The sequence below is a fragment of the Rhinolophus sinicus genome, chromosome 17 (genome assembly GCF_057876585.1).
Source record: "Rhinolophus sinicus isolate RSI-liver-muscle chromosome 17, RSI-T2T, whole genome shotgun sequence".
In the NCBI taxonomy this organism is placed as follows: Eukaryota; Metazoa; Chordata; class Mammalia; order Chiroptera; family Rhinolophidae; genus Rhinolophus; species Rhinolophus sinicus.
The window spans coordinates 57,463,939-57,666,374 of NC_142517.1; the positions used below are offsets into that span (position 1 = coordinate 57,463,939).

The following is a 202,436-nucleotide window of genomic DNA, read 5'->3' on the forward strand; positions in this document are numbered from 1 at the left end:
ATGAATTTTGGTAAGCACAATAACCCTTCAGTTCTAACTTTAACTTTGGCCAAGTTCCCTGACTTCTGACCAGAGATTTAAGGTAATTGGTTTTTCCTGTTGCGTAATTTCTACATCTATGGGGACAGAGCCAGGAGTGCAGTTTCCAGGCTCTCGGCCTCACGTGGAAAGGTGCTGGCTCAGGTAGTAAATGGCCATCAACCGTGATTGGATGGCCATCAGCTATGGCTAGTTGCCCGTCAGCTGTAACCAGTGAGCCATTGGCCACTAATATAACTGCTGTGGCTATGCTAGCAGCAAATGGGGGGCTAGCAAGAAGATGGTGGCTGAGCCTGCAAGAGCGGATTGCAGTTAGCACGGCAGGTTGTGAATAGTGTGGCTCCTGCTTCCTGTGTCTCCAACCCAGCCGCCAGCGAGAATATAGTGGTATGATTTCCCTATCTATGGCTCCGTGGGTGTTCCTTTTTGGCCTCACCGTGTCCTGCATTCTTATGTGGGGAGCGGGACCAGAGACCCCGCAGGCCGTCCCACGTGACACATGGCGCAGCGAGCAGGGTCTCCCGCACGACAAATGGCGCAGTGAGCAGGGTATGGTGCCGGCCAAAGCTCTCCAAAAGGCAGTAGAGCAGTTTGTGTGAATGAACACTCAGTATCAGGAAGACCAGGAGGAGCAGCTGCTGGAGAGCTCGATCCCCATGGAGAGGTGGAAAGACGTGGACAGTTCCCCAACCAGCAGAGGCCAGAGAAAGCGAAGGCTGTTGCAGCCCTGTGGGCTGGGACGTACTTGCTGATGCAACCCGGATGCGGGACTTGTCCCAGGAGGAAACACTTGCTGAGTCTTCCATGGGAGATGAAGGTGAGGTCTAGGTCGTCCCTCACCCCCAGGACAGCCCTGGCGAATGACTATGGACTAGGGGGAATTGCCTTCCATCCCTAATTTAATGGACCACTTGACTGTTTAGGAACATACCACCATGTAGTGGAACTGGCGGATGTTTGCTTTTGTGTCTTGACCGGCAGCCATCGAGAATATGTAAGCACCTTGACTGTGAGCCACTGTTGTTCCAGCACAGTGCCCTGAGAGGCCCTGGCTGTGACCAGGAAGTGTGGCTGTGCCCACAGAGAGTGGCAGTGCCCTGAGAGCCCTGGCTGAGTCCAGGAAGTATGGCTGTGCCCAGAGAGTGGCAGTGTCCTGAGAGCCCTGGCTGATTCCAGGAAGTGTGGCTGTGCCCAGAGAGAGTGGCAGTGCCAAGAGCCCTGGCTGAGTCCAGGAAGTCTGGCTGTGCCCAGAAGGACTGTTGGTGGCCTGAGAAACTGGCTGTGTCCGGGGAGACTGGTGGTACCCTAAAAAGCCCAGTAAGTCTAGCTGTGCCCAGAAGCACTGGTGGTGCCCTGAGAAACCCTGGCTGTGCCCAGAGAGCCTGGCTGTGTCCAGGATATTGCATTCACCTCCAGGCTCCTCGCACAGGGCCCCTCGCGGAAGACGCTTGTCGTGTACATTGTGAGGCGAGACCCTGTAGGGGTGGAGTGTGGGGACAGAGCCAGGAGTGCAGTTTCCAGGCTCTTGGCCTCACGTGGAAAGGTGCTGGCTCAGGTAGTAAATGGCCATCAACTATGATTGGATGGCCATCAGCTGTGGCTAGTTGGCCGTCAGCTGTAACCAGTGAGCCATTGGCTACTAATGTAACTGCCGTGGCTACGCTAGCAGAAAATGGGGGCTAGCAAGAAGATGGTGGCTGAGCCTGCAAGTGCAGGTTGCAGTTACCAGGGCGGATTGCAGCTAGCAAGTGAGGTTGTTTGGCAGAGACAAGTGGACGGTGGGTTGTGGATTGTGTTGCTACTGGTTCCTGTGTCAACCCAGCCGCCAGCAAGATTATAGTGGTATGACTCCCCTACCTATGGCTCCGTGGGTGTTCCTTTTTGGCCCCACCATGTTCTGCGTTATGTGGGGAGCGGGACTAGAGACCCTGCAGGCCGTCCCGTGTGACACATGGCGCAGCAAGCAGGGTCTCCCGCACAACATCTGTAATGTTGGATAGATTATCAATTTTTTTTATTGACAACTACCCAATATTGTCAAGGATAGAAAGAAACAGGCACTGTCCTTCACAGCAGATGAGGGTTTGTTTGGCAATACTAAACAAACTGGAGGGCCCTTTGGTAATACTAAAATCTTTCTGACCTCTAAGAGGACTTTTTCTCTTTCCTATCCAAATGAATGTTTCTGCCAGATACAGGGATTCTCAAATTCTGGTTGGCATTAGAAGCACCTGGGGAGCTTGGTAAAAATATAAAGGCTCACACCCTATTTATCTTCAACGAGCCTGAGCCTCAATGGTGATTGTTTCACGGACCAAAGTTTGAAAAGCACTGCCCTAGATTTTTACCCAGCCAACCTCTCCTTCTGCTTGACCTTGACTTAGATGTCACTGCCTTGACAAGTGGTCTCTAAACACCAACCCATCTATTGTCTCGCTGAGGCACCATCCTCAACAATCCCACAAGACCACCTATAAACTACTCAGTCCCATCTTTCTCCATTGCAAGAAGGCAAAACCCCCAAGAGAACAGGAGGTGTGTCTACCTTTTTACTATATCCCCAGTACGAATGATTGACTCAATGAACAAGCTGCAAAAATATACCCACCCATTGTGAACCTACTAGAAATTCACTATTAGGAATTCATCCTAAAGAAATAATTAAGCATGTATTCAAATATCTAGCCATAAAGCAGAGCTAGGTTTATGATGACAAGAAATTGGAATCAAATGTTTATCAATAAAGGGGTCAAACTAAAATAATGTTTTCAATAAAAGTGATGTATTCAGCAAACTGCAAGTGGAAATTTTTAAAATAATAAATGGAGCAAGAACCTGGATGGCATGCAGGGCGTCATGTGGGGTCTCTGGTCCCGCTCCCCACATAAAAACGCAGGATATGGTGAGGCCAGAAAGGAACACCCACAGAGCCATAGGTAGGGGAGTCATACCAATATAGTCTCGCTGGCGGCTGGGTTGGAGACACAGGAAACAGGAGCCACATGATCTGCAACCTGCCGTCCGCTTCTCTCTGCCAACCAACCTCACTTGCTAACTGCAATCCGCAGCTTGCTAGCTCAGCCACCATCTTCTTGCCAGCCTCCATTCTCTGCTAGCGTAGCCACGGCAGTTGTATTAGTGGCCAATGGCTCACTGGTTACAGCTGACGGCCAACTAGCCACAGCTGATGGCCATCCAATCACAGTTGATGGCCATTTACTTACTATCTGAACCAGCCCTTTCCATGTGAGGCCAAGAGCCTGGAAACTGCACTCCTGGCTGTCCCCACACTAGAGATTTTAGAGTCTCAAGCTAACTGCAATAAATGAAACAAATGAATCCTGATTTGAAGAATCTTTTTCAAAACACATTTGAGACAATCAGGACAACTTGAATACTGACTATGTATAGTTGTATAGTTTAAAGAAATGTGATTATTATAATTGGGCTTTTTTTTTTTTTTTTGAGTCCTTCTTTTAGAGATCCATACTGAATGATTTGTTGATGTCTGGGATTTGCTTAAAAAAACAAATCCAGGGAAGAGGAAAATGAGTGGGAGTACAGATAAAATAATGATAGCCATTAGCTAATAGCTATTGAAGTTACTCTCTCTACTTTTGTATGTTTGAAATTTTCCATAATATTTAAGTTCTCCCCAAAGTGATGTATAATAGAATAGTTAAGAACTTAGAAATCCATTACCCATTTATTGACAGAAGCAGCTAACAAATAGTATGGTCTCACTGTATATAAATATACACACACCCAAAGGTCTATAAGGGTATATACTAGGGAAGTTAACAGTTTCCTCCTCAGTAGTATCCAACAGAACTTCCTACAATGATGGGTATGTTCTATAATCTGCCCTGTTCAAAACTGAACTGTTAATTTTGTGTATTTTAATTTCAATAGTCACATGTGGCTGGCTAATGGATACCACATTGGACAGCACGGGCAGATGATGGAATTATGGGTGGTTATCTTCTTTTTCACTTATTATTATTTAAACTTTTTTTTTTTTTTACAATGAAAAGGCATTGTTTTGCAATAAGGAAAAAGTGGCTTTGTTTTCATTTAAAACATTTACAGACTATCGGTGTGGGTTCTCTTCAAGAATTTTCTGAAAATGAAATAAGTGGAATAAAGCAAATTATACCGAAAAGTTTTATATATCTGCTTTCACTTAACTTTTAAAGGAAAGACCAAAATCAAGGCAAGTCACTTCCAAGTCTATTCTTTCAACTGTATTCCTTCAATCTCAATTCATACAAAAAGACATTTTTATCTGTTTACTGAAAGGATGGAGGGTGACTGCATTGCCTACATTAGAACTTTTAACATTTTTGTCAATCATAATGGAAAGAAAATAGAGCTAGGGCTCAAAAGAGCCTTTGTGGTTTTTAGCTAATGAATTGGGAGCAATAGGAACAGGCAGAAGAAAATATTTAAAAGATCAAGATAGATTTCTTTATTGATGCAATCGGCAAATAGGAGTAATCTGGATCAATATGATGGGGTTGGAAAGGAATATAGGACCTTAAACATGACAGCTGTTAACAGGTATGTGTGCAGTTGTAGTTTACAATAAAGCGGAAGTCTAAGCATAAAAGAAACATGCCAGAGGTGAAATTTTTATTGACTTATCATAATTTTTCAGCATACAAAGTAATCAAGTGTAATATTTACAATTCTTACATAATGTACATTTTAGAATAACTATAAAGATAATGTACTTTGTTCCATTTACAATGACAAACTACAGTAAAACTACATTCATGAATTAGATACAAATCCTCTACATACTAATAAAAAGTAAATGAAGTGTTGGTTATACATTCTTTAAAATATACCTTTTCACAGGTAGGAAAAAATATTACATGTAATAAGTCTTATGACTGGAATGATCTAAAAATACCACAAAGCACAAGTAAACACATGTAGAAAAGTAGATCATCATGTCTAAAAGTTAACCTTTAGCCTTTGTGTAAAATAAATGATGCCAAAAATCTTTATAATGCAGCAAGCTTTCCCTGTTTAAAATTAACACCCAAAAGGCGGGGAGGTATGTTGAGGAAAATAACAAAATCTAGGACCTAAGATAGGGAAAAGACCAATACAGAGAAGTTTGTTTAATTAAATCTTGCTTCCCTCCCCTACCATTATCTGATTTTAAGTAGATAAATTTATGTAAACAGAAAAGGATGTCCCCTAACCATATTTATAGATGTCAGGATTCAACCAAACTGAATCCAAGCCCCTTCTAGTTATCTTTCATTTGGAAACATCAAGAAATTGGTAAGTACAGGCATACTTCGGGGATTTTGTGTTCATTTCCAGGCCCCTGCAATAAAGCGTGTATCACAATAAAGCTAACTGTAATCTTTTTAGTGGTGGAAGGTCTTGCCTTCAATTTGTAAAAACACAACATCTGTGAAGCATGCCTGGCTATGGTAAATTAAAATTACCTTTGAAATGTTTTGCTTTCATTAATGTGCAAAATTAATGTTGCAAAAATGTAAATTTTCTTACAATTTAATGTCTTCAAATCCTCATCTATTTCTTTAAGGGAATTTTATATCCAGGTTCCCCAGAATATCTGGAGCCTTTGTTATCAAAACACAAGGAAAGCTGGCAGTCATTATCAGATTTTGCTGCTTTACAACGTTTCCAAATCATTTCATGGTACAAGTAAAGTGCTTCTGACTAGAAGTCAGACAGGGGTTCTGGTGTCACCTGTGCCACCAACCAGCAAACCAGTGACCCCCTAGGGAAAACAAGAGGAGCAGCCCAGGATCAAAGAAGAGACAATGCTGGCACAGTTAGAGGAAGACCTCACAAGTCCTGCTGTGAAATCAGGTGAGATAATGTCAGCGTAGGCTGTGAACAGCAGAACAGTATACAAAGAGTTATTACAGTTTTGCTTTGTTTCATCCCACTCCTTTTATTTGTGAGGAACTCGGAATCCAAAAAGAGTAGTAACTACTAGTCAGAGCTCTTTCACTATATCATGCAGTTCTGAAGTCATTCTGGACAATTCTATAAAAACATCATTTTTCCAGCTCATGTCCATGGTCAAAAGTGCTGTCAAACAGAAAAGTTAGTTTGACAACCTAAGAGTGATATGGGAATGTCTTATTATGAATGGGTAGTAAACTTAGTCTTAAATATAATTTGGTTTATTGTAACCATACTTGACATGTGTAAAATTGTATTTTTTAAATACTCCTTAACACATCACAAACTGAAGTTGTCCAGACGGCAAAGGTATAATTTCTTTTTTTCAAAATGCACTCAAGAAGAACCAAAGTACATATTCCAAATTATATCCTATACATGTTTTGGAAAGTAAACACCAGATTTCATTAAAATTTACAGTGAACACCAGTATAAATTAGACAAACACTGTAATGTAGTGAATCCCTGGAAATTCCTGAATTTCTAAGGACTGTACCAAAGGTAATTTTTAAAACCTTAGAAATCTTAAACATGTAAGTGTTATAATGAAAAACTGCAAATAACTACTCAATTAAGCAATAGTTCTAACATGAAACTGCATCTAATGAACACATAGTGCAAGTAATATTCTTATTTTGATATTAATCTAACTTTTAAATTAATGAGCTAATGATAATGAGTAACAGAATAATGGTAAGGAATCAGAAACTACCATCAGCAGATCAATTAGGGAAAGAACACAAAGGGCAATCACATCGACTTATGAAGCCCAAGAGTATGAGTAACATTGTTTATACTATAATTTCTCATAATGCATTGACTAATTCACAGCATAACTCAGATTTGTTACATACTATAGAAAAGCTATTAGCTAATATAGCTCAATTTACCTTGGTAAGATCCAATCTACTTTGTAACTACTTGTAATATAGTCTTGCTGTTTACTGCATCATTTCTGCCAAATTTAATACAAATTGAGTCTTGGCATACTCAAGAGACCAAGCCACAGAAATCTATTTTTGTACTGCCAGGCTCCCTGTATTGTTAAAGATTCCACTTTCTCTGAAGTTGTTCAGAACCATGATCATCTTTAGTGCATTTCAATATACCTCTAACCACTAAATTAGACACTAATTACTGCCACATTAACAACTCATGACTCAAGCCAGAGGAGGTAAGAGTGTCATAAAGAATTGCCTTCACAACCAGGGATCCCAGAGGTTTTCTGAAGCACCAATGGCTGGATCCAAAAGGAAAACTGCCTAGGCTTCTTCAGTTCCAAGTTAGGAGCTTTAGGAGTGAAGTCCTAGGATTAAAACAGAAATAGGCACTACCGAAAAAAAGTGAGGCTCTCTTTTCTTTCCTCTTTCTTTCTGTTTTGTTTTCAACATATTTCCTTATCCTTGCGATTTTGAAAACTTAATTTCAACTGCACTCTAAATAAAAATGTTGTAAGTCAGACTTTTGCCAAGCCAGATGATCTGTAACTTAAGAGAAACAGGAAAGATTTAATGTTCCTGTTGTTGTTTTAATTACAATACAAGGTTTTGGATTAGCATTTCCTTAGAAATAATTCATAGTTTTTATCCTTATCTAATATGCAGTTATCAGTAAGCATTATATGCATGCAATTTGGCCAAATATGGAACCTTTTCTGTGGTGTGAACTTATTTCAGTATAATTCCTGTTTACACAGATTCCATTTTGATGGTCAATTAGCTTATAAAACTCTAGTTATTGGGAGGGGGAAATGTTAGAAAATGTATTATCTACCCAAAGATGGAATCAGACTAATTTGCAGCATACATACGATAAATTAATATAGCCATAATATTTTGGAATTCAAGGGTCTGTGATTCATATAACCAAATACTAAAGCTCTATAGATGCTATAATTTAAAAGAATGTACACTGTATACAGTAAGTACACAGGATAGATATTGGAAAAATTAAAAACCAATTAATTGCTATATATTGTAGTAAAAACTAAGAAAAACATGAGGTTTTTTCCCTCCTTTTACAGACTTTTCTTTCACTAGGAGCAATAGCAAAAATGTATCTTGAGAGGGACAAATTTTCAATATAAAAATGCTCTCTACCTTACTTTAAAAATCAACTTTTCTTTTGAAATTTGATGAAAGCATAATTTTGTAACATTGACGTGACCTTTGAAACAGTTTTATTACGTCAATAAATTTGTCAAGGTTTTAGGAAGTCAACTCAACAATGAAGAACTACAACCTCTATAACTGAGATTCTTCTGGTGATTTGAAAGAAAATTGTTAAGGGCTTCTTTTTGCTTCATAAAATGGAATAAATCTGAAGGACTGAGTTATGTCTACCTGCGCAACCATTTATATGTATGTTAAAGATGCTAAAGTACTAATAACCAGATATCTAAGGACTACAACAGCATTTATGAGCAAATGGGGGAAACTATTTTCTAGTTCTAATAACTGAATTTGTATTGTGTGTATGATAACTAAGCTACAAAAAAACAAAACAAAACACTAATTTCTAAACCACTAAAACTCATCAGGGAAACTAAAGAAAAGATATAGTCTGGAGGCAGGCAGGACAGTCGGCTCCCACTCGATGCAGACATGGTTGACTGAATGATCCTGGGCAAGTTGCACAGAAAAAGTTAATAATCAATGCTACCACCCACTGGCAAAAAAAGAGATTTCTTCTAAACTCTTAGCCTATTGTAATCTAAAGACGGCTTCAGTCCAGATTCAACTTTTTTTCTATAAAAATAGCCCTTTAAACAGGCCTTTTCACTTTTTTTAATAAAAGAGGTCCTGAAGTAGCAGGTTCTTCTTCCAACTACTAAAAATATCAATGAATGGGTACCTTTTCTCCAAACCACTCAATCAGTATCTCCTAAAATTAAATAAGCAGAATTAAATCAGCAAAAATGTGTGAGTTTTCAGATCTACACATTAGGGGGTCACCAGCTTTAATATTTTTCCCTTCTTAAAAAAATTCAGAATTTCTGTGAATCTTGCTGGAAACGATTCAGTTTCTCTGGATTATTGGATGCCATTTGGGAAAAATCACGAAAAATATCCTGATAAGTTTCATCACCTGCATGAAAGTAAAATAATGACACTTAAAATTTATACAATGAAAGTATTAATAAACGACATTCATTTTTATGATGAGTAACTATTTTATAATTCATTATATTAAAATTGTGTTCAGATGACCATTTTTGCAAGAAAAAAGATAAACTAAATATAAATGCTGGAAAAGTATATAGTGAAAGAAAAAAAAACAAACTATACCTGAAAAAAGCACCTCAGATGCAGCCACAGAGGAAAGTTCAGAGTTAGAAAAAAGCAAAGATGCAAGTGTTTTAAAGCAATGTAAAGAAATACATTTATTAACACACAAGAAATAAGTCATTCTAAGTGAGGTATAGTAAACAAGGCATTCTTTAAATAAATATTTCCCTTGATCAAGACCAAAAGGAAAGACCAAAAATACTAAGTATTTCTGATGGATGCAAGTTATTAACAAGACAAACTGATAATCGGGTGGGGGAAAAGCCTATTTTAATATGACCTTTTAATTAAAAGGCAGTTTAATTTAAACAGCATGTGAAAAAGAAATTCTTTACTCAAACATTAATGCTTAACTAAAACTAATGCACCTAATCCACTGCTTACTAATAAGCTTATGAAATGACAAAGCCTAGAAAATGACGATAAAATCATAATTTCACATTTAGTCAGAACTTTTTTTGTATACTGTGGATCATATGAGCAAGAATGCTATGACAAAAGGGGAATATACCAAAGACATCTGTTAAATTAGGATAACAGACATATGTATATACACACAAATATGCTTGTAGAGAAGTAGATTATAGATACTGGCTGATACTATAGCGGATTGAATACTATTATTTCTTGCCATGAGAAACTAAATTATACACACATACAGATTATTCCTCAAACGATTTGTATAAAGAAAAATCTTATTTTCAAGATGAACCACCCATTATGAATGCTTCCTATTAAATGTTAGCTTTATACAGAAGCTTAGCATAGTTGTTTTCAAGATTTAGACTGTCAAACACTGTTTTACATAACTATTGTTGCAGCATGGTTTTATAATTATTTCCCATCATATACCTTGCATCCATCTTATGACAAACTCATTTGCTACAGTTAATAGTGCAGTAAGTTTTGTCAGCTTTTGAAAAGCGAGATTTTTGAGGCAATAGATGTCATACCAAAAGCTACAGAATTAGAAAAAAGTTTGGGGAACGGAATAAAGATCTAGTAAAAAGGTCTAAGAGCATAACTCAAGAGTTTCATTAAAAATTTTTAGTACTTTTAATATTTAGCCACTTTTAATATTTATCTATGTAAAAAGCAAGTTATTAAAATCTCTATGTAATTTTCATTTAACCCTGGACATTTTCTTATGACCTGAATCAATCAATCTACTTTAAAAAGAAAAAATACAGTAAGGAGAGAATTTTAATAGGCTAAGAGTAACATCTAACTCATATTATTGTTACTAAAATAATAAAAATAAAGGTTGATATGCTGGAACAACTGGTAAGACAATCCAATAATACCCATGATTTCTTAAAAGTTTACTCCCACATTAAAAGACAAACTACAATCTAGTCCCCTTTTTAGCCATTCTAAAAGATATAAAATAAACTGAGAAGAGACCAACATTAAATATCAATTAAGAAACCATACAAAATATTTTTAAATTTTTCTTATTCTTAGATGTTGAATTAAAATATTTAAAATATTTATTGTAAACATTATAAATATTTTTAAAATACTATTTAAACTGGAGAGTCTGGAATTTTACTTTCCAAGAAAGTATAAAGTGCAGATTATAATACAAAAATACCACACTGATTTTATCATTCGACACCAGAAGTAACTTAAAAGGCACACATTTATACATTCAAGAAGACACAGGAAGAAGGATCTAGCAAACACTAATGTCAAATAGTTTACAGATAGCACCAGATGACCATTCTTAAGTATAACAACAGTACAATGGCAATATATGGCTTCTACTATTAGCAATGCATATTTTGTATAACAAGCTGTGGGATTGTTTTGTGTGTGTGTGGATTTCCAGTTTTTGTTTTTAAATTATCTAGTACCTATTACACAAGTACATTTTAGTAGAACCATTGTACCATGCAAAACAAATTATAAGTTCTTTTATTCACTGAATTAAAAGCTTCCGTGAAGGAAAGTGTTGGTGCTACAACTAATTGGTTTCACTTACTGAATACATTTTTAAAGAGTCAATACAGTAAGGAAGTCTCACCTTCACACACACACACACACACACACACACACATGCACACAACTTTTTGTTAACAATCAGTTTCTAACAAAACATTAATTAATGGACTACCAATATAATACCCTTTCTTAGGCCTCAAAATGTGTGGTCAAAAAGCAAACATTACCATAACAATAGTGACTAAGATATTTAATACAGTTAACACAAATTGAACTTCAATGTGATTCTTTAAAATTTAAATATAATTTTAATCATTTAAAATTTTTCCCATGGCAAATATAACTTGTCTACACTAGCATACATAAACAATAACCTAGGATATGTTGCCCTGGGAAGTTCATAGATAGACATTTAACAGTTTATTATAAGTGGTAAACACCTAATCACCCAATATTTGTAATGCCAAGTTATAGCCTTTAAATTACTTTATAAATTATATTTCTCTTCAGAAAATTAACTTTTCTATGTGCCCGGACAGTTCTGAGTTTTTAAAATGTGGATTTGTGTTTTCACCAATATTCTAAAATAGTTTTTCATTTAGGGTATTCAGAATAGCCATTGCAACAGCAGTTATAATGATCCAAGATTTTGCCAATTTTGCTCTTGAAACAGCAGCATGAGAGACCCCACCCCCAGGTGATCCTGCCCCTTCTGGGTTGATTACAGCGCCAGCGACATACTGATATAACCAGTAGTGGGTTCACTAAAGCAATGATTTTCAACTGGCTGAGAAACTGCCAACAGTCAAGAGGAATCCTACAGTCAGAGACTGTGGGAACCACCAAACTAGTTTCCAACAATTGAGAGCAGGGCATGATATCTCACCCCTTCAACCCAACCCTCCTCCTAAGAGTTGTAGGAACTGATAAAGAGGGATACATTTGCAAAAAATAGGGAGTCAAGGTCAGGGTTATAGATAGAAAATTCAGAAGTGGGGGTTCCTAGAAATGGGTGCATGATTCCCAAAGATTGTATCTCAGTCTTTTAAATGGTATGGTTCTTCATTATGAAAAGATTGAAAATACCCAGAATTCTAAGGTTTTCTTTCTTAGGCTAGGCAACAACAACAACAACAACAAAATAATCAATCAAAATCTATGAGAAAAATTTACAGTGATAAGTGAAGGGAAAGAAAGGGCCTGCTGCCTAAGCAAACATATCTGCTCTCCAAAGACTCATAAAGGAAAAGAAACGTAGCCAGAGAGCAATTGCTGTACCATTTCACCACGTCACCTGTATAAGTAAAATTCTTCTGTTTTAAATATGAGACCCTCTAAATGAATAAAAAATCTAGGTATTATCAAGATGGTCCTCAAATAGATCAAAATCTCCTTTTATTCTGCTCATACATCATTTCCAGAATTCTGATCTATGTTTTTAAACTCTAAAATGAAATTCGAGAGTGACAGGGAAGCTTGTTTTTTAAAATGAGGCTTTTTTTCAAATTTTCATTCAAACAAATTGCAAAAATCTATTTTTCTATGGGTAACTGTAAAGTATATACTCATAAACTTATACATAGAACGACAGTGAAAGATACGTTTGAATGCTCCTAAATGGTGGCAGAAGCCCAAGCATTTGGATGGAACCAGAAGTTGCAAGAACAAAAAGGCCCTGTCCTTTCAAGCCTCCCAGCTCCAGAGAAAAATTGACCACTGACCTTCTAGACTAATCAGTTGGGTGTAACTTCATCAGCAAACACCTTAAGGAAAGAGCAGCTGACCAAACATTGATGTTTAAATTTACAGGGGAAAAAAACTGTTTAACTTAAACTTCTTGAAGTTCACACTGATCTCACAAATATCAGGTCATAGCCTTTGAATAATTTTTATTTTAAAGTGCTTAAACACAAAGGCCTCAAAAATGGCCTAGTAATACTATCACTTAAGTATATCTGTTACAAAATTATAACTTATTTAAAATCTAACACTCAAGTTTAAAACAAATGGGTGAAATTCAGAGTTAATGCTGAGACTTCACCCTTAATCAGCTCTCTTACATCTTGGTATATCAGGAGTCAGTAGTATTGTTTGATCCATAGGATTAAAGTGGGACACCCTAGATTAGAAGTATCTAGATGAAGTTCCTCTGTTCTCAAAGTTCGTATTTGTCCCCTATTAGACCAAAAATAAGGAGTAAATACAGTCCTTTGAGAAAAGAATAACCCCATTATTAATTATATATTAATCTGGTTAAACTTAAAATGGCCGAAGCTAGCACAAAGTACAGAAATTTCAAAACATATTTAAACAGGAATAGAGATTACAAACCACTTTAAAAATAATATATTAATATTAATTGATAAAAAACAAATATACTGAACAATCTCAATTATTTTAGTCATTAATTCTTTTTTACTTATATGTATATGAATTTAAAACAGATAAATTAGTAATTCATATACTCAAATTCATGAAACTGGATATCTAATTACTCGGTATGTTCATTAAAGAGAAGAATCTGATTAACATTTCTTCCTTTTTTTAAAGGTGAAAATTATTCAAAATGAGACTTGAGCTGATCCTGAGTTAGAGTTCTCTAATATGAATACATCTACTTTGCCATCAGGTTCATGAACTACTATTCGAAATACTTCCATTTATCCAACAGATATTGCACAACTGCTTGGGGCAAAGCTGTAAGATAAAATGAGAACTTTTCCCTACAACTTTTAAACTAACCCCACTCCCATCATGGACTTCTTACCCAACTGATAAATTTGGTTTTTCAACCTTCAACTCATGTTTAGGTCAGAGTATAGAACTCTTAATTCCTTTTCTAGATATTTTCCATACTGACTTTTTATATGCCAAACACATGGTGATTTGTTTTTTCCCTGAACACAATTTATAGAAATTCCCTGAATAACAAAAAAACATCATTTGTTATATTCACTTGATAGCTAAAGAGAATTTCAAACGCAAATAACTATTGTGCTGCTTGCTGTTAAGTGTATAAAGATACGTTATCATTCCATTCACTTCACTGGAATGTAAGTGGAAGACATCTGTACAGCAGATAAAGCAGTCAGCAGCCAGAGTTAAATACACCAAGTAAATGTGTACTGGAATAGGATCATGGATATTTAAAGGCCCAGGAGTTAGCCACCCCCAAGAATTCAGTTAGTACATACGTAACAACTCACAGTTTACAATGATAAAAACTGTACAGTATTAAGTTAGTGTGCTAAAGACTATGAGTCTTCCAACTGTAAACTAATAAACTCCTGAATGCATTTCTTATACTGCATCTCAGTATGGTTATTAGTAGAATATTGACCTGGCTGTCCATAAAGTCCTTCCGATTCCCGCATCTCTTCATTCATTCTTGCTAAACGTAACCTAAAATTAAATAAAAGGATTATTATAGATGAAGTTATACAATATATTCATAAACTAATGAATTATATAAGCAGGCAGAATGTGTACTGATGTAATTTATTTTTCTTTTACCAATATTTGCCATTAAAATAAGCAGGCTTTCGGTTTATCAGACCCAGCAATCTGAGACACAAAAATAACTGTTATTTTACTTTATACAATTCTCATGAGAGAAGACAATAAAAGATTTCTAACAAGTGCATTTCAGCTCTGTTTACACAGGATCCTTGCAGCACCTTTAACAGCTTGCTTCTGCCAGACTCCAGAGAATTGCTGACTTCTACAGCAACCTATCAAACGTTAAAGATGAACGTTTGAAATTATTGCTTTCAAACAACAGTATGAAAAGTATGGAAGCAATAGCCTGTCATAAATTCATTTTGGTTCACCCTGAGGTGAGTTAGTTCCAGACATATAAATCGCATGTGTTAGCGCTAAATACTGGGAATATATTTTGATATACAAATGTTATCATAATGACCATAGGTGACCAAGATTTTTCCCAAGGTTGTCCATCATATTGGTTATACATTCTTTTGGGGGTTACTCAGCCTGGCAGCAGGAACACATGTAGCAATGGATTAAGAAGACAAGAATTTCCTCCCATTTTCTTACTAACTTGAAGCAACATTCTGAGACAGGCAAATGCTGCCGTTGGTGCCCCTCTCCTACTTTGTATTACTCGCCTGTCCTTCAGGCTACCAAACACTCCCTGCCTCCCCAGAGCTCTAGCAGCCTCTTCTAACATGCTCTCCCTGGCAACTACAGCTTCTGACATGGGCTTTTCCTATATTCAAAGTACAACAAATTCCTTCCATCTCCATTTTCAACCACTGTGTGTGAATAATAATGGCACCTTAATTATCCCTTTAGTATCTGGACTTTTCAGAGATGATGCCTAGTTTCAAAAAATTAAGTGAAACTGAAGTTCTCACACGAAGTAGTATGAGAACATTTAGATAATTTGAGAACAAATATCTTTGAGCAAGAGGGGCCATTACTATGAGAATTGCCTGGGAACCCTACCAAACCAAGTTTCATTTCTCTGTACTATTGCTATCTTTTCTGTAATAATTTATCTTTCTCTAATTATAAATCTATTATAAATCTATAGTAATTATAAATCTATAGTAATTTAATAGTTCCAAATTTTCCTACAATCGCCTCCACAGTAACAATAACCCCTCCAGTGAGGAAAGGAAGTTGAGTACAGAGAAAGCATGTTTTTCTTTTTTAATTTGGCAAGAGTCAGGGAGGGGTGAAATGGCAAGTCAAGAATTCTCAGTGGGAACTCAGGAGTTCAAGGCAGTCATGGGAGTTTCTCTTTGTAAGAGACTGATTCAGTAGTGTGAATAGAACTATCTCTACTCAGATAACAGGGGATCAGCAATATTCAGGCCATCACTGAGCCCAGAACACAATGAAAAAAGTGACTTCATACAGCATATGCTTGAGATGTCCTACATAATAATGACTGTAGATGAAATCACATTTCTAAATTCCAAGTTAATAAATAACTTTAAGATGAAAAGCAAATTAAGACCTCAAAATTCTTCCTTTAACAAGTCTTATTAAATTGTATTCAAACATTCAAAAACAAGAATTTTTATCTTAAAATACGAATATACGTGTGAATAATTCTTTAAAAACTAAGTAGAAACAGATCCCTAAGTATCACTGACCCAAAGCAATGAAACTACAAAAGTTACTAATATCTGCAGGCGTTCTCCTTACTTATAATCCTCTAATTCTCAACATTGTAGAATGATTGCCTGTTACTACACCAATCGAACCCACACCCCCGTACTGAACTGAGAGTTAAAAAATCCATTTCAGAGAAATCACTGGTTTTCTGTTCCTACTGGTCACGCAGTATAACAGACGTGGCTAAGAACATGGGTTTTTGAGTGAGAATTCTTGGTTTCAAATCCCAGCTCCACCACTTACTAGTTTCTCAAATTACCTGTGGCTTGGCTTCCTTATAAAATTAGGCTAATATAATAATACCTTCCTCATAGAGTTGTGAGAACCAAGTAAGTTCATGTATGTAAAGTGCTTAATATATTTAATGTATGTAGAGAAGTACATGGCATATAGTAAACAACCAGCCAAGTTTAAAATTCACACCTACACAGGTAACTCCAACGTTAAAATCCTGTACAAGTAATATACTGTATGGGAAATAATCCAGTAAAAAAAAAAAAAAACACTTACAAGGTCACTATATCAGCATTGGCTGCTTCCACAGCTATACTCAAAGGGTCTTTCCCTTCTTCATCAGTGGCATGTTGATTGGCACCTCGTTTTAGGAATAAACATACCTGCCTGTTTAAGCAAACAGCATTTTTGGGATATTGCCAATAAGAAATTAGTATTTACCTTAAAAAATAAAAAGCACTATCTAAATTAAAGGAATAAGATTTTCATCAGGAAATTCTTATTCATTCTACAAATATTTATTGAACACTGACTTTAATAATAAAAATTTACCACAATCAGCATTTTACATACCTCAAAATATTTTCATATTTAACCTGGTGCTATATAGCAGAGTGGAATGTAAAAGGTGTGATAAAAAACTACAGTGAATGTTTAAATTTAAAAAAAAATATTACAATAAAAGATACATTGCCCCTCAGAATACTCCCCCTCACTTCAAACACATTTATCCCATCTTTCTTGCCACTTTCTGAAGCAGTTCTGGAAGTCCTCTTTCATGATTGTCTTTAGTTGCGCTGTTGTGGCTGCTTCGATGTACTGAATCGATTCAAAACATTTTTCTTTCATGGTCATTTTAACTTTGGGGTAGAGCCAAAAGTGGCACGGTGCCAGATCTGGTGAATAAAGTGGATGAGGATACACCAGAATGTTTTTGATAGAAATTGCCGTACCAGAAGCGATGTGCGATACAGAGATTTGCCATGATGGAAAGATACCTCACAAAAGAGGACTTCCAGGACTGCTTCAGAAAGTGGCAAGAATGATAGAATAAGTGTGTTCAAAGCAAGGAGGAGTATTTTTTTTTTTTTTTAATATGAGAATTTATTTATTTATTTATTTATTTAACAGGACTTTATTGGGGAACAGTGTGTACTTCCAGGACTTTTTTCCAAGTCAAGTTGTCCCTTCAATCTTAGTTGTGGAGGGTGCCGTTCAGCTTCAAGTTGTTGTCCTTTCAGTCTTAGTTGTGGAGGGCGCAGCTCAGCTCCAGGTCCAGTTGCCATTGCTAGTTGCAGGGGATGCAGCCCACCATCCCTTGTGGGAGTCGAACCAGCAACCTTGTGGTTGAGAGGAAGCAATCCAATCAACTGAGCCATCAGGGAGCTCAGCAGCAGCTCAGCTCAAGGTGCCGTGTTCAATCTTAGTTGCAGGGGGCGCTGCCCACCATCCCTTGTGGGACTCGAGGAATTGAACTGGCAACCTTGTGGTTGAGAGCCCACTGGTCCATGTGGGAATCGAACCGGTAGCCTTAGGAGTTAGGAGCATGGAGCTCTAACTGCCTGAGCCACTGGGCCGGCCCCAAGGAGGAGTATTTTGAGGAGTGATTAATGGCAATGTGTCTTTTACTGGAATAAATTTTTTATGAAAACATTCACCATATTTTTCAATCATACCTCATATACATTATGGTCCCTACCCTCAAAGAGCATCATAAAAAGATGTACAGCAACATCCATAAATTTAAATAAAACAAACATCACTCAAGGTCATTATCTAGAACAGAAGGAAGCCAAGGTAATGTTAACATCGTAATATAATGATAATACAATAGCATAGTGGGAAGTAATCCTCCCACTGCACTCCAAATATTGTAACTTAAAGAAATTGACAAAAATGGAAAACATACAAAAGAATGAGTACATGGAGTCTATGAAGTAAAATGGAGAATTTTGATTGTTTAAGAAGAAAATGCAAAGGATAAGTTAAATACCATCGTTTTTAAACACAGAAAAGTTTTCATGATGAAGTTATTGGACTGAATCTCTGCTTACAGAGGCAAAGAGAACAAACAAGCTGTGATAAAAATAGAAGATGGTATAAATAAACATAAAAAAGAACAGCTCCTTACTTGTCATGGTAAGAGGAAGTGGATATCCTGAAATGTTTTACTAAAGAACCATCACCTAACAACACAAGCTTTTCACATAAGGCCAACATTTTTACTTTATTTGTACCCTCTAATAGAAAGTATTTCCATGGCTTTCTTGTTCTGTGCATCTAAATATTGCTCCAGAAGCCACAATGTTAATAGCACAGTTTGACTTTAGCTACCCTGTGGGAAAACTAAAATGTCTAAAGTTATGAAACTCTCCCAAAATGTGTGTGTTATGTATATGCATAAATACTATACACACAAATTTGTCTGACAAAAATCGCCATGATTTCAGTAACAGTTTTAAAAACTGAAATTGCTCAATATAAATGACAAGTGGAGTTCAATATAAGCTTTGCAATTTTCTTATCTGAAAAGTAATAGCTTTTTTCTGAATGAGATTTTTTAAAATGTCAAATTCCATCATGGCTTTCATGATGTATATAAGTCATAGGAAAGTATCACTTTACAAACTCTACCTAACGGCCTTTACCTGAGAAAGTTCGGAATTTAGCAAAACACACTATTTTCATTACCAAAATTTTCTTCCATTAAGAAAAAAAATTGAACTCACACAATCAAAGTGATGCTCAGAAATCATTACTAGCTTCTTCTTCTATTTTCCAATCCATCTCTCAAAGCAAAACATTATTTCAAACTAATTTTTCAAGTAAAAACAACTTACATACAGAAACACTAGCGCTTACCCCGTGTGCCCTAAGACAGTGGCATGGTGCAGTGGCCCCCGCCCTTGTACGTCTCTTTGGTTCACATTAGCACCATTCTGTAGGAGAAACTCGCATGTCACCAAAGAGCCCTTAGAGGAAAGAAGATAACAATGTAAAAAAAAAAAAAACAATAACATACTTCTATTAAAAAGAGCATTTAACAGCCTTTGTATTTCATTCTACCCCCTCCCCCCAAAAAAATATCCTCCAGCAGAAACTGAGAAATGATAAATTGTATTTTCTTCCTCAGAAATACTTCTAATAGGGATTCAATTTGCAGTTTGTGATCTAGCAAAACACACTACTTTCAAAACCAGAATTTTTTTCCATTACGAAAAGAAAATTGAGCTTACACAAAGTGAGGCTCAGAAATCACTACTAGCTTCTTCTTCTATTTCCCAACCCACCTCTTAAAGCAAAAAATCATGCTAAAGCCATGATTCAAAGGAACTGATTTTTTTATGTTTTACTACCACTGAAAACCTCAATGTACAATTCATACCCCTAATACAGCCTGAATAAGTGGTGTTGCTTTGTTTTCCTCTGAATTAGCCCAGTTCACATCTGCACCATGAGCCAAAGCCTCAGCCATTTTAGGAAGATTTTTTTCGTATGATGCCCTATAAAGCTGGAGTCCTGGGTTAAGATGTTTAGATTCGAGTAACACAGAAGAATCTTGCCTTTCTCCCTCTGAAAAGCAAACACAAACACATCAATAAAAATGAGCTCTTGACAGGGAGGGAGAGAATGGGAAGTTGTTTCATAGGCACGGAGGTTTCGTTTTATACTATGAAGAGCTCTGTGGATGGATAGCAGTGATAGCAGTAATTGACAACTATGTGAATAGACTTAATGCCACTGAATTATCTACTTAAAAAGGTAAATTTTATGTTATGTGTATCTTACCACAATTTCTTTAAAAAAAATGAACTCTTAATTGCTATCACATGTGAAAGTTGTGACATGAGAAACCGCTAACCTAACAAAATGAGCTGATGGGAGATTTTCACAAATATGTTTTATTTTCAATAGACTGATCACTCCCCAGTCAACCTTCTCTTATAAAAACATCGATTGGTATACCAGGCATTTGTGGTCTTGCCAGTATCTAACAGGTAGGTTAATTACTCTGTACTTGATTAAAAGTAGGCACATTCCTATAAGCCTGGACTTAAGCACTCAGAAGAGGCAGTAAGAATCCCTAAAGACTTTTACTACTAGACTACACCTTACTTTATCCCTAGTATGGTCCAATACCATCACAATGTCCAGCACAAACAATTAAAATAATTTAAAGAATGCTCACTACCCTGACCTGAGTATTCTGCAAGACCAAAATCACTGAAACCAAGGAGGAGAAAATACAGGAGTAAAGCTCAGGTCAGAAGAAAAGCCTAATGGGGAGAGAGCTGCCGATCTCTTTCTCCTGATAAGAAATCACAGCCACAAAAAAAGATAAAGAATAACAAGACATACAGTTCATGTGGATTAAAAATTATCCTTAGCTATTGACAAGGCACTTTTAGCACACAGCATGAGGTTCAGAAGAATGTACAGCTAGGAGAGAACCTACAAATACGAAAAGAAATGGCTGCTTTTTCATTTAACTGTATTACTTCTCCCTTAGTTCCTTCCAAAAGACTAATAACTACTTCCTTTAGAAACTAATCAAGACTAGGCATTCACCACATGCATTTTCCAGCAAATAAGACCAATTAACATTGAATTTTACCATAACTCACCAGGCTCATATAAACTATTGGCTGACACCGTGGAGGGTAAAGATTCTCTTCCATCATCACAGCTCTGCTGAATGCCACTGTCATTACTTTTCACTGTTTTAAAGAAAAATCCACTATGATTAAAGTCCACGCCCTTAAGAAAACAATCTCCCACAAAGAGGTTTAAAAATGAGCTCTAATAAGTCAATGTGAACTCAGCCACCACCAGAACACATTTCATACAATTTTAATCCTTTCAAGCACTAAGCTTATCAAAATATGAATCAATCACGAAGCCTAAAAATACTTATTTTCAGAGTCGTAACACATCTCATTACCCCATAATATGTAAGGGGTAGTAAAGAACTTAATTTATTGTATGACTGTAAGTAATGTGTAATTCTGAGACAATGGGTAACATCTAGAGAAATGGCCACACTGCACAATGACCACTGGCACAGACTTGGAATGCTCCACAAGAGTAGTACTTACTACTACGCAGTTTTGAAGAAGTATCAAAGTAGGAGAAGAGTGAATCTAGCTCATCAGGACAGAACAGAGACTCCCGCCTGGCCTCGTCGCTATTTACAGCAACCACTGGGGACATGCAAGTTAGCAAAGCACAAAGCAGGCCGTAAGAAGGGAAAAGGGCAGGAAAAAACGTTATTGGGAAAAATTTAGGAGGAAAAAAATTGGAAGGATATTAGGTGGTTAATCAGATATTTAGAGCTTTTTGCCATGATAGATTTATAATCCCCATCTCCCCTTGCACTTTAAGCAGTTTTATCCCGTAGAATATACACATTACCTAGAAATGTAAATTATCAAGACACTACTTAAATTTAACTGTCTTAAAGACATAGAAATCCAATTTTTCCTTAGAATATGTAGAAGGAAACAAATTTTTAGCATTTTAAAAATCTGCAATGGCTACTAATTCAGAGATTAAGAAAGTGCATGACATCAGATTACAGAAATATTTATGTACACAAGTAAGCTGTAATACCTGAACTTTGGGAAGATGCTCTGACATGGTCACCTGGCCCAAGTTTAGAAATGCTCAGCCTCTTTTCTTCACAACTTTTGGAGACAATCTTTTTTTCCTGCTCAGGAGTTGATGATGATATAGAATATTTGTCCACAAATTTTCTCTCCACATATTTTGCTCTGATATATGCCTCTTTCTCCTGTCTGATATACATAAAAACGTCATGATGTTCTGCTTAATCTCTGAGCATGGCTAGTACTGAAAAGAAGCCATTATATATTGAATATTTCAAAGAAAAGTCAGTAAATGTAATACTAGTTAAAACTGAACTTGTGACATTTAGAACATGTTTTCCTTCCAAATATTTAATGAACTATGATTTCGTGTTCAAATAAAACACTAATAATAAACTTACTGAAAAATCACAAGTATTAATATGGCACTTTCTTATTCTCTTAATTTCTGTGTTCATTCATTTCTATACATAGTCCCTTTTGCTTTTTATAGACTGAAAAACATTACTAAGGAAACTATAAAAATTTATAGAAATTAATAGTTTCATTTTTACTCTAATAATGTCACACACTGCACTATCACTATCGATGGTCATAATTTTTCATAAGACAATTACTTTAAAAAATATATAGCATTCCTAACTTATGGGGAACAAAAGATGTCACATTTTAAACTTCTGATTATACAATCATAAAATGCCAAAACTGTTCTATCACTTTTTTTACTTATATCCTTTAAAAATGCTTAGGTCTTTGGCTAAAATAGGATATTTCAAGGTCTATCATAATTCAAATAGCAAATAAATAATCTGAATTAAGTGATATTGGTTTAGAGAGCAATAACTTTTAAAATAGTAGTGTACACATAAGGATTTAGTCAAATATAAAATCCTAACAGAATTATGGCAAATAAAATTTTTTTTTGGGTGCTAAAAATAACCATAAAGACTAAAAACATCAACAAGAACGAATTATGTACCTCAGGCGCTTAAGTCAATGAGCCTCCATATATAGAAATTGAAGTATAAGGTCAAACAGCGATTAAGTGCTCCCTGATACCCTGACACCTTTAATTCTTCAACATCATAATGCTATATATGAAGGACGCAATTACCAAATATTTCCTGAAATAAGTCACACAATGTAACATTATTCAATGTATGCAGTAGAAACTTGATCCTTTGACACATTAATGAACAGATTATCTCTTTTTAAAGGCTGGCCACTAACAGAATTTTGGTCTACTTTAACTGCTAAGAGCTCTTACAGTTAGAACCTTAACTTTTAAGATTCTCTCTTATCTGGACATTATAATTGATTATCTGATTAATAAAAGATAATTACCTAATTAACATACCCAAGAAAGAACCACATGTTAACAAGTAGTAATGATGTCTTCTAAACAGCCTGTCTCAGTATTAAGTATCACTTACAGTGAAATAAAATCATACCGGTAGCTGTCAATTCCTGATTGGGAGGAAGAAAAGGTAACACATTAAGACAACTGAAATAGTACCTTTGTCCTGGTTGTGGTTTCTTTATTCCCATTTTTTCCACTTTAGCTTCATAAACTCGATTTATAACATCATTCCCCAACTCACACATAAGCTGTTTGACAGGAAAATAGAAAAATAAGCTATAAATTCCTAAAAATAATATGAAAGTCATTAAAGCAAGTACAGCTAACTAATTCTTTTTTTATATTCTATAACTGCTCATTCCACAAAGCAGTTTGAAGTTAAAACAAAATGAGACCAGGACTGAGAGCAGTATTACCATTTTGCGACCCTTCCCCAGAACGCCACTCCCATAATAAAGGGTTTCCCCTCTCCTGCCTTCTACTCGTTTTCTACCCCTCCACTGTCGCTAGCACAATGTTGCATATTATTCACAATGTCTGGTAAATTAAATGAAAAAAGAAGCCTAAGGCAAGATAGGTGAAGTTTTTTGTTTATTTTACTGGGGAATATTGGGGAACAGTGGGCCCCTCCAGGGTGCATCAGCTCCAAGGCATTGTCCTTCAATTTAGTTGTGGAGAGCGCAGCTCAGCTCCACGTCCAGTCACTGTCCTCAATCTTAGTTGCAGGGGGCGCAGCCCACCATCCCATGCGGGAATTGAACATGCAACCTTGTTGCTGAGAGCTCGCGCTCTAACAAACTGAGCCAACCGGCCGCCCCACCGGCAGCTCAGCGGCAGCTCATTGTCTTCAATCTAGTTGTGGAGGGTGCAGCTCACTGGCCCATGTGGGAATCGAACCAGCAACCCTGTTGTTCAGCACTTGTGCTCTAACCAACTGAGCTATTTGGCCACCCCAGACAGGTAAAGTTTTAAACAATACAGAATTGAAGTAAACTATATTCCCCTTATACTTCATATATAAGTATTACAAAATAATTTTGTATGAAAGTTTTGCTCATACTTTTTTAATGTATCAGACAGTTGTGTTTCAACCAAATTTTCTATATTGAATCCACTGACTTCATATCTACAAAGTTGATGCAGAAATTACACTTCTACCCTTTTCTTTCCCCACTTTCTTCACTTTGAATCCATAACAATTAATAGAATCTATATAAATAGGACTCTACCTTAGGAACCAATTTATCATTTTCATTTAGATGTTTACATGATAATTCCACAAAGAAAATTTTTTACTTTACATAATTGACAGGGTTACCTGTTTATCTATGGATTGAAATAAAAATACACATTATGAACACAATTTTCAGCCAAATTAAATTCAGAGTACACTACAACCTTTAAATGGGGAGTAGGGAATAACAAGGAGTATACTATTAACTGCTATGAGTTTTGTAAATCTTATCAGAAACCCAGATGTGATCTAAATTTATGACATTTTCGTAGCTATGAATCTTTACACATTGAAAAAGGATGTCTTGGTTTGATGACTACTACCCCAACGAATGTAAATTTGCATATGGTCCTATGCTAAAATAACCCACTGAAAACAATATGCTATATCATTCCATAATGGAGCTTACTACAGCAATATGTCTCATATTTTCACCAAGAATTTATCTAATTATAAAAGATTAAAATTAAGGCACAGAATCTAAGCTATCTTTTGAGAAAACATAAAAATGCAGGAATACTGGTTTCCTTAAAAAGTGAACTGACTTGGAGTTAAGAGTGCTACTTAAACGTAGCAAGTTTTAAAACCTAGTAAGAAAACACCAGGTTTGTCAAAATAGCCTCAGATATGTTCCAACACAGTCTAGTTCATTGTTAGCATTAAGAAACTCATACATCTGTAAACTAAGATTCTAAATTCCTCATCTTTTATGTAAAAACATGAAATATTTTTAAGCAAATATTTATTTTACCTTTAAAAGTTCAGGCTCCCAGGTGTCTAAAGTTAAAGAACGTACTTTTGAAAAATGAACTCCCAGACTCCTAAATGGGAAAAAAATACTTTGTTAACATATAAAACTATCAATCTACTCTATTTGTATATTATGCAAATTATTTTTCTCTTTTAATGTGACTTAATCTCTAACATAGCCCACAACACATACATAAATAGGGATAGATCTTTGGATTTATCATGAATGATGAACCAAAGTCCTCAAAAGCTCTTCACAAACCAGAATTTTATCCACTTTACAAAAGATACAAACTGGCAGTCAAATTAGGCAAATGGAAAAGGACTTCTGACCAATGGGACATGATAATTTACAATGTGTGTTTATCCAAAAGAAGTCTGTCCCCTTGGGCAGACCTACCCACCGGTGAATCCCGGAACACTCGATACACAGGGTGATGCCCAGGTTGATGCTGGCCCACCGTGGGTCTGCCAGACCACAGTCACAACAGCTGGCATTGCCAGGGATACACTGGACTCGCTGCAGTGCACTTTCTCCTTTCAATAATTTCTCTTTTGATTCATTTCCAGAATCTAGGCTTCCTGTGGATGGAGATGATTTCTTATCCAGCTTCTAAAAGAATTAAGAATGATTTGTTAAAAATAAAAAACAAAGGCTGTAATACTATGTTGTATATATACTACATGCTCCAAACAAAAGCTTCCAATCAGTAAACTGAAGACCTATTACGCGCCTAAACCAGGCACTGTTCTAGGCATTAGAGATTTAAGAATGAAAAGATACGGTTTCCTCTATCACCTGGCTTTTAGTCTTGTGGGGAGAAAATTGTAAGCATTGAAAATTACACATACACATATATACATACATATATATACACACACACACAGACACACATATATGTAATATATATGTAATATGTTATATATATATATATATATAAAAATAACTGGCACAATGAACATATGTACAAGATATGAGGTCAAAGTGAAAGGGGAACACTCATTTCACATGCAAGATGAGAAACGGGGGGGTAAATATAACACAATTAAGACTCAAGAATAAAATAAATACTATAATTGTATACCAAGTTTTGCAAAGTATTCAATGAACTGCAAGCAAGTTGTTTCAAATACTGCAGTAAATAACTTGGCAACAGTACTGCCTTTTACTAAAGAACAGATCGATTACACAATTCTTACTACAGAGTGAATCAACAATGGAATGCACAATATCTAAAATCTCACGGGCTATTAGGAAACCAGGGGAAAAGCAAAAGGTGGCAGATAAGCAAAAAACTAATTTTTTAAGTGCACAGCAAAGTTTATACCAACAATGACCAAATACAAAGATGTAGTTTGGGGATTCTAAGCAATTCAAGACATGCTCTAAAAAGTATTCGGGTTTAAAAACATTTTGGCCTTAAACAAGCGAGTTATTTTAGTATAGAATCATTAGAAATATACTTTGGCCCTTGCCTTGACCTTCCTGAAAAACTCAATTCAATAACTGTTAGTTGGGGCCAAGCAAAGAAAAGGTGTGGAGGTATGGTATTCCAGAGAGGATTGAGCTGGGTGAGGAGCATATCCTCAAATGAGAGCGACTCAATGCAAGTTGTCGGTTCCAAGCAGGATGAGGGCATCTACCCAGGGAGACAGCCCAGCAAGGCAAGTGAGAGCCTGAGGAGGGAGAGGAGTGTGGAGTGGCGGTGTCACAACTACGAAGTGTCAGAGCCTGAGTGGGGTGCGGGGGCAGGTGGCAGCAGAAAAAGGATATTGGTTACATATAGGGGGACTGATCATATAAACGAACATGTCACAAATAAATGAGACCCAGATTTCTCACTGCTGAGAAAGGAGTTATTCAGATGGAAAGGAAGAGGATTATAACAAAACCTGCTGTATTAGAATAGAACTGGAGATACCATAGTCACATTCAATATAAATAGATATATCAAGAAATATAGATGTAAATGTGTGTATCCACATATATGTTCCCTTTTCTTGGTTTCTAAAAACCATTCTCCATGAGAATGAATTAGGGCTCTTTGAAGTAACTGCTGATTTCAGAGCTGGTACAGAGAAAGTACAAGATGAACCTGAAACATCTCATCGCGCTACAAAGTAAGGAAGAAGAAAGAACTCAAAAGATTGATCAGAACAGGTCAAAAGGATACAGAAGCCAGGGCTCTACTGGCCAACCTTGGGTCAATTTGAGCAACAAAACAAATAATGATAGTAATGGATTATAACACATTAAATAAAGGGGCCTATACTGACATAATACAAAAATTTAAAGGAAAATTTAAAATATAAAAAATTAAAGGAACGATAAGGAACAGAATATTTACATAGTCTCAAAGTCCCTCCTTCACAAAATACTACCTACATAGGTAACTTTGCAGTAAATAAGTCTAACAGAAACCACCCTAATCAAGTGATCAAAGGCAGTATCATCAATAATGAGACAAATCAAAATCAAATGTCACCAGAGGGGCTGCAGTGAGAAGAACACAGCACCATTTATATAATATTCTTGCCAAAGATGCACAGCCTCATGAGTAAACATCAGACAAACCCATACTGACAGACACTCTACAAAATAACTAGTCTTAATCTTCAAAACTATCAAGGTCAAAAAGGTCAAAGTTAAGACTAAAGAATTATTCCTGACTAAAGGAGACTGAAGAGTCATAACAACTAAATGCCACCTGCGCTTCTGGACTAGATCTTTTGTCATAAAGAACATTACTGGGACAACCGTTAAAACTTAATGATGTTTGGGAATCAAAATGGTAGTAATGAATCGACGCTCATTTCTTGATTTTGATGGCTATACCTTGATTATAGTAAGAGAATGTCATAGGCTGTGGGAAGTACTCACTAAAGAAATAATGTGTGATGGGGTATCATGTTAGCTCTGAAACAGTTCAGGGGCACTGTTTATTTGTACTATATTTGGAACTTATCTGTAAGTCTAAGATTATTTCAAAAAAATTTTAAAAGAGAAACCATCTGTTTCACTAGGACATGTTCGATAATGTGAATTAGCTCATAAGCAATCATCGTATAGGAAAAGGATGTCAATATAATGCAGAAATCATTTGGTTCATTCCCTATTTTTCTCTATAAGCTAATACTTTTGCACCAAATTAGAGAACTTGAAAGCAAAGTATACTAATACAGCATAACTTGGCCTAGCTACCTCAAGAAACACAGGATTGAACATGACACCCATCCCCGCAATGATTTGAAAGTGTTTATTGCATTAGTCCCCTTGATCTTTATGTATTTTGCCTTTGTCACCATAACTGAGTAGCCTCAACCCTTCTGTATGCTTTCATGAAGGTATCCTCACCAATTTTTAAAGTTAAGTCGTATCTATATTGTAGTATTCATTTATTAGGAATTTGTCCTAGTATTTAGTATTTCAGGCACTAAAGTTCCTGGAAGTATGCTAGTTACAAACTTACACAGGTTTTTAGGTCAGCCCTATCCCTATTTGTACCATAATCCCTATTATTTCTAGTATATTATTCTGCATAACCCAGGTATTTCAGCAATTCCACCAGCTTCTTCATCAAGATGATCTGGATACACAATTTTGTTTCGTCTCAAAACTGCTAAAAACTAGAGCATTTTTAAAAAAGCATTACCCAGAGCCCTTTTTGGACAAAGATGTGATAATCTGAACATCAAAAAGAGTAATTATTATAATTAATTGGGAACCATTGTATTTAAAAATCCATGAGTTAATAATGATGCCAAAAAAAATAGATATCTGTTCCCACTGAAGGTAGCTAATAAATTAACCAAATGAATGTGGTAATTAAAAGCAAAAAATAAGTATTCTATTACAGTAACTAAACAGCTCCAGTTGATGAAGAAAAGCTGTATTTCACAGAGAATACAAGTTAATAAATGTAGAGGGTTGATAGAATGAAGAAATCATCATTTTACAATTCCTAATGAAACACTCAATTCAGTTGTAAAACCTAGTGTAAAACCATTAGGTTTATGGGGGAGTAGATCTTCTTGGGTCAAAGTAACACAAAGAAGATTTGTTACCCAAAGTAACAAAGTAGATTGGGAACAAGGGAGGACATGTAACTTTACAATAGAGGGATTCTATTGTCATGTCCCTAATCCCAATTTGTCCACTTCATCTTCACACAGAAGCCTGATCTTAGCATTAGCAATGGTGGGATAATCAAATCTTGTGTGTCTCCTGTTGCAACATAAAGTATGTTCATCACCTATGATGTAATTTTATAAGATGGAATTCTATAGGAACAAGGATCTCTTTAGCAAATTACTGTTATGAAAATAAAGGATTATTCTAGACTGAAAGACTTGAGGGACATAACAACCAGATGCAATGCCCAGTCATAGATAAAATCCTACTTTGTACAATAGGTAGTAAAAGACATTTTTAGGACAACTGGGGACATGTGAATATAGACTGGTTGATAGACAATATCAAGAAATTACTATTAGATATGGAATTACATGACATCTGTAATCTACTTTAGAATTTTTTTGTATTTTTTTAATTAAAAAAATGAAAACATTTACTCACAAGAATAGGGATAACAGGAAAGTAAGAGCACCAAAATTGTAAGACCTGGAAAATGGGTAGATCAATGTTAACTGAATAGACCAAGGCCAAATCTAAGGATGGTAGTAAGAAAAACCTAAGAGGTCATCAATTTACATCATATAATATTCAGAGGGCTCAAGGGTTTATACCAGTTAACCCTGGAAGTAGGGATGAAAGTAGGAGGAATGACTGTGTAAGAAGCAGTTAGATGCGAAGGTCACCCTTCCCTCCCCCCGCCCCCCCAACTCCATGCCATTAGAGGACTGCTCTCTAGACAAACACAAATGACTGAAAGTTTATTCTCTGATGAAGTAAAACACAGAATCTCTGGATGGGATTTACCTGAAAGGTGGAAGGCAGAGAATTAAATGAACATATACGCACTGAATGCTGAGACCGGCAGCAATTAGCCCCCAGCCAGCCCCTTACCCCTATGCAGTTGACTATTCTCTGGGGAATCATATCAGCTGAAAAGACTCCAAGGTTCCTAACTCTGGTTGTTCCTCAACAAATGGTCCAGACTTTGGCAAAGGTCACAGTTAACAAAGTCCTAACTAGGTTCTCAGAGCTTCCAAGGGATAATTTTTAATTCTTAACTTATAATCATGAGCAGATTACCAGATAGCCAAGGAAGGCCTCTAACACAATGGTTCTCAACATTGCATGTACACAAAAATCACTTAGGAATCTTTTTAAAATATTGGTGCCTGGGTCCCAAATCCTATTCAACTGTTGTGTGGTGGGCATCAGCACTGGCATGTTTTTAAAGTTCCCGGTGGCATCATAACGTGCAGTGAAGGTTACGAATCACAGCTATAAAACTGCATCCATGAAAAAAAGAATGGGTTTACATAGATAAACAACCAGAAAACAAAAAGAAACTCTTGGAAATTAAATATATGCTAATAGAACTAAAATAGTCAATGGAAGGCTTGGAAGATTATTAACTGAGAAATCTCCCAGAAAGTACAGCAAAACACACACACAAAAAAGAAAATTATAAGACCAGTCCAGAAATTCCAGGAGAAAAAAAAACAACCCAGGAAAATTGGAGAGGAAGAATACGAAAGATCAATAATAAGTCAGACTCCAACAGCAACACTGGAAACCAGAAAAACAATGCAGTTAAAGTTCATAATAATTATTTCCAACCTAAAAATTCCACACCCGGCCAAACTACCAAACAAATGTGAGCATGGAATGAAGACATTTTTCAGACATGCACAGGCTCACAAACGTCTCATTTTCAGGACACTACTGAAGGAAGTGGTGAGTTTCATTTCTCAAGACTAATGGCCCTGCTCAAGAGTTTGTAAACTTGTTGGGAAGCTGAAGCCGGACTATGACCAAGCTTATCTTCTCCAGAAAGACGTCAACTAAGAGACGATTGGAACTTTCCTTTTCTGCTTTTTAACCAGTTTTAATTTTATATAGCTTTACATACTTTTACATACCTTACATACCTTAATTTTACATACATTCATTATTTTATTATTAATTAAAATAATAAAATATTTTGGGGGAAAATACTTGCATCAGAATACCTTAGTCAATCTGGGACAATATTCAAATATGGAATTATACATATATTGAAATATTGAAATAAAATGATAGGTAAAGTCAAGAGAAGTAAACAAAAGAGAAATTGAATCTAGATTTTAAAAATACAACCCATTTCAATTTCAAAAAATCATCCTCCGTAAAAAAAAATAACATCATGGGTGAAGAGGGTCAAAAAGTAAAAATTTCTAGTTATAAAATAAATAAGTCATGGGGATAACGTACAGTGTCGTGACTGTAGTAAATAATACTATATGGCATATTTCAAAGTTGCTAAGAAAGTAAATCTCAAAAGGTCTCATCACAAGAAAAAAAAAAATTTTGTAACTATGCATGGTTATAGATGGTAACTAGACTTACTGTGGTCACCAACCCATAGTGTACACAAATATCAAATCACTGTGTTGTACACCTGAAACTAATATAAAGTTATTTCTCAATGTACTTCAATTAAAACAAATTTAAAGAATGTTATAATCATACAACGTTGTAACTAAAATTAAAAACTTCCAGCAACATATCATTTGGTATTACAGTATTATTCACTAACCTCTGATTCATCACCCTTCTCTCTATAAGCAGTAGCAATACTGGTCTGAACAGCCTTAATCCATGCCTGGCGCAGCTTTTCAGAATCTGCCTGAAGCATACAACTTCTAAAAGGAAATAACATTGTTGTCTCAGACACTAAATTAACTCAAAAACAGTTTAAGATTTAACTTTTTTGTCCACTTTGCTATTTAATGATTTTCTAACAAAAGCTAATAATTTCTGTTGAAAGGTCTCATTTTATCTATCTTTAGGACAGAGTATGTTCATGAAGAATTCAAGGTACCAATGAAATAAGTCACCTATTGGAAAGAAATCACCCATTTCTGTACATTAAAAAAAAGCACTTTAAATTTGCCATGTAAACATAACATTTTTTTAATTGGGTAGAAATATGAAAAGATAGTTATCAAAAAAATTGATCTGACATATGACTACTTCAGTTTATCAACTATGACAGTTGAAAGTGTGCACATCGCCACATCAATAATCTTTATGGAATTTAAAGAATATGACACCGGAAAGAAATGAAATATCTGACTCTAATATGTGTATAATCATTAATTAATGAAATTTATTTTTAAAACACTTTCTTCCTCTTTAGCACAGATCATCACAGTGGAACACTAATCTTACTCTACTGTGGGAAGTTCTTTCAGAGAAACTATAGAAACAAAAAAGCAACTCTCAAATTCTTTAGAACCACTCACTTTGTCGGCGAGACCACCTCAAAGCAGAATCTTCGTTCTATGTCTTCACAATGTTTCACTGTGCAGAGCCTCAGATCTTCCACTACCACGGTAGGGTTATCCTACAGGAAGGAAACAGAACGCCCATATTTATTAATCCAGGTTTTAAATACTACTACCAATAATAATATACTTAAAAATAGTACTTGGAATAAATGGTCAATTTTTAAAGATTTATATTTTACCTTATTTTAGATTAGAGATAGGAGTTAGCAACATAGATATAACTATATAGGTAATTCTGCTCTGTTAATAATTTTATCTGCCTCATAAAATTTCTGTATAAGGATTAAATGAAATAATTTAAACTTAGTCCAACATCTGGTAATTAATTAGTAGAGATGCTCAATAAATGTTAGCTTCCTGTTAATTTTCTTCCATATCCATTACGCTCTTGGTCCCTCCTCACATATAAATAAAAGCTACTTTCCTCCAAAAAAGAAGCCTTTAATGAGTCAAATTTTAAATAACTGAAAAAAAAGAAGCCTATATATCCTTCTAAAATACCTTAAGAAAATGAGAAAGGTTTTATCATTTTCTAGTACTTAATAAAAATATAAACTCAAAACCAAGTTTATACGAGTAGACGAAATCATGAAGTAATTAGTTAGAATAAAGGACTTATGTGGAAAAAACCTGCAACTACAGAACATAGCAAGTACAATTTTATGTTGTGTCATCTCAAGAATAAAGTGAATATTTGAAATTTACAGTTGAGGATATCATTCACAAAGTCTAATTAGGAAAAAATCAACTCATCAACTAACTAATGGTTCTTCTTTCCTAATTATTTTTCACATTCTCAAGTCACATATAATCTCAATATGCCTTTCCAATAAAAACTCTTCACCTTTAAAACAAGGTTCAGGAAAACGAATATATAAAAACAACATTAATAAATTTAGAGGTTTCTATTTAAATTACTTCAAGGGTATAATTTTTAATGTCATTTCTAGTCTTTCTATATTATCACCTGTGGCCTTACGGTGATATTTCTTAAAAAGCATCCTTTTCTATAGCCTCAAAATAGTACTGTAGAATGGTACTGTTATTTCTGTCACACAGCTAGACAAAGAAACATATAAAGAAAACAGAGTCGTAATCCTGGGACACAGAAAAACCCCTCTCAAAGCTAGGAACTCAGAATTCAGGATTCAAAATCATTCTGCTTCTAAGTATCAAATATTGATACTTTACACTTTTGAGTCCTCTTATACACACCCAAACATATAATAAACGGTAATTTCACACACATGAGTATTCAGAACCAAAACAGAATTCACTGGGTTTTCACTTAATTACTTAACAAAACACCTACCTTAAACTTTTTCTGATAAACCAACTGATTGTTCTGTATTGAAAACCAGCGTCTAAATAAATACAAAATAGATTAAGTTTTCACTAATATAATTTATTTCAGTTGTTGTCAGAAACAAAATATTTGGAAAAGCACTAGAAAATCAACTTATGGTAATTATGTTTTGAGAAGTACATTGTTTTGCTTTGCTTTATACAGGCTAATGCCAATGAGATAATACCAAAAGTAAAGAACAATTTTAAAACAATTGTAAGATCACAGATTAGGAAAATAAAATTACTGTGTTTTCATTCATTTTAAGTCAGAAATTTAAATCCTAACAAAAGCTATTATCTTTTATGCTATCACCAAATAACTGTTTTAAAGTAAAAATTTAGTTTTTTTGAGATTCCTCAAAAATAACCAAAATCTTTTCCCCAAAATAATTACTTTTATTATAAAGCAGAAATAAATTTATATTGTAAATCAGATGATCCATTTGTACAGAGTAAAACACTGCAATAAATGTGCTTTGTTTTCAACCTTTTTGCAGCTAATTCAGCAAGCATTTGATTTGTTAAGCAAAACTGAAAATTAAATCATCATTTTACAACTGCTATCAAACAGGAGATAATCGCCAATTCATTTGGACTTATTTTCATGGAAAATATTTCTAGGCGGAATAATCCAAGTTATTACTAAAAACGATGCATCCAACGATTTATATTGTTCTGCTCAGTATTGTAAATTATTAAGCAAACAATTGACTTACAATCTTCTTTAGAAGAAAAATCTAAGTTACATATGGCATATTTACGAATTCTAATTTATTAAAACAATAAAAAGACCTAAAGACAAAAAAAAAAAAATCACAGCCAAAAGCCATTCATAAAAGGAAGCAAAAATTCTCATCAAGCATGAAAGGTAAAACAATATTTAATTTTAAGTCATTACATTAAAATTAGTTTCATGTAAGATGATTTCTATTGTAAACATTAGTTATTAATCTATTAGCAGATATTCTACCTTTTCATTGTCACTAATACAAAGCACTAGAAATTGTATTTAAACATATTTAAAATTTCTATTTTCAAAAATTAAGTTAATTTTCCAAAGCTGGGAAAATGATTAGATGCTTTTCTATTTTTAGGGAGACAGATTGTTAGGTTTTCTTGCTACTTAAAAAGGTATCACCTTTACCATTAAAATAGAGATTTGTTAAAGCAGCATCTAGATAAAACCAAGTGGATCGCCTCTAAATGCAAATCATCAAGAGGCAGGCTAGAAAAGGAAGAACTTCTGGGTTTCTTTTCTTTGGGACACACGGTTGGTTAGAAATGTTAAAGGAAATACCTACGAACAAGATGATGCAGCCCTGCCACATGGGATGACATGCAATGGAAACCATCTCTGATACTGATGAAAGTGTTTTGCAAAAAATCATTTGAGGTAGGATGAACTATATTAATAAAAATTATTATGTTTTATAATATAGTAATCATATTATATATTTTGATGAAAAACTACATAGAGCTTATTGCACAATGGAAAAACACCCATACAACCATGTAAACTTTTCATGCTTCTGAGGTCTTCAAAAATTAAATTCCTTTTGACCTGTTGCATTATAGAATCATAACCCCTAAAAATAGTTAACAAAATACTAATCAGAGACCATTTCCTCTGATTAACTTTACGTATCATATATGATCATATGTATTTCTGAAACCCAGTTTCCCTGCCATCTATCTGCTTCTGGTAACTTTCTCACATCATCAGGTTTTGTATACTCAGGAAAGACACCATAAATTCATCTTAATTTGTCAACACCTCCTAAGGAATAAAATCATAAAGTACCCTAGGTAGAAAAAAATTTTCAGTTACTAAGATCTATGTACATCTTAAGACACTATCTCCCCTCCGCTGCCATTAAAAAAAAAAGAAAAAGAAAGATAACTATACACATTTACACTGATCACGACTTTAATCAGGAAAGTAAAATGGAATATAATTTTTAATTGCTCCTACAGAAAAACCCTAGTTATTTATTAACATTCTAATAAATGCAAAAATGAGACAGTTCATAGCCTATGGAATACAGGAAAATTACTTAACATTTTAAGCTCATGCTACCTGTAATTTGAAGATACTTAAAAAGGTAATTAAAAAAAAACAAGCATTGTTTTTTTGGAATGTTGGAAAGCATTGTACTGACAAGTACACTACATTCTACAAGATTCAGAAGCTACCACAAAGCCAAAATCTGAGTGTTTTAAAAAGAAAAATTCCTTGGTTCTTTAAGAAAAATAAAACATTACTTTATATTTCTCTCGAATTGAAATAATTCAATATAATAAAGATTTGAGACCAAAATATTATATTCAGAAACAATTTAAATATTATTAAATTTTAAAAACCAATGAGAGCTTTCCAGATGTCAAAATGGGGGGAAGAAGGGGCATTATTAAAAACATAAATCAAGTATCCTTTACCCTGTTTGATCACCATTCCCCAAAACTACACATGAAATCAAGAACATGAGTAAAAGTCAAATTTCTAAATCGGTAGAAGCTGTATCGCTAAAACTATACACATTCATATAGGTTCCAAATAGATGAATGTTTAACAAAATTAGAAATTTGAACATGTATGCTCCTTTATTTCAAATTCAATTTAATTTTTCACAAGGAAAACAACCAAAATGGTAAAAACAAAACGAAAAAAATCTAGTAACTGAGAGTGTTTCCTTTCAACATAACTAATAAGGTTATTACCAAAAGTACTAATTCCTAGTTACTGTTGACATTTTTGAAAAGCGCTTACTGCCTTATTTCCCTTCTTAAAAAAAGATACAAAGGTATTCATATTTCTCAATGTCTATCTTCTTTGAGTAACTATAAATTCATCAAATGTTCTTTTCCAGATGAAAATAAATTGAGGGGGGTAGCCGGTTAGCTCAGTTGGTTAGAGTGTGGTGCTAATAACAAACACCAAGGTTGCCGATTCAATCCCTGCATGGGCCACTGTGAGCTGCACCCTCCATAAAAAAAAAAAATTAAAAGGAAAAATAAAAGAAGTAAATTAAGGAGATGGGCAATGAAAAGGTAGAATTGAATTCCTCAAATAAGATGTGTGTTTTTTTTTCCAATTTAAAACATAAGAGACTTTATATCCATTGCAAGTAATCCAAATGAAATGCAGATTAATTATGAGCTTTCTCGTGCCAAAGAGGAAACTGGAGTAAGGTAGGAGTGAGGGGAAGAAAGCCATTTGGTACCTGATATGATCGGGCTTTTTCCTGTCATGTGAAAAAATGGGGCAGGATTAAAACATAAGGGAAAGGAGGTAAAAGAATGAAAACGCAAATGTGCAAAATAAGCAAAAGACTAGCATGATATGAAAATAAAGCAAGAATTAAAGGAACAGCTTAAGCTTATAACCTAACAAAATAGTCAAAAATATCTGTTGCATTTTGTTCACATATTATACATATATGCATTTGTACAATTAATTCAAACTCTTAGGAATCTGAAATGCAAATATTTCAGAATTACTCAAAATTTTTCTTCAAGTAGCATGGTATAGAAAGTTCTGGTAGGACTTAGCACAATTGGGCATACCTCTATCATCTGTCTGTATCATTATAGGTATTAAATATAGATAGTACACTTCCTTCCCATCTTAATAATCTGTCCCTTATATATCATTACAGATATAGCTATATAAACCTGAGACAAATAAAAACTTTTCATAAGGAAAGTGAGATCACTAATTAAGAATTAAAAATATTATAAAATATTATCAGCAAAATAAACCTCGCTCCTACCTGCTCATCCCCTTTACATTAAATGATAGCAGAGACTCTAAGGCCACAAATAAATAGAGTTCATCTTTAATCTATGTATACACTTCTTTTTTGAAAACAAAGAGCCAATAAAAATAAAAATTTATACCTGTACTAGCAGCATATAAAATACTTTGCTCTAAGAAATTGTGTAATACATTTTTCACTTTCAGCTATTTTCTAGTTCAACAAAGACTGAGCATAGCACATAATTATTTAGCTTCTTTATTACTTTTACTAGTTTATTACTAAATAATGTTAATATTCAATTATTTTTCTTATTTATTCATCTTTCCTAAATTTACTATGAAAAGCAAAAAGAAATAAAGGTATTAGTAATCCATCTAGCACTGATTTGAGCCTGACGTGAAGCTGCCACACTGAGAGAACAGCCTGATAAGGAAATATTACTTTGGTAGACCTCACGTCTTCAGAAAAATATGTATTAGAGACATACAAAAATCTTGAGATATCAAAAACTAGAAATCTGAAACTAACCAAAAATAAGTTCAACAATTCACATAAGAAATAAAACATTTCACTCCTTATGCTACTTCAATCACATCACACACAATATGATCTTTTCAGTTAAATTTCAAATTACAGAATAATACTTTCAGGATTAGGTTTTAAAACTACCAGGAATTCCCAGTCAAATTCACATTTCCCTAAGTAAGGAGGTCTTTTTAAAAAGTTGATCATGAAAATTATTTTACCACTATTCCATAAAATTATAGATAATGGCAAATTTGTCATCATGATTGGTGCCTCACGGTGACTATGACAAAAAAAAAAAAAAAAAGTTCCCTAAAACTAACCCACAAGCAATCTGGAAAAAAAAACAGAACGGGGGCATCGCTTCTCGGCCTTTTGGCTAAGATCAAGTGAAGAACGGTGGGCAGAAAAATCTTTGTCTGTATAGCTGGATTCCTGGATTTTTAAAGTTAAGGCACAAATATCACAGATACACAGTCTTTTATTCAGAGGCTAGTAGAATGTATTAAATAAATCAAGCTGGTAGAGAACTAATTAGAGAAGTAGGTTAGACACTAAAGTACTATATAGGCAAAGGAAAATTATTTGCAAGTATTTCCTGAGATTAGATTTTTAATAAACTTCATATAAGAAATTTCAATATATTCTAAATTTTTAAAATTGGAAAGCAGAAGAAAATTCTAAGTAACATTTAATAGGTTACTCTTTTTTTCCCTCTCCATTTTATAATTACTGATCCATAACCTAGAAAATATTCAAGATTTCTGTTAACAAGATTTTGACTTTTTTGTTTGTGAGTTTTATATAATGCTTATATGCTCTATTTCTACAAGTCTCCTTTTTACTAGTGTTTCCATGTTTTACATGTTTTTTAAAAGCACATGAAAATGAAATTAATTTGCTATCCATAATTTTCCCTAATAATGTAAATGGACTAAGAAGAATTTTTAAAATAGTTTTTATGCTATTTTTAATAGGGGAAGTTGTATTTTGTGTTATCAAAATATAGTTTTGAATTTCTGTATTAAGTAAAAACAAAATGTTAGGTTTTACACTTCAATTTTGTCACAAGCCAGCTGTGTGACCTTGAATGAGCAACCATCTCTCTCCACCTCCATTTCTTAACTAAAAATTAGGATGCTGAACTACAGTCTATGATTCCACTCAGTAACTGTCATCCTACTACATATAGAGGGCATTTCCTTTATAAAGCAGCCTCATTTGTAAATCTATTGTCTTTTCCACTTTGCAAATGGTAGGTAATATGTCTATATCTGAGAATTTAAGTTATTCCCTACTTGATTTTAGTTACATTTTAATATCTATGGCAAGTAATAGAATTCATGAAACAAATAATACAAAATAAAAAGGTCCATGCTTAAATCAATCCATTTTCTTCTATCATCCTAAATGGCAATGCAGTTTTCCACTAACACTTACTGTGCTTCATTTTGAAGTCTGAGATCATTTCTCACTGGAGTGTCCAAAGAAGTTCATTTCGTTTCTTCTTAACACAATGGTATAGTTTCTATGGATTTATTCTATTTTCACTGTGTTAAACTTTAAGTAGGCTGTTTTGAAATCTGAAGGTTAAAATTCAATTCTAACATTACCTCATGAAACTATATTGGTTGAGATATCTTTATTATAAAAATTTGATAATCACACTATTTTTTATTTTAATTTCCTACTCCGGCTATTGGAAAGTTGACAGAAAAGGCTTAAAGGACTACTGTCTTAATTTTAACAGCTTAAAAAACAGAGTTTTAATTTTTCTTTTTCTTTTTATAATAGTTAGAAATATTATTTCTCACTAGACCATCTTAATTGGTCCTTCTATAGTCATATATTATTTTTAAAGTTCTACATTATTCAAAGAGGTTTTATATCATATATAATCATTATTCTTTCCATTTTATATTCATTCTCAGGTAAAGAAACATTATTTCAAATAAAACACATCACGTACCATTTAAACATTTAGAAGTATCAAATTCTAAAGAAATACTGAATAAATCATTGACATTTGAAAATATCAGTGAATGTTTTTTCTATATGACCTCATCACGAATAAATCAAAATAAATGCAGTAGGAACCCATTTCAATATATTGAATATTCAAGCATAATCATTTCCATTTAAACAAAAATGTATACTAAACTTACCAAGAAAATTCTACTTATTTGGCTAATGTACATTTTTTAAAATCTTCTCTATCATTAAGTGTATCATATCCTGTTCAAGTAGCAAAAAATATATATAGATTCAACCAACAATAGTAAATCAATTAACCAGAACCCAATACTCTCAATTATTACAAAAGTGTTCTACTTTTATTTTTTGCAAAAAAGAGGCACCCTTGAATAAAAGAACAATCAATGCCATTCAGAAGGATGATCCTGAGACAACCTAATCTTCTAATTTATGCTTAATGTCTGAAGTTATTCTACTTTATTATATTAATACATGGGAAAATACAATAAAGTATTTTATACATTCATTTACTGGATTAATATTTTATAAAAATAAATTCAGCAAACAATATTCAGAGTTTTTGGTAGCTATCAAGTTTAGAATAAAGGAGCATCAGCTGCTACACACACTTCACGTAAGAACAATCGTATTTCTTAAAACTTCTATTAAAGTTGTTGCAAAGATCAAAAGATCAGCATCACCTAGCTTAAAATTCGTAAGTAAATACTAAGTAAAAATGTACATAAACAGCATATAGAGGAGGAAAACAAACGGGGAAAAAGCTCACTTGGCCTATTTACCCATTATATTCAATACATAATTTATAATCAGATTTATTTCAAAATAAATATAAAAGGTAGCTAACATTCAAATTTTACTTATTATAATGGTCTAGTCCCTACAGACCGAGTATTATAAAAATTCTCCTTGCTTCCTGTTTTAAACTTTGCTTAAATCTTATCATTTAGAATCCGTGTTGTCATTTTTCACTTGCTTCTTAGGTTCCCCTTTCTTAGAAGGGCATCTTATCTTCAATGGACCGGGTTCAGGAAAATTACTATGGACTGTCAATTTAAAGAATTATGAAGGAAAGAGTTGCCAAATCACAGTAAAAGCCAGAAAATTGAGAATATGGAAAGACTAAGACTAGTATTTGAAATATATTACCTGTTCCAAGTTTTGAAAGCATTGCTGGCTCGTTTGAACAGATATCCTTCCATAACAATGCCATTTGCAGCATCTACATTATATTCTAACTTAGAATCATCACTGGAGAAATCCTAGACAAAATGACACATAAAAAAGTTCATATGATTTGACTAAGTTCCCTAGACAACATATTTATCCTACAGAAACAGCTCAACTGGTAGAAAAGCTTTATATTAAGATAGTTATTATCAACCATAGCCACAAAAAGGGGGAGACCTAACTGTTCGATAATAGAAAAATGTTTCAACATATTAAAGTATTTCAATTCAGTGGACTATTATGCAATAATTATTATCATGATGATATAAAACACAGATGATTATATAAAAAATACTCTAAAAGAGAAAACAAAATATAAATTGTATATACACTGTGATTAAAACTACAAAATAATATGTATACAAATAGACAGAGAACAACTAAATATTATATAGGGTGTTACGTTTAAAATGTTTTCATATTTTCCCAACATTTTATGGTGATATGTATGCCAACAAAAAAGGGAATATGGATATATTTAATTGGGATTATTTAAATTTACCACTATTTTCTAAATATATTAATATTATAGTAGTTTTTCAAGCTGATAGGAGTAATAACCCCACTATTTGGGAGTTTAGAAATAAGACAAAGGCATTTTTTTCCTAAAATAAAATTTAGTTTTGCAAAGAACCACAGTTTGAAGTGGGTATGCTGAGCTCACTTTTTTATGAAGATTACAGAATCACTCATGATCTTCTTCTACCATTCTAATCTTCACTTGAATGCAATTCAAACTCAATTTTCTTCCAAGGATTCACGAACTTTTCAAATCAGAAATCCTATATTTAAAATATCTCCTGATGAACTTCCACAGTAATTTGAACAAAACTGCAAGATGGCTGTTATCCTCAAATTTAAAACTTTAAAAATCAGTCTCAGAACTTTCAAAATTACTTCTGTGATCGAAATTAAAATGCTGTCCTAATAAGGAGTAGTAAACTTTCTGTCTTGAGAAAGATTTTGACAAAGGCTGGATGACCACCTGCAAAGATGGCTGGAATGTATGTGTAGGTCCTGCACTGACGGGGAGGCAGAGTGAGACTCATCTAAGAGCCTTCCAAATCTAAGAGTCTACAAAGATTTTTTAAAAAAGAAAATAGACTAAATTCAAAAGTAAAAGCAAAATCTCTTCTGACGTGTCTCAACATTTAACAATAAAAAGATATGATAATCCAAAATAATCAAATGAAACAGAATCTGTAAATGAATTGCTATATTTCTTCCTACTTTTTTCTTTGGAAAAAAAATCAGGGAAACTTTAATTGCCTCACTTAAAATTTATTTGAAGCTATAATTTATTTATGCAGACAGGAGTAAGTCAGCAAAAGATACAACTGAGTTGGGCCACATCCTAAAGGTTTCATTTGTAACACTGGCAGGTTTTTAATAACCCTGATGCTACTTGAAACATCAAATAAGACTTCCTTGAGAGTGCAGTGCATTATAGAATTCTAATTTTCAACTACATTTCTTGAGATAAATTAACTCTTCTACTTAATTACTACTAATATCAAATTAATATTTTATAGTACATAAAACATGACAGATTACTTGATTTTATACTGAAAGCAACTAATAATGCTGGATATAATATATAACATTTGAATTTAAATATATCGATAAGCCGATGAATTAGAAAGGAATACTCAAAGGCAAAAGATTAAGTGAAAAGTGGAAGCCAAAGAGGTAAGCAGAGCAAGGAAGCCAGCTTTCACCTTAGGGGCATTTGCCTCACCAGGAGAACTTGAAACTTTGGTATGGGGCCCAGGTACCAGAAGGCATGACCAAGGTAGGCCAATGAAGGCAATCTAAGAGAAGCTTTCCCTTTTGCAATTGCAAGCAAATAAGAAGAACCTTAATTACCACTTTGATTCAAGATTATGTTGGAAGTCCTAGCCAGCACGGTAACAAAAAGCAAAGGATTGGAAAGGAGAAAAATGAACTATCATTATTAGCAGATGATATGCCTTCATACACAGAGCATCCACAAGAATTCAGCGATAAATTAGTATTAAAGAAAGTTTAACAAGATTACTGGTCATAAAACCAATACAAAAAATAAATCAACTTTATTCTAATATATAACACAAGTAAACAGGGAAGAAAAAAATTTAAGATAACATTTATAATAACATTTGCATTATAAGTGTCTAGGAATAAATCTAACAAAAGATGTTCAAGAAAGTTATTAAATTTTATGAAGGACATTTAAAAAAACTTAAATGGAAAAATATTTCAAGCTCATGGATTAGAAGATACTGTAAAATAAAGATATCAATTCCCCAAATTGATTCATAGATCCAATGCAATCCCAATCAAAATCCAAAAAGCTATTTTTATGCAACCTGAAAAGCTGCTCCTGAATTTATATGGAAATGCACAATTTAGGCAATTCACTTTTGAAGAAAAGAAGGTAGAAGGCTTTGCTTCGTCAGATATCAACATATACTACAAAGCTAAAATAATTAAGACAGCATAGTATTAGCACAATTAAGGCAAAAAGACCAATGACACAGAATAGAGAGCCTGAAACAGACCTCACATGTATGGAAATGTGATGTATAACAGAGGATAAAACACACAGTAGTAGGGAAAGTACAAATTTTTTAATAACTGATTCTGGATCAACTAGCTACCAATGTGAGAATAAAGGGAAACTGGATCTCTGCCTCACATCATAAACAAAAAATCAATTACAGATGAATTAAAGATCTGAACATAAAAGGCAAATCTATAAAGACTTAGAACATTACACAGGAGATACATCTTCATGATCTTGTGTTGGAAAGAATTTATTAAACAAAACACAAAAAGGAACCACAAACACACACAAAAAAACCCAAAAACCGTAAGACATTAGAAAAACTACGTGAAAATTAAAAACACATATACCCCAAAAGGGAGCTTATATCAGAATATATGAAGAATTTGATCAGCAGTTAGACAATCTGATGGAAAAAAATGGAAAAAAGACTAACAGACATTTCACAAACAGGATATCCAAATGACAACAGACATAGGGGACAGTGCTCAAGCTCATTTGTGACTAAAGCATAGATTAAAACCACAATGAGATTTCAAAATCTACCCACCAAAATTGGCAAAAATTAAAAACTCTCACAAGACAATGAGGTAGCAAGGAGCAATGGGAACTCTCACCAGTGCTGCCTGCTGGGAATGGGATACATTTTAAAAAATAGTTTGCATGAATGTGCACAGTATCATTATTTCTTTAACTTCAATTCTTGAAAATCTAAATAATTACATTAGATGTACTTTCTCTTAATTTTTAGTTAACTGGATCTTTGTTCCTTTTTTTTTTTTTTTTTTTTTACCTGTAATGCAGCCTTGTGTCAGCATTTAAGGGCAGAAAAAAGGTAAGTATACATAATGAGCACTTTCTTTAAAGGAAAACAGTAATTGATTATTACTTAAAATCAAATAAATTATTTAGATTTAATAATCAACTACACCTTTGAGTTGTATATATAATAGCGAAAGATATTAAAAGACGTGTAACATTCATCAAATAATTTAGTTTAAGCAAATAGTCATGTTTCTACAAATATCAAGGTCTTGTTTTAATTAGAAATGATTGGTTCCAATTTTTAATAACCTTTTCATGGTAATATCATTAAAATAAGTTACCCAACCAAAAGTGATTTAACCATAAGCAAAACAAACCATGGTTAGTCAGGTTAGTCTTGCCTGACTATAGCTAGACACTTCTAATTTAATTTAAGACGGTGTGGTGGACAATCTTCGCTTTTTTAAACAATGTTTCTCTTTGAGTATTAATAACCCATCATCAATAAAATTTTCCTTACTTTTATTACTGATTTCACTTTCATTTTTTTTCACTGGTATGCTCTACATCAGATCTAGTTTACTGGTATTTTAAATGTAAATAAACCATAATAAAAGTTGATTGACCTCGCAACACCACAGGAACAGATTTCTTAAAGCAATGCTAGAAGGCAGCTGTTTCTTTTGTTTTAGAGGAAAGTACAAATGCAGTCCCCGCCACCACAAATTACGCAGCTGAACTTCCCACATTTGGGAAAATTGCAGGGATCAGCACAGCCAGAGTGCGATGGATAAGCCTCACCCTGTCAAAACCACCTTCTTAATCATGGTATCTCCCATGACAGGTAAGTATACAAGACATCTTGTCACATACTTGTATTATCACATGCAATCTCCAATTCTCTTTTATTTTCAGATTACTACATTAAAAAAAAAAAAATCCCTAACTATACAGGATAAAATATTAGGTTGAGTTCCAGGTGTGTCATTTTAAAAGCTTTTAGCACCCAGAAATAAAAACTGGTTGTATATCTAAATTTTCATTTAGAAATACGTTTTTCAAATATCAGTTTAGCTAAGCTTAGGCAAATTAGCAAGAAATGCAAGTGACATTTCAGCATCCCATGAGAGATGGGGAATGTTGCCGTATAGTCACTCCAGCTGGAAAGTCTGGAATACCAAACACACACGCTGATGCTAAGGGTCCTCCTCCACGCCGCCCCCACCGCAGCCCTACCCTCACGCTTTTACAGGCGTTGATTTCCTAACTGAAACTATAAATAGTGTTTTAAATTCTAACGAAGGGCCACTTTTAAGTTAAAGGCCCTAAAAGATTGACATTTTTATCAACTGGTTCAAGAGCACGGCTTCCAAATATTCTGATGTAAAATAATAATAAAATAAATGCCAGAACATCTGAAAACTATTTCACTTTTCACAAAAAAAGGAGGAATTAATCCATATAATTTAACTATTAAAGCACCTCAAAGGATTTGTTCTAACACAATGGTATCTTGCTGAAACCAATAATCAAACAATTGTGTAAAATGGAAGTTAATCTTCTTTGATTTTTCCCCTCAAGTACCTTTTGTTGAATGGTGGAATGTTTTTGCTCCATCTCTCTTTTCTCTTTTGCTGCATCCACAACCAATTGATCCAACTATAAAGGAGGAAAAGGAGAAAATTACACAGACTTTAAAAACAAGTATGCTTATTTTTTAAAATCATATTCCCAATAAGTCAGTCAATTTAAGTTAACTTCAAAAGGCACTTTGGCTACAACTTTAAAGTGGAAGTCTTTTTTTGGGTTCTTTTTTTTCCTAGTATCAAATCCTCTTCTCTTTGAGAAGATCTGTTAACTCCTCTAGGGAAAACATTTCTAAGAACAGTCGCAGTTCAAGAAAATGTGACAAGAGGCCTTGTAAAGGGCACAACAGTGATAACACGTTCTCTTCTTGAATTAAAAAAAACTACTCCAGCTTAAGTTACCTGCTGTCCCACTCAGCAATTCTGGTAGTTACAATCAAAGATAGAAAGAAGATACACTGGTGATTTTTTTCCAAAACAGAAAAAAGTAGCAGCTAAGCTAGCACAGGCCCAAGGCCCACTCTCACAAGTTCAACGTAACAAGACTTTCAATCACTCAAGATGCTTCATGTTTTCAAGTTAACTTCCTAATGTTATAATCAAACCTAAAAGGTAGAACAATAATTCACCAGGTAAAAGAAAAAGCTAAAAAATATTAGTGATAATAAGAGACTAGTAATCATTCATAAGACCAGGGTATTAAAAAATCACCCATTTTTAGATTCTTTTTTAAAAGCTCAAAAAACTTATGAAATAATAAACCCATTTCTTTCTTGTTCCTTTCCATCAGAAAAGACAATTTTCCATCAAAAGAAAAGTATCTGATTTCCAGTATTATGACAAAATGTACTGCCTGCTTGAGCTTCTCTTCGCTGGAATAACAAACAAATGGGTTATAAAACACTCCATTATGTGCTTCTGCTGTTCTAGACTGTGATGCATGTCACGTCTTTGAACCCCCACGACCTCTAACTGAGTAATGTATGATCAATGAATAAACAAAAAATGTAAATATCAACAGGATTATGGAAGATAAAGTATTAAACGTCCAAATGTTTTACTTGATATCCTTTAAAAGCTTAATTGAAAAAAGTCTTCTTAAAAAACTGTTTGATCCTTTATTCACTCTGTCACAAATGATGTTTTTTTCTACAGGAGAATAATTCTGGCCACAGAATCTTAGTATCACTGAATAGTAATAAAGAACAAAAAGAAAACACACTGAAACAGAACTATCACTATTATGAAATATTTGATTTAGATCGTAACTATACTACTCCACTTTAGGATCTAATACATACACACCTTAGTGGCATGTAACATTGATTTAATGGGTAATGCTGGCACATGCTGACCTAGGAAAATGTCCTCAATAGTTTTTTTATACTGAATAAGTGGAACAACCATTATACCATGGTTTTACAGCCTTTAATCAAATGGCATATGAATATTATTTATTCATTCAGATTAAAGTACAGTACAAGGCAGCCCTCAAGATTCAAACTAATATTTATAAACTTGAGTGCATGGATTTTCCACATAGTACTGCAAGTAATGGTTTTCTGCCTGTCAAATTGGTAGTCAATTCCTCTGCTGCATCCCAACCCACTGGTATTGCGGCAGAAAGGGGGGGAAATTCCCCTCCCTCTCTGTTGGGGCAGAAGTATAAATAAAAAATTATTTTTCAACTTGGAAGAGGGTTGGGGGAAGTATGAGTTGGGGAGATGTGAAGCCGAGCAGTCTCCTAGATGCTGGCGACTATATCAGGAAGAGAGAGCTTGGAGCACAGCAGGATATGCCCCATGTTTCTATTTGTGTTATATCATGAGTATAACAGCTCTTGTAACTAGCCAGGTGCCCCCAATCTTCTACCTGTGCTCTGAATCCCTTCCATTTCCATCACCTCACATACCATCACTTTCTGCTTTTCAACTTTTGCCATTCTCATCCACTTTTAAATTTATGCAAAACAGACCACCTGAAATAAAACTTGCCTCTAACACACATTCCATTCTACCTACCACCTTTCTCTTTCCTTCATAACACAACTCCTTGAAAATTTTTCTCTGTTCTCTACTTGCCCATTTCATTTTCACTTACCCACTGTATTTAGCTTTCTAATTCTAAATTAGTTTAGAATTTCTGCCGCTAGGACCCTCAACTCTCACAGAGGTAACAAGTAACCTTCTTGCTTCTAAACCCAATGGGTGGTTCTCAGTCCTAGGTTTACTTGATCTTCTCTCCAATATTTGTACTGATAACAACCCCTTCTTTTTGAGACCCTCTTTCTTTAGCCTGTGCTACCACAGTCTCCCAGTTTTCTAGCCCCTCTCTCATTTTGTTTTCATGGAGCTCCTCTTTCCTAGCCATCTCTTAAAAGTTGGTCATTCTTAGGGCCCTGTCCCAAACCAGATTTTCTTTTTACACTATACTAGTAGACCTTGACTTTAACTTACCAAATCAAAATCTTTAGGCATGGGCACTTACATTTTAAAAAAACAGCTCCATGATTCTGATACCTGTTAACTCTCCTTAGGTCAATTCACCCATTCTTGTGGTTTCAGTTAGCAATTATCTGCTACTGACTCCTCTAGCCTTTTATCTTTCTCTGATACATCCAAATGATACATCCACTTAGATATGCTCAAAAATCAACACATTTAAACCTGAACTCCTCATGTCTCACTACCCTCAACTTGGCTATATCTTACATATCGCTCACTTCTATCTATTTGAGTCCATCCCTACTGCCATGACCCTAGTTCCAGATGCCATTATCTCATAACTGAATTACCAAAAGAATATCCTAACTGGCCACCTCCAAACAGGCCTTATTATCCACTGGGCACTACAGGCACCAGGGCTTCGATCGTTTTCAAGACCTGCAAAATTATTTGAGATCTGGGAGGGGGAAAACTGAAAAACTGAAATCAATGAATGCCTAAAATATACAATTCTTTTAACTAGTCAACTACAATCCAGCTCATTTTTTTGTAAATTATGCTCAATGTAAGGTGAGGGTACAATCTAACGTTTGATGAGATCGGGGAGTACCTAAAGCCTAGGTCTTGCCTTCATCCCCAGCCTGGGTTAGATGGCCTATCTATATGTCCCTATTAATACTGATCCTCCACTATGCTAGCTGCCCCCCAATATCCACTTTCTCTCCTGTCTTAACAATAAACGCCCAAATTCTAGTCGATCACATGGTTACTTAGCAGTAAGTCTATATTTCCCAGCTTTCCTTGCAGCCATTATGACATTGAGATGTACACAGAAGTGTATAGTGTCCAGGAAATATCCCTAAAGAGAGGGACTGCATCTTTCTTTCCCCCTTCCTCCTTTCGGTTAGTAGGAATTGTGGTATGATGGCTAAAGCTTGATCAGCCACTTTGAACAACGAGGTAGAATAAAAAAATATACTATGTCTGGGTTCCTGCAGATCAACCCTACCAGGCCTTTGACTTTATATATGAGATATAAAATTCTATCTTGTTGAAGCTACTATTTTCAGTTTCCTATCACATGCAAAAAAAACGAATCTCAATTTATATACCTAGACAGGGCACTTAGCACAGAGATAAGTAGCATAATGACTTTTTGGTTTCGTCTAATAGAGTAAGTTTTAAGGAGGCCAAGAACAGCACCTCTGTAATTCACGGCATGTGCCCTGAACACTGTCCCTCCCCAACACCACCTCAATATACATCAGCTTGCGCACCACATTTAATTTCAGTCAATGAATGCAATTCTCATTCCACTATTACCTTTCTTCCATTTCCCTAAACTCTATTTTTCATCCGTAATTCCCTTTCCTCAAAAAGTAACCTGAACCATTTTGGGAAAGAAAATCACCTAAAAATTAATATTATTAAATCCAGAAGGTTCTCCAATCAACAACAAAAAAAATGTCCCAGACCAGAGCTGATATAAAGTTCTGATCAGATATCAAAAATAATTTGAACATAATGAAATTCCTATATAATGTTCTTATATATGAACAATTCACACATGTGCATGTTTGTATAAAATGAAAAAGTTCACAAGAGTTCTATAATCTGAAACTTCCCAAATTTTATTATTCAAAATACCAAAATACAAATCTTTTTTAAAACAAACAAAAGAGATATAACTCAAATGAAAAAACCATTAAGACAGTAACTCAATTCTCCAAATGCAAAAAAAGAAAAATAAATTAAGTTATGTATACTGTAAAACAAGCACTTTGTTTTTAAATTTTTTCTTTTCGGCACCCTCATATGCTATCTGAAACATTTTTTAACTTAAGTCTCCTTTTTGGTTATACTTTTAAGCCAGACATAAATCTGCTGTAGCATCAATCTTCTTCATTAAATAAATGAATATTAAATTTCCCAATATGCTAAATTTAAAAAAAAATACTTATCAGAGCAAAGGCAACAAAAGCAAAAGGAAATAAGTGGGACATCAAACTAAAAAGCTTCTGCACAGCAAACAATCAACAAAATGAAAAGGCAACCTACCAAATGACAGAAAATATTTGCAAATCATGTATCTGATAAGGGGTTAATATCCAAAATATATAAAGAATGCATACAACTCAATAGCAAAAAATAAACAATCCAATTTTTAAAAAGGCAGAAGATCTGAACAGACATTTTTCCACAGAACACACCAGGTACATGAAAAGGTGAGGGAAATGCAAATCAAAACCATAATGAGATCCTACCTCACACCAGTCAGAATGGCTAGTATCAAAAGGACAAGAGATAACAAGAGTTGGCCAGGATATGGAGAAAAGGGAACCCTTGTGTACTGTTGGTAGGATTGAAAATTGGTGCAGCCAGTATGGAAAACACTATGGAGATTCCTCAAAAATTATAAATGGAACTACCTTATGTTCCAGCAATTCCACTTCTGGGAATTTACCCAAAGAAATCCAAAACACTAATTAGAAAAGATAAATACATCCCTATGTTCACTGCAGCAATATTTACAATAGCCAACAAATGGAAACAACCTAAGTGTCCATCAACACACGACTGGATAAAGAAGACGTGGTACATATATACAAAGGGATATTATTTGGCTATAAAAAAGAATGAAGCCTTACCATTTGCAACAATATGGATGGACCTAGAGGGCATCACAGTTAAGTGAAATAAGTCAGACAGAGAAAGATAATACCATATGATCTCCATGTACCTTATGAAAAAACCCTAAGTCATAGATACAGGGAACAATTTGGAGGTTGCCAAAAGTGAGGGTGAGGGGGAGGAAGAAACGGGTGAAATGCATCAAAGGGTACAAATTTTCACTTATAAAATAAATGCAGTCTGAGGATGTAATGTACATGCAGTTAACAATACTGTATTGTATATTTGAAAGTTGATATAAGAGTAGATCTTAAAAATTCTCAACACAAGAAAACAATTATAAGTACATGGGGTGATGGATGTAAACTAGACTTATTATGGTGATCATTTCACAATATATACATATATCAAATCATTATATTGTACATCTGAAAGTAATATAATGTTATGTGTCAATTATATCTCATTTAAAAAAATAGGTATCGGTGTATAACACAGAATCAAGAAGTATAGTACATTACCTGTACACCAAGATCCTTCATGTAGGGCCCAAGTTCACTAAATAGATCATATCCTTGGTGAAAGAAGGCCAAATGGGCAAACATAAAGGATAACATCTAGTAGGAGAAAAAAAGATTATCATTTTAAAATCAATTCTTAAGACAAATATTCCAAAATTTTAAAAAATCCTTTTCATATCTACTATTTAGAAATTATTCTGCAAGAGACCAAAATATCAAACCCATTTAAAATTAAACTGAGTCATTTTTCTTAAAAGAGCATTTCAGAAAGGTGCAAATATGACCAATTTTATTTATTAATAAAAGAAATTCCTGAATGGTTTAAAATTTTTACAATGCCCCAAATTTTAGTTGTTTAAACTATACCCAATCAAAATTTTTATACTAATAATTCAAAGAATCAAGTTTTCAATAGTGAAAACCATTTTCCTAGGTTCATTATAAAATAGCTATGTGCCCTTCATCCAAAATCACTGACAAAACCTTAAATTGCAAATAAGACATTAAAAGATTAGAAGGGGAAATACGAAGCTCTCAAAACAATCACAAACACTTTACAAACCTACTAGATCGTTAATCACAATCCAAAGTAGGGAGATGCTCATTTTTTCTCAATACCAAAATAAAATGAGTCTATATTCATTCCAAAAATCCGAAAACATTGTTAATGGGTTGAGACTTTTCCAAGTTTTCCTACATTTTACCTATTCGTGAAAGAAAAATCACCCTTGTTTTCATTAAAGTTGGAATGTGAAAAGGAATTAAATAATTCAATCATAATACTGACAGAATCCTCCAAACATCCATGTTATTTTTACCAAGAGGAGGCATCTGTTTAATTCTCTGAAATCTAAAATAGGTCAAACGTCCTTAATACTCAAGAATCCTTCAAAATAAATTTAAAAAAAAAGAAAAACCAATTAATAAAACAGAAAGACAAAAGGGCAAAGCTCACCAAAATATTATTGTGGAATTAGATAATGATGGTTATACAACTTTGAATATTAAAAAATACTGAATTATATAAAAAGGGGGATATTAATAGCTATGACTACATAAAAATGTAAAATGCACTTGCACATCAAAACACATAAGCATATTAAAACATAAATGATAAACTAGGAAAACAACACATCACAAAGGGTTAATCTTAATACATAAGAGATGTTACAAATTAGTATGAAAAAGATGAACACTCCAACAGAAAAAGAGACAAAGGACATAAATAGGGAACACAAGTGAACAAAAAGAATTTATGAAAAAAATATTCAAATTCATTTATTAAATAAATGCGAAATTGAACAATCATTATCTACCAAATTGTGGTTAGAGTGAGGGAAACTAATACCAGTGTTGGTAAAGTGTGGAAAAACTTCCACTCACACACCCAACTAGTGGAAATGTTGTGTAACCCTTGAAATTTGACAATATCTTTAAAAAGTCTTAATAGATGCTTACACCCTTTGACTAAGTAATCTCTTATCAATCTATCCTAAGGAAGTCATCATATTCATTAGAATAATCATTATAATGCTATACTTTCATGTGCAAAAACATGGAAATGACTTAAAAATCCACGAACAGGTGAAGTTAATTTATGGTATATTCAAGGTGAGCAACCTATGACCAGCACACTACACCCATCCAGCTCCTCAGCCTGTTTTTCAATGGTCCATGAACTAACAATGGTTTTTACATTTTGAAATGGTTGAAAGAAAATGAAGACAGGAAATTCATGACACATGAAAATTACATGAAATTCAAATGTCCAGGTCCATAAGAGGTTTATTGGAACACAGCCATGTCATTCATTTATGTGTTGTCTATGGCTGCTCTCTCATTACAACAGCACAGCTGAGTACTTGTCACACAGACCACATGGCCCACGAAACCTAACATATTTACCACCTGGACCTTCAAAAACAAAGTTTGCCCACCCCTAGTAAATTCACATGGTAGACTTCTACATGGCCACAAAATTAAATAAAAATTAAATAAGAAAGATTTTTGGAGTATATTAGTGAAAAAGAGAGTTATAAAACAGTATACAGGAATGACCCTTATTGTCTTTCAAAAATTAAATGCAATTTTAAAAAGTACATATGCACGTTCCCATACATACACACACACACAGGGAGAAAGAAAACGTATAAAGATATAAACCAAGATATTAGCAGTGGATCTGCTCTCATAGTAGGATTTGTAAGTATTTTGATTTTTTCTTCATACATTATTTTCCATAATTAACGTACATTACACTCTCTCTCTCTGGAACAGGAGGTAGAGACAGACAGGAAATACAATGTACTTATCTGATAAGAAATAACTAATATAAACATAGAATTTAGGGAGAAGCTGGGTAAGGACAAGAATCAAGGGCAATTTAACGATACCCTTTCAGAAAAATAAAAATAGTTACAGTGAACGAAGTGGGAGAAGAGAAATTATTCTACGGTTCTCAAAATATGAAAGCATAATGCCATACTACTAGCATTCCCTGTCCACTTCCTTGTTAACTTTAAGACAGAAAATAAGAAAAAAAAAATCAATGTCACTCTGGGTGTAGACGCTCAGGGGAAAAAAAGTCATCTTCAATTTTCATCCCATTTGTTTTCTAACTAAATGAAAAGGTTGATACAGCATCAACAACCCTAGGAAAAAAATTATCTAAATACTATTGATGTGTGCTCTCAATCTCAAATATTAATGTCTGATTTAAGGAGCTCATAAATAACTATAAGATGAAGGAGACAAAAAAATGGTTGACATATAAGTACAATGAGATAAATAAGATTAATTATGACCCCGGAATAAATATGCATATATATTTATATACATACACATATATCATGCCTCTTTAAACACTTAAATATGTATATTTAGTTTCATATTAAAACATTTAAAACATCATTTCGATAAATATCTTACTGAATTTAGGATTTCTGATCTCCTTTTTGATTGAAGGACATTTATCTAAGGGAAAATACATTTGGTTAATCATCCACGCATTATTTAAAAAACTAATCAATATGCAACATTGTAAAAGTTACTTATTCTAATAGTTTAACATTTTTCCAGAAAAGTAAATAAAAACGATGTTCAAGTTTTCCATCCTTCAACCGACTTTTTGCAAAAACAGTTAAGACAAACATTCCAATGAAATTCTCATCCATTTTTTTTTTTTCATTCAAGTTTATTGGGGTGACAATGGTTAGTAAAGTTACATAGGTTTCAGGTGTACAATTCTGCAATACATCGTCTATGTATCACATTATGTGTTCACCATCTAGAGTCAGTTCTCCTTCCATCACCATATATTTGATCCCTTTTACCTTCTTCTATCACCCCTCCCCCCTTACCCTCTGGAAACCACTAAGCTATTGTCTGTGTCTCTGAGTTTTTGTTTCTTTATTTGTTTGCCTTGTTCCTGTATTCAGTTTTATATCCCACATATAGTGAAATCATGGTTCTCAACATTTTCTGTCTGACTTATTTCACTTAGCATAATAATCTCAAGTTCCATCCATGTTGTTGCAAATGGCACTATTTCATCTTTTCTTACGGCAGAGTAGTATTCCAAGCTGGCTGTGTTGTATGGATAATTATTGTAATAACAAAACTATCACTTTGATAGGTATTTGGATTTCTTAGAATTCCATCTCCTTCCCACCCCTCCTACCAGTTGCTTATCAAAACCCTTCAACATATATCCAAAAGCAAATTGTCATCACTTTTACCACTACCACCAACCACAACCATATCTCTTCTAGACTGCTGCAATAGTCTATGAACTAGTCTGTTTCCACTCTTGACTCCCTACAATCCATTCAGCAACGAGTGATCATGTTCTAGCTTAAAACCTTCAAGGTCCATTGTGATGTGGTTCCTGTCTACGTCTCCAACCTAGTTTTCTACTTTTTACCCCTTTCTGTGTTCCAACCACAACCCGAGACTAATCCAACCTCAGTGCTTTCATACTAGTTCTCCTGGCTTCTGGTCATGATTTTCTGCCCAGATGAGCATGAGGCTCTTATCAGTCAGGTTGCAGCTTAAATACTATGTCCTCACAAAGGTCTAAAGGAGGCCCATATGCACTCCCTAGCACAGGGGTATCCAAACTTTTTTCAACGTTTTTCACCAGGGCCGTATGCGGTAAAATACACAAACAGCCGGGCCACTCACTCGAGGTAAAGTACGTATTGCCTCACCTGGTTTATTTAAGTAAACTAAATATATTTTTGGAATTTGCTGCGGGCCACGGGCCACAGTTGGCCCGCGGGCCACAGTTTGGACACCTCTTCTCCAGCACATCAACGCTATTTATTTTCTTCATAGCAATCATTAACTACCTTACATTTTCTTATTTATTTACGTCTTCTCCCAGCTAAGGTGTAAAGCTCTGTGAGATTAGGTTCTTGCCTTATTCCCAGCTGTATTCCCCAAATGTAAGCACTCAATAAATATTTGTTAAACAAATTAATAGATCTTAAGTATTTTAATTAGACTAAACTTACTAAAAGATCAGTAAATTATAAAATTTGCCTTATGTGGTATCTCTCCCAACTCTAGAAATTCGTAACATTTTATTTTTATGTTGTTATATATCAACTTAATAAAATATTTATACAAGAATCATGCACTCTTTACTAATATTGTCCAAAAATTACAGCATATCTGCCTTTTTAATATGTCATTCTCACTGAATATTCTGCCTGTTGCTTTATAATTTTAAAACACTGATCAGAAAACAAAACAGACCAAGAGAAATCCAAATAACTTTGCTTAACTAGGCACTAGTTTATTCTGCATGTCTGTTTCAAGGCCTATTCAGTTTTGAGAACTAAAATATTAATTTTCAAATGCTCTAATGAAAAGCAGTGGCTGCAGATAATCCAATTATTCAAACTTTGAACAATGTTAAAAGACTGTTACTCCATTCTGTTTTGTTTTGTTTTGGTTTTTTTCCTGTCTGGCAATGAAAAACAGCAGTTACTTGGGGGGGGGGGGGAAGTAAATTCAAATATTTAGAGAAACTAAAGCATGCCAAACTATAAATCTGGATATTTATTACTTATTATTCTCTAAAATAAACACTCTGGACATATAATAAAAATGGCATAACAGTTCTCATCAAAAAAATCAAACTAGCAGTTATGGGAGAAGCAGGGGTCCTAACTTAAAACTACTGAATGGACATGAAAGGAAATAAATAATATATAATATGTAAGTTTGGGAATAATGATATTTTGGCTGAATTCCCCCTCCCGAAATAAAATTTAAAATTAAGCAAGTCATTCTTTCCAAAAACATTTATTACCCATCTATTTTCCAAGCAGTAGACTATAGGGGAGGGATACAATCTAGGAGTAGAAAAGACATACAAATAATTACAATAAATAGGGTAAGTGCTCCATCAGCATTGTGAATGACAATATCACGGCAGCACACAGGAGGCACAGGCAAGAATGACTTGCTTTGCCTGGAGAAGGCTGAGTAACTGACCACCACAGAACAGAAAATGAATTAGTAACAGGGCCGGTAAAAGCAATGTAAGAAAAGTCCAACTACATGAGAACATTTTAATACTCTAGATAAGAAACAATAAGGATTGGTGTTAGGGCTACAGCATGGGTGTAAAAAGAGGTACACAGAACTTTTCAAGGCAGTTTTGGTTGTTAGATATAGTAGCTAAGAATGAGAATATCTGATGTAATTCTCTAATTTTGAACTTCTGTGATTCAGAGGGTTATGCCAAGGGGGTGGAGAGGGGGTAGTAGAAGAGGGTAAAGGGGGTCAAATATATGGTGAAGGAAGGAGAACTGACTCGGTGATGAGCACACGATGTGATATACAGATGATGTATTACAGAATTGAACACTTGAAACCTATGTAATTTTACTAACCATTGTCACTCCAATAATTTTAATTTAAAAAAAAAAAAAAAGAGGGTTATGCCAGTCAATTAGGTAAGAACAAAAAGAAGTTGCTTGGAAAGAAGATTTTAGTTTTGGACACAAAAGGAATGAGGTACCTCTGCAAAAAACAGATTTTGCCATCTCCATATGGTAATAATTCAAGAAAGAGGCATATTGAACTGTCAGGGAAATCACAGTCAATAAAGAATAGGACCAAAGATGAAACCCTGAAAAGTAGACTGAAAAGGTGGACAAAGGAAAGAAGTCTATAGTGGACATGGAAAAGAAATAGAAGTAGAGAAGATGACCTAAAAGTGGTTTGAGATCAATCAAGACAAAAGTATGTTTCAAGGAGAGTGTTGCCTACATTTTCAAAACAATCATAGTCAAATTGGTTAAAAACTAAAGTGTACCCTAATGAATAAGACTAGCAAAGAGCCACTTCAGTGGAATGCGGCAGGAAGACTGACAATTCATTTTACCACAAGTGGTATGAAAGTGAGGTAGGTAACAGAAGACAAGAAATACAGACTACACCCCTCTAGAAGCTTTTCATTAATGAACGGAGTGTACTCCGTTTTTTAAATTTTAACTTCCCACTTACTGAATGGGACTTAAAGAAAAAATCTTAAAGTCATTTACTACTGTTTTGCAAAGTTATCTTAGTTTTTAAATCACTAATTTGTATATGGTTACTTATGGTTTTTTAAAAGAACTACTCTGTGATCATCATTAAGTCAACAATCTCTGGGGACTCCACTGCTATTTTATAAAAGGAGACTTAGAAAAGATAATTCCCTAAGCTTTTGTTGCCACCAGCAGCCTACCCGACTGTCTCCTGGTACCTGCCTCCAAAGAAAGGAGAGTCTGTGAGACGGATCCTTTCAGGGACTTTGCTTCACCTTTGTGTTTGCACCTTATGTCTCCATGTTTGGCACCAAAAAGATGGCAGGTCAGCCAATGACGAGTAAGATTCCCCAGGGGGTGGGGGGGGGGCAACTCAAACCAGCAGCAGTCGAGTGGGGACCGACAGGAGAACCCACGGGGTTCATAGAGGTGGGCACAGCCCCCTACCTACCCCAGGCTAATTAAAGCCTCTGCCTCAGTTGCTGCATTCCTTCCCAAAACCTACAGGGGAAGAAATTCAGTGATGTGCTCTCCATCTATTCATATGCATATAGGTTTTGTCCCTTGGGGAAGTACATCCTGAGACTTATGGCACAGCTGCCTGCAGGCAAGGGTGATTGGCTTGAATCAGTTTCCTATTATGATGTATGGGATTCACAGATCTTGAGATTGACAAGCTTTATCTCCTTTGCTTCCCCACTTAACTAATAAAAGCTAATGCGTTGGCCCAATTAGGCGCCACAACCCAGACTTTGAGGCTGCTGGTTCCTTGGCCTCCGCACTTAAACTCTATTCATGGCTACTGTCTTTTCTTAACCCTGCACCGCCCTCCTCGCTCCCCACAATGATCTGTAGGAATACAAAGTATACATGTGAAATAATGTATAATGTGCGCCTTCATTCTTCATTTCTCTTGAATTCCTTTAGAGACCTCTCACATTCAAATTAGTTTCAATTATACATCGGATCAGAAGACCACCATGCAACTTACCAAACACTGATCTCTAGTTTTAAAAAGCAGCACTTAATGCAAATATAAGAACAACATTTCTAGAAATATTTTTCATCTGGCAATTAGTACCTCTAAGAATCTAAAGAAAAAATCAGAAATATGGAAAAAAATCTGTACACAAAGATGTTACAACTGAAATTATATTTTCACCATTGCCAGTAAAACTGGCAACACTAAAAATGTCTGATAATATTAATTAAATTGATACAGCAACCTCACAGAATAAATGTGAAAACTAAAAATGCTTTTTACAACATTTAAAAATGGGGGAAAGTATAACATTAAGTGAAAAGGAACCAAAGTTATAAACATATACACAAACACATATGTGCATATACATATATTTAAACAAGTGAAATTTTTTCACAAAAGATCATGGTTTAACTTTTCTAAAAGTATTATTTATTCTTCTCAGTGTAATCACTCAAAAGTAATGACACGTTTAGTAAGCATTTTTTGAAAATATGTAATAAATATACCTGAAGTACATAGTCGAGGGCTATATGTCGAAAACATTTTCTTGTTGCTGTCAGGATGTTTGTAGCTTCTTCAACTTCATGTTGTTTGTTTCTTTGTACTTGGGCATTTTTTACTAATGCATTTTCCTTCTCTTCACTGACTTTTTCAAATTGCTTCTTGGCATCTTTGAATTTTCTAAGATCTCTAAAAAATAAAAATAGTGAAATTTTCATAAAACTCTCTTGATCAAAACCTTTAGCAAAATAACTTAGAATTTAATTCTTATATTCCTCTATTTATTTGATTCAATGTGCAATAACGCTCAATAGCTCTTCTGACTATATATACATTGTTTTTCAATTACGTATTATTCCCAACATTGTCAGCTAACATTTCTTTACCTAAATCTGTAAATTTGAGGTGAAAATAATAACATTACAGAAACATAAAAAGTAACATTAATATTTTTTTCTAAAGACAAATTCAGGGACATGTACCATTAGTTAACCAAATGATTTTCAAACAGTAGTATACATAAAAATCACCATAGGGAACTTGTTAAAAATACAAATTCCAAGGTTCCTCTCCCAGAGATTACAATTCATTAGTCTTTGGGATAAATCCTAGAAGTCTGAGGGGTTTTTTTAAGACATACCCTTGATTTTACTGCTATGAGTGGTCTACAGACTACACTTTAAGAAACAACATTCATTTCTTGTTGAAGGGAACTAGTCCAAACGACATGAAAGTGTTCTTAAAATACACACTCATAATCCTTTCTAAAAGAACTGCTGTACCCATAAAGGGTAATAGTACCCATTTCAATAGTCTGAAAATCTGAAACCCTTGATTCAGTAATGATCTCAGGTAACTACATAAAACATCCCTTTGCGTCTACTTTTTCTACCAGGGAAGTTGGCAAAATAACTCGAAGACAAACAATTTTAAAATAATAAGAGTAAAGTACACCTATGAAAGACTTTAAACTCTTTGCAAGATGCCATTAACTTTCATGTATACATTCTAAGGCAACATTCTGAATGGTGGTCTATTATGAAGTAATTTAAAAAGAATCTGTAAGACACCACCTCCAGGATGACAATTCTAACCTACTAAAATGGCAGTGTATTTCTGTTCATGTGATCTATTTAAAGCTTATAACATCTATAATTTATCCTGAATACCGTATCATAATCAACTTTATCTGTAATTTTATATATTCTCAGTAAGAAATTTAAGAGAAAAACTGAATTATTAACGTGGAAAAGGAAAACTTTCCAACCTGGATAGTTCAGATATTTTGTCATTTCTAGCTTCATTGTATTTCACATACAAAATGTGATGAATGTGATACAAAAAGGGCTCATATGTAGCAAAAAGCACGTACTATCATTACTTACTCTCATATATTCCATTATCTTCTCTTCAAAGAAAACACCATACTGAGACAATGGAAAACTTACTATCAACTACAATAACTGATAGTTACTTCAACCATTTTTGGGTTTGCTTTGATTTTGAAAGGTCTTTATTTGTATTTTTTAAAAATCTATAACAATTCTAGCTATGTATCCTAAACACATATTTCAGAGTATAAATGATTCACTGAAAGGCATGAAGCCTGATTTCCTTACAGAGTAATTCAGGAAGAAATGCAATATATATTTCACAAAGCAAAACAAATAAACCAAAACTCTTAATATTTTCAGTAATTCATGGTCCAAAAGTTCTCTCCAAAGATACCAACTCCCAGATGTGATAATTAACTGGTTGCTTTTCTTTCCTGTTCACTGCAGTTGACTTACTCTTTAACAAAGTTCTGAAGTTGGGCCTTAATTGATCTCTGAGTTCGGTCAAATAGGATCTAAAAGATAAAATGTAACATTAAACAATTAGAAAGTAAAAAAAGAAAATAATTTTCATGGAGTTCTATATCACATCTCTCCATCAATACTCCAATTTCTAATAACACCTATATTTCTTATTTAATACTACATAAGAAACAAGCATTTAAAAAGTAAACTGATTTTCAAGCCAGTATCATCTGGCTAAAAAATTAAATTACTTCTATTTACAGTGGAAATCAAATCTGCTTTAATATTTAAATAGAATGCTCAAAGAGTAGAGCAATTTATTTCCTTGATTTTAATTCAGGCTTTGAAAGAAGAATAATACAAATTCTACTCCATCCACAACAGACATTTCTTAATCTCCTATATCAAAGCACACCAAATGAAAACAACTCCAGAACTGTCTTATATCTTAGTGAAAGGTTACTCATTTGGGAAGGGGGTTAATATTTTACATTCTTAGTTCAAGTAAACATTGTATAGACCTTTAGGTTAAATGATTGCTAAGATCACAGACAACAATAAAATTTTATTCCTCATAATATTTTGCCCCACTTAAAGGATGCCACAGATTTAACTCTGATAGCTGTATGTGTAGGAAATTTCACAGGGTTTGTCAAAGGAATTTGAAGTACTTTCATAATTTATAGATATACCTCATTCAGAATTTGAAACAGATGTCAGATGAACAGGCGGAAAAATCAATATTCAGAACAGAAAGAAAATCCTGTGTCCTATTACTATTTAAGTACAGTACCAATTTCATTCTCTCTAAAATCTTGCTATTAGCAAACGTGTTATGTTCTCATCTAAATATCAACACACACACACACACACACACACACACACACACACACACACAAATACTATGATTCCATTTATATGAAGTTATAGAACAAGCAGAACTAGTTATGGAAGAAAAGCAGAGTAGTCCTTGCCTCGGGGGTGAGGGCTGGGACTGTCTGAGAAGAGGTATGAAAAAACTTTCTGGGTAATGGTAATGATCTTTATCTTAAAAGAGCTTTGGGTTACACAAGTGTATGCATTTATCAAAATTCATTAAATGGTACACTTAAGACATGCATTTAACTGTATTCAAATCGTACCCCCAAAATTAAGAAAAACTAAAAAATATTAAACTTACAAATTATGCATGGGAATGTATTTAGGAGTGAAATATACTGTTGTCTACATGTTCTTTTGAAATGCATCAATAACAAGTAGATTGAAGCATGGACAGAAGGAAGGATAAATGGATAGGTAGGTGATAAAGCAAATATATTTAACAGGTGAGTATATGAATGTTTATTGTAGAATTATTTCAGTGTCAAATAATAAAGAATCATAAAAAGTCACCCACCCCCAAAAAAATAAATAAATAAAAGGAAAAACCCCTCCTAAAAGAAAACTACACTACTGAATTCTCCCAAACATTTAAGAACAAAAAATACTAATTCTGCTCAAATTCTTCCCCCCAAAATCTATTCTATCAGAAATCCAGTCTATGAGAAAATTCAAAGAAAGGACAACACCAGATGAAGACATTTTAAGAAAATAAAGCTACAAAAATTTCTTAAGAATACATAACAATGACATATAACACCAATATATAAAAAGGACAATACCTCATTGCCAATTGGGATTTAGCCCAGTAACGCAAGATTGATTTCACATTCAAAAATCAATCAATATAGTTCACATGTTAACTGACTAAAACAGAAAAACTATATGACCATCTAGATAGATGCAAAAAACATTTGACAAAATCCAACATTCATTCCTAATAAAAACTCTAAGGAATCCGGGAATAGAAGGGTACTTCCTCAACCCAATGAAGGGCACATATGAAAAACCTACAGCTAACATCCTATTCAGTAGGAAAAGGCTACTGATCCCCTAGAATGAGAAACAAGGCAAGCATGGTTACTCTCATCACTCCTATACAACACTATACTAGAAATCAAGCAAGAAAAATGAAGTAAAAAGCATATTAGAAAGGAAGAACATAAAACTGTCTTTATCCACAGGCTATACGATGGAAAATATAGATAATACTATGGAATCTATAGAAAAGTCTACGAAAATAAGTGAATCTAGCAAGGTTGCAAAAACAAAGTCAATATACAAAAATCAGTGGTATCTCTATATACCAGCAACGACCAATTAGAAATTGTGAACTTTTAAAACAATACCATTTACAATAGCATCAAAAAATAAGAAATGCTGGGCCAGCCCGGTGGCTCAGGCATTTAGAGCTCCACGCTCCTAACTCCCAAGGCTGCCGTTCAATTCCCACATGGGCCAGTGGGCTCTCAACCACAAGGTTGCCAGTTCAATTCCTCGAGTCCCACAAGGGATGGTGGGCAGCACCCCCTGCAACTAAGATTGAACACAGCACCTTGAGCTGAGCTGCCGCTGAGCTCCCAGATGGCTCAGTTGGTTGGAGTGCGTCCTCTCAACCACAAGTTGCCGGTTCGACTCCCACAAGGGATGGTGGGCTGCGCCCCTGCAACTAGCAACAGCAACTGGACCTGGAGCTGAGCTGCGCCCTCCACAACTAAGATTGAAAGGACAACAACTTGACTTGGAAAAAAGGCCTTTAAGCACACACTTGTTCCCCAATAAAGTCCTGTTCCCCTTCCCCAATAAAATCTTTAAAAAAAAAAAAAAAGGAAATGCTTAGGGATAAATTTGACAAAAGATATACAAGACTGGTACAGTGAAAAATTAAATAAATGTAGAAATATACTGTGTTTATGGATTAAAAGACTAAGCATTAGTAAGATGTCAATTCTCACCAAATTGATCTACAGACTTAATGCAATCCCACTTCAAATCCAAGGAAGACTTTTTCTAGAAGTTGAAAACCTATTTCTGAAATTCATATGGAAATGCGAAGGACCTAGAATAGTCAAATGTTTTAAAACGGAACACCGTTGGAATACCTGCATTTTATTTCAAGATTTATGAAAGCTACAGTAATCAAGGCTGTCGTGGTACTGAAATAAAGATAGGCAAAATGATCAATGAAACAGAACAGACTCCAGAAATCACCTACATATATGGTCAATTTTTTTAATAAAAGGTGCCAATAAAGAAAAGATAATTTTTTGAGCAAATGGTGATGGAACAAACAATTGAAGAGTTATAAGCCAAAAAATATAACCTTGACCCTTACCATACAACATATAGAAAAATTAACTTGGAATGGATCACAGATCCAAACTAAACATAGAATGAAATCTTAGTGAACTTGGGTTTGGCAAACATTTCTTAATAGAACACAAAAAGAAAGCTATAAAAAAAATTAATAAATTTACTTCATCAAAATTAGAAACTATTGCTCTTCAAAAGATACTGCTACAAAAATGAAAAAGATAAGCCAAAGCCTGGGAGAAAACAGCTGCAAAACATTTATGTCACGAAAGATATATCGAATATATAAAAGACCTTTACAACTAAATAATGAGACAAACAACCCAATTTTTTTTTTAATGGACAAAAGATCTGACATTTCACCAGAGCAGATACATAGATGGCAAATTAAACACATGAAAAAGTATCATTAGCCTTAAGAAATGCAAATTTAAACCATAATAATTTAAAAAGATACGTGGATAGCAAGCAAACACATGAAAAGATGCTCAGCATCATTAGTTATTAAGGAAATGCAAATTTAAAACATAATAAATTTAAAAAGAGTGGCCATAACAAGTATTGGCAATCATGTGAAACAATTAGAACTCTCATACACTGCTGATATAAAATAATACAATCAACTTTGGAAAACAATTTGCAAATTTGGGGAGGTTTTCTTTAATTTCTCTTAAGAAATTAATTTTTTTAGAAACTTAATATATAAAAGAATATTAACATTATTATAAGCATTAATAAATACAGCAAAAAAAATTATTTCTTATTTCCTTAATTTCTTAGTGTTTTGTAGTCTTCACTATAAGTAGTTTTGTAAAAAGTTAAACATAGGACCGGCCCAGTGGCTCAGGCGCTTAGAGCTCCATGCTCCTAACTCCAAAGAATGCCGGTTCGATTCCCACCTGGACCAGTAGGCTCTCAACCACAAGGTTGCCGGTTCGACTCCCGCAAAGGATGGTGGGCTGCGCCCCCTGCAACTAGTAACGGCAACTGGACCTGGAGCTGAGCTGCGCCCTCCACAACTAAGATGGGAAAGGACAACAATTTGACTTGGAAAAAAGTCCTGGAAGTACACACTGTTCCCAATAAAGTCCTGTTCCCCTTTCCCAATTTAAAAAAAAAAAAATCTTTTAAAAAAAAAAGTTAAACATAATCCTAAAAAAAAAGCTGAACATAATAATCCTGCCTTACGAACTAGCCACTCTACTTCTAGCTATGTACACACACAAAAAATAAAGCATATGTCTGTACAGACATTTGTTTACCTGTATTTTTACAAGCAGCTTTATTTGTATTAGCCAAAGCCCAGTAACCACTAAAACATTCATTGTGGTGGCTTTAAAATACATCCACAAATTCTTTTGAAACTCCTCCCTTCTTTAAAAGTGGAGCCTGAGTCTTCTCCCCTTGACAATGGGCTCGTTATAGTGCCTTACTTCTAAGAAACAGTAGTATGGAGGAAGTGACAATGTGTGACTTCTGAGTCTCAGTAGTGAAAAGCACTGCAGCTTTCTTCTCCTGACCCTCCCTCTTTTTGGGAGTAACCAGATTCCGTGAAGTAAGGATATTTAAGCAGCCCTACAAAGAGGCTCCTTGGTGAAGAACTGAGGCCTGGGGCCATGAGCCATGTGCATGAGCTCTATACTGGAATTGGATCCTCTAATCCCAATGAAGCCTTCAAATGACTAGCTCCAGCCAACATCTTAATAGTAACCTTATGGAAGAATCTGAGCCTCTCTAAAAATTCCTGACCCAGAAACTATTAGATAATAAGTATTTGTGTTTCAAGCCACTATGGTTTAGGGTAATCTGTTAATAGCAATAGATAATATATCCATCCATCAACAGGTGAATGGATAAACAAATTGTGATACATCCATACAATGCAATACTATTAAGCAATTAAAAAAACTACTGTTATTGATACACACAATAACATAACCAAGTCTCAAAATTACACTGAAAAAAATTAGACACAAAAAAAGATTCTGTTTACATATAAGTCTAGAAAATGCAAAGTAACCAACAATGATAGAAAGCAATGACAACAGAATGACATAACTTTTACCCTGGCATTATACCATTTGAGTCATCCAAAACTACTTTTAGTCAAATTTGTTCGTCATCACTTCTTTGCTTTGTACACTTTGTCAAATATGTAATCTTTCTTTCACTCTTGTTTTTCACAATTTTCACTCCTATTAATTTTTTTCACATTTTTCCTATTAACAAGGTATGTAATTATTTTATTTTCACACTTTTCCTACTTAACATTATCATCATTTATTATGATGTATTCCTATTAGAATGTAATCAATTTGGGGGTTTTGGGGAAGGGGGATTTGGCTCTTACTTCTTGGTACTTATTTATTATTGGCTTGATGTTACTTAGCCAAAGTCTGACCCTTGATGAAATTTCATGATGTTTTATTTTTAATTATTAAAAACAATTTACTTCTGAAGATGAAATTAAATATACATAATGAAATAATTTTAAATGGGATTGCAGGCCTTTGTAGATTTCAAAAAATATTTTGAAAATTTGATTTTCTGATCATACATGAAAATAACATTTGAAAACTTTTATTTACTAAATGCTTAATTTTATAATCTTTCAATATATTTTATTTTAAGACATTTCAGGAATGCAGAAAATTAAACAGACACACATAATCAATTTCTCAACTTTAAGACATGCTATTTCACTTCATATTTAAACAAATTTGCTTTTTACTGATTACTGTTTTCCTACTATAATAGATAATTTTTTCATTAAATAGTGATGGAAAGTCATCACATTCAGAAGACAAACGTAACAGTCCAAAATTCTCTTCTTCAACCTAAATATCTTTATATATCAGAGTTATTAAATAAAGCAATGGTAAAAATAAATTATACAGGGCTTCAATACAAGAAAACCATTTCATTCAGAAAAAGATTTGTACTCTAAACTTCTGCAAACAGCAAATAAAAAATAAAGTTCTTTTATGAGATTAGTTACAGTAACATATTAAGAAGCTAGTTACAAGGTTATCTAATTAAGAGTTACAGCCAGAATGCCTCATACAATTGCAAAATTGCACAATATACCAGCTTGCAAGGAAAATGCCAGAACTTTGTCACTTTCAAAAAAGCAGAGGAAATATAAAACGTGCTACATTCAAATAAAAGAACTAACATGCATTTGATGGCATGCCAAATAGAGTAATAATCACTAATCCAGCAGACAACTGTATCAAAGTTTTCATTGCTGAATGATGATTCTACACGTTAATAACTGTGCTCAAGTTAACAGCAACGGTTAAAATTTCTGAATAGAAGATTATCTTAGGAGAGCATTGACTGTTTTGCAAAGTACCAAAACAAACTCCCAAGGATATTATGAAAATATACTAAAAAGATATTTTGAAAACACTATAATTTTGCATATTGAGAGTGCAGCCACAATGACAGCAAGATGTAAATTTTCATTAAGAATCCACTTGGAAACTCTGAAGATGTAGTGACGCATTATTTCACAAAGTATCTCTCATATGTAAGTCTGTATGTAGCTATGAATTCTATTTAAATGTTATCAAAATGATACAATGAATCTAAACAAAATACTCAAAACATTTAGCTTCATCTATTTTCAGTTTTTTATAAAGAAATGCTATGAGAATATCACTCTGCTGTTTCATATAAAAGTGTACTGGCTGTCCAAAGGAAGGAAACATTTCGCTTGAGTTAAAAACTAGAATTTCAAAAGTTTAGGAGGAACAATTTTCAACATGAAAATTCGTTCAATGCCAGTTATTGATTTTAAAAGATGGCTTATTTAACTGGTGTTCTGCAATCTGATGGACTTATTTCCAGCAATCCTTGATATTTATGACAATTAACATACAATGACAAACTTTATGGATTCAAAGTGTTGGGAAATCAGAGGCTGAGAATGAGTCACTGGGGAGTCAGTGCTGTAATCTGAATCCACAAAGAGAATTACTAAAAGTGGGTAGAAGTGGGGTAGTGTGGGGTGTGTAGTAGGCAGAGCAAATACTGTGTATACCTGTGGAAAAGCTTCAATATTATTTTATTCAAAATCCATTCAAGTCATCACAGATAATTTAAGCATTACAAGTGTCAATGAAAGAAAAGGAAAAGTAGTTCCATTTAACGAATGACTGCTCCTTTACAGTACAATTATTTAAATTCTAATTACATGGGATAAGGGAGCTTCTGTCAATCAGCAGGAATGGGCAATAAATACCCATCTGCCTTTCACTAATATGCCTACTTATACAGACAACATTGTCATCAATGACGATGACTGAGAATTTGAAAAGAGCACCAATTTTAAAGGAATTGATCAGGAATTGCTTGAAACCATGTCCTGTATAACACCTATTTTTTTTTAAGTTAGCTCGTTTCTCATACAAATATTTTTAAAATAATTTGGAAGTGTTATACACATTCAGTATGACTATCTTCCCTAATACTACATGTTTTACTTTAACATAATTCAATAAAAAGAAATTATTTATTAAATATAAATTTAATTATTTTAACATAATTCCATAAAGAAGTTTAAATATGTTTCACCAACACTCAGATAAGACACCCTCACGTCCCCCTCCAGTGTCCTATACAAATACAACCATCAGTTTCTATCTGCCATGAGATGATAACAGCTGGGAAGCACTGAACTATCTACTGTATTCTCATTACCTAAAACCATTTGTTGAGTGAACAAGTGAATGCTGTAATACAGAAAGTCAAACTTACAAAAAACGAAACAGAAAGGGTCACACATTTTCACAAATTTATGCAGCAGTTCAACTTTAAAGCTTCATTCAAAAAAAAAAAAGTTTCATTCAGCAAAGATAACAATCAAATAAATGTTCCAAGTTCCTTATACCAACAGCAAATTAGAATTCAAAAGAGTCACCAGTAAGATTACACTAATTATATTCCAGGAAGACAAGCCAGTGTTCAAGCCAACTATAGTACTTAGCAGAATGTAGCATACATGACCTGCTCTGAAAAACTCATGAGTTGGCATAAAGAGTTAGAGTAATACTAGGAATTTCTCATTCTGTAAAGAATAAGGAATAGTATTACCTATTTTTCCAGAGGAAATAAATCACAAAAGAATCCAAATAATTTATTTTTTAAATGACTGAAGAATCTAATCCCCATCTATGTTTAATTTTACTGGGCTAAGAATACCAGGCCCAGAATACCAGCACAGACAGAGAAACAAGGGCTTGAACTGGAGTGGGGGAAGGGGAGAAGCAGAAGAAATGGGGAAAGAAAAAAAATTGGTGTAAAATATTAGAGATAAAACTCTTAGAAGAAAACAAAGGGATAAATCTTCATGAACTGCGATTTAGCAATGGATTCTTGGACATCTCCAAAAGCAGGAGCAATAGAAGAACAATATATAAATTGGGCTTCATCAAAACTAAAACTTTTGTGCATCAAAGGACATTACTGCATATGGAGTATACAGGGAAAAGAAAAGAAAGTGAAAAGACAACCTACAGAATGGGAGAAAATATTCACATTATCATAATATATAAATATTACATATGATAAGGGTTTAATGTCCAGAATATATCAAGAATTCAATTAAAAAATATTTTAATGGGGAAAAGACTTGAATGGACAACAGTACTAACAATTATGGAAGAAAATACACAAGTGACTGGTAAGCACATGAAAAGATGCTCAACTGCATTAGTCATTAGGAAAATGCAAATCAAAATCAGAGATAACACTTCACACCTACTAGAACAACTATAATAAAGAAAATAGGAAGTAACAAGTATTGACAAGAATGTGGAAAATTGGAACACTCATTTGCTGGTGGGAATGCAAAATGGTGCAGCCTCTATGGAAAACAGTTTGATGGTTCCTCAAAAAGGTAAACAGAATTACCATACGACTCAGCAATTCTACACCTAGATAGATGCCCAAAAGAACTGAGGGCAGGAACTGAAGCAGATACTTGTAATGCTAATTTTGGTACAGCTAAAATTTGAACTACAATTAAAATAACCATTATCAGATAATGTCACCTTAATATGTTCACCAAAAAAAATTAAAAATCAAATTAAGAAAGAACCAAAAATTAGATTTTATAAAGACTACAAATATTGACATTCTTGTACAGAGCTGCTAATAAATTTTGAAGCACTGAATAATTATATGACAGCCATATGTTAAGCTTTTTAAAAATTTTAAGAAGTGTATAGCTTATAAAGCTACTAACTTTTATAAAATTTATAAATGAATTTCCTAACATTCTAAAAGTAATCTATATCCCTCATTCTTGAACGAAAAATGCCCTCAAATCTTAAACCACAAATAAATGTCAAGGAATACAGCAGTCTTGAATACCGGCAATTGATTAGACAAAGGGAATATATTTGTATCTTAAAAGAAATAGCTAAATTTAGAATGGTGACTTAGTTCTTCATTCTTGAAAGAATTATTTAAAAATTTACAAAGGTACAACATAAAGGAAAAGAAACAACTTTTATGGATGTGTACCTCATTGCTATAAGTTCACTATTTTAGAATGGGAAATAAAATGTATACACCTCTCTCTCTCTCTCTCTCTCTCTCTCTCTCTCTCTCTCTCACACACACACACACACTTTTTAGATCCACCCAACTAAAAAGTTGTTGACAAATCAAAGTCACTGAATTCCAACTTAAGTAATTTTTAAAATACTGCTACTAAAGTACTAAAATAATTAGCATGGTCATAGTAACACCTACTTACTGACACTTACTGTATGAAAATTTATCATTTCTTGAAGGCTGTCAGAAAACTTGGTCAAACTTGTCTATGAGAAAGAAATCAAAAGAAAACCAAGTCATTTAACAGCCACTAAAATAGGCCACAAAAATGTTACTTCAGCATTTCTGACAGAAAGATCAACTTACATTGTAAACAATAACATTTATTTCCAAGGACAATCTCACTCATACCTCATGGGCATGCTCGACAGAGGTCAAGTCTACATGTAGCAACATAAAACCCTAGAATAGTGAAACAATTAGTACTGCCCTATCAATAGTACTATGCTAGCAAATAGGAATGGCATACATAAACCTAAAAGTAAAATTGAGTGTATCAAGACTGTTCCCATTGAGGCATCTACAGATCAAATAATTATCAAACTATACCCATTTCTTCATTCTTCTTATTCCTCATGAAATAAATATCATAATACCACACAGTATAGCAAGGGGGCTAGGCTAACACAGCATGGCTAGCTGACCATTCCGTTCCTATGCAGCACCCGTGTGTACAGTTAGATACTATTGTTAGGTGAACGCTCTCTCCTGGCCTCTATAAGCAGATACTAGTAAGTATCCTCCTGCTCTCCCTGCTCAAGCCCTCGCATAGATGCTTCAGCTCACCTAGTAGCAAGTAAACTTATATTCACAATGCAAATCAACCTTCGACTTCTAACTAATCAAGAAAAGAGAATTATACAAGATAGTACCAACAGGTGACAGCTTTTCTACTTCTAATTTGAAGGACCGCTGTAACTCTTCGTAATGCAAATGGATGTGTAATTGATTAATGTCTTACTGCATTTATCACGTTAATTCATTTTAGAATACTAACCTCAACTACAGCATCGTTACTAGAATACTGTGCCAGGTCTCGAATCCCATTCATGAACTGTTTATTTGCAACACAAAAGGCTTTTCCAGTATCAATCATCGCAATACAAAGCTTCACAAGCTGAAAAAGAAAAACATTACATCAGGTTGGAAATAATTTTACAAGTTATTTAGTTGAACAAGTAAATTCATAGGATAGTTGTACCAAAACAGTTGACCTTCCAGAATCCAGAAGTTGTCTGATAACAGCAAAAAATCGGGGGTTATCACTTTGTGAGGGATATAAATGATAAATGTCTAACAATTACATTGTTTTGTACACCTGAAACTAATTTAAAAAATCATTTTATCAAGTCAAATTCTATCCCATACATTAACTCCATAAAAATTTATCAAAGCACCTCTTCAAAGGAAGAAAAGGGAACTTCAGTCGGAGTAAGCAGTATGATAAAAGATATTCAAATTTTTAAAAAATAATGGCATGTTGAAGGAAAGGGGAGTAAAGTGGTATGCTGGGTTAGTAATGCTGGTCATTTCAATGTCAGCCTATCAAAGCAAAATGTCTAAACTGATTAATCAACCATACTTCTCCAATGCCTACTGTTCTGGGTATTGTGCTGTCTTAGGACTAAATCTTTTTCTCTCTTTCTCTCTAGCTCTCTTTCTCTTTCATTCCTTTCCTCCCTCCTTCCCTCTATTTCTCTCTCTGCTTTTCATTCCTTCTTTCTTTCTCCCATTCATACACAGAATATTTTCTTTAAACAAATAAAATCTTGGGAGAATGATAAATATAAAAAAAGATAAAAGTGGAGCTGTAGATGAAGGAGGGAAGAGTACTGAGGGGGTGGAAGGGAAGGAACACCAAGAAGAGGACAAAGAGCACAGAAACACTTTAGAAAATACCTAAAGCAGGGGTGTCCAAACTTTTTTCAACGGTTTTCACCAAGGGCCATATGCAGCAAAATACACAAACAGCCGGGCCACTCACTCGAGGTGAAGTATGTAATGTCTCACCTGGCTTATTTAAGTAAACTAAATATATTTTTGGAATTTTCTGCAGGCCAATTAACAATGGATCGCGGGCAGCAGTTTGGACACCCCTGACCTAAAGGATCTCAGGAATATAATTTAAAACTGCTACCCTAGGGCCTTGAAAAAAAGGAATTGAAAACATAATCTCTGCTGTCAGGAGCTCTAATTCTAACCAGTAGACAAGGAGGTAAATTCTACACAGCACAAACACAATGCTACGCATGACCAAACCATACATGAGGGATCAAAGGAAGAACATCTCGCTAGGACTACTGTGGGGCTCAGGAAGGATCCTGGGAAAGGGAGCACTTGAGGAAAGCCCTAAAGACTAACAGGAATTAGCCAATCTAATGCGGGTAACGGGAAGATACTACTTACTCTATAAAGAGCATTTGCTAAGGCCCAGGAATTTAGAGGGCAGGGCAAACCTAAGGCACTAAGTACCTTAGTGCAGTGTGAAAATGTGTGCAAGGGCCAGATCAGGACAAGCCTTGTGATACTAAGGTGTTCATATTTTATATGAAAGGAACTGGAAAACAAAGACATTAATTGGGTGAGTTGACCAGAGTTCCATTTTAGAATGAAGACCTAAACGGAGAAAAACTAAAGCCGGGGAAACAGAAAGAACAAAGATGAGGAGATTAGACCAAAAACCATGAGAGCCTGAATTAAAGCAGTACGCAGGAGAGAAGAGGAGAAACAAATGCAAGAATTACAGTCAAGTATCGTCTACAGTTCTGCAGACTATATCCTACAAAGGGGAAAAGCAGGGACTGACATCCAGCCTGCGCTCTGCTTGCGGAGGCCTACATCTGCTACAAAACACAATTTCGCAGACACTATACTACCCAGCAAAGACTGTTTTAACAGTGTCGGGCCTGTGAGGTGGACCTGAGCTAGATGGGTCTGTGAGATCAGCCAAATAGAAAGTCTATCACACAACAGTGAAAACAGATGTTTGAAGCTCAAAAACCAGGAGTGTGCTACAGATACAGATATAGGAGCCATCAGCAAATAGTATCAGTGCTACAGCGCTGTATCCTAGTCAGAAAGCACAGGGCAGAGCATGTAGAGTGAGGACCCTACAAAAGGAGACTAAAAAAGAAGAGGAAAATGTAGGAGGAAAAGCAAGAGAATAATTTCACCAAAGTCAATAAAGAACAAAATATCAAAAGATGGATGATGAATAAGTTGAAAATCCATAAAGGTCAAGTTTTAAAAGAGTTTGGTATAAAGAGTCACTAGCATCCTGGCAAGAATAATTTTAAAAGAAAATGACTGGCGGGGAGGGTGGCCAGATTATAGCCAGTTCTGAAATATAGATGAAGAAGACATAATGATAGGTCAATGCTTCTCAATATATATTCTACAGGATATCCTGCAGGAACATTTTGTACCAAAATAAGGATTCTGTGATCAAATAAGTTTTGGAAATTCAATTTAAAAAGTTAAAAAGATTTCTTAATTACTAAACTTTTAAGAGTTTTTGATATATTAATGTGTATTGTGAATCCTAGAGAGAGTTATATAATATGCAGCATTTCTCAAAGACACTTGACATGGCATTTTCTTTATAGGGAGCATTCTCATAGGACCAATGTTCCACAAAACCTAGTGTGAAAAATGTTAGCAGAGAATAATCTTTTAAATAGTTGCTAATTACAACATAGTAAGTCACAAAAACCAGAAAAAAAAATAATTCTAAAATACATATGGAATAACCAACATGCAAGAAGAAAAAACCTGAAAAACAGTAATGGGGTGGGGACATCAGCCCTATATGATATTAAAATAACAGATGCAGTAATTAAAAGTCTGATAATAGATGTGACTAGACAAACTGAGCAGTGGAATAGAATACAGAGTCAAGAAACAGATACAAACTTTATGCAGTACTTGACTGAAGTAATATTCCAGCCAGTGGAGGGAAAAATTATCCAATAAATAACATAGGGACATTGGACAGCCGTCTAAAGGGGGAAAGGAAAGAAAGAAACTAAGATGGATCCAAACCCCCAAATTAATTTCAGATACAATAAAGATTTAAACATAGAACATTAAATCAGAAAACTAAGAGAAAACAGGAGGTAATAGTGTTTATAATCTTAAAGTAGGAAAAGCCTTTCTAAGATGTAAAACTCAAAAGGCAAAGAAGAAATTGATCAATTCAACTACATGAGAACAAAACATTTCTACAAGGGAAAGAAAACAATAAACTTAGTCAAAAGACAAATGACAATATGGGAAAGCAATATTAGCAGCAAATCACAAGGGACTAATTTCCCTACTATAAGAAAGGGTCTACGAGTAATTTTGAAAATCCAACCAGGCACTAAAACATGCTTGACAGACATATACAGATAATTTCCAGAAAAGCAAATTCAAATATATCTTATGACCAAGAAAAGCAATTCAATCTCACTCATAATAAAAGAAACACAAATTACTATTTTTTTACAGAACAGCAAAGATCAAAAACATGCTGTTTTACAGACAGTAGGTATGGGGAAACAGGCACTCTCACACGTTGTTAGTGGGAGTGTAAGTACAATTTCCATGGAAGGCAATCTAACGGGGCTACCAAAATTTCAAGCACACACACCCTCCAAGCTAGTATTTCACTTTCAAAGCCAGTTAGCTCAATTGGTTAGAGCACGGTGCTCTTAACAACAAGGTTGCCGGTTCGATCCCCACAGGGGCCACTGTGAGCTGCACGCTCCACAATTAGATTGAAACAACTACTTGACTTGGAGCTAATGGGTCCTGGAAAAACTTAAAAATAAATAAAGTTTTAAAAAATGATAGAAAAATAAATAAAAATATTTGCCACAGCCATATGACGACACACATGTAAGGTCAATCATTGAAGCCACAATAAAACACTGGTAGTAATCTAAGTGTCCATCAGTAGGCAACTGGATAAACAAATTATGATATATCCATACAATGAAATATAATTCAGCCACTACAAAGAATGAGGCAGCTCAATAATAAGAAGGAACAACATCCAAGATATATATATATATATATATATATATATATATATATATATATATATATATATATATATATTTTAAAGCAAATTGTAGGACAGTGTTGATATTTTTGTTGAAGTAGGGAAAGAAGAATACAAGTATATATCTTATATATGCTTAGAAAATGTCTGAAAGGACACACAAGAAACTAGTTCAATATTCTCCTTTAGGAAAGAGATTAGAAGATGACTCATTTTTCACTGGTATATATTTTTATACCTTTGAATTTTGTACCACATAGGTGGTAGTAAATAATTCAAAAATAAATAATTAAACTAAGTTTCCATTAAAAAAACAAAAACAGGAAAAGACAGGTTGGTAGTATAACATTATGGTTAAAAACACAGGGTTTTAATACAGGGTTAAAAACACAGGGAGAGCCCAGAAATAACCCTACGCTCATATGGTCAATTAAACTACAGCAAACAAGACAGTGATATACAATGCAGAAACAACAATCTCTTCCAATAAATGATGTTGGGAAACCTGGACAGATAAATACAAAAAAATGAAACTAGACCACTGTATCACACCATATACAAAATTAACTCAAAATTGATTAAAGACTTAAATGTAAGACCTGCAACCATAAACCTCCTAGAAGAAAACATAGGCCATAAACTCTTTGGTATCAGTCCTAGCAATATGTTCTTAGATATGTCTCCTCAGGCAAAGGCAACAAAAGCAAAAATAAACAAATGGACTACATTAAATTACAAAGTTTTTGCACAGTGAAGGAAACCATCAACAAGACAAAAATACAACCTCCTGAATGAGAGAAGGTACTCACCAATGATACATCCGATAAGGGGCTAATATCCAAAATATACAAAGAACTCATGCAACTCAACATCAAAAAACAATGCAATTAAAATATGGACAGAGGACCTGAATAGACATTTCTCCAAAGAAGACATACAGATTGCCAACAAATGAAAATATACTCAACATCACTAATCATCAGAGAAATGAAAATCAAAACCACATGAGATATCACCTCACAACTGTCACAATGGCTACTATCAAAAAGACAATCACGAGGCTGTGGAGAAAAAGGAACCCTTGTGCACCGCTGGTGGGATTGTCAAGTAGTGCAGCCACTATGGAAAAACAGCATGGAGATTCCTCAAAAAATTAAAAATAGAACTACCAAATGACCTAGCAATTCCACTTCTGGATATATATCCAAAGAAAACAATGATTCGAACAAGATACATGCACCCCTATGTTCACTGCATCATTTATAACAGCCAAGATATGAAAGTGACCTAGGTGTCCATCGATAGATGAAGGGATACAAAAGAAGTTGTACATGTACACAATGGAATCTTATTCAGCCATGTTGCAACAATACAGATGGACCCAGAAAGTATTATTAAGTGAAGTAAGGTAGAAAGAGAAAGACAAATACCATATGATTTCACTTATACATGGAATCTAAAAAACAAAACGAATGAACAAACAAAACAGAAACAAACTCGTAGATACAGAGAACGAACTGATGGCTGCCAGAGTGGAGTGGGATGGCGAGTTGGGCACAAGGAGGAAGGGGATGAAGAAGTACAAACTTCCAGTTACGAGTCATGGGAATATAACGCACAGCATAGGGAACAGAGTCAAAAACATCGTAATAACTATATATGGCACAAATGGATACTAGCCTTACTGTGGGGATCACTTTGTAAGGTACAGAAATGTTGAATCACTATTTTGTACACTTGAAACTAATGTAATACTGTACGTTGTAAGTCAACTATAATACAAATCAATCAGTCAATTGATCCACAAGGTTCAGGGCTCAGCCAGCTTAGGTTCAAATCTTGCTGCAATATTTAACCATCAAAGTGATCCTGAGTGACCCTTACCTCAGCAAGCCTCAGTTTCTTCTGTATGTTTCGATAACCAATGATACTAAAACATGTAAGGTTACTACAAAATGATTAAGATAATGCACATAGAGACCTTAGCACAAACTGCTACTAGTACATGGTAACTATTCAACAAAGATTTGTCCTTCCTTGCCACAGGTGAGGTTTTCTTTTGTTTTTGTTCAAGAGAAACTTGAACATCTTTATTTACTTAAAATAAAGAGGTAGTAGAGAAGGGAAAGGAGAGAGATGGCTAAAGCAAAGTCCTGAGGAGTTAAGAGTCTGGGACTGCACAGGAGAAAGGATACTTTTATCATTCGAATGGGAGGAAAAACAGAAAAAGGTAAGGACAGATTCTGTTAAGTTTCAAGATCAGGGGCAAGAAATAAAGGTGTTCCCACCAAAGGAAAGAAGAGTCGTGGTCATCTACTGAGAATAAAAAAAAGGTAGTAAGTCCTTGGAAAAAGAAAAAAGTATAAGAGCTGCTAAAGGTAACAAGATAACTTGATTGAATCTTAGAAAGAATTACTTTGCATCATAAATTCCAGGATTATATTGCTCCACCAAATTGGTTTCACCAAACAGCTGTGTAACATCTCCTGTAGGACTTTATAGCCCAAATACAAGGTAGAGAATATAGATGGTTGGACTAATATAGCGAGAATTCTGTGGAGTAGGTGTTATGGAAGGGAAATGAGGCTCTCCAGAAGAGAACTAATGTTATAATAAAATTAAGAGTAACCTGAAAGGGCTTATGGCAGTATTATTCATGATAACCAAAAAGCAGAAACAACCCAAATGTCCATCAATCAATGAATGGATAAACAAAATGTCGTATACTCAAACAATGGCATATTATTCAGCCATAAAAAAGAAATGTTGGAACACGTTACATACAATATGGACAGACAAATCTTAAAAACATCATGCTATGTGAAGGAAGTCAGTCACAAAAGGCCAAATATTGTATGATTCCAGTTATACGAAATGTCCAGAATAGGCAAATCCATAGAGACTGGAAGTAGAATAGTGGTTGCCAGAAGATACAGGGAGAGGGAAATTGGGAGTGACTACTAACAGGTACAGGGTTTCCTTTTTGGGGGATGATGAAAATGTTCTGGAATTAGATAGTGATGAGGATTGCACAGCAGCGTGAATATACTCAAAACTACTGAATCGTATTGTAAAAATGCCAAATTTTATGTTAGGTGAATTTTATCTCAATAGAAAATTACCAAAAAAAATTACATTGAAAGGGAAATGAATTTAAATGGGACCTAAAATATCAGAAGTGAATAGAATGAAAGACTAGGGGTCTGGATGAGCTTGAAGAACCGAAGCAGTAGAAGTAAAGACTGAAACTGGAAGGACTGGTGACACGAGTCAGAAAGTGAGGTATCAGCATTCCAGACCTGAGAGATTAGAGCTTTGAGTAGTGAGGCATCGAATATGACCATGAAAATAGGTATCAGAATTAGAATAGAGGCACAAGCAGAGAAATTGGAGAGAAAATGAAATTGTCATGTAGCAGAACCATATATACACTGCCGCTACCTAGAAGGAAAGACTGACTTGGTGAAAGATGTATTTTGCCAGCTGTCAAAAGCCTTATTAGGTAAGTTCTGACTGATATATAACTGAATAACAACATAAGCCTACAGAGAGGGAAGACTTTTACCTAAGAGTAAAAGTAAATGTAAAATTAGTCAAAATTATCAAACTAGCAGCCCCAATTCACTCAACAGTTTTTCACTAAAGCGGTAACTATGTCATAGGCGCTTTGCCAGATGACGGAAAAACAAACAACTTATTTGCTGACCATCCTTGAGTAAATAACATCCTAAGTCTCATTTTTCTCATATGCAAATTGGGTATAATACCAACTCTGCAACATTGTTGTGAAGGTTGGAGCTAATAAAAGTAAAACATAGGACTCAGTATATACTAAGTGCACAAGACATGGGAGGGGTTTTCCCCCCCTTTAAAAACAGTCTGTCTTCAAGGAGCTAATAGTCTGTTGAAAAGACACCATCATCATTAATATTTATTTAGAACTTACCATTTGCAAAGAACTGTGCCAAACACTAAATATGCATTAACACATCTTATTCTCCTAATAACCCTATTAGATGAATACTCTTATTTTCCCCATTTTGGAGATAAAGAACGTGAGGCATAGGAAGGTTGAGGAACTTGCCAAGGCCATACAGCTTAGTAAGTGGTAGAGCCTAATTCAAATGCAGCCCTGCTCCAGGCTTTGTGCTATTAACTACTAGATTGAGCTAAAAACCCAAACTTACAATAATATTATACTAATTTAAATGGAAATATGTGCAAGAAGCAATGCAATCAATACAAGAAAAAGAACCTAAGTTTCATAGTACTTGTGCTGTGATTTAAAAAAGGTATCTGCTTAACAAATAGGGAACAAGCATTCCAGTGGAAAGATGCAACAGATACAGATAGTCTATCCCAATGGCAACTGTGATGCCCTTCAATGCTGCCAATGCCCAAATACCTGGCAGAATAGACAAAGAGTTGGACCCAGTAAAGCAATGCCACTCATTAGGCATTACTCACCAGGGAGAGTGTAACTATTGGTGGCATATAGTATAAGCAAAATAAATAGAAGCTAAGTCATCAAGCTAGTTGAACCTGTTGCTGGCATGATTTACAATGATATTACAGGGGAAACTTGCCCTGCACAAAGTTATGAAATCAGTAAACTGGTCTTGAGCAACCCCTTCCCCTGCACTAATCTTGTAGTGTCACCACCTTCAATAACAACCATTTCTTGCTTCTCTTAGGCTCTCTTCTCTATGCTAAGTCCCCATAATTCTAAAGCAAAAAGGATAGATAATAGCTTAAGAATTTAGGAGGGGTACATTTAATAAGGGATCAAGATCTTAAATGAGAGAAATGTAAAAGTAGCTATGGAACTTCTATTTGGGTAGAAGATGATATTTTAAAAGAAGTCAAAATTTCCATGACGCCCTTAGTAGCCCTTTAGGTTAATATACTCTAGAAACGGCTTAGAGTTCTTAATACTGAATGCCAATACTTTAATAACTTGTTTTAGATTTGAATCTTCTGTGTTTAGAATTCTCCCAGTCTCCCAACCCCAACCAAATGATATAAAGGAAAAAAAATAGCTGCTCATAAAAGTAAAATCATTAACAAAAATTCTGTCAGTGGTTTCTTTTTAGATACTTTAAATTTCGAGGTTTCCACACACACACAAAATGTTTCATGATTTTGATACAGTTCTCCCCAAACAGAATAGATATCTCATTATACTACTCTGCGATTCTTTAAAAAGCCTTGCCCGTCTATCTACTCTCTCATAAATCTACCAGAAAAATCAAAACTACATCCTCTGTTGCCGACCCTAAGGGTTTAAAAACTATGTCCCAAAGAGTGCTTAAAAATAAATATAACACCTCAGAGTAAAATAATAACAATAACAATAATCCCATACATTTAGTTTTAAGTGAAAAATAAAGTTTTTGAAAATAATATCCTTACCAAAAATTATAACATTAATGTTTATAAACACTTGCCTGGGCTTGCTAGTGTTCCTCAGAAAATTTGCCAGTGGCATACGCTCCCCCAACATGGATCCAGAAGTGTGTGGTGCATTAAGAAGCACACTGAACTAAGAATAAAAACATATTGGCTCTAAGCCTGGTTCTGCCTCTTCTAACTGTGATATGAAGCAAGCCAGTGCCCTTCGCGTTCTGGGCTGCGGCATCCTCATCTATAAAATGGGAATACCACTTATCCCACCTTGCTCACAGGATTATTGTAAAAATCCAAAAACAATACTGTCCAACAAAGTGCTTTGAAAACTATAGAGTACTGCACAAAAATAATTTATTACTAAACATTTTCTAAAATTTTGATTTGTTTTACATATGTAGCTAATAATACTGATTTACATAGTTTCTACTCTATGTACATTATATATATATACACATATATTTCGTGATTGCAAAGCACTTAAAAATCTTCAGCCTAATTAACATATCCTTTATGTCCTTGCTACTCAACGTGCAGTTCTGAGACAAGAGCGCAGCCATCACCTGGAATCTAGTGAGAAACAGAGAATCTCAGGTACCCCAGACTTACTCAATCAGGATCTGTATTTTCACAAGGTTAGAGTCCCAGGGGATTCCTATGCACAGTGAGATTTGAGAAGCACTGCTTTACATAACAATACCATTTACAATAATAATTATATAAACAGGAAATTTTCAAAAAAGGTATTTCAAATATATGCATTTGATTTATCTCCAAAAATTTTAAAAGATATTTCTTTTTTTTATTAATTTAACTTTACTTTTTAAAGCAGTTTTAGACTTACAGAAAACTTAAACAGAAAGCAGAGTTGCTATATACTCCCTGCCCCTCCCGCCGCCTCCAGCTTCCCCAATAACATCTTGCATTGACTAGTATGTCACAGTTGTTGTAACTGATGAGTCAATATTGATACATTATTAACTAAAGTCCATAATTTACATTAGGGTTTATTCTTTGTGTTGTACATTTGCATGGGTTTTGCCAATGAATAATTATGTATCCACTGTTACAGTGTCAGACAGAATAGTTTCTCTGTCTTTTATTATTATCATTTTTAATTAAAGTTTATGGGAATGACAATTGTTAGCAAAGTTACATAGGTTTCAAGTGCACAATTCTGTATTACATCATCTGTATATCACATTGTGTGTTCACCACCCAGAGTCGGTTTTCTTTCCATCACCATATATCTGATCCCCTTTACCCTCATTTACCAACCCCTGCCCCCTTACCCTCTGGCATTTCACTAAACAATGGTTACTTAAATCAGAAGCCATGTCGTACTCTTTCCCATATTTCTGCCTGTTATATACCTGACAATGTCTCTTAGGTAGAAGCAAAAAAGGATTATTAATAATTAATATAGAAGATAGGAATCAATGTACATTTAGCCTTACCTAGAATATGACCACTTAATATCAATTATTAAACATATGTTAAGCATTTCTGGCAATAGCTTTTAAAAATGGACTGAGTATTTTAAATTTTATATTTGAACATGGCCACACCCAAATTTATAAACAGGAATGGTCAGATTATGTATAATATTCATTAAGCATAAAAAAGATCAGTGCAATCTTTTTGACGGAGAAGGAAACAAACTCCCAGCAATATACAGACTATCTAGTGAGCTTTTAAGTCAGACGTGGTTCGAATTCTTGCTCTGGGACTTAGTTTTTCAACAAGCTACTTACTGTCTCTTGCCTCAATTTCCTCATGCGTAAAATTAGGACAATAATAGCATTTACCCTCATAGAGATAAAAGAAGTAACACTGTGAACTACCTGGTATTTAGAGGCACAAATCATTATTTATGGAAAACAAAAATTAACATTTTAAAAAGCTGAAATAGTAAAATTTACCTTATCGAGTTTTAGTTCCAATTCTGCCACATCTCCTTCTACTTCTTCCAAAGCAGCTCTAGAAAAATTAAATATAAAATAAGTTATTTTATGTGTTTAAATGTATATTTTACTCTTGAAAAATAACTCTAACTAAAAAAATAGATATGAATGCTTAAAAATCACACTTCACATAAATAATTACTTCAGGATGAAATATGAATACTTCATAATCATGCAATGCAACAGACAATACAATTATTGTTTAAGGTAATGAGTGAACACATTAGGCTGATTTACTCAAAGCATTTATATTATTCCAATTAATAACACCAATTAGAACTACTAGGTTGGTGCAAAAGTAATTGAGGTTTTTGCAATTTTTTTAACCTATTAAACTGCAATTACTTGCGCACCAACCTAATATTTCACTGTGTTCTTTTTTTTAAAACTGGTCCATCAGTTGTAGCAAATATACCACATTAATGTAAGATGTTAATAATGAAAAACTGGGAGCGTGTATATGGGAACTCTACACTTTCTGTGCAATTTTTCCCTAAATCTAAAACTATTCTGAAAAATAAAGTATATTAAATTTTTTAAATAAATTAATTGAAAAATAAAAATGAAGCCCTTTATAATCATACACCACGGAACCTGAAAATTTATCTTAGAGGTTCTTTAACATTTCACCTTTTCTAAAAAATAAAAAACATTCTCTCCTTGGTCATCTAAAATGTGTATGAAAACTTATAGCAATAGCTAAGTAGCTAGTGTTTAAGGCAGCCTGGTTAATTGCTAAATATTCCTTATTATTTAAAAAAAAGGTTCATGGAAAGAGCACAGCTCAAATTATGTTCCACCTCTCACTTATCTGAGCCCAAGGTATTTTATCTAAATTTTTTCATATGTAAAAGTAGTAAAGAAACCCCTATTTACAAGAGTTGTAAAGGTTAACTGAAGGACTGTCCATATCATGTATACTGTGACACAAGGAACACAATCAGTAAAAGCTTCTTTCTCTCTCTTATCCCCGCATCCTGAGGTGAGTTTTGCCTCCTTATTACTTAATATTATTCACTAATGCAAGAGAACCACTCTGGAACATGTGGTTTAATAAATGAATGGATAAATGAAACTAAACAATCTACACAGCCTTCCAATATTAGATGACTGATATTATTCCTTTCCAAGTCTCCAAAATATTTATTGAGCACATGACTTTTATGAAAGTGCAAAGCATTAAAGAAGCCAAGACTGTAGACCCCATGCTCCATAGCTTAAAATTTAATTTAAAAATGTTTAATTAAAATCTGAAAGTGACACACATATTAAAAATGAAAGAAAACATGATTAAGTAGCAAAATAAGCAAAACATAAAATCATGTTAAAAGATATTAAAAGAAAGGGAGAAAAACAGAAGGCAGTCACAAAGTCTCACAGTATTATGAGCAGGAGTCAGCAAACTACAGCTTGTCAGGCAAGTTTGGACCATAACCTGTTTTTACAGCCCATGAGTTACAAGTGGTTTTTATGTTTTTAAATGGTTGAAAAAAATCAAAAGAAATAATAATATTTGATGACATGTAAAAAATATATTAAACTTAAATTTCAGTGTCCATAAATAGTTTTTGGAAACACAGCCAAGCTCATCCATTTACATATTGTCTGTGGCAGCTTTTATAATATAATGCCAGAGTTGTATAGTTGGAAGAAAGACCATATAACCCACAAAGTCTAAATAAAATATTTACTACTATTTGTCCCGTCACAGAAAAAGTTTACTGATTCCTTATTATGAATAGCAAATACAAGAACATGAATGAAAATCCCTTCTCATATATGAAATACATACAAGAAATTAATTTCTAGGACTTGGTTCTGGTTAGCTGTATCTTGAGAAGCTAAATAAGCCCAGAATTCAGGAAAAAAAGTCACTTTATTTTTAACAGTAACACCTTCGCTCTTTTATCTATTCATGCATCACAGTTTTTTATGATCAACTCAGATCATACCTTTTTATGACCAACTTAATATAAACAATTATTTGAAAGAAATAAGAAGTATAATAAAGAATTCTTCTACCCCTCCATTTGAGATCCTTAAAAAAAACAAACTACTTCCACTTCAACCTTGGTAATATCCTTAAAATGTAATTAACAATCTAAGACTAAGTCACATGATGATGTAATCTAAAACGCAACAGGATATTCAAGTTTACTAATAAGCACATGAATATCCTCAAACAATTAAAGATGGATTTGAGGCTCTAAATTGTAACTACCTTTTTTGATAAAGAATTATCAACAAGATAAAATAAATATTCAAACCATATAGTAGAGATTTTGAAACTAACCTCTATATTCCTTGTTTTATATAATAGGTATAGTCCTAAAAGTTGCATATAAATAGAATAACTATTTAGATACTCAGAGGAGTTGTCTCTATGCCCATCATGGTACCTACTGTGGCCAACCAACTTCCTCTTTCTGCTCTACAGCCTTATCCACTGTGGGCAATGCTGGGCTATTCTTTGCAAAGACAGGACAATGGCTGAACCAGGGATAACCGATGACCCAAGGGCAGCCCTGTAACTCAATAGGTAGCAAAACTAGGTGAACAAACCCCCCCATCAATGAGATGGCTCCCTATGGGTTTTGACCAGAGAATACAGAGAATGCACAGCCTGGAAACCTGATTCTTAGAACAAATCTCTTTATTAAATCCTTTTGTAATGTGAGTGGCCACCCCTTATTTTGTTCAGTATGTTCTGGGTCCTTTATAATTTGGTCTCTTTAACAACTTTATGTTGAGAAGCAATGGAATGGAGTTTTTAAAAACTGCCTGTGTTTGAATTCATGTTTCACTTTGTACTAGCTATGTAATGTTGAACAAATTCTTTGTGTTTCAATTTCATCTACAAAATACAAATAACAGCCTCTCCCACAGATATGTGACAATTAAATTTTAAAATGCATATAAAAACCTGACACTCAGTAAGTACTCGCTCAATGTCAACTATAATTACAGTGTTAAAGGAAATGCACACTCTCTTTTCATTTTACGGGGCCAAGAGGGAAGGAAGCAGTAGTAAGATTAAGTTCTCACATACTTCCAACAAGATTTTGAAATGGTTTGAAAAGGGAGCCAAAAAAAGTTACAAGAGGCCTATGATCAGCAAATAAAACAGCAAGTCCAAATTCCCTTAAGAGAAAACACTTCAATACTGTTGCCCTCTTCCAAAAATTATACACCAAATACACACTGGAGTCTTCTCCTTCATAACTTCAATCTAGACCACAACACTATGTAATATGACAAAATATTATTTGAAAATCCACTTGGTTTTTCGGGGTTATCAAGGTAACTTCTATCGAGTCCCCTAGGACCTTACAGAGAATTGACACTGCAATCAGTATGAAGGAGAGCTAAGGCTCTGAACGTACATTTATTATACACAATAAGAACAAGCCACATTTTTTAAAGTCTGTGCCTTTATTTTTGAGGCATCTCAGTGAAATTAAAAAGGTCTTTCTTCCCAAATGTTAGGTTTAAAATGTTGTAACTCCTCCTATGTGCTCAGATTGATCTATTAGGCAAACCTGGCAATACCCATGAGAAATTCAGTCCTGTAATGGAAAAGCGAATACTTGAAAAACAAACTAGAAATGGAAACCAAATTTTAGTCTCTCTACCTACTAACATGAGTCCCTGAGAAAATGGTTTAATCTCTCCAGACCTCAGTTCTCTCATCCATAAAAAGTAAGGAATGGACTGGATCATCTATAATATCACGTCCAGATCTGAACATTGTATTATTCTGGAACGAGCATTCAAAGGAAAGTTAAAACATGGATTTGATTATCTTCTCTAAGCAAGATTTCCTCCAGGCCCTCACGTGTGCTTTCAACATAGTTATAGGAGAAAAAAAAAAAAAAAAAGAAAACACTTCTAAACCATGAAAACCCTCACCAAACTTTATATTGTTTCCCTCATCCCTTTAAAGAGCCTCTTTTATGTACTTCTTAAAAGGCAAGATGAGTACAGATAAATGAGTGGAGTGTTTTTTGAGTTTGTTGTTTAGTTTAACATTTTAGGGGGAAGAAAATTATCTTCTGTCCACATATGGATCTTTCTGAGCAAGCTCCATTATATTTTTAAAGATTGTAAGCATTATTCTGCCATTTCCCAGAGGAAAAAAGAATTAAAAAAAAAAAAAAGTAGTAAAAGTAACATGCACCTCCTCCTTTGCCATCCAGTTCTCCCCTGCAGAGATACACAGTATCCAAAGTAAACCTTCAAGGCCAAAGAGTCCAAGTGAATGAATAGCTTACTCTGTAGACATTATTCAGGTATCAATAACCCCACGAGTCCAAGTTCGTCAAAAAAAAAAAAAAAAAAGGTAATGGCTATGTACAGTGTCAGATGGGTAGTGGACTTGGGGGGTTATCACATTGTGAGATATATAAATGTCTAATCATTATGTTGTTTTGTACACCTGAAACTAATTTAAAAAAAGAGAAAAAAAAGGTAATCCTCTTAAAATATTCTCCAGACCATCATCCTGCATAGAGAAGTGGGGGTGAAAAAAGGGGAGAAGTATAGGATCTTCTGTTCCTCTGTTCCTGGGGCTCCAGATTCACTCCTTAACAGGGGTGTGATTTCAGTAGTCACTTCCAGAATTCGCTCTGCATAGCAGATAGGAGCTATATACAAAGTTATTTTTTTATCATGGGAGTTATTTTTTTTCAATCATGGCAAATACTATTTACAGGAAACTAAGGAAATAATGTTTTATTTTGATCAGATAGGAAATTAGACTTTTCATACAGACACACACACATACCTAGTTTGGAAAGCTATGTTTCCATGTCACCCTTCCTCATCTAACAGCCGGAATTTCTTGTCCAGGGAGTTACCATATGCAAACAGGTAAAAATGGCACTATGATTACAATTGCAGTTCACATCGTTCTACTGTGCCATAGAAGAACGTAGTGGCAGCAGAGATGGCCCATCTATTATGTTGGGATCAGTAAGTCAACAGTGACATATGACCGGTTTACAGTCCCTTCCAGTTTTCACAGTAGACGGTATAAAGTTAAAAGGAAGGCATGAGTCATCTGAAGAGGGGTACGGGCACTTTAATGAGAAAAAAGAGGGTTAAGAAAAAAAAATAAAAACTTACAGACTATATAATATTGCCTTCAACTGGGCCCAGAAAAATAAAAGCTGAAGAAGACATTTCTGTCTTGAAATCACAACAAACTCAGGCAGGTCTACTTCAAAAATAATTTTTGAAGCTGACTTTCTACAAAGGCAATCTATTCCCAAGAATTCTCATCCTTGGAGTAGGTTTTGACTGGATAAGAAAATAGTTACCATCACTGTTTAAAGGATTAAAGTAAAATTTTCACCTAAAGCAGTTAAACTGCAATGTTTGTCATATTAGTGGTCTGTCACGGGCAGTACCTTTAGGGAAAAGAGAACACTATAAACTTCATGGTTTATAACAGGGAGAGAGATGAGATTTCTCTAAGAAAAAAACACTATGACTGATAATACTAGCAGGATAAGGTGGGACTACCAGCAGACTCACAATGAGAGAAACAAGCAAGGTGGTAGGGACATCTAGGGTGAGTCACAGACAAAACTGCCAAAAATTATCATCAGAGACCTACCAAATGCCCCCTTCCACAGCTGTTCCCCATTACCCTTTTCAGGAACTGGAGATGGTATTTAAGGCTCAAGTTATACTGCAAATCAGAGCAGTGGGTACATAACTAAGTACTGGGCCTTTCAGGGTTCTCTCCATGACATATCATGGGGCTGATAAATAAATCACATCTATTACTTTCCCAGACTCTTCCATTAACAAAAAAAAAAGTCCCCATTAATACATAATGAAAATAATTTTGCTTTACATTTTCACTGTTTTACAATTGAAGGGCACCTTCATGCAAGATAAAGACTGTAGAATAGTAATGTAAAATAATGAAAAGGAAAAAAATACTTAAGAGGAAGTGAGTAACAACCCCAGAATCACAGAATCTTGAATTGGAAGAAACCTTAGCAAATTGCTAAATGGCGGAACTGTTTAATGAAAGTGCAGCAGCTGTGTTTAGAAAAGCATTTCACGTAGTATTTCATCTCCATTAAAACCCTGCAATTTTTACCAGATCTGTAAACAGGATGCAGAAGAATACAAATTTAAGAGGCTAATAAATAGGCTAGGAGTTTTAAAGGCAATGTTCACACCATAAACCATCTTGTGACACTGAAGCGCCTTCCGCTCCGCAGCGGAACGAGCAGCTCACCGCCCCCGCCCCCACAGAGCCCCCTACGCCCGCTTCAGATGAGGGGCTTGGCACTCAGTATGATACTTCGCTATTGGTCGGGATGCCTAAATTGAGAGGGACGATGGTTCATTTGGCTATATATCCCTAGTTCAGTTGTTTACCAGGTAAACGTCTGTTTACTGTACGGAAGGACAGATGCAGCCCTGAAAACAACGACGTAATCCGGCCCGGGGGCCACTTGTGATGTTATACCTTCACCTCATTTTTGTGTAACTTTCCAACTCCCTCTTGCTCCAGCTTGGAGTTTATTCCAATCTACCATGACGTCTCCAGCCCTGTACAGATGTTACTATAAAAGTCATTAGAGAAAACAGAAAAGAACACAAAAATAATCACATAAACCTCACCACTAGAGATTTAAAATAAGACAAGGAAAAAGTCAGTTTTTTCCACATACAAGTATGAGTTTATATACCTTTAATCTAAGCACTACGATACCTGTAATATCTTTTAAAACTTGAGAGAAATGGAAAATTTTTATAATTTTTATTCTAGAATGTAGAATATAAGATTTCAACTTCTAAAATAGGCCTTGAAAGAAACTTCAAAGGAGCTGAGGAAGAATTCACTCCAATACCACCACAAAATTACACTACCATGATTCGCTCGCTGCATTCAACTTATAATCAAATAGAATCCTTGAACATTCAAAGAAAAGAATCGAAATAGTTATACTAATCAAATACTATAGTAATACTAATCAAATAAAATACTTTACGCAACTTAAAAAAAACACAACTAGAAAAATTCGGACACATGAAGAAACCTGAGATTTCCCTTCCTTTTCTCTAACAACAAACAGGAGCAAATATCTATTGCTTGGCCTGTGCGAATGAAATAAACAAAGATCCTCGCCCTCCTAGACCCTACATTAGAAGAGGAAGACAGGCAATAAAAAACAAACATAATAAATAAGTGAATTAGATAGTATTCTCTAAGGTGATGTGTGCTACTATTCAAAAAAGTAAAACAGCAGTGGCCTGTTACCTCAGTTGGTCAGAACACGGTGCTAGTAACACCAAGGTTGCCGGTTCAATACCCACCTGGGCCACTGTGAGCTGCGCCCTCCTTAAAAAAACAAAACAAAAGGTAAAACAGAATGGGAGGGGGGCAGAGGCAGCTACACTTTTAAATAGGGTGAGCAAGAAGGATGTTATAAGCAGAAAAAGTGACCAATGCAATGGCCCTGGTGTGTTCAAAGAACAGCAAGGAGGCCAGTATGGCTGAAGCAGAAAAGGCAAAGCAGCAAGGTGTAGGAAAGGAAGTGAGGGAATTAATGGAGAGCCCAGCATCTGTAAGAGCCTTGCAAGCCGACAGTAAAGATTCTAGTTTTACTCTAAGTGAAATCAGGAACTGCCAAAGGGTCTGAAGCAGGGAAGAGACACAATATGACTTATTTTTTTCAAGAATCACTCTGGCTGCTGTGTGGAGAAGACTGTAGGGAAAAGAGGAAGCAAAAAGACAGGTTAGGAGGCTAACCATCGCAGGTAAGAGATGACGTTGGGTAAACTAAATACCAGCCAGAGGTAAGAAATGTTCAGATTCTGGATATATTTTCAATGTCGAGCCAAGAGGATTTCCTCAGGGATTGGACCGGGCGTGTGAGTGTAAGCAGGGATAAGCCAGATAGTAATCAAGGATGGATTCAAAGATTCGGGCTGGAGCAGCCAAAAGGGTAAGAGTTGCAACCAACTGAGATGGAGAAGACTGTGGGCAGAACCGTCTTGGGGCAAAAAGATCCTGAATTCGGTTTTGTACTTAACTGAAATCTTTATTAGGTATATATAGAAGCGTGGCATCAAATAGGTGGGTAAATATGGGTCTGGAGTTTAGAAGTCTGAGCTGGGGTATAAATTTAGGGATCACGGGTATATAGATAGTATTTACAGCCACGAGGCTGGCTCTTATCCAAAGAAAAATGAAGACAGAAGAAAGGATTAAGGGCTGAAGTCAGGGGCACTCAGATATTAAAGGTCAGGAGAACAAGGGGAAGTAGCAGAAGAAACTGAGAAGGAGCAACTAACGAGGTAAGAGGAAAACCAAGAGAGGATGGTATAGAAGGGAAGTGAAAAAAAGTGTATCAAGGAGTAAGAAGTGATTAACTATGTCAAAAGTTACTGACAGATCAAATAAGATAAGGGCTGAGAATAAACATCAATTTTATGACAAGTCAAAATGGTTGGAAAACAATTTTTTTAAATGTTGAAAAACAGGTCTGGCCTGATTCTGTGATGAACTATGAGTGTGCTCCTACAAGAGATTAATATTTTAAAATAGGAGTTTGAAAATTTTTCCAGGAATATAAAGCACATGAAACTAAAATGAAGGAATTCCCAACTAGAAACTCTGAAAATTCCTATTAAAAATCAACAAGTAAGATAAGTAGCTTGGCTCTCTCTCCTCTTGCCCTCTCCATTTTCAATCTCTTCCTGGAAGCTGAAACTAATTAATTAGATGAAAAAGAAACTTTCATATTGTTTCTGAGGTAGTCTGGGGCAAAAATTCTAGTGCCACTCATAATATTAAACACAAATTAACTCTTAGAAATACAAGTACTGCCAATCCCTCTACCTCTCGATGAGACAAAGTACAGATCAAGATCTGTGTTTTCTTACCTACCTATAAAATTAGGATTGGTTACATTCCAACTATATGGTTCATTGTGTATAGCTACAGTTACTGTTACCCTTTCTGATAAAGTCTCAAAATTAAAAGCAACACATATATATATATGACCAATCACTTCAAAACAATTTCATTAAAGGTTTATGAATGGATTATAATTCTGTCCCACAAATTTACCAATCATGTCTTTCAGTAGTAAACAAAACTGTCTTGAAGACTGGTTATCTTTGAATAATCTAGCTACAGTAACCTAAGCAATCGTATTAACTATATTGCTGAAGAGACAAGAATCTTTGTACTAAAAATTTTATTTTCTATCAGCCTCCTGTTTAACCATCCTTATACTCAAATGGAGATTGTGCAACTTAAGTAAGAGACTGTACAACTTCTCGATAATTTGCGTATTTAAACTGAGCATTTATCCATGTCCCATAATTCATCACTAGGTCTAATTTACAATGGCTAAGGACTACAGATACAATGGATGCTCATTTAAACGCCTATAGCATCTTAGCTGCATGTTTCTAGTGATACATATTACCAACAAAATAACAGGAACCCATAAGACATTGGATGACTTACCTGGGAGAACTAACAAACCAATATGCACAATTATGATGTATTTACCTTCATAAAACTGCTAATGTGACACTTTCAAGTAAGTATAAACTAAGACACCCTACAAGTTCAAATTTTTTGTATTTAACACAATTCAAGAGGAAAGAAACATAAACTACTATGTAAATTCTTACAAGACTTATGGATTGGCTTAAATCTTATTTGTCCTATGGTATGACCTGTAGTGTAACTAAATCTGTGTCTAGCAACCTGTCTTATAAAAGGATTTTATTGGAGTCTCAAAAATAACTCCTGACAAGTCTATTTTGAATTTGCCTTTTGTTTAATGCCATAAGGAACGGAGATATGTAGGTGATATACAATAAAATCTAGAATATAGCATAAGAGGCCAGTAACAAAGTCTCCTTGAATAATGGTGACCACACCCATTTCTGACCCAATTACGAGCATGTCAAAATGCAGACAGACTACTGGACCCCTAGTCCACTCACTCTCTCATAATCTTAATCTGCACAGTTTGAGGGATGTGTCATTTTATTAAGCTCCCCAGTGACTGATGTCAGCCATAGGAAAAGTCACTACGTTAAGGGCAAAAATAAAAATACATTTCAACAGATAAACATGAACTTTTTCTTATAAAACATGTTTTAAATTTTTAAAAAGTCATATGTATGTTAATGCATTGGGAACAGAAATCACCCGAAGTTTTAAAATTCTCAAGACTACCATAAACTGTTTCCAACATCGCCAAAAAAAAAACACTGTAAAGCACGTTTCTTAAGGGAACAGCCCAACACTAAATAGATGTATTTGTTTTACGAATATGGGGCTGTGTCACATTCTGATGAGACTATATTATTTAAATCTACAAGAATAAAACTATACTCCTACTATAAGGGACAGGTGCTCTCCTGGAGGGGAAAGCCATTCCCAGTGGCAAGTGTTAAGGTAGCATCCACCATATGGATAAAGACCAGGAGTAAAAACTGCAGTGTCTCTTGACAAGTGAACGGGTAACCAAAATGTGGTATGTACAATGGAATATTATTATTCAGCCTTAAAAAGGGAGGAAATTCTGACATATGTTACAACATGGATGAACTTTGGAGACATTATGCTAAGGGAAATAAACCAGTCACAAAAAGACAAACACTGTCTGATTCCACTTACATGAGGCACTTAGAGCAGTCAAAATCATAGGGACAGAAAGTGGTTGCCAGGGGCTAAAGGCAGAGGAGAACTTATTGTTTAATGGGCACAGAGTTTCACTTTTCCAAGACGAAAAGAGTTCTGGAGATGAATGATAACAGTTGCACAAAAATATGAATGTATTTAATACCACTGAACTGTACACTTAAAAACGGTTATGATAATACATTTATTGTTATATGTATTTTACCACCATACAAAAGTAGAAAAAAAATTAAAATAATTTCTTCATATCAAAAAAAGATATCATACACGGTTTATTTAGCTATTTCCTTGCTAATCTCTAAACTTTAGTCTTTTTCCTGTGACTGGCATATTCCTAGTGTTGACCAATTTCAGACACATTTATAGGTCAAACCATGGAGGTATTTACAGATAATTAACAACTACATTGCATTACAACTCATATTGGATGTCAATTTCTTTTTGTAAGTTGGTTCTTTTTTTTTTAAGATTTTTATTGTGGAGGGAAACAGGACTTTATTGGGGAACAGTGTGTACTTCCAGGACATTTTTCCAAGTCAAGCTATTGTCCTTTCAATCTTAGCCGTGGAGGGTGCCATTCAACTTCGTTGTTGTCCTTTCAGTCTTAGTTGTGGAGGGCGCAGCTCAGCTCCAGGTCCAGTTGCCATTGCTAGTTGCAGGGGGCGCAGCCCACCATCCCTTGTGGGACTGGAGGAATTGAACTGGCACCCCTGTGGTTGAGAGCCCACTGGCCCATGTGGAACTCAAACCCGCAGCCCTCCGAGCTAGGAGCACGGAGCTCTAACCACCTGAGCCACCGGGAGGCCCTTAAGCTGGATGATGGTAAAGGATTACATCACATACTACACAGACCTGCTGACCAACCTCTTAAGAATCTATGCTTGAGCCCTCTAGGCGACAGTGCTCTGTAGTAGCGGAATCTCGCTGCATCGGGCTATGGCGCATGCGCCACCATGGCCTCAAACGACTCTACCCAACGAGCAACCCAAAGCTATGGGGTCCACCCCAACCCGCCTGGACAGGGCGATTCCCAGCAGAGCCATCAGCACTATGGACAGAGAGTTACGGTGGTGACAGCCAGTCAGCGGACACTTCCGACTCTGGCCAAGCAGCTACGGCTCTCGCGGACGGACCCAGGACACAGGCTGTAGCGCTGTCAGCTCCCCGGGGATATGGCTCAACGGGTGGCTGTGGCGGCGGCCAGCGTTCTTCCTCGTCTTACGGGCAGCAGTCTTCCTACCGTGGCCCCGGCCAGCAGCACCTCGGGAAGTTAGGGGAGCGCTTCTCAGAGCAACTATGGGGAGCTCCCGAGCGGGGGTCCCCAGCCTGGCTATGGGGGCCGACAGCACGGCTATGCACCGCAGCAAAGCTCCTATAATCCCCATCAAGGCTACGGACGGCAGAACCAGTGCACCCGGAGCAGTGGACGGGGTGTGAGCCGTACGGCAGTCAGGACCAGACTGGTGGGGACGGTGGCTACAGGGGAGGCCAGCAGGGCGGAGGGGGCCACGGCCGGGGCGGTGGTTACAATCGCAGCAGTGGTGGCTATGACCCCAGAGGCCGTGGAGGCGGCCGTGGCGGCAGAGGCAGACACTACTACATACCTATTAGAATGACCAGAGTCCAGAATACTGACACCACCAAATGCTGGTATGTGGAACAATATTGCGCTGGGGACGCAAAATGGCACAGCCACTTTGGAAGACAGTTCGGGGATTTCTTACAAAACTAAACTTACTCTTTCCACACAATCTAGCAATTGTACTCTGGCATTTGCCCAAATAAGATGAAAACTGAAGTCCACACACAAACCTGCACAGATGCATATATAGCAGCTTTATTCATAACTGCGGAAACTTGGAAGCAACCAAGATCTCCTTCAGTAGGTGATGGATAAACTGTGGTCCATCCACACAATGGAATATTATTCAGCGCTAAAAAGAAATGAGTTATCAAGCGATGACAAGTCATGAAAGGAACTTAAATACATACTCGTAGTACTAAGTGAAAGAAGACCTTCTGAAGAGGCTACATACTGTATGATTCCAACTATATGACATTCTAAAAGGCAAAACTATGGAGACTGTAAAAAGATCAGTGTTTTTCAGGGATTTAGAGGAACAAAGGATGAATGAGAAGAGCACAGAGAATTTTTAGGGCAGTGAAACTATTCTGTATGTTACTACAATGGTCAGTACATGTCATTATATATTTGTCAAAATCCATAGATCGTACAACACCAAGAGTGAACTCTAATGTAAACGATGGACTGAGTCATAATGACGTGTCAAAGTACATTCATCAACTGTAACAAATGTACCACTCTGGTGCCTGATGCTGACAGCAGAGGAAGTTGTAAGTGTGTGGGGGCAGGGAAAATATGGGAATTCTCTGTACTCTGCCCAAGTTTTCTGTGAACCTAAAACTACCCTACAAAATAAGTCTATTTAAAAAAAAAAAAAACACTTGCTGATGTCTATATCGTCAGCACTTGTAATTTTAAAATACTTTCAAATATATGATCATTCAATACCATTGATTTGATAGATTTTTCTGTTTGAAAGATAAAAACAACTTTCTTTTAAAAAAATGTATATCCAAAGTGATAAGCATATTTTATGACGCACTAAACTTTAAGTCTCAAGTCATAGAAAGTGAAGTTTTAGGGTGGGAAAAAATAAGAGCCATAAAAAAATGATGATAAACCACAGGTTTGGAGGAGAGATTTTCACTGACAAAGATGTACACATCTACACAAAAATTCTACAAATCGAAACAAAAAGGGCAAACAGGCAATAGAAAATAGGGAGAAAGTATGAATAGGCAATTTATAGAAGAGGAAACGAATGGACTATTAACATGAAAAGATGCTCAACATCACTAGCAATTAAGGAACAAATTTAAAATCACAAGATACCATTTCATATGTATCAGATTGGCAAAAATTTTAGAGTCTGACAATATCAAATACAGGACAGGATCTGAAACACAGAGTCACATACACAGCTAGTGGGAGTATATGTTAGCATAACCCCTTTATAGAGCAATTTGGTAATGTCTGGTAAAACTGAAGATGCACGTAACCCTTCTCCATCTGGCAGTTCTCCTCCCTAGCTCACACATGTGCAGAGACATGCACAGGAATTTCAAAGTAACACTACGAACACAGTAGCACTGAGAAAAATAGGACACCAATTTACATGTCTATCCACAGACAGAGGGCTCAATACCATAAAGTATTCCAAACACCATGAAAACTGAAAATAAACAAAAAGAACATGCATCTATTAGATTGACTCTCACAGTTATATCACTGGACGTAAAAACATGTCCAACGAAACACTTTCAGATAGCCTGTTATCTGGTAAGCAATTGTTTTAGCATAAAATTAATATTTATCTGTCATAAAATATAAAAGGAAATCATCCCAATTTATAAGACCTATTTACCAATTTGAAATAAATAGCAAGATCTCAAATCTTTATCTCCAACCTATACGTCTCTCTGAGAGATTCAGATTGCCTATTGGAAATATCTGCCTGAATGGTCCATGCATAACTCAAAAACTGGGCATTATCTTCTCCACCAAATCTGCTCGTCTCTATCTCCGTGAATAACAACACTTGATATACACAGTTGATGAAGATAAATCTGGCCAACATCCTGGACTCTTTCTCCCCCATCCCTCATATCCAAGCAAACACAATGTCCTATATCATTCTACCTCCTAAATTCGATCAATCTCTATGGGCTACTTAAAGCCTACCATCATCTCCTCTCAGCAACTACCTTCTAGCGGACTCTCCCACACCAATGAATTAACTACCTCAACGCATTGCAATCAAAAGGTTCTTCAACAAGCAAAAATATGACCAGGATTTATCAACCTCGTACTTAACATTTTCAGGCAGCTCTCTACTATGCTCAGGTTTATTAAGTCCTTAATGTGACTAAAAAGTCCCATGACCTGACCCTTAGTAATGCCTCTGTCCTCACCACATCACATGCTCACCTATACTTGGGCCTTTGCACACACAGTTCTCCACCAGAAGCCCTTCTCCTCTTAAACTCCTCTTTACCTGTCCCTCACCTGTCTGCTTAAACCCTCCTTAACTTGGGAAGCCTTAATTGCCTACGCAAGACAGAGATTTTTCTTAGCTGCTCCTAGAATTCCCTTCAATTGTATCACTTACACACTGCAACGTAGGTGTCCATTGTTCCCTGAGGGCAGAGACTAAGTCTTGTTCACCATTAAAGCTCCAAAAGCTAGCTCAAGGGTTTAACAGGTTAAACTTTCTTCAAAAGGAAAGAAACTGCAATTTCTTGCAATTTGTAATGAATTTGCTCTTGGGTGGTTGCCCAGCCTTTCTGAAACCCATCCTCAACATTGTTCTTTTTAATCATCTCTCAACAAATGGATAAATGAGATATCTAGATAACAGCATTAATTCTTATAAAAACGTTCTGTAAGAAATACCACCCCTAAATATTAATATGTATATATGTATAGGCTACTCAAAATATTGAGATATTATATAGCATGGAGATATTTGTAATAGACTGTTAAGTGGGGAGAAGAAAAGCCTCAGATAAATTTCTAGAGGAGGAATTGCTGAAATGTTTTATGAGTATAAATATTTTAAGGCTTTTTGTTATAAAGTGATATATTATCTATCCTCCTAGTCCTCCCAACCCCCCCCCCCCGTTTCGCCACCCCCCACCCCCCCACCCCCGCAAAGGCTAAACCAATTCACAATCCCACCAACCACATGTGAACATACCCATCTCTTTATATTCTGGGTATTAACTGTTTCAATCTTTTTCAATTGAAATACTTAAAATAATGGCATCTCAGTGTTGATTTAATTCGCACTTAATACAAAAGGTGAAAAAAATGAGGTTTACTAAGCATATTTTTCTTTTTTCAACTGCCTATTTATGATATTAGCCTATTTTCTACTAAAGTAGGTTTCCAATAAAAAAACTTTTAACAGCTTTATTAAGATATTATTCAAATATCATACTCATTTAAAATATACAATTCAACAGTTTTTAGTATAGTCATAGAGCTGTGCACCCACCCCCAAAAACAATCTAATTTTAGAACATTTTCATCACCCAAAAAGAAACCTCATACCCACCAAGCACTCACTTCTCATTCCCCTTTCCCCTGCTCCCAGGACTAGGTGACCACCAATATACTTTCAATCTCAGTAAATTGGCTTATTCTGGACATTTCATATAACTGGAACTACAAGACATTTTTAGAGCTCTCTAAATATGTAGGGTTTAAAACTTCTTTTACATATTCCAAATATTTTCCCATCTTTCATTTTATTGGGGGAGTAATATTTGTATATAGTCAAATGCATTTTAAGGCTTTTGTCTTTGGTGTCATCCTTAGAAAGGCAGTTCTGATCCCAAATACTAGATAGCTCCTATATTTTTTCTACCATGTTTCCCCGAAAATAAGACCTACCCCGAAAATAAGCCCCAGTTAAGATCGTCAGCCAGAGGAACACATTTAGTCCGTTATGACGATGTTCCAGGAAATGACATGACTGTATTTGAATAAATGTAGATTGCTGTACATGAAAAAAATAAGACATCCCCTGAAAATACACCTTAATGCGTCTTTTGGAACAATTAATATAAGACCCGGTCTTATTTTCGGGGAAATATGGTATAAGACTAGGCCTTATTTTCAAAGAAACATGGTATTAGTACATTCATAGCTTCAATTTCAATTTCAAAATCATACTCTGCCTCAAATTTATTCTGGAGAAGTGTATGTATCCCACTTTGTTTCCCGCCAAGTAATTACCATGTTGTCCCTCATTATTTCTCAGGTAACTATCCCTTCCCATTGATTACAAGTATCACCTTTATCGTATTCTAAACTCTTACATACATTTGAGAGTCTGTCTCTATATTTTTAAAAATTCTGTTCCTTTCAAATCTGTCAGTTCTGGGCTCAATACCACACCATGTTAATCGTGGTACTCCTTTTAAAATTTGACAGGGACTTCATCCTCACTGCTCTTATTTTTCAAAATTTTCTTTTAGTCTCGCACATTTGTTCTTAGGTTTACTAGCCTTCAGAACACTGATATTGCATTTAAATTTATAAATTAATTTATAAATTAATTTAGAAAAAATTTACACTTGGACAATACACAATTCCTTAGTCATATTTTTCCTTTTTATCATCAAGTTCAGTTTGTTGTTTTATAAAGACCCACGTATTTTATGTTGACTTAATTTCTATTAATTTTATATCTTTGTTAATAATTTAAATGGGATTTCTCCCATGTTTTTATTTCCATCTGCTTATTGGTATACTGGAAAGTTACCAACTTTATTTAATGTATAAACATTCAAAGGCCCTTCTTAATTATTTTATTAATTTTCATTATATCCATCTTCTACTTAATCAGATCTAACTATTATAAACTGAAAAAGGCACACAGGAATATAATCAGAAAATGCATTCACCTCTGACCATACTCAACAAGCTGAATTTCTCAAGGAAGACCAGAGACATTTCCAAATAAAGAAGAGCAGAAAGAATTACACAGCCATAGACTTGGGAGAAGAAGCCCATGGATGGAAGTTAATGGAAAAGAACTGTTCCACTTAGAGTCCATCTGACACAACTTTCAGTCTTAAAATGTGACTTATTATTTAACTTGGAAACACAAAATTTGTCTAACAAACTAACATATATTTGTTTTCCTGGGGGCAAAAAGTATTGTCATGCCACAAAAATGTATCTTTAAGAGGAATCTCACTAAGTCTGGAATAGATTATGATAGAAAAATTATGAAAATCTTTTCAGTGGTGAACCATCTGGAATGATTTTTGTGTTTCACTGTTAATTTGGAAGCACAGAGGGTGACTGTTGCTTTTCCTTCTTTGGGGTATTTAGTTACCCTTTCAGAGACTCGCAATCAAAATAAATGACCCCTTAATTATGCTGATAATACACAATAAATCTTACCACATTAATGGTTTCCCTGTGATTAAGGCTGTTAAAGTGTAGTCAGGGCAAAAAGATAGCTTTCTTTTCTACTGTTTTTATTCCTTTTTAACTTTCCCAACATACTTGTATATCTTAAATATTTCACTTAATCTCCAGTTAGATACATGTAATAAGAAATTTCATGAGGTATGATTAGCTTTTAACACAGGCAATTTACTCAAATACTCCTTTTTTCATTGTTCAAAGTATACTTTTGCAGCCTGTACAGTTAAAACAAAAAAGAACAGAAAAAATATACGCAAAATTAAGCAATTAGCCCAGGGTTCAAGTAAATGTATTGGTACTATCGTCTTTCTGAACAATTTATTACTTTGATAACTCCAATTGCATGATATAAAGCAGAGAATATAGAAAATCTAAAATTGAGACTTTTAATCCCCATGCCTGCATTACTTACTACTCCAGCAATAATAAACCAAAGGTGGTGCGGGGAGTAACATTCCTTGGTAGAAAGCAAATTTTAAAATTTCTAGTACCCAAACAACAGAATGGAGTTGATACATCCTGTGTTCTAATCCTTACTATTATTAATTTATAATGGCCAACCACTTTAAATCTGACTTATTCATCATCTATAAAACTATAAATAATATCACCTACCCTACTTCTCCCAAAAGGGTTTTGAGAATCCTAGACTCTCTCAGCTGGGGGATATCAAAGATAACCTATTTTAAAAATAGAGAAACCAAACTCAATTCCACTCAAGCACTTGAAAGGAAATAGATAAATGCAACAGAATAAAACATTAAATAAATATAAAGAAAAAACATTAGTAAGAAATAAATTCTACAGAAGTTTAGGGAAGATGGAAGCCAGTGCGGGCTGAAATGATTAGATGACTTTTAACAAGGAGACTTCAGGTATTTTTATTTTTTTTATTTTTCAATTACACTGGACATTCAATATAATATTAGTTTCAGGTGTACAGCACAGTGCTCAGACATTTATATAACTTACAAATACCCACCTGGCACTATATAGTTATTACAATATTACTGACTGTATTTCCTCTGCTGTACTTTACATCCCTGTGACCATTTTGTAACTACCAAGTTACAGCGCCCAATCCCCCTCCTATCTGGCAACCATCAGTTTGTTCTCTGTACCTATAAATTTGTTTCTGTTTGTTCATTTATTTTTTTAGATTCCACATAAGTGAAATCATATGGCATTTGTCTTTCTCTGACTTCACTTAAGAAAATTCCCTCTAGGTCCATCCATATTGTCACAAATGGTAAGATTTCATTCTTTTTTATAACCGGGTAATAATCCATTGTATATACAGATAAGCCCCATAAAACACGGTTGTTAGGTTCCTTAAAAATGCCGTGTTATGCGAATCCATGTTATACGAAACAAAGAACTAGTACAAAAAATGGGCTTAGGTTCCAAAAATTTTTTAAATATACTATTATATTTTTATAATTAAGACAAATATCTTTATTAAAGCATTTTTCATCAAAAGTGTAACATATTACTATGTACTAAATAATGTTTTCTTCTTCATCACTACTAAGCACCATTAACGGAGGGCGTTTTCTTTTTGACAATATATCTTCATCCTCTAAACTTAATACTCCATGAACAAAATGAATTTAAAATTCTAATAAATTTTAAAATTCTGCAGTCAAATCTGATACAACATCCACGTTCGAATGAAAAATTTCAAATGAGGTATCTTTTGCTCTTAAAAGCTCTTATTACGTTCCATGTTGTTGGGGGATTTCCCTAATTTCGAATGAGATAATTCTTGCTCTTATTATGCTCGGTGTTGTTCAGGGATTTCTCTAACTCTCAAACCATGTTAGAGTGAAACCGTGTTCTAGGATGCCATGTTGTACGAGGGTTTTCCCCAATTCTCGAACCGTGTTATGGAAGTGCCGTGTTATACAGGGGTTACCAGTATGTACCACTTCTTCTTTGTACAATCCTCTATCGATGGACACTTAGATTGTTTCCATATCTTAGCTATTGTAAATAATGCTGCAATGAACATAGGGATCCATATATCTTTTTTAGTATTTTGGATTTCTTTGGATAAATACACAGAAGTGAGATTGTTGGTTCATATAGTTCTATTTTTTATTTTTTTGAGGAGGCTCCGAGCATACTGTTTTCCATAGTGGCTCCACCAATTTGCAATCCCACCAACAGTGTAGGAGGGTTCCTTTTTCCCCACATCCTCACCAACACTTGTTGTTTGTTGATTTACTGATGATAGCCATTCTAACAGGTGTGAGGCGATATCTCATTGTGGTTTTAATTTGCACTTTCTCTGATGATGTGTGATACTGAGCATCATTTCGTATGTCCATTGGCGTCTGCGTGTCCTCTTTGGAGAAATGTCTATTCAGGTCCTTTGCACATTTTTTCATCAGATTATTTGTGGTTTTGGTGTTAAATTTTATGAGTTTCTTATATATTTTGGATATTAACCCCTCATCAGATGTATCACTGGAGGATATCTTCTCCCATTCTGTAGGTCGTTTTTTTGTTTTGTTGATGGTTTCCTGTGCTGTGCAAAAATGATTTAGTTTGATGTAGTCCCATTCATTTATTTTTTCTTTTGTTTCCCTTGCCTGAGGAGACATATCCAAAAAGATAATACTAAGAACAATGCCAGAGAGTTTACTACCTGTTTTCTTCTAGGAGTTTTATGGTTTCGGGTCTTATATTTAAGTCTTTAATCCATTTTGAGTTTATTCTCATATATAGTGTAAGAAAGTGGTCTAGGTTCTTTTTTTTTCTTTTTTTTTTTGCCTGTATCTGTCAGTTATTTGATGAAGAGACTGTCTTTTCCCCATTGTATATTCTTGCTTCTTTTGTCATAGATTAAATGACCATATAGGCATGGGTTTGTTGCTAGGCTCTCTATTCTGTTCTATTGATCTATATGTCTGTTTTTATGCCAGTATCATACTGTTTTGATTACTACAGCCTTTTAATTTGATATCAAGTAGGGTGACACCTCCAATTTTGTTCTTCTTTCTCAAGATTGCTTTGGCTATTTGGCATCTTTTGTGATGCCATATAAAGTTTAGGATTATTTGTTCTAGTTCTGTCAAAAATGCCATTGGTATTTTGATAGCGATTACATTGACTCTATAGATTACTTTGGGTGGTTGCTTTGGGTAGTATGGACATTTTAACAATGTTAATTCTTCCTATCCATGAGCATGGTATATGCTTCCATTTATTTGTATCTTCAATTTCTTTCTTCAATGTCTTATAATTTTCCGAGTATAGGTCTTTTACCTCCTTGGTTAAATGTATTCCTAGGTATTTTCTTTTTTTTGATGCAATTGTAAATGGGATTGTTTCCTTAATTTCTCTTTCTGATAGTTTGCTATTGGTGTATAAAAAAATGCAACCAATTTCTGAATATTAATTTTGTATCCTGCTACTTTACTGAATTCATTTATCAGTTCTAATAGTTTTTTGGTGGGCTCTCTAGGGCTCTCTATATATAGTATCATGTCATCTGCAAGGAGAATTCAGTTTAAAAAAAAAGAAGAGACAATGAAAGGAGAGGCAGTAAATGTTTACTTCCTTCCCTGAAATTTACAAACATTAATAAAAAGAAACCATTATTATAGGACACTCCACCTATTATGAAACTAGGGAATGGCTAAAACCCCATACCATAGATAAAAATATATGTCCAGTGACAGAAAATAAGGACAAAATGAAAAGTGGAGCTCCCATAATTTCACTAACCTCAAGCAAACTACAAATTTTTTAACTAAATCAGAGTTCAGAAAAGTTCTATTAACAGGAAGGATATAACATGATACCCAAATAAACCTCTGTGTCTGTCTTAGCTGAGACTCAAAGGTACTATCCGCCAACTGCTTCCATAATGCCAAATGAAGTGCTAGATCACATGGACAAGACCTGCAAAGGAAGTTTTACAAAACTTAGCTGATCACCCACCTCCAAGTATTTTTTAAAAGGTGGGACGGATCTGGAAAAGATGAGATGGAAATGGTGGAAAAGGGATTTCTTTAGAGAGAGTTGTCAATATGACTCTGAAATCCAAGAGGGATGGATTGGTGCTTTACCCTCAGCTTTAGCCTAGTAAAAAGGGTTTCAAGGATATCACTCTGAAAGCTTCCTATCTGCCTACTGGAGATTAGGGACTCTGTGGGCTGGTTACCTGAGAAATCTAAAGACTAGCATTTGACTGAAGTGTTCAACGACAGCAGGCAGAACAGAAGACTACAACTGCAAAGTAGCTGCAGTGTCACTAACTGGCCAAGGTGAGTGTTTCCTATTTAAAAAACACGAGCCATTTCAGAGTTGTCTTGGGCTTATTTTATATCCTGGAATGGAGATATTTCTGCAGAAAGAGGCTGGAAGTGTACCACTGGATGCCAAGGGACTGACAAATGTAAACAACCAGCCCAACAAGAAGCATTTACCTTTGACAAGAGAAAAGCAGTTTTTCCTGATAGAGGTTGGGGAGTAATAATAATGGGAATCTTATACACTCTCTAGAATGGGTGTGTGTGTTTTTTAACATTTATTGAGGTATAACTGACCTAACAATAAACTGTACATATTGCACATATTTAAAGTATACAATTTGATCAGTTTTGACCTACGTATATACCCATGAAGCCATCACCACAATCAAGGTAATAAACATATCAGCCAAAAAATTTCCTCTGCCTTCTGCCTCTCCCTTCCCCAGGTACTTTCTGTCACTATCCATTAATTTAAATTTCCAAGAATTGTATATAAATGGATTAATATGTACTCTTTAACCTGGGTTCTTTTACTCAGCATACTTATTTTGAGATTCATCTATGTTGTAGTATCTATCAATACTTCACTCCTTTTTGGTACTGATTTAGTATTAAGATGTACCAGTTTGTTTATCCACTCACTTGTTGACGGATATTTGGGTTGTTTCCACTTTTCAGCTATTCAAAATAAAGCTGCTATAAACATTCATGTACAAGTCTTTTTATGGACACTGGCTTTCTTTTCTCATAGTAAATATCTAGGAGTGGAATGGCTGCCTCATCTGGTAAGTTTGGTATGTATAACTTTTTAAGAAACTACCAAACTGTTTTTCAAAATGGTTTTGCCATTTTACATAGCCACTGGTGGGGTACAAGAATTCCAGCTGCTCCACATACTTGCCAGTTCTCAGTATAGTCAGTCTATTTCATTTTAGCCATTATACTAGGTTTGTAGCGGCCTATCAGTGTGTTATTAATTTGTTCTCCCACATAACTTTAAAAAGTTGAGCGTCTTTTCACATGCTTATTTGCCATTCATACATTTTCTTTAGCTAGTCCTGAGAGATGAAGGGAGGCGTCTAGGAGGCCATGATATTAACAATGAGACAAAGGGTTACTCCCATGAGAATAGGAGTAAGCTAGGGAAAGGGAGTGGAGAAAGCCTTTCAGGCAAAGGCAACAAACAGCCTGTTCAAAGCCTAGAGGCAAGAGAGAGTATGACCTGCTTGGGAAGCTGAAATAAGACTTTCTGAGGAAACTGAAAATCCATATATGTATATAAGATCTCCAAATTTTTAAACGTTGGCAACTTTTTAATCAATGTTAATTTTTAACATTATGCAGGTCAACACAATGCAGGGCAAGCAAAATATGTCAATGGGCCAAATTAGACCATGTTCGCCAGTTTGTAAGCTCTGATGCAGAGGAACTAAATAATAAATAAGATCATTAATATGGCTGATCCAACAGACACACAGACATATAGCTATCAACTAAGACTTATATCCTGCAAACAGAGTATATACCTCCTATCTAAACGTTCACGGACCACTTTAAAAAACTGATTAATCCTCACATTCATTAAGTTTCATAAAGCAGAAATAGAACCAATCACACTAACCACAATGTAATGAAATTAAACATAAGTAAACAAAAAAAAATCACAATCACTTAAGAATTTTTAAATTTTTCTCCTAAACAGTGTTGAGAAAATCAAAACTACAATAACAATACATGATAAATAAAAATATTTCACATCAAAATCCGTGAACTTTTTTAAAGAGAAAGCCACAGGCCCAAAATGGCATCACTCATGCTAAAAGCCCATGATACCAAACCGAGATTTTGTAGAGGTTCAGAACAGGCCTCCCCGAGATGTACCACTTTGGCATGTGAATTACTTTGTGCTGAAGGCAAGCAAGACTCTGCAGACTCACAAGAAACTTTTATACCTCTTCCTTAAAGAATATCAATTAGGAGCCTTGCCCACAATAAGAGTTATCACCAGAAATAACTTTTACCACTTATCTATAGGGCAGGGCAAACATCCAATTACTGACCATCTGCTCTTCTCATCATCCTGCAATGACCCTCTGAAGCCGCAAGGAGTGAGCCATCTTACCTCATCCCTAGCTCAGAATGTCATATATACTTCGTTTTCCCTTTCTGTCTCTGAACCTCTGTGTATGTGGGGTCTCTGACTGGGGCATGCATGTGGGTTTCCCTTACATATATACATAATCAGAGTTGGTTATTTTCTCTTGTTAATCCATCTCGTTTATTTGATTATAGACCAACTGAAAGAACCTTGAGGGTAGAGCCAAGTGTCTTCCTCCCCCACAATTTAATACCGGATCTAATTGCGCAGGTAATAGGTCACATGGACCCACTCTATTCCCTGCACTTCACTTCCCATAGAAAGAAAAGGTATTTGGCAGGATAAAAACCCTTGCCATTCCCTTCCCCACAAAAGATACCCTGATCTGAAAAATGATCCTTCCTTTTCTATTGTTAATAGCTCCCTTGCCTCACCCTTCTGCCTATAAAACCCTCCACTTGTACAACCCCTAGGGTGCCCTTCTGTTGCTAGATGAAACGTTGTGACTTTCATGATTTGTTTAATAAAGCCAAGTTGAGCTCCATTATTTACTTGGTTTAATTTTGTTTTTTAACAACTCTAACAAAAGCTAAACTCAAAGAAAAACTTCTACTCTTAGGACTGAATATTAAACAAAATAATGTAAATGAACTCAAAAAGTTAGATTTACTTTGCTTTTCTCAGAAAAGTAGAATTATGAAGACGTCAGATACAATAAAAAGAATAAACTCAGAACTAACTTGGGGGGTAGATAAAAAATATTATAGGACACCATGTTAACAATATAAAGAGCTGAAAGCATCAATTTAAAAATTATGAATGAAGAAGACAAGCTATCCACAATATTTTGCATGATCCTTTGTAATGCAAATTTGAAAGCCTGAGTAAAACATATACTATATTAGTTTCCCAGCGTTCCCATAACAAATTACCACAAACTGGGCGACCTAGAACAAACTTATTTTCTCACAGTCCTAGAGTCTGAAATCAAGGTTTTGAAACCTGTAGGGTAGGATCCTTCCTTGCCTCTTTCTAGCTTCTGGTGGTGGCCACGCATTCCAGGCTTGCAGCTGCAACACTCCAGTGTCTGCCTCTGTCATCACATGGCGGGCTTCTCCCTGTGTGTTGTCCTCACATTGTCTTCTGTCTTCTTGTAAGGACACCAGTTACAATGGATCAAGGGGCCACCCTACTCCAGTATGACTTCATCATAACTTAATGGCACCTGCTGTGACCCTATTTCCAAATACGGTTACATTCTGAGATACTGGGGTTAGGACTTCAACATATCTATTGGGGAAACACAATTCAACCCAAAGAGATACTTTTTGGTGAGATGAATTACCAAAGAGTGGCAGTCAGAAAGGTTCTATGTAGGTGAGTTATATAAAGACTTCAAGAACAAATAATTTCAAGATCAAACTATACCAGAGCATGAAGAACTGGGCATTTGTTTTTGTCTCTTTTTTTTTTTTCATTTAAAAAGTCAATATAACACTATTATCAAACAACCTAAGACAAAACAATAGCTCATTATAACTTACAAATATTAATACAAAATCATAAATAAAATATTAATAAACAAGATCTAGGTATGTTTTCAAAATTTATGACCAAATCAAGATTACTTATAGGACTGTAATAATATTTAAATATTAGTAAATCCATTAACTGAATTTACTACGATAATGGGTCAAAGAAGAAAAGCAACATGATTATCTCTGCTATAGACTAAATGTTTGTATCTTCCCAAAATTCGTATGTTGAAACCCTACTCTCCCATGTGACTGTATTTGGAAGTAGGGCCTTTGGGAGATAATTAGGGTTAGATTAGATCATGAGGGTGGAGCCCCATTATGGGATTAGTGCCCTCATAAGGAGATAAAGGGACCAGAGCTGCTTGCTCTGTAAACCAGGAAGGCCGTCATTAAGAACCCCACCCTGCTGACACTCTGAGCTTGGACTTGCAGCCTCCAGGACTGTGAGAAATAAATGTGTTGCTTAAGCCACCAGTCTGTGGTATTCTGATATAGCAGTCCCAACTGACTGAGTCTCAGATCATAAGAAAGCAAATGACAAAATTAAATATCTGTTCCTGATTTAAAACCCTATTTAAAAATAGTTACTTCTTTATGATACACACACACACACACACACACACACACACACACACACACACAGAGAGAGAGAGAGAGAGAGAGAGAGAGAAAAGAAAAAAGCACTAATATTTGGTTGGACTAGTCTTCACTCATTTTTCTTTTATTGGAGAAAAATTAATATCTTCTAAAATTTTAAGTGTATAACCTGTCTGACAAAAATTATGATGATCCTTTTAGGTATTATGCTACTGATACAACAGGGCAAATACACCAGGAGTAGAGAGGGAAGGTCATAGAACAAATAAATTAGAAAGGAAAAACTCATCAGGGGACTGATTAATGAAATTACCATTCAATAATTAGTACACAGCCTTTTAAAGAGCATGCAGCCATTTCAAGAGTAAGGTAGATCTGTTTGGACTGACAAAGAAATATGAATATTATATTCAGTGAAAAAAAGCCAAGTGCAGCAGACTTAATATGATCTAACCTTATTCATGCAAAAATATGCATGTTAGCATAAATAGCAAATCGTCTGAAAGCACACACATAAGTTGTTAGCACTTAGATTTTACTTTAAATTTTTATATTGTAAATTGCTTTTAAAACTTGTATAAGAAAAAAATTAAGTTTCATAATTTTTTTTTTTTAAAGACAGAAGGGCATTGCAGTCCTATGGCAATGTTTAGGTGACATGAAAAAAGAAAAAGAGAGTAGAAGACACAGGAGGGAGTATTTTAGAAGGACTTAGCAAAGTTTACCTCAAGGGGGGCAATTTAAAGACTATGAATTTTTGTGTATAAAAGTGAAAATGGGGTGGCCGGTTAGCTCAGTTGGTTAGAGGGTGGTGCTGGTAACACCAAGGTTGCCGGTTCGATCCCCGCATGGGCCACTGTGAGCTGCACCCTCCTTAAAAAAAGAAAAAAAGTAAAAATGATGAAATGAGTATCTCAGGAAGACTATTAATACAATACAATAATAGCAGGTAGCACTGGGTTGGGCAGGGAACGGGTTTCTAGCAAAGTGCTACAATGAAACTGTCTACAGGGGGTGGTTACTGAGATCAGTCTGAGGTGTGACACAATCATTTTGTTACTAGTAAGTGGGATACAAATATTATCACATCATTCACCTGCTAAAAAATCACTAATGGCTATCCATCACAATTTTGAATGATTTACTTGTTCCAGAGAGACAGAATAAGGAATGGAGTTAGAGACAGCCAGTGGGAAACTATATTACCTTGTAATCATTAAGTTAAAAAGATAGAGGACTAAACATCTTATCTGTTTACATGTAATAAAGAAGAATTCTGACATTCTTAGAACAGTAGTCCTTGAATAAAAGTTCACAACCAAATCACCTAAAAAGCCTTTCCAAAGTATCTATGCCTGTGAGTCCCATTCTCCCCTAAAAGTTCTGGGTCAGTAGGTCAGAGCAAAGTCCAACAAAGGTACTTGGGAAAAAGTTCACCAAGCGATTCTGATGTGCACCTCTGGTTAAAAATTACCTAAATAAATAAATAAATAAATAAATAAATAAATAAATAAATAAATAAATAAATAACTTATGTGACTTCATGGATGGCGTCTCAGAAACTCAATTAAATATTAAAATAAAAAGAAAACTGAATATTCTTAATATAGAGGGCAAAAAGCCTTGACACCATATCATCGATTAACTTCTTAGATTCAAACTCTACCTTCAAAACACTGTCATAATTTTACTCCAATGATGGCTACCAGCACCTGTGGCCAGAATACAGCTGCTGGACTCAAATCAAAAGAGACGCCATTGTTTAGAACTCTGGGAATCATAGTAAAGCAGTCCTAGTAATGCATTAGTGCTGGAGTCACAGGAAAGATTACACACAACTTAACACAATAGCTGATTGATAAGCAAAAAAATCCCCATAATAGTGTTCTACAATTGTGAGTAGCAGTTTGAATTAAACAGTTTTGTAATTTGTGCAGATTTTTTCTGTTGTCATAGCTAGCTTTCTGCCATACTTAAAAGACTGCAGTTTTTAAATAAACACTGTAAAAGCAAGAGTATTTCTTAAAACCTTAAATGTTAGATTTTTTTCAAGAGATTCAGAAACATATAATATTTTTGCTACAAATCCTTTTTCTAATCAAATGTTTAGACGTAAGTTATTTTGAGATATATATCTTCACACTACATATAAAACAACTCTAGAAAGTAACAGAAGTTTTGAATGCCCAGACCACTTTCACATACAAGTACCATTCTATTGCATTTTTCATGTCAAAAAATCAGGTGTCAGTGGTTTATGTCTTTTTAACCTCTTATGAAATGAATCAAACACATAAAAATAGAAGTGTACAATGCACTCCCATATACTCATCACCTAGCTTCAACAATTTTCAAAACTTTGCCATGCTTATTTCATATAGTCCTACCCCTTTTTCACTGATGTACTTTAAAGCAAACCCAGATGTTGTATTATTTTATTGATCTATAATAAAAAATTTAACAGAACCTCTTTATCATTATCCCACATAACAATAATTCCTTAATAATCTCATACCTATTTCATGTTTGACTTTCCAAGAGTGTCTCAAAAATGTATTTTTCACAGTTTTGTTCAATATATCATTTTGTACCCAATTGTTATACACTACAATATTTTGCTTCAAAAGTTAATGCTGGGGCGGCCGGATGGCTCAGTTGGTTAGAGCGTGAGCTCTGAACAGCAGTGCTGCCGGCTGGATTCCCACATGGGCCAGTGAGCTGCGCCCTTCACAACTAGACTGAAGGACAACTAGAGCTGATGGGCCCTGGAGAAACACACTGTTCCCCAATATTCCCCAATAAAAAAAATTTTTTTTAAAGCTAATGCTATCTATACTATCCAAATTAGAGCATGTCACATCTCTTTAAAAGCTTCTCACTGGTTGAACGACCAAAATCCATAACATGACATACAAAAAATCTTACCCAATGCAAAGCCTCACATGTGACCGAGACCTCTCCGAATAACCCAGTCCCTTCTCAATGGTTAAGTGGCCCCAGTGAAAGTTGACGGACTCAAAGAATCAAGAACATATAATCAGCTAAAGGTAATGAAAAAGCAACCCACCTCATGAACCTTGATTGGATGATAATAAAAAAGATACATATTGGTTTCTGCCTCTGGTTCCTGGCACAGAGCTCCTAACACCCTTGGAATCTCCTGAGTAATAAGAGCACTAGGAGCACCTCTTGTTCTAATGAGGTGACTCTGGGTGCCTCCTGGAAGGGGCTGGTCACCACAAAGACCAAGCCATGACTGGAACCTTGGAATTTTCGGCCCCTCCTTCCCTTCTCCAGAGAGGGGAAAGGGGCTGGAAATGGAGTTAATAATTGATCACGGCCACGTGAGGATGTTCCATCAAATCCCAATTGTACAGGGTTCGGAGAGCATCCAGGTGGGTGAACACATCCACACCTGGAGGGTGAGGCACCCCAACTCCACGGGGGGACGGAAGCTCCTGTGCTCCAGGAGCTCCCAGACCCGCCCTATGTATCTTTTCATCTGGCTATTCATCTATATCCTTTTTCATATCCTTTAATAAACTGATAAACGGAAGTGTTTCCCTGAGTTTCTATGAGCCCCACTAGCAAATTCATCGGACCTGAGGAGGGGCTCATGGGACCCTCTGAGCCACAGCTGTGGAGTCAAAAGCACAGTGGGATATGGTGAACTTGCGAATGGCATCTGAAGTGGGGGTGGGGAAGGGCAGTCTTGTGGGACTAAGCCCTTAACCTGTGAAAGCTGAAGCTATCCAAGTGGAGTGTGTCAGAACTGAGTTTAACTGTAGCTAGTACAGGAGACTTGCTTCTTGTTGAGAGGAAAAAAAAAGCACCCACACGTTCCATGACCAGAAGTGTCCGAAATGAAGTGTTCTATGGAATTTCATTTGGCTTCATTAGAGTAAAAGAGACATTCAGGGAAGAGAGACATAGTAGGAAAGAGCTGGGATTTTCCCTACACAGCAGGAGGAAAACTGAATTTTTCCTTTATAGATATTATTGGCACATTTGGGAAAATTACTGTATTATAAATATGCTTATGAAAGAGAATGTCCTTATTTTTAGCAAATACATAGTGAACTATCAAATGATTCAGAAAAAATGTACCTGCTGTATGTATATACCGCGTTTCCCCGAAAATAAGACCTACCCGGACCATCAGCTCTAATGCATCTCTTGGAGTAAAAATTAATATAAGACCCGGTTTTATTTTACTATAATATAAGATAAAATATAATGATCTTTCCATACATTTTAATATATAACCCTTTTGACATATGCAGTGTCAGACACTCTAAATTATACTCTTTATCCCACTTTTTTTCTCACACAATACATCGTGAACATTATTCCCACAAATTGAGATCCCTACAGTCATGCGCCACCTAACAATGGGGATACATTCTGAAAAATGCATCGTTAGGTGACTTCATCATGCAAACATCACCGAGCGCACTCACACCAACCCATAGCTCTTGCTCTCCTGCCCGCTATGCCCCTGGGCTGTATGGTGCAGCCGGCTGCTCCTGGGCTACAAGCCTGCACAGCACATTACTGCACAAAACAACATGAGGTGAAATCAAGCACAAGAGAAAATGCTGCAATCAAGAGATGCATTAAACATGAGCTGTATGAGGCTGTTGGAGTAACACGACATGTGGTTTTACAGCAAACTTTGTTTTTAGAAGTAGAAAGAACACCGTCCAATATAACTATAAGAAGTATAGCATAATCAGTACATAAACCAGAAACATAGTCATTTGCTATCATTATCAGGTATTACGTACTGTATACACTGTATGTGCTATACTTTTAACACGACTGGCAGTGGAGCCAGTTTGTTTGCACCAGCGTCACAAACAGGTGAGTAATGCCACTATGACATTAGAACAGCTAAGGCGTCACTAGGTCATAGGTCCATTATAATCCTATGGGGCCCACCATCGGAATGAGGTCCATCGCTGAACAAAACGTCAGTTATGCAGCACGTGACTATAGCCTCGTTCTCTTAGGAAAGCCCATGGTTTGTAGCAAGGGTTAGCAAACCTTCCATAAACAGCTACACAGTCAATATTAAGCTTTTGAGGGCCATACATCTCTGTTCCAACTACTTAATTCTGCTATTATAGCAAAAAAGCAGCCATAGATAATATGTAAATAAATAAACAAGGCTGGGGTCCAATACAACTTTATTTATAAACAATAAAATTTAAACTTTGTATTATTTTCATGCGTCATGAAATTATTTTTAGGTTTTTTCCTCAACCTTTGAAAATGTAAAAACTTAGTTAACATAGAAATGACAATGTAATTTGCAGGGACCAGTACAAAACAAACAAACAAACAAAAATAGGGCCTCTTGTTTAAAAATTAAGAATTTCAAAATAGCAACAGCAGAGCATTAAACCAAGCAAGAGGCTTTTCTAAGAGTGGCCTACCCTGGCCGCACAAGTGACATAAAGTGCTCAGAATCGCACCAGTATATACTAAGCACTTTCTAAGTATCAGCTATCACTGTATTTTAGTAGCTAAATAATATTATACTTAGCCAACATTCTTTTTGCACAATTTTTCCTATATATAAACAATCTGATAAATATCTTTGCTAATATAACTTTGCATACTTTTCCCATTATTCCTTTGGAGAAATTCCTAGATGTAAAAATGCTAAAACACAGTAGATGTATTTTTAAATTCTGAGATAGTTTACTACTTTTTCTTTTGAAAAAGCGCTGCCAAACCACACTCTTTCCAGCAGTATCAAGGACGGTTTCCCTAAAGTTTTCCCAGCAACGGGAACTCTTAAAATTGCCACTTTGACAGGCAAAAGTAGCTCACTTTAGCTTTAAATATTCAATTTTATTGCATCTTAGTAATTTTCTTCATCATGATTTCCAAGGCACTTTTGGACATAATGTACAGCAGATTGTATTTTCTAAAGACGGCCACACATGGTCCTCTGCAACATGACCTTGCCATTCCATCAAGGAGCAGTCTATTTCTCTACTCCCTTGAATCTGGGTGGCCCCACAACTGCTCTAACAGAATACAGCGGAAACGATGCTGTGCCTTTCCAAGCTTAGCCCTTAACTGACCTGGTAGTTTCAACTTCCTGTCCTTAAAAGTGAGCAGTCCTGTAGGTGTAACTACCCTAACACTAATGTGCTGTGAAAAGCCCGGGACGTATGGAAAAGCCCAGAAGGATGAGATGCCATGTGAAGAAAGGACAGAAAGACCAAGGCACCAGGGCATCAGACACATGAATGAACAAGCCATGTTGGAAGTAGATCTTTCAGCCTCAGTCACCCAATGTCATAACATGGATCAGAGATGAACCACCCAGCCAAGGCCTTTCCAAACTCCTGAGCCACCAGTCATGAGCAAAATAAAATGGTCACTAAATTTTAGGTTGGTTTGTTAAAGAGCAATAGATAACCAGAACATGACTTAAAAGTAAACACAGATAAAAATTTTAAGATCATGTATCTCCAAATTAATGTGCACTTAAAAGATTACCTTAGAAAAACACACCTATTCCAATGATTTTGGAATTGCTAAAAGAATTTTTTTTTTTTTTTAAAGATTTTATTGGGGAAGGGGAACAGGATTTTATTGGGGAACACTGTGTACTTCCAGGCCTTTTTTCCAAGTCAAGTTGTTGTCCTTTCAGTCTCAGTTGTGGAGGGTGCTGTACAGCTTCAAGTTGTTCTTTCAGTCTTAGTTGAGGAGGGCGCAGCTCAGCTCCAGGTCCAGTTGCCGTTTCTAGTTGCAGGGGGCGCAGCCCACCATCCCTTGTGGGAGTCGAACCGGCAACCTTGTGGTTGAGAGGATGTGCTCCAACCAACTGAGCCATCCGGGAGGCAGCTCAGCTCAAGGTGCCGTGTTCAACCTTAGTTGCAGGGGGCAGAGCCCACCATCCCTTGCGGGACTCGAGGAGTTGAACTGGCAACCTTGTGGTTGAGAGCCCACTGGCCCATGTGGGAATCGAACCGGCAGCCTTCGGAGTTAGGAGCATGGAGCTCTAACCACCTGAGCGACCAGGCCGGCCCCTAAAAGAATCTTAAGAACAATTATTTTATAACCACTTAAGAAACCTTAGTTACATTTTTTTCAAATACCTCATTCTGAGTTAGGTGGTCCAGGGAAAACAGTTTAAAAAAAAACTGTCTCAGATTTTCTTTTTTTTTTTTTTTAAGTGCTGTCTACTCTCATCACTTTTTTTTTTTAAGGGGAACAGGACTTTATTGGGGAACAGTGTGTACACTGGCCCATGTGGGAATCAAACCGGCAGCCTTCGGAGTTAGGAGCACCGAGCTCCAACCGCCTGAGCCACTGGGCCGGCCCCGTCTCAGATTTTCTAAGTAGACAGTCAATTAAAAAATTAAGAATTTATCAAGGTGGCAGGATAGGAGACCTTTTTAAATTTTTCTACACAACTATAATAAGCATTAATTCTCTGAATAGTTGTTTGTGAAATTAAATATGCGTATAGTATTTCCTTAGAAACCTCATATATATTCTTGTAGCCTAGAAACATACTAGTAAGAGTCACTCAAGCACTTTAACAACTATGCAAAAGGACATAAAGATTTTGGTTTGACTTAGGTACAGTAAGTCCTCATTTAATGTCGTCAGTAGGTTCTTGGAAACTGCAAGTTTAAGGGAAATGTCTAACACCACCAGTTTTACTGTAGGCTAATTAATATAAATGAGTTAAGTTCCTACAGCATATTTTTGGTCACAAAAACATCACCAAACTTCTAAATAAAGACCCAAAACATTTCTAATATTAAACAATAAAATAAATGTGAGCTATACACACATTTAAGAAAGATGAATAAAAACAACTAAAATCATTATTGTCCCACCGGCTTATTCCAGTTCAGGGTCCCGGGTGGCCTGAACCTGTCCCAGCAGCTCAGGATGCGAGGCAGGAACCAACCTACACATGACACGGTTCTATCAGAGCGCACTCACACCCACAGCCACTCAGAAAGCGACAACTAAGACATGCAAACTCCCCTCACCCACACATCTTTGTGCAGTGGAAGGAAATCAGAGGACGAAGAGAAGACCCACAGAGACGTGGCATGCGAAGTCCACACTGACAGTGGCACCAGCAGAAAACTGAGTTTTTCTCACTAACGTTAATAACGAAACCATGTTGAACGAACAGATATTATTGAGGACCTGCTACTGTGAAAGAAAATATAAACAAGCCCTAGCAGCTGTCATGTATTACTTACAATTTTGCAATTCAATAGTACAATTAACAGAAAAAAAACTCCTAAAATAAAAATTATAGTATGTTATGTGAAAATGGAGAATGACTATTTTATTAAAGTAATTTTTGGCAATAAAAGTCTATAACTGAACCATTATATGCAAGGAATTATTAAGAGTGAAAGGATACGAAGAACTGATGGTCTCTGTACCAGAGTTTATAGTCTAAAAGGAAGAATGGGATGGCATCACATCAGTTTGTAAGGTAAAATTACAGAAGGCTACACAGAAGTGCCAATTCTACTTACCGGCTCTACCTGGGTGTCTACTCCACTTGGGTATCTCAAATTTAACAAGTACAAAAAGAGAACAATTAATTTTTAACAAAAACCTGTTCTTCCCTTGCCTTCTCCTTATTAGTAAACAATACCTCCATATAACCAGTTGTTAAAGCCAAAAATGTCATTTTTTATTCTTCCCTATGAAAAAATTCAACAACAATTCCTATTGATTCTACCACAAATATTATCTCACAGTGTCCCCAGTCATCTCTTGCCTGGCCTGGCAAGTAGTTTCCTGCAATGGCTTCCTTAACTAGTCTTTCTATATTCACTCTCACCCCTCTACAGCCCATTTTCTAAACAGTAATCCAAGTATTTTTAAAATATACGCCTTACCATTTCTCACCACTGTTAAAAGCTTTCTAATGGCTTTCTATGATACTAAGCATAAAATCCAAACTTCTTAGGATGGATGATTTAGAAGCCCTAACACGACCTGGTCCCTCCGTGCCCATCTCCTACCAACCATTCTTTCTCTCGCTCACGCTGCTCCAGCCCACACCAGCCTTCTTTTTGTTCCTTGAAGATCAAGCTCCTTGCCTCCTCTGATATACAAGTTTCTCCTTCCCCCTGGCTCCCCACCTATGGCACCAGTGATCAAACTCTGCATTGTCCACAGGAAGACAAACTTCTGATGGAAATGACTCCTGATGGAAATGACATATTACATCACCACCTACGAGTATTCTTGCCAAAACTGTTTCAACTGAATCTACCCAGAAGAAACGATCAAATTCAGAAAGCGGGATATTCTACAAGATCATTTTTCTATACTCCTCAAAAAAATAAGTAACATGAGATGGTTAGTTATCATATTATCTATAACCAGAAAAGTAGGGGGACAAGACATCTAAAACAGGAATAAGCAATAAGAGTTATGCTGTAACATCTTCATAGAACATATAATACAACAATATCTTAAAATCATAAAGCCTTCCTAGCAATATTGAAAATGTGTACATATTACTAAATAAAAAATAGTAAAGCTACTATAAATTATAAATTTGCACTTGGATTATAAGAAGGTAATGTGTAAACTAATGAACATAGACTAGATCTCTGGCAATACTGCAATCCCACTGAGTTGAGACTTTTGGGGATGTTGGAACGGGGTGAATATATTTTGCATGTGAGACAGGGGTGAAATCTTTGGTAGCCAGACGGTGGAATGTAGTAGACAGAATAATGGCCACCCAAGGATGTCAACATCCGAAACCCCAGAACTTGTGAGTATGTTAGGTAAATGAAGGCAGCAAATACAGTTAAGATTGATAATCATCTGATCTTAAGATAGGGAGATTACCCCGGAATTATCTGAGTAGGCCCAATGTTACAAGGGTCCTTATACGGGAAAGAGAGAGAAAGAACAGCGAGTGGCACAGTCAATGCTGGCTTTGAAGACAGAAAGGGACCAGGAGTCAAGGGACACGGGCAGCCTCTTGAAACTGGAGGTGGCAGAAAATACAGACTCTCCCCGGACCTTCTAAAAAGGAACACAGTCCTCACAACACCTTGACTGGAGCTGAGTGAAACCTGTGTTGAAATTCTGACCTCCAGGACTATAATAACTTTGTACTGTTTTAGACTAAGTTTGGGATAATTTGTTATAGCAGCAATAGGAAACTAATAAAATTTACTCCGTGATTAGATTTAAGAAGATCATATGCTACTCTATCTACCTAACAAAGGTAACTTAGAATCTACAATTTTTCATATACAATGTACAGCATTAAATCAAAAACTGGCCCCACCGAAAGAAAGAACTTAAAAAATATAGAAAAGGTTTCATTAGATAGGGACTAAAAGTGGTGTTACTCATGAAACTACAGAAAAACATGAAAGAAACAGATGAAAAGTTGGCAATTTCCACCAAAGAACAAGAATCTATAAAAAAGAAAATCAAATGAAATTTCCCAAAGAGACAAATACAGCTGAACTCCACAGATAGGTTTAACAGCAGTTTATACACAACAGATGAGCTTGATAAACAGGAACATAGGTCAACAAAAAATATTCTAATTCTCTATGAAGCATAACATTTCAGAAAGAACATAAGAGAAATATAGGACACGGCAAAAAAAATTTTAACATATGTAGTACTGAGTCCCAGAAGGGGGAAAGGAAGTGAAGCAGAGGCAATATTTCGAGATAATAACCAGGAATTTTACTCATGCAAGCTGATGAAAAATACTATACAAACCCCATACTATACTGAAGAAATCACAAACCCAAAGCAGGACGAATGCAACAGAAACCACTCCTAAACATATAGTAAAACTGCTGAAAACCAGAGGCAAAGGGAAAAAAAATCTTAAAAGCAGTTAGGAGAAAAAAGATACATTGTCCTCCAAAGAACAACAATAACAACTTATAAACTTATAACCAATGATAAAGACATAAAAAACAAACAAAAGACAAAGAAATGCATTGTACTTAAAAAAAAAAAAGCCAACCTACTATTCTGCTTTGGAAAACAGCCTCAAACATCAAAGAAAAACAAAGACATTTTCAGATATTATAAAAACTGAGGTGGCTCTTAGCCAGCACATAAGACCTCAAAGAAAAAACAAACTAGGTCTTCAAATTAAATGATAAATGTGCTAGGAAGTATCTTGTTTTATCCATATAAAACTATTACCTAACAATGACTAATAAAATCTATTACCTTTTTTATTATATTAGTTTAAATACTTTAATTTGAAAATCCAGAGAGGAAGTTTTAACTTCTATAAAGTTTCTCAAACAGCAGAAAACTGGAAATCAAAGTTTAAAAAAAAAAAAAACAATATGTTAAAAAACATTTTTTTAAATCACCAAGAAAAGTTTCGTTTATTTCAAAGTGAACACCTTTCTGCCTAGAACTGCAAAAATCAAAGTGGTTAATCCCATCAACTTTAATTTTGCATGAGTCGATAAAAAAAAAAGTATACACACTGCTCACATTCTGTCTAAAAGTGACTTTAAAATACATACAGAGTTAAATCCTTGATATTAATCATCCTAGTGCCCATTCTCCACTGTCTGCCTTGGATTAAACTGTTTTATCATATTTTACACTTCAATACTGGACTGTATTTTTTTTTAAGATGTGAAAAATTTTATAGTTAAATTTGAGTATATCTGTAGCACCACAGGAAATAAAAGCTTTAAAAGGAAAAACTGACCATATTTCAATAAAAAATCCTAACTTATTTCAAGTCAAAATTACTGTAAGATTATAAACAAGTCAATTCCTTCTGTAAGAACTTCATCTCTGAAACAGGAATATATTTCTCTTTATATCCAACATATTCATTTATCCCAATGTTTATAGAGACTTAACTCATATTAATTCTCATCTATCTAACCTCCAGATCCTTCTAGTACAATTCAGTGGACACAGACTTCGTATAATCTCTAATAAACATTCCTATCTCCTCACAGCAGTTTTCTTCTGTGACCTCTCAGTTCACTTATTCTTTGGCTCTGATATCATTTCAGATTTGAATCTTAAAGGCACTGTGTCTTCATTTTTTGTTGTATAGGTTTTTTTTCCTCTTCTTTTACTCACTCAACCTTCTTAAATACTCTAAACATAAAATCTATACAAGACCTTTACTGCTCTCCTACAAAGTTGAATGAAGTCTGTCCACTGACTTTTACTGTTTCATCATCCACAACTTCAATGATTTTCATTTTTACAAGTAACATGCCTAACGTATGAAAGAAGATACATTCTAGATGCTCCCAACCAACAGTTTATTTCCACACGGGAAAGCCAACTCCACAGATAGGTTTATTAAATCATCCAAGCTACTCTTGAGCCTGGGAAAAAGTAAGAAGACTGAACATGGTCTCACAACCTATAAGTGAAAAAGTCAGAAGCCAAACAGGTAATCTTCCTCGACAGCCCACATACTTGGTCCGTATTCACTACCCTAAAAGAGTGTTCTCCAGTATAAATTATGCTTTGCCTATCAACAGCACAGAAACTTCCAGTTAAACATCACAGATTGAATACACCCATTTATCTCCATTTTCTCCAAAACTCCAAGTAAAAGGAAAAGAGGGAATAAGTACTAGTCCACAACGACAAAGAACAGAAGCCCTAATACCGTGTTTCCCTAAAAATAAGATCTAGCCATCAGCTCTAATGCATCTTTTGGAGCAAAAATTAATATAAGAAAGACCTGGTCTTATTTTACTATAAGACCGGGTCTATAATATTATATAATATAATACAATACAATACCTGGTCTTGTATTAATTTTTGCTCCAAAAGACGCATTAGAGCTAATGGTCCAGCTATGTCTTATTTTGGGGAAACACGGTAGTAACAACACAATTCTGGAAACTGAAAGGCAGATAAAAGACAACTAATTCACTTGGACCAGAGAAAGCTAAAACCTAAGTCTTCAAAGTACATTGGTGAAGTAATATGTCTCAAAATGCAGGGATGCTGGGGGAGGGGAGGGGGCTGTGAAAACAGGAAGATTCATTGAAATCTTGTATTTATAAGGAGGAATCAATCACTCTTCAGATCCTCCTCACTTGACTCCTCCATCCAGACATGAGCTCCCCTCCCTCACCCTGAGAGAAGATGGGAATTTTATTTTCTGTAAAGGTTTATGTAATGAAATCACAGGTATTGAATAAAAGTCAGAAAAATTCCCTGTCTACAGCCCTTCTCCAGCCCCCTTACCTACCCAGCTCAGCTCCTCTAAAGCCAGCATTTTACGCTGTATCTAACAGGCAGAACATCTTAAAGAACATCTGTCAGGTAAACATGAGGAGACCTAAACATACTGACATTTGGAAGTGGCTTCAATTAAAATACTACCCTGTAGTGAAGCTCACCAGTCAACAAGCCATAAGAAACTAGACCATCATTCCAATAGCCTTTTAAGTGCCTCATTCTGTGATGTGAACAGAGAGCCAAGGGACAGCAAAAACATTTAAGGAAAACCTCTAAAAGAAAATCAGAGACCAAAACAAACAAAAAAAGACTTGAAGGAAAGAGACAATTCAGAGAAAAAATAAATGTAACTGTGATTAATTTCTTCAGCGTTGTAACAAAAGCTCTTAAAGAATGAGTTGATATTTAAAAGGAATATTTTGACAGTAAGAAAGAACTCGTGGAAACTAGGGTTAGAAAACAAGTTGGCTATATCATCCAAAAAGTAGAAAGAGACAAATAAATAGAAAAGGTGGGGGAAAAGAAAATAATTCAAAATACAAATATAAAAATAAACAAAAGTCTAGAAAAAAGGAGGAAGATTAATCATCAAAGAAATAATATGATTCCCCAGAACTAAAAGCTGAGTTTTCAGATTGAAAGTATCCACGACAACGAATAAAAAAGACCCACCCGAAGCCACATCATTATGAAATTTCAGAATACCAGAAATAAAGAGAACATTTAAAAAACCTTCAGAGATGAAAACGGAAACAGGAAATCAAAACAGGCACCATGGGGCCGGCCCGGTGGCTCAGGTGGTTAGAGCTCCGTGCTCCTAACTCCGAAGGCTGCCGGTTCGATTCCCACATGGGCCAGTGGGCTCTCAACCACAAGGTTGCCAGTTCAATTCCTCGAGTCCCGCAAGGGATGGTGGGCTCTGCCCCCTGCAACTAAGATTGAACACGGCACCTTGAGCTGAGCTGCCTCCCGGATGGCTCAGTTGTTGGTTGGAGCACGGGCTCTCAACCACAGGGTTGCCAGTTCAATTCCTCGAGTCCCGCAAGGGATGGTGGGCAGCGCCCCCTGCAACTAAAATTGAACATGGCACCTTGAACTGAGCTACCGCTGAGCTCCCGGATGGCTCAGTTGGTTGGAGCGTGTCCTCTGAACCACAAGGTTGCCGGTTCGACTCCCGCAAGGGATGGTGGGCTGTGCCCCCTGCAACTAGCAACGGCAACTGGACCTGGAGCTGAGCTGCGCCCTCCACAACTAAGACTGAAAGAACAACAACTTGAAGCTGAACAGCACCCTCCACAACTAAGATTGAAAGGACAACAACTTGACTTAAATAAATAAAATTTAAAAAAAAAAAAAAAAAAAACAGGCACCATATGTCAACAGCAAGGTTGAAAACCAGAAGACAATGGGGTAATGCCTGCAAATTCTGAGAGAAAATGGTTTCAACCTACAATCCTACAAATACCTCCAGACATGTTCAGTCTCAAAAAAAAGAAAAGAAAAAAAATGCACCTTTTTGAGGGAAAGGCAGGAAAACTATCTTCTGCCAAAAAAAAATAAATAGGAAAGACAACAACATGAAAATCAACAAAAAAATAAATCCAATGTAGGAAAGGCAAAGGGAATTCCCATATCAAAAGGGACTTGAGTGCCAGCCCGGTGGCTCAGGCGGTTAGAGCTCCATGCTCCTAACGCGAAAGGCTGCCAGTTCGATTCCCACATGGGCCAGTGGGCTCTCAACCACAGGTTGCTGGTTCCATTCCTCAACTCCCACAAGGGATGGTGGGCTCCACCCCCTGCAACTAACAACGGCAACAGGACCCGGAGCTGAGCTGCACCCTCCACAACTAAGACTGAAAAGACAACAACTTGACTTGGAAAAAGTCCGGGAAGTACACAGTTCCCCAATACAGTCCTGTTCCTCTTCCCCCTCCAAAAAAAAAAAAAAAAGGTGGGGGGGGACTTGGGACAGCAGGGTGGTTCAGCTGGTTAGAGCACGGAGCGCTCAACAAGGTTGCCGGTTCAATTCCCACGTGGGATGGTGGGCTGTGTCCCCTTCAACTAAAGATTGAAAACGGCTTCTGGACTTGGAGCTGAGCTGCGTCCTCCACAACTAGACTGAAGGACAACTTGGAGCTGATGGATCCTGGAGAAACACACTGTTTCCCAATATTCCCCAATAAAATTAAAAAAAAAAAAGTAAAGGGACTCAAGAGACTAAAAAGACAATCCACAGACTGGGAGAAAAGATTTGCAAAATACCTATCTGATAAGAGACTATTATTTAAAATACACAAAGAACTCTTAGAATTCAACAAGAAAACAAACAACCCAATTAAAAAATGGGCCAAAGACCCTAACTAACATGCATCTTGCCAGAGAAGATACACAGATGGCAAAAGCATATGAAAAGATATTCCACATCATATGTCAATAGAGAAATGCAAATTAAAATGCGATACTGCTACATACCTATTAGAATGACCAGAGTCCAGAATACTGACACCACCAAATGCTGGCGAGAATGTGGAACAATATTGTGGTGGGAATGCAAAATAGGACAGCCACTTTGGAAGACAGTTTGTGGGATTTTACAAAACTAAAACATGCTCTTTCTATATGACCCAGCAACTGCGCTTCTTGGTATTTACCCAAAGGAGTTGAAAGCTTATGTCCACACAAAAACCTGCACATGCATGTATATAGCAGCTTTATTCATAACTGCCAAAACTTGGAAGCAACCAGGATGTCCTTCAGTAGATGATGGATAAACTGTGGTCCATCCAGATAATGGAATGTTATTCAGCGCTAAAAAGAAATGAGCTATAGAGCCATGAAAAGACATGGAGGAAACTTAAATGCATATTATTAAGTGAAAGAAACTAATCTGAAAAAGCTACATGCTATATGACTCCACCCATGTGACATTCTGGAAAAGGCAAAACTATGGTAGAGTACACACATCGGTAGTTGGGGTGCTGGGGTTCAGGGAGGGAGGAATAGGCAGAGCACAGAGAATTATGAGGGCAGAGAACCTAATCTGTAAGATACTTATAATGGTGAATGCATGTCATTAATATACATTTGTAGAAATCAAAAGGTACACCACCCCCGTGAACCCTAATGTAAACTCTGGACCCTGAGTGGTAATGATGTGTCAGTGTAGGTTCATCAGTGGTAACAAACGTACCATTCTTGTGAGGGATGTTGATAATGGATCGGCTATGCACGTGTGGGGGTAGAGAATACACGGAAATTTTCTGTATTTCTATTTTGCTGTGAACCTAAAATTCCTCTAAAAAATAAAATCTATTTTTAAAGAAGCAAAGGGAATAGTCACAAAACATGTATCTGATATACATATTCATGTAGCCAGAAAATATAAAGAACTTCACTTAAAAAATAAAGGCAACCCATTTTTTTAGTGGGCAAAAGATGTGAACATACATTACACAAAAGAAGGGATGAAATGACAAATGAGTACTTTAAAAAGTGCTCAACATCATTAACTAACTGCAAAATTAAAAACATAACCACACTGAGACTTCTGGATCAGCACGTTAAGGAGCTTAGAAGTCACCACTCCATCCTAACAAGTAAAAAGCTGATCAAACAAAAATCAACAATTCTTCTTAGATCCATTAGAGAAGTGAGGTCATGGGACAAACTGCTGCCCCCAAAAGTGGAGAGACAGACAAGTGAATACTGGAGAGGAAACCTCTGTGGGAACCAGTGCCATGTCTTTTGAAGCACAAAAGTTTTAAATTTTGATGAAATCTAATTTACTGATTTTTTTCTTTGGTTGCTTTTACTTTAGGGAGTCATATCTAACAAACTATTACCTAATTCAAGGTCACAAAGATTCACCCCTATGTTTTCTTCTAAGAATGTTATAGTTTTAGCTCTTACTTTTAGGCCTATGACCCATTTTGAGTTAATTCTGCATACAGTGTAGGGATCCGACTTCATTCTTTTGCATGTGGATATCCAGTTGTTTCAGCACTGTTTGTTGAAAAGACTATTCTTTCTTCCACTCAACTGTATTGGCATCCTTGTCAAATATTGGTTTACTCTAAATGTCAGGGTTTGTTTCTGCATTCTCAATTCTATTCCATTGATCTATATTTCTATCCTTAAGCCAGTACCACACTTGATCACAATAAGGGGTCAAATGACAAATGAGTACTTTAAAAAGTGCTCAACATCATTAACTAACTGCAAAATTGGGAAGTGAAGCCTCCAACTTTGTTCTTTCTCAACATGGTTTTGTCTATCCTGAGTCACTTGTATTTCCATATCAATTTTGGGATAAGCTTGTCAATCTTCAAAGAAACCATCTGGAATTTTGATAGGGGTTGCGTTTAATCTACAGAGCAATTTGGGAAGTACTCTCGTCTTAACAACATTAAGTCTTCTGATTTATAAACATGGAATGTCTTTCCATTTATTTAGGTCTTTAATTTCTTTAAATCATGTTAGGTAGTTTTCAGGGTAAAGTCTTGCACTTCTTTGGTTAAATATATTTCTAAGTGTTTTATTCTTTTTGATGCCACTGTTAGATAGAATCATTTTATTTACTATAGAAATACAGATGATCACTGCACACTGATCTTGTACCCTGAGCCTTGCTGAACTTATTAGTTCTCATTGATTTTTGTAGATTCCTTAAGATTTTCTATATAGAAGTATATAGGAGTAAGTAGAGATGGTGTTACTACTTTATTTTTCATTCTTACGTAATTGCTCTGCTATAATCTCCACTACATTGTTGAATAGAAGTGAGGAGAGGGGACTTCTTGTTCCTGATCTTGGGGGAAAACTTTTAGTCTTTCACCGTTAAGTATGATGTCAGCTGAGAGTGTTGTTGATAGCTGTGCTTCATCAAGGTAAGGAAGTTCTCTATTCCTAGTTACTAAGTATTTTCATCATGAAAGTGTGCTGGATTTGGTCAGATTCTTTCTCTATATCTATTAAGATGATTCTGTGGTTTTTGTCCTTTGTATTCTTAATGTGTTGTATCACATTGATTGATATTTGTTTCGTGGGATAAATTCCACTTGGTCATGTACAATTCTTTTTATATGTTGCTGTATTTGGTTTGCTAATATTTTGTTGAGGATTTTAATATCTGTATTCATAAGGGATATTGGTCTATAGTTTTCTTGTGATATCTTTGGCTTTGGTAGAAGGGTAATATTGGTCTTACAGAATGAGTTGAGAAGTGATACCGTCTCGTCTTTTCATGGAAGAGTTTGTGAAGGATTGTTCTTCATTCATGTTTAAACATTTGGTAGAATTCATCAGTGAAGCCATCTTGGCTTGGGCTTTTCTTTTGGGGAAGCTTTTTGATTATTAATTCAATCTATTTTTTTTTTATATCTAGTCAGATATTCTATTTCTTCTTGAGTCAGTTTCAGTAGTTTGTCTTTCTAGGAAAATATTCCTTTCATCTAGCTTAACTAATTTACTGTCATAGAATTATTCATAGTATTATCTTATAATCCTTATTTCTGTAAGACAAGTAGTGCTATCCCCTCTTTCCTTCCTACGTCTAATAATTTAAGTTTTCTCCCTTTTCTTCTTGGTCAGTCTAGATCAAGGTTTATCAATTCTGTTGATCTTTTCAAATTATCAACTTTTGCTTTCACTGATTTTTCTCTATCGTTCTTCTATTCTCTATTTTCATTTATTTCTGCTTAAGCCTTTTTTTATTTCCTCTCTTTTCCTGCTTTGAAATTAGTTTGCTCTTCATTTTCTAGTTTCGAAAAATGGAATGTTAATCACTGAACTGAGATCTTTCCTTTTGCTTGTTTGTTTTGTTTAAGGAGGGCGCAGCTCACAGTGGCCCATGAGGGTATCGAACTGGCAACCTTGGTGTTATCAGCACCACGCTCTAACCAACTGAGCTAAGCAGCCACCTCAGATCTATCTTCTTTTTTAATGTAGTTTCTAGGTATAAATTTTCCTCTACGCACTTCTTTAGCTGCATCCCATAAGTTTCGTATGTTGTATTTTTGCTTCATTTTTCTGAGAGCATTTCCTAATTTCTTTGTGATTTTTAAAAAAATAAATTTTATTGGGGGAATATTGGGAAACAGTGTGTTTCTCCAGGGCCCATGGGCTCCAACTCATTGCCATTTTCAATCTTTTATTACAGGGGGGACAGCCCACCATCCCATGCGGGAATTAAACCAGCAACCTTGTTAACACATTTTTTGCGGGAAACGAGTAAACTCGTCATATCGCCTCTAATTGGAACCAGCAAAAATTTTGCAAAGTAAATACATAGAGACCTCTTTTTAAACTAAAACACTGAAAGTTTCATAGAAAAATATCAAATAGATCGAAAAATATGAATATTTTACGGAAAGTCTAATTTTGGCGAGAAAATGTCAAAAAAGCCCCGTGTTACGACGCGATTTGGCGGGAAAATGCCCGCTTACAAAGAGCTCGCGTTTTAACCAGCTGAGCCGTCCAGCTGTCCCTCCACAAGCTCAGAGGCAGCTCGTTATCTTCAATCTAGTTGTGAAGGGCGCAGCTCAATGGCCCATGTGGGAATCGAACCTGCAAAGCTGTTGGTCAGAGCTCACACTCTTAACCAACTGAGCCATCCAGCCAACCCTGTGATTTCCTTTTTCATCTATTGGTTATTTAGGAGTGTGTTGCTTAATTTCCATTTATCTGTGAATCTTTCAGATTTTCTTTTGTTATTGACTTCTAATTTCATCACAAGCCAAAAAACATTTTATATGGTTTCAATCCTTTTAAATTTACTGAAACTTGTTTAATGGCCTAACATATGATCTACGATAAAAAATGTTTCATACGCACTTCAAAAGAATGTGAAATCTGCTGCTCTGTGAAGTGTTCTATCGATATCTTTTCAGTATTGCTGTCTTATAGTATTGTTCACATCTTCTCTTTCCTTACTGATCATCTGCAGTTGTTCTACCCATTATCGAAAGCATTTGGGGCCGGACCAGTGGCTCAGGCAGTTGGAGCTCTGTACTCCTAACTCCGAAGGCTGCCAGTTGGATTCCCACATGGGCCATTGGGCTCTCAACCACAAGGTTGCCGGTTCGACTCCTCGAGTCCCACAAGGGATGGTGGGCTCTGCCCCCTGCAACTAAGATTGAACACGGCACCTTGAGCTGAGCTGCCGCTGAGCTCCCGGATGGCTCAGTTGGTTGGAGCGCATCCTCTCAACCACAAGGTTGCCGGTTCAATTCCCGCAAGGGATGGTGGACTGTGCCCCCCTGCAACTAGCAATGGCAACTGGACGTGGAGCTGAGCTGCGCCCTCCACAACTAAGACTGAAAGGACAACAACTTGAAGCTGAACGGCACCCTCCACAACTAAGATTGAAAGGACAACAACTTGACTTGGAAAAAAGGCCTGAATTACACACTGTTCCCTAATAAAATCCTGTTTAAAAAAAAAAAAAAAAGTATTTATGTCTCCAACTATTAATTGTTGATTGTCTATTTCTCCTTTCAATTCTGTCAGTTTTTGTTTCATGTATTATGCTCTGCTAAGGGCATATGTTTATAAGTGTTATGTCTTCCTAATGAATTGACCCTTTTATCATTATGAAATGTCCTTTATCTCTAGTAATTTTTGTTTTAAAGTCTATTTTATCTGATATCAGTACAACCATTCCAGCTCTCTTTTGGGTACTGTTTGCATGGTTATCTTTTTCTATCCTTTTACTTTCAACCTATTTGTGTTTGAATCTAAAGTATGTCTGTCTCTTATAAACAGCATATAATTGGAACATTATTGAAATTTTACATAATAAAACCTTTAAAATATTAAGACCAAAATATATAAAAGACATGTTCTCTTCTGAAACTGAAGAAACTACTGTAAAGACAAAATATTCAAGAATAGGCATTAAATTTTTGAAAATAACAAAAGAAAATTTGTCCTACCAGATATCATATATATACAACAGATGTATACAATATAATGTATTGTAGCTAAAATATTAGTAGCATTTGCAGGAGATAAATACATTAGTGGAAAAAAGTGGAATCCAGAAAAAGACCCATGTATGTATGTACATATGTATAGGTGTATATGTGTGTAATTTTAAATCAATGGGGAAAGGATGAATTATTCAATAAAAGGTATTAGGATAAGTGACTTTCATTAGGAAGAAAATAAAATTATATTATCTCCCACACTCAAAACTAAAATTCAGTTGCATTACATGAAACTCAGAATTACTATTAAGTGATACAAAAATGTCCTATAATAAGATAGAGGAGGCCTTTCTAGGTACTACACAAAAATCAGTTTTTAAATATCTGTGTTAAAGACACCATACATAAATTTAATGCGAATTTAATTAATGCTGTTAAAGCCTGTGACTTGAGAAAGAGTGAATTCACTTCCAGATCTACCATTTGAAAGTCCACTATTAACAAGGGCAATTTAACTTCTTATAATATCCAGTTTGAGATTTTTTTAAACATCTTTAAAATAAGGATAATAATTCCCACCTCACCATACTGTATATTTTAACATTAAATGAGAGACTAACTACAAAAGCATCTAATATGAGGTCTGGCACATTATAAAAGCTTGTTATTCCTTACTTCAACTTAAGTTGATATTATATTAAAGAATTAGAAGCTGCACTGCGGAATAGCAGAATTCCTGTATTTTGGTTCATGATAAACTACTTTATAATTCCACTCTCTTCCCTCTGAAACGAAAACACATTTCCCCTCATCCTTACCCACTATGTTTTCCCTGTATAAAGTGCTGGTTGTTACAAGTGTATCTGTTATAAAGATGGAATGTAAAATGGCAAAGCAGCCTGGACTAGCACCAGCTTAACAGCAAAACATAACCAACGTATTGTTTACATTTTATTCCAATGCCTTTCACCCATTCAAAAGTTTTGCCCCAAACATCTTTTTAAGATTTTTGACCTGTTATTGAACTAGGATCTTATCTAAAATAGAATCTACAAATGAAAATCCTTCAGAATGGTGCACAACAAACATTGTTAAGGATAAAAAATAAGTATATCAGATAAAGACTAAAGTGTTTAAAGGCTTGCTAATGCCAATTTTTTTTTTTTTTTTTGAGCATTGCTTAGAGCAAAAATCTTTCACAATACGGAACATACTAATAAAAGTCAACTTTTTGTTTCAAGGAAAATATTCACTTCCTAAATGAACCATGTTTACATAAAGGAAAAGCACAATTTTTATTAAAATTTTTAAAAGCAACTACACATACAACTTATAGCCCAAACAAGTTCAAACTTCTTCAATAAATATTTGTCAAAATGGAAACGTCCCACTTTTTAAAAGTACACTTAGGCATTTATTTTATTGTAAATTTTTAGATAAACAAGACTTTGACCTTTAGAATGGTTTTTAAAAAACTAAAAAGGCAACCCAAAAATATTACAAAATTACAAAAAGAAATGTGCCTTCCAATCTATAAAAAAAAGTTCATCAGAATGTAAAAGTAGGGCTGGCCCAGTGGCTCAGGCGGTTGGAGCGCCATGCTCCTAATGCTGAGGTCGCCGGTTTGATTCCCACATGGGCCAGTGAGCTGCACCCTCTACAGCTAAGATTGTGAACAACAGCTCTCCCTGGAGCTGGGCTACCATGTGCTGCCGTGGGCTGCTGTGTGCTGCCGTGGGCTGCTGTGGGCTACCGTGTGCCGCTGTGAGTGGCCGGTGGCCAGCGTGAGCGGCCAGTGGCCAGTGTGAGCGGCCGGCAGCCAGTATGAGTGGCCGGCAGCCAGCGAGAGCTGCCGTGAGCTGCCAACCGACGATTGGCGATCGACTGCCTCAGCCGGGGGGAGCACAAGGCTCCTTATACCAGCAAGGGCCAGGGAGCTGTGTCCTACACAACTAGACTGAGAAACCACGGCTTGAACTGGGGGAACGTGGAGGGGAGGCAGAAGAAAGGGGGGGGAAAAAAAGAATGTAAAAGTAACCACCGACTTTATTCAAATTACTAAAGACAATGTTGCAACTGCAGGATCCTTCTCTCCTTATTTCAACCAGTGGTCCTTTTGTTTCCCTCATCAATTTAACAGAAAAATTAATTTTTAAAGCTGGAACATTGGTGAAATTTTTCTTCAGCAAGACCTGTCTTTTGCATTAATTCTACAGCACCTAAGGCAGTTATGTCCACATGGGAGACTTAAACGTCACAAGATTCATTTGTGAATTAAAATTAAAATATGAATTAATGTAAAAACAGCACAATAAATCAGGACGCTACAGGGAATATATAGAGCAGTTGCCTTGCTATCAAAAAAACGAGCCCAGTCCTCAGGAATCTCCTGTTTCGATACGAAAGTTTCAATATATCATTCATAAACAGGCACAATACTCTTAAAAGTCACGTTTCTTACACATAAAGCATGTGAATAAAAAGACTTCTGAAATATTCTTTCCAAATGCTATAGAAAACTACATAATAATGGGGTGATAGAAAAATGTAAAAATTAGGAATGTAAATGATGAGATTTATTTCTTGACATTCTTCCCTCTATGTGCAAATCTAATCTAGTCCCAAAAATATACACAAGATATTGGAGTTCTTTGAATCTTTGTTTCCCTTCTCAATTTGCAGCCAACAATAATTAGAATATCAGAAACAACTCTTGAAAATCTCTAATATCTTAATTAAAACAGAATAGATATTATATTCAAGTTCAACAAAAGTTCACTATAAGGGTGGCCGGTCAGCTCAGTTGGTTAGAGCGCAGTGCTGGTAACACCAAGGTTGCCAGTTCTATCGCTGCATGGGCCACTGAGCTGCGCTCTCCTTAAAAAAAGAATTGATTGTAGGAAACTTAGGTGTCAGGAATAAAGTGCTCTTTAAATTTTATAATTATACAAAGTTCTCCTCTATAGCAAAATCAGTGATACCAGTTTTAGGCAAGAATAAAATAAAATATAAACAAAAGTTCACTATAATATCCATACAACTTAATCGGTATCTTTCCCTCTTATTTTTATATTCAATGATTCCTTTATTTCAAAAACAAAGATACAGTTACATGGTTTATGACCAACACTAGTGGCTAGAAACTTTCCAAGTCACTTCTCTCAACTTGTTTTTTTAAAAAAATCAAACTTAAATGTGAAACAAACTGAGCACAAAGCCACATTCTCTAGGAGAAAATGCTGCGATTACCTCATTAAAACAAAAACAAATAGCTGAGTCATATTAATAAAACTTTCACAAAAAGCAATAGAACTTTCTAAGGTACACTTTAAAAATTACTTCACTTGCCACACAATCCTGGTATTTAACCTGCGAAAAGCTACGTTAGACAATCCATCTGTGACTCCTCTGACTCCTTCGATTCACGCAGAACATAAAAGTTTCAAAAACTAATACCAACAACAGCAATCAAACCAGGTGCAGCTTTTTACAAGCAATAGCCCTAAGCTCCTAATAAAATTAACAACAAAACAATAATCAAAGATCAAAACAAAAAAACGTTCATAAATTTTCTTAGGAGTCCCTTAGTTTTACAATACTTTGCTTTTCACTGAAAAGAGAATGGGAAATCGAATTAACATTGATAAGGATGAGAACAGTTAGTTCCCAGACGCAGGATACAAGAATTTACAACTGAGGCTTGGCCTGGAGATAAACGGCGCGCGCGCGCGCGCGCGCGCACACACACACACACACACACACACACACACACACACACCCCTCGCCGCCGCCCCGCCCCCGGCCACCCCCTCCCCCAATCCTCTGAGGAAGCGTTCAAGAAATGTCACTATCTAACGGAAGTTTTAAGGCCTTAATTTTTTAAGGCCTAAGGACAGCCCTGTAAATGCACTGTAAAATACACCTAACAAAACTCCATTCTCCAAAACAATTCAAGAGTTTCCTACGATGCCCGAAACGGAAAGAGCATGTACTCTGGGCACCCTCAGGACTGCCGCCTCTCACGCGAGGGACGGCTGCCCGGGAGAATCGGAGCGCCACCACGTCGGTTTACGTGACAGATCCGCTGGGAGTATCCGACTGTGATCCCCGGCCCGCCCGGGCCGACGCTGCTGGAAAAGGAACGTAAATGCAGTCTTCAGGGCCCTCCTACTTCCGTTCTCAAAACATAAATGCAGTTTCCACTACTCCTCACCCCTCAACCCAATACCTCTCGACAGCGGTGCCCCCTTTTAAAAGCTTAAATGGAAAGCAAAGCAGAGTCTCGGACCAGAGTGGACAAACTGTGGTTAGTCAAAGGACTTCTACCCCCGACTCCCGAGCCAATCCCCCCCAGCGCCTTCCTGAGCCCCTGTGGCAGGGGACACCAACTAGCAGGAGTCCACGTCCCAGCTCGCCCCCCACCACTTCCTCCACCCGGTAAGGGGAGCGGAAAAGCCCAAAGAGGAACTAAGTGAATTGCAGAAGGGTACGCTGCAAGGTCCCTTAAAGAGGCGGTGCGGTGGGGGTGGACACGAAGGAGCGGAAGGAACGGGAAAGGATGAGCTGCAAGAGGAAGGGGACGAGAGCGCACGACCGAAAAGGGCACGAGTCTTTGGGGACGCGGCTGCACCCGTTCCTAGAGGCGGAGAGGGTACGCCCGGCCTTTAGGGCGCTTCGCCTCGGGCAGAGGGCGCGGAAGGGGGATGAAGAGGCTACGTCCTCCTCGCGGCCCAGCCTCGCCGCTCTGGAAGGGGCGTGGGGGCTGCAGTGCCCTCGCCGAGTGGGGAGTGGCGGCAACGGCCGCTCGCCCCGTCGGAAGGCGCGGGCTGTGGGGCCCTCCGCGCTATCCTCCGGCTGGCTTTTACGCCCCCACCGCCGGGGGAGGCAGCTCCGGCAGGACGCCCGCCCGGCGCCGGACGGCCGCGCGGGTTACCTGAAGCGGGGCGAGTCCTTCAGACACTCCTCGAAATCCACCGTCATCTTCATCCTGCCTCCGCCTCGCCTCGCTGGCGGCGCTGGAAGAGCCGAGGGGGTCGCGGGAGCGGCCGCGCTGGGGACCCAGACGGCTACGGCGGGCTCACGGCCGCGACTAGCGCTGCACCGAGCTGAGGAGGGCGCCTCGCCCGCTGGTCATAGCAGCCGCGAAGACCGCGGCGGCAGCAACGGCTAGTCAGGCCGCAGTTCGGCCCCTCTTCCACCCCCAGCAGAGAGCCGGCCTCAGGGAAACGGCCCCAGAGTGACAGCGTCCGCCAGCCAGCCACGAACTCGGTGGCCAATGGGAGGGGCTTCCGGCAGCACCGCCTGCGGGCGCTCAGGCAACGCGCCTGAGCGACCGTAGCTCAAGCCAATGAGCAGCTGGACCGTGAGGGCCTTCTTGTCTCATGCGTTCCCGAGGACCAACCGGGATGCGCAGGCGTTGTTAGGCGGGACGCACCGGTTGCTGGGAGGCCCGCAGCAGTGGCTCCTTGGAAGGAAGTCACGTGGCTCCGCGCGGTGCTTCCCTCCGAGCCCCCGCCTCGCTCCTACATCTCCAGCCCCGCCCTGCTGAGCTGCCAACGCGGAGGAGCCGCCTCCTGCAGGTCTGAGCAAGAAGCTTTGCTTTTTAAGGCAGCTTTGCAGAATTCTGAAGGAGTTAGGGGTAGAAATTATAAAAGGAAGAGATAGGCTACATATCCGCTTCCTTTCAGTTTAGAGAAACTGAGGCCAAGAAAGGAGCGAGGGTAACTTTAATGATAAAATGCGTCTTTTAGTTATTGGCTTAATAATTTAGAAATATCTGACATGTATATCTTTTTATATAAACAAAGACTGCTTCCTGAAGGAACTGGCATTTGTGGTGGGCATCGAGAGATCAGAAGGATTTAGACAGGTATGAGATGCCTCTCTTGTGGGTGTCTTGTGTGGAGGAACCGTTCTAAAAGCTACAGAAGACAATCCTCACTGACACCCTAGGCTCAGTAGCCCTCTCCAGTTCTAAGATGACAGACAGGGTTCTGAAAATCAGGCTCACTTACTCCAACTTGGGACACCTGCACCATGGGCACATTGTATTTAAATGTATACTTTTTATAACCCAACTTAAAAAGTATAGGCATATCCATAAACATGCACAGGAAGGTTCTCTAGCAGCATAGTGGCTCTGAGTGAGAGTCTACAGGCAAACTCCTTGGATGTACCTCCTAGCTTTCTCACGGTCAAATAAAGAGAACACCACTGATCTGATAGAGTTGTCCTGAGATTGAAATAGGTAAGACCTCTAAAGGTACTTAACACAGTGCCACGTGGTAATCATTCAGTACCTGTTGACTATTACCATAATTGTACTACTTTCTTCTTCAGTGCCATAATCCACTGTTAAATTTAAGCCTTCTCACTTCTACGGCTTAAAGTCTTATATAACCCTTTGACCATTTTGCTTAGTATAGCATGATGCCTTGTTGCTTTTCATAGCCGATGGTCATATCCTGATGTTTTTTAGCACCTTTAGGAATTAACAGTAAAATTTTGAGACATTTCAAAGTAATATAAAAACTTTATAGTGTTTTTTTTAATAAACTTGTTTTTTAAAACAAAACAAAACATTGAATTGCATATTCCTGTAATCTGCACAGCTTCTTTTGATAACCAGAAACTACTGACAGTTAAATGTGAAGTATCCTCTGACACTTCAGTGAGTCAAGCCAACTTCTGAATTTATAACCTCTATGTCAATTTAGAAATAGAGTTGCCCATTTCTACATTTAATTGCATTCCTGAGATATGACAACTTATCTGTATATACAGTAACTTACTGTTTCAATGCTTCAACACAGTGTAACCTTTTGGAAGACGCCAAGTGGATGACTAAAGGTGGATGACTAAAGATACATATACCTAGTCAATGATAACACTGTCACAATTTTCCTTCTTTGCCCCATTGTAAAGCAAGCATTACAGGGTGTCAATTGTAAGATATGTCCTAAATTAAGAATTATTAAAAGTGTGATAGGGTGGGAATCCCAAAGTGTCACAGGACATAAAAATAAGTTTCAGGGCCACTCTGTAACTTCTGTTGTATATTTCTTGGCAATTCTTGATGTATCCTTTCAACCTATGATCCTGGAACTTAACCAATTTAATCTGTCTCCCAATCTCCAGATCGCAGGAGAAAATCAGATTAACCCAGATCATCTTTTCATTACTGATCACACAGGTCTCTGGTAAGCCCAATAGAGGGGTGGGATCACTCAACTTAATCATTTGTACAGGAATGGGGGTCGAGATTGTGACGGCTGCACAGCTGACTGGTAGACAAGGCAGTTTCTCTAAGAGGGTGTTGTTGATGGCTGGACCGCATAAAACACAGCTGTTAAACTCTCACATTCATCCAGGACTTTGGCCTCTGACTCACAGTCCTTCACCCCCAACTCCAACAATCAATTAAGGTGAGTTCAATATTCACTTATTCTTTCATTCAATAATATCCACTGAGCATGTACTCTGGCCAGACCCTATGGTAGGCTCTGAGATTTACAGGTAAAATAAAGACTGTTTCCCTTCTAGAGCTTTCAAACCAGAGGGGGAAGCACATGATAAATTCTGGGCCAGGAGTATGCACTCCTGGCTACTCATACTCTGACAGTCATTTCTCCTAGGGGAGGAAATAAGGGTTCTCATATCTCTATAGATATGAGGAATCTTGAAAAAGTAAGATCCAACAGGAGGTGAGGAAGGTCTTTCCAAGGACCTTTAATCACACGGAACTATGTGACTAAAGCAAAGAGGTAAACAGTGACCCCTTACAAAGGATCTTGCCTGTGGTGCTAAGGAATTTGTATCTTAAGGCAATGGGAAGCCATTGGAAGAATTGAAGCCTGGAAATGGTGTGATCTGATTTGAATTTTAAAGAAGAATAGGGCAAGTGGATGGGGCTATCAGGACTGAGACTAAATGCTGTAATCAATTTTGAAGTTTTTAACCAAGGCAATTACAATCAAGAGATATTTAAGAAATACAATTGAAAGGATTTGATGGCCAACTGAATACAAGGGAGGACAAAAAAACTAAACTCTAGGATGACTCCGGTTTCAGGTTGGGGTAACTGGTGGGAGGTGGTGCCATTCCCATAGAAGAAGTTTATCTCTTTGTCTCAAAATATATCACTTTAGGAAGTAAGGATTTCCCAAGTAAATCTTGTCTCACCCAGAACATTCCATGCAAACTCAATGAAGGTTTCCTGCTGTCTATTCCCACACATTCACTTCACCACCCCCAAACCTCCAGGACTTTTTTTTTTTTATTTCTCTGGCTGTTGGTATCCATCTGTCAGGCCTTCCTCCACCACTTCAACAACACGCTACAATGCCACCATACCTCTCCCTAGGTCATTCCCTGGCAAAGTCTGTCACACACCCAGCACTGGATTAACCCAAAGATTTCTTTCATGTTCCCCTCTCCTAGTTGCTGAGCAACACTAGAGACAGTTTATATCTTAAAGCAATAGGAACCACTGGAAAAAATTCATCAGGGGAGTGTGATATGATCCAATATATATAGGCAAAGAGTTGAATAGGCAAGAGCTGAAGTTTTTTAGGCCTGAGACTCTATCAATGCATTCAGTGATACAAAACCTGGATGCTACCTACTTAGAATTTTCAGCTGTCTTTGTATTATTTATCTGTGGCCAGATCCCTGGTGCAGTTCAACAATGGCTGTTTCTAAACTTTGCCACCCAAGCTATGGCCCACCCCTCTCATGATTTGTAGTTAATTCTGACTCTTCACAAAGAAAATAGGAGTCATTAGGTAGGAACACTCTTCCTAGCCCCAACCCACATGCTCCTCTACATTCTTCCCCACTTCTCCCTTACCCACCTCTCTCAAAGGGAAGGGCCCCTCTGCCTTGCTCTGCACCTCTCACCCCTTTCATTCTTTTTTTTTTTTTTTTTTTTTTAAAGATTTTTATTGGGGAAGGGGAACAGGACTTTATTGGGGAACAATGGTCAAATTGTTGTCCTTTCAATCTTAGTTGTGGATGGTGCTGTTCAGCTTCAAGTTGTTGTTCTTTCAATCTTAGTTGTGGAGGGCGCAGCTCAGCTCCAGGTCCAGTTGCTGTTGCTAGTTGCAGGGGGCACAGCCCACCATCCCTTGCGGGAGTCGAACCGGCAACCTTGTGGTTGAGAGCCCACTGGCCCATGTGGGAATCAAACCGGCAGCCTTCGGAGTTAGGAGCATGGAGCTCTAACCGCCTGAGCCACCGGGCCGGCCCCCCCTTTCATTCTTTGAGAATGGCTCTATCAATTATCCACTCTTTCTCTGCATCCTCACCTTTCTCTCGACTGACCTTTCTTTTCTCTTTGAAGAAAAGAGAAAGAAATAAAAGCATTCACCCTCTGTATCAAAAAGGACCATTTTTGTTGTAAGAGAAATTATTTTTGTAAGGCAAAAATAGAGTGTTCATGGGAAGACAGGATGGTTTCACCCAGAATCAGATGGCAGGCTTTCCATGGACCATAAGAAGCATTTGGAACCAGGGGCCATAAAGCCTGGATGCTCCCTCCCCTCTGTCCTTTCCACACATGTGCTTTGTTCTTCTGCACACCTGAAGCTCACTTCATCTGCCTGCCCAGCTCCCAAGATTAACCAACCAACTGGAGAGAAAGGGTTTTTCCTCTTGACCCAAATTCTAAATTTATTGGTGGAAGTATTGGCCCAGCTTGGATGATGAACCTCATCAAGGGCCAATCAACTACCACGAAGGGGTCAGCCATGTACAAACATAGCTTCAAGAAGCCCGCTCCTATGACCATGTGGATGGGGTATCAGTTAGCAAGGAAAGGAGATTTATGAGTTGGGAAAATTCCCCTTTGGCATTTGCCAAATCTCCCTCCATTGTTTTCTATCTAAGATGCTTAAGAGCATAGTCTCCACATTTTCTCCTCCTATTCGTATTTTACTATCTAGTGCATTCTTCTATTCTCCACTCCCTCCCCTCTCCCATCAACTGTTTTCAGTAAGGTCACTGTCCAATTGCAAAACCAAAGGACACTTTTCAGTACTTGCTTTTCCTGACATCTCTTCAGCACTTGACACTATGGGCAACTATTTTCATCTTGGAAACTCACAGCACTCTCCTGCTTAAAATTCTTCAAAGGTTTAATATTACCTAAAGCTATGTTTTTTTATCTTTCCTTAATCATGGAACCCTTTGTTTAAAAGAAAAATTCTTTCACTGATGCCTGCTATCAAATGGATAAAAAAGCTGGTATGGTTGCCCCACTCCCCAATTCCAGATGACCCACTGGTGGACTCACAGCTCCACTGAGTATAATTTGAAAACCACAGATCTATAGGATGAATTCCAAATTTCTTTCAATATCCAGCGCCTGCCAACCTTCCCTACCTTCTTCACTGCCAGGCGCTCCGCTCCAAACAGGTTCATCCATCCGTGACGGAATTCTCTCAGCTGCTTCCGTGTGCTTCTTTCAACCCCACCTCGGTGCATGATGTTTCCTCTGCCTGAATGGGCCACCTCCCTTTGTGTGCCCAGTGGGCTCCAATTCATTATTTAAAACTTGGCTTCAATGGAATCTCTCCAGGTACTTTCCCAACACAGTGACATGACTTCTCGTTTGTGGTCTGGTTGTTCTGTCACCTCTTGTACATAACTTGATTAGAAAGAGTTCAGTTCTGTATTATAATTTGAGATTTTTATCACCATATTCTCCACAAACCTGGAGTTTCTGGGTGGTGACATGTTTTCATCTTTATAGATCTAGAACTTAGCCCAGTGTCTGGCACTTACTAAGTATCTGATAAATGTTGAATCAATGGGTGTAATTTCCCCCCAAAGTGGTATTTTCCTGTTCAAATCCCCATGATTACTGTGCATATGTATTTCCCCACCAGATTATGAGCTCAGATAATTATACTTGCATGTTAGGGTGATTGTGACAACTAAATAAAATATACATGAAAGTGCCTAATAATGCCTGACTCGTTGGTAATTTTTCATCCTGGCCGTATCACAGAATCCCCTGTTGAGTTTCTGTCATTTATTTTTTGTTGTTAGTTTGTTTCAATATAAACTTTTGGGCCCCACTTACTAAATCAGACTTTCCAGAGGTGGGGTATGCACATAAGTCCTATAGATGATTCTGATACATGGCTTCATAATTGAAACTCAATAAATGCTAGCTAATGTTCATTTTGTAACTCCAGGACCTGGCACAGAGACCAGCAATGTAGTAGGTTGAGTTGAAATTGAAATATAAATTGTTTTCAACATTCAGAACATAACATTTTTTTATATCTAACCAGCCAAGTTTTTGAGGTGAAAAGGTAGATTTCGGCTAAAGGTGCCTAGACCACAACTTGACTCTCATTCCCTCCTTGTTGGATCTGTACTTCAGTGAACCCTCTGCTGCACTCCCTTCCACACCCTTCTCTCCTTCCTGCCTTTCGTACATAGTAAAAAGACTGACTCTCTGCCCAACTACAATCCCCATAGATCCAAAACACCAAGCTTTCTAAGCATTTGCTTCCTACCTTCCTGATTTGTCCATGGTCTATCTCTAAGAGCTTCCCTGGGGTCTTCGTCTCTCATAACCACCCCATTTAATTGATCCTCAGATCCTGTTAACCATTTCCCATGTCATAGCTCTTGAATTTGTGTCCACCTTCCAAACCTCAGTACCACTGCCTTGGTTCAGTGGTACTTGGTTCGGTGGTACTTGGTTCAGTGGTACTTGGTTCAGTGGTACTTGGTTTAGTGGTACTTGGTTCAGTGGTACTTGGTTCAGTGGTACTTTGGTATCTCTTGCCTATATTGTTCCAAATAGCATCCTAACTGGGATCCTTGCCTGTTATGGGCTGAGTTGTGTTCCCCCCAAATGTTTATGTTGAAGCCCTAATCCCCAGTACCCCAAAATGTTACTCTATTTGGAGACAGGGCCTGTAAGGAGGTAACTAAGATTAAATGAGATCACAAGGGTAGGGCCCTCATATAATATGACTGGTGTCCTTATAAGAAGAGGAAGAGATTCCAGGGATACAAGTGCACACAGAGAAAAGACAGTGTGAGGACACAGAGAGAAGGAGGCCCTCTGCAAAGCAAAGAGAGAGGGCTCAGGAGAGCCTGACACCACCTTGATCTTGGACTTCCAACCCCCAGAACCATAATTTCTGTTGTTTAAACCACCCAACCTATGGTATTTTGTTATGGCAGTCCTAGTAAACTAATACACTGCCACAGTCTCACCCTGTCCAATTTATTCTCTGCACTACTACTAAAAATTATCTTTTTAAAAAACTAATCTGGACACATCATTCCCTGGCTCAAAATACTGTGGCATCTTCCCATTGCTTTCTTGGCACGGCACACAGGAGATGCTCTGGCATTTCTCAGCAGCCCCATCTTTTATCCTCGCACCACCACTTCCAAAATTCTAGTCATACAAGCCATTTCAGTGATGGTCTGTAAGTTTAATAAGCAACAGAAACCAACTCTGGCTAGTTTAAGAAGGAAAGGAATTCCTCTAAATGCTGTTTGTATTAGTCTGCTCAAACTGCCATAACAAAATACCACAGACAACAGAGATTTATTATCTCCCAGTTGTGGAGACTGGAAGTGCAAGGTCAGGTGCCAGCAGGGTTGGTGTCTGGCGAGAGTTCTCCCCTTGGGTTGCCGCTGGCACCTTCTCCCGTGTCCTCACAGGGCCTTTCCTCTGCTCATGTGGACAGAGGGAGAAACAGAGCAGGTTTTCTGGTGTTTCTTATTGGAACACTAATTCTACCTTATCAGCCTCTCACTCTTATGACTTCATTTAACCTTAATTACTTCCTGAGGTCCCACCTCAAAGTACAGCCACACTGGGGGTTAGGGTTTCAACATATGAACTTTAGGGGAATGTAAACATTCAGTCCCTAACAGTGTTTATAGAAGCTTTATTCATGATAACCCCAAACGGGAAACAATCCAAATATCCAACAGGTAAAAAGATAAATACAGATGGTTCCGGACTTATGATTTTTCAACATTACAATGGTGCGAAAGTGATACATATTAAGTAGAAACCATACTTTGAATTTTGAATTGTGCTGTTTTCTCAGGCTATTGATAAGCTGTAAGATACGCTCTCATGATTCCGGACAGCAGCAGTGAGCCGCCGCTCCCGAGCAGCACCCAACCACCAGGGTAAACAACAGATACTCCACAGTGCACTGTATTGCCAGCATTTTTGAATATTGTGTTTTGTGTTTTTGCCTCCCATCATGTCTACAAAATGCCCATCTGTGTCTCTGCCTCTGGTGAGAAGAGGAAGGAGGTTACTCCTGAGCTGAAACTCAAGCTATTTGCCCAACTGTAGGCTAATGTTAAGTGTTCTGAGCACGGTTACGGTCGGCTAGGCTAAGCTATGGTGTTCAGTGTTAGTTTTGTATATTTTTGGACTTTATATAAATGATATAATACTATATGGATTCTCCTATAATTTTTTTTTCTTTTTTTAGTTCAAAATCATGTTTGTGAAATTCACCCATATTAATGCTTGTAGTTTCAGATCATTCATTTTCACTGCTCTATGAACATTATTTATTCTCCTGTGAACATTTGAGTTGTTCAGAGATCTTTGTTTTCAGGAACAACGATGCTATGAGCATTCTTGTTCATGTCCCCTTGTGCACATCTGCAAGAGTATGTCCAGGGCGAACACCCAGGAGTGGATTTGCTGAGGCGTGGGGTTTGTCTGTCCTCAACTTTGTAAAACAGAGGCAACTTGTTTGCCATGTGTTAAATCATTTTGTATTGACGACACCCTGTATGAGCTCCTATTACTCCATATCCCTACACTTTGTTCTGTCAGGTGTTTTAGAATAATGGTATAAAAAGCATCTCATTGAAATATATATATATATATATATATATATATATATATATATACACAATTATATATATATATATATATATAATTTGATTTCCTTTGTTATTAATGAGGTTTAACAAATTTTCACATGCTTATTGGTTATTCATGTTTTCTCTTCTGTGAAATGTCTATTCATGTCTTTTGCCCAGTTTTTAAGTCATTTTTTCTTTATGTGCAGAACATGTATTTATATGTTCTAAATATTAGTCTTTTGTCAATTATATGTGTTACAAATATCTTCTCCAAGTTATGGCTACTCTTCTTTTTTATAGCGTCTTTTAATAAACAGAAGTATTTGACAGTAATGTAGTCAAATCTATTTTTTCCTTTATGATTTGTACTTTTGGTGTTTAAAGGAATTCTTCCATACTCAGAGATTATGAAGACATTCTTTTCTTTTAAACTTTCAATTACAGGTGACATTCAATATAATATTAGTTTCATGTGTACAGCATAGAGGTTAGACATCTATATAACTTACAAAGGGATTCCCCTGATAAGTCTAGTACCCACCTGGCACCATACATGGTTATTACAATATTATTGACTATATTCCCTATGCTGTACTTTACATCCCCATATGAATACATTCTTTCATGTGAGATATGGTCTTTCTTATTACAGAGGGTGGCAGGCAAATCCAAAGCCTCCCGCCACACACAACACAGAAGGAAGTGTCTGCTGTTCAAAAGAAGCATGGCTGACTATGCTCCATAGTTCTGAGAGCTCTGGCTCATGAGAATATAAACTATCTTCATACAGGAAACAGGAAACATGTATAAGGGGAAAATATTAAGTAAATATTGCTGAGACTGTGCAGAGGGAGGTTGTCATACGCTGTTAGTAGGAGCAAAGAACTGTTCTGAAGGACAAGTTGGCAATGTGTATCAAAACGCTTTTGAATTTATCTTAAGACAAAGATAGGGCATATACCCATATGCAGATTTGTTAGTGTTGTTTCTAGAGAAAAGAATATATCCTATATCCTACATTTTTATTAATAGATTGTTTAAATTATAATATATCCATACAGTAGAATATCATGTAATGTTTCTTAGGGGAAAAAAGGTAATACAGCCATCGTTAGCAGTGATTATTTCTTTGGCTTTATTCCTTTATGTAGGTGCTCCTTTTTCTGTAAACATATACATTACTTTTGTAATCAGAAAAAAATGTTTTCAGACCTATTATTCCAAGAAAAGGGGATCCTGAAGAGTTTCAAATTTTATCTATTTACTTTAAATTATTTATATCCTACATATCTCCTGAATTTAAAAAAAATATTAAATAATAAGACAGTTAAATAAAAAAATTTTTAAAAAACGAAAACCTTTGGGAAAGAGAGTAAAAAATTATGCCGAGAACCTAGGCTTTTTTTTTTAACAAGAGTAAAAAATAAAATACACTGTTATATTGTTCTAATTGAGGAAAGAACTCATACCAGTATGTTAGGAAAGATAAACATTTTCCTGAGTTCCAAGAGGAATTTACGCAAGCTTAATTTCTATTCCCATTGCTGTTAGCCAACTAACGTGCACTTCCACTCAAACCTCTCTTTAATGCTGAATGTGTGGCTTTGAAAGTGCTTACACATGAGGATGTGGTATTATCACAAGGACATTTCGGTACTTCCTTTTAGTGAGCATCAAAACACATACCCTATTTTCTTTGCTTTTATTATTTTTAAGAAAATTTGGTGTTCCCAAATAAGAAAATGAAGATTTAGTCCAAATATTAGGGAACTCTAGTTTTGTTGCTGTTGTTTAGGATTGAAATACTTTGAACGTTTGCACATGTAGACAGGGGTATGCAGTGAAGGGTAGGTCTATGCCAGGGGCTGCTCAAGTCTTGGACTTGCCTGCTTCTCTCCTTCACTGCCCAAGACCACCCACGACCTTCAGCATGAACACTTACTGCTCTTCTTGTGAGTATCTTTCTTTTCCCATTAACTGCCTCTAGGCTCTTGGCAGAAGGGTTGGGGAAGTAGAAGGCAATAGAAATAAATTTGTCTTCTTTCCTCATAAAATTGGTGTTGATAGATAAAACCAAGCTATTGACTTCTGTGGCTGAAATTAAAAACATTTCTTTAATTTTTATCAATCGTAGGAATGGAGCCAAATATGTCCCTTATTAGAAAAGCTCAGAAGCCACCTATCCCAAACTATCTGCCACAGTGTTTCTTAGTCGCCTCGTTCCTCAGTCTTTCCTGATGACAAGGTGGCTTCTTGTTGCTAAAAGTGGGGGTGGGAGATGACGAATTCTACTTATTTATTAGTTCCTTTGAGCATACTGCCCTACATCAGGGGACCGGTCTACATTACAATTATGACTTCAAAAAAAAAAAGTCTTTTAGAAAGAGGTTTTGTTTCACCAGAGGGAAATATTCCTTGTAATGTGGGCATTACTATTGCCTTTTGCACCAAAATGAATGCTTGCCGAAACGCTATATATCTGAAAGTACACATTCAAAACACCAGATGTATGTGCTGTGGGAATGCAAGGAGATAGATGACGTTTCGAGTGAGTAAAGAAAATAGAGAAGTGGCAGAGTCCTGGAGTTCAAAGGGTTAAACCCCACCCCCACACCTTACCACCCACCCACTTCCCACCTCCCCACCACTGAACCCACCCCCACCCTCGCCTACCCAGACCCCGGGGGGCTTCAGTGCCTGGAAGTATAATACTGTCCAATGCACTGGGATTTCTACAGGATTGGTCACAACATAGCTAAACTCAAACTACAGAAATGGTCCAGCTTCCCTGGTCCCAGCCACCACTAGTCCAGCTCCTCCCAGTTCTGACTTCCAGCTGTCTTTCCTCCTCCAGAGAGTTAGGAGATTTTCTGTAGCAAAAGAGGTGGGCTAGTGCCAGTGGCATGCTGCCACTGACGGAAGGGGGTGTGGCGCCCCTTTGGCATTCGTTAAATTGCTGCATACATATAATTAGCCAGAGTCAACCCTTCCCTCCACCCATGGAGCAGCTGACCTGCCCGGCAACTTCTGACAAAGAAGTTCTGCAGAGATGACCTTCGGGCATGTGGGGACCTCTAGTCTTCTGCTGCACATGCCAGCCCTCACGGTTCTCCTCAGCTGATTGCGTAATTGGCAGCAGAAAGGGGCCAGGGTGGGCAGGGGCAGCGCCACTGAGCTGTGGGCAGCGTCTGGATGTGCCTCCGACTGGCTAAGCCAGCAGAGGGGGTGGCACTATGGAGACAAACAATTCACACCTCCCCATCCTTCCTCCCACTCCCTCACTTGGAAACACAAGGTACTTTGGGATCTGCAATGAGCCTCCTGCAGCTGTTCTGCTATGGCTTGTACCTTGCCAACTGCTTCCTTGGGCCATCCCTTAAGGAGTGGTTGGGTTTTGCCTTTTAACTGTCATAGCAAGACATTTGGCCACACACCCAAACAGGGTGGATTGCCTACATCTAGAGTCATGATGTTATGGAGCCATAAGAACTTTAACATCCTGGAAAGGACTCACCCTGGGTGACACTGCTAGCTTGCAGAACAAGAATTAGAAAAGTTCCCATGAAGCAGTGCTCCTCACACTTGTGAAATTGTGTTTGATCCACGGTCAGAAATACATTTTACCAGTTCACCAATGAGTGTGAGTAATATATACATATGTGAGGATAAATATATCCATATATGTAATTAAAACAGAAATGGCATGACATAGTAAAACCCTTCCCTAATGCTATGCTCTGTTTTCTATTATTGTTTTTTAAAAGCTGTTTTTGACCCACAAAATTGGCCTATGACCACATAAGCAAAAATTCCTTGTGTTCTTTCATACTGAACCATCTAACTCATTTTACACTACATAGTAAACATTTCTGAAAAGAGTAACCATCACTCTTAGTTCAAAAAAGGTCTTTTATTTCATGTAAAGCCCTTTTCAGAAGACAGTTATTTTCCCTGCTTGTCATTCTCCATACATGCACACATAGCCATAGCAAGGCTTTTCAAACAATTCCTATCGTGTCAGTCCTTTGCATGAAATTCTTCAGTGGCCTCTGGTTGCCAGTAATAATAATAGCTAATACATCATGCTTAAAATGTGCCAGGACACCTTCAAAACACTTTACATATATTCCCTGTGTTTATCCCTCATATTAGCTCTAAAGGGACAGGTTATTATCACACATATCTTACAAAGATGATGAGCAACCAACCCGCCAAAAGTCTTACTGCTATCAGAGGAAGAGCTAGGATTTGACCAAGCTGCTGTCTAGTTCTCTTGGTCCCTGTGTCACTCTTCCCCTCAAAAGTTAATGGTGAATCCAACTGCTTAAAATAGTCTCCCGGCCTCATCATGCTGCCTCTATATGCTCCAGTCTCCTGGCCAATTACATGACCTCACACATGCTGTTCCCCATGTCTAAGATGAGTCACCTCCTGCGTTTGGTTCACTCCTATGCAAGTTTCACTCTAGGTCTTTCCTCATTCCCTTATGTCACCTTACATGTCCCCTCTGTGTTCTCATAGCACTTTCTCTTTCCCTCCTTCCCCCGTCCCCTTCATTCATCCATTCATTTGATAAATATTTACTGAGCACTTACTCCACGCAAGGAGACATAGTAGCAAAAGTGACCAAGTCCTTGCCCTCATATTTTCTGAAAAGGGGTGGGGGAGATAAGAAACACGCCATTAAATAATGTCAGGTGGTGATACATGTTAATTAGAAAAGTAAAGCAGAATGAAGTGGGTAGGGCGTACATAGGGCAAGGGGCATGTGCCTACAGGGAAGGGTTCATTGAGGAGGTGACATCTCAATAGAAAACAAAGGCAGTGAGAGACAGCCATGTGGATTTCTGGAGAAGAAAGTCTGTAAAGAGAGAATAGCCAGTGCAAAGACCCTGAATGGGGAGAGTGCTTGGCGGGGTTCACGGAACAGTAAGGAGGCCAGAGTGGCTACAGCAGAGTGGGCCGTGGGGGGTCAGAAGAAAGTGAGGTCAGAGAGGAGAAGGGGCCAGAGGTGTGGGGCCTCGCAGGTCACTTTGTCTTTTATACTGTGTGAGACGGGGAGCCTCTGGAGGGTTCTGAGCAGTGCAGTAAAAGAATAGTTTTCTATTTCTGCTCTAACAAATTACTACAAATTTAGTGTCTTAAAATAACACAAATTTATAATCTTACAGTTCTGGCAGTAGAGATTAGACACAGGTCTCCCTTGGATAAAATCATGGTACTGGTAGGGCTGCATTTCTTCTGGAGGCGCTAGGGGAGAATCAGTTTTGCCTTTTCTAGCTTCAGGGACCCTCTTCCTCCTTCAAAGCCAGCATGTACATTTCTGTGACCATTCTTCTGTAGTCACATCTCCCTCTGACCACAGCCAGGAAAGATTATCGGCTTTTAAGGATTCATGGATTAGGTTGGGCCCACTTGAATAATCCAGAGTAATCTCTGCATCTCAAGTCCTTAACCACTATTGCAAAGTGCTTTGGTCATATAACGCAGCATATTCATAGGCTCCAGAGATTAGGGCATAGACATCTGTTGGGGGGCGCATCATTCTGCCTACAGCAAATGGCATGATCTAAGTTTTACCAGGATCATCCCGGGTGCTCTGTGGCAAATAAACTGGAGGGGTCAAGGGTGAAAGCAGGGAGACCAGGTAGGAGGCTATTAGAGTAACCCAGGTGTGAGAGTGTATCAAGGTCTGGGCCAGGGTGTCAGCAGTTGAGGTGGCAAGATGTCAGATTCTGACTGTTTTGTGTAGGAAAAGCTGACGACATCTGCTGATGGGCTGGATGTGGGGTGTGAGAGGAGAGGAGTGAAGGGTAACGCCAAGGTGGATACCAACCTCCCTTAGAGTACTTGATCTACGTTGTTTATTTAACTATCCCCCTATTAGATGGAAAGCTCTGAGGGAGAAGGGCTCAAATCTGGCTGTTCATTGTTGTATTCGCACATCAGTGAGTGCATAGAACACAGCAATACAGTTCATAACTACTGTTTATTGGGCCATTGCTCCGTACTTTACATAATCTCATTGAATCATCAGAACGGCCTTGTGAGGTAGGTACTATCATTATCCTCATTTACTAAATGAGGAAACTGGGGCCCAGAGACATTAAATGACTTATATCAGTAAACAGAAAAACGGAATTCAATTCTATTTGAATAAATGAATTAATTCATTCAAATTAAGCAAAGACTTGGGGTTAACTAAATGTTCTGACTACATATGCAATGGGAGATGGAGAAAAGGACGTAGGTTTATAAATATTTCAGTTTTAGCCATAAAAAAAAATCATGTAAAGAAACAGCAAAAGTTAGAGCCACTAACTTAAGAATTCTCAAACTAGAGTCAATCTTAGCTGTGGTTTGGTTGCTGCGATGAGTGATGCAGACGGTAATTTCAGAAATATTTTGTAACCACTCTGGAGGCAAAGAAGAGAAAAACAGATGACATCAGGCAGACCATACTGGTACAGTGAAAAATGCCCAGACCTGAGAGTGAAGACGGAGGGGTTTTAGTCTCACTTTAGTCCTAACCACTTATTAGCCAATACATTTGAGGTGTTCATTTGATCTTTCTCAGACCATCTCAATTATAAAAAGAATATAATCTTTTCTGCCTTATCTACCTCATTGACTCTTGGGAAAAATTAAATGTATTTATTCAATAAATACAAAGCACCTACTATGTGTACCTGGTACTGCTCTAGACACCAGGGACACATCATGAACAAAACAAAGTCCCCATACTCATGGAGCTTGCATTCCAGTGGAAAAGGACATTGACAAAAACAAGAACATACAAGTAGACAATTTCAAGAGTGATAAATGCTGAGGAAAAATAAAACAGGACAAAAGTGGTAGCGTGATCAGGGAGGCGGTAACATTGGACAGAGACTTGAATAAAGAACAAGCTAGACAGTAAACTGGAGAAAGGACTATCCGAGCAGAGGGGACAGAATATATCAAGTTCCGGTCAGAATGAACTTGGGGTTCATGTCTGAGGAATAGCAAGAAGTGGGGAGAGTGGTGGACGCTGGAGAGTGGCAGAGAGCGTGGATTTTATTATGCACGTGGTAAGAAGATAGAAGCAAAAAATACGCAAAGAGCAACACAAATAGTAGATGAAGGGGGTGTAACATGGCTTAGGCAGCAAGGTGGTATACCTGTTAAGACAAGTGTGGCTCTAGAGACTGCCTGGCTGAGACTCTTGGATGCACCAGTTACCGTGGTGGCCTTGGACAGCACTTAATTTCTCAGTGTCCCAATTTGCTCACTTGTAATATAGTGATAATAATAGTTCCTATCATATTAGGGTTGTTTTGAAGATGAAATGAGATAGTACATATATAACCCTTAGAATTTCTAGAACAAAAGTGCTCAATACATGTTAGCCATTATTACTATTACTAATTGAGTCGTACAACCAATGGAGTTCATTAAAGTAACTTCTCCAAATCTAGAATCTGAAATTTATTTTTCACACAGAAAATGTACATATAAAAACATTTTTAAACAGAAAAACTAAATGTACATTTACATATATTTATCAAGTGTTGTAGAATTCAGGCAATAAGTGAAATTAGCCTCTCCTGAAGTTCTGAATAATATAAAGGGTTTGAGTAAGTACACAGAAGGGCATTCTCTGCCATTGTCGCTTCCTTCAGGGGACCAGCCCTCCCTCTTCCCTAGTGATTCTTCTTGGTCTACGTAGTAGTAAACATGAGATCCAGGCCTGCCCAGAATCTTCCATCTGCACTCTGCCACCTGCATCCCCGCCCCCTACGTACACACAACAGTGACTGTTCCAGAAGGAATAGCACGAGACCCATACTGCGCCAAATCAGAGTTCTCCCTGAATTTCTGCCAAACTGCTGGGGAAGGATGCTCTCTCTCTCTGGCATCTCAAGCCTCTAAGAATGTTGTAGAACAGGTACCAGCAGGCAACTCTACCACTAGGTGGAGAGGATGAGGCCAGGACCGGGAGAGGAGAGTCCAAAGGTGGAGACAGAGACCTGATGAGAATTCAGCCATAACTAACGTCAGATATACCTCTGGAGTTTAGACTTACGCAAGTCATACATTTCTATTCTGCTTAAGATTTGGTTTCTATCATTTGCACCAAAAGTGACCCTCTTGACACACACACCTTCTGTGAAACATGTTGTGCTTTTCTAAGATATCTACAAATCTGTGTCTATACCATTCTTCATACAAAGCTTCAAGAATCTGACAGATTAAAAAAAGATCACTACTGGGGTGACCGGTTAGCTCAGTTGGTTAGAGCATGGTGCTAATAACACCAAGATTGCTCGTTCGATCTCTGCATGGGCCACTGTGAGCTGCGCCCTCCTTAAAAAAAAAAAAGTTAAAAAGAAAAAATCAATACTGATGTTACACAATGGATAAGGACGAAAGTCAGAAATCAGTTGTTAGCTGATAGACCAAGGCGCAGACTCTTGTCAAATTGCTAGTATCCTGTTTTCAGATCTAGAGAGGATCTCAGGCTAGTATTAGAGGCACCTTAGGAATGACTCATGTCATGCCAAGCTTTCACTGTATTTGTTACTTTTCAGGAAAAGTGATTTCAATCTCAGTAAAACCTAACACATGTAGTATCATGGCAGTGCTATTTCTGCCATCATCGTGTAAAAAGGCATCATTTGTTTTCAATAGTGTAATGTGATTCCATATCCACAAACTCATCCTATTTCATATTTTTATAACTGCTCCCTTACTCTAACAATATTTAGCAAAACCTATTTTTGCTGTTTGAATGTAAGAAGGAAATTGGAGTAATGTGTAATTGAAGCAAACTAGATTAAGAACAAAGCTATTCTAAAACCCAGCTGCCAAACAGCTACTCACCCACCCACCTTATTTAACTTGTTCTCTTGGAATTGAATAGCACCCAAAAACAAATTCTCTTCAAAACTGGATCAAGATGCATGCAGATAACAAAATACTATTAAATAAGTCTTCCTAAATCAGTAAAGTAGCTTAAAAGGAAAGAGACACAAGAAAAATCCTGGGAAATTTATAAAAACTTGGCAGAAGATTTTTATCACTTGGGTTATGCAAGAAACTATCCTGATAATAAATAAGCACACTGAATAAGTCCTTGTGTAAAGCATAGCATATTTTACCACCATTTGAAAAGTATGTAAAAATGTTTTTATTTTTAACCTTTCTAAATTCAGGCACCCAGTGCCTTCAAGAAGCTATTTTTGGTGATGGTACAGTGTTCTGACATCTTTTCCCTGAGTAAAACTGACAAAGCTGCTGAAATTAACATTTTTATCTCCATGGACTCACGTCACAGAAAACTATAAAATATCATGTGTTTTTCTGCTAATCAGCATTTGGAAGCAGAAAGCTGTTCAAGTCAAACCTACTCCAGTCCTCTGAGAGGGACCATGACATCACTATCCCCTATCTCCTTTGATTATTGTAAGGCTTTGCATAGGATAAACTCAGCTCAATCTAAACCGAATCGATGTATCTGTGGTAGCTCGAATTCCATCTGTTGGAACCTGCATATAGATAATACCGTGGCAATCCGGCAAGTTTCCTTGGTGCCCAGATCTAGAGAAAAGAGGAAGGAAGAACAATGTAGCTATGTTTTGTTTGGTTTTTTTAATCCAACAGAGAAACAGGTTCAAGGCATTGAAATCTAAGTAGATCTCCTTGGTCCCTCCACCCACATCCAGCTGTAAATTCACTCTAGGGATCCATCATTCCAGACCGGAATCACATAGCAATGCTTCACTAGTCAATATACCACAAGACTCAAGAATAATTAAACATTTGTCATGTACCTTCCTATGTGTTAGAAAATATAAAAAAGATGTGATTAGTCCAGGGGAAGACAGGTACACAAATAATTATAACGGAGCAGAACAAGATAAGGGAGAAATGAACATGATGTAATAGGGATTCAAAGGGAAAAGAAAATTGCATATGGAAAAGCTTAATGAAAGAGGTAGAACTTGACCTAAAAGACAGAAAATATCAGAATGATAGAAGGTAGATAGAGAAAAGAAAAAAAGCTAAGAAAGCAAGAGCTATGTTAGAGAAAACAGAGTAGCCGGGCTTCATCCAAACCCAGGGGACATACAGAGGGTAAACACATGGCTGGAACAGTGGACCAGGGCCAGAGCATAAAGGACCTAAAGGCTGAATTTTTATTTTACCCTGCAGGTGTAGGGAGCCAGGGGCTTCTCAACTGGGAATATTTTAATGTACGATCACATTTAAGAGGAAATTACGGTAACATCTCAGAACAGGATGGATGTAGATTAGTAAGGGTGACAGAGGAGGGATTGAAGGAGAGTCTAGTTGGAAAGTGGGTAATAAAAGACCAGAGTCAGAAGTTACAGAGAAGTTAGAAAAGGACAGATTCAAGTGATATTTTGAAGGTAATATTGACAGCTTAGTACTTTATAAGATGGAAAGGTGAGGGCAAGGAGGGCATCAAAAATGGCTTTGAGTGGTCTGGGTGACAAGAAGACACTGATCCACAATTGTGGCATTGTTTGGTAGGGAAATTTTATGAGTTTAGTTTTGTATACATTGAGTTTAAACAAAAGAATGTAAACTTAAATCTGTTTTTTCTCAGATACCCTTTTGAAAAAACTTGCTTTGACTGCTGAACTCCAAAATTAGCTCCAAACTATCTAGCTCTGTGCTAATGTCTTGTTTTGGAGAGTTGAAATATCCCCTTTCTCCAAGACCTGACACTCTTACTGTCCAAAATTTCACTTAACAAAAAATGGAGGGTGGTAATTTTAAACGTTTTTCTCAATAGCCTTTTTTTTTTTTTTGCCAACAGTAGATACGTTGTTATTATAACTAACTTTTGGATGCAATAACTTTTGTTAAGATGTGTGCACAAAGAACCGTAGTTTGGGGTTCTAATTTTATACCAAAGCCTCTGACTCTAAAAATGAGTTTTTAGTTGTTGTGCCATCTGTTTAGAGACTAATTAATGGTTTAAAAATAGATGATCTTTTGAAGGCAAATAACATGTTAAGTAATGGAAAATATTAACATAATTCTCATAAACCTACACTATGAAAAACAATGATGTGCTTTAGGTATTGCATTAAAAGAACAAGCTGAGAAGACGCCATGATGAGATGATTAATAAATATTATGTGTGCATTATGTGCACTGAGGAGGTAGCTACTTCAAACAACAGTAAGGCTGGGTTATTGATTACTTTCATAGGTCTCTTTTCAAACTGTTATTGCACGTGATGGATTTTTCAACTTTATCTTGGAACAAGTGTATTCATACCTGTACGAATTCATACCTCTCCCTATAAAAGGTGAAACTCCTCTTCCTATCTCCTAAGTCTACAGTAAAAAATTCCTAAAATTATAAACACAAATCTCTGCTTCCCCTCATCTGTTGTTCTATCTCCATCTTCCCTTTTACAACTAAACTTCTTAAAAGAGCTGCCTACACATGCAGTATTCATTTCTACAGCTTCCATTCTTCCTCAGCCCCCTGCCATATGGCTTCCACCTTCACAAGGCCAATGAAGTCAATTCTCAAGGTCATCATGATCTAGGTGATCCTAAATCTACTTGTCATGTTAGCCCTCTTGCTTTGGGGATTAAATGTTAATTAATTCATGTAATGTAGTTAGAGTGTTTGAAATAGTCAAGGCATGTTTCTAACTCACACCTTTTATTGGTCCATCAACACCCTCTACCTATATGTAAATCCAGCAAATGGATCTTTTCACCATTTAAAATAACTGAAAAGTCATCACACTTTTTACTCACTTGTATTGACAACTAAGCTTGAAAAATATCTAAAAGAATAAGGTAAAACAATACCCTTCCATTTTAATTTTCAGAAGAATCTTATCAACATATGTGATTTTCCAGAATTTGGGCACAAGAGAAAGCTAAGCGTTCAAAGTATTCAAAGTCTAGTTCTCAAAATTCATAGAACTTTTTTGACTCGTGTTCTAGTTGAGCCACAGAACCTGACAACTGGTATCTTTTCAAAAGTGTAAAGGACCTTCCTAAAACAGCAGGGCTGGGTCAAATTTAAGAAGTATTACATTACAATAACAGTCCATTCACCTAGGTGTGAGCACTTTAGCAATTACAACCAGAAACAGACAGGAAGCTGGGAATGAAAACAAGCCTCTTGGCATCAAGGAAAACAGCCACAAAGCCCACATCCAGAAGGTGGTAACTACCCTGAGATGTCTGACTTAAAAAAGACCAGCATATTAAGGCGTGGGGAAAATCCCTTCACTGGGCTCTTGGGGGCAAGACTGTATTTCAGACAGTACAATACTCAGAGTTTTCATTAAGAACTGGAGTCAATAAGTAACCATTATGTCTGGGATCCTTGGTTTGTGAATATTGGAAAACGTACCACTCTTTAGCAAGATTTATTTCCAAAATTCTTAAAAGTCAGAGATTTGGTACTAGAGCTGTTTCAAGAAATTTTACTTGGGTGAAAGAGCTAATTTTCAGATGATGCTGAATGAGTTCGTAACTCCCTCCATACAAAAAAATACAACTACCAAGCCAAGACAGGGCCACAGCTGTTCAATCCAAGGAGAGATTTATTGTGAAAATAAGGTGTCAGAGAAACTAGATTCTAGTCTCTCCTCTGCCAAAAACGAGCTGGGTAATCTTGACTTCTCTTTGCCTGGGTTGACGTGTCTGAAAGACGAGGACATTAGACTATTTGATCTCTAAAATCCTTTCTAGTTCTAATATTCAAACATTAAGCATATGAAGATGCTAAAGGGTAATAGGAAGGAAAAGATAAATCACATTATGAACAATTATCTTCCTTTTAATAATTCAACCCACATTTATTGAGGCTTCTGTTGAGCTGGCCCATAGAAAACTCTGAGAATACGGAGTAAGAGAATTCCTGCCTTCCTAGAGTTTTCTGTTTAGAGAGGAAGTCAGGCAACAACCAAGTAAACCAACCAAATAAGGAAACAAGGGTCTGAGAATAGTAGGAAAGGCATCGTTTCTAGATAGGGTGGGCAGGGAATGGCACCTCTGGAGAAGTTATGTCTGAACCTAAATAATGAGAAGAAAAACCAAATGAAGGTTTAATGAAGAACATTTCAGGCAAAGGGACTTGCTAGTGTCTAGGCCCTCAATAAAGGGGGGAAAAATTTAATGAATTTGCAGAAAACAAAACTATAAAAAGTATGACTAATAATTAAGCAGGAGTGTGGCACAAGATTTGAAGACGTAGGCCGGGGCCAGTAGTTTTGTAAGAAAAAAGGACTCATTCTTAAGCACGCTAGAGAAATCACTGAAGGGCTTTTAAGTTGGGCAGCAACACTTGCTGTCACAGAAAACGAATTGGAAAGGGACATAATGGAAGTGGTAAAATCACTTAGGAGGTTGTGACAGGAGTTCAAGCAAAGCATGATGGTGGCTTAACTAGGATACTGCAGTACACGTTGGAGAAAGGCAGAGATTTGAGATACATCATGGAGGTAGAGTCGAAAAGGTTTACTAACAGACTGTTTTTGCATATTTCTGAGAATGAAAATAATCAATGTTGAGAAATAAGGTGCAAAGTTATTGATTTTGGGAGAATGTTTTGGGTGGCAGATAGAGCAATTAAGGATAGCTGGCGGAAAAATAGAGCTTAGCTTTGGACATGGTTTGATATCTGTTGAGACATCTTATGTAATCAACAGACATCCTGAACTCTCTGTTCTACCTCTCCATCTTGTATGTTGATTTTGGTCACAGTAATTGAATACTTTTTTCCTAAGAACCACCTTTTATTTACCTTTTCAGGCACATTGTCTGGCAACTTCCTGGGCATATAGTTGGTACTTAAAAAAAATGTTTAATAATGTTCTCCAAACTAAACGTCTTTCCCTCTCGACTTTCCATTTATCAGTGTGTCCTCATCCAGACCTTAAATTTCAGATGACTCGTCTAGGTCTACAGATCAATGCCCGAAGCTTAGAGAGAGAATCCTATTTCAGGTCTTTGCAATCTGGCCAATTTTTCCCCCTAGGGCTGCTTTTACGATTCCTAGATTGGATTTCATACTTTGTGATTTACCATGAAAAACACAAGACACTCCAACTTGGGAAAGTGGGGATTTGCTTTTCAAAGTTAGCACTGTACCAGAGCACATTTCCTGAGTTTCAAACTGGAGTGGGACTCCCATAATTGTGGTCTCTTCCACCTTATCTCACTACCCCATTAAAATGATTTACTAAAATGACAGCAGGAGCTTAACTGGCAACAATCCACAAATAGGCTTCAAGTTTAAATTCTGAAGTCGAACATTTTGGATTAGGTTTTGTTTAAAAAAATCAGTGGAAATTTCTGATTTCTGTGGGATCTATCTTGCTTAATAACAATTTTGTGGTCAGTGACTAAAGAGGTCTTACTTTGGTTTTCAGCTTGGAAACTACATAAAAATCTGCTAAGTAACAAAGTCTTGCTAATTATAATTAGCCCAGCATTCCCTACCTGAAAGGCCTCCAGAATGGCTGGAGAGGCTAAGTATATCGCTTACTTCTTCCTGGTTCCCTCAAAGCAGTGCTCTCTGCTCTGTGTGTACAAGAAAGTTTGGAAATCTTTAAAGGCTGGGAGAGTCTTATGTTCACATCTCCCAATTAGCTTGGCATAAGGCCCTACAATAAAGTGCTTATTTTTCACTTGGGCATCCCTTATACACAGGGAGATGAAAATATATTCTGTCTTTTAAATAATTGCTCTGTAAGAGACCGATACCAGGGAGAGTAACTAAACAAGAGTAAAACTAAACTTTCTTTTTCCTATGTTTGCTAGGTCTATTATCGGTAACACTTTCAAGATGAATAATTTTACGGCATATTGGAAAGCTGTATAATTCCCTTTGCCTAAAAAGTGAGGTCAAATGATATTAAATACAAAAGATCACCTTGCACAATCCTCTTCTATTTCTAGTCAACACTCTGTCATCAATCCAAAAAGAATTAAACAGAGAATAAAAATGTATAGGCATTCTCTTCCAATTCCAATTCCCATTGGCAATACAACTGAAATGCTGAACACTCACTTGGCAGACTCACAGAAAATAATTTCAGGTTGGGCAGTTGAGATAAAATCATGACTAAACACTTGCCAAATCCACCCTCACTTACCTCCTCCAAATTCCTCAAATAAAAAATTAGATGAGTCAAAGCCAAATTTAAAGTGTAGGATCCAAACCCTCGGCCCCCAAAACACTTTGCTGGGATAGCTAAGCAAGGCTTGGGGGTGTGATCCGCAGACCAGGGAGATTTGCTATCTGCTCTTCTATTTTTCCAATGAGTAGCAGATGTGCTCGTCAGCCAGTTATGCAAGAGCTGACGGGGAAGACAAGGCGTTTAGAAAATTGCTTAAAGCAGCAAGTCTTTGAGCAATACAGGCACACCTCAGATGTTGTGGCTTTAGTTGCAGATCACTGCAATAAATCGAGTCACAGAAATTTTTTCGTTTCCCAGTACTGGTGGTGGGTCTTGTCTTTAATTTGTAAAACACGTAGTATCTGCGAAGTGCAGTAGTACCAAGTATGCCTGTAGTCATATCAAAACTGAACCACACCAGCGTATACCAACCACATCAATCGCATCCTCATCTGTCCTGGATATGTATTTTAGTTTCTTCAATAAGTTACCGAAAAATTAAGGTCTTACGCTTGGCAAATTATATGCAATCCATAAATACTGTGCAGTTATTGCTACCGTATCTTTTTCCCTCTTTCAATGGTAAACTATGCTCTTCCTCTTTTAGGAGGAAGTTCAACTTACATGTGATATTGGAGACCCTAGTATACTCTCTTACTCCTATTTGGGATGCTGCTTGAGGAAAAAGGGAGGTGAAGTGATTATGGTCAAGTATGTTTAAAAATGCTAGGTTAAACCAAATTTTCAACAGGTTCTTTATGCAAGATGTCTCAGGCCTTTAATACGATGATGTGCATTATTACAAATCTCTAAGGGGGTAGGGGAATGAACATATCGCATGTGCAAAGCTTATTTGCTCATGGAATACTTTTCATGGGACATACTGTGGGACTGAGGGCTCCATGCAATACATTGGGAAATGATGGTTTGGTCATCTGCAAACTTGCAGAATGCAACCAAATCATATGCATTTAGGCATCTCCAGCCACTGAGTATTTGTGTTTTTTGAGATTTTTCTAAATGGCATATAACCCTCAAAACAAAATAATTTCTGAATTTTCATATTAAAAAACAAAACTCAAACACATAAAAAAATGTTACTCCTAAAGCATAAGATGTGTATCAATAATCCAAATAAAGTTTATTTGTAAGGTGCAACTTCTAAAGTGAGAGAATCTTCTCTATCTAAAATAGATCTGGAATTGAACCCTATAATTAAGCATGGATGAGACATTGAGACCAAATAACTTGGCCAAGACCATTTTCCTCATTTATAAAGCACTGATAACTGCTTTACACGGCTGGCTTCAAGATTATATATTAGAGATCTAGCAAAATGCTGGACAAGAGTAAATAAAAGGTTCCCAATAAATTGTATCTCGTTATCATCTCTTTCACAGCTAAACAAACTACACAATGTCGTCCAAGATGGTCTCCTGGTATCTAGAACACATGGCCAATGGAACATGATCCTGAAAAAGCTAGGTAACAAGAAAGTAACATCCATAGACAGGCAATTGTCGTTATTACTATATTTATTACAATGTTTAGTGTACCTATCTAAAGGGAAAAATGTAAACAAAATAAAAGTCTAGGGAAAAACGGCACTTTGCTTTAATTTTCAATTTAAAGCTATTCTTATTTTAACAATCTATTTATACAATTATATGTCTCAGATTTTAAAGAACTTCACTGCTGATTTTCAGACTGAAAACACATGAATAGAAAGATGACACCAAAAGAGTTAAGCGGAGGAAGTGATATCAATTAAAAAGTTGAACGTAAAATCTACCATGGCTAGGCTAGAACTGAACATTGACAGAAAATCCAACTTGAATCATAAAGGTTCATTTCTTATCATCCAATACCATGTCGCTTAGGAATTCATGACTTGATGAAAAGTTTTACTCAGTTATATTCGACTACCTAAAATCCCACTGAGCATGCTATTTTCCATGTCTTACTCCCCTGAGATAACTATCAACACTTCCTGAAACGAGAAATGAGTTTGCCAGGCCTGTGATTGAAGTTTCAAGAAATAGTTTGTAGAAAACACCAAAACAATCAGTTGTGAAAACACCAACCAATCAGTTGAATCGGTTTTCTTCACTGTACAGCAGCTATTTCTACAAATAAAGAGTATGTGGATACTTTCTAAGAACTCAAAATGAGAAAACCAAAAACAGAGGTCTGTGTGCATGAACATATGGATACATATATGAATACAAAACCCCCCCAAGCGGGTTTAAACAGGTAAGAATACCTCAACATTCTAAATTCAAGAAGCAGAGATAAACACTGTTTTGTGATATTACTAGCTAACATGTTTTAATTAGAATACTATACCTGCAGTTCAGAAATGCTTTGATTGGATCCCATTTTAAAAAGACATTCAAAATAGTAAAAACCTTCTTCTAACAGCAAAGAATTCTCCCACTTTTTATTTATTTTGACATACTGATATTTCCATAAGCTAGTAAGGAGAAGATAAGCTGTCCAATAAAAGCCATTTCATATATACAATAGATAGAAATGATTTAAAAAGTCTGTTCATATAATGGATTCTTTGGGTACTAAAAAAAAAATTAAGATACAAATAATTGACTAGAAATGAAGCTATCACTAAACCAAGGTACACAGGAACTGCACTGCCTTTCAGGAAAAAAAAATCTCAATCTTACTGTGTTAGAAGAATAAAGTACATTTGTCATAGTATACATTATCATATTCCCTTAAAGCAGGGATTAAAGTTTTTAAATTAGAAAGTGTTCAGGATTACTTCTGTTTGTACATTCAGGAACTATCATCATATCACTGGTTACACACAATTCTCTCATCATGCAAAAAAACCTGTTGTTTCCTAAAGTCTAATTAAGTCAAACAATAAACTAGTAATAGCAATTTAATTAGCAAGCTATAAATCAGAGAGTAGAAATTCTGAAGTTGAATTGTATTTTCTCTCTATAGTACTGCTGCTATTCAATTTATTTTCTCCATGTATTAGAAGAAAAAATAGGCATTGACAGTCAAAATAAGATTTTCACTGTTGCAGCAAATGAAAGAATATGTGAGAGAAGGAAGAGTTCCTAATGTCATGATAATCTTTATGATCCTTTAATAAAGGTAAAGGATTATGTGCATATGTGGAAAAGAGTAAGAAATAAAGGCAGGTGGTTAAGATAGGTATATAAAGGGAATGCTGAGACTATATTAGAATTATATTTATTTAAAAAACTGATCTGAAGTCTGCCCATCAAGTGTACAAAAAAAAAAAAAAAAGCAAACATTAGTGCAAGTTTAACCTGATAATTTGTGAAAAAAGCTAGTTCTGGTGAGAAAAAGTTCAATCCTTTCCTTGTAAACATAACGAAACTCAAAAAGAATTTTAAAGGTAGTAGGCCAGAAAATAGCAATAGTAACTCTTATAATCCTTTTCAACTAAACAGACAAACCAAGTTGAAGACGTGTGTTAAAATACTTTTCAGACTGAATATTTACCAGACTAATAATCTGTTGTTCCAATTGGATGTTGATTAAAAACAAAAATTTGTAAGAGCTATCACATCTAGAAGTGAAGAAAATAAATTAGATCCCTTTCCCATCCCCAAGATATTGTTTAACCTCTAAAGCATAAAAAGCTATATATCTTACACAAATTAACCAGTGTTCTTACAAAAGTAATGCAGTTTTGGACTGATGGTATGCTGTATTTGTAGTGAAGTACTAGGCACAAGAATATATGTATCAATTAGGCATTTTCAGTCTAATTAGTCTAAAGTTATTTAATTCTTGACAACATATAATAACTGGTATGCATTTTGGTACTTATGTCATGAATTGTAGAGAACAAGAAGCAGTATAGTATAGTAACAGGGTTTGTATGTGACAATTCAGTGTTGAAAATCTCTTCTATGAACTCTGTGATTTATTTTGCAGTTGGTCACTTGTAGTAGATCCTGCAAAGATAAAAGAAAGTTAACATAATTTTTTGCCGTATATTATAAACCTTGGAACTACCTGAGCTAAAGTTCTCTTCCACTGCCATGGATGATAAACAAATATAAAGATCTAAAAAACAATAAGGTATTCTTCATGTAGGCAGATTAGTCTGACACGAAGAATGTGCATACTCCCTAAATATTCTAAAGAGCAGAACAGGAAAGTCTACTTGGTGATAGGACAAATAGGTTTCACGCTGAACATTTCTGTGAATAAATCAAAGCTGGATAGCTGACTTTATTATAATTCAAATATCCAAAGGTATAAAAAGATTTGTATTTATGACATCAAAATTATAAAATATTTCTTCAGAGTCCAGACATGCCACTTTTCTTTTTACAAAAACAGTAATAAAACAAATGGGAATAGACAGGGGTCGGGGGTGAAGGAAGAAAATGACAATCCTGAAAAAGTAATGGGTTCCACAGAACTTACCACAGCTGGTAAGATTTTGTAAGGAACTAAAAAGGGTAGAGGATAAATAAGGAACTTTCTTCCTTATGCCTTATTATGTAGTCTTTCTAGCCTTGTGGACTTTATGAAGCTAAGTAGAATATACTCCTATGTAAGGAGTACTTCATCTCCACTGAAGAAAAATCAGGCACTGAGCATTATCTTTAAACAAAAAAAATATGTTTATGTACTAAATGTGTGAAATCTCATGTCTTACAAGTAGAGATATCAAAAAGCCAGAGTTATTTTTCAAAAGCTGTGGCTTAAAAAAGAACTCCCTTTAACCTCTGGCACAGTGGTGCTGCTACAAATTTTCAGCGGCACATGAGGGTCATTCCCAGTGCTCGTCCAGAGTCACTAAGAATTGACGTTGAAAGTCGGAGTAGAAACTGATTAAAGCTTACAACCAAAGAAACATTCACTTTGAATACATCAAAATAAATCACCAAGATGTAGGTAAATGGGAAACACACGAATTAGGAGATAGGTAAACTAAAAATAGGTAATTTTAAAAGCAAAAGAAGGAGACCTATAACAATAATTACTCAAAATAAAGTTTAAGTTAAATGTAAGCTAAATAGACTATAGTGAATGAAATGGAAATGAAATGATGTATTATAAAAACAAACTGTATGAAAGGCTAATATGGAATAACAAAACATACTGTAATCCTGACATAATGAGACACAGTAGCCATCAGTTTCTATCATGAAATCACTCATATTTCATACAGGCTCACCAAAATAATAATATAACAATTATTTATTTCCCTAAAACTTAGCCATCTAAGGCACAACAAATAAAGCAAGTTACCTCTCCACTGAAAAGTATCAGTTTGCAAGTACAAAGAGTAGGTAAATGGGCACAAAATCTGCATTAGAGGTATAGAAAATTCACCTTCACTGAATACCAAAATAATAGTTTATTAAAAATAAATGAAATCTATTTTCTATGACTGATCAACAGTTGGTGGGCTGCAGGGGTAAGTTATCTGAGACTTAAAAAAACAAAACAAAACCAAAAATCAGCGAAATAACTTATCAATCCAACGGTGAAAAGAATCAACACTGGAGAGATATGATTAACTTTGTACCCGAAAGGGTGTTAAAAGAGATCTTCCATATTAAAAACAGGTTTCTTTTAAAAAGTTTCAACTTTAATTTAGATTATGACAGATAAAACAGGATTTAAAACATTAAAAACAAAATACAGCTTAACATAAAGACAAACATCACTGCTTAAAGGCAAGTAAACCAAAAACACAGCCATATAACGTGTGGTTTTAAATCAACTCTGGGCATAAAAACCTTATTTTGAAACTGGCCACAGGGGTTGAAATTTAAGAAACTTCTGGCATAAGTGAATCACAACAAAATATTCTGAGGTTCTTCAAAAATTTAAAGCAAAATATATTATTTAGGCACAAAGGATCACAAGATTCTCAATGATATTTCTGAATCATCTAACCTTGATTTGATTCTTCTGTATTCATGCGTTCTCCAGCTGCAGTCTCTGACATTTCTTCATCTTCCTCATCATCATTTAGGTCTTTTGAAATTAATTGCCTTGCTAATTTAATATTCAGTCCTTCATTGTAGTGAAGCTTCCGTTTCATTTCAAACTGTCGCTTTTTTTCTATAAGATACAAAAAATAGGTTTAGAAAGTCTTTAGCTCAAGGACTAGCACACTACAGCCTGTGTCTGTTGGTAAGTAAAGTATTATTGGAACACAGTCATGCTCATTTGTTCTTGTAATGCTTAAGGTCGCTTTTGTGCTCAATGGCAGAGCGGAGCAGTTGTAACAGAGACCACACAGCCCACAAAACCTAAAATATTGGATCGAATATATGGTGATGGAAGGAGAACTGACTCTGGGTGATGAACACACAACGGGATTTATAGATGATGTAATACAGAATTGTACACCTGAAATCTATGTAATTTTACTAACAACTGTCACCTCAATAAATTTAATAAAAAAAAAAAAAAAAAAAAAAAAAAAAAAAAAACCTAAAATATTTACGGTCTGGTCCTTCACAGAAAAAGTTTGTTAACCTCTGCTTTAGATGGTTCAAGTATATCTTAACTGGATTACAGGACTAAAGCCATTAGTTATATTTGTGAAGAAAAAAATCTCCAGAAAGAGTTGAATGGGGGGAAAAGCAAGCTGTAACATACACACATATACAGAAAGTCAGAGTACAAATTGAAGAGTATTATATACAAATCTGATGTACAAAGCCTGTATGTATGTGCATGCATACGCACACTGAGAAAATAAGACTCAACAATTAACAGTGGTTAATTCTGGTCAAGGAACTTTGGGATAATTTTAATATTTTCAAGTTTTCTATTTTTTTTTTTTTTTAATCGGGGAACAGTGTGTATTTCCAGGACTTTTACTGGGGAACAGTGTGTTTTTCCTAGGACCCATCAGCTCCAAGTCAAGTCGTTGTGCTTTCAATCTTGGTTGTGGAGGGCGCAGCTCAGCTCCAAGTCCGGTCACCATTGTTCAATCTTAGTTGCAGGGGGCGCAGCCCACGATCCCTTGTGGGAGTCGAACCAGTAACCTTGTGGTTGAGAGCACGCACTCTAACCAACTGAGCCACCGTCCGCCCCAAGTTTTCTACTTTTATAATTAAGGAAAAATTCCTTTAAAAAAGTCTTATGATTCATTAAGAAATTGCTATGATTTAAAACATTGCTAGCTAAAAACATAACCTCATTGCCAAAGTAATTTTAAGAAAAACCTGTTATAAGGAATACTGGAGTGATTCTAAACTATTCTTTCATTTATAGTCTTCTCCATGGAAACATTAAACTGGCAGCAAATCAACACAGCTGTTCATATTTTATTAATAGCATTTTAAAGATCAACTATTTATGAAGGAATAATTATAAGATTTTGAAATTTCTGAGACCAGTAAATTAAAAAACAAAAAAAGAGTGGTTGACATAAAATTGTCACCTGTTTATTTTGTCAAACAAGAACATTAAAATTCATTCACCATAGTTTTATTATGGTATTCCTAAAAACATTTTAATGCCAAAAAGGCATAGAGAAATAGAAATTTCTCAGAAGAAGGCTATTGAAAGTACTTTTTCAGTGTCCTCAAATTCCCACTAAATTTTTATCATTATCTATACTTAAACTTGCGTTTTAAAACAGGCATTTACAGTTCACCTCACTACTCACCAATCACTTTTCAAAAAAGTTCTGAGACCAACATCCATTTCAGCATCCCATAAGCATTTTTTGAAAATATCAAGATGGCCAGGCACCTTCTTCTTTACATATGAAAGTACTTTTGTGATTAGTTTTACTCTTTGACAGCACCATATTGCAGAGAGAAGTGAAATTTTTTAAAAAAGAGACCAAGAAAAAGACCAAATCCTCACAATTAAAATTTCAGTTATGTCTTTCAAGTATTCAGATGATGTACAAGACAATATTAAAACAAACAAAAAAATGGTTCTAATTGCCTCCAATACGAGATCAATTTACTAAAAAGGGTAACACTTTTTCTTATTACAAAGTGTCACAAGTTCATAATAGAAACTTAAAATCACTCTTAATTTCTTCACTCAAAAATTACCATTAATATTTTGACTCTAGACTTTTTCCTAAAAATGTTCATAACAAATATATTGTATATGTTGTTCTTTTCACTTACTATATAGTTAGGATGACCATTAAATCCCAGCATGTCCAGGAAGTCTCAGCTTATGCCTACTGTCTGATGGAACTATAATAGTGACCCTTTCTGTCGATATTAAAATGATCCAGTTTAGACAATAAAATATATAAAGACATAGTAAAATCTATGCTGTATACATAGATTTATATAATTTTAAAACGGTTACAAAATATTAAGTTATAATTTAATCTCCTATTCTTGGCCAAAGATTTTTGAATTCTCCTTTTCATTTTCAATGTTTTTATGATGTAATACACATATATTTTTGTTCATTTGTTCTATTATTTTCTCATTATTAACTATGATTTTTCAAACTGTGCGTCATGACTCTTTAGTGAGTCACAACCAGCATTTTTAAAAAGTGAAATAAAACAGAATAAACTGAAACATACCACATATAGTAAAGGTGAGTAGACTTATATAATTTTTGTATTTGTAATTTTATATACAAGTATACATATATATTGAGTGGGATATGGTCAAAAGTGTTTTAAAAACAATGGAATTAAACCCCGGGAAACTGAATTGCTAGATCAAAGGATGTCATTTCAAAAAAAAAAGTTTTTGGCTCATGTATTGCCATACTGCACTGCAGAAAAGCCAAACCACTTGTCATGCCTACCAATAGTGTATGAGCCACCCATTTCTCCACATTCACACCAAAATAGAAATTGTCATTCTTTTAAATCTTTGTTGATCTGAAAGGAAAGAAAGCTACCATATGATACTGTTTTAATTTGCAGTTTCTTATTCCTAGGAGTTGATACTACAGTATTTCTCTTTTGTGAATCATATTTATAGTCCAAGAAAATTACTTCTTTTTAATTCTAAGAGATATTAAACTTGGTTTTGCTTGTTATAGTATTATAGTTTGGAATACTCAAAATTTACTATATCATTTAAAAACATGCAATGTATTCATTTCATAAAAAGCTGCTAATACAAGTGGTCTCAATCTTCTTTGAATATTTATATTCCTTTTATTTATAATCCTTATATTGTAGAACACAGTGCAAGTAGTACAAGAACATTCAGGTTTCAGGCCCAGCTCTAATAATCATCAACTTACCATGTGGATTAGACAAGTAAATTGTCCCTTTTTACATTTTCTTTTACTATTTTACAAATGATATAATGGAGAATATACCAATTATTTTAAGTTATTTACAGTTAATATTTACTCAGCACTTACAATATGCCAAGAATCAGTGCTAAGTGTTTTAAATTCTTTATCTAATTTAATACTCACCAATGACTCTAAATATTATTATAGTTCCCAATTTAGAAATGAGGAAACCGAGGCTCAGAGAAATTAAGCAAATTAGACAAGTGACATACTTGGAGTTCAAACTTAGATCTGTCTGACAATAGCCAATATCTTAACTATTATGATATCAGTTATAGGGTAATTTTTTCTAAGAATTTGTCAATAGACCAGGATTTTCAGACATGCAATTTGTTTAAAAGCAATAAACATCTATACATAAGCATCAGTAACTCTACTAGTGGGAACTGACCTTGTGAAATTGTAACTAGTCAATGGTTCCCCCTGCTGGCTAATTCATGGAATTACAATTAGAGGAAAAACCCCTTAATGAAAATTGTCAATATAGATTAGTAACAAATTCCCTGTTCTCAATAGATCATGTTTTTACAGAAAAACGAAGAAACAAGCTCTAAACACAATTTCAATTTGAATCCCTTTTCAAAGGCCTTTTGGGGGTATACTCTGGTAAAATAAGTCAGGAAGTCACTTATGGTAGAAGAGATATAATACAATTTGAGATTATGCTAAATGTAAAATTTCTCTCTTGTACAACAATTAGGCTCAGACCATCACAGTTTCATTGAATAAGCTGTATTCTGAAGACAATAGGAAGGACTAGCAAATTATACCTTAGCAGCTACATATGACAAAGATTCTGACAGTTAACTAGCAAATATTGGGAATCCTAGTTCTCAAGTTTCTGAACTACTTTACAGTATAGGTAGTCCCCACATTTCAAGGCTTCAAGTACACTACTACTTTCTTTTTTTCTTTTTCTGTGAGGATGTGTGTGTTTTTCTTGCATATTTTTTCCCTAGTTATAGGCTTGGTTTTTCCTTTTAAAAATAGTTGAAAATAAACTATACAAACAATTTTTAACTCCTAAGATGATTTTATATTCGCATGGTTCAAAAAGTATAAAAAGCAACAAGGTGAAATATCTTCCTTCTCTCCTTACCTCCATAGGTAACCGCTGTTACTTGTGAAAACTGAAACCATGAGTAGATAGCAACACCTGAACCATCTATGTGCTGTAAGGGCTACAAGAGCCTCTTCCATCCTTGTTGAGAGGCTATCTTTACTCCTTCCTATGACACAACTGGTCTTTGTTTGATGGGACCGAATAAAAATTTTCACACTATGTCTGACTATCTTGGTTCACTTGTTATATTTTAACACTGTCTTAAAACAGAAAAGGCACAAGCAAATTGGAAATTAGCTTTGACTTCTATCCACTTTAGAACTATTCAAACACTCAACGAGAATAAAGCACTAATTTAATAAATATTTACTGCGTTATCTACTCTATACCAGGCTCCAAAAAAAGGTACAAAGACAGAAACACTAATAATTATTTAAAAAATGGTACTCTTTTCCCAAATTCTTGAAATCAGGGGGAGAAAAGCTGTTATATAATAAACTCACACAAGTAGAATCTGAATTTTAAAATGTTGCTCCCTAACTTCCCACCAAACCACTAACCCAAAAAGGAAAACCATTTGTAAATCTTCCAAATAATGATTTATTTTAGCAAAACTTATTAGCATAATGCTGAGAATGGAAAAGGAAATAAACTACCTTGTTCTTCAGGTGACAGGTCACTGTCCTCATCTTCACTGCTTTCTTGTTCATGAACCCGATACTTTGGCTCTGAGCCTTCAGCAGCAGCTAATCTAAACAACATTTATAAAAAAATCAACACTGTAATATTCTTCTATTAGTTAGGTGACTTCCTCAACTTTTAAGTCTCATAAAAACATCTGAAGATCATTAATATACTAGCTATCACCTGGTAAGGAAATAAAAAGCAAGAGAGTAGGCATAGGTGTAGAAATCAATAAACAACAAGGAAAGTGGAAGGTGACAAATCAACGAACAGCAAAGAAATAGAGGTTTTTTGGTTTGGAATTCATTTATTTTTGCCTTTCTCACTTCCATTTTCAAAACCCAGGAGGCAGGATATTAAAAAACAAAACAGAAAAAAAACTCACAAGGAACTGACACAGAATCTGCATACTAGGCTCTGATACTTTAATCTTTCTGTCACCTGCATACCTTGATTTTAATCTACAAACAAGACTATAAAGGTTATGAAAAAACATGTTTTATTTATACTTGTACAAATAAAGTAAAATGCCTTTAACTCTGCACAATTAAAAAGAGCGTAAGTGAAAATGCTTTATAGTCATCAGTACTTACTTCTTAGCTAACATATCTGCGGTTAGGGCTTCAGTGCTTTCTGAATCACTCAATGCATCTTCATCATCACCTACCATACTGGGACGACAAGCAGATTATAATTAATTAATACCTGAACTACAATTTTTCAAGCAGAAAAACAAGGTAAACATAATAAATCTATTGCCTTAGTTAAAATATAAACATATTTAAAGCTCTGTTGTCATCTTTGAAACTTAATTTTAGTTTCTATTCAATGCAAATATTTAAAAGTGTAGTACCAATCAAGAAAAGCCTTCAAATGATTTTTAAAAATTACACTACTGTGACCATGAAGATAAATACTGAAAACTTGAATCATCTGAAAAAATACTTTCATTATTCCACCCAGTTGAAGGAAACAATAATGCAAAAAAAAAGAAAAAACAAAACAAAAAAACCCATCTGGTTTTAGAATATGTATTGGTACATCATCCTCAAGATAGAGAAAAATGATCTACGTAGACATAAGGTTAGGTAAAAATAACAAATTGGATTTTGAACTAATCCAGGAAGTTTAAAAGCTATTTAGCTTTCCCGATCTACCTCCTAATGAAAAATGTGTTCTTCATTTAATTGTGAAAACAATCATCTTTAATTCTCAAGACACTGGTTTATACCTTTCTTGGTTAAAGAGACAAGTTAAATACGTGCTATAGTTTATATGATGCTGTTTTTTTCCAAGGGAAGTTGAAATAAACTAAATTACATTATTGTATATAATTAAGCAGAGTAGGGTAAAATAATCTATCAATTTGTAGAATTGTTCTATAGAAAATTATAGGCTATGTTATAAAATTTACAGACGAATTATGTGTGTTTGTGTGGGTACATGTATATAAAAGCAATAACTTTTTGTTATACTAATGTGAGATTCTTAGGTAGTATAACATGATCTCTATGATTCTATGAAAAATATCTTCTCTGTTAAATAAAACTCTTTAAAAAAAAAAAGCCATGAAAGAAACTGGTAAAACAGAGCACTAAACTGATAAAAGCATAGCACATATATGTGTACATACATATAGCCTCAATCACTTAGGGACCAAGTACCTTTTAGAGACTCTCAAAGGAAGAATAGGTAAGGTAAAAAGAGAAACAAAGCAACATCAAACATCTACCATTCTAATTTATTATATTTTAAATATAAAGTCTAAAACTAATGGCTACAGCTATTTTTTTGAATCATGTTTGATCTTAAGTTTTAGGATAGTTATCTCCAACCAACAAAAATAAGTAAGGGATGTCTACTACCTTTATTGGGAAGAAAGAAAGCCCTGATTTTGGCTTCTGGTATAATAAAAGTTTTAAGATGTTTTAAAGTATATGCTTGCAGGCTTCTGGTATAATAAAAATTTTAAGATGTTTTAAAGTATATGCTTGCAATTAGGAGAAAAACAAGGATATAAACTTTTCATAAATTGTATGTCTATTTCTTCCCTCAAGTTTATGAATATTGGAATGTTAGTATCTGTACCTCCTTATTTCATTCTTTCTTTCTACCCTTTCCACAATATTCAAGTTTATTCTTATTTTTATTATTATCAAGTTATTTCAATGTATCTTCTTCCAAAGTTTTCATCCACTGATTTAAAACAGAATTTCTTAACTCTATTTTAACAGTAACTTCTGTATTTAAGAGTATGATGTCTTACTTCAATGACAAAATACTTTAGTTCTGGAAATTTTTATTTTTTCAATATAAGTTAGGGCATGATCTGAATTGGGTATTTCTGGTTCTTGTACAACTCCATCTTCTCATAATACTTATTGGTGCATTATTTTTGTCTTTATATGAATCACTGCCACACACTATTATTTTAAAATTCTGGAAGACTCAAAACTGCCAACATTCACAACGCAATTATCTGAACTACAATATAATGTAAGTTCAAAAACAAGGACATCAAGCTAGTAATGACAGTTGTCTTTGAATGGGTTAAAAAAGTTACTATCTGCGAAGTTATCCTTTTCTGCAAAGAGACTGTATAACCCTGATTTCTACTTAGGAAGCAAACAAGCCCAATTCCCATCTTCCTTTTTATAAACAGATTATTTTAAGGCAGGCAAAAGTCACTAACGTGTGTGCATCACTAGCAGATAGCGACCACTGAGGTGCAACAAATAAACACTTACTACTACAAGTATAGTGTACAAAATGGATCCCATTATTTTAAAGTTACATATTACTTATATCATTACACAAAAATATGCAGTTGGGTTATTAATTAGTGCTCAGTAACAAATATATAAACAAACACAAATTCAAATCAGCTGTTCTCCAGAAGTTCACATCAAATGAAAAATGTAAACACGTCAAAAAAGGAATGATGTCTACAAAACATTACCTATGGTAAGGAGTGCTCGGTTCATCTATTTTCATTAAACCATAGTCTTTGTCTGCTGGGTGATATGTTGCCAGGATGTTCATTTCATCCCACTTCTGGGATTTCTTACTAAAATTAAAAAGAATTTTTCTTCAATGCAGTGAAAAAGAAAAACTGTGCACATTTAAAATTCACAACCGTCCAAATCACACATTTCAATTCTATTTGACTGTTAACTTCTATTTTTACATCTTTCTTGGAATAGAAACTGACTTAGGGTAAAAGCCATAACTAATTACAATAAAATATCAGTAAATATTTTATAAAATAGTTAGTGCCCACATATTAAAAAACACCTTATTCAGAATCTTTGCCAGGCATTCAAAACACTATTACATTATGATATGCTTAGTCTTCATCTGGTCTACAGAATCAGTAACAGCAGAAATTGAAATTTACACATTGTTTGATCTCAGTAGTTAAGGATTTTTGATCTACTATATATTAGTTAACAGCTTGATTAAAACATAACAGTAGTTCCTTGGCCTAAATTTTTCAGAGATATCCATAACAATCAAGAGAATGAGAACATAAAATTATAGAGAAAACCTCACTAAATTCATATACCACTAAATATTTAGGTTACAAAAAAGTAAAATTACAGCTGTTTTTGTTTAAATCTAGAAAAGTAAAAGTTTGCTAAGAAATAGTATGTAGCAGTTCCCCTTTATCTGTGGAGGATACATTCCAAGACCCCCAATGGATGCCTGAAACTGGATAATACTGAACGCTATATATGAGGTGCATACGAAGATCAAACAATACGGTAATGTTTAAATAAAATAAAAAAATTATTACAAAGACACACTGCCATTAATTCCCCTCAAAATACCCCCCACCCCACCCCCGCTTTGAACATACTCATCCCATTATTCTTGCCACTTTTTGAAGCAGTTCTCAAAGTCCACTTTCATGAGTGTCTTTAGTTGTGCTGTCGTGGCTGCCTCATGTCCTGAAACATTTTGACTTTAGGGAAGAGCCAGAAGTCGCATGGTGCCAGATTTGGTGAATAAGGTGGATGACGACACACCATAATGTTTTTATTTGACAGAAATTGACATACCAGAAGCGGTGTGTGACATGGAGCATTGTCATGATGGAGGATAATCTACGGCACACTTTAAAACACACATTCTTTCAACCATAGCTCACACCCGACTGCACCAAACAAGTTGAATGAAACACACTGTTACTAAGGTTCGATGTGCCTCTTCCCGTATTGAAGATCCCTGCCTTTCTGTTGGATGGCACTCGGCAGCAGCATTCACCGTATTTTTTATCACAATAGACAGGCTCGGTCCCACATCACTTCTGGTACGGCAATTTCTGTCAAATAAAAACATTACGGTGTGTCCTCATCCACCTTATTCACCAGATCTGGCACCGTGCGACTTCTGGTTCTTCCCCAAAGTCAAAATGACCATGAAAGGTAAATGTTTTGAATCAATTCAGGACACTGAATTATGTCTCATACTATGTTTTTTCCTATACATACATACCTATGATAAATTTTAATTTATAAATTAGGCACAAGATTAACAACAATAAAATACCACAATTATATAATATACTGTGATAAAAGTTATGTCAATGTGGTCTCTCAAAATATCTTACTGTACTCACCCTTATGATGTGAGGTGAAGTGAATGACATAGACATTGTGACACAGCACTAGGCCACTATACAAGGATTACTTGAACAAAAGCACTGTGATACTGGCAGTCAATCTGATAACCAAATGGCTACTAAGTAACTAATGGGCAGGTAGTGTATACAGTGTAGATACACTGGAAAAAGGGATGATTCACACCAAGATTTCATCACACTACTCAGAACGGTGTGCAATTTAAAACTTATGAATTGTTTATTTCTGGAATTTTCCATTTAGTATTTTTGGACTGTGGGTAACTAAAACTGTGGAAAGCAAAAGCACGGATAAGAGGGGACTACTGTACTTAGACCACATGGGATAAATCTACTTAAGAGAAATAGAAATGTTTTAGAAGTGTTTTATGAACATACATTAATATCCATTCAACAAAATATTTGCACAACTACTAAAGTGCTCAATAATTAAATGCATTAATTACAAATCCTTATCTACTCATTAAAAAAGACATCAAAGACCTCTCTGCCAGACAACTTCCTTCCAAAGCCTTCCTTTGTTTTATTAAGAGGCGAAGTCTGGCCCAGACATATACTCCACAGGTGACTGAGACTACAACTCCCAGTCCCCTCCCCTCCTCTCCCAAATAGTCAGAAGTTGCCTAATGTCTCTTCACCATGAAATAGTCAAAATCTTAAAAGCTTATTAAGAGTCAAAAAATTAAGATATGTAGGTCATAAACACAGAAACAAGAGTTCTTCTTTAAAGAACTGCTTTTTTATTCATTCAGCGTGGAACTCACCTGACTTTTCAACCAATCATATTTAAATGTTGCTAGTATTAAAAAAAAATTGATTGAAATAGACTAGGTAAATAGACCTTGCTTTACAATATTGATTTCTTTAGATGCCTAGTTTCTGATTATCTACCATAGTAATAGTGGGTCTTGTGACAGTAGAAAAACAACAGAAACTTAACTGGGAGGTAGATGTTTAAGGTTCAAGTTCCAGTTGCACTTCACTAGTCCTGTGACTATAGGCAAGTCCAACAAACATCCTCTCTTGGCCTACATTTACTCTACATTGAAATTATAATAAAATGGAGTTTTAATAACAGTCTCCCCCCCCCCCCCTTTTTCCACCTCCCCTCCTCCCCACTCCAGTTCAAGCTGTTGTTTCTCAGTCTAGTTGTGTAGGACACAGCTCCCAGGCCCATGCTCGTATTATGAGCCTTGCACCCCCTGGCTGAGGCAGTTGGTCGTCAGTCAGCCACTCACAGAAGCTCACAGCAGCTCTCGCTGGCTGCCGGCCACTCATGCTGGCCACCCTGTGCTCATGGCAGCAAACGGTAGCCCACGACTGCACAGCAGCCCACGGCAGCCCACAGCAGCTCACACCGACTTCCAGCTGCTCACGGCAGCCCAGCTCCAGGGAGAGCCATTGTTCACAGTCTTAGCTGTAGAGGGCGCAGCTCAATGGCCCATGTGGGAAATGAAACAGCTACCTAGGAGTTAGGAGCAGGGCGCTCCAACCACCTGAACCACCTGTCCGGCCTACAGCCTTTCAAATTATGATACAGAATTGTTGAGAAAAATCAAATGAAATAATGTCCATGAAACCAAATTATAAAACCACCACACAAATGAGTTTTTATGATTTTAAAATCTAAAGTTTGGGGTTAAAAATCCTAAAAGTATCACTTAGCACTGTAGAGAATGGTTTGAGATAAGGCATTCTGAAAAGATACCTAAATTGCTTTTGTACTGAATGTCTTCTACCTTTGCCCTGCAAGACTCAAAATTTAAATGATTCTGAAATATTTAAGATCTGCCACAGAATGAGTTTTTCTAAAAAGCAATCAGTTTTCTATTTGACTAAATCTAGTTTCAGACAATTTATTTTGCAAAATAGTTCTATTATTTACAAATTTCTATAAATTTAGAAAGCAAATGATTAGGTTTGCTCAGTCATATTCTATATAAGGAAACGCACAATGAAAAGATATATACTTCTAAAGATTTAGATAGCAGAATTGATTGTGAAGCTTCTAATTAGAAGGATAATGAAAGAATGCATTCCAATTTTAAGAGAAGTAGATTAATTTTGTGAAGAAAGCAATTAATGAAAGAAGGGAGGCCCATGATCTGGTAACTAAATGTTCCCTCCTGACAGATAATGTCTCTGAAATGACAGACAGAGTCCAAGTCAGAAACAGAAATGCAGAGGTCAAAGTTTCATAAAACCTATATTACTAGACAGCTCAATTAAGATTTCCTGTTAAAGATACTGTAAAAGAAAACTAGCATATCTCTATTTGTATAAAGCTCAAAAGCAGGCGAAACAAATATGTGTAAGGATGTATAGTAAAATGATTTCCCAGTTTGTTTGCCATAAAAGTCAGGATAATGGTTATGTTGGGGGGAGGAAGAAGGAGAATGATAGGAAAGGGCAGGAGACATTTCTGAGGTAATGAAACATTCCTTTTCTTGACCAGGATGGTGGTTACAGAGGTGTTTGCTTTATAATAATTTCTTAAGCTGTGAAATTATATTTAATATAATTTTCTGTATGTGTATTACATTACAATAAATATTTAAAAAATAAACACACATCAATGACCTTGTTGGGTGCTCCCTAATCTCAAAGTAAAACAAGTTATTTCCTAAATGATGTTAACAAAATTAAATTAAAAATGAAAATTTATCATCATTACTGCTTATGACAGAAAAAAGACGACGGACCTTTGGAGTTTAAAAGATATCTCTAATGGGGGGAGTGGAGAAAACCAAATACCTTGTAAATCTGTTTTGTGAGCTAATGCTAGAAGAAAAAGAATGGTAGGATACAAGCAGAAATGCCATTTTCTTAAAATTAAGAACTTAAAAATCACAATCCCAGGACCTGAACCCATTAACAATTTTGATTTCTGCATATTCTTTCTACTCTGTATAATAATAGATGAAAAAAACATAAGCTATCAATATATATAAAACATAGTATGTATATATAAAAATTCATACGGTACTTATAAAAATACATACTGATAGCTTTCACATCAGTATATGTATTTTATCATAAACTGCTTGTATTTTCTAGTCCTTACCTTTCCAATAAATACATAATATTCAATAATATATTATTCACCTTGAATCCAAGGTTTTACTATTTAAAATAAAGCAGAAATGAACATATTTGTGCATATCCTATTCAATGATATTTTTAGGATAATTTGCTAGGATAGGCATATCTGGGTTAAAATTTATCAAGAGCTTTATAGTTCACTCCATGTTGCCATATAGCTTTTTAAAAAGAGGACTATTTGTAATGTCCCCAAATATTACCAAAACTTTCCCAGGATTGTGTGTGTGTGTGTGTGTTTTCCACCTGAACAGGTATAAATTAGTATTTAAAAGTTGTGTGTTTCTTTGCTTATTACCTAATAAATAATATGAAAAAAATACTTTACTTTTCTTGTATGAATTATGTTTACATCCTTTGCCTATTTATTGGAAACCCCTTATAAATTTATAAGAGAAGGTTTAACCCACATTATATGTAACCCAAACTTATCTATAAGATATAAACCACATTGTATATAACATTATATATAGCCCAAGTTTTTCCCAGTTTGTTTGCCATTTACTTTCCACCATAAACAGAATTAAAGTTTTTTTTATATATTCGAATCTTCACTATTTCAACACAATACTAAGAGAAAACGAAGTTCTTAGAATTATTCAGACCCAAAGAATTTAACAATGTCTTGCAAAAACATGAATTTAAATAAGGACAAAAGACAACAGGCTCCAAAGAATGCTAGAATTCTTAGGTGGAAAGTAGTGAAGTAAAGGAGACTGTCAGCAGAGTACACTGGATATGAAAATTAGCACCTCTAAAGTTTTGGTAGAATTAACATTAGTTGTAGAGTAACAAAACCCAAAGGAGTGAACTTGAGTTTAATCCCAACACTATAAGGAACTGTTCCTGTGACCTTTGGGTCATTATCTCCACTTAAAAAAACAGGGCCACCACCATTTATACTGCAGATCTGTTGTGAGGGTGAAAGCACCAGTTGGTTTCAGTTTCCTCCCTCACTATGAATGACTGGTTTTCCTGCAGCCTAAATCTGCTCCTGAAAGTTACTGCTTCTCACTTTCACTTTGATAGCTCATATGATGCCATCTCAAAGACCTGCTCATACTTTTTTTTCCTTTCTTAAATTTTTTTTTTTAATTGGAGAATATTGGAGAACAGTGTGCTTTTCCAGGGCCCATATGCTCCAAGTCGTTGTTGTCCTTCAATCTAGTTGTGGAGGGCAAAGCTCAGCTCCAAGTCCAGTCGCCATTTTCAATCTTAGTTGCAGGGGGTGCAGCCCATCATCCCATGTGGGAATTAAACCAGCAACCTTGTTAAGAACTCACGCTCTAACCAACTGAGCCATCTGGCCCCTTACTCATACTTTTTGTTGCCTGTGATTTGCTCATCTGATAGTTTTAGCCATGCTTGGAGTGGAAAGCAGGATTTTGCTTCAAGATGTTAAACTTCAATTGTGCTTTTCAAGAAATGATTCTTTCTTTAAATGAAGATTTAACTTAAGTGGGTTGATAAAGTACAAGACTTTGAAACTTAACACATTTAACAAAAGCAATTAGTAAACAAAACATCACTTTTGGAAAATTTTTACTTAGTGAGCCTTTGACTATGTGCCATATCCCTTTATAGGCAGAAAAAGACAAAGTTGAAGCATGCTTATATAAAGTTATATTAAAGGAAATTAATTCAAGCACAGTATTTTCAAGCAGAATTTGCCTACATTACCTAAGACTACTATAGAATTTGAATTGAACACAGTGATTCCAAAGCATATTGTGTAATACAATACATTGAGATATGGGAAAAATTAGATTTTTATATTTATTTCCTAGATTAACATTTGAGGGGGAGGTACTGGGTTAAAAACTTTACATTTACTAACTTATTTAATAGTTAAACTAGGTTATAATGAATAACTCACTGGAAATCACAGAACTAATAAGCAGATAGGACCTGAACCCTGGCAATCTGGTTCCTGATTAATCACTAGCCTAGACATTTCTCATATGATAGCTTTAGTAACATTCAATATACTTTCAACAATTCCAAAAGCACGTTTTTCTCATTTTAGTATGTCTGAAAACAGTATCTTTATTTATTTATTTATTTTTTTAATTTATTGGGGTGACAATTGTTAGTAAAATTACATAGATTTCAGGTGTACACTTCTCCTTCCATCACCATATATTTGATCCCCCTTACCCTCATCTCCCACCCCCCACCCCCCTTGAAAACAGTATCTTAAAATGGATGGCCTCTTGTAACTGGCACTATATTTTTCTTTCTTGGTGGTACATAAAATCATGGTACAGCTTAGAATCAATGGTGTCGTTTTTAAAATGCACATACTAACTCACTGTGTTACATTAGACTTTCATGAATTATGTGCTATATTCAAGGTATCCTGAAAGAATCGAAATTCCCCAATCATAGGCGATAACAGTGGAGTTTATATTATTTGAAGTGTTTTGCAATGTACTGAGATTTATCTATACCTAATTACGTGGATTACAGATTCTATCAATTTTTAATAGTACCTGACAAATGGTACCTGAAAAAAAGCACTCACTGAACAGTACAAATGCAAAGTATAAAGGGAACAATAAGAAAATAACAGCACAGATACATCCAAAAAAGATGGTCTGACAAGAACTGTATAAAAAAATTCTAAAGACTGTATGAAACATGGCATTATATAAAGTTCACTTTAAGTGTATATTTAGCCTTGAGATATTATCTGATATATATACATATATATGTATATAGATAATGAACACATTTGAAGCTTATTTGAATTTTTTCCTATTAAAAAGATGCACAATGAAAAAATTCAGCGACCACTGGAATAAGAACTCAACTTCTGTCCTTAAAAAAAGTCCCTTGGTAACATCTCCTTTTGTTAAATAAAATGTTATGTTAAATAACATCCTCTCACAACTGAGTTGGCTGGAAGTGGTATGTGCAGAAAAGGGAAACTACAACTGCGTTTTACATGATAAAGACACCAATAAATGGCATGGTTATTCACAGATTCTGAATTTACACATAACCTTACTTGCTAAAATTTATCTGTAACTCCAAAATCAACACTCAGAGACACTTTCTCAGTCTCTCAAAGATATGCCCAGAGCTGGGAAAAATTTGAGTTGCCTGATGCATCTTCCCAGCTGAGGTTAAAGGAGAAGCTTTACCTTCTAGTTTCAGCTCTCATACTGTAAATAAGTGTTCTTTTTGCAGTCTATTTAGTATCACGTTATTGCTTTTTTGTGCTCTTTGTTGGTGAATTTGCTGTCAAAATGGCTCCCGAGTGTAGTGCTGAAGTGCTGTCTGGTGTTCCTAAATGCAAGGAGGCTGGAATGTGCCTTCTGGAGAAAATATGTGTTAGATAAACTCCAGTTAGACATGAGTGACAGTGCTGCTGGCCATGTGTTCAATGTTAATGAATCAACAGTACATACAATCAGATGACTTTAAACAGAAATATTAATTAAAAAGGTTAGAGATTGATTGGTTAATGAAAATGTAACCAAAGGCTTGCAGGAACCTAACACAGTATTTCTGCTAGGAACAATGATTCAGTATTCACTAATTCAGTGTTTGTGGTGACTTTATAGAACACAACTATGGAGAATAACCAGAACTGACTTAGATTCCTGGTTGTTTTTATATTAATATGAAATTCTTTTGCCTTATACTCTGTTCCAACATTTAAAGTTAGACCATTACATTACACTTATTAGTTTCTGAATTTTAAGTGCATTGTAACTGAAAGAACTATTTTTCATTCCTTTTATATGAAAGGAGAAATATTGGTTGTATTTAAATAAAACCTTACAAAGTTTGTTCCATGCATGTTCAACTATACTTTTATTGTTTCTGTTCAAAGAGGCTCTCATAAAGTTGCTAATATTGTTTGCATGAGCTGTGACATAAATACATAATAATGTATATTGTACAGGTGACCCCTTGAACAATGCTAATGTTGGGGCGCCGACTCCCCCAAAACTTAACAGCTTACCATGAACAGAAGCCTTCCTTACTGATAATATAAACAGTTAATTAACCTGTATTTTGTGCTATATATTATATACTGTATTCTTACAGTAAACTAGAGAAAAAATATTAAGAAAATCATAAGGAAGAAAATACATTTAAAGTATTTGAAAAAAACCCCACACAGTTCAAACCCATGTTGTTCAAGGGTCAACTGTATTACCAATAGAATTAGTTTCTTTGCTTTAGTCATATAACACTGATCATGAAAAGCCCATCCCCTTTACGACATAATGAACCTGAACCTCAATGAATTAGGGCTTGCTAGTTCTCTTTAAAGGCAGGTCTATAACTTCCTAGACAAGTCAATCCAAATCACCCACCTTGCAAAGGACCCCTGGTGAAATCTGCCTTGCTAGCAGCTCCTACATAAGGAGAAACCCTGTGTTGGTGAGTCAGTTTAGCACAGTGGCTTTCGAGGCAGAAAAATGTGGAAATAAATGCCAATTATATAGAGGCCAATCCTATATAGGGTGGGGCCACAGGATTTTACCACAAAGTTGAAATAAGTAGCAGGAATAAGTAGAAGGAAGCAGAGAAAAATAGAAGAAAATTATAAACCACTTGGTAGCTGAACAAAAAGGAGCTCACACTAGAGAATAGCTAAATAACATAAATGCCAGTGAGAACCATAGTTCTGCTGAATACCTTGAAGCTGCCTAAGAGCCTTCTATGGTTTGTTTTGTTTTCAAATTATCTTGGTCTTCCTCTTACAGCTAGATATATTCTGGTGATATTGTTTTCTTAATCCGGTGACCTTCAAACATTGACCACCCCCGACCCCCATTTCAAACGGCTTATCCCAAATAGAAAATTGTGTTAAGAGAATGTAAGAGTCAAGCATCCAAAAGAGTGGGAGTGAGGGAATTGCTAAACGAACTAAGGTCCTTTCTAACCCCAAGGTCATGATTCTAAGCTGTGATCCTACTTATGTTTTCTTTAAGGTAACACAAATCCCCATAAATTTACCATTACCAAGTAGTAGCTCCTTTCATAGTCCTAAAATGATCCTTTAAACAGGTGTGCCCTAGTTCCAATATTCTAAGTTTTCCTGAACAGCCTCATTTTAGCTCTATGACTTTACAGATTTCAGTAATTTTTCTTAAGCCTTATTTCCAAAATGTAGAGTCCTTATAGTTTTAGTATCTTATACCAAGCCCTCTAGCACCACTAACCCAGTGGCGTATTTTACACTATATATACTGGATTGCAACTTTTTTTCATTGAGCATTGCACCTTAGATACCTTTCTCATAAACACCTCATTCTTTTTTAAAGGCTGGTATGTTGTTCCATTATACAAATGTACCATACTCAATATTTCACGTCTTATTAATGGGCCTTGGATTATTTCAAATTATTTACTATTCCACACAATGCTATGGGTCAACATCTTTTTACATAAATACCTGCGAATATGCTACAGCAACTAAATTATCACTGGATCATTTTCAGTTGCTACTTTCTGAACTATTCTGAGCTTAGATGTATTTTACAAGAACGAAGACCAGAAAGCACTTAAACCCTTTTTGCAGATGCAAAAATAATTAGCAATAAGTAGTTCTCCATTAAACACAGAGCAAAGACTCGGAAAATTTTGGTTTCTCTTAGGGGCAGAGATATGACAAACCAGGACCTGAGAGAGTGAGAGTGGCATGATGCTTTTGATAATGTTCACGAATAAAGGAATGACTGGAAAAAAGAAAATTAGAAGAATGGAGAAATTTTCTCTTTATTGGAGGGGTCTCTTATTAGCTTGAGACTAGAGTTCCCAAGCCAACGGTTCCCAAGCCAAGAAAATAATTACTGAAGAATTTTAGATACCTCAGATAAGAGGTTAAGAAACAATAAAAGCTTAACAGGTGAAGCCTTGAAATTTCAATTTGATTCTTTAAAAGTTCAAAGGTCACGGTGTATGTTTTGAAAATTACACATGCGTATACATTAAAAAATATATATATAAACACTTCATAGCTCCTGCCTTCTTTAAAACCACTCCACTCCTCAGCCCGGCCAGAGGAAGGAGACCCAAGCGGCTCCAGAGCCAAATCCACGCAACCGCCTTGCCCGCCAGCCCGCGCAAAGGGGTCCCGGGTCGGGGTAGGTAACGGCGGCGCCGGGAGGGCGAGGCCGCTCGGTCCGGGAAGGAGGGGCTTCCCAGGCCGACCCGGGAGAAGAGCGGCCGTCCTTCGAGATGCTCACCTCAGTTCTTCGTCGACACTCCTGCCGGGCTGTTCGGCCGAGGACACCATAGAGGAAGTCGTAGAGCTCTTGTTCTTCAGGATCCCCTTGATGGGCCGGTGCGAGGCCGTCGAGGCCGCCATTGCCCACCGCTCCGGCGGTCGGCTCAGTGTCGCTGCTTGGCGTCGGGTCCAGGAAGGAAAAGGCTGGATGCGAGCAGGGACTCGCCAGGCAGCCGCCGAGCCCGCTTGGAGCTAAAGCAGCCGCACCTGCTGTCGCGAAGACCGCTACCGGCGTCGTTGTCACCAAACAACGACCCAGACGCTCTGGCGTCCGGCCGACGGCGCGCGACTGGACACTCGCGCGCCCTGACCACCGGCACTCGATCCGCGGAGGGAAGCCGGCCTAGCGCCCCAGCGCCGGAGCGACGCCGACGCCAAAGCCAAGCGGCCCGCCCTCTCGCGATACTAGAGCGGGGCGGGGCGAGGGCGGGGCGAGAACAATGCCCACCTTCTCGCCCCGCCCTCTCCCGGCCCTTTTTTGTGCTCACCGGTAGCCGGATGGGGCCTCGGGAACCCAGGATCTGTTTTAGAGAGGCTTCAGAGAGGTTCCTGGCTTGCCTCTGTACAGAGTTATACGTGTCTCCAAGCACTTGTCTTCCCCCGCCGCCTTATAAAGTCCATATTGTCATTTTATATCTTATAGACCAGAAAACTGAGGCTCAAAGGTGAAACATCATTCCTCAGAAGTATTAGCTGTCTTTCAGAGAAATGATGTTTCGTTTCTTCCCTTTTAACCCGCATAAAAAGTTTAATTATTATAAAATCATGGAATATCAGCATTGAAATGATCCTTAGAGACCTAGTATATCACAGAATATTGACTTTTCTGAAATCAGAGACCATCAGCATTGAAATAGTCTATTTTTACTATTGGAGAAATTGAAGGACAATGACCTGACCACCATTGTCACACAGCCCATCCACAGCATATGGTCATAGAACTTCAGACTCCTGTCTTCCAGTCTGGTGTTTCCCCATTTTACCACATTCTCCCTCTGTGTTAATGATTCTATGGAAGGTATTGCTGGCAGAAGTTCCTAGTTTTTGTGGCTTTTTTTTTCTATAATTTTTTTTTTTTAAATATTTTATTGGGGAAGGGGAACAGGACTTTCATTGGGGAACATTGTGTACTTCCAGGACTTTTTCCAAGACAAGTTGTTGTCCTTTTAATCTTAGTTGTGGAGGATGCAGCTCAGCTCCAGGTCCAGTTGCCATTGTTAGTTGCCATTGCAGGGGGTGCAGCCCACCATCCCTTACGGGAGTTGAACCAGCAACCTTGTGGTTGAGAGCCCACTGGCCCATGTGGGAATCGAACCGGCAGCCTTTGGCATTAGGAACATGGAGCTCCAACCGCCTGAGCCACCAGGCAGGCCCAGTTTTGTGGTTTTTAATCTGTCTCCCCCCCACACCCCCAATCTAGGGAATTCACTTAAGGTAACCATCTGTGCAACACTGAGTGAAATAGGCCAGAAGCCTTGGGAGCTGTCTAGGTCTTTGTGAGGGTCCCAAAGGAGCAAAGCAAAAAAAACAAAACCCTCGCACACACTCCCCAAGTTATTCTGAGTCTGGGTGTGAATAAAAGATCTCAGGAAGGACTTTGATAAGAGAAAAGGAAGGATCTAAAGGCTCTAGGGTGTCAGAATATATGGGTGTCTGGTTTGGGGGTGCTGTGGATGTTGTGAGAAGTGGTTCTATGGAGTACAGGAAAGGGCAGAAGTTTGAAGCCACGGAAACAATCTCAGAGCTATGCTGTATTTAAGTCAAGCTAGGACCAGCAGAGGGAGTGGCGTCCACTCTAGCCACCAGCCTCTGCTTTCATGCCAGCACTGCAGTTGTACAGATGGGAAACAAGGAGGTCTCAGAGATTAAACAAGTCGCCTCCTGTTATGGATTGAATTGTGTCCCCCTAAAATTAAACTACGTTGAGGTCCCAGCTCCCAGTATCTCAGAATGAAACGTTATTTGGAAATAGGGTCATTGCAGATCTAATTAGTTAAATTAACATGAGGTCCTACGGGAGCAGGGTGGGCCCTACTCTGATATGACTAGTGTCCCTATAAGAAGATGGTGATGTGGAAACAGATGAAGAGGACTCCATGTGATGACAGAGGATTGAAGTGATACATTTATAAACCAAGGACTACCTGAGGCTATCCAAAGCTAGGAGAGGCATGAGACAAATTCTCCTTGAGCATTCTCAGAAGAAACCAACACTGCTGATACCTTCATTTTGGACTTCTTGTCTCCAGAACTGTGAGACATTAAATTTCTCTTGTTTAAAGCCACCCAGTTTGTGATACTCTGTTTTGATAGCCCTATACACCTCCTCCCCTTCCACTCCTACCCCCAGTCCCCAACTTACTCATCACCAGGCTTTTTCTCACCATACTTTCCTGATCAGGCCTCCTCGTCATCCTTATGACAGGCCAGAGCAGAGCAGACTAGTCCACCCAGAACTGGGCCTTCCAGGAGACCAGCCCCTGTAGACTCACAGACTACTAGGTCTGGAAGGGACCTTGTCAATCCCACCAGGTAGCTATCCAGCCTCTTTAACAACCCCAACAGCCAGGAGCTTACCACTCCACAACACAACTTATTTTATCTTTGGACAGCTCTGACTAAGGAAGTGCTTCCTTAGATTGAGCTGACATCTGGTTCCCAGCAATGCCTGGCCACTGGTGTAGGAGGTGGGAGGAGAGAATATGGATGGGGGAAGGGCTGTCTCTATCATCCCCGGATAGCAGTGATCTTACTCAAGTCTCCTATCTCTGGGCTCCAAATCTCATCTCCCTTAACACAGCCTCGTGCTTAGTGCTTCAAGGGACAACGCTCAGTTTATTGTCCTTAGAACTCTGCTCCTCAGGAACCACTTCAGGATTCCTGAAAACAATTCTTCTTCTTCTTTTTTTCATTTTTATTAAAGTTTATTGGGGTGACAATGGTTAGTAAAATTACATAGGTTTCAAGTGTACAATTCTGTATTACATCATCTGTATATCACATTGTGTTCACCACCCAGAGTCAGTTCTCCTCCCATCACCATCTATTTGACCCCGTTTACCCTCATCTACCACCCACCCTCCTCCCCTACCCTCTGGTAACCACTAAACTATTGTCTGTGTCTATGAGTTTTTGTTTCTTTGTTTGTCTTATTCCGTTGTTGCTTTCAGTTTTATATCCCATGTATCAGTGATCCTCAAAACAATTGTTTTTATTGCCTGCCCTCAGGCTGTAGGTGAGTTCCTGGCATGGAACAGGGCCTCGGTAAAGGAATGAATGCTGAATGGAAATAATGGAGGGGAAAGTGAGCAGGAAGCCAGAAAAGCAACAACTTTGCCACTCAGATTACACTGTGTTTCCCAGAGATGTTCCCAGGCAAAGGCCGCCACAGCCACCCCTTGGCACCTCCCTCTCTCGGTCCTACCTCTGTTCCTAGCCACAGGTTTCCCTCTGCCCAGTGAATCTGACATCACAGCCTGACAGCTCTGCCCAGCCCCTAGGGCAGTCACCTCCCTTTCTGAGTCCTTTTCACCACAGGTTCCAACATTTGTCTCTCCTGCCCTGCCAGCAGGAGCTCAGGTCAGCGGTGGTAATCCTGTTTTCCAGGGAATACATAGTAAAACTTCCCTTCATGTTCTAAATTATTGAGCAGATTTGCTTTGTTTCTGCTTATGCCCTGCTGTCATCTCCCTGGCCCTAACTGTGACTGGGTCCTTAATTAAGCACTGTCTTGCTTTGAGACCCTCTAATGAAAAGGGCTGCCACAGTATGACATGATGTGTTTAATTACAGTTAATAAAAAGCACTGGAACAAGAGGTGGTGAGGAGTTCTCTGAAGAATCTTGAAAAAATGTTTCCCTCATCAAAAGTCAAAATTTGCCTCTTGTATTATTTCTTCCACTCCCAACCCCATTCAAAGTGGATGCAGATGAAGAGAACTTTTAATGTTTTAAAACATAATAAAATATTAGTTTGACTACAAGAGTGCCAGTACAACTTTTCTTTATATTATAGTGTAATTGAGCCACTTTATTTCTCACTGTGGCCCAAAGAAGATTTCCAAATGCCTCTAAACAGAGCTCTCCTTCTATGCCTCTGCTGAGATCTGCTCTTGTAGGAAAACATCTGGACCAAATAGCCCAAGCACTAAATCTCACTGTATTTGTTATATTTCCTGTGTGTCCAGGATTTGGCAGCCAGGAGATGGATTGTGGAATGGAATCTTCCATTCTGATTTCCGTGTTTGGAGGTAGCTACTGAGCTCAAGGCAAATCATATATTTAAAAACATATACCTCTTTAAGGATTGTCTGAAAATCATTTCTGCTCTCTTTTTGAAGACTTCATCATAGTTGCCTAATTCAATGCTATATATAGGGAGAAGGAAAGGAGACACTTTTCATGTACTCCCTTATGAGGCTGAGCCAGTTGGCTCTCCGCTCATTGAAATAGGCTACTGAGGTCTGCACCAGTTGGTTTCTTACCAACACCAGAATTCTAAAGCTGGAAATGGTTTCTGTGGCTGGCTCCACCCAACCTACCTAAGTCAGCAACCAGGGTTCAGTGAGCAGAGACTTGATAGTGTCCACCCCCCAACCTCTGGAAAAATACTCAAAGGTGTGACTTAATAACCACTGTGTCAGCAGCAGCTCAGCTCTTTCCTTGCCAAGAATAGCACATTGTTCTTTTTCTTTTCAGGTAATCCCTCCACAGGACATGAAAATCACAGATTTTGTAATTCATGGTAGAAATTCATGGTAGCAGATGCAAGATTATTTAAGTAAATACAAAAAGTATTAGAAAGAGAGAGAGAAAGCCAAGAACAAAGATAAAACATTTTCTGCTTCACAAAATGGCTTTGATTTGCAACTGTGGGACTCTACTTGTTCTCTTCTCTTCAAAGATATCTACCAGAAGGATGCCTTCGTCTCACCACAAAAGCCTTCAAGTTGCCAAAATACTTTTCTGAGGAGTCTGTACACCTGTAGATTACACAAAGTTTTCATTAGTTCCTAAGTGTTTTCCAACCCTTTAAAAACTAGTTAAGTCAAGGGAAGCTAGAGAAGTACTTTCTTCAAAACCTATCTGACAAAAATAGGGAAACAAAAAAGAAGGCAGAATAAGTAGTACGAGGAACCTTGGAATGGTGAGTAGGAAATATACATTATTTTCTTGGCTAATCTACAAATATATCTTGTGCCTGCCAGACATCACTCAGTTTTCTGTGACTGTGAATTTTTCATAAGTGTCAGCTGGTCTGTTTCGTAAATTATTGCAAGAAACAAGCGATGCCCTATTTTGTAATTTCATTTTGCTAATTTTGCCAGATTCTATTGCATTTTATCGTTCTGTGAACTCATAAAGGAATAAGGAATATAGACTTTGATTCAGAACATATGTGATGTAAAGACTGTATGGTCATTGTTTACACTAGGAAGACTTTCTACTTTAAAAACTGTATTTACGTCCCTTGCATTTGTTCTAGTTTGACATTTCGCAAATATGCAATCTTATCATTATTGGTCTAGGTACCAATCTCCATTTGCTTTACTATTCATTCAAGTTCATACTGCTCTCATACTACAAAAACAATGTTTTGGTTGTGTAATGAACCTTAATTTACAGATTTGATTCTGCTTTGCCAGACACAGTGTTAGGCACGGGTAAACACTTAGACCCTTCTCTCCTTTTGTCTTTTGCTCGAGGAACTGAGTCGTTAGTGACTGTTCCTTGCATAGGATAAAGTCCAAACTCTTCGGGCCTTCAAAGTTAGGCTCCATCTCTTTTTCTAGGCTCCCTGTCTTTTCATGTCCACTTTCTTTCTCCCTATGTTCTTCACACTAGTCAAACTACCCTTCGAAGGGGCCAAAGCACCCTGTGCTCCTTCTTTTTTTCCCATGCCTTTACTAATCCGTGTGAAATGCCATCCCTTATTCTTGTCCTGGAATTTCTCCCCCAGATCAAAGGTTGCCTACTTCCCCACTCCACTCAGGCCGACTGGTCTTTAGCTCCACTGAGATTCTGAGAAACTGTTTGCATTCCTCTATCTCAGATTATCATAATTCTCTAGGTGTCTCTCTCTCCCATTGTGGCCTATTTCTCCGAACTCCCCAACAGCATAACTTAATGAATGTAGTGTTTGTCCATGAGAAACCCTTGATAAGTGTTGGGCACATCAAGCAGTAAATGAATAAACTATTCTGAAATTTCCTCCCCAAATAATGGTGCCCTTAAAAACATCAGTTACTTGGAAAAATGACCTGATTATGTATCTTATTCTACGTGGCAGAGTGAGGTATTAACAGTTATAATGCTAGAAAGGAAGTAATAGAAATAAGACAGACTACTAAATAGAGAAGTTGTTAAGGGAGGAGGTTATCCTGTCAACAGTCAAAAATCTTTATTGAGGGCTTGCTATATGCCAGGCCTTTTCCTAGGTCCCAACTATTCTTTGGTTTCATAAATTGAACTATAGCAGGTATTTTCTTTCTTTTCATTTAGAGTTCAGAATACTTCGTAAAAAAAATTCTTTGTTATTAGACACACACACACACACACACACACACACACACACTAGTTTTAATTGGGTCTCTCTGAGCTTTGGTTCTGTGCTCTGTGAAAGCAGTGATGTATTTTCCTGAGGTATTTGTGTCAGTCAGGTGTTCTCATTAAGTGGGCCTGTGCTCCAGATAGGATTCCAAACCCTCAATGTTCTCCTGTGGCTAAGGCAGGTGGGGGGTAGAGGATTCCTCAGTAGGAAACACAAAGCTCTCACAAGAGCAATTGGTGTCTAGTTGTTTTCTCCCGTGGACTGGAAGTCAGGAGAAAGCAAGGTAAAGGAGACTGCTGAGAAAAGCTCATGCTTGGGAAACCCGCAGCAAGGGCCACGTGGGTTGGTGGAATGTACAAACATTTTCATCTGTGAAATATGCAGTTGGGAAATGATGAAGGTTTCCAATAATCTTTTTTTTTTTTTTAAATATCTCCTATCAAGGACATTCTAGGGCACAAAAGAATTTGCTTCTCACAGTTTCTCTTACTCGTATATGGGGTTTTCTAGGCAGCATCTTTAATTGAATTGAGTTAAAAATAAAGCCAAAACTAGCTTTGTTCCTAGAATATTTTTTTTAATTTATTTTTTAAATTTATTGGGGTGACAATTGTTAGTAAAATTACATAGATTTCAGGTGTACAATTCTGTATTACATCATCTATAAATCCCATTGTGTGTTCACCACCCAGCGTCAGTTCTTCTTCCATCACCATATATTTGCCTAGAATATTTTTTAACTGTGGCCCCAGTGGTGTTGTGTTGTAGATGACTAATAAGTTTTTTCTAATTGCCTGTCATTAGTGGTTATCTACATGGAAACCCAACTGTGTCCAAGATAGGGCCCTTAGTTGACATTAGTTTTATCAAGGTCCACCCTACCCTAAATATTCCAACATTCTTAAGTATACTGCTCAGCTGTGCTTGTCAAAGGCAATTGCATTTGTCACATTTCACATTAGAGTCCAGAAACATGTTTGATTCTGTTCTAGGATTTACTCAGTTCAGGATTGTGGAGCTTTATGGGTGACCATAGCTGAAACTCACTTTGATCTTGCTAGATTCTTCCAAATATGAAACAATGAATTAAGCCTGCAGGAAAAATACCCTGACTTTTCACGGTCAAAGATAACTCATAAAAACATTAACTGCTTTTGTTTCATGTTTCCTTTCCCTCCATGGAGGGACACAGAAATAAAAAAAATAATTTCTACAGAGTGGGCAGGAATAAAATCTTCTGGTTAATCAAGTTAGCATACATATTAAATGTGATATAATAAAATTAAGCCAATGCTAAAATAACTCTAAGCAGAATTTAGCACGAATGTCTTTTACTTCCCCTACACAGGCATTGAACTCCACTTTCAATCTTTCCAGGCTCTGGGATCGGGCCAAGTCCTTCCCTCCTGGGACAGCTGCTTTCAGGGGCCAACTAGGCTAGTGGTGCTTCTCTCCTAGCTCAGCCAGCTTTCAGATAGTTTGAATGGTATGGTGGACAGCCCTTTCACACGCAAGGCCAGTGCTGCTCACTAGGCCTCCCATCCCTGTCACTGTCAGACTCCCTGGGACATGCAGCCTCTTTCTCCACTGTCATCTTCAGGAATCTCAGTGTTCTCCTCAGCCCTGTCTGTTGGGCACTTCTGTCTCCATTCCTCACAAACAAACTGTTTATACTCTGGGCAATCATCAGAATATTTGATAACCAAAGTAGTGTGGGCTGGTTCCAATCAAGCAGAAAGGAAAATGTTCATCCTGCAAGTGTGGGTTCATATAATTCATAGAGTCTTCTGCATTACCAAGTGTTACCCCTTTCCTTTCTGGGCTCACTGCGGGGAACCAGGAGTGGTCAAGCAATGGGGAACCCTGGAGGCTCAGAAAGCGGATGCTTACCAAGTGGTACTGCTGTGCTAGTACACGCAGCTGAGTATCAGCTGGGCTGAGACCGCAGGTGACTTTCCAGAATGTTGCCCGCATTCCTTCTCGCCTTAACAGAATTCTGGTTTTTCTCTCCTGTGCAGCTCTTACAAACTATAGCTGGCAGTTCGCCCATGTGCCATGGAGCACAGGGCTGGGAAGGGGTGTCGCTTTCTCCTTGACTCTCAAGGCTGCTTCCTTCATTATCACTCCCCCTACCCTGACCCATCCCAAAGATAAAAACTCCTTCTTTACTACATATCCCCGTCTGCGCCTTGCAGCTGCTGCCATCTGATAAGCTCCTGTTGCTCTCTATATTTCATCAAGAACTTTGGCCCATAATTTTCTCATTTGACAAATATTTATTAAGTGTTCACTGTGCCAAACAGTGTGCTGTATGTACAAAGATGTGTAAGTCATGATTCTTATCCTTAAAGCTAAGCTCATATTTTAACAAAGAAGTATACAACAGTTACCACACTAGATGGTAAATGCCTAAATGCACATACAGTACTTAGAAGCATGGAAACATGGACATAGGGAAATGGTTTGTGCATTGGTTTCCTGTGGCTGCTGTAACAAAGTACCACCAACTGAGTGGCTTAAAACAACAGAAATTTGTTCTCTCACAGTTCTGGGGCCAGAAGTGCAAAATCAAGGTGTCAGCAGGGTTATGCTCCCTCTGAGACTCTGAGTAGAATCCTTACTTCCTCTTTCTAGCTGCTGGTGGAGGCCATTATTTTTTGGCATTCTTTAGTTTGCAGCTACATCTCTGCCTCCATTGTCACATGGTGTTCTCCCTGTATGTTTCTGTCTTCACATGGCATTTTCTTCTTGTAGGGACACCAGTCGTATTGAATTAGGGTCTACCCTCATGACTTCATCTTAATTTGATTAACTAAGCAAAGACTCTATTTTCAAATAAGGTTGGAATTTCAACATATCTTTTCAAGGGACACAATTCAACCCATACAGTTGGGTAGGAAGGGAAGCAAGGGAATGGCCAGAGGAGGCTGACTAGACAGAGCTGGTGAACTCATAAATTGGACTTATCCAAGTACAGCAGGGGAAGGAGAAGGGTCATGTCACCTGGAGTGAAGTGTACAAATGGACTGAGGCCTGAGAGGAGGGCACCTTTGGGAAACCGCAGGTGATTTTCCCAGCAGGTGTAAGGATCTATGCTCACTAGAGACAAGAGATGATCCTAAAATGTAGCAGGAGCCAGGGCATGAATCTAGTCAGCTTCCCACATATACGTGCCATCACTCCTTTACTCCCCTTTTTGTCTCGTGGCTTCCCCATCACTTTCCACATCTGCTGGGTCCCTACGTCCACCTGACTCTGCCTCCTAAAAATCTCCTAAATCTGCCAGTGCTTTGCTTCCCCATTGCCTTAGTTCAAGTCCTCATCATCACACGCATTCATGCAGCAGCCACCTCATGGGTCTTCCCACTTCCGCACTCACCCACCCCGTCTCTCTCTTCTGTTGCCAGAGCCATCACTCAATATTATCAGCAGAGGACAGGGCCCTTCCAGGGGGAAAGGTGTTGGGCAGGTGGTAGGGGCATCTCCATTATGCAAAGAAGGAGGTTGCCTTAGCCTTCCTCATCAGACCTTGTAATCCCCTGTGGCCAATCTGAAGGCAGAGAATTTGCTTCCCAGAGGATTCCAGCCTCTGGTCTCTTCTTTAGTGAAGTTTTTTTCACAGTGAATTCTGATTTTGTTTTTTAAATGCAGGTTAAATTACTTTCTAGATTTAAATCCTTCAATCCCTCCCCTTCGCCTTCAGATTGAAATCCGAACTCCTTGTCATGGTTTCCCCGGCTGTCAGCCATCTGAGCCCTGGCCACCTCCCTAGCTTCGTACCCCACAGCTCCGCCACAGACCCTGCACCCAGATGCTACTAAATTCTTTGAGTTCTCTTGTATGACAGTCTTTCTTCTGCCTAGTGTGCCGCCTCCTCACCCTTCTATTTCTGGCTAACTCCAGCTTGTTCTTCCAAATGCAGCTCAGGATTTGCTCCTGAGTGAAACCTTCTCTGACTTTTCCAGGGCAAGGTCAGGTGACCCTCCTCTGTTCTCAGATAATGCCCCAGCCTAACCTTGATTATAGCTTCCCAGTCTTATGTGGTCTCTGAATCCTATATTGTTATGGTTGATTTTCTTGTTTATCTTCCCCTCTAGAATTCGAGCAGGTTCCAGGTCAGTTCTTCTAAAAGCAGTGTACCTAAAATACTGCCCCTTTGGCATCTGTGGGTGGTGGCGGGTGGAGGTGGGGGTGGGGTAGGGGAGGAAGGGACGTATTCTGAGTTTGGTTTTTTTTTTTGCATTTTATTTATTTACTTACTTATTTACTGTGCATGGGTTGGTTTGTTATGTTTTCTTTCTTCTTCTTCTTTTTTTCCCACTTATCGATGCCACGAATTCATAGGGAGTGGGTTCCAGCAGCTCAGGCTCCTTTCCACTGGTTCTCACGAAGTGTGGTTCTCTGGGTGGAGCAGGCTGGCATTTTAGTTGAACCCTGGTAACTTTCCCTTTTTGATCCTTTTCCTTCACACGCTTCAGGAAGCTATCTCGGCTCTTAGAGTGCTCAATATGCTCAACACGTACATTTCATTCTCTAGGCAAGAATCTCGCCCTTAACTTGTTTGTTTACAACAATGCCAACCACATGCTGGGTAACCTTGTGGCCCCTTCCAGTTTTGCAGTGGGAACATTTGGGGGCCTTCCTTTTTGAACAGTGCCCATTCCCTTGATGTCTGCAGTTATCACCTTTCTTGTAGATTCGCACGTCTGTGGCCAAAGGAACAACTCCATGGTTACTAAAGGGCCTAGAGAACATATAGCGGGTGCCTCTCCTCTTTCCCTTTGTGTTGGTCATTTTGGCAAATTACCCGGTGACTCAGCCTCGTTTTTCTCAAGCCTGGCCCCTGCAGGGCCTAGGAATCGCAGTCTGGTCCCCTGCCTTCAGCCCAGGCCCGGAGCCTGCCCCTCCTAGTCTGAATGGACGTAGCTCCACCACCCAGGCCAGTGGGTCCTAGACAGTCTGCAGTACTAGACAGTCTACACAGTCTCGTTAGGGCCCCAGTGCGTGGCCTCAGCAGCCAGAGGGTTAGAACGCAAGTCCATGGACTTGACTTCGTTTTTTTCTTAATTGAATTGCTGGATTTCCACAGACATTAGATGTGGACTGTAAGGCACCTCCTTTCAAAGGGCTAGTGTTTGCAGGTACGCATGATGGAGGCTGAGCAGGAAAGCCTGAAAGAGGTGGGGACGGAGACATTAGCAGGCAGTGGTAGCATTTCTGTGGATGAAATGTTGAGATTATATGGAGACTCTGAAGACTATTGTCTGGGTGGATCCCAATTGTAAATGCTTGAAGTAACTTGCTTTTAGTTACACATAATGTTTAGTACAAATTAGTGTCTATAACTTCTAGTACTTAAATTAGCATTTCAAAATTGAGCATATTATTTAGTGATTTTGAGATCTTGATTAATAGTAAACAAAAGAAAAATAACAGCCATGGAGGGTCTAACAATACTATTCATATAATATTGCAAATCTCTCATGAGCTAATTTGAAATACAAATCTGAGTTACTTTTGGTCAAAATATTTTTAAAAAGTCTTTAAAATGCCAAAAGGATAGGAACAAAGAATAGAACAGATTAAAAAAAAAGTACTCAAAAGGGAATTGACTTGAGTCAGACTTCACACCCAATCATATGTTAACTTCACTCCTCTGTACTAGAAGTGGAGGATACAAAAACATGAATAAGACAGGGTTTCTGCCCTTAAAGCCCTCGCCCTCTAGTGGGAGAGATGGGCTGGCCAACCAATAGCTAAGAGTCAAGGATATAATTTTGAGTTGACACATTGGATCTGTCTTTGGAGGCTGTAATTGTAAGAACAAGAATAGCTGCCTTCCTGCCAAAGCTAATATGTAAGCTGTTGGCATTCTTAGGCATAATTCAAATAATGAGTCAAACCAGTTCTCAGAGCAGATAGCTAAAAACATTGCACAGATTACCAATCTTTGTCCCTCAGGCAGAAAACTACATACTATTTCTTGACTGTATTGAATTTGGTGGCTTAATGCAATGTTTTCTGAGATGTTCTGTGGATTCTATTTTTAGAAAGTTGCTCTACCGCCTGCATAGTTCCCTTTTATTATTCTGAAATAATAATTATTCTTCATTTTAAATTGCTTTGCTTTGTGACTTTTTCAGTTTTGTGTTTAATATTTAGGGTACCATCATTTTGTATTAAAAATTGTCTCTTAGGAAGCACACATTAGTTGCTCTTTGTGACTTTAAAGGGAGAGGTTTTTCTTTGAGATGGTGATGGAAGTGGTTACTACAACACTAGACATAATTAATGAATAGTATCAGTTAATGATGAGGTTCGTCTGAGAGCTAAGAAAGATTTTTTAAGATAGACTACCTTTTCATAAATCACCCATCTTCATAGAGTCTCCCCTTACTGTGGGTAGTTCTTTTGCTGTCAGTTGGCAGTGAACTTATTTATGAGAAGATGTGTCACTTCAGGGCTTCTATTTGTTTGAACTGAAAAAAATTCTTTCTCCTTTCAGTGAAAGGCTGTGATACTTTTCTATTATAATTCAAAAGAGGCTTCAGAACCAGTGACATTTTCAAGGAAAAAGAAGTAAGAAAGGATGAATGATTGAGCTGGGGTATAATTTCCACAACATACAAAGAGAAAATGAGAAATGGACACAGGTAAGACATTCAGACTTATTCAGAAATTAGGAAAGTTTCTTAATCAATTTATTAAATACACACAATTAGCATTTGCCCCTCAAATGAAAAGGAAGCATCATAGTCTCATGGGAGGAGGGAAAGTGGGTATCAGAAGCTACTGTTCTTCACTCTTCCTGTGTTGTCTTTGTCCAGATGACTCTAAATGCTGGGAAGGTCTCATGAAGTCAGTCGGTCCCTTGCTTCCTGGTGAAGTTTCCCCTTGACCATATGAAACAATACCCCTAATGCTAAAAATAACCAGAGTCTGCATCCAAGACTTCAACACTAACCATCTCGTGTACTTGGTACATTGACCATCTCGTGTCCGGGGGAGCAGAACGACCTCTCTCAGGCAATTGTTGCATGCCTTAGTTGAGGACAAGTGCCTGAGATGGAGCAGAGAGAGAAGAGGCAGGAAAGCTGGGCTGGGAGGACCCCTGAGGGGCTGACATGGCAGACAGAGAGTACGTGTCAATCAGGGGGCACCAAAAGTGTCTGAGCAGAAGCCACGCCCCTACCCTTCTGTGGATATCCAGAGGCATCATTAGGGCTTCAGCTCCCTTAGGTTAAGAGAGTTGGAATAAAGGTTTGTGTACTTGACTATGAGTATTGTGTATCAAGCTTTGGCCTCTGACAGCACTTGTCTCAAGTTTCCTTCTAACCTTGCTCATTGAAGAGTCACTTTATAATTCAGTGAGCTATTGTTCCCCTGGGTCTCTGGATCATTGATGATACTGAAGAGCTGCCTTAAGGTTGGCATTTTTATATTTTAATTATAATTATCAGCCTAAGAAAATTCAGGAGAGTTAAATATACTTCAGAGGCATTTATAGAATATGTGAGTAAAATGTGTATATTCCTATGGAAAATGTATACATCCAAATAATGTATAGTATGAAAAAGATATAAAGATATATATATATAGATAGATAGATCTCTATATATGTAAAATTAGAGTAAAATGTGTGTGTGCCTTGATAAGGATTAGAAGAAGGCACAAAACAATGCAAAGAGTTGGTCGTTTAAGTTTATGGCTTATTTTCCCTATAAAGGTATAGGTACTCCCGCCTTCTTAGCAAAAATTATGCTTTATTAATCATGTACAAAACTATAGAACTATAAATCTAGTTTGACTCTTTCAACAACGACATGCAGGAAGGGGACAGGCCAGCGAGGGGAAGAAGTCTGCTGGAGTAAGTGGCTAAGTAGCCAGGACCGGGACCATCGCTATATCTCATCCCAGGCCTGTCCCAGTACCTCTTAGCTTTACCAACAGTTCAGATTACCTTATTCTGTGGGAAAACATTAGGTAACTCTTAATGAGTCTATTTTAATTTCATATTTGGTATTTAGTCAAAATACTGATTTCAGCATAAAAGTTGACCATATTTACAAATATTAAACAATTTTTAATAGTTTCTCATAATTATCAAAATGAGTGACCTTTTTTGGAAATCTTTTATACAGTAGCACAATGTTTAGACAACTGAAAATAATAACTGTCTAAGTTACTTGATATCTCCCCTCATGTCTCCTAGACATGTACAGAGGAACTTGGTAATAAAGATTGCTTTAATAACGTGTCCCATATTCATAAATCAAGCCACCATCTCAGATGTAGAGTATAGTATGATGGGAGAATAGTCCAGAAAGGTCTCAAAGTCTGAGATACTTGTTGACAGAAGAGGCCTGTTTCTTTGGGGCTTGACACTAGACTTGCCAGAGAGTCGGGCTAAACTAGAAGGAAGTTTTAAGGTTGAAAGTTTTAGGGCCTACACTACAAATACCTATAGCAAAAACGAAAAAGGAAAGAAAATCACTGTAATTCTACCACTCTATTACATTAATTGCTTTCATTGTTTTTCTGTTCACTTTCAGTCCTTGATTTTATGCCATCATTTCTTGTAACTTTAAATACAACACAGCTAAAATTCTGCATTCTTTTTATAACTCAACATTATATTGTGAACACTTTTGTCTTAGGGCTATTTTGGTTGCAAGGTACATTCACTGAGTCAAGTCAAATTACCTCAGAAAAATGGTGTGTGTGTGTGTGTGTGTGTGTGTGTGTGTGTTCCTAATCTTATAGAAATCCAACGACAAGAACCTATGACAGCGAAGTGCCATAGGAATTGGAGCTAGGATACAGAAAGCCATCAGCTACTGAAGCTGCTATTTCAGGGGCCTTCGGTGAGCTCCCTGCTTATGTTTGCATTTCTGTTTTCATAACTCCAGTTGTGCATTGCCAATAATGGCTACCCCAAACTACCTTTACAGTTCCAGAATTTTCAATCACCCTTTCTCTAGATCTCTTAAAGTCAAATCCTGACTTAATTGGACTAATTTATCTTTTCTATCCAGTTAGACCACAAAACCAGAGGTTTCTGTTCAGCCTGTGGATTGGCTGTCACTAGCTCAGGTGCACACACCTCGGTGAAATCGGGTGTGGCTGGGGAGGCTCAGCTCGTGCTTCAGATTCTAGCTCTGCAGACAGCAAGGCCCTATGGAGGAACAACCCTCCATGCCTCCCACAGTGAGTGTGGGTGGGTAGGCACCGGCTCCCACGTGGCTCTGTAGTCTTCATGACTGTGAATTTTAATGAATACCCAACATTATATCAAGTGGCTGTTCCATAATTTATGATCTCATTCCTCTGCTCTTTTAATTTAGCTCCTTTCAGTTTGGGGGCTACCAGTAAAACTGTGATTAACATTTTTGTTCATACAGCTTTCCCTTCATCCGGATTACATAAAATAATCTTTAAATGATATAGTGATTGTACTCTCTGAGCACCTTCAGGATATAAAACATAATCTTGCTTTTCTTGTTTAAAAAGTGTCTGTGTTTGCTAGAGATTTATATGTAGGTAATTATGGGTAAAATAATAGATTGTGATATCTGGGATTTGCTTCAAAGCACTCTAGAAAAAAATGGGGATGGTGGGTAATAGCTGAAGCAAGGTTGGTGAATCATTGATGACTACTGGAGCTGATGATGGGGACAGGGGGATTTATTATATATTATTGTCTTTATGTGGCTGTTTGCTTCCCACTTGCCTCCTCTTCCTCTTCCTTCTTGGTTTTCTATTGTTTCCACCCATGTTTCTTATAGATACTTGCTGCCCTCATGATTCCCAAATTTTTTTTCTCAGGTTCAGTCACCATTGATACCAGATTTACAGTTTTCTTTTCCTTTATCAAAAACTTCAAGTCCATCCATCTATCCACCCACTCAGTAATTCATTCACATAAAAAAAAAATCGATTGTTTCCATGTCTTGGCTACTGGGAATAGTGCTGCAATAAACACAGGAGTGCATACATTTTTTCAAATTAATGTTTTGAATTTCTCTATATAGGGACACTTG

The 202,436-nt window shown here is 36.5% G+C and overlaps 2 protein-coding genes and 1 non-coding gene across 7 annotated transcripts; all 3 read right to left on the reverse strand.

The window, feature by feature from the left end:
- Positions 1 to 4,654: 4,654 nt before the first annotated feature.
- ACAP2 (ArfGAP with coiled-coil, ankyrin repeat and PH domains 2) lies at positions 4,655 to 137,112 on the reverse strand. 5 transcript variants are annotated; one of them, XM_019723407.3, is made up of 25 exons: positions 136,729 to 137,112; positions 84,375 to 84,432; positions 73,000 to 73,119; positions 72,155 to 72,208; positions 62,178 to 62,236; positions 60,393 to 60,576; positions 55,288 to 55,332; positions 52,360 to 52,455; positions 46,762 to 46,836; positions 41,787 to 41,899; positions 37,584 to 37,604; positions 34,328 to 34,379; positions 32,971 to 33,071; positions 32,262 to 32,367; positions 25,959 to 26,167; positions 25,556 to 25,625; positions 23,727 to 23,818; positions 22,215 to 22,399; positions 21,701 to 21,805; positions 21,230 to 21,322; positions 19,990 to 20,177; positions 19,467 to 19,576; positions 16,881 to 16,991; positions 14,566 to 14,627; positions 8,841 to 9,081 (listed from the first exon to the last, which is right to left on the reverse strand). In XM_019723407.3, exons 1-25 carry the CDS (start codon positions 136,779 to 136,781, stop codon positions 8,981 to 8,983), a joined length of 2,463 nt encoding a protein of 820 aa, XP_019578966.1. In that variant the 5' UTR covers positions 136,782 to 137,112; the 3' UTR covers positions 8,841 to 8,980. The 5 variants fall into 5 exon arrangements, with proteins under 5 accessions (XP_019578995.1, XP_019579003.1, XP_019578966.1 ...); XM_019723436.3 differs by lacking the exon at positions 21,701 to 21,805 and having other exon boundaries at positions 4,655 to 9,081; XM_019723422.3 differs by lacking the exon at positions 37,584 to 37,604.
- On the reverse strand, positions 45,868 to 46,029 carry LOC141568096 (U1 spliceosomal RNA). Its single transcript, XR_012491106.1, has one exon. It is a non-coding gene; the product is annotated as a U1 spliceosomal RNA (small nuclear RNA).
- A 25,238-nt stretch (positions 137,113 to 162,350) lies between the features above and the next one.
- On the reverse strand, positions 162,351 to 186,254 carry PPP1R2 (protein phosphatase 1 regulatory inhibitor subunit 2). Its single transcript, XM_019723459.3, has 6 exons — positions 185,807 to 186,254; positions 174,816 to 174,923; positions 172,450 to 172,527; positions 171,829 to 171,923; positions 166,753 to 166,920; positions 162,351 to 164,789 (listed from the first exon to the last, which is right to left on the reverse strand). Exons 1-6 carry the CDS (start codon positions 185,926 to 185,928, stop codon positions 164,743 to 164,745), a joined length of 618 nt encoding a protein of 205 aa, XP_019579018.1. The 5' UTR covers positions 185,929 to 186,254; the 3' UTR covers positions 162,351 to 164,742.
- Positions 186,255 to 202,436: the final 16,182 nt, after the last annotated feature.

Coding starts and splice junctions, on each gene's coding strand:
- ACAP2 (XM_019723407.3), bottom strand. CDS start 136,781: ATGAAGATGACGGTGGATTTCGAGGAGTGTCTGAAGGACTCGCCCCGC. Junction 84,433..136,728: donor AAGGACTCGCCCCGCTTCAG/GTAACCCGCGCG, acceptor TAATTTTTCTAG/AGCTGCTTTGGAAGAAGTAG. Junction 25,626..25,958: donor GAGTGTTCCGGGATTCACCG/GTGGGTAGGTCT, acceptor TTTCCCATTTAG/GAGTCTGGGAGTTCATTTTT.
- PPP1R2 (XM_019723459.3), bottom strand. CDS start 185,928: ATGGCGGCCTCGACGGCCTCGCACCGGCCCATCAAGGGGATCCTGAAG. Junction 174,924..185,806: donor AGTGTCGACGAAGAACTGAG/GTGAGCATCTCG, acceptor TTTTAATTTTAG/TAAGAAATCCCAGAAGTGGG. Junction 172,528..174,815: donor CCGAGCACTCCTTACCATAG/GTAATGTTTTGT, acceptor TTGTCGTCCCAG/TATGGTAGGTGATGATGAAG.